The sequence below is a fragment of the Pan paniscus genome, chromosome 10, assembly GCF_029289425.2.
Source record: "Pan paniscus chromosome 10, NHGRI_mPanPan1-v2.0_pri, whole genome shotgun sequence".
Classification (NCBI taxonomy): Eukaryota; Metazoa; Chordata; class Mammalia; order Primates; family Hominidae; genus Pan; species Pan paniscus.
The window spans coordinates 114951765-115240122 of NC_073259.2; the positions used below are offsets into that span (position 1 = coordinate 114951765).

General features: G+C 40.1%; 3 protein-coding genes and 1 pseudogene across 12 annotated transcripts; 1 reads left to right on the top strand and 3 right to left on the bottom strand.

Moving 5' to 3' along the window:
- Nucleotides 1-5735: 5735 nt before the first annotated feature.
- On the bottom strand, nt 5736-6944 carry LOC129392986 (elongation factor 1-beta-like; annotated as a pseudogene).
- A 52949-nt stretch (nt 6945-59893) lies between these two features.
- On the top strand, nt 59894-78248 carry TMEM263 (transmembrane protein 263). Of its 2 annotated transcripts, XM_034934398.3 has the most exons (4): nt 59894-60191; nt 61213-61280; nt 71255-71324; nt 75310-78248. In XM_034934398.3, exons 3-4 carry the CDS (start codon nt 71261-71263, stop codon nt 75594-75596), a joined length of 351 nt encoding a protein of 116 aa, XP_034790289.1. In that variant the 5' UTR covers nt 59894-60191; nt 61213-61280; nt 71255-71260; the 3' UTR covers nt 75597-78248. The 2 variants fall into 2 exon arrangements, with proteins under 2 accessions (XP_034790289.1, XP_034790288.1); XM_034934397.3 differs by lacking the exon at nt 61213-61280 and having other exon boundaries at nt 59931-60191.
- Nucleotides 78249-81747: 3499 nt separating this feature from the next.
- Nucleotides 81748-91405, bottom strand: MTERF2 (mitochondrial transcription termination factor 2). Of its 4 annotated transcripts, none has more exons than XM_057299519.2 (4): nt 91183-91405; nt 89329-89429; nt 84815-84907; nt 81748-82964 (listed from the first exon to the last, which is right to left on the bottom strand). In XM_057299519.2, exon 4 carries the CDS (start codon nt 82905-82907, stop codon nt 81750-81752), a length of 1158 nt encoding a protein of 385 aa, XP_057155502.1. In that variant the 5' UTR covers nt 82908-82964; nt 84815-84907; nt 89329-89429; nt 91183-91405; the 3' UTR covers nt 81748-81749. The 4 variants fall into 4 exon arrangements, with proteins under 4 accessions (XP_057155502.1, XP_057155501.1, XP_057155499.1 ...); XM_057299518.2 differs by having other exon boundaries at nt 89329-89439; XM_057299516.2 differs by lacking the exon at nt 84815-84907 and having other exon boundaries at nt 89329-89439.
- A 4166-nt stretch (nt 91406-95571) lies between these two features.
- CRY1 (cryptochrome circadian regulator 1) lies at nt 95572-199931 on the bottom strand. Of its 6 annotated transcripts, XM_055096082.1 has the most exons (15): nt 178952-178987; nt 177536-177715; nt 174508-174627; nt 126412-126520; nt 109328-109470; nt 105979-106163; nt 105495-105583; nt 104157-104297; nt 103765-104076; nt 102122-102273; nt 101695-101897; nt 101501-101593; nt 97176-97247; nt 96998-97101; nt 95572-96212 (listed from the first exon to the last, which is right to left on the bottom strand). In XM_055096082.1, exons 3-14 carry the CDS (start codon nt 174579-174581, stop codon nt 96998-97000), a joined length of 1677 nt encoding a protein of 558 aa, XP_054952057.1. In that variant the 5' UTR covers nt 174582-174627; nt 177536-177715; nt 178952-178987; the 3' UTR covers nt 95572-96212. The 6 variants fall into 6 exon arrangements, with proteins under 6 accessions (XP_054952057.1, XP_054952058.1, XP_054952059.1 ...); XM_055096083.2 differs by lacking the exons at nt 177536-177715; nt 178952-178987 and adding an exon at nt 193075-194013; XM_055096084.1 differs by lacking the exons at nt 177536-177715; nt 178952-178987 and adding an exon at nt 193835-193986.
- Between the last annotated feature and the right edge of the window lie 88427 nt (nt 199932-288358).

Here is a 288358-nt window from a genome sequence, read left to right on the forward strand (position 1 = left end):
TATTAGCAACTCTATCCTCTGGAGAATCTTCTTTCAGAGTTAAATCTTAGAGATCCTCATTTATATTTTATTTGTAAAGTCCAGCCTTCCTTTTCATTACCCCTGCTACATCTGCAGCCTGTTACAAACCTTACACTTTTTTTAAACTGTAAAAAGTGTTGCTTTCTCCAGTGCAAAGCAGGAGATAGACAGACTCTCAGGAAAGAAGATGTATGTAATTATTACATGCATTATCTCACTTAAGGCTTCCAAGGATAGGTAAGGACCTTGTAACTGATGAGAAATTGAGGTTCAGAGAGATAAAATCACTTGTTCAAAGTAAGTGAGCTAGCGTTTCATTGAACAAGGATTTCATAGTCATCTGTATGACCCTCAAATTATGTTTTTAGTTACTAGATCACACTGTCTTATGAGATGATTTAGAGTCAATTCTTAAGAAACCTGTGCTAAATAATTACTCTCTTTGATTTGGCAGGCTGGCAAGAAGGGAAGGAAGGGAGGGGAGGGAAGGTAGGGGAGGGAGGGGAGGGGAAGGGAGGAAGAAGAGGGGAGGGGAGGTAGGGGAGGGAAGGGGAGGAAGAGGAGGGGAGGGGAGGAAGAGGGGAGGAAGAGGAGGGGAGGGGAGGAAGAGGAGGGGAGGGGAGGAAGAGGAGGGGAGGGGATGGGAGGAAGGGGAGGGAAGGAAGAGGAGGGGAGGAGAGGAAGGGGGAGGGGAGGGGAGGAGAGGAGCGGAAGGGAGGAAGAGGAGGGGAGGGGAGGAAGAGGGGAGGGGAGGAAGAGGAGGGGAGGAAGAGGAGGGGAGGAAGAGGAGGGGAGGAAGAGGAGGGGAGGAACAGGAGGGGAGGAAGAGGAGGGGAGGAAGAAGAGGGGAGGGGAGGAAGAGGAGGGAAGGGGAGGGAAGGAAGAGGAGGGAAGGGGAGGGAAGGAAGAGGAGGGAAGGGGAGGGAAGGAAGAGGAGGGGAGGGGAGGAGAGGGAGGGGAGGAGAGGAAGGGGGAGGGGAGGAGAGGAGCGGAAGGGAGGAAGAGGAGGGGAGGGGAGGAAGGGGAGGGGAGGGGGGGAGAGGAGGGGAGAGGAGGGGGGAGGGGAGGGGAGAGGAGGGGGGAGGGGAGGGGAGAGGAGGGGAGAGGAGGGGAGGGAGGGGAGGGGGAGGGGAGGGAGGGGAGGGAGGGGAGGGAGGGGAGGGAGGGGAGGGAGGGGAGGGAGGGGAGGGAGGGGAGGGACGGGAGGGGAGGGGGGAGGGAGGGGAGGGGGGAGGGGAGGGGAGGGGGAGAGAAGCCATCATCAACCAGTCTCCATTTCTCACCTGCAAGTTCTCAGAAATAAGAATAACAAAATGTAATAAGTTACTCTGACAGTTGATGCACTAAGGGCTTTGTATGATTAATCTCATTTTAGTTCTCACAACAACCTTGTATCATCCCACTGCTTTTATTCCTAATGTACTGATGGGAAGTGGTGGCTGAGCTTAGGTCACTTAACTACTTAGCAGTAGATTTGGAATCAAAAGCAGATTGGCAGATTCTAAGCCATGCCCTCTACCCACCAAAGGACTCAGCACCCTCATCCAATATGCCTCTTCTTCATGCATCTCTATCTAGGGACACTTTCTAAGCATCCCTTGATACCATTTCTAGTTTCGAATGTGAATGTCTTGGAAAACTGTCTAGCTGTCCATGTAGCCCAAATAGCATATCCTGGGGCTCCACCTCCTGGTTCGGAATCAGTTTCATCAAATATTTTCCTTGACCATTGAACACCTGCCAGATTCACATCCCGCACATGAGCTCATTGACTGCCCATAGTGGAGTTGGGTGGTGCAAGTTTCTCCACTGCCATCCTTATTTCAGACTGGGGTCCTGTGGCTCGGAGAGGTTGTGTTAATGGAGCTAGTGCACTGGAAAGCCAGGACTTGAGTCCAGCTCTTTGGATTCCACGTCTCAATTCTTTGTATCATGTAGACAGCTGGTTCTCAGGAGTGGATAATCCAGCCCACTTCATTCCAGTTTCATTAGAAACTTGGTCCTATTTCCTATGGCTCAAATCCTCTTCTCAAGCCCTACTTCCTTTCCCAGAGGTGGAGCCTGGTTCACACTATAAGAGGCAGTAACCCGGGGGTGGGGGCTGCACAGGAGTGGGTGGCAAGGGGACACCTTTTGACCATCAATCTGAATATGGTATGTTTCTTTCTGCTACCTCTAATCTCTCACCATAGTCCCAACAACCATCATATCCATTTATCTTCAAAATCACTCAGAAAGTGTCCCCTTTGGAAGAGCAACCACTTCTGTTGCCTGCCCTACCAGCATATCTGTTCCAACCAGACCCTCTGCTCCTGGCCAGACCCAGCCATCCCAGACACACACCAGGTAGCTGTCAGGCAGCCTTCCGCATTTGGAAGTTTTTCAGCAAACATAATAAGAGTTTCCTTTCCACCAGGGTTGGGAAAAGCATCCCATCCTGAAAGACCAGAACACAAGCCTCTTAGTCTTAATACTTACTGAAACAGAAGTAAAAAGGGCTTCTTAGTCTGGGGGCACCATTCTTGGCCTGGCAAACTTATTTCCCATGCTCTTCACTGTAGAGAGAGGAGGGAGTTGGAGACGGAGTGTGTGGGTTGGTAGGAGCTACCCTCTCCCTGTTTTTCTTGGTGTCAATTAGCATAATTTAAAAGGCAAGGGGAAAAACCTGATATCTATGTGACTGCTTTCGCTTTAAACTTGTCCGACTTTGGAGGCTGATTATGGCCAAGTGACCCATATTTTAAAAACATTGACAATAAAATGATGCATTTTCTTTTTGTGCCATCAGCTTCCCTGATGAAAAGCAGAAATGCTTTAAAATTGTCCCTTTTTGTTAGCAGTAATGGCTGTGCTATATTTCAGCTCATCCCCCTCGTGGGCATAGAAAGGGAAGGGTAATAAAGGGCACAGCTGTAGACACTTTATGGCCTGCGTGGGGGGTGGGGTGGGGGGAAGGGGAGTGGAGGCAAGAAACAGATTGACTGTGTGTCAACAAATGCAGCTGGGAAAGAGAAAGCTCTTGAAGACCTCTGCAACTTAAAAGTCCTGGATAAATGATGTTCCTATTTGGAAAGGAAAAAAATGGAGGTGAAATTCAATAAAGGATGGCTGAAAAGAGAAGGGTTCCAAAGGCCTTTCTCTGCAGCTAGGCAGCTCCCAAGAGAAATGAGCAAAAGTGGCCGTAGGCGACAGTGAGTGGGAGGGGGGGCTGCAGCCCAAAGAGGCAACAAAGGCCCTTCCCGGCCAATGCATTACAACGCCAGGGTTGGCCAAGCCGGGCCCTGATGAGCCCGGCCAAGTTGGGGGTGGAAATGGTCGAGTTGAAAGAAATGCCCCAGGAAACCCTGACACAGTTATATTTCAGGGCGTGCTCATGCCTTGCATTTGAGAAAGAAAAAGGCAGAAAATAGATGACCCCTTAGGGCAGAGGCTGAGTCAGGTTATGATAGAAAAAACATTGCTCTGGGGGTCAGGAGACTTAGATCGAGCCCCACCTCTGGCACTGACCAGCTTTGTGAGGTAAGCATGTCCACGAGCAGTGTCAGTCCTGGATCTGCAGGCCCTTGATTGGTGATGAAAACTTGCCCTTCCAGCGTCTCACTGGAATCTCACCAACACCCTGGAAAGCAAGTTGGGATCCTTGGCCCCGCCATCTGCACATAAGAAAACGAAGTCTCAAGGAGGGAAAGTGCTTGCCGAGGGTCACACAAATAACAAATAGAAGAGACAGTCTTCATCTCCAGGAGAATCCCTTCCTTCCTTTTCCATTCCATTGGCCTCGGTGAATGGGGAGAGAAGCTTTCCTTCATGAAAACCCCATAAGGAAAGCCTCTAGGAGGATGTAGCCGCGTCTTCTGGGGACCAGCACTTCCCACAGAGGTTGCTGGGCACCAACTCTAAACCAAATTATATCTGTTAGAAAGCAAGAAGCGGCCAGGTGCGGTGGCTCATGTCTGTAATCCCAGCACTTTGGGAGGCCGAGGCAGGTGGATCACGAGGTCAGGAGATTGAGACCATCCTGGCCAACATGGTGAAACCCCGTCTCTACTAAAAACACAAAAATTAGCCAGGCATGGTGGCGGGCACCTGTAGTCCCAGCTACTGAGGAGGCTGAGGCAGGAGAATCCCTTTGAACCCGGGAGGTGGAGGTTGCAGTGAGCGGAGATCACACCACTACACTCCAGCCTGGGTGACAGAGCGAGACTCTGTCTCCAGAAAAAAAAAAAAAGCAAGGAGCAGAAACCTCACTCAGTCTGGCTTATATAAGAAGCGAATCTCACAACACCTGGAAGCCCAGAGGGTGGATCTAGCGGCTCCACGCTGGTAAGGAAGCATCGCTCTGCTCCATCACTGCAGAGAGAGCTTCATCCCGAAACCCGTAGCCAAATGGCAGAAGTTCCAAGCATAACATCCAGACATGACAATAGCCAAGAAGATCGCCTTTCCCTGCAACTCCCTCTTAAGAGTAAGAAACCTTCCCAACAGACCTCCTGAAGACTCTTTGGACAGAATTGGGTCATCTGCCCATTCCTGAACCAATTATCAAGGGAAATGGGATCACCCTTAGTTAATAAAAGCCTTTACATGGAACTAGGGCTCAGGTCAGCTCTCCCTGAAGCCCATGGTGAGGAGTGGAGATGTGAGAAAATAGGATTCTGCTGGAAAGAAAGTTGTAGAAACAAATTTTGGATGTACAACCAATAGTGACCACTGAACCAATAGCATCCACTAAAGAGGTTTGAGAACTACATGGCTCTGACTATGTACCTGCTGGAATGGCTAAAATAAAGATGAAATGTGCCCCCAAAATGAGACAATGCATATTAAGTGCTTAGCATAACACCAGGCACATGGTAAGCAATCAATAAATACTATCTGTTATTATTATTACCGAGATGGAGTTTCACTCTTTGTTGCCCAGGCTGGAGTGCAATGGCGTGATCTTGGCTCACCGCAACCTCCACCTCCCAGGTTCAAGTGATTCTTCTGCCTCAGTCTTCCTGAGTAGCTGGGATTACAGGCATGTTCCACCATGTCCGGCTAATTTTATATTTTTAGTAGAGATGGGGGTTTCTCCATGTTGGTCAGGCTAGTCTCAAACCCCCAGCCTCAGGTGATCCGCCTGCCTTAAGCTCCCAAAGTGCTCGGATTACAGGCGTGAGCCACCACGCCCGGCCAAGAGTCTGCATTTCTAACCAATCACAGCTGAAAGCAGTGATACTGGTCTGCAGACCACACCTTGAGAAGCAAGGCTCTAGGTCTCAGGGAAAGCATGAATCAGAGGAATTGGAGAGAAATGGAGGGGAGGGGTTCTCCCACAGGTGGTGGGAACAAATCTAGAGTGTAATGTTCCAAAACTGTTATCAGGTCTGCATTTAAAGTTGGTGTCACTTAAGAAACATAGGTTACAAAATGACTGGTTACCACATATTAACAAGAATTAGACAAGCCTGGACTATACTATTGTGATTAAAACAACAAACAAATAGGTAGGGTGTTTTTAAAACACTCAATTGCTCTGCCGTCTTATTAAACACATGGCCTTATGAGGTAGATTTTAGCATTATCCCCATTTTACAGAGACTTCGATGAATTTGCCCAAAGTCACCCAATCAGCATAAGTGACTAAAACTAGATTAAATTTCTAGCTTGTCTAACTACATTTTTTTTAATCTTTCAAGCTTTTATTTAAGTGCAATGATCCAGGATGGAATTTAGATCTTGTTGAAAGCAGCCACATCCATGGGCTATACATAATCCTGAAAAGCAGCGATCTGCTCCTCCAGCATATCTGTTCCAAATTTATCATCTTCAACCACACACTGTATTTGAAGTTTCTTAAATCTGTATCCCACTGGAACTAGTTTAGATGAGCCCCAGACTAAGCCATCTGCTTGAATGCTTCTGACTCACTCCTTTCATTTCGCCATATCTGTCTCATCATCCCAAGGTTTCATGTCTAAGATGGAAGACTTGGCAACAAGTGCAGGTTTTTTTTCTTTTAGGTTTGATGATCCTCTCTAATTTTGCCCTTATCATGTATTTTTTCTTCTATTGATCTTATTTTACTTTTTTTTTTTATGGAGTCTCTGTCACTCAGGCTGGAGTGCAGTGGCACGATCTTGGTTCACTGCAACCTCTGCCTCCCGGGTTCAAGCGATTCTCCTGCCTCACCCTCCCGAGTAGCTGGGATTACAGGCACCCACCACCATGCCCAGCTAATTTTTGTATTTTTAGTGGGGGGGGGGGGGGGTTTCACTAAGTTGGTCAGGCTGGTCTCGAACTCCTGACCTCAAATGACCCACCCACCTTGGCCTCCCAAAGTGCTGGGATTACAGGCATGAGCCACCGTGCCTAGCCTTAAGTGCAAGTTTTTTGGCTTTCTTTGATTCATATTGTGCAAGGTGTTTGTTCTTCCCTTAACCTCTTTGCTTCTTCACTTTCCTCCTCATCAGATCCAAGGAGATCAATTTCATCATCATCTTTACTATTTGTAGCTCCACTTCCTGTAGTGTCTTCCACCTTAGCAGGACCATACCTGCCCACAGCTTTCTTCACTCCTGGAAGGCTGGCCTTTTCCTTTTCATAAGACTTGATCTGATTATACCAACATAGGGCATGACACAAGTCAGCAGGCGGTGGGCCGGACACTGCTTCATAGACTGCCACACGTGCTTGTGATGGCACATACCCTTGATGTAGCTCTTGTCCACCAGGTAATCGTTGAGCACCTGGAGGCTAGCTGGGCTTTTCAGATCTCTGAAACCCATGGCGTCATCGGCTGTATCCAAGAGCTGGGAGCAGCAGAAAGAGCGCAAGTTATGGGCACCCTGCGCTGAGAGAGGAAGAAGCTACATTCTTTTTTTTATTCCTCTAACATTTTATCACCCAAGCTTCCACTCTCCAGCAGAAAAATAAGTAACCTTGTTTCATCTGTAGACCTAGAACCCGTCTTTGACTGACTCTTGCTCCCACTTGCTACAGCAGGACCCTAGTTACAACAATCCCCAAAGTGTTTCTGGAAATCCCCATAAAGTATGTTGCATGGATTCACAAAATTAAGATAACCATCTGTAAAGCTTCAGCTATATATATCCAGGTCGGTGTTGTTTCAATATTTCTTCCTCCACATCCTCACGCCCGTACCTAATATCCAGCCATACTTTTCTAATCACCATTCCTAGAACATCTGACGCACCTGTTATACCTGCCCAAGCTCCTCTTCAGTGATGAATCCCAACGTCTCTGCTTGGTGAACTCCGCTTTCAAAATCCATCTCAAAATCCCCTCCTCTGTGAAGTTAAGAGTGCCTAGAAAAAATAAATCAGTGATTTTTTTCCTTCCATTGTGTCTTATTAATGAACACGTTTTATAAAGTGCCTGCCAGGAGCCAGAGTATGAGGATTAAAATGAATTAATAACGTAGAGCTTAGCTCAATGCCCAGCACCCTAAAAGCACTGCATAGGAGTTAGTTATGATGCCGATGATGACGGTGATGATGCTGCCAGTGCGTCTGAGAGAGAGAAAGGACGAACGCACAACCCGGGATCCAAGGGGCCTGGAAGCTGCTGAGAAAGGCCCACAGGAAATCCCAATACCGTGCAAATTGAGCTTTGTAATAAGGCACAGGGCACTTTTGGATAACACGGACGGGATTCTTATCCAGCCTAGGTTCTGCAAGAGATCAAAAAAGTTCCTCCAAGGAGTGGGCATAGAAGGGAGCAGTATAAATAAAAATAAATGCACATTCCAAGAAGCTGCTAAAGCTCTAACCTTTCTGGACTACGCTTTGGAAGTGCCAGTTTACACCAGGCTCGACAGTCGAGCCACTTGGATCCGAGAGCCCATGGTCCAGCTGGACCACCCAGCCTGCTCAGGACACCCGCCTCGCGAGTGGCAGCGCTAGGATTCAGGTCCAGATCTGACTGGGAAGCTTCCGCAGGGAATTCCGCCCCGGACCCCTGGAGACCCACATCGTCCGGTGTGTTTTCCTTTCACAACACTTCCCACAGCCTGTAATTACATGATTATATATTTGGGGGCATGTGTTTACTGTCTGTCTCCCTGACTGGGCTGTCAGCGTTTTGCTCACCACTGGATTCTCAGGGCTCCGCGCTCAGGAAAGGTTCAGCGAGGTTTGTGTTCAGGGAACTGGGGAGGGCGGGGCCGTAGCGAGGAGCAGCTGGGCCCGGCGCGGGGGTGGGCGGGGCCCAGGGAGTAGGCGGGGCCCAGGGAGTAGGCGGGGTCTGAATGAGTGGCTGCTGGGCAAGGAGTCTCGGCAGGTAGCACTCTGCCGAGAGCAACCCTGAGAGTCTAAGACCCTCGGGGGTGAACAGCCCCTGTCGGATGGGTAGCCTGCTCCAGCCAGACCATCCTCCACCATGTCCACATTGAGCTTTCAGAAAATGTACATTCTAACCATTGTAGTGGCCCTTTCCCGCCTTCAGAATAAAATCCAAATCTTAAATGCAAGATTATAAGCATCTTTATTCCGTTACATTTCAAACGCTTATTATTCTGAAGGGGTTTTTTTTAAATTAAGCATTAAAAGTTACTTTAATAAAGCAACTCATGGATATGTGATAAAATTGTACAAAACTAAATACACTCACAAGTGTATGTAAAACTGTGACATCTGCATAAATTTGGCGGGTTGTATCAATGTTAATTTCCTGATGGTGATAATGTAATATAACCTTGCACGGTGTTTCATTTGCTTTATTTCTTACAACTGCATATGACTCTAAAATTACCTCCAAGTAGTTTTTTATAAATATACATATATAACAGAAAATAGTTGCCAATAAGCTATTTTTTAATACTTTCTATGTATACCTCGTGTTCCCTGAAAGGTACTTGAAGGGAAAAACCAGGTCTGATTAATTTTCATAACAGCAATAGAAGTTAGTAGCTTCGTACAGAGTACAAATGAATTTCTAAGAATTCTCAGGCCACAGTTCAGTGCCTAACTCAATGATTAAGCTTGTGGGACCTTTTAAGGCCCTGGGAGAGACCCTGGCAAAAGGTTCACATGATCATATATTTTTGCAAAGTTTGAAAAATTAAGACATTTTAGTGGCCATCTATTAAGATCACTGTTTCTTTTCATTCTAACTTTCCTTTATCAAATTTCTCTTCCATCAGGTGACAGTGTCCTGGCTCAGGGCATTTTGGGGTCTTGCTAAGGGGAGATTGAGTTGGAAATGCTCCATTTTAATCACACTTTGGAAAGATGCTTTGGGGACTTTTCAGTAAAACAGGTGAGAAATTTGCAGTCTCCTGATGTGGATATATATGAAGGGCATCTTTTATTTTTTGCGTCTTTAAATATATTTTTGAAATCCTCTAGAAAAATTCATACAGTAAAAAAATGGTACATGAAACAAAAAGAAATAAAGATGAGCAATAAAACCAAAGAAAATTATTCTGACACTGAGGAGCATAACAAAATCAATTTCAGGTAATACTAAAACATAATTAATTGAGAATAAGAGACACATTTTAAATAACAACAATAGTCAGGCTTTTGGATTGCTTGATAATCTTATGATAAGAGTGAATTACAGGGACCCACTAGGAATAGATTTAAACTTGCTCAATGATTTGCTAAGGAATACTAACAACTATGAAGATAATATCAAACACCTGACCCACATTATGGAGAAGACACTGAGGACTTACTGGTTATGGGTGTTATCAATTTAATGAGTCACTGTGCATTAAGCATTCACTGTGCGAGAAAACTTCAACTGCCCTGAAAACTTATAGTTCATTCACGATAGGAATTTGATACTTCCTCAAATTTGACAACAATCTTAAAAAAACTTATATCCCTTACATGTGACATTTGTTACGGAGCTGAAACAAAGAATTCCAAACTCTCCATATAAAAACAAATTATGTTTTTATTTTTATTTATTATTATTATTTGAGACAGAGTCTCTGTTGCTCAGGCTGGAGTGCAGTGGTGTCATCTTGGCTCACTGCAGCCTCTGCCTCCCAGGTTCAAGCGATTCTCCTGCCTCAGCCTCCCAAGTAGCTGAGATTACAGGCATACGCCACCTCACCCAGCTAATTTTTGTATTTTTAGTAGAGATGGGGTTTTGCCATGTTGGCAAGGCTCGATTCGAACTCCTGACCTCAGGTGATCCACCCGCCTTGGCCTCCCAAAGTGCTGGGATTACAGGCATGGGCCACTGCACCCGGCCTCCATATAAAAACAAATTATGATCAACCACACTAGGAGAGAGAGGCTGATTATCTTTCTATTTTCTCTATGGAAAATGTAACAAAATCCTTGTTTATACAAAGATGTGTCTTGGTCCATTCGGGTTACTATAACAGAATACCTTAGGCTGGGTATTTTATAAACAATAGAAATGTATTGCACACAGTTTTGGAGGCTGGGAAGTTCAAGATTAAGGTGCCAACCAACTCAGTGTCTGGTGAGGGCTTGCTCTCTGAGTCAAAGATGGCACCCTCTTGCTGAGTTCTTACGTGGCGGCAGGGACAAATGAGCTCCCTCGAGCCACTTTTATAAGGGCGTGAGTCCCATTCCTGTGGGTGGGGTATCGTGATTGAATCACTTCCCAAAAACCCCATCTCTTAATACTATTACATTAGAAATTAGGTTCCAACATAGAAATGTTGTGAGGACACCAACATTTAGACCATAGCAAGGTGATTAAAGATTATGCAGCCAAATATAGTAGGAAAATGATCATAATAGAATATTTCAAATTGTTAATAAAAAATATTAGGTGTTTTTCTGAATCTTGTGATGTTCGTGGTACTGGACAACTTCATAAAATTTGTATGTAAGCATTCACTTTCACGTCTAACTTGGCATTCATAGTTTTGTATTCTTTTCTTAGAGAACCAAGAACTACAGAAGCATCAGGCCTCCCAAACCTGGATCTGCCTCCATCTCTGTAATCCAAGGCTATACCTGCCTCTGCTTACCTTGTCAGCCCCAGCTTCCACCACCACCCACCATCCCCAACCACACAGACACCCAGGAATTCCAAGCACCAGCACTTCACATATGTTACCTCATTTAATCTTCACACAATAGCTAGATTCTATTTTTATTCCTACACTGACGGATTAATGGCAGAGCAGGGGTTCGAACCTAGGTAGCCAGGTTCCAGCGTCCATGCTATTAATGAGAACATTTGACTTCCTCGCATGTTGGTCATATCATCTTTAAAATTTATGAAAAACTACTAACAGTGCTAGAGTTAGAGGCATTATCATTTCATTCTCATAACAACCTCAGGAGATAGACTGAGACTCTTCACTTCCATGCAAGAAATGCTAAGGATGAATCAGTCAGGATAGGCTAGGACATGCTGCAGAAACAACCTCCACAATCTCTGCGCAACAATGAGGTTATTTCTCAACTCCTGTTCTATTTGTTCTATTTCCTTCCAGTCATGTGGCAGAAACACACCAGCGATCCTGCTGTCACAGCCCAGCCTGATTGGGGCTGCTCAGATTAGAGATAAGCATGAGATGCTATGGGGAAAAAGGGACAGATGGCACCTAACCTAGCTTTGGAAGGTGAGAAAAGAGTGACAAGGATGCTTTCCTAGAGGAGCTGATACTTGAATGAGCTTTAGAATAGAGCAAAAACTAGCAAGGTGGGTGATGGGAGGAAGACTTCTTTTTTTTTTTTTTTTTTTTTGAGATGGAGTTTAGTTCTTATTGCCCAGGTGGAGTACAATGGCGTGATCTTGGCTCACTGCAATCTCCGCTTCCTGGTTCAAGCAATTCTCCAGCCTCAGCCTCCTGAGTAGCTGGGATTACAGGCATGCACCACCACACCCAGCTAATTTTTTTGTATTTTTAGTACAGATGGGGTTTCACCATGTTGGTTAGGCTGGTCTCAAACTCCTGACCTCAGGTGATCCACTTGCCTCAACCTCCCAAAGTGCTGGGATTACAGGAGTAAGCCACCGTGCCCAGCCAGGAGGGAGGGTTCGCTAAGAAAAAATTACTGCCCCTAATTTACAGAAGAGAAAACTGAGGCTTCTCCAAGATCACATATCTCACCAGCAGAGGGCCAGAGATAGACTCAGTGAATTGTCTGCTCTCCCTACAATGTTGTACGTCTGTCTTGCATGCAAATGTTTCAACATGCCTCTTCTCCTACCTGAATCAGAACCCAGCCCTCCAGCCCCAGTGAGGGGGCACAAAGAGGAAAAGGAGCTGCCGCGGAAGGAAGGCATACGCCAATGAGTTGCTGGAGGTGGGGGTCTGGGGGACGAGCACGTGGGAACCAGCCTGAGCATTTGTGAGCTCTGGAACAGTCACCCTGGGCTTCCAGACCTTCATTTGAATCTTTAACGAGCTGGAATGACGTGAGAAAGAGGACTAGGAATCTACTGGGAAAACCCCAGCTCAGAGGGCCTCTGGGGAAGGAAACCTCCTCAAATCCCAGGCTTTCTGGACTCTTCTTCTAGTGCTCCTCCTTTTCCTAGGTGCGGCAGACACTGTGTTGAGTACCTGCCCAGCCTACACCTGCCTCCCTGAGAGCTGTCCCCTCACACCCACTCTCAGAACCTTCTTGGTAATGTCTGTGCCCATCCACCCCAGCCTCAGCTGATGTGGCCCAGACAGGGATGTAGCACAGACAGAGTGGGACAGGGAGCAAAGACCGTGTGGCTCTGAAGCGAGTAATTGCAGCGCTGAACTTTCCAGGACACCCAGAGGTAGTACCATTCTTTTTTTTTTTTTTTTTTTTTGTCTCCCTTAAGGCAGTTGAATGGGTTCTAGTGATGGTTCTGTTAAATTAAGTTTAGCCTAAAACTGCCTCCTTACATATTTTAAGTTCGGCCTAAAGGTTTCTCCTACCTAGTGAACTGTAACCTAACTGGATGTGTGAACAGACTGTAACCTCCTCTTGTGCCAGTCATTGAGTTTCTGCCAATCACAGGTGGCCAACTGTTCAAATCATGTTTAAATCAGGCGAATGCATGTCGTAACCACGTGGGCTGTTTCTGCACCTCCATTCCACCTTCTGTAGGTCATTTTCCTTTTTCTGTCCATAAATCTTCTTATACCACATGACTAGCTGGACCCTCTCATTGAGGGGCTGCCCAATTCACAAATCCTTCTTTGCTCAGTTAAACTATGTCAATTTTTAAATTTGTCCTCTTTCTTCCTTTTTCTTTCCCTTTCTTTCTTTCCCCTTCTTTCCCCCCTTTCCTTCTTTCCTTCCGTCCTTCCCCCCCCCCTCTGTCTCTGTCTCTCTCTCTCTCTTTCTTTCACCCAGGCTATAGTGCAGTGGCATGATCACAGCTCACTGCAACCTTCCACCTCAGTCTCCCAAGTAGCTGAGACTACAGGCACGTGTCACCACGCCTGACTATTTTTTGTATTTTTTTGTAGGGACAGGGTTTCACTACGTTGTCCAGGCCGGTCTCAAAATCCTGGGCTCCAGCAATCCTCCTGCCTCAGACTCCCAAAGTGCTGGGATTATAGGGATCATCCTGATGCTGCCTGTCAGATTGTGTGCACGTGTGCCTTTTCCTGGGGCATGTTTCCTAGGAATCCTCTTAAGATCCTAGAGTGATCTATGGCCCAGAAAAGGTTAAGAACTATTAAAAGAAAAAAACTGGCCGGGAACCATGGCTCAAGCCTGTAATCCCAACACTGGGAGGCTGAGGTGGGAGGCTTGTTTGAGCCTGGGAGGTCAAAGCTGCAGTGAGCCATGATTCTGTCACTGCACTACACGGGTGCATGCAGGTTCTTATTCCTGTCCCCTCTCCCTCCCTCATCTGTTTTCCAGAGGTCTCCAGTTTTGGTCATTGAGGTATCCAGACCCAATCTCAGGTGGAACAGAAACCAGAGTCTTTGGTGGCAGCTCTTGGGCCAGACCCTAATGCTCCTGATGGCTGCTGTAGTACGCACGGGCAGCAGAGAGCTGTGGAGTTTGACTTCCTGCCTGAGAGTGAAAAGGCAGCTGCTTGGAGAGCCCAGGCTGACCCACTCATGGAGGGAGCCAGGGAAGGGGGACAGAATTGGCATGCCGTCTCATTCGTTTTGAAAGAATATTGTCTCTCTGTCTCCCAAGAGATGGGCTCAGCGCAGACTCTGGAAACTGAGCCAGGATTTTAGGACATCTGGATTCCTCTCTCTGCATGGCAATAAATAAGCCCTATTCTTGGGGACACTTTGGGCATCACAAAATGATAGATAAGAAAGTCATCAGAGCCGGGCGCGGTGGCTCATGCCTGTAATCCCAGGACTTTGGGAGGCCGAGGTGGGCGGATCACGAGGTCAGGAGATCGAGACCATCCTGGCTAACACGGTGAAACCCCGTCTCTACTAAAAATACAAACAATTAGCTGGGTGTGGTGGTGGGTGCCTGTAGTCCCAGCTACTCGGGAGGCTGAGGCAGGAGAATTGCTTGAACCCAGAAGGCAGAGGTTGTAGTAAACTGAGATTACGCCACTGCACTCCAGCCTCGGTGACAGAGCGAGACTTCATCTAAAAAAAAAAAAAAAAGAAAAAGCCATCAGAAGATAATAATTTTTTTATTTTTTAGAGACAGAGTCTCACTGTCACCCATGCTGGAGTACTGTGGCATGATCATAGCTCACTGCAGCCTCGAACTCCTAGGCTCAAGCAATCCTCCTGCCTCAGCCTCCCGAAGTAGCTAGGACTACAGATATGCATCAACATACCTGATTAATTTTTTTTGTGTGTGGAGACTGGGGTCTCACTATGTTGCCCAGGCTGGTCTCAAACCCCTGGTCTCAAGCAATCCTCCCACCTTGGCCTCCCAAAGGGCTAAGATTACAGATGTGAGTCACAGTGCCCAACTGAGAAAATGATTTTTAAATGCAGGTCACATTTGTGGTTTGTGTTACTTCCTGATTTTGCTAATTAGAGCAATACACAAATCCACCACTTCCCTTTTTTCCTCCTATAGCTCTATCTATGAAAATTCTATGGTGGGCATTTTCTTCTTAGTTTTCCCCAAAGCCTAGCCAGTGTCTCTGGGACTTCAAGCAGGGGAAGAAAACCATTCTTATGAAGACAAGATTGTACAGATTTCTATTCCGGTCAAGTGTTAATACCCAAAGAGTAGTTAATGCTTCCTTCCTCACTCCCCAGAAATCTTGGCAGCTGATCCTGGTTGGAGGCCATCCCAGACCTAAGGGCAGGAATATGGTGGCCATGAAGAGGATGGACAAAGTTGCTAGACTGAATCAACTGTAGACTCCAGCTCCTTATGAAAAGTGGAAAGTACATGCTGGGTTACAAGCTGACCCTGAAGATGATCAGACAAGGCAAAGCGAAATTCATCATCCTCGCTAACAACTGCCCAGCTTTGAGGAAATCCAAAATAGAGTACTAGGCCCTGTTGGCCAAAACTGGTGTCCGATATTATTGCCACTACAATGGCAAGAATATTGAATTAGGCACAGCATGCAGAAAACACTAGAGTCTGTACATTGTCTATCATTGATCTCGGTGATTCTGAGTTCATTAGAAGCATGGCAGAGAAGACTGGTGAAAAGTAAACCATACAAAATTTTGTTTAATAAAACTTGCCCAGAACTTGTTTTTTGTTTTTTTTTGTTTTTTTTGTTTTTAAAGAGTTCATGTCACCATTGCAAGAGACAGTTGGAATCTTCCCGTTTCCTCTGTTCTCAGTGTCACACACTGAGAACTCCTGGGTGATGATAACCTCAGAGGGGTTCTCTATCAGATGCCACCTCCATCTCAGGAAGTGATGGGGGAGAAGTTACACTGGACACTTACTGAGTACCAGGCTCTATGCTGCTTTGACACATCCAATGCAGGATTTATGATCCTCATTTTTCAATCAGGGAAACTAAGTCTCAGAGCAACAAAGCTTTCCCAGGATAACTTAGCTAGGGGTCTCAGAGTCTGCCTGCAAACCTAAGTCTGATCTGGCTCCAGAAGCTGTGTGCTATCCACTCTGTAGCTCTGTTTCAGAAACATCACTTTCCTTATTGTCGGTTAAGATTCCATACTGCCAGACCAGGGAATCCCATTCTCTCCCAGTAGGAAATTTCACAAACCTCCTAGTCAACAGCGAATTGGAGAGTCACCCCATAAAAGCCTGGGCATCCATCTACTAAATGCAGGCTGGGGGAGGGGCTCAGGCAGTTGCTGGTTCTGGTTCCTTCTTGAGTTTGACTTCATTTCCTGTCCTTGGAGGCCATGGGACACCCCCATATTCTTCCCATATGTTGACCTTTTTTGATTAAATAGGGTGAATAGGTTTTTGCTTCTTTTTTCCTTTCTTTTTCTTCGAGACAGTGCCTTACTCTGTTGCCAGGCTGGAGTGCAATGGTGTGATCACGGCTCACTGCAGCCTTGTACTCCTGGGCTCAAGTGATCGTCCTGCTCAGCCTCCCGAGTAGCTGGGACTACAGGTGCACACCACCATACCTGGTGAAGTTTTAAATTTTTTGTAGAGACGGGGTCTTGCTATGTTGCCCAGGCTGGTCTTGAACTCCTGGCCTCAAGTGATCCTCCTGCCTCAGCCTCCCAAAGCACTGGGATTACAGGAGCAAGCCACCATGCCTGGCTGGTTTTTGCTTCTTAAAATCACATGAACCCTGATTAACACAGAAATAAATCAATCCAGTTCTTTTTGTTTTGTTTTGAGGTGGAGTCTTGCTGTGTCGCCCAGGCTGGAGGGCAGTGGCGCAATCTTGGCTCACTGCAACCTCTGCCTCTTGGGTTCAAGTGATTCTCCTGCTTCAGTTTTGGAGTAGCTGGGATTACAGGCGTGCGCCACCACATCTGGCTAATTTTTGTATTTTTAGTAAAGATGGGATTTCGCCACGTTGCCCAGGCTGGTTTCAAACTCCTGGCCTCAAGTGATTTGCCTGCCTCGGCCTCCCAAGGTGCTGGGATTACAGGTGTGAGCCACCGTGCCCAGCTTAAATCCAGTTCTTTTATTGCTCACTTTTCAAAACGTTCCTGAAAACTTCAATAATGACATTTATGAAGTCTCAGACACCAGGAATGTCTGCATGGCTGGTCATGTGGCAGTGCATCTGGGGTCTTCCCCATTGTCTTCCTTTAATAACAACCTCTGCCATGTGCATGCCACACTTTCTCCCAGCTGCCTCCTGGATTTACAGGAAGCACAGCCTAGTGGGAGACGCTTAGGTTTGGGAATCAGAGCAGAGTTTGAATCCCGGCTCTACCAACTTGAGTAAGCAGCTTCACTTCCCAGAGCTTCAGCATCTTCTCAACTGCCAAATAGGAATAACAGCATCTCCGTCACCTGGTTGTTTTAAAGATCTCAGAAAATGAAGTCTGTAAAACACTGAGCACAGAGAAGACATCAATAAATGACAAATGTTACTTTGATTTTAACCCCAGATTTTCAGGGACTGTCTTTATGACAGTGTTCTCTCCTGTTGTTCACGTAAACCTGGAATGGAATTATCCTGGACTTTCTGATATTTTAGTATCCAAAAGGCATCTCCCAAACCAACACCTTATGCTCTAGAGTCTGGTTTGGAATCTGTGGTCTTTGCACTTAAGACCTGGGCCTCAGAAGGGGTGGGCGGTGGCAAAGCCTGCTCGATTGTCCCTGACAGGGGAATTTCATCACTCCCAGGCTCCTAGTCCTGGTTGACAATGACACCTAAGCAGGCGGCACTGTCCCTGCTGCCCCCACAGAGCCGCAATCAGGCCCCACGCTTGGCCCTGCCAGGCTCCTGGAGAGCTCTGGATCCTGGTCATCAGCCTCCAGTGCCAGCTGTGCAAAAAGAGGCCACTTTACATTTGATACAAAGCATCAGCCAATCTCATTCACAGTGTCTGGAATATGCTAAGCTCCGGACGTAAGGCTGGTAAGTAGTGCTTCCACACGAGCTCCCTTTCTGCCTCCCCACCACCAAGACGCTTATGGACCCAGATGAACATGCAATGCCTTGTCTTTTCCGCTGCTCATCTCCCCAGATGTCAAGAGATGTTGTTCCAGGGAACAGTCTGAGAAAAGCCCCATTCTCCTCGCTGCTTCTCACCTGCCAAGAAGCCCCGGTCCGCAGGTGCCTGGTGGAGGTGGAGGAGCTGCCAGAAGGCATCAGCCCATTCATGCTGGTTGAGAAGTGGTCTTCTCTGTGCCAAGTCCAGCCTTGGCAGCTCCATCGCAGGGCCTGGTTCTCATTCACAGCACCTGTCTGCCCAGGCCTCAAACCCCATCTCCCACCCCTGCTGCTTCGCACAAATGCAGGTGACCCCATGACCAGGGCCTCCCTCGGAGCCCACGGTTCTTCTGACAAAGCCCCGCTTGTTGGAAACGCTGAGTCTCAGAGAGTCGCCAGTCCTAGAAATAAGAGAAGCCAAGAGATGGATGATCCCGCCCTATGTGCTCCTTTCATAGGGAGGAACTCCAGTGGAGGCGGGAGAAGGATCTTGGAAAGCATCACTGGGTCCGGCAGATCTCAGCCCTGGCTGCGCTTAGAATCATCTGGGGGAACTTTAAAAAATGAGATTCTGATTTAAATGGGGGGTGGGGAGTGGGCAGTGGGGTGGGAGGGAGAACCCTCAGGGGAGTCCAAATTGAGAATCCCTAATCATGTACAACCCAGAACCTGTCTTACACATGGAAGAATGGAGGTCCCTAGAAGAGGGCCTTTGAGGTTGTTAATCTCGTCTAACCCACCTGCTTACAGTTGCAGACACTGAGGCCCAGAGAGGTTAAGTAGACTCAAGGCTCATGGCTAGTAAGTGCTACCTTTTAGTATTTTGGGCAGTTTGACTTCTAATTATCTCAAAATGGTTCTGTTTCTATCATCTCTGGTTTTATTGCCTTAAAGATCTGCTTTAAACCTATCGTGATTCCCTAATGGGCCAGGCTGGAGTGCAGAGGTGCGATCTCGGCTCACTGCAAGCTCCACCTCCTGGGTTCACACCATTCTCCTGCCTCAGCCTCCCGAGTAGCTGGGACTACAGGAGCCCACCACCACACCTGGCTAATTTTTTTGTATTTTTAGTAGAGACAGGGTTTCACCGTGTTAGCCAGGATGGTCTTGATCTCCTGACCTCGTGATCTGCCTGCCTCGGCCTCCCAAAGTGCTGGGATTACAGGCGTGAGCCACCACACCCGGCCAATTTTAAATATTTAGATATGGGATGTGGGCGTCCATTTGGACACTTGCCTTGCCCTGAATGTTTTGGGGACATCTGCTTTTCAGCTTTGGCCGCTGTAGGTGGAGGCTTCATGGTCCCTGACTTGTGAAAAGGCCCCTCAGGTCTCCCAGAAAGGAATGGAGGGAACTGGCCTCAGTGTTGACCCCTGTGGATCTCAGAGAAGGCAAGGTGGTAGTCAGCCTTGCTGTGGGAAGGCAAGTGGCCCAGCCCTCCAGTCTGTATAAGAGCAGCACTGGCAGTTGCTAGTGGGAGTCACAGACTATACCTATGGTCAAAAAGAATTCACAAGGTGCTGATGTATTATGGAAACAGGATGTGGCGTCCCCAAGCCCTGGTTGGTAAGTACCTCCTTTCTTTCTTCCTGCAGTACACTTCTTACAAAGTCCTGTTTTTAAATTCCAAGGCTATGGTCTTTTTCATTTTCACAACAGAATTTCCATGGAATACATGAATACTAGGAACAGGACTGCTGGGTCATAGGGTATCTCAGATACTAATTTGCCTAAGTAATTCTAGATTGTTCTTTAGAATGGCTGCACCTGTCTACCGTCACACCAACTGTGCATGAGGGCGCCACCACCCCCACACTTCTGCAAACACCTGTCATGATTTAGTTTTCTAATTTGTGCCAAATCAGCAATAGAAAAGTTATAAATAATTGTTGCTCTAATTTGCAATTTTTAAATTACTAATGACTTTGAGCATCTTATCGTATGCCTGTTAGCTTCAATTATCTCCACATCCTCCTATGTAGTATCAGCCTGCCCATCTTTCTCTAGGGTTCTCTGCAAGGATAGCTGGGAGAGACTAGAACCAGTTTGCTGATATCTAGAGTTGCTATGACAGAATAGTGGAGAGACCATGCTGGTACAGCATTAGTCACTCCTCTTTCTTCTCATCTCTTTAGGACTGCCTCTCCTACCTTCTGGCCCCCCAGCTCCCTGCTCTCCAGTTGTGCTGGCCAGGAACATACAAGGCCATTCCCGCCTCTGGGACTGTTGCTCCCACTCCTCTGTCTGCTGGGACCACTGACATGACAAGGCTCTGCCCACTCTCTCTGGAGTTTCTGCTCAATGACATCTCAGCAGTGACATCTTCTGTGACCTCTGTATCTAGAGTAGCACTTTGACTACTTCTTCCCTTAGTTTTTTTTCTTAGCACTTCCCATGACCTGGCATTCCCATTGCCTGTTATGTGTTTACTGGTTTGTTTACGTATCGTGTCTCTCCTAGGTGCCACAAAAGCAAAGACTGTGACTGTTTGTTCACTTCTATATCTTAAGTGCCTGCAAGGGTGCCTGGCACGTAGTAGGCACTCAATAACTCAATAATCACTTGTTGAATAAATTCCTTTTTAATACGTGATATTTATACATACTAATGGGGTACATGTAGAAGTTTGTGACATGCATAGGGTGTGTAATGATCAACTCAGGGCATTTATCATTTCCATATGTATTTATCATTTCTATATGTTCTACATTTCAAGTCCTTTTTTCTTTTTTTGAGACAGGGTCTTGCTCTGTCACACAGGCTAAAATACAGTGGCTCACTGTAACCTCAAGCTCCTGGGCTCAAGCAGTCCTTCTGCCTCAGTCTCCTGAGTAGCTGGGACTACAGGGACCCACGACCATGTCCGGCTAATTTTTAAATTTTTTGTAGATGGGGTCTCACTGTGTTGCCCAGGCTGGTCTTGAACTCCTGGCCTCATGCAATTCTCCCACTTTGGCCTCCTAAAGTGTTGGGATTACAGGCATGAGCCACTGTGCCCAGCCTCTTACAGTTATTTTGAAAAATACAACACGCTGTTGTTAACTATAGTCACCCGACTATACTAGCAAACATAACTTATTCCTTCTATCTAACTGTATGTTTGTACCCATCAATGTACCCAACCTTGCTTCATCTCCCTTCCTCCAACCCATTTAATTGAATACATTTTAATTAGTTCCTCCTACCTAGACATATAGGCATAACGCTTACATGTAAACATTTGGACATTTATCAGTTTTCTCAGGATGGTTTTTAGATCCTTAGAAAAATGGGCTGGGTGTGGTCACTCATACCTGTAATCCCAGCACTTTGGGAGACCGAGGCAGAAGGACGGCTTGAGGCCAGGAGTTTGAGAACAGCCAGGTCAACAAAAAATTAAGAAATTATCCAGGCATTGTGGGATGTGCCTGTAGTCCTAGCTACTCAGGAGGCTGAGGTGGGAGGATCGCTCAATCCCAGGAGTTCAAGGCTGCAATGAGCCATGATTGTGCCACCGCACTCCAGCCTGGACAATTTCCTATAGCGATTCAGTTAAATTAGCTCCCCAGGCTTTCTAGTGCTTTCTCTAAACTGTCAGGATCAATGTATTTCCAGATCTGGCTTTGAAAATAAATAGAAATTTCTCCTAAATAGGAGATTATTTCCTAGAGTTCATATAGCACAAATTACTTTGGTTTTCTCGTATTGCTTCTGCTATCTTTGGTCCTAAATGTTAATTATGTTCTTACTTAGAAAAATAGATCTTTCCATAAAAAGTAATGAGTTTTTAGGCTTAAAGTTTTAGTCCAACATAATGACAGTTAGACAAGCATCTTGTCACTGTTGCACAAACACTTTCTAAAAAATTTAACTCCAGTTGCTTTCTCTGAAACTTGCAAAAAAAAAAAAAAGTTGTTAGGAAACACCAGGACTAGAATTCAGCCGTGTCTTTCTTAAAAAAAAAAATCAGTTGGAGTGCCAGTTGTATAGGCACTGCCTTTTGTTACCAAAAAAAAAAAAAGTTTTAACTCCACAGTGGAAAAACTAACATTGTCACTAGGATATGAAGAAACCATGGTGAAGAACTAGCAACAGTGGGGCCCCGCAGAATGGCTGGCGGCATCTGTGCTGAGGGCCTTTATCAGTAGCCTTGTATGTTCTATTCAGGACTCTCAGGACGATTGTTGGCATGATGTAGACAAATTGACGCAAATTAGTTTAGCATGGGCTATGCAAAGTTTAAGCTTGTTGAGTAACACACGTGGACCACATAGCAACAGCTCCCAACACTATGCAAAAGTGTTAGATGCAAAGTACTAACTACCCTAGACTGTGCTATTCCAGATTGGAAGCAGAATTTGCAAATTACTGGGCAGTGCGGAGGAGGAGGGCAGGAAGCTGGCAGTGGAGACCGGATCCCCCATGCTGACCCTAAAGGCCAGTGATGGTTGAGAAAAATAACTCCTGAAAGTGCCGCTTGCTCTGCCTAAAACCGACTGCCTGTTATTTCATGGCCACAAATCCTCAAAGAACTGGCCCCAAAGATTAAGGGGATTCCGCCACTTTGCTCTTTACTTTTGGTTCAAATATCTCAAGACAATTCCTTTGGGGTTGGTGTCACACAGACCACCTAGAGGGACCTTCTAATTGTATTTACAGTAATTTAATTATGGCAGGGAGAACTTCAGAAGGCAGGATTTACCAAGATTGATACTATGGGTGCCACTGGCAGAGTTTTGATCTGTTAAATCAACAGAGAAATGGTAAAAAAAAAAAAAATAATAATAATAATAATAATAATAAAATAAAATAAAGCCACTCCAGAGTTTGGAAACTATTTTATAGACTTTTTCTTCTTCTTTTTTTTTAGTGGAGGCTGGGAAGGTGAAGGAGATATTTTCCTGGGGCCACGGCTTTCATGCTTTTGTTCATATTATTTTGTATTTCATATATGCATTATATCCATCTGATCACACACACACACACACACACACACACACACAGAGTTTAGATATTATGAATGCACCATAGCCAAGTGTGTGTATGCATATGCAGTTCTGTGTGTGTACTTAATTAAATATATCTCTGAATAGTTATTCAAAAACTTGGTAGCAAGTTCCTCCTCCGGGGAGGAGATCTAAGGTGGGGTGGGAGAGAGATTTACTTTTAACCTCATTTTCCATTCTTTTGTTTGCTTTTTTTCTTTTTGTTTTTTTGTTTTCCAAAACAATTTTACACAAAAACATTTAAAATAGTTTTTGAGTGTATCCAGAAAGAAACTTTTCATGCAAATATTAAATCATAAAAGTCAGCAACCTGTATATAATTCAGCCAATTGTAGGTTGTTTGGCTAACTAGTTACCTCGCCTTAGTTGGTGCCCTTCCCTTTGGGGTCCTCAGCCTTCCCGTCTATGAAAGGGTATAGACCAGCTCCTCCTGAAGGTCCCTTCCTCTCTATGAGATTGACTGACTAGAGTCTAAAAACAGCATGTGCTGCTACTGCCATCTAGCAGTCCAACTAGGGCTGCATGGATTTAGCTTTCCTCAGGTATTTTGAAAGACATCAGGGGGCTATTATTCAAAACACAAAAACTTCATTGAATATGCAAACATCCTACAGCCCCTAAGTGCTTTCTGAGTGGGAGAGAGTATACATATATAAACAAATCTTAGACATTTAAAAAGTTGTTCTGAGCCTGTAATGTTTGACTATTGTAATATTTGACTACTGCAGTCAAACATTATACACCATCATTGCAATTCAGTGGTCTCAAGGGCCTTTGATGATGTGCCCAGACTGCCCAGTACAGCAGATATTTGTTGGGTACCCACTATGCATGCAGAGGACTGTGCAGGTGTGTGTGTGGTAGAAAGAGACAGAAATTTGGTATCATGCAGTTCAGACACCCTAACTCTTTAAGGACAGAGACTGTGACCTTTTGGAGGTGTATTCCCAATAAGCCATGCATCTCCAACAGCTAGCAGAGCACTGGCACACAACAGGAAGTTAATAAATGCATGTTTTCAATGAATGCAGGAAGGAAGGAAGGAAGGAATAATCTGGATTTGAATTCATGTCCCCTGTTTATGAAGGCATTTTCTTCTTCATTTCCTCATCGGCACAATAGCAATGATATCCCTTGCCCCTGATTGTGAGGATCCAGTGCTATGACAAGGGGCAATACCTCTGTCAGCTGGAAAAAGCTTTAAAAAAGAGGTGGGGTGGGGGAATCTCCGTATTTTGAGGCTCATCAACCACCTACTGTGCATGACAATGAGATATATTCTTTACTCCCCAAACTGATATTTCCATTTGAGAACTAGAAAATGTTTTCTGCCATGTATTCTAAGTTTTCTTGATTAGTTAAAGTGGATATTGCAGAAATACTGCAAATTCAGGCCTGAAGTACACTCAGGGATTTTTCTCCCCACCTCTTCCCGCAACCCTGCCCTTTCCTAGCAGAAGAACAGGACGTGTTCTTTGTTTTTACTGCATCTCCAGGTTTCCATATATGTACACTGAAGGAGTTGAATTAAATTAACCCTAAGGTCTTTTCCCTTTTAAACTCTAAAGCTTCTTCCCTTTAAAAACAGGTTCTTATAGGGAAAATTGTACAATGACACCGTGGGCTCAACTGTTGTAAAGAAGCTGTGATATGCTGCCACCTGTTGGTGATGCATTGAATTATTTTAAATTCTAAGCAAAACTGAGGTTTAGCATTTATTAATAAATAGTATTCACTATGACTAAATGAATTTACATACATATTTGCAGTAGAAATGTATCACAGTGCCAAGGGCAAGAAATGTTTTCCCCAAAGGCAAAAATAATAGTTGACATTTAAAGACCAGAGTCTTTCAGTACCAAGCCCTACGTGAATTCTCTCACTTAATCCTCACAGCCACCCAGTTCTTTGATTATCCCCACTTTACAGATGAGGAAACTGATAGTCAGTGAGGCAATGACTTCCCCCAGGTCACATGGGTGGTAAGTAGCAGAGACATAACCTGGTTCCTTAACAACGATGCGCTTAGCATAATGTATTCTGTAGTGTTTTCTTGCTTCTGATTTGAAAAGAAATTAACATCATTGTAGAAATTTCTTAAATTACAAAGAAAAAAAATAAACTGAAATCCCAGCACTAAAATAAAATCAATGTTAACATTCTGTGCATATCTATCCAGTATTTTAGTGCTTATGTCATGTATACATTTGTACTTTTAAATATGATTATAATTGTTGGTTAAAACCCAAGAGTTCCCTTTTTTTTGATTCATTCATTTCTCCACTCATTCATTTCTCCGATTAAATTTAACAAATGCTTAATTTGTACCAGGTAGAGATACAATGGATGGGATTTTTTTTTTAAGACATTATATAAGCTTGTCCAACCTGCCTTATTTTGTTGTTGTTGCTGTTCTGTTTTGTTTTGCTTTAGGCTTTTAGCAGCCTGAAACCATGGTTTTTTGTTTCTGTCTCTAGTGATAAGCAGAAAAGAGGCAAGAGGAAGGGGCTTTACTGGCCCAACCAGAAGCAAAAACTAAGAACCCATGACTGTATTCTGTCCCTTGGCACTCCTGGATGAGATAAATAAATGTTCTAAAGGAAAAATAGTTCCGGGAGAACAGGTAAGAAGGGAAGTTAGTTTGCACAGGGGGAACACAAGGCTTCCCTGAGGAGGTGATGCTTGGAAAGATTTGGATGGTTCAGGTACCCCTTTCCCTCACCTCACAACTAACTTTCCAAGCAATTCTTTGCTTCAAGGAGGGAAAGGCCTGCCCTCTTCATTCTCTTTCCAGTGCTCAGGTAGGCACAGAGACAGATCAGTTAGCCCTTGCCTAAGCAGACGAAAGAGTGGGAGTAAGACGTTATTCTTCTCGTATTGTGGGCACTCCAATACTTACCAGTGATTCTTTGGGGACCTTCTCTCTCTTGGCCTAAGGGAGAGGAAAACTTCTCACCCCAAACACTGCACCTTCACCTTCAACAGTAGAGGATCTAGGTGTCTAGCCTCAGGTGTTGGTGCTTGCCTCCTGTGGGGGAGAACTAGCTCCTACAGGTTTCAACTGAGATCCCAGTGTCAATTCCTGAGCAACCAAAAAAGGCCCCTCAGCAACTGCACCACAAGTTCTCAGTCCGAACTAATTGATGATAGCCTAATCAGCCTCTCTTCTTCCAGTTTCTCCTCACTTAATCTATCCTATAGTGGGCTACAAAGTCGGTCTTCCCAAGAATAGTTAAAATAATGCTATTAACTCAAAACTTTCAGCATATCCCTAAATAAACTCGTTTCAGTAATATTTTTATCAATAACTTGGATTTGCTGATACTTTTCCTTTGCTTTCTTTCCCAATTCCACCCCCTTCCCCCATGTATACATCACTCAGCTTTTATTTTTCATTCTTGGTTTTTAAATTTTTTGTTGTTGTTGTTGTTCTGAGACGGAGTCTTGCTCTGTCACCCAGGCTGGAGGACAGTGGCGCAACCTCCACCTCCTGGTTTCAAGCGATTCTCCTGCCTCAGCCTCCCAAATAGCTGGGATTACAGGCGCCTGCCATCACACCTGGCTAATTTCTTTGTATTTTTAGTACAGACAGGGTTTCACCATGTTGGCCAGGCTGGTCTCAAACTCCTGACCTCAAGTGATCCACCTGCCTTGGCCTCCCAAAGTGCTAGGATTACAGTCATGAGTCACCGCAACCAGCTAAAATTTTTAAATTTTTGTGGATACATAGTGGTGTATATATTTATAGGGTACATGTGATGTTTTGATAAAGGCATGCAATGTGAAATAATCACATCATAGAGAATGGGGTATCCATCCCTTCCAGCATTTATCCTTTGTGTTACAAACAATCCAATTACACTCTTTTAGCTATTTTTAATGTCCAATTATTATTGACTATAGTCTCCCCATTGTGCTATCAAATAATAGGTATTATTCATTCTATTTGCTTTCTGTACCCATTAACCAACCCCACCTCCCTCATTCCAGCCCCCCACTGCCCTTCCCACCCTCTGATAACATCCTTCTACTCTCTATGTCCATGAGTTCAATTGTTTGATTTTTACATCCCACAAATAAGTGAGAACATGCAATGTTTGTCTTTCTGTGCCTGGCTTATTTCACTTAACATAACGACCTCCAGTTCCACCCATGTTGTTGCAAATGACAAGGTCTCATTCTTTTTTTATGGCAGAATAGTACTCCATTGTGTATATGTACCATATCTTCTTTATCCATTCATCTATTGATGGACACTTGGGTTGCTTCCAAACGCAGCTTTATGATTATCAATTAACAGCCAGTCTTGTATAATTTATGCCCCTACTTTCTCTCTCCCTCACCCATAGATTATTTTTAGGCAAATCCCAGATATAATATTATTTAATTCATCAACATTACAGTAGGTACTAAATTATAGGGACTCTTTAAATCATAGCCACAATATCACTGTCACACTAAAAAAAAATAATTCCTTAGTATCATTAAATATCCAGTGAGTGTTCAAATTTCCCTTAGTGTCTTAAAAAAATTTTTTTAACAGTGATTTGTTCAAAATGGGATGCAAACAGGGTCCATAAATTCATTTGGTTGACGCTTAAATCTCTTTTTTCTAAGTTCCAGAGTACATGTGCAGGATGTACAGATTTGTTAAACAGGTAAATGGAGAAAATTTTTGAAATTTTTGAAATCTCTTTTAATCTATAGATTCCCATTCCATTTCCTTGTTTTCCTTGAAGTTTATTTGTTGGCTAAATGGGTCATTTTCCCCATAGAACTTCCACAGTTTGGACTTGTTGATTGCTTCCTTGTGCTGTTGTTTAACATGTTTCTCTGTCTCTGTAGTCTTACAAGATCCGGAGGTTTGATCAGACCAGTTTGAAATTCTCTTTCATAGGGAGAGGTATGTACTTCCATCGGGAGGCATTTATTAATAATACTTGCTTGTCTTTTTCTGTGATGTTAGTGGCCACTGACGATCATCCATGGTTGGTACACCTATCATTTCATTAATGGTTTGCAGAATGGTGATATTCTAATTTTATCAATCCGTCTTACATTAGCCAGGATACTTCTATAAGGAGAAGCTTTTCTTTCATCAACTATTTGATTGTCCTCAGCTATAGTTCATATAAGAAAAGCAGGTCAAGTGCTTGATTCTTTCTCTTTATTTACTGTATTAGTCTGTTCTCATGCTGCCAATAATGACATACCCAAGACTGGGCAATTTATAAAGAAAAAGAGGTTTAATGGACTCACAGTTCCACATGACTGCGGAGGCCTCAAGGCAGAAGGTGAAGGAGGAGCAAAGGCACATCTTACATGGCGGCAGGCAAGACAGTGTGTGTAGGGGAACTGCCCTTCATAAAACCATCAGATTTCGTGAGACTTCTTCTCTATCATAAGAACAGCATGGGAAAAACCCATCCCCATGATTCAATTACCTCCCACCAGGTCCCTCCCATGACACGTGGGGATTATGGGAGCTACAATTCAAGATGAGATTTGGGTGGGGACACAGCCAAACTACATCATTTACTAATTTCCAGAAAGATTAGTTGGTTCTCTAGAGACCTCCAGAAATGACTATAAGTTTTTGGGTTTGAATAACATTGCAAACTCATTGATTTAATGATATTTGATGTGTTTCACTTCACTGTAGTGGTCATTTTTAATGATGCTCAAATTGTTTTGTTTTTGTTTTTTTTTTTTTTGGCCAGTGGAAGACTCTTTGATCTGCCTCCTGAGTCCTTTCACAGGATTCTTACCAACTTTGAAAATTTTTTCACCTCCTTCCTCCCGCAAACAGTAATATATTAAAGTGTACACTTTCGTCTACCTTGCTTTTCCACTTAATGGTATATTCTAGAAATCACTCCATGGTAGTATACAGAGATGTTCCTCATTCCTTTGCATGGGTACCTATGATTCTATTGTGAGGAAATACCATAGTTTATTCAACTAGTCTCCTACTGAATATCTGGACTGTTTCCAGTCTCTTGCTATTACAAATAGTGCTGCAGTGACCAACCTTGTGTGTATATTTTCTTCATATTTTTGCCAGTGAATCCTTGGGATATCTTCCTGGAAGTTAGGTTTCTGGGTCAAAGAGCATTTGCATATGTCATTTTGCTATGTAGTGCTAAGTTATTCTCCATGAGGCTTGTACTATTTTTGTATTACCATCAGCAATGTGTAAAAGTGCCTGTTAACCGAAGCCTGGTAATGAAGTATATCTGTGAACTTTGGAGTTTTGCCAATCTGATAGGTGGAAAGTGAGAATTTATGATGAGCCAAGTTAAGTATATTTTCCAACGTCTTTGCATTTTTTGTGTGTAAAATATCTTCTCATTTAAAAATATAATTCTTGGTCTTTCTCTTTTCCATTTTTAGAAAAGAAATTTTTTTGAGATAGAGTCTCGCTCTGTTGCCCAAGCTGGAGTGCAGTGGTATGATCTCAGCTCACAGCAATCTCCATCTTCTGGGTTCAAGTGATTCTCCTGCCTCAGCCTCCTGAGTAGCTGGGCCTGGCCCTTACGTCCTCTTATAAGAGAGTAGCATGTGCCACCACACCTGGCTAATTTTTTTATTTTTTATTTTTAGTAGAGATGGGGGTTCACCATGTTGGCCAGGCTGGTCTCCAACTCCTGACCTCAACTGATCCACTCACCTCAGCCTCCCAAAGTATTGGGATTACAGGTGTGAGCCACCACATCCGGCCTAGAAATTATTTATATGTTAAGAACATTAACCTTTTGTGATGTAAGTTGCATGTAAAATGAGGTCTTATTGGTAGGCTCGAACTTTTTTTTTTTTTTTTTTTTTTTTTTGTGAGGTGGAGTCTCTCTTTCTCCCAGGCTGGAGTGCAGTGGAGAGAACTTGGCTCACTGCAACCTCTGCCTCCTGGTTTCAAACGATTCTCCTGCCTCGGCCTCCCAAGTAGCTGGGATTACAGGTGCCTGCCACCATGCCTGGCTAATTTTTGTATTTTTAGTAGAGACGAGGTTTCACCATGTTGGCCAGGCTGGTCTTGAACTCCTGATCTCAGGTGATCCACCCACCTAGGCTTCCCAAAGTGTTAGGACTGCAGGCGTGAGCCACCGCGCCCGGCCTTATGTCCTCTTATAAGAGATTAGGACACAGACACAGGGGAAAGACCATGAGAAGACAAAGAGAAGGCAGCCATCCACAAACCAAGGAGAAAGGCATCAGAAGAAACCAACCCTGATGATGCCTTGATTTCAAACTTGTAGCCTCCAAAATCACGAGAAAGTGAATTTCTGTTGTTTAACTCAGCAGTCCCCAACCTTTTTGGCACCAAGGAAAAGTTTGGAGGACAATTTTTCCATGGACTTGGGCGGGGGATGATTTCAGGATGAAACTCTTCAGTTCAATAGTCATTAGATTCTCTCATAAGGAGCGTGCAACCTACATGCTTCGGATGTGCAGTTCACAATAGGTTTCACACTCCTATGGGAAACTAATGCTGCTGTTGATCTGACAGGAGGCAGAACTTAGGCAGTAATGCTCACTTGCCGCTCACCTCCCACTGTGTGTCCCCATTCCTAACAGGCCATGGACGGGTACCAGTCCATGGCCTGGGGGTTGGGAACCCCTGGTTTAAGCCACCCAGTCTGTGATTGTTATGGTAAACCTAGCAAACTAATACACAACTTTTTGTCCTATCAGATTTATTAATCTTTTTCCCTTATTGCTTCTAGGTTTTTGGTTTACTTGGGTGTTTTGTTTGTTTTCGAGACATGATCTCACTCTGTTGCCCAGGCTGGAGTGCAGTGGCACAATCTCAGCTCACTGTAGCCTCAACCTCCTGGCCTCAAGGGACCCTCCCACCTCAGCCTCCTGGTAGCTGGCACTACAGGCCCACATCACCATACCTGGATAATTTTTGTATTTTTTGTAGAGACAGGGTTTTACCATGTTGTCCAGGCTGGTCTCAAACTCCTGAGCTCAAGCAATCCTCCTGCCTCGGCCTCCCAAAGTGCTGGAATTACAGGTGTGAGCCACTACACCTGGCCACTTTTAGGTTTTGAGGAATAGCGAAGAAATGTCCTCCAATCCCAATAGAGAAATTCACCTTTGCTTTCTTGTAGTATTTGCACCATTTCATTTTTCCCCAAGAAATTTTTAACTTTATAAAAGTTTTAAATTTACAGAAAAGTTGTAAAGATGGTACAGAGCATTTTTGTATACCCCTCACTCAGTTTACCCTATTGTTAACATTTTATATTGCTGTGGTACATTTGTGAAAACCAAGGAACCAACATTGATACCTGGCTACTAACTAAGCTCTGCACTTTATTTGGATTTCACTAGGTTTTCCCTTTTCTCCTTCCTTCCCTTCTTCCTTCCTTCCTCTCTTTCTCTTTCTTTCTTTTTCTTTCTCTTTCTTTTCTTTCCTTTCTTCTTTCCTTCCTTCCTTCCTTTCTTTCTCTCTTTCTCTCTCTCTCTCTTTCTCTCTTTCTTTCTGGGTTTCACTCTGTCCCCCAGGCTGGAGTGCAATGATGCGATCACTGCTCACTGCTGCAGCCTTGATCTCCTGGGCTCAAGTGATCCTCTCACCTTAGCCTCCCTAAGTAGCTAGGACTACGGGCATGCACCACCAAGCCCAGTTAATTAAAAAAAAAAATTCTTGGCTGGGCATGGTGGCTCATGCCTATAATCCTAGCATTTTGGAAGGCCGAGGCAGGTGGATCACCTGAAGTCAGGAGTTTGAGACCAGCGTGGCCAACATGGTGAAACCCCATCTCTACTAAAAATACAAAAATTAGCCGGGCGTGGTGGCGCGTGCCTGTAGTCCCAGGTACCCAGGAGACTGAGGCAGGAGAATGGCTTGAATCCAGGAGGCAGAGGCTGCAGTGAGCCAAGACCACACCACTGCACTCCAGCCTGGATAACAGAGTGAGACTCTGTCTCAAAAAATAAATAAATAAAATAAAATTTTTTTGCAGAGACGGGATTTCACCATGTTCCCCAGGCTGGTTTCAAATTGCTGAGCTCAAGCAATCCCCTCCACCTCAGCATCCCAAAGTGTTGGGATTACAGGCATGAGCCACCATGCCCAGCCTCACTAGGTTTTTTCTGATATCTCATCCAAGATGCCACATCACATTTATTTGTCATGTCTCCTCAGTTGCCTCCAGGTTGTGACAGTTTCTCAGACTTTCCTCATTTTTGATGGCCCTGACAAGTTATAGGAATACTGGCCATGAATTTTGTAGAATACCCCTCCATTGGCATTTGGTGTTTTTCTCACATACAGACTGGGGTTACAGACTACTGAAGGACCACAGAGACAAAGTTTTATTCTCATCACAATCACATCAAGGGCACATGATATCAACATGACTTATCATTGATGATGTTAACTTTGATGATCTGGCTGAGGTAGAGTTTACCAGGTTTCTCCACCATAAAGTTACATTTTTCCTCCCCTTTTCATGCCCTGTGTTTGGAAGCCCAGAACATATTCAAGTGTGGGAAGGGAATTAAGCTCTATCTCCCTGAGGGAGAAGTATCTATTTAAATTATTTGGCATTCTTCTGTATGGCACATTTGTTTCTTCTTCCCTATTTATTTATTTATTCCTTTACTAATTGTAGATAGATGCATGGATATGTATTTTATACTTTGAGGTCTATTGTAATACTATGTTATTTATTTTGTTGCTCAAATTCTTCCAGGTTTGGCTATTGGAAGCTCTTTTGTGTTGGCTCCTATGTCTTTTTGACATGGCTCCATCCTTTTGCTCTGAGCACATCTCGATTTCCTGGGACTAACAGTTGTTTCAGGCTCATTTTGTATGTTCCCTGCCCTAACCCTAAAATCAGCCACTTCTCCAAGCCCTAGATCCTTTTCTTGAAGAATTGACTTAGAAATAAGCACTGGATGCCATTTTTCACATTTTAATATTTGGTCCATTTGGAACTTATCCTGGTACATAGTGCGAAGAATGGGTCTAATTTTATCTTTATTCATATGGCTAACCAATTATTCCAACAGCATTTATTAAGAAGTCCAGGCTGGACACAGTGGCTCATGTCTATAATCCTAGCACTTTGGTAGACTAAGGCAGGAGGCTCACTTGAGCCCAGGAGTTCTATACTAAACTGGGCAACATAGACCCCATCTCTACAAAAAATGTTTTGAAAATTGGGTGTAGTGGTGCACATCTGTAGTCTCAGCTACTCAGGAGGTTGAGGCAGGGAAATCACTTGAGCCCAGGAGTTCAAGGCTGCAGTGAGCTATAATAGCATGACTGCACCCCTGGATGACAGAGCCAGTCACTATCTACCCCAAAAATTAAAAATTAAAAAACCATAAAGTCTATTTTTCTCCCACTGCTTTGAGATGCCATCTTTATCACACACTAGATTTTCATATGCAATTGCCTCTTTTTCTGGCTTTTCCATTCTGTTCCATTGGTTGATCTGTCTGTTAATGCACCATTACCCTACTAGTTTACTTATACATGATTTATAATATTTGTTTTAATATCTGATAAGAATAAACTTGTTACTGCTCTTCTTTTCTGGATTTTCCTATTTGTTCTTATTTGGTCTTTCATATGAACTTTATTATCAACCTGTCTAGTTCCAGCAAAAAGAATCTGATGGTAGTTTTATTGAGATTGTGATTATTTTATATATTAATTTAAGGAGAAATGATATCTTTATAACATTGAGTCTTCCTATACAAATTCATTGTATGTCTCTCTATTTGTCTTATGTCTTTCAAAAGTGTTTAGTATAGTTTTCTTCATATAGGAACATTCCCTGTTATTTATTCCCTATTAATTCATTTGTTCATCCATTCATTTACACTATGATAAATGGGATATTTGCCATCATACCTTCTATTAATACTAGCTGTTGCTTGTGTATGTGAAGGCTGTTGCTATCTGAAGTCTTACTGAATTCTCTTCTTGTTTATGGTATCTCTTCAGCTGACTCTCTTTGGTTTCCTGGAGTTATAAGTATTCATATTTGCAAATGGTATGAGTCGTACTTCCTCCTTTCCAAGTTTTACATCGCTCATTTTGTCCTCTTGTTTTCTTGCATTCACAAATACCTTTTTTCAGTATGGTGGCATTCTTTGACTTATTTGTGATGATAGGTCATTTTGATGATATCTATTGAGGAAATGCCCTCAATAGATAAAAGGTTTGAGGGTTTTTTTTTTTTGCAACGTGTGTGTGTGTGCACATGCAAGTGTATTTTGACCAGGTCAAGCATGTATCTCTACTTTAATGGCTTTTAAAATCAACAATAAGTGTCAAATTTTCTCAGATTTCTTTTCAGCATCTTGAAGATGATTATATGATTTTTTTCTCCCTAACCTCTTTATTTTATTATTGATTCTTCAAATGTAAATCCTACTTGCATTCCTAAAATAAGTGCTACTTGGTCATGATGTATTATTTTTTAATAGGCTACCAGATGCTCTTTGATTCTATTTTATTTGAGATTTTTTTCATTGATATTTATAATTAATATTAATCTGTACTTCTCACTTTGCCAGGTTTTGGTATTGTTATATGCACTTCATAAAAGCAGTTTGGTACTACGCAAAGCAAAATACAGATTCAATGCAATCTCTATCAAAATACCAATGATATTGTTTACAGAAACGGAAAAAGAAGTGAAAAATTTATATAGAACAAAAGACCCCAGATAGCCAAAGCAATCCTGAGCAAAAAGAACAAACCCGGAGGCATCACACACTACCAGACTCCAAAATACACTACAAAGCCATGGTTACCAAAACAGCAAAGTACTCACATAAAAACAGACACATAGACCAATAGAAAAGAATAGAGGACAGGTAAATTAATTAAAGTATCTATAGCCAACTTATTTTTGACAAAGGCACTGAGAACACTCATTGGGGAAAGGCCAATGTCTTCAACTAATGGTGCTGGAAAAACTGAATATCCATATACAGAATGAAACTAGACTCCTATCTCTCACCATATACAAAAATCAACTCAAAATGGATCAGACCTAAATATAAGACCTAAAACTATAAAACTACAGGAAGAAAACATAGGGGAGGAACTTCAGGACATTGGTCTAGAAACAGATTTTACTAATAAGACCCCAAAAGCATAGGCAACAAAAGCAAAAACAAACAAATGGGATTATATCAAACTAACAATCTTCTGTACAGCAAAGGAAACAATCAGCAGAGTGAAAAAACAACCTACAGAATGGGAGAAAATATTTGCAAATTATTCATATGACAGGGGTTAATAGCCAGAATAGACAAGGAGTTCAAACATTTCAACAGCAAAAAATAAACAATCTGATTTTAAAATAGGCAAATGATCTGAACAAACATTTCTCAAAAGAAGATACACAAATGGTCAACAAATATATGAAAACATACTCAACATCACTAATCATCAGAGAAATGCAAATCAAAACCACAATGAAGTATCATCTCACCCCAGTTAGGACGGGTATTATCAAAAACACAAAAAATAACAAATACAGGTGAGGATGCAGGGTGACTGTTCAGGGGCATAGATTTCTTTTTGTTGAGAAGAAATGTTCTAAAATTAGATAGTGGTGATGTTTGCACAACTCTGTGAATACAGTATACTAAAAAGCACTGAACTGTACACTTTCAATGGATAGATCTTTTGGTATGTCAATTATATCTCCATAAAGCTGTTATTAAAAAACAAAAGTTGGCTGGGCATGGTGGCTCACACCTGTAATTCTAGCACTTTGGGAGGCTGAGGTGGGAGGACTGCTTGATCCTAGAAGTTCAAGACCAACATGGGCAACATAGCAAGACCCTCATCTCTTAAAAAAAAAAAAATTAGCCAGGCATGGTGATGCAGAGTTGTAGTCCTAGCTACTTGGGAGGCTGAGGCAGGAGGATCGCCTGAGCCCAGGAGTTCAAGGCTGCAGTAAGCTATGACTGCACCACTGCACTCCAGCCTGGGCAATAGAGTGAGACTCTGTCTCAGAAAAAAGTTGGATGGAGGAGGCGCCATGTGCTGTTGGTATTAGGGCTGTCAGGCTGCTTTTGATTCTTCAGCACCCAGTTGTCTCAAACCCTTTGCCACTTCTACTGCAGACTAGGATCTTGCCAGGAAAATGTCTGATGAATTTTCTATGGCAAATGCTCTACCTGAACACTTCCCTGACCAGGTCCTGCTGTGATTAATAGAAATCTAGTCAACCTCCTTAAGGCCGGCCAGATTCCAAACCTTGGAAGAACCCATGTGCTGTGCCTTCTATGCCATCTGGACTCCCGCCAAGTGCAACACTCTTCATTGTACCTTTCGGACCTTTGCTAACAGGATTGCATCCCTCTGTGCCTCCCACTGGACTGCCTCTGGGAACCCGAGAACTCTTCCTCTTTCTGGACCATCCTGCTCCCCATCTACTGGTCCTTACCCAACTTCAACTGTGATGCACCTGGACCCCACAGGCCATATCCTATGCCAAAAATGCCCTTTCTAGAGCTTCCCAGACCATATGCTGCTTTCACAGGTCTCACAAGTCGTGCTGCAACTGGTATTTTAGGTCCATGAAAATCCATGTTTCCAAACCATGGGCACCAGAAATGAGAAGGCAGCATCCTACTCTAAACATGCCACATGTACATCTAGAGCCATATCTTACTCATCCTCCTCCCCGGCACCAGGGCAGTGTCATCTTTCCCAGTGGGGCTCTGTCCTATGTAGACCACCAGTACCACAGACTATATCCCACACAAGTCTCTGTCCTATTCATCATAATTCTTTTCAAGTTCCTTTGGGACCTTCTGCCTGGTAGCCTCATTCTTACCCATTCTTACCATTAAGTTAAAAATGGATAAAGGGATAGCATTTTGCTTTTGAAAGCACACACACTGTATATATATATATATATATATATATATATATATATATATATATATATATTGTATATACTATAGGCTGTCTTTTCATTTCACAGGCAAACCTTTCATTTGTTAAAAAAAAAAAAGGCAGTATCTGTGAATTGCAATAAAGTGCAATAAAATGAGGTATGCCTGTATATATACTGGATGTATATATACACAGTATATGTAGTATATATATGTAACATATGTATATACTTATATACTATATTTGTATATAGTAGGCCAATTAATAGGCCAAATAAACCAATTAATAACCTTATGATGGCCTCTACGTGTTCAAGAGAAAGGAATAGTTGCAAGTCTCTCACTTTTAATCAAAAGCTAGAAATGATGAAGCATAATGAGAAAGGCATGGCAAAAGCTGAGACAGGGCAAAAGCTAGGCCTCTTGTGCCAAACAATTAGCAAAGGTGTGAATGCAAAAGAAAACTCTTGAAGGAAATTAAAAGTGATACTCCAGTGAATACATAAATGATAAGAAAGTGAAATAGCCTTATTGTTGATATGGAGAGAGTTTAAGTGGTCTGGATAGAAGAAAGCCAGATACAGCATTTCCTTAAGCTAAAGCCTAATCCACAGCAAGGCCCTAACTCCCTTCCAATTCTATGAAGGCTGAGAGAAGTGAGGAAGCTGCAGAAGAAAAGCTGGAAGCTAGCAGAAGTTGGTTCATGAGGTTTAAGCAAAGAAGCCGTCTTCATAACATAAAAATACAAGGTGAAGCATCAAGTGCTGGGTGGAGAAGCTGCAGCAAGTTGTCCAGCTAAGATCATGAATGAAGGTGGCTACACTAAACAAAAGATTGTAGACCAAACAGCACTCTATTGGAAGAATACACCATCTAGGCCTTTCATAGCTAGAGAGGAGAAGTCAATGCCTGGCTTCAAAGCTTCAAAGGACAGGCTGACTCTCTTGTAAGGGGCTAAGGTAGCTGATGACTTTAAGTTGAAGCCAATACTCATTGACCATTCTGAAAATCCCAGGGCTCCTAAGAATTATGCTATATCTACTCTGCTTGTGTTCTATACACGAAACAACAAAGCCTGAATGACTGCACATGTGTTTACAATATGGTTAACTAAATATTTTAAGCCCTCCCTTGGGACCTACTGCTCAGAAGAAAAGATTCCTTTCAAAATATTATTGCTCATTGATAATGTACCTGGTCACCCAAGAGCTCTAATGGAAAGGCACAAGGAGATTAATATTTTCATGCCTGCTAACATAAAATCCATTTTGTAGTTCATGGATCAAGGAGTAATTCTGACTTTCAAGTCTTACTATTTAAGAATTATGTTTTGTAAGGCTATTGCTACCATAGACAGTGATTTCTCCAATGGATCTGATCAAAGTAAATGGAAAACCTCTGGCAAGGATCTATCCATTTAGATGCCATTAAAAATATTTGTGAGTCAAGGGAGGAGGTGAAAATATCAACAATAAGTGGTGTTAGGAAGGAGTTGATTCCATCTCTCATGGATGACTTCGAGTTCAAAACTTCAGTGGGGGAAGTAACTGCAGATGTGGTAGAAATGGCAAGATAACTAGAATAACAAGTGGATACTGAAAATATGACCAAATTGCTGCAATCTCATTATAAAACTTGAACAGATGAGGAGACACTTTTTATCGATGAGCAAAGAAAGTGGTTTCTTGAGATGGAGTCTGTCTCTGGTGAAGATGCTATGAACATTACTGAAATGACAACAAAAAATTTAGAATATTACATAAACTTAGTTGATAAAGTAACAGCAGGGTTTGATAGGATTGACTCCCATTTGGAAAGTTATACTGTGGGTAAGCCGCTATTAAACAGCATTGCATACTACAGAGAAATCTTCTGTGAAAGAGTCAACTGATGTGGCAAACTTCATTATTGTCTCATTTTGAGAAATTGCAAAAAAAAAAAAAAATTACTGGGCACGGTAGCACACACCTGTATTCCCAGCTACTCAGGAACACTGAAGTGGGAGGATCGCTTGAGCCCGAGAGGTTGAGGCTTCAGTGAGCCATGATTGTGCCACTGCACTCAAGCCTGGGCAACAGAGAGAGACCCTGAAAAAAAAAAGAAAGAAAAAGAAAGGAAGGAAGGAAGGAAAGAAGGAAAAAAAAGAAAAAAAGAAAGAGAAAAAGAAAAGAAATAGCCATAGCCACCCAACCTTCACCAACCACCACCCTGGTCAGTCAGTAGCCATCAACATGGAGGCCTGACACTCCACCAGCAAAAATATTGTGACTTGCTGAAGCCTCAGATGATTGTTAGCATTTTTTGGCAGTAAAGTATTTTTAAATTGAGGTATGTACATTGTGTTTTTTAGACATAATGCTATTGCACATAACAGACTATATAGTACAGTATATAAACATAACTTTTATATGGACAGGAAAACAAAAAAATGTGTGATTTGCTTTATTATGATACTTGCTTTATCGTGGTGATCTGGAACTGAACCTGCGATATCTTAAAAGGTATGCCTGTGTATAGTGTGTGCGCGTTTGTGTATAGTGTGTGCGCGTGTGTGTGTGTGTACCCATGAATGCATATATTAAAATGCTGGTTTTAGTATTCTTAGAAAGCATTTATGAAAACAATTCTTGCACCTCTCAGAGTAGCTATGTGCCTCTTGAACTTGGATATATATTTAGAACATTCAGATAAAAATGCAAATATGATTTTTGTTTGCTTTTTATGGAAAGTTATGGTGAATATTTTAATTATATTGAATAGTTCTTTGATATAATTTATGAAACCACATACTTAAAAATCTAAAATGATGTAGATTATTAGAATCTACAACTTTATTGGCAAATTATTTTTCTATAATAACCATTTCCCTAAATAAACATACTTTTGAAAACAATCATGTGCCATACTTTAAACAAATGATTTCTCTGTTTATAGGATAAACAAACATGGTCCTCTTGAGGTTATATTTTGGAGTATACATTTAAAAACTGTCAGTAAAAACTGTCTGGTGTTCAGCTCATTAGCCAGTGTTCATTTTAATTATTTAAAAATTTATTTTTAAATCTCAATAGCTTTAGGGGTACTGGTAGTTTTTGGTTACATGGATGAACTCTATAGTGGTGAAATCTGGACTTTTTAGTATACCAGTCACCCAAACAGTGTACATTGTACCCAGTAGGTAAATTTTCATTCCTTGCCCCCCTTCCATCCTCCCCCTCATTTTAATTCTTGAGCATTGATTAGTAAAGCTTTTCCTTTTTTTAAGATCTACCTAATTTGTCTTATTTTTAGCTAAGTGGGTCACACAGCTCTAAAACCTATTATTTATGGAAGCTAACATTAAAATAAAAATCCAGGTCAATACACATGTAAATCATGGTTGTCCTACATTGGAATAAGTTGCCAACTCTGCCTTTAGATACATTATCTAATGTAACAGTCAAGTTTACTTAATGGCAACAAATCAGTATGTGCTCTTCAGTGACAAGCAGTGATGGTGCCTTCATCTATCAAAAAAGTGAGAGGAAAACATATCATTACTTTGTACACCTAAATTGTTTCAGTGAGGCCAGGCATGGTGGCTCACACCTGTAATCCCCGCACTTTGGAAGGCCAAGGCAGGTGGATCACCTGAGGTCAGGAGTTCGAGACCAGCCTGGCAAACATGGTGAAACCCCATCTCTACTAAAAATATAAAAATTAGCCAGGCATGGTGGCATACACCTCTAGTCCCAGCTACTCAGAAGGCTGAGGCGTGAGAATCACTTGAACCCGGGAGGCGGAGGTTGCAGTGGGCTGAGATTGCACCACTGCAGTCAGCCTGGGTGACAGAGCAGCACTCTGTCTCAAAAAAAAAAAAAATTATTTCAGTGAAAAATAATTGAAATTGTGATTTTAATTAACATTTTAATGACAAATTTAATGTATGTAATTATTCATTTTAAGTTAATCTGCTAAAAATCTGACTTGAGACATATATTTTGTTTGCATTGTGAACAGTAAGCAATCTGAGATGTTAGGTTTTCTCACCTGATATTGTATTTGTAAACAAAGATAAATGTTGCTTTAATAAGTAATTATAATTGTGAATAGAATATGTATTTGATACTTGATTTTTTTGAGACAGGGTCTCACTCTGTTGCCCAGGCTGGAGTACAGTGGCACAATCATAGCGCACCACATCCCTTTAACTCCTGGGCTCAAGTGATTCTCCAGTCTCAGTCCCCTGAGTGGCTGGGACTACAGGTATGCGCTACCATGCCTGGCTAATTTTTAGAATTTTTTTTTAAGAGATGGTCTCTACAAAAAGTGACCATCAAGGCTGGTCTCAAACTCCTGGCCTTAAGCGATCCTCCCACCTTGGCCTCCCAAAGTGCTGGCATTACAGGCACAAGCTACTGTGCCAAGCCAATACTTGATTTTTTTTTTTTTTTTTGAGACAGTCTCACTTTCCCGCCCAGGCTGGAGTGCAGTGGTGTGATCTCGGCTCACTGCAACCTCTACCTCCTGGGTTCAAGCGATTCTCGTGCCTCAGCAGGGCGCCACCACGCCCAGCAAATTTTTGTATTTTTAGTAGAGACGGGGTTTCACCATGTCGGCCAGGATGGTCTCGATCTCTTGACCTTGTGATCCACCTGCCTTGGCCTCCCAAAGTGCTGGGATTACAGGTGCGAACCACCGCGCCTGGCCTAAAAAAATTTTTTTATTATTTTCATAGCTTAAAAAAATATGTTCCCTCTTCTTCCTCTTCCCCTTCTCTCTACTGTTTCCCCTTTTCTTCTCTTTGTGGGCAATTCAATCCAAGGCCATTAAAAAGAACTGGCCAGGTGGGCTTCCACGGCAGGGTAGAAAGACAGAGTTGGAGGAGGATATCCATGTGGGGCGAGGGTGGTATGGAATTTCAGAGCCCAAATGGAATGAAGAGGAAGTCAGTGCAGGAGAGTGGCCTCCTCCTGCAGTACCAAAGCCCAAGGAGGGTACCCATGTGGAAGAAGGAGCTGCAGTAGTGATGAGATTGATTACACAGAGTGGGATTAATCAAATAAGTTAACACTTTACATTAAAGATAATGGGAACCAGGTGTCTGTCAGAGAAGGGGCAGACAAATATGGAAAGGGAGAAAGCAAAAATGAACCCTGTGTTATTAATTTGAAATTAGAGATTCTGGTGTGAATTCATGGTTGTCAACATACAGACATGTAGAAATATGGGGTGTGTGTGTATGTATAATTTATAGCAATGAGCCTATGCAGCATCAAACCTTGGTTTCTAGATACCATTCTCCACTAAAAGGACTTTTCCTCAGAACTTTCCTTGATGAAATGGATGATTCAAGGCTGGGGCAGGGAAAACGCAAAACAAAACCTCAACGCCTGGTGTTAGAAAGTTAGAAACTGCTCAGAATTATGGGGATATGTCAAAAGGACACAGAAGTCAACTTGAATAAGGCTCTCACTAGCCAAATCTGGGGCAACTTGAGCATCAAAATAATGACAGTAATGAATTATAACCCATTGAATGAAACAGAAATCTGTGGGTCCATATTGACTTAAATAAGTCAATGAATTCATTGAAAGTTTGATGAGTAATGGGAATATTTATGAAGAGGCTAAGTTGACCCTAAAAAGGCTCCTTATGGCCAGGTGGGGTGGCTCACACCTGTAATCCCAGCACTTTGGGAGGCTGAGGTGGGCAGATTGCCTGAGGTCAGGAGTTTGAGACCAGCCTGACCAACATGGTGAAACCCTGTCTCTACTAAAAACACAAAAATTAGCTGGGCGTGGTGGTGGGTACCTGTAATCCAAGCTACTTGGGGGGCTGAGGCAGAAGAATTACTTGAGCCCAGGAGGCGGAGGTTGCAGTGAGCCGAGATCACACCACTGCACTCCAGCCTGGGTGACAGAGTGAGACTGTCTCAAAACAAAAAACAAACAAAAAAATCCAACTCCTTATAGTGGAAGGTTATTGAGTTATGCTTAATAATTGGCAAATTTACGACTTTTCCCTGCCATCAGCAGGAATGGGAGCATCAAGACAAGTTACAGAAAATAAAGAGTGCTGTATGTTTTATACATTTGGGTATAGTGTGCAAAATTTAGATTCTGCTACATGGAGCAACAATTTGATCAAAGACTTTCATGTTCCTGCACCTCCATGAGGCTCTAACAACCCCAGCCAATCCAATCAATTTCCAGGCTAAAAAGCCTAAAGGCAGATGTACCTTCAATTGTCTATCACAATACAAACAGCTATCGGCTACCATGTATTGAGTACTTACTCTGCGAATGAACAGGATAATACATTATGTTACTCAATAAACACAATTTTAGCAGATGGGGACTATTAGTCTACATTTTTGGGGGGGAAAAAGGCCCAGTCAAGTTAAGGTACTTGATCAAAGTAGCAGAGTCCTCATTAAAATCTATTTAGTTATAGCACCTGGACTATGAGTCACCACACCATATTGTCCAGTCATGTCACACTGAAACTCAGGTTTCATCTACTCAAGCTTTCATAAATCTTGAGAGGAGGAGAAGGGGCATGGTTAAGACAATCCACCAGAGACCAACTAAGCCAAGGGAGTTGGAGGTGACATCTTTCATAAGCATAAAGGCACGGACAGATACATTCTTGTTCAAATTTTGTCACTCCTATAATCTGCCTTTCTCAGAAGCAACCAGCAATGGGACTAGTGGTATATTTTGGGACTACTGTCAACAAAAGGAGTCATACTCTGTAAAATATTTGAAGAGATTTATTCTGAGCCGAATGTGAGTGACCAATGGCCCATGATACTGCCCTCAGGAGGTCTTGAAAACATGTGCCCAAGGTGGCTGAGCTACAACTTGGTTTTATACATTTCAGGGAGAGATAAGATGTCAATCAACACATGTAAAATGTACATTGGTTCGTCTGCAAAGGTGGGACAACTAGAAGTGGGGGGATTAGGGGGTGAGAGGACTTCCAGGTCATAGGCAGATTCAAAGATTTTCTGACTGGCAACTGATTATTATCTAAAGACCTGCAATCAATAGAAAGGAATGTCTGGATTATGATAAGGGTTGTGGAGACTAAGGTTTTATCATGTAGATGAAGCTTCCAGGTAGCAGGCTTCAGAGAGAATAGATTGTAAATGTTTCTTTTTTTTCCTTTTCTTTCTTTTTTTTTTTTTGAGACAGTCTCGCACTGTCACCCAGGCTGGAGTGCAGTGGCACGATCTGGGCTCACTGCAACCTCCACCTTCTGGATTCAAGCGATTCTCCTGCCTCAGCCTCCTAAGTAGCTAGGACTATAGGTGCCCGCCACCATGCCCTGCTGATTTTTCTATTTTTAGTAGAGAGGGGTTTCACCATGTTGGCCAGGCTGATCTCAAACTCCTGATCTCATGATCCGCCTACCTCGGCCTTCTAAAATGCTGGGATTACAGGTATGAGCCACTGCTACTGGCCTGTAAATGTTTCTTATCAGACTTAGAGAGTCTGTTCTGTCAGTCTTAAGGTCTCTGTGTTGATGTTAATGCTGGTCAGCTGTGAGGCACGTCTGGCCATCCACTTCCCATCATGGCCTGAACTAGTTTTTCAGGTTAACTTTGGAATGGCCTTGGCCAAGAGGAGGGGTCTGTTCATATGGTTAGGGGGCTTAGAATTTTATTTTTGGTTTACATTCTCCCTCTTCTAGCTAAGATTTTCCAGAGGCAACATCAATGGCCACCAAACTTTTATTTTGTCCCACAACAATTGCTGAGGTGGCATGGCTGGCTGCCCTGGGTCCATCCTGTCCCTTGGTGGGACCCCTATGGTCAAGGGACTTAAGAGTCAAAAGACTTACAGCCAATTTAAATGTTCTAGGCCAGATGGGAATGAATGTGAACAGGCATTCACTAACCCTTAAAATTTTTAAGGTAATATAAAAGCCAACAAATGAAAAGCCAGAGGCGAGGTTACAAAATTGACTTCTCTACCTTTAACCTCTATGTATTGAGCTACTGTGATCTTGGTTTTAGTTACAGATGAATTGCAATGAACTATACAAAACAATCATTATTAAAACCTTTTAAGCTAAGAAATTTAGAGACTTTTGTTGTGCTGCCATGCTTTTTGTGGTCTTTTAGTGATTTGTCCTAAGGTGGCCGATAAATTTTTTTAAAAAAATATATCTATCGACATAAGTCTCATAACTGGGAGTATTATACTGAAGAGGCTTTGTCATGAAGTATTTTTATATTCTCTCAGTAATTTTATTTTAATTCTATGGGAAGCAGGAAATTCTTTATGGCTGGGATGGATAAAAAAGGTGCCACACATGTAATAACCCAGGAGGCAAAGTCTCTTATTTTACCAACTATTTAGGTGTCTGTGTACTCTTCCTTAATTGGGAGGATCTGAAATAATGCTTTCCCTCAAAACTGGGCCTTACAATCTGATGTGCCCACCTCTTCCACGATAGTCCCTGGGCCTAGAGGGAGGGTGCTTATATAGTTTTAGCAGCAGGGTATTTACAGTGAAAAACAGATTGGGCCCAGGGGGATTCCAAATGAGGGAGATTCGTAGGATTTGTCAAATCATCTCAGTTTTCAGAGTATCATGATTCCAGTTTTCCCAGAAGAAGTAAAACTATAAGAGATAACATTAATAATTTGACAATAAAAAAATAATGTGTGTGTCAGAATAGAAAAAGGAACATATTCCATCAGGGCACCAACTAAAAACATGAAGCAAATTATAACCTGGTACTCTTTAGAGGATTTTTGCAGCCCAGAAATAATTCATGAGTCAATCTTCACTCAAAAACAAAAATCAGGGCTGGAATCTAGTAACAGATGTTATAGTTTTCCCTTGAAACAATTTCTTTCTCTCTCTAGCCCTCCTTTTCTGCTAAAGAGAAACTATAGTAAGACCAATTTGTGTGCAAAATAAGTTTCAGGCTTATTATATTTGGCCTGATTATTCACATAAAGTCAAGCAAGAATTGACTGGTCATAGAGGCTCTTTTCAAATTGGCTTTCTGGAACTTTACCTAAAAATGTGTTATTCTAGTAAAAGCCTTGGTAAAATAACCAGTGTCTCCAATTGTCCTGTTTTAAAAGATAAGGCTTTTTACTGAATTTTTGCAAATAACTATATTGTCATAAAGTCAGAATACTCATGAACAGTTTCTGAATTTTGGAGAACTCAGAAAGGAAAATATGCTCTCAAAAACATACTTTACCCGATTGCTCTAAACTATAAATAACTCAAAAGATATCCTTGACTCTTATCTAATCAGAGCAGCGGTCTTCCAAACAAGATGTCATTTGTTCATTTTGGAAGTGCCATTGACAACCCAAGCAGCTCTTGTCAGATGAGAGACGTTCATCAGGCACGGCACAATCTAGTAGCTCCTCACCTAGTGAGTCAGTCCTAAGGAAAAAAGAGGCTCCCTGTTCCTAAGTATCTCCTCCGTGTATCCCCAGGTAGCAAGAACCTATATAAATAATTTTTATTTTATCATGGAACTCTTTTGGGCACCATTATTTCAATTAGCATAGGGATAGTTTCAGTTAACATCCCATAGCAAGGCAGCACATGTCTCTCAAGTGGGAACTCTCTAGTCCTAAGTCCCAGTAGTTGTCATTGGGAAATGCTTACCAGCTTTTGCCATAAGCCTCAATAAACATGCCACAAAGAGCTATCAAGTGGAAAATTTGCCCTGACCAGCACTCCAACTTCTACCCTGTATTCTGGGAATCTTACTAGTTCTCATTTAGCATGTCCAGTTAACATTTCTCAAAGGACAGATTTACATGCCTTCAGTTTTGCAGTAATAGATAGGGGAAACATCCCCTAGTCAGACACAATATCCATTTTCATAAGACACTTAGGTAAAGGACTCAGAACTACCTTACATAAGGTAGTTGTTTAAACATCTCAAATTTCATAATCCTGTCAACCTTTACATTTTTATGTTCTGATCCCAGGAACTTCTCTACCCTCCAGACCATTTTGCCTTTTCTGGTGAAAAAGGATTTGGGTTCCCAACAGGGAGCTGGGCCAAGGGACTCAGCCTCTTTTATCAATCTTTATCTTAATTTGCCTCGACATTGCCCTAGGCAATGTCGCTTTCTTATTATAACCTTTGCCTTTTAATTTTCCTTAGATTTCTCCTAAGGAAATGTATGAAATGTAGGACACTAGTATGGGGCCTTTTAATGTTGCGGGGCCAGCAGGGGCTCCCTTTGGTCCACCCAACCAACTTTTGACAGTGTTGTAAAGACCTTTGTTTTAACCTCATCGATTTTCATTTTATTTCATTTCTTAATAACCATCTAAAGATTTCCACCCTTCTGGGATGAGTCCTTTGACTTCCTTTTGCCTTCCCCATTTATTTTTGGTTACATGTCCTAATGTTTTATAAGCATCTGTAAGACCCATGAAGGATAGCAAATTTGATAAGGCTCCTCAAACAGTTGTTCGGTTCTGCAAGAGTAATGTCACCCAGAGTGCCCATGTAGAAGGGATCCTCTTAACCACAGCATTTACCACGATGTGGTTAATAGGCATATTAAGTGGGAGAATATCCTGTTCATCATAAAGCCAGTCTCACATGGCTCACATAAGAAGCATTATCAGCTGTTTTGTCTGGGGCGTCCCACTTAGCATTTAATAGGGAGAGTTGGGCAGTCCCCTTATCAGGGTAATCAGCCTTACAGTGGCTTTTATCTGGTTCACCAGGCTGGATATACCCTCAGGAATAACCTCCTGTGCAACTGGATAATATATACTCATCAGTGAGTGTTTAATAGTGGGCTGTGAGTCCTGTATCAACCCAAACTTGCTCTTTCATTATGTGGCATTTAAAATTAAAGATGCTGTCCTTAAATTAGTTGCTCTTACAAGGTTTTCAGGAAGCTGATGACACCAATTAATAATGGAACAATTCCTTTATGTTATATGCTCTGGTTTTAATAGTTACTTGGTTTTGCCTTACCCCACATTGACTATCTTCTTGGTAACCACAAGTCATAGAGGCACTTTCTGTTGTCCCTGCATAAGTTTGCCCTTTGGGGGGCAGCTTTGAGGCTGGTGGCATAAGTTCAGACTGACTTAAATCAGACCTTGGTCTAGCAGCAAGGTTCAACCCAGACTTCTCCTTTAATTTTTTTCTTTTCTTTTCTTTTTTTTTTTTTTGAGACAGAGCTTTGCTCTTGTCTTCCAGGCTGGAGGGCAATGGTACGATCTTGGCTCACTGTAACCTCCGCCTCCCTGGTTCAAGCAATTCTTCTGCCTCAGCCTCCCGAGTAGCTGGGATTACAGGCACCTGCCACCATGCCTGGCTAATTTTTGTATTTTTAGTAGAGACAGGCTTTCGCCATCTTGGCCAGGCTGGTCTCAAACTCCTGACCTCAGGTGATCCACCCGCTTTGGCCTCCCAAATGCTGGGATTACAGGTGTGAGCCACCATGCCTGGCCTTTTAAGTTCATTTTAACCATTACAGATAGCAATAACCAAGGGATTGGATATTTTGTTTTTATTCTTATTAGTTTGCATTTCCTTATGCACTCAGTGAAGTAACTTCCTGGGAGTATGAGTATCATCCATCTCTAAATTCCACTGGTAACTTCTACCTTTAGTAACTAAATGCAGCCCAGCTGCAGCTCCATACCATGGGTGACCACGCGACCACCAAGGAGTCAAAGGTTTTTCCTTACCAGCCTTTTATTTTTCTCTCTATCCATTTAGTTTTATTTATATACTTCTTCTTTATTTTAAAGTGTCCCCTAAATAGCCTCAAAATTAGAAAAAAAATTACATTTCCTTTTTTTTTTTTTTTTTGAGATGGAGTCTCACTCTGTTACATGATCTCGGCTCACTGCAACCTCTGCCTCCTGGGTTCAGGCAATTCTCCTGCCTCAGCCTCCCAAGTAGCTGGGGTTACAGGCACCTGCCACCACACCCAGTTAAAAATTACATTTTCTTTAGCCAACACCACATCCTTGTGTTTTTATAAACTTCCCCAAAAAAGGTTTTGGTGAAGAGTAACACATTTTACTCTCCTATAATTTTAACTCTTAGTAACCCAAATTCCCAGTGAAAAAATAAGGATTGCTTACTTTAACATAACATGGTTTAAAATTTTTAAATTACTGAAGAGAATTTTATGAGTAAATTTACGAAATTAATCTTACCAAATGTTACTAAAGTCATGTGAATTAAAAGGCATCTGAGCTAGTTTCTATTAGTCTGATAAACACTTGGTTTTCTTTAAGTCAATTGATTAGAGCTCTTTCATATAATTTGGTAGTGAAATTTCACTTCCACATTACACATTCAAACATATAGACATAACAGACATATAAACAAAAGCAAATCCTCTACTTTCTTATCTGCCTGTTTTCAAAAATTCTCTCCCTTTACTAAAAAAATTGCAGGAGCCAACAAAAATTGAAGAAGAGATTTACCATACCAGGCTTCTCAAAAGGAAGAAAGACCTGAAGCAGCAGGGTACAGCAGAAGTTGCACTTCTGAGATATCTGAAGAATTTCAAAAAGAAACAGATTATAGAATTTAAAAATTAAAAACTTCTTGCTTTAAAAGTCAATAGTTTTTATAAAAGCTTGTTTAACCAATTATTTCATTTGTATTAGTGTATTTTTAATATCAAAGTTCAATTCCTAGAAAGATTATTATAATTTCCTTTCAATTACAGCCAACTTAATTATATAACTTTTAAAAAAATAAATTCCTTTTTTACTAACCTCATTACAACTTATACAGACCATTCATGACACGCTTGGACTTTCTGGCTTGTCCTAAATATCCCTATTTCTTAAACAACCAGTCATTTTATTTTAAGATAAAAATTTACCATACAAGATCCTCTCTCATACAAAGTCATTTTTCTTTTAACCTTTCTTACCAAAAATACCTCTTTATATCTGTAACTTTCTTTATGTCTCTTATTTCCTGGTTCCTTTTACCTTGTTTTACATATATCCTTTAACATATAAACTAGACAAAAATTATTTACCTTTTAATAAGAACACATTTTTAGAAGAAATGTTTTCCTAGAATCTTAAATTGAAAATTACCCAGATGTTTAGTGGATATCTATTATTTCATACAACTTTAGATTGGAAATTATATGACATTTGTTTACAAGCATTTATTCCATTACATTTACTTGTTTAATTTATTTTTAATAGTTTACCTAGATTATTTATGAAAACCAATATTCATCATTTAAAGTTATTTCCCTGTTAACCATGTTTATAACCTATGAATTTCAGGTGTTTACCTGAGTAAGAAACTTAAGGCTAACTATATTGGTATTTTACCAATAACTCAGGATTTAGCTGTTTTCATTAAACCAACAATATAAGTATCTTTATAAAAAATTACTGTAATCCCAGCACTTTGGGAGGCCGAGGCAGGCGGATCACGAGGTCAGGAGATTGAGACCATCCTGACTAACATGGTGAAACCCCGTCTCTACCAAAAATACAAAAAATTAGCCGGGCGTGGTGGTGGGCGCCTGTAGTCCCAGCTACTCGGGAGGCTGAGGCAGGAGAATGGCATGAACCTGGGAGGCGGAGCTTGCAGTGAGCCGAGATCATGCCACTGCACTCCAGCCTGGGTGACTGAGTGAGACTCCGTCTCAAAAAAATATATATTACATGGCTGGGTGTGGTGGCTCATGCCTGTAATCCCAGCACTTCGGGCGGCTTAGGCGAGTGGATCACAAGGTCAGGCATTCGAGACCAGCATGGCCCACATAGTGAAACCCTGTCTCTACCAAAAATACAAAAAATTAGCTGGGCATGGTGACAGGAGCCTGTAATCCCAGCTTCTTGGGAGGCTGAGGCAGGTGAATCGCTTGAACCTGGGAGGTGGAGGTTGCAGTGAGCCGAGATCACACCACTGCACTCCAGCCTGGGTGACAGTGCAAGACTCCATCTCAAAAAATAAAAAAAATTACACAAGCAAAGATCATTCCGTTTTGGGTTGGGTTTATAGTTTTATAAACCTCATGCCATATGTTGACATCTTATAGTATTTGGCAGGGATAAGTATGGAACTGCTTGATCAATAAATACAAAAAATGCTGAAAATTCTTAAGACATTTCTAATATTACTTTACCAATAATTTGAAAGCCAGCTTATTTATTAAATATTTTACTTGTATCACATAAACTTGAAAGACATTTGGGTTTCTTTTTCTGTGTGTGTGGTGGCTCAATGTGTGTTGACTGTGAGCAGGACTCTACAGTGTTTCACCACTGAATTGTTTCTGCCCTCTTAGATGTCCGTTTCTCTCTCTGGAATTCTATTACCTCCAAGAGGGCTCAAAATGCCAAGTGATCAGCTCTTATATGTGTTTCCTGGAAGAGCCTTTCTAAACTAATTTTCTTGGGGGTTCCCTGTAGGGCCATTGCACGTCTCGGGAAGTCAACCCCCAGACACTTTTACTTCGTCCCCAGTCACCCAGGAGCACCTTTCAGCTGGGAGGAACAAAATGCCCTTTTTCTTCAGAGCTGAGGACCTCAGTCTCATTTATCTATGAAAAGAACAGTTCAGTTCCTCACACAAATGCACAGACAAACCAATTGAGCTTAATTTTGGAAGAAAAAGCAAGGGAGAAGACTTCTTAGCATGCACCTCCAAACCGGAAACCAAATGAGGTGCCCAAAAAGGGATTCTTCTCCTTGTCTTTAGAAAAAGGCAATGGAGAACACCTTTAGAATGCACCTCTGAACTAGACAGGGATCCCAAATAACTTTCTAGGAGGAAAAAAAAAAAAAACTCAGAATAAATCAAGGACCATCAGCCAAATGGGAGGTCCAGTGCTCAGAAGGACTTAACAATTCCACTGGAGGAAATGCTCAAAGTTGGGGAGAACTATCACTGGGCCCCTGCTGGTACCTTAGCTCCAAGTTCAGCCAACTCCTTCAGGGCTCTGAGTCTTCTCTGAGGCCTGATGTTAGGTGCCAAATTATTGTAAGTGAAAAAGCCAAACTCTGTAAATTATTTGAAGAGATTTATTCTGAGCCAAATGAGTGACCAATGGCCCATGACACAGCCCTCAGGAGATCCTGAGAACATGTGCCCAAAGTGGTTGGGCTACAACTTGGTTTTATACATTTCAGGGAGACATAAGACATCAATCAATACATGTAAGATGTACATTGTTTCAGCCACAAAGGCAGGACAACTGAAAGCAGGGATGGGGGGTGAGAGGACTTCCAGGTCATAGGCAGATTCAAAGATTTTCTGATTGGCAATTGATTATTGTCTAAAGACCTGGTATTGATAGAAAGGAATGTCTGGGTTATGATAAGGAGTTGTGGAGACCCAGGTTGTAGTATGTAGATAAAGCCTCTAGGTAGCAGGCTTCAGAGGGAATAGATTGTAAATGTTTCTTATTAAAGAGTCTCTTCTGTCAGTCTGAAAATCTCTGTGTTGATATTAATGCTGGTCAGGTGTGAGGCATGTCCGACATCCACTTCCCATCCTGGCCTGAACTAGTTTTTCAGGTTAACTTTGGAATGCCCTTGGCTGAGGAGGGGTTTGTTCAGATGGTTAGGGGGCTAAGAATTTTATTTTTGTCTTACACTATTAACTAGCACAGCGACTCTAAAATGTTAATTATTCTCTTGGCAAATAAGTGATTAGGCTCATGTAAGGATGTGCCCTGAAAGCAAGAAAGGAAAGTGGGTCAAGTAGTCACTGATACAAATTTTAATTTGGCAGTTTTAGATCTAGGAAGAGATTAATGTTGGCTCCTTCACACTCTGAGGATTGGTGGCTATTTCCCTTACATTCAGTGTGAATATGAAGGACAGATTTCAAATGGTCCCCTAAAACAGTTTCTCCCTCTCTTAGAACTCGTTTGCATTTGCAAACTGAAATTAGTGTTTCAAGTTAGAATTCCATCTACCCTGGTTGCAGAAGACTTAAGATGTTTTTATACCCTCAGCCTTTTCTTCATCTGTAAATGACGGACCACGCCTCTCAGAATGCATACAGCATTACCTAAACCATGGGGTGGGCCATTGTTTCCAAAAGCAGGCCAAGTTGAGAGGCTCTCTTACTGTAATTCACATAAATCCTAGTCAAACCATATTGCATTCTGGGGTCACGCTGAAAATGTCAACTTGGTAAATCTCCCTTCTCATGGTAAATGTACATGTTCTTTCAATCTGGCTATTGCAGATGACAATAAAGACCCTATTGTTCAGCTTTGGGCTGCTCTATTCTATCTTTTTAAAGCTCCACCTTGTCCATCTTCACCAATCCGCATTTAACTTTTTACCATTGATAAGGCATAAATTATGCTGTGTGGGCTCTGCCACCACTTTGGGTGCCTTGCTTCAAGGTGAAATGGAAGCTTATCATTAGTCCTCTCCCTAGTCCTAACATCTATACTGGGTGCAGGTAGAAAATAGTAATGATTCCTCTCTCATAATTTATAAGTATCATGCTGACATCCTTATAAAAGTAGGTATTCAATTCTTATTAAAATATAACTTCCCTCCTCTCCCTGCTGCAGAAGCTTTCTTCAGCCCACATCCATATCTATCTTTTCTGCACTCATTCAGTCCTCTTTTTTTACTCAATTTGGCCTTTATTTGTATTACCCTTTAACGATCTTTAAATGCTTAATGTGCACATGTCCTTCTTCACACGGCGGCAGGAAGGAGAAGAAGTGCCAAGCAAAGGAGGAAAAGCCCCTTTATAAAACCACCAGATCTCATGAGAACTCACTCACTATCATAAGAACAGTATGGGGGTAACAGCCCCCATGATTCAATTACCTCCCACCAGGTCCCTCCCACAACACATAGAGATTATGGGAACTACAATTCAAGATGAGATTTGGGTGGGGATACAGCCAAACTGTATCAAGGATAGAACCAAGGGTAGAAACCAGACTCAAACTGGGTACTGAAGTTGCTCTACTGGTTACTGTAGAGGTAAGGGCACTTGAGAGAAGAAACTAGCCAACAGTGGTCAAGTATGGTAAGCAATTAGGCAAAAACATAAGAACAAATTGAACATCTTTAAACTCAGGTTGTATTAGTGAAACTACTGTGAAGTGCTGCCCATTAGGAGCATAAGAGGCTGCTCACCTTTAGGCCAGTCTTCATATTCATGGTGTCAGGTAGCTCTACCTCATCACAACTCTTTTTTTCCATTCCAACATCTTTCTTTTTCAAGTCAAAATTATTAAGGTATAATTTACACACAGCAAAACTGCTCTATTTAGTGTACAAATCTATGAGTTTTGGCAGATGCATACATTCTGTAACCCACACACATCACAGTCAAGATATCCAACAGTTCCATTACCCCTCCCCAATTCTCTTAAGCTCCACTTTATAGTCAACTCCTCTCACCTCACAGGCAACCACTGATCTCTTTTCTCTTTTTATGGTTTTGCCTTTTCCAGAATGTCATATAAATGGAATACAGTATGAAGACTTTTTAATCTTGCATCTCTCACTTAGAATAATGCACTTGAGATTTATTTGTGTGTAGGAGCAGTTTGTTCCTTTTATATGCTGAGTAGATTCTATTGTATATATGTACCACCGTTTGCTTATCCATTCACAAATTAAAGGGCATTTAGGGTGTTTCTAGTTTTAGATGATTATAAAATATGTTCAGGTTTTTGTGTGAACATGTTTTCATTTCTCTTGGGTAAATATCTAGGAGTAGGATTTCTAGGTCATATCACAAGTGTATGCATAACTTTATAGGAAACTCCCAAACCATTTCCCAAGTGTATGTACCCCTCTGCATTCCCACCAACAACATCTGAGAGTTTTAGTTTTTGTCCATCATCAATAGCTTTTGAAATTATTTTTATTTCAACCAAGTAGTGATCACTGTGGCTTTGATTTGCATTTCCCTAATGACTACTATAGTAAATAGACTACAGCAACAAAAGGAACAAACTACTCCTACACACAACATAAATACATCTCAAATCCATTATTCTAAGTGAAAGATGCAAGACTAAAAATGCTTCATACTGTATTCCATTTATATGACATTCTGGAAAAGGCAAAACCATAAGGAGAGAAAACAGATGAGAGGTTGCCTCGGGGTGGGAGGGGTTGCGTATCTTTTCATATGCTTATTTGCCATCCATGTATCTCCTTTGGTAAAGTGATTGTTCAATTATTCACACATTTTAAAACTGGATTGTCTTCTGAGTTGTAAGATTGTTTCATATATTCAGAATACAGTCACTTAATAGGTATATTTTGGCTGGGAGCGGTGGCTCACGCCTGTAATCCCAGCACTTTAGGAGGCTGAGGCGGGCGGATCATGAGATCGGGAGATGGAGACCATCCTGGCTAACATAGTGAAACCCCGTCTCTACTAAAAAACAAACAAATAAACAAACAAAAATTAGCTGGGCATGGTGGCAGGCGCCTGCAGTCCCAGCTATTCGGGAGGCTAAGGTAGGAGAATGGCGTGAACCCAGGAGGCAGAGCTTGCAGTGAGCCGAGATTGTGCTAATGCACTTCAGCCTGGGTGACAGTGCGAGACTCCGTCTCAAAGGAAAAAAAAAAGGTATGTTTTGCAAATATTTTCTCCCGGTCTGTTGCTTGTTCTTTTGTTTTCTTAAGTGACATCCAAAGAGCAAGTGTTATCCAAAGAGCAAGTTTTTATAAATTTCTTTCATGGATTGCGTTTTTTGTTGTACCTAAGAAAACTCTGCCTAATTCAAGATCATAAAAATGTTCTCCTATGTTTTCTTCTAAAAGTTTTATATTTTCACATTTAGATCTATGATCCATTTTGAATTATTTTGCATATGGTGAAAGGCATGAGTTTATAGGTGTTAAGCTTTTGTTTTAAAAATGATGTCCAATTATTCCAACATGTGCTTCTTTTCACTATCGTTTAATAAGGCTCAATTTAGCAGACACTCTATATATGATCCACAAAAAGAAAGGGAACCTTCTAGCTTTGGTGTGACAATCCTATGGCTGGAGATGAAAGGGCAGTTTCCAGTTCCTTTGACTGGCAGAAATACCTAATAAGTATGCTTTCTACTCCATAGAAATGCATGATATAGAATAGTCCAGAAAGAACTGTCAATGCTTTCTAGTCAAAGATCACCAGGAACACACCTGTGGTTGAACAAGCTGAATTTACTACTCACGGCAGCAAGGAAGAACACATCACGGGGAACCATGTGGCATACTGGTAAGGTGTTCAAAAAAATCTTTTAGTAAGATTGGGTTTGTGTTAGGTGATCTGATAGAGGGTTTAAGATGGTGGAACTTTGCTCTATGCTCTAAACAGGATATTGTCAGGAAGTGGGGGTAATTCTATGATTGGGTATCTTAATAAATCTTATCTAGAAAGAGGGAAGACTGGAATGAGGCTTAAGCTGTCATTGGCAAAGAGGCAACAGCTACGTAGACTAGTTTGGTATTTTCATTTTGTGTATTCCATTTGGTGGGTTGGACAGCATTTGTGTTTTTGTCTACATTCACACATGATTATGAAGTAGTCTTATTTTTGTCCTGATCCACCATGATCATGGAGTGGCCTTGTCTGATGTTGATGTTCTCTAAAATTATTTTTGTTCAACAAGAATACCAAAGCCTAGTGTGCCAGCATCTACTGCATGTCAGAAACTGCTTTTCTCTTTCTCAGAATATAGTGATTAAGAACTTGGGCTCTAGAGTCAGACAAAATTGGGTTTGATTCTAGAGCCTGCTCTTCACTAGCCTGTGGGACCCAGGGTAAATTATCCAACTTCTCTATGCCTCGGTTTCCTCATATGAATATAGGATTTCCTACATTAGAATATAATGTACTTGCTTCATTGGATTGAGAGAAATCAGATGATCGGGGTTAGGAGCTGTGTCAAATAAATCTGCCGTATCATAGGAAAAATTAAGGATATTGGTGCAGGCAAAGGAAAACCAATAGCACAGGTGATTGTGCCAGGAATGGCAAAGAGCAGTTAAGAAAGTGAGGATAGAAAGCATAATGATTTACACTGGGGGGTAACTAACCTTTATAAAGCTGTTAATTTAATGCAAGGATAACGCATTACACTCATGAAAACATGGTGAAACAGGAAAAACGTGCGCACTTTGCAACAAGTAGGCTTCTTACTTAAATGAGTCCATACTGAAACCCTGGGAAGAGTGTTTGATAATGATGAAAACTATGATTGTGCACATAACAGGAGACAGACTCACATGTTGGGTAGAAGGTTGGGCTGGAGCTTTTTAAACTTCAGTGTACTATCAGCCTAGAAATAATTTCTTGCTTTAACATTACTAGTTTCTGCCTTCTTTCTGGTCCTCTTTGAACCACCCCACCATGTTAAGCAATGTCACATCTAATTTCTAAGTTTTTCAATAAGGCAAAAAGACTGTGTGTGTACCCAACTAGAAGAAAACTCAGTCACTTAAGAGGCTGGGTAATTGATATGTGTATTAAGAATTTTGTTAAAAGAATTTTATTGCCTGAAGGCACTAAGAATTCATCATTATTGTTATTTTAAGAGAGAGGGTCTCACTTTGTCACCCAGGCTGGAGAGCAGAGGCACAATCATAGCTCACTGCAGCCTTGAAATCCTGGCTCAAGTGACCTTCCTGCCTCAGCTTCCCAAGTAGCTAGGACTACAGGTGCGTGCCACCATACCTGGCTATTTATTTATTTATTTATTGTAGAAACAGGGTCTCACTATATTGACCCGGCTAGTCTCAAACTCCTGGCTTTAAGCAATCCTCCCACCTTGGCCTCCCAAAGTGCTGTGATTACCTGGCCAGGGCTCATTAAGACATGACAAAATCTTTCAAAATAACATCCAGAAATAAATGTTTTCATTTTATTTTTCTTGAAACAGGGTCTCACTCTGTTGTCCAGGCTGGAATGCAGTGGTGTGATCACGGCTCAGTGCAGCTTTGACCTCCCAGGCTCTAGCAATCCTCCTGCTTCAGTATCCCAAATAGCTGGGACTACAGGAGTGTGCCACCATGCTCAATTATTATTATTATTTTTTTAAGAGATGGGATCTCCCCATGTTACCCTTGCTGGTCTTAAACTCCTAGGCTCAAGTGATCTTCCCCTGACTCAGCCTCCCGAGGTGCTGGGATTACAGGCGTGAGTCATCTGTATTTTAACAATCTAAGAAAGGGAGGTCACAGAATGGGAATCAAGAACTTAGAGGAGTTCAGACTATAAAACGAAGAAATACTACAAGTCATGTATTTGTTTGTTTTATAGGCTGAATTCCTACACCAGAAGTTTCTGATGAACTCATGACTTCCCAAAGGAGCCCTTTTAAATCTTAGTTAGTTTATGAAACAGATTCAACTGCTGCTTTGAGTTATGGCTTTTAATAACCGTAAAAATGCAAAATCTCCCAGGAGTGGCTACAATCTTGTCAGTCATTTGTACTTTAATAATAATTAGATTCTCTTGTAAAACGACGTGCAAAGGGAAGAAGAAACAAGACGTAATTGTGCACTTCATAATTTTACCTAGAGTTCAACCTTGAAAGGTCACATATTAAGGATAGAAGTTTGTGTAATAACGAGAAAACAGAGGATATCCGTTTCTTCACATACTGGATAAACAACAATCCACGGATCCTGCTAATCATCCAACCCATATGTTTAATTGACAAGAGTATTTAATTTCCTCTTTCTGCTTTGAGAAACTAAATATCTTGACAGTCTGAGCACAGTGGCTTAAGTGGCCTTAATTCTCTGATTTCATAAGTTAATGATTAGGTTGAAGCTATAAACTATAGTCCATTCCATTTAAGACCTGGATCAAAGTTAGCTTCATCCAACAAGTTTTAGCACGTCCTTTCTGAGCTATGTTGTCAATAGTTACCATTCAGTTCCACCATCCTGAATATTCTGCAGTTGATAAACCATTTTGTGAATTTTTTTTTTTTTTTTGCTTTCTGTGTATGTTTTTGACTCGCGTGTTTCGCTTCGCTAATCAGATTGCGAAAGGAAACATCTCACGTTTGCATAGGACTTCACAGTTCATAAAGACCTTTCCCACCCACCACAAAAAAAAGTATGACAAGTTTCCCGTCATCTTCATTTTATAGGTGTGGAAAGGGAGTCAAAGAAAAGTTAATCGATACCATTTATCTAGTTAAGCAGGCTTTGAGCAGTTCATCTCCTCCCGTCCTCAAAACGACCTTCTGAGGTGTCTCCCGCAACCCTGCTCTGAAGCTCAGAGCGAGACGGCCTCACATCCCAGGGGGCTCAGCTCTGGCGGGGCCGCCACGCGCCTCCCCGTGCCTTTGGACGGGCGAGGAGAGCTGCTGCCCCGGCGGGGACCACGTGGAGGGCCCTGGTCAGCAAGTGGCAAGGACGCGGCGCAAAGCCAGGCTTTCTAATGTACAATCCGCGGCTCTTTCGATACTGAACACCCACCTCTTCAACAAATTTCGAGCGCCTGGCAGGCCCTGCACCAAGCCTAGGGTGATGGCGACCCAGGCGGGTTTTTACTCTCAAGGAGCTCAATTCTAGGGCAGGGAGAAGTAAAATTAAAAAAAAAAATCATAACAAACTGAAAAACACATAAATAAGCCACGTCTCTCCTCACCCCTAGCACTTAATCACAAAGGCCTGTAGAGAGTCCCCACGAGAACTTCTGAGCAGGCCCCGCTGTCAGTCCCTGAGGACAGCAGGCAAGGGAGGCTGACGTCCCTGGACGAAGAAAGTGCTGGAGAAACTGGCGACCGTCCCACCTTCCCTAAGGCGAAGGCTCTGAATTCCGAAGACCGTTACTCGGCGCGGAACGCGGGCAGCCGCCGACGTCAAAACACCGGGCCTGGGGGCCGCGGCCTACGCGTCTCCCGGGCTTCGCGCCCCTCGCCCGATCTGATTGGATGGTGGCGGGAAGAAGGCGGGGAGACCCCCGGAGGAGGGGCGCGCAGGCCGGCCGGGGGTTCCCACGGAGGCGCCCAGGGGGCGAAGGGGCGGGAGCGGGCCTTGGAGCGTCGCGCGTGCGCAATTGGGACACAGCAGGCTGGGGACTGCTAGGAGGGCCGGACCCTGCGAGAAACGGGTGGGCGTGTGCCCGGTGGGCGCGGGAGGGGCCCGGGCTGCACGAGCGCGCGTGCGCCTCGGAACTGGAGCCGCGGGAGGAGGCGGGAGCTGCGGAGGCGGCGGAGGGGGCGGGTCGCGTCGGGCGCCACGTCCGCAGCCAGAGGCCTCCGCCTCCACCACTGCCGCCACAGTCTTCCAGCTCCACATCCTGAGAGGACGCCTCTGGAGTCGCGACTGCCCGGGGTTGTGCCGGCCGCCGCTGCCGCCCAGGCCGCCTCAGCTCTCCTCGGCGCCGGCCCGCTCACTCCGCCCGGCCCCAGCCCTAGCGCTGGCCGCGACCCCGGCGGTGAGTGGGTCGGGATGCGAGGGCAGGGGCGCAGTCCCGGCTTCCTGCCCTCCTCCGTCGCCCTCTGCCGTCGGCGCCCCTGCCCCTCACCTCCCAGTGCCCGGCCTGGCTGCCCAGCGGGGCCTTGGCGAGGCCCCAGCGGGAAAGGGGGAGGGGCGGGACGAAGTTGGGGGCGGATGGAGGTTCTCTTCTGGGGCTACTCCTCCTTATAGGTCGCTGACTGCCCCGCCGCTATTGGAGCTTGGGCACCCCTGGAAAGCCTCCGCCTGACTTCTTAGCATCTGGGGGTTCGGGGTTGGGGGCGGAGGAGGAAGGTGAGGGGCGTCAGCAGCCTGGGAGAGGGATGCAGCGGAGGGGCTTGGGTACTGGGCTTCCTCGCCCTGCCAACTCCTGACCTGTTGCTAAACCTCCCTTTTGGGTTCAGGCACACAAGACTTTTTCCCAGTGGACACCCCCATAGCTCTTCCTGGGTAGGAAGGCTGTATCTCCACGCCTAACCTAAAGTAAAAGTGGGAATGGAGAGGGTGTTGGCGGCGCCCAGGGGTGACAGGGAGTGCTGGAGCACCCATCCGTGCCGTCACTGCCTCCCAGTCTAAATAGAAACTGCCTGCTCTGCACACGCAGCTTCAAGACCGACCCCTCAGCTCCCACTTCCAATCAGATCGCCTGTCCTAAACCCTTCTTACATAGAAATTCTGGAGCCCTTCGGGAGTGGGGTGTGTGCTGGGTGTACAACGTGGAGCGGAGGGAGGAGGTGCCAAGCTCAGTGCTAGCCACGGCGCCTCCAGGGTCATTTTCTGCCTCCTGCCACGTCACTCACTCTGCTAAAGAAAAAAAAAAAAAGATTTGCTAGTGCCTAAAGGGATCAGTAGGGAGAGAAAGGGCCACCCGGAAGGGTTTAGAAACACCTAGAGAAAAGGGAAGGGTTCTTAATTTGATTTTTGCGTCCTTGTGAACACTGTGCTAATTCCAAATGAAAATATTTGCTATATGTGATTATTTGCTGTATGCTATTGTTTAGCCTTTGAAACTTCTGCTGGTGTGAGTGCCCTCAGGGGTTCCCCAGGAATATCGATACAACACCAACAGGTAAACGCGCGCGCCCGTGTGTGTGTGTGTGTGTATGTGTGTGTATATGTGTGTGCGCGCTCGCGCCCATGCTTAACTTTTTAAAAAGAAAGGGAGAAGTAGCCTTTGATAAACCCATATGCATCCTGTTTTGCTTTTTCCACTTTCATTTCTTTAGTCTTTGTTAGAACAGATGTACCAGAAACCAAGTTCAGTAAAAATTTGTCCATTTATAGAAAGCATCGTTAGAAATTATAACGGTTGCTACATTAGACAAATATACAGATTTCTTTGTGTGTGCATGGGTTTGATTTTTTTTTTTTAACTACAGGAAAATCTTTACCTTTCTTTGTTTCAGTTATTCGGTATTTGCTCTTTTTCTACTTCCGGAAGATATCTCACTGGATTATATATAAACATCTTGAGAATAAGACCTTTGTATGCTTGTTCACAAGGATGCCTCAGTGCCTAATAGAATGTTTGACACATAGTAGGAATGCAAATATCTGTTGAAATAATGTGAAGATAGTTTACTGGTTCTCTGGTTTAATAGAGTATTGTAATTCTGCTTAATGTTTCATTTAAAGATAACCCTTAAAAATTGCCATTTTGACACTGTCAGTTATTACTCGTCTAAGTGGGCACTTACAAGTTTTACTGGCAGATGACCTTTTCTTCCTTGCTAGATTGAGAGCATTTCTTGTAGCCTATTTGCTGTTGATTTAATGGGCAGGGGCCATCTTTAAAAGCAGACTCTTCTTGATAGTTGGTTTAACTAGAAAAACATAAAAACAGTAAGCTGGAGTTTTAATGTACTCTGCTTGTTGGTGTATATGTTGTAAAGCTCTGTATACATATATTTTTGAATCTCTTTGCAGTTATTTGGCAAAAAAGCTAAAACATGGGAGTGAGGATGTGGTAAAGTTCTTTTAGGTAGAATATGTAGAAGAATTTAGCTAATTCATTTATAGTCGTCTTTTTCTATTATAGGGAAATTGGCACCTACTGTTGAATAACAGGTGGTTTTAAGTGGCTTTGACAATAAACTTGTGCACTCTATTTTGTAGTTAAGCTTTATATAACGTGTTAGTGTTATTTAACTTCCTTTGGTGTATAGAGGGGTGGTACCCAGAGGAAAATTTATGTACTGTTTTTGGAATTTTTTATTATGAATAAAAACTTTAAATTTATATATGAAATATTACTGAAACCCACAAACAAGATTGATTCATCAAAGAAAACACGTTTCCCAAGAGGTGTTTGTTTACTTATTTCTATTATTGGAATAAATTACCCTTTAGGGAATTGTGTTGTTAATCCTTGCTCAGTGTATTTGCCAGCTGCTAAGTCTATGTGACACTATTGTACTGGGCAAGAATTATTTCTCCCCATCTCTACAATGCTTAATGTAACTGCTGATGAATTTGTAGTCGTGATATACAGTCTACAACAAAGAAGCCTTTCATATGTCACAATTTCTTAAAAACCCACTTATAACCAGTTTAGTTGGTATTGTAATAGTTTATTCACACTTCAGGACCAAAAGGTAGAACTGATTTATGTCTGTAGAATAAGTTAAATCATTTGTACTTATCTAAAGCTATTGTCAGTCATTACTGCTTTCCTTAGAAAAGTATGTGTTGTTTTGTTTTTTTGGTAGAGACGAGGTCTTGCTGTGTTGCCCAGGCTGCTCTCAAACCCCAGGGCTCAAGCGATCCTCCTGCCTCGACCTTTCAAATTGCTGGGATTACAGGCATGAGCCAACATGCCCAGCCAGAAAGTATGTTTTTAATAGAAACTTGTGCATTATGAGCTCCTAGAGAGCAGATATATTTGTTTCTTGAATATATAATTTGTTTCTTGAATGATTCACTAAATGGCAAGTGCCGGAAAAGTCTATTCCCACTGGATTGTAAACTCTGGTTTAGAGTAGTGCCTGTGTGTGCTTAATCACACTGAACTCCTAATTGCGTAACAGGGTGCCTGTCACATAGTAGGGCTCAAGTATATGTTGAATTAATGATTCAGTGAGTTCAGGGCAGATAGTTTGTATAGAATTTAATAATTTTAATGTATTACTTAAGGGTAATATTTAAAAATGGTCATTTTGAATTTTTTCTTTTTTGATATGGAGTCTTGCTCTGTCGCCCAGGCTGGAGTGCAGTGGCTCGATCTCCACTCACTGCAACATCCGCCTCCCAGGTTCAAGAGATTTTCCTGCCTCAGCCTCCCTGGTAGCTGGGATTACAGGTACCCGCCACCACACCCGGCTGATTTTTCTATTTTTAGTAGAGTTGGGGTTTCAGCATGTTGGCCAGGCTGGTCTCGAACTCCTGACCTCAGGTCATCTGCCTGCCTCAGCCTTTCAAAGTGCTGGAATTACAGGCCCATTTTGAAATTTTTACTGTCAGTTGATACTTGTCTCTACATATATACTCTAAAATTTTATTAGTAGATTATTTACCTTTCAGAGTTTTAGATTGGGGTCTGTTTATCTTCACAGTCCCACTATAAGAGAAACAGGTCTCCTGCAATGGTGATAATAAGCAGGATAGTAATATAAGAAGTATTTCTCTTTAGTAACGAAGTGGCAATATCCATAAAGAGGTAATATCACTAAAAGTTAGGCACATATTTGTGTGCAGGACTTTGGAATGGTTTATGTGAATGAAAAGTACAGATGACACAGTTAAGGATTTTAGCAAATACCTTTATAAGGTAACTCAATGTCTTATGATCAAATTAGGAATTCAGGGAAAAAAATCTCAAATACTTGTGGCTTTTTAATTAATTAAAAATTAGTAATAATTTTTATTACTCTAAGAGTTCTAGAGGAATTTTGATACAACATACTGGCTATTAAGGTGTGATGTACAAGATGCCCAAACATCAAAACAAAACTAATCTTTTTTTTTTGAGATGGAGTTCTGCCCTGTCACCCAGGCTGGAGTGCAGTGGTGAGATCTTTGTTCACTGCAACCTCTGCCTCCTGGGTTCAAGCAATTCTCCTGCCTCAGCCTCCTGAGTAGCTAGGATTACAGGCATGCGCCACCATGCCCGGCTAATTTTTGTATTTTTAGTAGAGATGGGGTTTCACCATGTTGGCCAGACTGGTCTCGAACCCCTGACCTCAGGTGATCCACCCGCCTTGGCCTCCCAAAGTGGTGGGATTACAGGTGTGAGCCACCATGTCCGGCCCTTGTTTTTTTTTTTTTTTTCAGTCCCAATGAAACTAATCTTTGTGGCACTTAGGACTTTCAAGTCTTTCTAAATAGTGAATTCCTCTAGTCTAGGTAGACATATGCCTGGCATGGCAGGACTCCAGAGTTGCTGCTTTCTTGTTTATTGATAATCCTATTGGTAACTACTGCTAATAAATTTTAAATGCAATTGAATATTTCTATATAATAATATCTAGCTTTTTACATTTCACACTCCTGTACAGAAATACTCCTAATTTAAGGCCAGAATGAACTCATGGTGGGCGTGGGAGTGGGAGTGTGGTTGGACTGGCAGGGAGAGCTGGTAAGTCTGAGAATATACGCGGAAGCAGCCCCAGGCGAGAGTGAAATCTCTTGAAAGTCTAGTTATCTTTTAAAAAAACACAATGCTCAAAGCACTTTTCATTTCACTTTTTACTGTGTGTGAATTTAAAAATAAAACAGTATTTTAAATTACTCTAGATTAAATGCAGGCATTATGTCTCTCCTGTGTATTCTTAAGTCCTTGGCACACCACTGCCTATGTTTAAAAAGGTACATTTGGAAAGCATGACTCTAGCTTAGAGTTTTTTTTAAACCCCAAATTTGGGCCATATATTGGTAGGTATTTCTTCTTGTGATGCTTAAAGTATATGCGGATACTTCGCTTCGCTTCTTTTCTCCTCTCTTCTCTTCGTCCTGTCCTGTCCTGTCCTGTCCTGTCCTGTCCTATCGTTTGAGACAGGGTCTCGCTCTGTGGCTGAGGCTGGAGTGCAATGGCATGATCATGGCTCACTGCAGCTGCTTTAAACTCCTGGGCTTAAGCAGTTCTTCCTCTTCATCCTTCCAAATATGTGGGACTACAGGCGTGCACCACCGTGCCCAGTCAATTTTTTTTTTTTTTTTTTTTTGTGGAGACGGAGTCTCATTATGTTTTCCTGGTCTTGACTTCCTTAGCTCAAGCAGTCCTCTAACCTCAACCTCCCAAAGTGCTGGGATTACAATATTTTCTTTTTATTCTACTTATCCCACAAATACTATCTGGCAGCTTACAACAAAAACATGTACCAACAAATTGGTAAAAATATGTAAATAAGATACTCAAGTTGCAAACCAGGGAGAAATAGCAATCCAAGTAGCAATCTTGAGGAGGTGTGGAAGTGTGGAGGAAGATAGGACACAACTGTGCAGGCCACAGGAGCCTACCTAGTTGAGCTGGGATTTTAGCTTTAAGCTTCCAGGAAGCCAAAGAGAAGGAAGACATCATACCTTTGTATCTTTTAAATATAAAAATGCCTATATCTTTAAGAAAACACGCTAAATATTTGGGGGAAACAAGACATTTTCTAAATAGTTACCTCTGAAGAAATTTCTTATGTGCAGTTCCATATCAGAGCTATTAAGTGTTGTAGTGGGTAATGTCTTTAACAGTATTGTACAGTTAATATAGTAATAACCTGCATAAGGCTGTTTGTCAGGATTTCCTTACCCAAGACATAACTGTGAACAAAACTCAGTGATACCATTTTCTTAAAGCATCATGTGAGTCAAGTACATTGTTTTTTAGATTATTAACTTCATCTATGGCTAAAACTTAGAATAATTAGGATTAGATGAACTACATAATCTTTAAAAATATTTATGAATATTACTGATTTCCAAGACTTGAAAATATGTATTTTTCTTTAATTATAAAAGCAATACATTTTTATGGTAGAAAATTTATAGATGTTAATTAACTATGCATATTTCTATGTATATGTATTTATGCATATTTCTATGTGTAGGTATAAAAATACTATATACAAATACTATATATACTGTGAATATATAAATGCTATGTATACTACTTCATGCATGTGTATGTAAAATGTAAAACTTATGTATTTCTAACCGCCCCCCCCCCCGCCCCCTGGCAATCTTTATTAATACTTCGGCATACTTTCTTCCAGTCTTTTTGTATGCATTTTTTAAAAAATTGGGCATGATGATATATGCCTTTTACAGTTTCTAAATATAGCATTAGCATATTTCTGTAGTATTTGATCATAAATTATTTTCACATCTGCATAATGTATGTCTTTTGGAAGCCTATAAATTCCTCTCTTGCGTTCCATGAGGCTGTACTCATTTGTTCATTTTCAGATATGTTTTGTTTGTTTTTGCTGGCTTCTCTTTTGCTCACCTCTTAAATATAAGCTGGCCAATTAAGGCTGTCAGTCGGCTTCTCATCACTCTTTTCCTTGATCATATCACCCACTGCTCAGAGCTTCAGCTATCACTTCAAACTGCTCTTTAGAACCTCAACTCTAACTCCAACTTTATGCTGAATTTCTGGCCCCTTAAATCCAATTGCCTGCTGAACAGGTGTGGATGCCCTGAAGGCATTTCAAATACAGCTTGTTCAGAAACAAGTCCTTCATCTTCTCTCAAAAGGTTTCTCTTCTGATATTCTCTGTGTTCATCATCTCTGTCTTATACTAGAAATATGACATTAGATTCTCCCTTTCATCTCAAAGTTACATTCTACTTCTGACAAAAAATTCAAGTATATGAGTGTCAACCATGCGTCATTGATTAAGTCTCTGGTGATAGAGTAGTGAACAAACCAAGCGTTTGTTCTCATGGAGCTTACATTTTAATTGGGAGAGACCCAAAGTAAACACATTAGGTGAAAATGATAAGAAGAGTGGAGGGTGCTCATCTATTATATGGTGGTCAGGGGACATCTTCTGATAAGGGGACATTTGCAGAAGGACCTGAGCCATGTACATATACTGGGGAAAAGGCTTCGAGGAAAGGATAAACAAGGAACTCTGTGTTACTAGACTGGAATGAACAAGAGGTAGAATAGTGGAGATGGCGGTTAAGTATCTGGCCTCAAAGGCAAAGGTATAAGGACTCTGAATTTTATTCTAAGCAAAATAGGAAGCAGTTGGAGGATATTAAACAGAGTATGACATGACTGGACTGAAAGAAGAACAAAGGTGGAAGCTCGGAGACCCATTCAGAGATTTTGCAGTAGTACAAGTAAGAGATTATGATGGCTTAAAGTGGTAACAGTAGAGGTAATGAGAAGTGGTTATATTCTGGATTTATTTAGGCAACAGAATTTACCGATAATTAGATGGGAATGTAAAAAAAAGCAGAATTCAAAGGTGACCCTGGTATTTTGGTCCAAAGCATTTATTTAGACATGAAAATCTGGCAGAGTTTAGACTGTCAGAAAATTCTATCTTACTGGACTACTAAAGTAGCCACTTACTGTATTAATCTCTCTGTCCTTCCATCTCTTCTTGCTTCAGTTAGCGTCTTAAGGCACAGATATGACAGTATAACTCTGCTCATGGGTTCTTAATGCCTATCCACAGAAGGATGAAGTCAATTCATATTATTTAGATTAAACTGCATATATCTTATGCTCTCATAAAGCAGAACTAATTTTTAAAAATTGTGGTCTTTTTCTTAATTACAAGATAGGATATAGAAAAATAATTGTTTTTAAGGGATACTGTATTAGAAATAAAAGGTAAGACTGTTGGTAGGGATTTATGGGGTAGGCACCAGAAAGTCAGTTTTGTAATATATGCGGTTACAGTCATAATCACACCTATTTTTAAACTCCAGTTAAAATATGTAAGATGTATGGGTATATGTAATTTCCCATATTTCTCTATAGGGTATGGTACCTTCTGTTGATTGCCCAGCCAAGTGATCTCCTGGATTTGTGTCTATGTGTATGGTATTAATATATAGTACTGAGATTACCATGATGAACAAATTGGACAAAGGTGTCTGTCCTCTTGAAATTAATAGTCCAGCAGGGAAGTAAGTGGCTTCAAAATCATCATTTCTCAGAAGGGACACACATATTCTACCAGGAATTTCTGCATGTTTTATTTTGGAATTTGTTAAATAGTATTCTCATCTTAGGGTTAAGGCTAGAATTGTCTTTGATTTTTATTTTAACTATCCTAAACAGCAAGTATTTAATGAAGTTATTTGTCCTCTTCTATACAGTTTATGGTCAAGCTGAGATTCAAACTCAGGCACTCTGACCCCAAAGCCTTAACCACCATCCTGTATAATTTGTTATGATCTTACCATGATGATAAATCAAAGAAAACATAAATGTGAATGGTAATAAATGAACCTTTGTGGTTGGGGAGTTTTAAAATTAGGGCACATCCATCAAGAACCTCCTTTCCCAGTAATGCATCAGCTGAAATTCTTACTAGTTTTTCTGTGAGAGATTACTTAGCTTTACTATTACTTTTTAAATCTTATGTTTGGGATGATGTGCTAAATTCTCAAACCAAACCAGGATAAGATTAGGTGCCATTGATAAATGACCTGAGTCAGGATTTTCACTAGAGCAATTGAAAGCTATTTATTAAACACAACATGTGCTGCTGGACTCAGTAGGGGTGCAGAGAAGTGTCATCTTAAGTAGGATTTACGTTTTAAAGTCATAAGAAGATGAATTCCATAAAGTTAAAATCACCTTTGAAAATTCCCATTTCTCGCAACCTCTGCCTCTACCACCCTCATCCAAGCCACCAACATTTTTTGGCCTAGATTATTGAAGTTGTTTCCTAATGGGACTTTCTGCCTCTGCTGTTGTTCACCTATTGCTTGTATTCCCTACAGCAGCCAGAATGATCTTTTAAAAGATCACCTTACTCTTTTGTTCAGTGCCTTTTACTAGTTTCCCATCTCACTCAGTTAAAAGCCACTCTCCATCATCACTTTCAAGGGCCTATGTTGATCCAGACCTCACTCTTTGTCTTCCTCTCCTACTGCCCTTGATGCGACCCTGCCACACTTTACTGGCTGTTCCTTCTTGCTGATCCAGGTAAGCTCCCACATCAGGGCCTTTGCTCTTGCCATTTCTTCTTCCGCAAAGACTCTTCACCTAAATATCTTGTATCCTTACCTTCTTTGAGTGTCATCGCAGTAAAGCCTTCACAGACTATCCTATCTAAAATATCATATCCTCTCCCCATCCATCCTTGGCCGGGCGCAGTGGCTTATGCCTGTAATCCCAGCACTTTGGGAGGCCGAGGTGGGCGGATCATCTGAGGTCAGGAGTTCGAGACCAGCCTGGCCAACATGGTGAAACCCCATCTCTACTAAAAATACAAAAATTAGCCAGGCATGGTGATGCACGACTGTAGTCCCAGCTACTCGGGAGGCTGAAGCAGAAGAATTACTTGAACCTGGGAGGCAGAGTTGCAGTGAGCTGAGATCGCACCACTGCACTCCAGCCTGGGCGACAGAGTGAGACTCTGTCTCAAAAAAAAAAAAAAAATCACACAAAAAGTATCACACCCTCTCATCCGTCCCTTTTTCTCCATAGCATATAAATACCACTGACATATAGTCCTCTCTTTGTATTTATTTTGTATTTATTTATTGCCTTTCCCCATTGGAGTATCCATTTCATGATGGCAGAGATTTTTTCCATCTGTATTGATAGATACATATATATATATTTTACAGTAAATTTTGAATTCTGTTAACTGCCTTTGTTCATAAGAGCTTTAAGAACAGCAAAAAGTCATCAAAATTGATCTGTTACTGATTCAGATTGGTGGTGTCATCATTACAAGAGAGGAATGTCTTTTTTTTAAGGACTTTCTCAGATAGAACACCTTAGTATTTATTTACTAACTTTTTCAAATTTTAGGGTCAGGAGTACATGTGCAGATTCATTACGTGGGTAAAATCGTGTGTTGTGGGGGTTGGGTGTACAGATGATTTCATCACCCAGGTAATAAGCATAGTACTCAATAGATAGTTTTTTGACCCTTACTGTCTTTCCACTCACCACCTACAAGCAGGCCCTGGTGTCTCTTGTTACCTTCTTTGTGTCCATGTATACTCAGTGTTTAGCTCTCATTCATAAGTGAGAATATGCGGTATTTGGTTTTCTGTTCCAGTGTTAGCTCACTTAGGATCATGGCCCCCAGCTCCACCTGTGTTGCTGCAAAGGACATGATCTCATTCTTTTTTATGGTTACATAGTGTTCCATGATGTATATGCACCACATTTTCTTTATCCAGTCCACTGCTGATGGGCATCTAGGTTGATTCCATGTCTTTGTTATTGTGAATAGTACTGTGATGAACATAACACGTGTGTGGTAGAACGATTTATATTCCTTTGAGTTATATCTAGAAATGGGATTGCTGGGTTGAATGGTAGTTCTGAGTTCTTTTGAGAAATCTCCAAACTGTTTTCCACGGTGGCTGAACTAATTAACATTCCCATTAGCAGTGTATAAGCATTCTTTTTTCTGCAGCTTTGCCAGCATCTGCTATATTTTGACTTTTTAATAATAACCATTCTGTCTAGGGAACACCTTTTTTAGTTCTGGTATACTTTTTTCTTTAAGTCTATTGTGAAATAAATCACAATTAAATTAACCAGTATTCTGTAGGAGGAAACAACATTTTTGTTGGCTAACCCCCACCTTCCAGCTCTCTTTCAGTGAGTAATTTTCAGTTGTAGTTGAAGCACCACAGTAACAACATAGGAAAACTTATACTATGACTGCCACTCTTTGGTGAGTGTTTCACATAAGATTTATATTGTCTACTGGTATAATTTAAAGTATTTATTAAATGCCACAGTTTGAAGTAGGAGAGAAACAAGATGAAGACTAGTTGTATAGTGGGTACAAAATGTTGTTTATCTGAATAATGTTGATGAAATCGCAATTTAGCATGTGATAAGAGGTAGTCTCACATGTTGAGGTTAAAATGAAATGTGTTTGTATGTTTTTTTTTTAGGAGATCATGAATCAGACAGATAAAAATCAACAAGAAATCCCATCATACCTTAATGATGAACCACCAGAAGGTAAGTATGCATCTGTAACACTAAGAATGGAAAAATATACTGAATTAAAGTTCTGATAGTTTTTATTTTTTACTTATTTTATTTTATTTTTTTTTGAGACAGAGTCTTACTCTGTCAACCCAGGCAGGAGTGCAATGGCACGATCTTGGCCCACTGCAACCTCCGCTTCCTGGGTTCAAGCAGTTCTCCTGCCTCAGCCTCCCAAGTAGCTGGGATTACAGGTACCTGCCACCACACCCGGCTAATTTTTTGTATTTTTAGTAGAGACAGGGGTTTCATCGTGCTGGCCAGGGTGGTCTTGAACTCCTGACCTTAGTTGATCCACCTGCCTCGGCCTCCCAAAGTGCTGGGATTACAGGCGTGAGCCACCACTCCCAGCCCTGATTGTTTTTATTAAAGAAATATAACCTGTTTACCTTGTCAGTAAATATGTCCCCAAAATAATTGAAGATAACATTTTTAGCTTCTAATAAGAAAGCATAGATAGTGGTGAATAGGGACACAATTTTACCATATAAGGCATAATATTTTGCTGTCATTCTTCTTTTAAGACCATTTTAGAAGTATAAGTATCCTTTCATTTGTAAAGGGTGAGGATGGATACAGAGGAAGGATGGACTGTGTTTAGTTTTGATATCCTGCATACAAAATCAGCCTAATGCAAGAGGCATTAGAGATCTGTTGTTAAACTCCTATTATTCATTATATTGTAATTGGTACCTCTCCTCTATTAACACATGATCTTGGGATCTGCTTCATTTGTCTTTTTAAGTCATAATTCTCTTTGAGTTTGAAAATTGTGTTATCATGAATCATTTTAATTCTTCAGAAATCCTTGGAAACACACCTGAATGTCCTGAGTACATACAGAAAATGACTAGAGGCATGTTTTTGGTATAGACTGTTACTAAACTTAATCCAAATAGTGATCTCCTTGGAGAATTGCATGTTGATTACTAGGGCTGGAGGTTGTGACTCTAGGTATTATATATTTTTTCCTAGTTCTGTTACCCATTGTCTAAAATTTTCTTCCTATATTTCTTTTATTGGTAGGCAAAAATGAAATTGCTAGGAAAATAGCAACAAAGAGTTTACACTTAAGCCATAAAGAATTCTAAAGAACTATCGGAGATTGCAGTGAGCTAAGATCGTGCCACTGAACTTCAGCCTGGGCGACAGAGTGAGACTCCGTCTCAAAAAAAAAAAAAAAAGAACTAGCTTATTAGGTTTAGTTTAGTTTGGTGGAGGAATAGCCTGGAAAATTACTAACTCAGGTCTTTTCCATGCCTTACATTTTTAGGTCTGGAACCATGGAGTTTTGAAAAGTTAGGGCTCAGTGAGAAGGTTAACAAGGACTTTGTGAGAAAGAAATCAGAAAAGGGATAAATAAAGGCCATCCAGGGGCATGATTGTCAAGGAAGAGAACAAAGCAGAATGTCTTTCTATGCCAACCACTAAACAAGAGGAATCTGCAAAGCAGATAATTTATATGGTGATAATTAAGAGTATACTGTAATAAAAGAGATCAACTGCATTAATTATTTATCTGATTTGATTAAGAACAATTATTTGTCTTCTTTAAATGCATGTGTACCAAATTTGGCATGGCAAGATAGTTTTACTAATGAGATATTTGGCATGAGGCAGTTATCTGTTGTAGCCTCAAATCAGGATTTTGCCTTTTTTCTTAGGGCTAGTGACCTCGATTACAGAAGAATTACCAATTATGTAATCCTTTCCATCATAATTTTATAACTAATATATTCAAATGACCATCTATATATTAAGTCTTTTACTTCAGTCATTAAAAATTTGTATTAACTATACTTATTAAGTAGTTTTAATAAAAATATTTGGTTTTTAAAGTTTATAGCTATTGCTGTATCTGTATTTATGCACTATTTTGCAAAGATACTTTGACTAGTCAGATTTTCCCTTAAAGTTTATAGCTATTGCTGTATCTGTATTTATGCACTATTTTGCAAAGATATTTTGACTAGTCAGTGAGATTTTCCCACTTGTGATAAAATGTAAAATCTTCAGACAATGAAAAGAAAAATTATCTCAAGGTAAATTTGTGCCTTGTGCATTGGAAAGCTCAGTTTTCAGAATTTTTTATTTTCTCCATCAAATATTGTCAGTTTCCCCATGATACCTTCTCTGAGAACTTGATTCTGCTAGAATCTAATAGTTTTGGTGCTCTTAGTTGGACTTATGTACCCAGTAATTTACCCCTCTTTTTCAGAAGTAAAGCTTGAATTGTGTAAGTACCAAATATTTTTCCATGAAGTTTAGAAAAACACCAATGCTTATGTGTTGTTGCTGCTTAAATTATTAGGTTACTAGGCCGGGCGCAGTGGCTCACGCCTGTAATACCAGCACTTTGGGAGGCCGAGGTGGGTTGATCACGAGGTCAGGAGATTGAGACCATCCTGACTAACACGGTGAAACCCTGTCTCTACTAAAAATACAAAAAATTAGCCGGGTGTGGTGGTGGGCGCCTGTAATCCCAGCTACTCAGGAGGCTGAGGCAGGAAAATGGCGTGAACCAAGGAGGCGGAGCTTGCAGTGAGCCAAGATCACGCCACTGCACTCCAGCCTGGGTGACAGAGCAAGACTCTGTCTCAAAAAAAAAAAAAAAAAAAAAAATTATTAGATTACTAAAGAGAAAAGACCTGTGTTCATTTTAAGCTGGTGCAAATTTTTATGAAATCTTTCTGCTAGTCATTTTATTCCTAAGTTTGAGCTTACATGCTAATATATGTGGCTCTATTTAAAAAAAAAACAAAGAAAATAAACTCATGACTTAGAGCTTAATTTTTCATATTGCTATTACCTTTTATGGGGGATATCTCTAGTTTTTAAAAACTAGATACTTAAAGCACACACTCTCTTTCATAAGAATTACTGAGGCAGTAATTTTAAGTGTTAACCATATCTATAGTTTCTCTATCCTACTTATGTCTGAATAAAAATGATTTTTTAGGTAGATAACACGATTTTAAATGATGAATAGTTTTTTACTTTTACATAGTATTAGCTCTTTAAATACATCAGTAAGGGAGACATAGAGCAGAGACCCAAATGTATTTACTTAATAGGGGTTCTTAAACTTTTTGGTTTCAGGATGCCTTTACAATGTCAAAAATTGAGGCCCCAAAGAGCTGTGTCTTTGTCAGTATTTACCATATTAGCAATAAAAACTGAGAAATTTGAATATTTTATGCATTAAAAGAACCCATATTAACATAATTAAAATATTTTTATGAATAGTAATTCTTTCAAAACAAAAAAAATTGTGGAAATTGTGAGCAAGGTGATACTGGTTTATACATTTTAGCAAATCTCTTTAATGTTTGGATTAATGCAAGACAGCTACATTCTTGCAGCTGCTTCTGCATTCAGTCTGTTGTATTATACATCATTCTGCTTCTGGAAAACTCTGCTATAGACTCATGACAGAAAGTGAAAAGACAAATGATATTTTAATAATATTATGAAAATAGTTTTTACCTTGTAGACCCCCTGAAATGGTCTTCGGCTCATACCTTGAAAACTACTGCATTTTACGAAGAAGATTGTTTCGGTAATGACTGATTAAATCCTATCAAGGAAATGAAGGCCAAATGTAGTTATCTTTTTATTTTTTCATGTTCCTTTTAGGATGTAAAATAAAGGTTATTTGTTAACAAAACTGTAAACCAAGGAAACATTTAAAATAGGATTCTGTTTTACAAAAGTTGTCTAGTTTATAAAGCATTTCTTCTCATAGATACTAAGACTTAGCATTGGACCAAGATATTGTAAAAACATGTACAACTATACCCCGAAGGAAGAGCTCTTCAGTGTCTTTGAATCGGTGTGGTTGGCCTTATCAAATCAACCTCCTGTTGTGAGGAAGTCTTAGGTTACTTAATGATGTGTACTGCTCTTTTAAAGACTTGTGACTTATATTTGATTGTCTCATGATATTTTCTCTCATTAGGTTCAATGAAAGATCACCCACAGCAGCAGCCAGGCATGTTGTCCCGTGTGACTGGGGGTATCTTCAGTGTTACAAAGGGAGCTGTTGGTGCCACCATTGGTGGTGTGGCTTGGATTGGTGGAAAGAGTCTGGAAGTGACCAAAACAGCTGTTACAACTGTGCCTTCCATGGGAATAGGGCTGGTGAAAGGGGGTGTCTCTGCTGTGGCTGGAGGTGTTACAGCTGTTGGGTCTGCTGTTGTAAACAAAGTGCCCTTAACAGGAAAGAAGAAAGACAAATCTGACTGAAATATAGAGATACCCTTGCGCTCCACAGCACTGTAATGCCAGTGGCATTGAATTGCTAAATTATGGACTACAACCAAGTCAACTGTTTTGGACATTTATCTTCTAAACTGCTGTGTTGAAAGTATTGATGACTGGCTTTCATCTAAAAAGAAGAGACCAATACGAGCACAGTATATGAAGGTTTCTCATACTTAAGTTCCAGCTTTTTATCTGGTAAAATGTTACACTTACTCGGTTGTAACTGAAGATATGGTATGTTTGAATATTTACTATAAGTCTTTCAGTTTGACTAAAAATGTGAAAGTTGAATTTAGTAGATGATCTTCACAGTTCCATATGTATAATGTGCCAGGTAACTCACCTGCCCCTTAAGAAGGGAACCTTGAATTACATAAGCCGTACCTTTGATGTGCCTAATAGTTTCAGATGTCTTAGTTTTTTATAATCATAGTTGATTAGGCCAAGAGGCATTCATTTCTTATTTAAGCTGGCAAAATTAGCAGGAATTAGAGAAGTTTAAAAAGATAAATGGTTTTATGATAATGTTAACCATCTTTTGTTAGTAAATATGCGTTCTATTATTTTAATCATTGATGCCTTACAAAAGAAAACATCTTTTCTAATACCCTGAATATGTGCTGTTCTTAGAATCATCTATGGATTCTTTTAAAGGTTGTTTGTGAAATTAGTTTTCCCTCTTTAGAATCTCAGGAGTAGTGGGGTAAAGACATTTCCTGCTGTCAGTGGATAAGACAGTGCTTGTTAACTGTTTTGGCAGTAGTTAAAATCAAATTGTACACTTCTCAGCCTGGGTTCATGCTTCATCATTAATACACCTCACAGTGCCTAAGGAACATTTACTTACTGGTCAGAAGGTATTTTGGAAGAGTTTCATATTAAGGAGGAACAAATAATAATTTTAAGTTCTTAAAAATTACCTAAAACACCCCAAATATAAAAAGAAGCCTTCACACCTATTCTGTCTTTAGGATGTCTTAAATTATTAGCAGTACTCCTTTTTTAAAAACACTGTAAAAGTAACCACAAATATGTGAGGACTTACTATTTTAAATGGAATGGAATGCGCTCCATAGATTAGTTTTGAATATAAAGTATATAAAAGTGCATCAGTGGTTTATATAGGCTTTAAAAACATGTTATCTTACAGTCCTTTAAAGCAGCCATGGAGTTTGTATCATTTTTCAAGCCAGTTTCAGTCAGGGATTTGAATTGTTTGATTATGGATGATAAATGTGTCATATCTTATTAATATGTCTCATGTCTCGTTCCTTCTTAATATGATTTAGCTGGAATTCATTTTCTTTTCGTTTCATATTTAATTTCATAAAACGTTTAACAATTGGCATATATACTTGGCATTCCTGTCCACCAAGGATTGTAATCCAAGCCTGGGAAAATCTTAAATTTCTTTTTACTTAAATCTGGAAATTTGTCTCCATTCTGCCTTTTTTTTTTTTTTTTTTTTTTTATAGTGGAGGGGAGGAAAGGGGGGTGATACCTTGCAGTAAGTAAGTCGAAATAGCATGCCTGAAAATTTGAAACAGACCATTCTAACACCCAAGGCTTGTTTATAAAATACTTGAGAATTACATTAATGTGGAATCAACAGATGCAGAAGAATATAACATAACTTTTAAAAGCTTTCATAAATACCAGCAGCAATTGTAAGCAAATCTACAAAGGTTCTTGAACCTTTCTATTATATACAAAACTGAAAAGTCATTAAGGAGCTCAACTAATCAGGAATTAAATGGTCATTTATTTCATGCAGTATGATTTAAGGTATTTCTTGGGATTCTGGTCAAATGTCATAATCAGCAAACGGGATTTAAAAAAAAACTCCAAAATCAATAGGTGAACACTAAATAATTATCTAAATAATGGTATTGGAGAACTTGTTTCCTGCTATTTGGAAGAGATTGTTGCTTCATTGCTAGTTTGTATTTCTAACTTCTACAGTTATAGACTCCACTGTGCTTTGTGTCTGAATTTCTTAGTATAGACATTTTGTTTACTGTATGCTTGCATATTTATTTTCAACTTTGCCTGTCTTTAAAATTGCTTGAGGAAAAATGGTTGTAATTAATTTCTGCTACAGAAAAGCCACCTGGTACGTTTTGTCTCATCAGGATTGTTTTAAATTCTAAACTATAACTTTGTTCAGAGGGGCTTTTGCAATGATAGCAGAAAACTGTACAAATGTACAGTTAGTTATAGAGGTTCTTGTTGAAATGAACTTACCATCTGATATGTATGTACAGCTGTGTACTTGAGTCTTTTTTAGTTTACTTAGAAAGACTAGCAATTTGACCTGTTAAACAGGACTAGTTCAAGTCAAGAAACTAAGGTTGTTGTATAAACCTGGAGGCATCTGTTATTCAGCTTATCCTTTGAGTGGGTATTTGGCACACTGAGGATAAACTTATGTGACCCACTTGAATGGCTGATCTAATAATGTTGACATTATGCATTCTGTACTTAGTGAAATGTCAGATGAAAATAACTGATGAATAATTTTTTTGTATTAAAGGGATGGGAAAAGAACACATGAATTTGTTAATAAAGCACTATGATCTGCAAACGATGGAATGTTTCATAAAGATCTAAAGAAATAAAGGAAACTTTAAAACAGGGTGATCTTACCATTTTTAGTTACTTTGCAGTTCAGAAAGTGCTGTAGCCAGTTTAAAATTTTTTTGATAGTAATGTACAAACATCTTTGGATATGTATTTTGATGCTGACACAACCATGAAATACAAATATATTTTAAGCAGCTCTAATAATAAAGATTAAGAGTGTAGATTTCTAGGTTTTACCCCAACTTGCCAAATCTCTGCAAGGTGGGGCCCAGGACTGCATTTTAACAACCTCTCTGGGTAATTCTTGAGTACAACAAAGTTTGAAAACTGATGGATTATAAAGCAGGGAGCACTTCTGTCTGTTCCAAGTAGCTGTGGAACCAACTGAGACATCTCACTGGAAAGAAATGACTGACTAAAAGGGGTGGGGAGGAGTGTAGAAAATTGATATTTACTGGGCATCTGCTTACCTGCCAGGTACTGGCCATACTTCTCATTTAATCAGCATGAGGGCCTTATGAAGGAAGTATCATTATTCCCTTACAAATACAGAACAGGCTAACTTTCAATGTTAGTTGAATTTTCCATATCACTTTTGAATTAGTGTAGGTCACAACTTCTCCAGTTTATGTCCAGGAACAGAAATGGGGCTACTCAGTAACTAGGCCTTTATTCTAGTGTTGACATTCAGTGCAGCCTGTATGCTTGATTGACCAGGCTGTCTGACTTGCAGCTTACCGGAAGTCTTTCACGTGACCATATTTACTTTGGTGACCACATTTTGCTACAGCAATGAATTTAGTGTGATTTTACACAAATTGAAGAAAATCTAATTTTGTTAGCCTTTTTTCACAGAGGAAACCGAATTTGACTCTAGTGTTTTATGAAAGGGTATCTCCCCCTGCTATGTTACTGATTTAGAATTTTTAAAATTCTGTTTCATAGGAAGATCTGAGTTAGAATGTATGAATGGAAAAAAAAGGCAAAGCAGAACAATTTCAGAGGTTCAAGAGCCAAAAGCAATGGAATGGACCCTAAGGGAAAATAAAGTCAGTATACTGCATAATTGATTAAGAATGTAATCTTTTCAAGTTAGAGTAAGCTACAATTGTATTTCTATAACTGTAACTACTTCGGGTTCTCTGTGGCTAGATCTGAGCACTTAAATTTTGCTGCGTATTGACTAGTCTCCTTTTAAATTAATGGCCACAAAGTACACATGGTCAGACTTTCTAATATGCCCTTTTATTGTATGTTCGCTTTCACCCTCCTCAAAATGACTCACCGCCACCCCCGCCCCCGAGACATGGTCTTGCTGTCGCCCAGGCTGCAGCACAGTCGTATGAACATAGCTCACTGCAGCCTTGATCTTCTGGGCCCAAGCCATCCTCCCCGTTCACCCTCCCAAGTAGCTAGGACTAGAGGTGTGTGCCACCACACCAGGCTGATTTAAAAAAAATTTTTAAACATTTTTATAGAGACAGGATCTCACTATGTTGCTCAGGCTGGTCTCAAACTCCTGGCCTGAAGTGATTCTCCTGCTTGGCTTCCCAAAGTGTTGGGATTTCAGGCGTGAGCCACAGTGCCTGGCCCAGAATCACTCTATAGTGTGAGCCAATTATTTCCTTTTTGCTAAACCCATTAGTCACTTCTCTGTGTCTTAGTTGACCCCCTCAGTGGCTTCATTATTATTGACCATGTCCTTGTTTCTTCCTGGGACCAACTTCTTGCTTTGACCAGTCTTTTTCCAGGCTTGGCCAACCACCCTACTCCAAATCTGCACTTTTTTTTTCCCCAGGCAGTCTAATCTAGAGCCATGGCTTTAAATATGATAGATATGCAGATGATCCCCAAATATGTATTTTCAGTTCTGACTGAAAACTCCAGACTTAGCCATTTGCCTGTTTGACATCCCTGCTAGGATGTCTAGTAGGCATCTCAAAATTGACATCTAACTACCAAGGTAACCATATCACATATAATGTCTTCCCAACTGAGACACTTCACAGTGAAAGAGCAAGAGCGCCCCTGATACTTTGTCAGGACAAGAAGCGTAAACTGAAAACTCCAAGCGTTTCCTTTCACACTTCAAATGAGATTCTGCTCCTTAGATGGACCTGTGCTGCCTCTTTCCTCTTGTGCCACTCTCCCAATCACTCGACCCTGCTCCAACTGTACTGGCTGCTATTCTTCTTGAACAAACCTTCCTGCATGACCTTGGGTAAGTGACTTACCCTGAGTCTCCTCATCCATAGAAGAGTGAACAATGGTACTTTTAGAATCGTAAAGCACTTATATACAGAGCTCCCTATAGGAAGTGAACAGATTTGGATAGTAAGGGTTACTTGCATTTGCTGAAGGAGTGAAGAGTGAGGATACTGCCTGCATTTTCCATAATTTTTTCATTATACTTAAGCCATGTACAAATAGTGCACAGATGTTGTCAGTCAATTGTTTGGCTGTGCATTTGTTACAAAGTTCAGACTTCACAGCTGAAAGTGAGTCAGTTCTTTATCTGGGTATGTTTATCTTGGAACAAGGTTCAGAAATGGAAACTTGAAACACCACCCCTAAAATTAGTACTAACCATCACCCACTTTCCCTTACAGGCAGACCTGGATCTTCAGAAAGTTTTCTAAAAAGCTCCATTTATTTCAAATGTATATAAATTAGATAATTTTGAATTAGAACACTTTATAGAGAGGTTTTCATAAATGTCCCCGAATTTGTTGTTAGTACTTATTCCTTTTGGCCTGTCAGGTAGGGGTGACTTCTCTTATGCCAATTCATAAGTAATCCTTCCAGTTCACAAGGTTTAAACAGAAGTCAGAGCCCAGTTAATAAACCCAGACTCTGCCATTTGGCAGCTGAGTGGCCTCTCTCAGCTTCAGTTTCCTCATGTGTAAAATGAGGAAAGTAATGAATGCACATGGTGTTTTATAAGAGTTATAATAATGGTCAATTCTAAGCAAACTGACCACACAAGTAGGCTCCAACTCTTCTTTTTGGATGAGTAATACTTGATTCTCAAAGACAGTAATTTATTCCAAACACAAGATGAAATTTTCTCCAAAAAAAAAAAAAAAAGGTATAGAAGTTTGCTAATAGTTCACATAACACTAAGCTACAGAATTCAGACCACAGTAGAGTGATGTTTCATGGCTAGTAGTGAGAAAGACTGGATTTGCTTCCTAACATGAAATGTGGTGTATGAATATAAATGTATCCATACCTTGAATTGAGGAAGCACTTGTCCATTTCTTAGAAGTGATTCACTTATAAAGTATCACACTGATATGCCATTTAATAGTATATGAGTTTTTGAAATAAATGGTTCAAGGTAAAAGTTACCAACCTTATTAAAATAAATATGACTTATATTTTATAATATGGCAAATGAGTCAGAATTTATCTATTTAGAGATAACTTAAATACAACACAGAAGCTAAGCAGGTTCTTAAAATTACTGGTGTCTACAAACTGCCTGAATTTTTGTCTTTGCTAGTTAGTTTCACCCTGCACTGCTAGAAAGAAGCAACAACAGTCAGTATGTCATTCTTCAACATTTAATGGTGCCACAGGGTTAAATAATGGCCTTACTTTTTTGGCCTGAATTTTGCCAAAATTAGCTTCAAACTCTTTTTTTGATCCATTTAGATTTGCTAGATGTCCATCCTTTATTCTGTAGCCTAAGGAATTCAGTTTCCTTATCCTGTACTGTACTATCTGTGGTGTTAATTCAAGAACCATTGGCGTCTCTCTTATCTGAGCTATGGAAATTCCTTCTCTCAATAATCCTTGCATTCTCTCTTCTAAAACTGGAACAGAATAATATAAAAGGGCAGGACATTTCAAAACTAATTGCTTCAGGTCATGATCTGTGCATTTAAAAGCATTTTTAGAGAAGGAAATACTATTCTGTATACTTCTTGGGCAAAGTTGAAAAAGAAATCCTTTGAGTTTGGATAGAAGCTGGAGAATTTCAAAGCTGGTGAAACCTTGCTCCTGGAGAAATTCTAGTGTTTCCTTTATAGCTGTGGGAGAATTTAACAAAATAAATGGGTTTTGGCTTAACAATTTTAGTAGCCAAACTTTCATGTTGGCCTCAGAGCCACCTACATCTAGATAACTCTCTTGGAGAATTCTTACCATTTGCTTATTCTTCTCAACAGGATTATGAAAAACATTAGGTGCAGCTGTCAAAAGTCTGCTAATGACCACATTTTTTAGTCCCAACTCTTGAAAGAACTGAACATTCAGCTTCTGGTTCTCTTGGTCTTTAATAGTAAAGAAAGATTCTGGAAACTGCTCTATTAACTTGATTAACTCTTCCTCATTTTTGCAGACCAACTGCCAGAGTTTTCTCTGGGTGTTAACAGCGGTTGGACTACAGACAATTGCTTCCGGGCAGCGTTCCAAAATACTGGCTACAGCAGTCTCATCGGCACCTAGTTCTTGTAAAATATTCGCAATTTCTTCAACATAGGTTTCATCCTCTAAAAGTACCCATCCTTTTAATCTACGAATTTTCCTAATGTCAACTGAACATTTATAGAGCTTTTCCACTGTTCTTATATTTTCTTTGCTCGACTGTCTATCAGTTGTATAGGTGAAGCATGCTAAGAAAGGTCTGTATTTTGGAGGTGATCGCATCTTTCTGAAAGAACACAGCCTGCAGGACTGGGATCTCAGCAGCAGCTTCCACAACATGGCTGCAATCCACTAGCTAGTTTCCACCGTCCTGGGACTTAAATGGACTCATTCTATCTGAAAAAAAGAAAATAAAGGTTTTTAGTATAAGGGTGTTGACTTTCAGAACACATACACTTACAAATTTGAGCTGTTGAAGTCTGGAAATAAAGTGGATTTAAATTAGACAAGAAAACTGCTCATGTGGAATATTTTTAAAAATCTTCCTAAATAAGGATTGCTTGAACCCAGAAGCCCGAGGTTGCAGTGAGCTGAGATTGTGCCATTGCACTCCAGATGGGGCAACAAGAGTGAAACTCTTAAAAAAAAAACCTCCTAAATAATTAATTGAATTGTAATACACTTCTCCACAACTTCGATATCTTATACTTTGTAAATACACTGTTGAGTTACTTCCATTTTACAGAAGAGCAGCAAGACCAAAGAGTTCAAAGGTTCACAGACCTCAAATGTTATTTTCATACAAATTCCCTTTTCCACAACTGTTTATCTTTTCTTTTAGGAGGCCTGTATTATGCACACACACACAAACATGGTTTTTTGAAATGTTTTACATTATTAAGTTGATGTTTACCTGAAGCAGATACTTAAAGGGGGAAGAGGGGAAGGGTCATCTCTAATTTTATACATTAAATATTTTGCTGAATAACTATCACCCAAAATGGGCCAATTATTTTATTTTAAATGAGTTAATAAATGGATTTTTTTTGTTTTTAGAATTATGTGAGCAAAACTCCCTTTTATAAATCCAGAATTAGAATAAGTTGTAATTCCAGCACTTTGGGAGGCTAAGGCGGGCGGATCACCTGAGGTCAGGAGTTCGAGACCAGCTTGGCCAACATGGTGAAACCCCATCTCTACTAAACATACAAAAATTAGCTGGGTGTGGTGGCAGATGCCTGTAATCCCTAGCTGGGTAAAATGAAAAAATGCCACATGACTGTTCCTGTGGTGCCATGGGAAATCAGGTCAGCTGTGGAATGGTGACTGTACTTTCAGAACAGTGTAATCAGCTATCCACTTGACATCTGTAGGTATCTTGAGATGGCTATACTGTGTCTGACACATTAACAGTCTTTGCCTCTATAGGGGCAGCAAAACACCTCCATCTTCTTAGGGTCGTGGCAGGACCCGAGAATTAGACATAAGATACATTAACAGGAGAAAAACATAAACTTTATTTTTTTTAACTTTATTTATTTTGAGACAGAGTCTCTCTCTGTTGCCAGGCTGGAATGCAGTGGCGCGATCTTGGCTCACTGCAACCTCCACCTCCCAAGTTCAAGTGATTCTCCTGCCTCAGCCTCCCGAGTAGCTGGGACTACAGGTGTGTGCCACCATGCCCAGCTAATTTTTATATTTTTAGTAGAGACGAGGTTTCACCATGTTGGCCAGGATGGTCTCGATCTCTTGACCTCGTGATCTGCCCGTCTCGGCCTCCCAAAGTGCTGGGATTGTAGGTGTGGGCCCCCACCCCTGGCCATAAACTTTACTTAATACAAGTTCACATGGCATGGGAGCCCTCATAAGGAATCAAAGACCCAAAGAAGCAGTTAGAGTCAGTTATTTATGTACTGAGTTGGACAAAAAATAGGAAGCTGCGAAGAAGCAACCAAATTACATGGGGAGGTCTAAAAGATAAGTTATTTTAAAAAGGACTGTGCAGAAATCTTTTGGTATCAATTTCTCATCCTTGAGGTTAAGGATGTTATTCCTTTTGGTATAGGGAGAGTGTCTTTCACATGGGAATTTTATCTGCTTTTAAGAAACAGAAAGAAAGATCTTACACCTGCTATTTTTCAGGTGCCTTTAATTCAAAATGGTCAATATGTCAAAAGTGGTATAATGAACTCCTTCACCACTATTTCTTTTGTCTCTGGTAATGAAAATACATCTGGTTTTAGTACCTGAGAGTGTTGTAAGTGTCTCAGCCTTGCCACAGAAGTGTGTAGTACGGGTCAATTTAGCCTGTTGGCAGCCTTCCCTCACTCTTTACAGGTCTGAAAGAAAAGAAGAAAGCAGCCATTTCCATCCCTGACTTTAATTTAAACGCCCTTGCCATGTATGCTGGGGACTCTTCACTTTCAGCCCTGTCTTAACTAACCCAAATAAATGATTATTCTGTTAGGAAAGTTAGGTAACACCCTTTCCATTTTGGTTTCCCATTTTGGTTTAGCTCACTGTGAGCGCCTATGGAGACTAAAATAATTGTAGGCATAGCTTGTTTTACTCTTAGTGGTTCAACTAGAATTTTCTTCAGATAATTCCTAATACTGTTAAGCCAAGATGAAAATATTATTTTAAAAACTTTCTAAGAAGGCCATCAACTTGAACAGGAAGGAGGCGGCGCAGCATGATGAAGCACAGGCAGATCGGGGCTGGGATCCCGCTCCCCACTCCCTGTTGAGCGACCCCACAAGCTCAGGCTGCACCTCTGTACCACACGTGGGGGAGGAGCGTGGGCTGCTGCCAACCACCCACACCCAATCCTGGCTGTAGCTTATGGGGCACCTTTGGGTAAGTTAGCCTCAGAGAAAACAAGACAGCAGTGATTAGAACAGCGCCTCACACTAACTATTCCATGAGTATTACCAGCAGCAATCTGTGAGATGGAAAGAACAGAATCTAAGCCTTACAGGAAAACTGTAAGGGTTAAAATGCATGTCAAATACTTTGCACAATGCCTGGTACAGAGTAAAATTTCTGGAGCTAGAAGTCTTGTAGTAGTATGACTTTAAATTGTATTTTAGACAGAAATAGATTATTTACAAAGAGAACTGAAAACCAAAAAATTTATGTATGTAGGTATGTATGTATGTATGTATTTATTTATTTATTTAAGAGACAGGGTCTCACTCTGTCACCCAGGCTGGACAGAGTACAGTGTTGTGATCTCGGCTCACTGCAACTTCTGCTTCCCGGGCTCAAGTGATTCTCCAGCCTCAGCCTCCTGAGTAGCTGGGACTACAGCCATGAGCCACCACACCTGGCTAATTTTTGTACTTTTTGTAGAGACAGGGTTTTGCCATGTTGCCCAGGCTGGTCTGGAACTCCTGAGCTCCAGTAGTCCACCCGCCTCGGCCTCCCAAAATGTTGGGATTACAGGTGTGAGCCACCACGCCTGGCCTAAAAAATGGATTTTAAATGCTTCTGTTTGCCAAAATAACTGCTTATAAAAGCAATGCACATTCAATGTGGAAAAGTTGCCAACTTCTGGAAAGTATAAGGAAATGGAAAAAGTCTTTCACAATCCCCACCACTGAAGACAACTGTTCATATTTTGGCATACATGATGATGTGTGACCTGAACACATCACAGTTCAGCTTGGAGTAAGCAGGAAATGCAGACAGCTGCTGTTCCCTTAGCCTCACTGTGCAGGAGCCTCTGTCAGTGGATGTGCCTCGCCATGGTCGATGTCCTTCTAATGTTTAATGATCCGTCATTCTGTATAATGTAACCCCCAACCAAGCCAACTGCAGCATCTAGTGCTTAGCCTGGGGTTCCAAACCCCAGGAACTCCTGGCTGTGCTGGACTTGCTGAAAGATAGTGTATTACTGGTCTCCTGTGTGTTACCTTCCCTACACATGGTACTGAGGTTCTGAATTCAGCCTATAAAGTGAAAATTACAAAGACTCAGAATTTTTCTTGAAAATCTCTTATGCAGACACCACACAGATGAAGTAGTTGGCTATGAACTATGATGTGTTCAGATGAGTCGTCTTTACTAGTTAATCTGCCTTGCTTAGTCTCTGATGAGCAAACACAGCTGACTATGGAAGTGAAAAGTATGAATGTTGTGACTCCTATGTAATGAACACATAATACATATATTTGTATCTAATTTATCTTTCTGCTTCTATTTTATTCACAGTAAGTATCTAACTGTGGTATTAAAAATGCTCTGTAAACATTTGAGTGCTTCGTATATGGGATGGATATACTGTTATTTTGTAATTCATTCCTTATATTGAGCATTTAGGCTATTTGTAATTTTTGCTATATGCTGAATAAATGTCCATATCTCATATGCTTTTCCTTTAGGATGAATTCCTAGAAATAGATTTCCTGACTGAAGAGGAGATACGTGAACACTGGGAAAGCAAAATTGCTAAATTTCCTGTCAGGAAAAACTATCGCAGTTGACATTCTCACAGGCAGTATGAGTGATTCTCTCATCAGTTTTTATTTTGATATGTGAAAAATGATACAACACTAATTTAACTTCTTTTTATTATTTATAAGGGTGATGTTTTCATAATTAAACTATTTCGTTCACCTTTATTTCCTTTTGTGAATCAACCATTCCTGACTTGTAAAACTGCAATCGTTCTGCTTTTTAAAAATTGACTTGTATAAACTCTATGAATTAAGAAATATAATCTCATTTTTGAAAATATTTTCTTCAGCTCATTTTCAGTTGTTGATGGTATATTTTAGCATACCAAAGTAGCCCCTTTTTTAATTGTAGTAAGATATAAATAACAAAAAATTTACCATTTAAACCATTTTCAAGTGTACCATTCAGTGGCTTAAAGTATAGTCACAATGTTGTACCACCACGACCACTATCCCAAACACCAACTCTGTCTCTGTGCCCATTAAACAATAACTCTCCATACCCTCTTCCCTCCAGACACCAGTTACCTCTATTTTACTTTCTGTCTCTATGAATTTGCCTATTCTAGGTTCTTCTTATATGTGGGGTCATATAATATTTGTCTTTCGTGTCTGGCTTATTTCATTTAGCATAATGTTATCAAAGTTTATATTACAGTATCTGTTAGAACAAAGCAGTTAATTTCACGTGGTCAAAGGAAGGTCAGGGAAGTTTTCCTTGATGATCCTTACTGCTTTTAAGTACCAGATGATCAGTAAAAATTCATCCATTATTTCCTCCCATATTTTTGTTTGAACTTTAAAACTTAGCTCCTTAAGTTCATTTGAAATTTCTGGGTGTGAGCTGAGAATCTAAATAGATTTTATCAATAGTTTGCTTCTCTCCAAGTACCATTTTCTGAACAATCCTTTCCTTCCCCATGACTTATGATGCCTCCTTTATCACATGTTAAATGTAGCTTTTGTCTCTAATTTGCCTCCATCCTCATCCCCCTACTTTGCAATTCCCCAAAGGGGCCAAGAGGCTCATTTCTGGTCTTTGCTGCATACTTGGCTCCCCCTGCCAGACCATCCTCAAACAAGCTCTGGTTGACTCACTCTTCCACACTTCCCACCAACTATCTCAGATCTTCTCAACTCAGACCTCTGGCCTCCCGCCTACCTCCATACCCACCTTCACTCACAACCAGTGCCCTTGCCTCCTATCTGTACAAAGAAAGGAGAGCAGCTCCTCTCAGCAGACATAAACCTATCACTAGCTCCCCTTCACAGCTTTCATTATCCAGTCACAGCTTTCATTATCCAGGGTCATTCCTGCTCCTGTGCTGAGCTCAGCCTCTCTGGCCTGAGAACTCTCAAGCCCTTTCTCAAGTGTTTGCTCCTTCAGGTGTATCCTCCTCTGATGCTCCAGCCATCACTCCACTGCTCTTCCTGTCCTTGCCCAAACCCTATCTCTCTCCACTGCTCTTCTTTTCCCTGCCCAAACCCTATCTCTGTCTTCACCTCAGCTAATTCTTGCAGATCCTTCTTTCTCTCCATTTCCTCTTCTACTTATACAGCTTGCGATAAAGATAACTTCCATGTGGTTACAGCCAATGAGTAGTTTTCATTCTTATCTCTTTTTTTTGTAGAGAAGGGGTTTCACCACATTTCCAGGCTGCTCTTGAACTCCTGAGCTCAAGTGATCTGCCCACCTTGGCATCCCAAAGTGTCGATTACAGGCGTGATGTGGTTTGGCTGTGTCCCCACCCAAATCTCATCTTGAATTGTAGCTCCCATAATTCCCTTGTGTTGTGGGAGGAACCCAGTGGGAGATAATTAAATCATAGGGGTGGTTTCCCCCATACTGTTCTCATGATAGTGAATAAGTCTCATGAGATCTGATGGTTTTATAAGGGGAAACCCCTTTCGCTTGGCTCTCACTCTTTTCTTGTCTGCCACGATGTGAGATGTGCCTTTCACCTTCCGCCATGATTGTGAAGTCTCCCCAACCACGTGGCACTGTAAGTCCATTAAACCTCTTGCTTTTGTAAATTGCCCAGTCTTGGCTATGTCTTTATCAGCAGCATGAAAAAGGACTAATACAAGCCATGAGCCACCACACCCAGCCTTCCTTATCTCTTTTGACTTCTGCAGCTTTTAGCAGAGTTGACCACTTTCTCCTTGAAATATTCTCTCATTTGACTTCCTGGACACTCGACTTTTTTTGATTCTTCTCCCTTTCTATACTTCTCGCCACCCTCTATCTGTCTCCCGTGCAAGCTCACCTTCAAGGCTTGGTTCTAGACCTCTCTTCTTCTTACCTTACAGTCTCTCCCCGCAGATCTTGTCCTCATCCAGATATTCAGTTCATCCACTTGGGATTCTTTCCAACTTCTTCTCAAAATGTGATCTTGTCAGTTCCCTGCAATAAACTTGCCAATGGCATTTTAGGATAAAGACAAAGTAAAATAAAACATAGAAATGCCTTACCATGGCCTACAAGGCCTCTTTGGGCTCTGCCACCACCCTAATTCCCATTTCCCTCTCCTGCACCAGCTGCATTTGCTTCCTGTCAGTCCCTGGTGCTCTACTGGTTTCTACCATGTGGTCTTTGAAGACTGTGGGCCAGATTCCATGCCCAAAATGCTCCAACTTTTAGGCCTAAGTGTCACTTGCTCAAGGAAACTTTTCTAACCTTCACGAATACATGAAGCCTCCTGTCCCCATTACAGGATTTCATGGCACCATGGACTTTTACACTTGTGCACAAGTGGTACAACAGCTGCAGCTGTTCATGTGTTGTTTCTGTCTCAACACTATATGGACAGACTGGTCACCACAGTGTTCCAATGAACTGCTTCCCTATCCTTCACCCAGCTGCCTTCACTGCCTCTAGGAGGCATTCCTGGGCAGGTGGCCTTCTGTGTGCTCTTCCACAGCACCCTGCTCCGGACCCTACTGCAGCACTTATTATGCTCTTACAAGTTCTTCATTCTTCCAACCAGTAGGAATTTTGTTGCTGTTTGTTTGAAGTTCAAGCTGTGTATCAGGCATACTAGGCACAGATCTGCTAAAACAACACTTCTTCACACCTCTATTTGGATCACAGATCAACTCAGAACCTGAGAGTCACAGACTCTCTTTCCAGAAGAAAAGACCCACGCTCACAACATTTCGCAAATGATTTTAGCAGGATTCATGGACACCCTGCAGCCCGGCCATGAATAACCTGCACTAGATTTACAAGAGTTGGGAAGGCAGGAACTGAACGGTGTTCTGCTTTATTCTCTGCACCCAGCAAAGAACTTGTTCCACAGAGAGACAAAATTAGTATTTGTCAGGTGAAAATGAGTGAACAAGTGGATGCGGTACATTAATGCAGTGGGTAAAACTGGGTTAGCAGAGCCAGACTGCCTGATTCCTGGATAACAGTTGTGTTGTGACTTGAAGAAGTTACTTCACCTCTCTGAGCCTCAGTTTGGCATCAGGAAAATGGTGATACTATCTCCTGGGTGACTGCAAAGATCAAACGAGTTAATACCATAAATCACTTACAATATGCAGAAAACTCTTCACATATACTAAATCATTAAATCATCACAACAACTCATTTTAAAATGAGGAAACAGACGCAGGTAAAGGAACTTGCCCAAGGTTGCTTAGCTAAAAAAAAAAACAAAAAACAAAAAACCGGCAGAATTTGGACTCAAACCCCATAGGTTGGCTCCAGAGTCCTGCCTGCTCTTAGCCCTGTGCCCCCACATATAGCAATGCTTTTGGTAAATGTTTGTTAAATCACAATGTGGGCTGTTCTAGGATGCTTGTTTCTTAAGCATTTTTGGGGAGTGAAATTCACTTCTGTAATACACAGTTATGGTTAGTATGGTCTTCTCTACACCACCACTGGTTTCAATAAAGTTCTTCTTTCGTAACACGTATGCCCTGCTGCCAGTTTCAAATTGACCAACGTTTATAAGCAAGGAAAAACGAGGGTCCACGGAAGATCTCCAGGACCGATCAAAAGGCCGCACATTCACTGTGGGGCCTCCACTTTTCCAGAGAAACCCGGCAGGCTGAGCTGAGCGTCTGACGAGGCGTGGGGTTTTGCGGGCCCTGACCGCTGCTGCGCCGCTGGTGAGGAACACGCCCAGGAGCAGAGGAAGGGGGTGACTCACCTGTCGGCGTCAGCTCCAAGCAAGGCACAGGGAGTACCGGGGGCCAGGCCCCGTCCTTCCCTCTCTCTCCGGCCAGCCTCCCCACAGTCCGCAGTCCCCGAGGCCTGGAGCTGGGATTTCGGTCTTAGGTCCCAAGAAGCTCCCGACAGTTCTCGGCAGCGCCAACCAGGCCATCAGTCCCTTCGCCCATGGCCAATCAGGGCTCGGGAGATGACCGCCCCCCCCCCAGACACGCCCCCGCGTCCCAACGCAGCCAGTCAGAGCGCGGGACACAACTACGCGTCCCTCCCCGCACCACGAGGGCGAGTCGGAGTGGGAATCGGCTTTCCAGGCAGCCGAGCCTGTGCTGGCGGGGGCATCTGGCATTTTCACACCCTTTCCTTCCCAGCATTTTAGGAAGCGGAGTTCCAGTAGCTTTGACGCTTAGAAAATGTAAGAAAAAAAGAAGTAACAGAAACCGCTATATCTTTAACATAGAGCCAATCACTGTTCTCAAAATAATTCAGTTAGGTAAAGAACCAACTTACAAAAGAAATGTTTAAAAAACCCCCAAAGTTCTTTGAAACACATCTAAACTCTTCCCCGCCCCCACCCTACCCCAGCAGTTAGAGACTGTCTTTAAAAGCCATTCTCCTTTCTCCCCCTCCTTGCCACCTTCACCTAAATACTCCCCTTTTCTGATAAACTGCCAAGTGGTTTCCATTCTAATTATTACCGGTGATGCCCAACCTCATACACTAAACACGTTAATTTCTCCTTAAAGCCAGGCTGAATGTCTCTCTCATTTATTTTCACATTTATCCATCCAAAAAACAAGTATTTATGGCAGGCCTGCTAAGTGCCAAGCATATTGAAACAGCAATGAGAAGATAGAGGGGGAATAAAACACATTCCCTGTCCTTATGGAGCTTACATTCTAGTGGAGGGCAGAGATATCAACAACTAATAACGTGACTAATCACACCTAGTTAAGTGTTATCAAGGACAGGGTGCCCTGAGCTGGGCCTGGTGATTCTGTTTGTGTGGAGTTGGAGTCAGGAAAACTGGTTTTCCCAGCTGGAGGTGTCTGCTGTCAGGTGTTCGTAGCACACTGTGCACAGTTCTGCCGTCGGTGGCACTGGCATACAGACTGCCCTCGCACCCTGTGGAGTGAATTCCTTGAAGCTACTGATTATTTTTTCTGTCAACAATGCTGGGCACACAGTAGGAACTCAGGAAATGTTAACTAAATCTTTGAGTCTAGTCTCACTATGCAGTTTAGGCTCAACAGGCTTTATCGAGAGGAGCTCACACGTGCATTTAACTCCACAGAGTAGCAGCAAGAATCCTGGCTCCTCAAGATCACCCACCTCTGATCTCTAGGATATTCTAGAACGATCTGAGCAACTCATGTGTACAGCTGGGGGGTGTTTGTCCAGCAACTCCTGAGTTATCCGAATATAAAAACTCTATTATGCATAGATTTATTGCACACTTTTTCCTGAAATAAAATGATTTGGGGTCCAGACTAACCAAAGTGTGTCATTTGCAGTTAGGAAAAGGAAATTAGGATACAGAAAAGGAAGTTAAGGAATGTAAACTCAGGACTTAGAACTGCAAGCTGCCATCACTGGTCAGGAGGGAGGGAGCAGAAATGTGCACCAGGGTGCTGGAAGCTTGTATTAGGGCTCCACGTAATTGTGCAAGGAATTATAATACATATGACCCCGTGCATTGTAATCAAAACTTGAAACTGACAAATCAGCTATGCCAACTGTATTAAATAAATGCTACTCAAAGTTTTTTCCAGCCCAAATATTTAAACAGTGCATTTCTAGGACCATATAATCAGAAAAAAAACCTTGAATGAAGAAAAGGGGAAAAGAACTTACAATTATGCATATTATGTACAAGAAAATTACAAACACATTTGAATTGTGAGAAGATCCTGAAATTTCTAGTATGTAAGGGATGCATTAAAAATACTGATAGACTTTTATATCTCAAATTTACTAATTTATTTTAAGCAAATATGAAAAACATAAGGACTTTGTACAGTTCATTCAAAACCCTGGTTCTCTCAATATAATTTTCCCAAGTTGTCAGTACAGTTTTTGGCAATAAGAATTGAAGAAGTATTTGCTGAATGAGTAAAATGTCTTAAATCCCTTAACCACAAGTAGGATTTCTAGTTAGGGGGAGAATACTGATTCAAACATCATGTATCTGCTCAAGTAGAGCATGATGATTGATGCCTTTTCTTTCCCTTTCAGTGATTCATTTTGACCACTATTTACACCAAACTGAAAAAGCTTTCCAAAAAACTCCCTAATAAAAAAAAAATCCTCTTACATTTATAAATAGCATACCAGTGCTTATGCTGAGATAGTGTTCTTTTACTGAAATGTTTATTTATTCACATTAAAACTGAATCTTTGGCCGTGCGCGGTGGCTCATGCCTGTAATCCCAGCACTTTGGGAGGCCGAGGCCAGCGGATCATGAGGTCAGGAGATCACGACCATTCTGGCTAACGGTGAAACCCTGTCTCTACTAAAAAATACAAAAAATTAGCCGGGCGTGATGGCACGCGCCTGTAGTCCCAACTACTCGGGAGGCTGAGGCAGGAGAATCGCTTGAACCCAGAAGGCAGAGGCCGCAGTGAGCTGAGATCGTGCCACTGCACTCCAGCCTGGGCGACAGAGTGAGACTCTGTCTCAAAATAACAACAAGAAAACTGAAATCTATGACCTCTTGTACGGTGATGGTAAATCTCAGGTCTATGAATTTCTCAACTCTGCACTGTACAACCAGGTCCAAAGAGTAGGATGTGAGGTACACTTACCATAAAAAACAATTAAAATATTACTTCACTTTAACAGTGGTGAAAAAAGAACGATAAAGCACAGGATTTTTTCTTATTCTTTTTCTCGGTAATGGATTTCCCACCTGCCGCCCCATCCCCGAGACAAGGTCTTACCCTGTCATCCAGGTTGGAGTGCAGTGGTGCAATCATAGCTCACTGCAGCCTCAAACCCCCTAGATCAAGCCATCCTCCCACCTCAGCCTCCCAAGTAGCTGGGACCATAGTGCACACCACCACACCTGGCTAATATTTTTGTTGTTTCCTTTTGTAGAGATGGGGTCCCAAGATGTTGTTCAGGCTAATCTTTTTTTTTTTTTGAGACAGAGTCTCACTCTGTCGTCCAGGCTGGAGTGCAGTGGTGCGATCTCGGCTCACTGCAAACTCCGCCTCCTGGGTTCACGCCTCAAGTGATTCTCCTGCTTCACTTCAGTTTCCCAAAGTGCTAGAATTATAGGCATGAGCCACCCTGCCTGGTCTTCTTTACTTTTTTTTATTTTTATATTGATTTTTTAAAAATAGAGATGGGGTCTTGCTAAGTCTCCAGGGCTGGTCTCAAACTCCTGGCTTTAAGTGATCCTCCCGCCTCAACCCCACAAAGTGCTGGGATTACAGGCAATGAGCCACCACACCCAGCTCAGATGAGGTCTTGATCTGTCCACCCAGGCTGGAGTACAGTGGCACAATCATAGCTCACTGCAGCCTTGACCTCCTGGGCTTCAGTGATCCTCCCACCTCAGCCTCCAAAAGTGCTGGGATTATAGGCGTGAGCCACCACACCTAGCCTCAGTAATGGAATTTATTGATCATTGTTAATTCACTATCCAGGATATTTTTAAAAATGCATATCATCTAAAATGTTATTGTTTCTGTATTTTTACTCAACTTTTATCTTCAGTTATCTTTAAATTATACTAAATATCTATCACGATTAATGATGGGAAAATGAAAAGCCACTGGTTATAATTCAGAATGGCAAGAACTAACCTACTAGAGAACATTAAAGGGATAATAACAATAGTAATAAAAATAATGGCAGCTAACCAGAGCTGTGGCATACAGCTATGCAGACTGTGCACTGTACATGACAGGGGGTGACACAGCATGGCAGCCCTGTGGCTAACACTGAGTACCCTATCACATGCCAGCTCATAAGTATTTTACATGGAACTGAACTATAAAGCAGATACTACCCTCATCCCTATTTTATAGATAAGAAGAAAGAAGACACAGAAGGTTAAACTTGCTCAAGACCTCAAAGCTAATGAATGGTAGAAATGGGCATTTGACTCTAGAGCTCACTCTATTGATTGCTAGCCCATACTGACTGATTTATGGTTACAAATGCCATTACTTGAAAAAAGTCCCTTTAGTTTTACCTCTTTCTTGCATATAATTTTGAAAAACACTGTTTAACTAAACATATGGTAGCTGTTCCTTCAAAATGATGATGTGGTTTATAGAATCTCTTTGTAATTTGTAATCATATATCATACAGCAATACTCTCTCCCTTACCAAAAAAGAAAAAAAAAACCCACGTACACTAGATTTCATATTTGCATATACTTTAATAACAAGTTCATTTTAGTAATAAATGAACAAAGAAACAGAGACAGAGAACTTAACACATGATACTTCCACAAGTTTGGGTCTAAAAAGGTTTACATCAAAGTTTAAAACATATACTGTCTGTGTTAACAGAGGCTACAATACCAATTTGGATTACGCACATTATCTAAAACATTATTATCAAAGAGTGCAAAGTTAGATCAAACAACATCAAGAAAATTCTGTCCTAAAATTTTAACAATGTCTTTTAAGAAAGTCTAAAAACCTCCTTTTTTCCCACTGACTTCAAAACTTTGAGTTTTATATCAGAATATCAATTTGTCATTTTAACTTTACCATACATGAAAAATTATCAAAAATATATCGATGGGTCTATACTAATTGTGACTGTTTATATTTACATTAAGCAAATTCTCTTGCCAAGTTCTTTATATACAAATTACCAATTGTCTTCTGTGAAATTCATTAAAAAGTTAAAAACCACAGAAATGTCATTAGAAACAACATATTTCAATATGTAACTGCTTTCCATCAATGAAGAATATTTTTAAATAACTTAATTGAAAAGTATTGAACTCCCCACCAATTTCAGCTGCAACAGTATTCCTCCTGAATGTTTTCTGTGATTTAAGGGGGGAAAAAAAACTAGGTAAAGCTTGATTGCAAATAATTCAATGACAAAAATGTGATGAGTGTTTATTGACCTTATCTTCAAGATACTTATAGTCTAATTAGGTTGACATAAAAAAACTAAGCAATAAAAAATGTGAACAGTGTTAGAAACTGAAGAAACAGAAAATTTTTAAAAACTGGCAAATCCAACGTATAAATACTTTTCATATTAATTTAAATCACAAAATGACATCCCAAATCCAATTAAATTGAATGCAGGCAAGGCTTTCTGATACTTCTAATAAGGGCCAGCATTTTAAAAAATTTTAAACTATTCCCAAATTGGAAATAATTTAGATTTTAGAAGCATCATAACAGATAAAAGAAATTTATCAACATTTAAGAGGCAAAGATTTAGGGGAAAGTTCATAAAAAGATTATATTAATGTCACTAAAATAAACAGGCCACTTTAATTGTTTTAGACTCATAGTTACATAGTAAGGAAATAAAAAAGTTGTCTTTTTCTAAGAAAAAGCTTGACCACAAAATCATAAACATCTCTAATTTAAAGAGCATTGGTTCAGATGAATATAAAACTGGTGCAACAATTTCTCCAGTACAGATGCATGTCTCTTGACCAAAAATTAACTGAGTTTGTAAAAATTGCTTAAAAATTAATGCCTCAAGATTTTCTGGTTTGAAAATAGAGATTTGCTCCATTTTTGAAATTATCTTAATTTATGTTAATTATATACTCTTCTAAAGCAAGAAATACAGCTCTAAAATATTTACCTAATTAGTGCTCTGTCTCTGGACTTTAGGACCAATACTCTGTGTGTCCTCTTCCTGACTAGGACGTTTCCCACCACTGAGACCAGTGCCCACGGAGCTTCTTCCTGCACATTTAAAAAATGTATGTTTAAGATAGGAAAAGGAAAAAGAACAGTATGCTCCAATGCTTCATTCTTACCTTGCTTCAACAGGTGAGTTTGCTGGCTGTCGCCATGAGCATAGTGTAAAATACCACTCCCTTGAGAGCAACCTGTTAGTATTTAAAACACAGTAAAATTACTTAAAATCAAATCCAAGATGTATGTATTATTAAGTCTACAAATCCAACTTTTAGCGCTTGTACTTAAGGTCATTTATATGCTTTTAAGACTAAATCTCAATCTTCCTATGAACCAAAAATCACATGCTCAAACCAGGAAAACTTAAATTTAGGCTCACAGAAGTGTTGACAGCTCAAAGGCAAAATCATTGATGATCATTTTCTAAAAAACATTTCCTTACTAGATGACAATTTGAAACTTGACCATGAAGGTAAAACATAGGGGCAAGAGTGAGATAGACATTCCTCCCTCACTCTTGTCCCTTTTCCCACGCTTTTCCTTCAGAGCTCCTCCAAACATATTTCCTTGAGGATAAGGGAATAAGGGACTGCCCGATGAGTTAAACAATTCAAATCATACGACAAGCAGAAGACACAGACTATGTGGCAGTTACCTAGCCTAAGCAATCCCATCAACCCTTCTAAAAACAAACACTATTATAGGAGAATAGGTTGGCTAGAACAGAGAAGTATGTTTTAGGGAAACATTTCCATCAGTGTGTCCAGGTTATGGAAAAATATGAGCATTCTGGACCTATCCATGAGCAGGTGGATAGGTCAACACCTTATGGCCTGAACAAGACTGTGCACTTACTTTCGTTTTAATTAACTTCAATCCCAGGCAATCAGTGGCAGTTGCTCACCCTAAGTGAGTATGAAGTACTATCCCATAGTTGTTTTAATTTGCATTTCCCTAATGACTAATAATGCTGATGAACTGATATTTTACAATAAAAAAACCTAAAAGTTAAATAAAAACTAAAACATATTGCTACAGTAGTAAACATATTACAGTCTGTTTTATTATAAGAACAAAAGTAAGACTTCTATGTATAGTTTATTCCTTTCCTGAGCACATGTGCACACACACACAAATACAAAGATGAGCAGAGAAAAATGCAATTTGTGTTGCAGAGATTAAGAATGTTCCACAGTCATTAAAAAAACAAACAAAAACAAACAAACAAAAAACTAAGAAAAGTCAAAGAATTTTGCCCTTTGACATGCCTTGTAAGGTACTATAAAAGCCTACAGACAGGATAAGTGTAAGGCATAAAGGGATATGCTTTAGAAGCATTTAAGTCCTTTCAAATGGGGCAGAAACCTGAGAGGAGAAATGTTTAATATTAATAGCATAGCCCAAGCCGTGTCTTTTCACAATTTCCCATTTCCAGGTCTAAAATGTTTTTTTCCTTCATCTGACTACCCAAATGCTACTCAATCCTGCCACCTTTCAAGAAAGTTTCTCTAGTCCCTTCAGCTCTCAATAATCTCTCCCTTTTCTCATATTGCACATGGAGGCAGCATCTTATAATTTATCACTTTTTCATTTGTTTTTGTTTTCCCTCCACACCCCCATTTAGACTTAAGTTCTACTTAGCTTTTCATGTCTCATGTCTTTTGAAAGCCTCCAAGAAGCTGGCTACAAACTATGTTACAGGCAAATATTTACATGATTAAAATAATTTCAAGATTTATTAATTCTTCTATTATATAATAAACTACCCTATATACATTTGTGAAGCAAAATTGTCCCAATTTAACCTGCTACTATGATTAGCTTTTGAAGATAATTCCAAATAAACGACACAGGTTTGAGTGGTCTAAGAAGCAGTCTGTGCCATCATTGTGTATTAGCCCAACCCTTGGTTCCTAGCCCATTGCTACCTGCCTGTTATCTTAGTGCTTCACAGAGCTTCTGTCCCTCACTCATGTGTGGGCTGACAAGGCAGGCTGTGAACTGAAAAAGAGATCTGAAAGAACTTTTGAAATGATTATCTTGTGGAAGTTTATTCAAATTGTAGGAGATCCTGAGAAGGAACATTTCTCAAGTATACTGCCATCACTGGCAACTGTCGACTGCTGGGTGGATCACATTCCAGGAATAAAATATTTTCTCTTGTAAACACTTATGGCATTCCATTTGCAGAGGAGGCCCAATGATGCAGGAAGAAGTACAAGCTTTGGAGCTAGTCAGACTTGGATCTGAATCTTAGCTCAACTACTTACTAACTGTGGGATCTTGGTTAAGTTACCTAATCTTTCTAGGATTATTTCCCCAAATATAAAATGAGGATCCCACTACCTCCTCCCCAGGTTATTGTGAGAAAGTATGCAAAAATCCCTTACCATCTACTGGGCAAAGGTAGGCAGTCAAAATGTGAGTGCTTTTGTCCCCTTCTCCCAAAACTAATTCTTGGAGGATAAAATACATGCTGTTTTCATGAGGATGCAGGACATTTCTGAATTCAAAAAGGTTCAGTTTTTAAAAGGTTTTATTCTTAATATCAACTTAGAACATCTGACTTAAAAAAGCATTCCTCAAATGCTACCCTGTTTTTATCCTGTTTTATTTTGAAAAATATAGATTCACAAACAGTTGTAGTTAGTACAAAGAGGTCCTGTTTCCCTATCTTCTTAGTGACATCTTATGAAACTACAGTACAACAATATAACCAGGTATTGACATTGATACAATGTGTTTGTATGATTTTATGCTCTTTTATCGCATGTATAGATTTCTTTTTTCTTTTTTTTCCCTTCAATTTTTATTTTAAGTTCTGGGGTACATGTGCAGGATGTGCAGGTTTGTTACATAGGCAAACATGTGCCATGGGGGTTTGCTGCACAGATCAACCCATCACCTAGGTATTAAGACCAGCATGCATTAGCTATTCTTCCTAATGCTCTCCCTGCCCCTGCCCCCCCACAACAGACCCCAGCATGTGTGTTTTGTTGTTTTTTGTTTTTGAGATGGAGTTTTGCTCTTGTTACCCAGGCTGGAGTGCAATGGCACAATCTCAGCTCACCACAACCTCTGCCTCCTGGGTTCAAGTGATTCTCCTGCCTCAGCCTCCCAAGTAGCTGGGATTACAGGCATGCGCTACCACGCCTGGCCAATTTTGTCTTTTTAGTAGAGACGGGGGTTTCTCCATGTTGGTCAGGGGCTGGTCTCGAACTCCCAACCTCAGGTGATCCACCCACCTCGGCCTCCCAAAGTGCTGGGATTACAAGTGTGAGCTACTGCACCTGGCCCCAGTATGTGTTGTTCTCCGCATGTATCCATGTGTTCTCATCATTCTACTTCCGCTTACAAGCGAGAACATGAGGTGTTTGGTTTTCTGTTCCTGCCTTAGTTTGCTGAGGATAATGGCTACAAGCTCCATCATGTCCCTGCAAAGAACATGATCTCATTCCTTTTTATGGCTGCATAGTATTTCATGGTACATATGTACCACATTTTCTTTATCTAGTCCATCATCGACTGGCATTTAGGTTGATTCCACGTCTTTGCTAATGTGAATAGTGCTGCAATGAACATACGTGTGCATGTATCTTTATAACAGAATGATTTATATTCCTTTGGGTATATACCCAGTAATGGGATTGCTCAGTCAAATGGTATTCCTGCTTCTAGATCTTTGAGGAATCACCACACTCTCTTCCACAATGGTTGAACTAATTTACAATCCCATCAACAATGTAAAAGCCTTCCTTTTTCTCTGCATCCTCACCAGCATCTGTTGTTTCTTGACTTTTTAATAATCACCATTCTCACGGATGCTGTCCTATTTTTTAATCAAATTACTGAGCTTCATGCTATTTTTGGTCAAAGCCAAAAACTAATATGATGGTTCAAATTTCTAACACATACTGAGTTCCTGAAATTATTAATATCACACATAAGAATTTACATGGTCACTAAATTTGTATCATACAGAAAACTACTACAGACCAGACTTTATAAGAAAAACTTATGTGCAAAAAGACTAGAGGGCTCTATGCATGTGTACAATAAATCTTTTGGCCATGTTCACAGGGCCACTGACTTTCTTAACTAATTACCTTATAGTTGCCATACACCTAAGGAGTAAAAAATAAGAAGCATTCTGAAAATATGACATTTGAGTTTCATTTTATCCTTAAAATTGCTCTCCTCAGTTTGCAAGAGCTTTAACTTGACCCAGTATCTATTATACGTAATGATATTTTCCATCTCTAAAATGTCATCAATGGAGTGAAGAGATGTGTCTGGGTGCACATGTATGCATGCATACAAAGAATCTATTAGGCTAATTTCAAAGACAGATTTTTATAAAATATGTTAGTGAGGATCAATAACAAATATATTTGCTTAATAACCTCTTCATGTTACTAAGTGCAGAAATTTCCTTTTCACTTACTTCCACTGCTGCTACAACCTGGGATATTTTCTGCAGAATATCCCATGAAGCCTCCATTCCCATTAGGATTAGAAGGTACTGATGCTAGAAGACCTAAAGGACAAAAAAATTTTCTTTTAAATTATGCTCAAGATAAAATTCAAAGATAAGTACATAAACAGCTGCCAAAGAAACAAAGACAGTTATTAACATACCTAGTCCTCTATATCGTGAAAGCTGCTGATAGATCTGTTTCATCCTTTCGATATTCAAACGGCTTGCCTCAGCATGGTTCACCATTGGTTTAGGATAATTAACTCCTATCAAACATTTGGCTACCTTTTGGATACCTTCTGGTGCATTCCAGGGATCATAGATATATTTTGCAGGGAAGCCTCTTAGGACAGGCAAATAACGCCTTTGGGAGAAAAAAGGAAGATTACTAATAAAATGCACTCTAAGCAAACTATAACTACTAGCTATGACAGACCAAAATCAAATCAAGACCATTTAAATGATCTGTTTACCCTTCTCATCTCTGCTGCCCATCATGAGTGGGGAATACTTTAAGCATTGATTAAACATGAAAAGCTCTTCTTGAATTAACTATTCCAAACTGAGTAGTAATCACCCTTGATTTACCTGATATAGTCTCCATTGGGATCTGTTCTCCTACCAAAACCAACAGGGCAATAGCAGTGAAAAAACTGTTGAAAAAAGGAACTACAAGACAGCCACATCCAACTTCCAGCATTTATGCTCCAATCTGCATCAAGCAATAATTCTTCAAATACCTTCAGAAGTAACAGTAACCAATTAGTTTGCACACACATAATTCGCAAAGCAAGCATTTTCAAGGTCACAGTAGAGCCAAAGTCAAGGCAAAGAAAATCTAGCACAGAATTGTAAAATTAAACATTCCAAAGTTAGCTTCCCTATGTTCTGTTCTATAATGAGCTCTTCCAGAGAAAGAAACATAGTGGTAATATAGTATAATTCTGAAGAGAATTTACTTTTCCAACCTCTGCAGTGTTACTGGGAGAATGGAAGGTAAAAAAAATATTCAAATCACTGATTTAAAAGGATGTGGATTTAAAAGGATATTATTAGTAGACACAGGAAAAGCAGTCAACCACTTTCAAGAAAGCAAAAATGCAATTACGTAAAACACCAACAAAAACTTAGCTTCATATTCTAGCCTAAATAAAGGAAGCATACTCAAATATAAATTCACTTAAAAATATATACTAGCATTACATAGTTTAATTTCGAATTCCTTGATCAGAAAGAAAATAGAATTAAAATAAATGATTTTTATATATATTCATTAAGTATGTTATATATTGTCTTTGTATACAACTGTGTACTAGGAAATATAAGAGATTAAACACACACACACACACACACACACACACACACACACACACAAGCTCAGAAATGGTCCTTGGATGGGGCAAATGTATGGTATTGCCAGAAAGGTAAAAAATGTACGTAATGGCCGGGCACGGTGGCTCATGTGTGTAATCCCAGCACTTTGGGAGGCTGAGGCAGGGGGATCATTTGAGGTCAGGAGTTCAAGACCAGCCTGGGCAATATGGTAAAACCCTCTCTCTACTAAAAATACAAAATTAGCTGGGCACAGTGGTGGGCACCTGTAATCCCAGCTACTTGGGAGGTTGAGGCAGGAGAATCACTTGAACCTGGAAGGCGTAGGTTGCAGTGAGCTGAGATCACGCCATTGCACCCCAGCCTGGGCTACAGAGTGAGAGACTCCGTCTCAAAAAAAAAAAAAAAAAAAGTACCTAAGTCTTATTACGTGTAATCCACAAGATGTCGTCACAAAATGTAGTATGCTTCTCTTTACATAATAGAAGTATTACTAAAAAGCTGTGAAGTGAGGTGAAATGATTTATATTTTAAAATTTATAATATGAATTCACTATCTCTAGGAACTCTTTAGTGAATTCTTTTCGTGATAGAAATATCACCTATAAATATATCTATCAACAAATTCAGTGTTAAATTTTACAGTTCTCTTAGTGGCTAGGCTGGTTTAACCATTAAAATGACTTTAGGTTAATCAATTTAACCAGTTTTCACCTTTTTGCTTGTCTGATTATACCATTTTTCTCTGAAAGTGTCCCCGTATTTGGGGAATTAAATGTTTTATCCACTGAAAAACTACACCATAAATGAATCTATAAACAGACAACTTCTAGGATTTGTTTTATTAAGGTAAGGATTCCTTCAAAAATAAGGCATGCTATATCAGTTAGAACACTTACCTTCATTCCTTCTTCCCAACTAATCCACAGGTCCCCTCGTGTCAGGAAGCAAGCAACTGCATGCCTGGCTAGATGATGAATCCAACCCTCCTGACGAAGCTGTGTCATGATGGCATCAATCCATGGAAAGCCTGTCCGGCCTTCCGCCCATTTGGCTAAAGCCTCAGGATTTTTATCCCAAGGAATCTGAACACAGATAGGGTTTCCTTCCATTTTATCAAAGCGTGGATTATTTGTTGCTGCTGTATAGAAAAATTCACGCCATAACAGTTGCCCATAAAGGGAAAGGGGAGGGGAACTGTTCTTCTTTACCTATGGTTAAAAAGCAAAGAAGTATTATCAGCATGTTTTTTTTAAAGTATTAAACAATAAGCTCTAATTTTAGAGAATACCTTTTTGTAGAGATCTGTTAGTTTGAAGTAAAACAGTCGACATGACAAACAACCAAATCGGAGATAAGGACTAAGTCCAGTAGGGCTTGCAAGCAGAGAATTCGCATTCATTCGAGGTCTTTCAAAATTTGCCACCCAAGCCTGAAAACACACAGAGAAAATTACATTAACTAATTGTCTTTTTCATTTTAAAAGAACACTCAGAATGGAGATTTTTTTTTTTAAAGTTACATAGTTCTTGGGGAATAAAATCTTATCCTAGCCACAAATTACATGTTTTAATAAAAAATAAGACAGGATAAAAAAGTGAGCATTCTTTTGTTTCAGTCGTCCTTGCGCAGCACATACTCATGTGAAATAAATTTCCTTCAAATTTCCAACAGAAAGCTGAGAGCACCTTCAATCTCTCTCTCTTTTTTTTTTTTCCTGAGACAGGGTCTCGCTCTGTCACCCAGGCTGGAGTGCAGTGGCTCAATCTCGGCTCACTGCAACCTCCAGCTCCCGGGTGGAGAATTCTCTTGCCTCAGCCTCCTGAGTAGCTGCGACTACAGGCATGCGCCACCACGCCCGGCTAATTTTTGTATTTTTAGTAGGGATGGGATTTCACCATGTTGGCCAGGCTGGTCTCAAACTCCTGACCCCAAATGATCTGCCCACCTCAGCCTCCCAAAGTGTTGGGATTACAGGTATGAGCCACCAGGCCTGGAAAATTTATTTATTTATTTTGAGATGGAGTCTCACTCCATCACCCAGGCTGGAGTACAGTGGTACGATCTTGGCTTACTGCAACTTCTGCCTCCTGGGTTCAAACAATTCTCATGCCTCAGCATCCCAAGTAGCTGGAATTAAAGGCACACACCACCACCCTGGCTAACTTTTGTATTTTTAGTAAAGATGGGGGTTTTGCCATGTTGGCCAGGCTGGTCTTGAACTCCTGACCTCAAGTGATCCACCTGCGTCAGTCTCCCAAAGTGCTGGGATTACAGGCGTAAGCCACCATGCCTGGCTTTCAACCTCTCTTTAACACAAAGGTAAAGGTGAAATATAATTCTATTCTAGTTTCGAAATTGTGGCCACTAGATACTAGCTTAGGTAGAAAGAACAGAAGAGGTAGTGCGGTAGTAGCTAAAGGGGAAATAATTAGAAGAGAAGGAGAAAGAGCATTTAAATGAGGAGATGGTAGTTAACTTTCAAACAATTAGGTTTGTGCTATTTTAACCATTTCTGTTAATCCTCCCCTTTCAACAATCTATTTGTTATTTTTAAAAGAGAGAAAAATTATTTTTTAAATGGCAGTTTGGAAATACAAGCATAGCTATATAATCTACATTATCATACTTTTCTTTCCAAATGCCTTTCCAAACGAGTAAGTGCTTCAGTTTCTCCGCCTGGCCACACTGCAGAGGATAAGCCATCTGTATCGAAACCTACAAGAAAGAAAAGAAAAAAACATCATTCTTCCGAAACTAATTTTTATTTAACCCCAATAACTGGGAGAACAAATTACTTTGCAGAAAAATTAAGAGAGTACCATAAAAATGAACTGAAGGCCTAAATAAGCCCTCACCTATAGAGGATATGACATGGTTTCAATTTTTCAGGATGTACATCTTAAGGTGGTAACAATAGATCACATATTTATAAAACACATAAATGATGAACAAACATATCACTTCTTAAAGGGTTCGTTTTCTTCTCCCCCTGCCCTTTCTTTCTCTCCTAATGCAAAATACTTTACATGGCAAAATTAAAAGGGGAATTTTCTGAGTAATTTATGATTTATTAACTTGTAAGCCTCACACTGACTACAGTTTACACTCACCTAGCTCTTCCAGTGAAGGGACTCCATATTTCTCATCATGGTCATCAGACAGAGGAGTTGTGCACTTTTCTATCACTTCTGAAGTAATTGTCTCTACTGGTATCTCTAGTGGTTCCATTTTGCTGATGAGAGTCTGGAATCTTTTATAAGTTAGAGGCGGTTGTCCACCATTGAGTTCTATGATCCTATAACAAGAGTTAGTAAAATGTAGTTAGTATTAAAAAAGACAATACATTTTGGCTAATAAGCTCCCAAAAGGCTTAAAAAGCAGAAAATAAAATTAATCACTGAAGTCTTTGAGGGTGTTAGCTTGTTATAATGACCAAGAAATGTGTCCAAAATGATTAATGAGTCCAAAAATCATTCTCCTGAGCTTCTAGACATCCTCTAGGTATCAAATATACTACACAAATATACTACACAAATATTAAACCTTTAAGACAAAGAATATTAAAAACTTGTGAGAGGAAAAAACAAGTAAGAGGGGAAATTAGTCTAAAGGCAATTACAAAAAGTTAATACACACAGACATATGAAAAACATGTTATGGCCCAGCTCAAAGAATCTCAATCATCAATAAAAACTAAACCAGGTTGATAATTATATGAAAGAGTAATCAGCAGGTCTCATTTAGGAAAAATAAATTTTATTGTATATATTTGAGTTTACAACACATTATGGGATACATGTAGATAGTAAAATGGTTACTATAGTGAAGCAGATTAACATATTTATAATCTCAGTTACTTTTTTGTATGTGTGTGACAAAAGCAGCTAAAATCTACTTATTTGATTAAAATTCCAAATAAAAGACAATTTTATTAACTAAAATCCTTACTCTGTACACTAGACCTCTAGTGTTGTTCATCTTACATAACTTCTACTTTGTATCCTTGGACCTACATTCCTGATATGGTTTGGCTGTGCCCCCACCAAAATCTCATCTTGAGTTGTAACTCCCACAATTCCCACATCATGGGAGGGACCCTGTGGGAGGTAACTGAATCATGGGGGCAGGTCTTTCCCGTGCTGTTCTCATGATAGTGAGTAAGTCTCACAAGATCTGATGGTTTTTAAAAGGGGGAGTTACCCTGCAGAAGATCCCTCCTTGCCTGCTGTCATCCATGTAAGACATGACTTGCTCCTCCTTGCCTTCCACCATGATTGTGAGGCCTTCTGAGCCGTGTGGAATTGTAAGTCCATTAAATCTTTCTTTTGTAAATTGCCCAGTCTCGGGTATGTCTTTATCAGCATCGTGAAAACAGACTAAAACAATTACCCTGTTTCCTTCAGCAAATTTTATAAATTTTGATTCTATATTACTGTGGTGACAATTACTTCCTATTTTCTATTGTGCTAATGAAGGCATGAGAGATGTCAGCATATGTATCTATGTCACATACTTAGAACACATAAGCCCCCAAATTTCAAGTTATTTAAATTTAAGTATCTTTTTACTTCTGATCATTAATTACCTCAATCAATTATTAATTAAAAAAATAACTAGCTTTGCCAATGGTAGTTAAAGATTAAGTTTAGACACTCTTTTGGAATAACTACTCTTTTTCACTATGGCCATTTGCTTAGCATTTGGCCTTAATAAAAAATGACAGGTGAAATCCAACGCCGTCATTTTATAGATGTGAAAACAGGCCTACCAGGAGAGTTAAGTAAACTAGTCAAGGTCATATAACCGATAAAAGGCAAATCAAGGCTTTCTTAGTGTATTTTAGTGTATTTTTCATTATACAATACGTAGTGATGTATCAACTACAGATACATACAGAAAGTAATACAGAAAGCAATCACCATAAAAGATATCCTGTTTAAGTAAATTTTGTTTTGGTGTATTTTGAATTTATTCATAGGGTTGCAATGAATTTTGCTGAATGTAATGATGCTACAATAATACTACTGAGGACATTGTTAATTACACAACAGTAGCAAAATGAGAATCTTAGGACAAAACATTTTCTATATGTTACATTTTAATATGATAGGTTACATATAGTAAATATTCACATTCAATCCAATAAACACTTGCTTTTTTTTTTTTTTTTGAGACAGAGTCTTGCTCTGTTGCCCAGGCTGGAATGCAGTGGTGCTATCTTGGCTCACTGCAACGTCTGCCTCCCGGGTTCAAGTGATTCTCCTCCCTCAGCCTCCCAAGTAGCTGGATTACAGGCACCCGCCACTATGCCTGGCTAATTTTTGTATTTTTAGTAGAGATGGGGGTTTCACCATTTTGGCCAGGCTGGTCTTGAACTCCTGACCTCGTGATCCATCTGCCTCGGCCTCCCAAAGTGCTGGGATTACAGGTGTGAGCCGTCGCGCCTAGCCTAAACACTTAATTTTATGCATAACACTGAGTCTCCCACTTAGAAGCAACTGCTTTTATCCTGTGTTGCCCTCTCCTTGCTATGAGCTCCTTAAAGTTAAGCAAATTGGTGAGCTCGAAGGCAAGATTATTATTAAAAGATATATGAATTCTAGCTTAGTATCAAGTAAGACCTTTGTCTGAATCAAATCATGATTTTTTGATACATTTAAAATGTGAAATCAAATCAACTAGTTTGTCATGTTACAGAATTTGTTTTACTAACTTGATAAAATACATAAATTACTAAAAAAGTAAAATGATTTAAAAGGTAAATAAATTACAAGATTTCAGTACTTAAAAGGACAATGGTATACCAAAAGTTTTAAAAAGTTAAGTTTTACAGACCTCTAAGACTCATAGCATATAACATTCCCTAAATTTAAGTTTGACCACAGAATTTCTGTGGGACAAAGCATCACCAAGGACTGGTGCTGGAAGAAATACACTTTGGGAAATATTCTATTATGCCATTGTTCAGAGGACTACAGCTATGCAATGTTATATTACATCCAATTTGCATCTGGATTTAAAATCCAGACAGACAAGATAGATATACATGAAATAAGATAACATTAAACAAGCATACAAAATATGTCAAGGCAATTTATAACTATATATAACTATAAAATTGATAATGCTAAGAGCCCAGAAAGGCAAGACCACAGGAGGCTGAGTTAAGAGTAGTCAAGGAAAATTCTGTAATAGTCTTAATCCATAATAGTTTTGAAACTGAAATGCTGATACCTGTCATTGGGTCAATAGCAGCTAAATAAAATGCTAAGGATTTGACATATGTTCACTTAATTCTCCCATAACTCTGTGAAGTACATGTTATTTCTACTTTATAAACCTCAGTTAAAAACTTATCTACGTAGTTAATACCACCGAACTATATACTTAAAAATGGTTAAGATGGTAAATATTATGTTATATGCATTTTCCCACAGTAAAAAAAAAAAAAGGACTCACTTGTCTAGGTCATATAATGTATGTGAAATTCTTACAATGACTTCTACTCCAGCTTCAGTTGCCAGTTTCTTAATAGCTGCGTCTCGTTCCTTTCCAAAGGGCTCAGAATCATACTCAATTGAAAGTTTAGTAATGTTCCATTCCTAAAGTAAGAGAAAGGGGAACAATGTACACCAATTTTAATAGTTATTTTTTCTATTATAACGAAAAGTGAAAAAGCTGAAAATCTACATATCAAAGGATTATACATAAATCAAACTTTGAATATGCAGGAAAAAGTAAACAATTTATCAATTAAAAAATACATAAGTAATGAATGCATAACCCATTAGATTCTAGGCATTATGCTAGGCAACAATCTAGCAAAGCAATATGCTTAAAACCAGCTCTTATACTAAATGTGTTTGTAGAGCACTTTACTTTTTCAAATTACTCATACTTACATTATTTCATTTGAGCCTCAAAACAACACTCAGAGTTTGGCACTTTGGTTAGTATTTCCATTTTGGAGATAAGTTTATTTTTAAAACTTAGGGACCTGCCAGAGTTCACAGAAAGCCAGACCACCTGAATTTATGTCTGTTGAGTCTAAGAACTGGTCTTTAACTAACCTTTGATATTGATATGGTATAAGCTGCCTGGCTGAGGTCGTGTGTGTATGTGTATGTAAATATTTTCTTTCTGATTACTAAAAAACGTTAACTGAAAAATTTGGAGATGGTAATAATAATAGCAGTTACTTATTATCAGGAGCTATGTTAATAAGTTCTGTACATCTCCTTATACTGATTTTAAATGAGGAAACTGTGACTTAAAGGAATTGATTTTTCTTAAGGAGAAAGTTTTTTTTTATTCTAAGTCTATTCTGATTTATCTCATAAAGAAAAAATTCTACCATTATTTAACTGCCTATATGGTAACATACTATAATTCACCAAACACCTCCAGATTAGACAAGGGCTATTCCAATGGTGGGTTTAAAAAAATTGCTATTCTAGGCTGGGTGCGGTGGCTCATGCCTGTAATCCTAGCACTTTGGGAGGCTGAGGTGGGTGGATCACCTGAGGTCAGGAGTTCAAGACCAGCCTGGCCAACATGGTGAAACCCCGTCTCTACTAAAAATAAAATCATTAGCTGGGTATGGTGGCACATGCTTGTAATTCCAGCTACTCGGGAGGCTGAGGAAGTAGAATCACTTGAACCCGGGAGGTGGAGGTTGCAGTGTGCCACTGCACTCCAGCCTGAGTGACGGGAGCGAGGCTCCATTTCAAAAAACAAAAAATGCTATTATAAACTTTACAGTATATATCTTTACCTTTATGCACACATCTTACAAATTATAGGGTATTTATCCAATTTTTTCCTAGAAATAATCCCTTGAAAAACAACTGATGGATCAAAGATAAGCACATTCAAAATTCTGATAGGCTGTCAAATTATGTACCAGAAAGACTGTACAAATTTATATTCCCATCAGCAGTGCACCTAAGGCTTGATCTCCACACACTTGCCAATAATATGTATTAGTAATCGTTTTTGTTTTTTTTTTTTGTTTTTTTAGATGACATCTCACTTTGTCACCCAGGCTGAAGTCCAGTGGCATGATCTCGGCTCACTGCAACCTCCACCTCCCAGGTTCAAGCGATTCTCCTGCCTCAGCCTCCCGAGTAGCTGGGATTAAAGGCACATACCACCACAACTAGCTAATTTTTGTATTTTCAGTAGAGACGGCGTTTTTACATCTTGGCCAGGCTGGTCTCAAATTCCTGACCTCCATCTACCTTGGCCTCCCAAAGTGCTGGGATTACAGGCGTGAGCCACCATGCCCAGCCAGTAATTGTTTTTAAATGTCTGCTAAACTATTAGGAAAAAAATAGTATCTCATTAAAAATTTTTTCCTTTCTTAAAAGTCCTGAAGAGTGCACATCAAGAAATTAAGGGCTGTTGACTTTGAGGAATAGAATTTGAGCATGTAAATAAGACAACTTTTACATTCTGCTGCATTGCTCAGATTTGTTAGTACGAACTTGCTATTTTTGAAATTTAAAAATAAAACTAAGATGAGAATAGAAAAGCATTCTATTTCTTTGTTTTATAGTGAGGTAGTATAGAATAGTTTAAAAACACAGGATCTAACAAGTTAGACTTCCTAAGTTCAAAGACTGGCTCAACTACTTAGGCAAACTGCTAAACTCTCCATGCCTGTTTCCTAGTCTATAAAATGGGTAGAATAAGTAAGGTGCAGAGAGAGTGCCTAGCACGTAATAAACCCTATGTAAGTATTTGCTACAGTGATGTGAAAAAATTAACCATATTATTGGGTTGCTAAAGAATTAAATAACATAATGCATATAGAGTGTTTAGGACAGAGCACAATGCATAGCAAGCCCTCAATGAATGACAGGAACTCTTTTTCTTTTTTTTTTTTTTTTTTAAGAGTTAGGCTCCCACTCTGTTGCCCAAGCTGGAGTGCAATGGTGCAATCATAGCTCACTGCAACCTCAGACTCCAGGACTTGAGCAATTCTCCCACCTCAACCTCCCGAGTAGCTAGGACTACAGGCATGCACCACCATAACCAGCTAACTTAATTTTTTTTTTTTTTTTCGTAAAGACAGGGTCTCACTGTATTGCCCAAGCTAGTCTCAAAATCCTGCCCTCAAGAGATCCTCCTTCCTCAGCCTCCCAACGTGCTGGGATTACAGACGAGAGCCAATGTGCCTAGTGCGATTTAGTACTGTTTTTTGAAAAACATTATTTTAAATCTTAGGTAGTAAATACTGAAGTGAGTCAATAAATAACACTTCCTGCCCCTTTTCCTTCTTGAGTTCAGTCACGTAAGCCAGGGGGCTAAAGATAAAAATATCAGCCATATTATTAGCAAAGCTGAATTGTAGAAAACATAACAGGTTTCAGGGCAGGTAAACTTGCTAATACTATTTCACTGTTGAATCAAACAGATTTACCTACTCAATCATAAGCAGCACCTCCCTGCAGTGTGGGCTTTCCCTATAAAATGTATCACATAGAAGAGGAGAATATAACGTGTGCTCTCTACAACTAAAAGAAAAGGAACCATCTCAGCTAAACTAGCCCAGCTCCTTCTCCTAAACTCACCAATGAGATCATTCACTTTTGCTTCCCTGGGGATAAATTAGTGAACATCTCTCCAAAAGAAAAATGAAAATCTAGGGAACAGAAAGTTTCCCAACATTAAATGCATTCAGTAATACACTAAATATTTATTATAATTCTAATTATATGACAGATACTATGCTAGATGCCCCTCTCCTGGAGCTTATTGAGAAAGAGTGGCAATACAGAGGTAAATTAATGAATACGTAACTATTAGGGAAAAAAATGCTATGATAAAGAATACGGGGATGGGGTATGAGGTGGTAAGCTAATAATCCACACTCTGTCTTCCATGACTGCACTGGCTAGACTTCAAGTAATTTGTAAAAGCAAATATCCTTGTTTTTTCCTATCTTGGGTAGAAAGCATTCAGTGTTTCACCTTTAAGTAAGATTTTATGTTTTTTTGTAGACTTCCTTTATCAAATTGCTATTTAGCACTTGATATGGTTTGGCTGTGTCCCCACCTAAATCTCATTTTGAATTGCAGCTCCCATAATCCCCACATGTCATGGGAGGGACCCAGTGGGAGGTAACTGAATCATGGGGGTGGGTTTCGCCCGTGCTGTTCTCATGATAGTGAATAAGTCTCACAAGGTCTGATGGTTTTTTTAAAGGGCAGTTCCCCTACCCATGCTCTCTTGCCAGCTGCCATGTAACATGTGCCTTTGCTCCTCCATCTTCCACTAGGATTGTGAGGCCTCCCCAGTCACGTGAAACTGTGAGTCAATTACATCTCTTTCCTTTATAAATTACCCAGTCTCAGGTATGTCTTTATTTGCAGTGTGAGAACAAACTAATATAGCACTTTGAAGAATTTCTAGTTAGCTAAAAGACCTTTTTAAAAAGTATACACGGGTGTTGAATTATGTCAGATGCATTCTCTTCATTTGTTAAGATAATTTCTCTTTTCCTTTATCCTATTAACCCAGTAGGTTATATTAATTGATTTTTTTAATGCTCAACCAACTTTGTATTCATGAGATAAACCCCACTTGATCCTGAAGTAGCAGTATTTTAAAATATTGCAGGCTGGGCACGGTGGCTCACACCAGTGAGCTCTTTGGGAGGCTGAGGCAGGCGGATAGCCTGAGCTCAGGAGTTTGAGATCACTCTGGGCAACATGGTGAAACCCCTGTCTCCAATAAAGATACAACAATTAGCCAGACGTGGTGGTGGGTGCCTGTAATTCCAGCTACTCAGGAGGCTGAGGCAGGAGAATTGCTTGAACCCGGGAGGTAGACGTTGCAGTGAGCCAAGATTGTACCACTGCACTCCAGCCTGGGCGACAGAGCAAGACTCCATCTCAGAAAAAAAAGAAAAAAAAATATATATATATATATATAATCTCTATATCTCCAGGTTCACGGTCCGGTACGGTGGCTCATACCTGTAATTCCAGCACTTTGGGAAGTCAACATGGGAGGATGGCTTGAGCACAGGAGTTCGAGCTCAGCCTAGGTAAATATAATGAGACCACATAGTGTCTTTACAAAAAAAATTTTTTTAAATAAAAAATATTGCTAGATTCAATTTAGTGATTTCTGAGTCTTTGTTTATGGGGGACACTTGGCTATACTTTTAATTTTTTCTTAAACTTTCCTTGTCAGGTTGTGGTATCAGGGTTATGCTGTCCTCATAAAATGAGTTGGGAAGTAATCTCAATCTTGTTTTCTGAAAGAGTTTAATTTAAGAAGGAAATACTTCCTTCTTAAATGTGTGATATAACTCAAAATAAAGTCATCTAAGGGCTTGAAGTTTGTTTATGGGAAGGTTTTTAATTACAAATTCAATTTATTTAAGAGATATAGGGCTATTCAGGTTTTCTTTTTCTTCTTATGAGAGTTCTAGTAAATTATACCTTTCAAGAAATTTTTTCATTTCATCTCAGATATATAATTTATTGACAGTACAGTGTTTACGATATTCTTTACTATGCTTTTAAAGTCTGGAGAATCTCTAGTGATGTCCTCTTTCTTATTCCCGATATAGGTGACTTGTATTTTCTTTCTTTTTTGTCCGAATCAGTATTAAGAGTTTATCAATTTTATTAATGTTTTCAAAGAACCAGTTTTTGGCTTTGTTGACTAACGGGAGACAAAAATCACATCAGCAATTTGAACATGAAAAATTTACAAGGGCAACTCATTTTATTGTGCTTTGCTTTATTGCACTTCTCAGATATTGTGCATTTTATAAATCAAAGGCTAACGGCAACCCTGCACTAAGCAATTCTATTGGTGCCATTTTCCCAAAAGCATGTGCTCACCTCGTGTCTCTGTGTCACATTTTATCAATTCTCACAGTATTTCAAACTTTTTCATTATTATATCTGTTATGATGACCTGTGATCTCTTCTCTTTTTTTTTAAGAGACGTGGTTTCACTGTATCACCCAGGCTGGTCTTGAACTCCTGGCCTCAAGTGATCCTCCCATTTCAGCCTCCCGACTAGCTGGCACTACAGGTACCAGTCACTACACCCAGCTTTTATCAGAGATCTCTAATGCTACTATTGTAATTGTTTTGGGGTGCCATGAATTGCACCCATAAAAGAGGGTGAACTTAATTGATAAATGTAGTGTGGTCTGTCTGCCCTACCCAGCCTTTCCCCCATCTCTTTCACCCTCTCTCCCTCTCCTCAGGCCTCCTTATTCCCTGAGACAACAATATTGAAATTAGGCCAGTTAGTAACCCTACAATGGTCTCAAAGTGTTCAAGTGGAACGAAGAGTCACACATCTCTCACTTTCAACCAAAAGCTAGAAATAAGCTTAGTGAGGAAGGCATGTTGAAAGCTGAGACAGGCCAGGCTGGGCACAGTGGCTCACGCATGTAATCCCAGCACTTTGGGAGGCCAAGGCGGGCGGATCACGAGGTCAGGAGTTCCAGACCAGCCTGGCAACATGGTAAAACCCCGTCTCTACTAAAAACAAACAAACAAACAAACAAACAAACAAACAAACAAAAAGTGGGCATGGTGGCATGTGCCTGTAATCCCAGCTACTCGGGAGGCTGAGGCAGGAGAATCGTTTGAACCCGGAAGGCAGAGGTTGCAGTGAGCTGAGATCGAGCCATTGCACTCCAGCCTGGGCAACAGGGCAAGACTCTGTCTCAAAAAACAAAAACAAACAAACAAAAAAAAAACCAAAAAAGAAAGCTGAGGCAGGCCAAAAGCTAGGCCATTTGCACCAGTTAGCCAAGATGTCTACACAAAGGAAAAGTTCTTGAAGGAAATTAAAAGTGCTACTCCAATGAACACATGAATCATAAAAAAAAACAAAGCAGCCTTAATGGCGATATGGAGAAAACTTTAGGGGTCTGGATAGAAGATCAAACCAGATACAATACTCCCTTAAAGCACAGTCCTAATCCAGAGAGAGGCCCTAACACTCTTCGATTCTGTGAAGGCTGAGAGAGGTGAGGAAGCTGCAGAAGGAAAGTTGGAAGCTAGCAGAGGTTGGTTCATAAGGTTTAAGCAAAGAAGCTGTCTCCATAACCTAAAAGTACAAAGTGAAGCAACAAGTGCTGGGTGGAGAAGTAGCAAGTTATCCAGATCTATCTAAGATAATGAATTAAGGTGGCTACACTAAACTACAGATTTTCAGTGTTGATGAAGCAGCCTTCTATTGGAAGAAGATGTCATCTAGGACTTTCATAGCTAGACAGAAAAAGTCAATGCCAGGCCAGGCACTGTGGCTCATGCCTGTAATCCCAGCACTTTGGGAAGCTGAGGCAGGCAGATGCTTGAGGTCAGGAGTTCGAGACCAGTCTGGCCAACATGGTGAAACCCTGTCTCTACTAAAAATACAAAATTTAGCCAGGCATGGTGGTGCACGCCTGCAGTCCAAGCTACTCAGGAGGCTGAGGCAGGAGAATCAATTGAGCCCAGGAGGCGAAGGCTGCAGTGAGCCAAGATCGTGCCACTGCACTGCAGCGTGGGTGACAGAGGAAGACTCCGTCTCAAAAATAAAAAAAGAAGAAAAAGTCAATGCCTAGCTTCAAAGCTTCAAAGGACAGGCTGACTTTCTTGTGAGGGGCTAACATAGCTGGTGACTTTAAGCTGAAGCCAATTCTCATTGCCCATTCTAAAACTCCTAGGTCCCTTGAGAACTATGCTAAATCTACTCTGCCTGTGCAGAACAGGAACAACAAAGCCTGGATGACAGCACATGTGTTTACAACATGGTTTATACATATTTTAAGCTCTCTGTTGAGACCTACTGCTCAGAAAGAAAGACTCCTTTAAAAATATCACTGCTCACAGACAAACGTACTTGGTCATCCAAAAGTTCCAATGGAGATTTATTAGGGAGATTAACATTGTTTTCATTCCTACCAATGTAACATCAATTCTGCAGCCCATGGATCAAGGAGTAATTCTGACTTTCAAGTTTTATTAAGAAACACATTTTGTAAGGCTATAGCTGCCACAGACAGTGATTCTTTTGATGGGTCTGAGCAAAGTAAATTGAAAATCTTTGGAAAGGATTCACCATTCTAGATGCCAATAAGAACACTGGTGATTCATGGGAGGAGGTTAAAATATCAACATTAACAGCAATTTGGAAGAAACTGATTCCAGTCCTCATGGATGACTCTGAGGGGTTCAAGACTTCAGTGGAGGAAGGAACTACAAATGTGGTAGAAATAGCAACAGAATTAAAACTAGAAGTGGAGCCTGAGGATGTGACTGAATTACTGCAATCTTATGATAAAACTTGAATGGATGAGGAGCCGCTTTCTATGGATGAGCAAGAAAGTGGTTTCCTGAAATGGAATCTACTGCTGGTGAAGACGCTGTGAACATCATCAAAATGATAACAAAGGATTTAGGTTATAACACAAATTTAGTTGATGAAGCAGTGGCAGGGTTTGAGAGGACTGACTCCAATTTTTAAAGTTGTACTGTGGGTAAAATGCTATCAAACAGCATTGCATGCTATAGAGAAATCTTTGGTGAAAGGAAGAGTCAATTGATGTGGCAAACTTCATTACTGTCTTAAGAAATTGCCATAGCCACCACAACCATCAGCAACCACTACCCTGATGAGCCAGTAGCCATCAGCATTGAGGCAAGAACCTCCACCAGCAAAAAAGATTATGACTTGCTGAAGGCTTAGATGATCACTAGCATTTTTTTAGCAATAAAATATCTTTAATTAAGGTGAGTATTTTTTTTAGTCATAATGCTACTGCACACAGAAAAGACTACAGAATAGTATAAAGACAACTTTTATACATATGCATTGGAAAACAAAAAAATTGTGACTTGCTTTATTGTGATGTTTGCTTTATTGCAATATTTACTTTATTGTAGTGGTCTCGAACCAAACTTGTAACATCTCCCAGGTATGCCTGTATCAAAAATTGTAATTGTTAGCTACTAAAGGTGGTCAACAATGACAAGGAATAAAACAGGAGATAAGGCTACACTTCACTATGGTAGGTAGTAGCCACTAGGCCACGTGTGGCTTCTGAGCACTGAAATGTGACTAGCTGGCACTGAGATGAGCTGGAAGTATAAAATACATACAAGATTTCAAGAACTTCATATTTTTTTAAAACTCCGTTTAAAATAAGCTATTTTAAAAGATAAAATAGCTTATTAATACTTTTATATAGAATATTTTAGATATACTGTGTTGAATAAATCATTAAAATTAATTTCACCTGTTTGTTTTTACTTTTTTAATGTGGCTATTAGAAAATTTTAAATTTAACATGACTTCTATTGGATGGTACTGCTCTAAGGTGTTCAAAAGTGCCAATTGCAGAAAGCAGCTGCCACCTCTATGTGGACGGAAAATAAACAAGGAATGAATAAAAAACTTAACAAAAGCTCCTTCCACCAAGCCACTGAGATTCATGGCTCATTGGATGGAGCGTGCTGCCACAGGAACACACAACCTTCCCTGTAAAGAAACTTACCGGAGGGCAATGACCAAAGGTGTTTCACACCAATAACCTGCTGGTTGGCTGAGAAACTTCCTGGTAGGTATGGGCTAACCAGGTGATCTGTAGAAGCTGTCCACCAGGTGGCATAGAAACTTATCAGAGGGTATAAATAGGCTTACACAGAAATTCACCAGAGGGTGTATGTAGGCTGTGGCTGGTTCAGGAGGGCTGCTGAGGTGAATGCTACTGATCCTCCTGCATACTCATCTGCTAGCCCAGGGAAAAAAAGCACAAGTATATCAAGAAGAAAAGCTTCTTCTCTCCTGCTGTGACCTTGCAGAGCACCACCACCAATATCTTCTGATAAAGCCTAATATCTAGCCAGCTGGCAAAGGAGAAATGTTTACAGTGTCCAGCTCCAGTATCACACAGTAGGGCAAGAAGGGTGGGTTTGGCACTAAGAAATAATGAACTAATTAATGCATACTGATTTTCTTTATTGTTTTCTATTTCATTGATTCCCGTTCCTCTTTATTTTTTGTTTTCTTTCTATTAACTATTGGTTTAATGTGTTCTTTTTCTATCTTTAAGGTAGAAACTTAGTTCTTGATTTTTCCTTTTCTAATATAATATTGAAAGCTATAATATTAAGTTTCCTCTAAGCACTGCTTTAGCTGCATTCTGTAAATTTTGATATACAGTCCTCCCTTGGTATCTGCAGGAAATTGGTTCCAGGACCCCCTGTGGATACCAAAATTCACAAATGCTCAAGTCCCTTATGTAGAATGGTGTAGCATTAGGATATAACCTGGGTGTATCAATATACATATATTTTGTGTGTTTTTGTTTCTTTTTTTTTAGACAGAGTCACACTCTGTTGCGCAGGCTAGAGCACAGTAGTGCAATCTCAGCTCACTGCAACCTCCGCCTCCTGGGTTCAAGTGTTTCTCCTGCCTCAGCCTCCTAAGTAGCTGGGATTACAGGTGTGCATCACCACTCCCAGCTAATATTTGTAGTTTTAGTAGAGACGGGGTTTCACCATGTTGGTCAGGCTGGTCTTGCACTCCTGACCTTGTGATCCGCCGGCCTCAGCCTCCCAAAGTGCTGGGATTACAGGCGTGAGCCACCACACCCAGCCTTTAAAGACTTTATTTTCTCAATTCTCTAACGGGTTCAAACAAAATAAGAGGAAAAAAGACCTCTATAATTTTGTGTCACATTCACTTTCATCTCCTTGTTAATATGGGAAACAATGATCTATTGTGAGTTTTTACATCTTAACCAGAGATGGAAGTCCCTATCTACTCTTTTTTTTTTTTTTTTTTTTTTTTGAGACAAGGTCTCACTCTGTTGCCCAGGCTGGAGTGCAGTGGCATGAATATAGCTCACTGCAGCATTAACCTCCTGGGTTCAAGTGATCATCCCTCCCACCTCAGCCTCCTGAGTAGCTAGGACCACAGGCATGCGCCACCATACCCAGCTAATTTTTAAAAATTTTTGTAGAGATGCGGTCTCAGCATGTTGTCCAGGCTTATCTACTCGTTAGAGCAGGTTTTTATTTTAAGCAACACGTAGTTACCTTTGAATTTCAATACCTGGATTTAACAGTAAGACTGCAAATAGCACCAACATATTTTCATTTGAGTAAGTGAATATTCACTTTGCAATTTTTTTTGAGCGAGGGTCTTGCTCTGTCGTCCAGGCTGGAGTAGAGTGGCATGATCTTGGCTCACTGCAGTCTCCAACTTTCCAGGCTAAAGTGATCCTCCTACCTCAGCCACTGGAGTAGCTGGGACTACAGGTGTATGCTACCACGCCCAGCTAATTTTTAAAATTTTCTGTAGAGACAGAGTCTCACTATGTTGCCCAGGCTGGTCTCAAACTCCTGGGCTCAAGCACTTGGCAATTTTAAGCAATAAGATTTGTATCTATTTTTGTGTATCACAATTACTTGTTAATCAGAAAGGATAACATGAACAACTAAATGAATATAAAGTTCTTGGCTGGACGTGGTGGCTCACGCCTGTAATCCCAGCACTTTGGGAGGCAAAGGCAGGTAGACCACTTAAGGTCAGGACTTCGAGACTAGCCTGGCCAACATGGTGAAACCTCATCTCTACTAAAAATACAAAAATTAGCTGGGCATGGTGGCGCACTCCTGTAGTCCCAGCTACTTGGGAGGCTGAGGCACGAGAATCACTTGAACCCAGGAGGTGGAGGCTGCAGTGAGCTGAGATCGTGCCACTGCACTCTAGCCTGGGTGACAAAGTGAGACTTGGTCTCAAAAAACAAAAATAAAATAAAACAAAACAAAAGAAAGAAATAGCACTCCCAAACAATTTTTTAAAAAAGTTCTTAACTCATAATTAATATACTGTGAAAATAAGCAATGTAAAATTTGATAGTAAAACTAAAAGTTGTAAATCACATATGTCCTAGGAGAAAGCATTTATTTTTTAAATTGACAGTAAATTAAACAGTATAATTGCATAAAAATGTAAAGCTACCTCACAAAATAATCCAAATACAAAGAAGGTAAAACTCTAAAAATTTCCATCCATCCATCCATCATCCTTTTCTTCTGTTTCATAACTCTAGTCTTAGGGTCTAAACTACTATTTATATACTGAAGAGTCCTAAATTTAGTCCAGACTTCTCCCTGAGCACTAGACTTGAATGCCTTCTCAACATGTACATTAACATGCCTAAAAGGCATCCCAAACTAAAAATTTATAAAATGAACTTCTTATTTTTTCCTTAAACTTGTTCCTCCATAGTCTGTTATTCCATTAAATGGGAATCCATCCTGCTATGCGTCCAGGCTAAAAACCTAGAGTCATCCTTGATTCTCATATATCACATATAGGCAAACCTTACAGCCTCTATTTAAAATATATATCCAAAACCCTACCACTTCTCAACACCTCTACAGCTACCCTGGTCCTGGTCATCATCATCTTATTCCTAAATAACTGCCATTGCCTCCTAACTGATCTTTCTGCTTCTGCCTCTACAACACTTCCAATCCCCTGTGTATTCTCCACAAACAGCCAGAGAAATTCTTGTAAATCATGAGTTAAATCATGTCACTCTTCTACTCAAAACTCTCCAATGGCATCTATTTCACTCCGAGTAAAGGCTGAAGCTCCTAACATGATCTATAAAGCCCTATGATCTGGCTTCCAGCCACCTCTCTGACGCCATTTCTTCTTTTCACTCACTGTGCTCTAGCACACTGGCCTTGTTGTTGTTCCCTAAACAAATCATGCACATGTCTACTTCAAGGCCTTTGTTAAGCACTGTTTCCTCTGCCTTCCATGCTCCTTCCCCATGTTGCAGTTAGCTTAGTGGAATTGTTAATTCTCAAAATTCTGTCAGGTATCTGGATGGTTCTTTTATTGGTTTCACTCGGATCTGCTCATGAGGCTGCAATTCGCTGGCAGCTTGGCTGGGGCTGGAGTGCCTAAGATAGTCAAACTCACACATCTCAGACTTTGGTGTTGGCTGTTGTTTGGTCCACTCTCTATATGTGGCCTCCCAAAGTTAGATATTCTACCCCAGGCTTTCTTACATGATAGAGGGAGCATCCTAAGAGGGGAAAAGTAGAAGCTGAAAGGTCGCTTAAGGCCTAGGATTTGGAATTCACAATGTCTTCTTTGACACTTGGTTAAAAACAAGTTGTAAGGGCAAGTCAGATTCAATGGGGTAAGGAAATAAACTCTACCTTTTGACGGAAAGAGCTGCAAAATATTGTGGATATGATATACCACAACCCAGATGCATGGCTCACTCTTCATATGTTTGCTCAAATGTCACCTTATCAGTGAGGCCTTCTTTGATTCCATATAAAGTAACTTTCCCTCACCTTGACATTTACTATCCCACATTTTACTCTTCTCTACAGCACATATCACCACCTGACATTGCATGTTTACTTATTTGTTTACTATCTGTCTCCTTCCACTACAGTGTAAGCACCATGAAGATAGAAATTTTTTGTTTCACTACTGTATCTCCAGTACCTCAGACACAGCCTTGTATATAGCAGGCACTCAATCAGTATCTGTTGAATACATTCTATCAAGCATGTGTCATCAATCAACAAAGCAAGATCCAAAGTAACTTAAAAAAGCATAATATAAACTTTACTGTTGAAAAATGGTGGCTTTATATGTTCTTTTATTCTGTGATTTTGAACAAAACATTTTATAATGCTTCAGTGTGGCCATCTATAGACTTTAGCCATGTGTCTCTGTTTCTTAGATATAATGAGGCTGGGCACAGTGGCTCATGCCTGTTATCCCAGCACTTTGGGAGGCCAAGGTGGTGGAGACTCCTGGATCCTGAAGCCAGGAGTTTAAGACCAGTCTGGCCAATTGGCGAAACCCTTTCTCTGCTAAAAATACAAAAATTAGCAAGGTGTGGTGGTGCATGCCTATAATCTCAGCTACTTGGGTGGCTGAGGCACAAGAATGGCTTGAGCCTGGAAGGCAAAGGTTGCAGTGAGCCAAGACAGCACTACTGCACTCCAGCCTGGGCAACAGAGCAAGACTCTCTCTCTCAAAAAATAAAAATAAAAATAGAAATAATTAAAAAAAGAAATAGATATAATGAGAATGTTTTTTAAAAATCTAGATATTAATTATGCACCTAGTCTCTAAAACCAATAATTTAAACTCCTTATTAAAAGTTTCTGCAGGGCCTAGAAAAAGCCATCTTGTTAGCCTATATTAAGTCAGAGTTTAACTTAGAAAAGAAACTAAGTAAAAAACGCCAGAAAAAATGACAATAGTTTATTAGATATATATGTGTTTACCTAAGTGTGTATAAAAATGTTCTGACCCATTCCTGAATCTACTCCTTATAAACAGAATAAATTGAGTGAATGACACAGAAGAAAGACACATACTAGGGGAGATATCAGTACTGGAGCCACTGACACAACTATCCCAATTAACTAAGGGTACTGTTACCAGGTCTAAACTAGCCTTACCTCCAATGTGGAAAACCAGATTACCTATTAAAAATCCTCACTACTTGCTGTACTAGAACCAAAAGACCTGAGACACTAATTAAGTAACTCAGCTAGTTAATGACAGAAGAATCTTCTCCCTCAGAGAAACTGTGGTTGTGATGGTTAGGGTGAAGGTGGGGGGACAACATGCTTTTAATTGTATATCCTTTTAGCCTTTTTTTTTTAAACATACGCACGTTGAACCTATAAGCAAAAAGTAAAAATCAAAACATTAATTCAATAAAAAAGAAATTAATTCCCTCTATGGCTCTAGATATGGTAAATAAATCTAAAAGGAAGTTTTTATAAATGGCATTTTATACAGACTACTATATGTAGCTAAAGAAAAAATCAGAATAAAATAATAAGTACTATATGTATATGTATGTGTTCATGTATTTGTATATTAGGGCCCATGTGGAAACCCATTCCTCTCTGCCAAATTGATAAGATAGGACATCATTTAAATACAGAAGATAGTTTGGCCCAATAATGTGCTATTTTAGGCAGAAGAAATCTCAAAACAAAGAACACAAAACACTTGCTGGTTTGAAAAATGTTGTTTCAAAAACAAGTAAATAAGAATTTTGTTATTTTAAAGCAACTAGGGCTAGGTGCTACAGCTTATGCCTGTAATCCCAGTGCTTTGGGAGGTTGAAGGAGGATTGCCTGAGGCTAGAAGATTGAGACTAGCCTGAGCAACATAGCAAGACTACCAAACAAAAAAAAAATTAGCCAAGTATGGTGGTATACAGCTGCAGTCTTAGCTACTCGATCCTGTAGTCCTAGGATCACTTGAGCCTAGGAGTTTGAGGCTGCAATGAGCTACAATGGCACCACTGCACTACAGTCAGGGCAACAGAGCGAAACCCTGTCTCCCCAGCCCCAAACAAAAAAAAGGCAACTCCACTTAGGATTCATTTTATTTATATCAAACAGATTTAGAGATAGGGTTGAAACAATTATCGACACACACTCTTATATTCATGAGTTGCTGATAAATTATTATCATTGCTTCTGATATGCTTTCTTGTTAGAACTCTCCCAAATACCTAGGTTAAATTCTAACTTGATCTATTACAGTTGTGAACACTCTTTATTGAATGTAAATTTTCACGAACATTAAATGTGTCTTTCATACAAGCAAAAAAAAAAAAAGGCTAAGTAATGCTTATTTGATTCCCAGCACTGGGGATTGATCTTCTCATTCACAGAAAGGAGCTGTTCTCTTCTACATTAAGAAATACAAATAGAAACATCGCTATTTCAAAAATTTGATGAATCAAATGATTCAAGAAAAAGCAGATATACATTTATAAAGTTTAATAGTAGTTGATATGGTTTGGGATCTATGTCCTCACCCAAATCTCAAGTTGAATTATAATCACCAATGTTGGAAGTGGAGCCTGGTGGGAGGTGATTGGATCATGGTGGCAGATTTCCCCCCTTGGTGCTCTGATAGTGAGTGAGTGCTTGCAAGATGTGTTTTGTTTTTTGTTTTTTGTTTTTTTTAAAGTGTGGCACCTCCCCGCTCCTTCTCTCTTCCTCCTGCTCTGGCCATGTGAAGTTCTTACTTCCCCTTTCCCTTCCCCTTCCACCATGATTGTAAGTTTCCTGAGGCCTTCCCAGAAGCCACTATGCTTCCTGTACAGCCTGCAGAACTGTGAGCCAATTAAATCTCTTTTCTTTATAAATTATACAGTCTCAGATATTTCTTTGCAGCAGTGCGAAAGTGGACTAATACAGTAATAAATAGGAAGGGATGAATATAAAAAGGGCAATGAGGAAACTCAGTTTCTGGTCTGGGCATTTCCATGAGCTAGTTGTATGATCTTGGGCAACTCATTTATTCTCTAGGCCTAATTTTTTCATTTGGAAAAAAGGGAAGAGATAAGACTAGGTATCTTAAACATTTTTAAAGATTTTTAAGATCCTACTAAGTTCTTTAAAAAGCACTACAGTGCTGGGCGCGGTGGCTCACACCTTTAATTCCAGCACTTTGGGAGGTCGAGGCCGGTGGAACACCGGTCAGGAGTTCGAGACCAGCCTGACCAACATGGTGAAACCCTGTCTCTACTAAAAGTACAAAATTAGCCAGGCATGGTGGCGTGCGCCAGTAATCCCAGCTACTCAGGAAGCTGAGGCAGAAGAATCACCTGAACCCAGGAGGCAGAGGTTGTAGTGCGCTGAGATCGCGCCATTGCACTCTAGCCTGGGCGACAAGAGCAAGACTCCATCTCAAAAAAAGAAAAAAAAAGCACTACAAATTCTGTATTATTGGTAAAATGTCCATTGTTACAATCCTTTGACCCAGAAAGTCTTCTAAGAATTATCCCACAAATGTACTGGCCCATGTGAGCAAAGATTCATAAATGTGGACAAGTAAGTTCACTGGCATTTATACTAGCAAAAGGCCTACAGAGAAAATAATTAAACGTTCAGTAGAAAGCTAGTTTAAAAAATTATAGCCATCTACAAAATGGAATACTATGAAGTCATCTGAAAGACCGAGGAAATGATATGGAACAACTTCCAAAAGATATGGTTATGTGAACAAAGCATGGCAGAGAATGGTGTGTATAGTGTGTCATTTTAACTTTTAACAAAGGGGATAGTAACACAGACACAAACACATGGATGTATGTGTGTGTATACACATATATATATACACACACACACACACAAAATATATATATATACACACAAAAAATTCTTGTTTATGCAAAGAATATTTCTAATTGGATAAACAAGAAACTGGAATTGGATACATAAGAAACTGGTAGTAGCTGTTGCTTCTGGGAGGGCAACGAGCAGTTTAAGGTAGAAGAAAGATTGAACTTTTCATTGTAAACTATTTTCTCACTGTCTGATTTTTACCATGTATAGCTTTTTCATTAAATAAAGAAAAAAAACCCACAAAATTTTTACTTGAAAATACTTACTTATATTCTCTACATTTTCAGTTAGTCAAAAAACCTTATTTACCAAATATGTAATATTATCTGAGAAAAGACTGTTTTATGCAAATATTTTTCAAATTACCTTGAAAAGCCTGGGAAACACATCTGCTGGCTGTCCACGAATCACAAACAGACGGGAGTTTAATTTTCGTAGATTGGCATCAAGATCCTCAAGACACTGAAGCAAAAATCTAGAGAGAAGAAAGTATTATTTAAATTATTAAAAATACATATTTAGAAGACATAAATTATTACAGTCATGTTATTCTAAAAGTTGAAATGCCAACCTATCATCTTATTACCTCCTATTGATATATACTTTTTCCAAAAACCATACTAATATATATTTTTTAATTATAGCACAAATTACCTAGTATTTTAATAGAATACTGAATAAAATCACTAATTTTCATTAAATAAAAGTGACTATTAGCAAAAATTTAATTTGTGAACATAAAAACATACAAAGAAGTATCAAAGCAATTAAATTGGTTTCATTGTTTAAACTTGATGAAATATTTTCTGTATGAAAATGGCTTTTCATATAGAAAGGAAAACTTGAAAAATCTAGAATATCTTCTGCTGGGGGGAAAAAACCAGAAACATCCTATGTAATGAATAAGCAAGTGAATAATTTAAGAATATCATGGTAAAAAGGAATCTGAGGGGACAAAAAAAAAAGATTATGAGTACTTTTTTGTAATATTGTAATCATTTAAGAGATTGAAATCATAATGCCCATTTTCAAGTTTCTAATATATTAAAAAAAGAAACTAATAAGTAGATGTCAAATTATGTGGTTATTAATTCCCTGAGTGTAGAAAATGCCAGATTAACTTCTAAAAAAAAAAAAAAGAAAAGGTTTCATGGAGTTGGGGTGGAGATTATAGACTTTTTCAATGAAATAAGTAGTAACAAGGCTTACACATGACAGATATCTAGGAAAATTCTGGGGCAGTACCAGAAGACTGCTTACTGTGCATCTTCTGTTGCGAAGAAATGGAACATTCCCAAGAACAAATTTAAAAGAGATGTCACCCATGGAAGGTCCAATCTTATTATTTGACTCATGTTAAGTTTCATCTAGATTCTGTTCTTTTCAGCTGGACGTATCTTATTTCCTATTTTGCTTCTTTTATGTTTTTGATCTTAAGGTTAAGTATTTGTCTGCCTTTTTCACAGGCCACATGGTCTTTCAGAATAGCAATTATCTCTTACTTGTGAAGAGGAGTGATTAAGAAACAGGGAAATGCATATTCTAGAAGTGCACTATCTAATATGGTAACCAAAAGGCACATGTAGCCATTTAAATTTAAGTTAGTTAAATTTAAAAATCAGTTCCTTAGTCACACTTGCCACATTTCAAGTCCTCAACAGCCACATGTATAGCTGGTGGCTGGCTACCATACTGAACAGTATAGCTACAGAACATTTCCATCATTGCAGAAAGTTCTACTGGACAGATTGTTCTAAAAAGTTGCTTGGTCTAGATCATTTTATTCGCTTTACACATTCCGATACCATCATTTCACCAAATAAGTCTCGTTGATTTTTTACAACTGTAGTTATTAGTGACATAAGTACACTAGTCAGGTCTGACACTTCTTCCTCTTTAGGAGCACCATCTGTACAGCTTGAAGAGTCAAGGTGCTATATTTTTATGAGGATGTTAAAGACATCCCACCATTTCACCTTAGGAAGTCTCATGGGTTTCCAAGTAGGAAGCAAACCTTTCTATCCCCACATTTATATTTTATCACATCCCTTTTCTGCCTTGGTTTGGAGTCACCTCCCTAACACCTGATCCCCCCCCTAACCCACCACTACCAATGTACAAATATTTCAGGGGAGAAGACTGTTGTTGTTAGATGGATAGTGATATAAAAGCATTGGAGTTTAATAAAATTATCTCCAACTATGAATAATTTATCATGTCTGGTGACAAATGTTTATTGGGAAGCATCTAATTTTATGTATTTGCTTGGCAAGAAGAGTTACTAGACAGAACAAAGATCGAAGGGTTTTTACACAGATCAAAAATTAAGAAGTTGAAAGAACTAGCAATTTTAAATTTTCTTAAATTGAGACAGTACAAAACTTAAATGTCCTGGAGGGGGTAATCTAAGGCAATAATAATCCCCTAATCTCTGTTGTACCATTAGTTTCAAAATCTTCCCCACCAGAAGTGAGTAAGAACTGAGAACAGCAAGAGCTCTCCATATTCAACTTTTTGGTCAAAACAATTCTATGTGGTGCAAGAGTTCAATGACAGTAAGATGGGATAAGAAACAAACCAAAAGGACATGATTAATTCATAAAATGAAGAATTAAGTATGGATTAATTAATAATCTTTCCCTTTCTTAATAGGCTGAATAAGCATTCCGGATGCTTTTAATAAACATTCTTTTTTTTTTTTTTTGGATACAGGATTGTGCTCTGTTGCTAAGGCTGGAATCATGGTTCACTGCAGCCTTGACTTCTCCCACCTAAGCCTCTAGAGTGACTGGGACCACAGGCATATGCCATCATGCCCAGCTAATTTTTGTAGTTTTTGTAGAGGTGGGGTCTCCCCACGTTGCCCAGGCTGGTCTCGAACTCCTGGCCTCAAGTCATCCTCCCACCTCAGCCTCCCGAAGTGCTGGGATTATAGGCATGAACCATCACAGGCCTGGCCTTAATAAACATTATATGAACCAAACAAATGCACAGAATGATATGGACTAAAGTAATGTGTTACAATAGGAAAAGTTTTGAAACCTAAGAATTAATTTTGTTTTGGTACTTCATGAAACAAAGGACTAAAAGCTGTATTTAAGTATGGTGGTGTTCTTCCACAGATATAATTTACATCTCTCATTTCGCATAAAAGCTGCACAGATTTAAAAAATAGAACCACTTAAAAAATAATATAGGTATTTTGTAATCAAATATTTTAAGTAGAAAAGATCCAAGAAGAAAAGCAAAAGAGAAGGCTAAAGTAGAATACACTATGATGCTATTCTTTGTTATAAGGCTTTTAAAACTATTTGCATATATTACTTTGATAAAATAAAATTTACATTGCATGCATCTACTTTTGTTTATATGTGCACAAAAAAATAATTGGAAAAATACTTACCAAGCTATTAATCATATCTCCCCGTTAGGGAGTGGGGGTTTGAGATAGGGGTGAGAAACAGAGAAACAAACACATTTTTTTAACTTCATAAAAAAGTTTAAAATTGATAATTAGCATACATTCCTTCAAAGTAGAAGAAAAACGAGATACACTACATATGTATCTGGTTTAACACATGGTGAACGTCTTTTCGAGGCAATGGATGTACTTCTACAACATCAATTTTCATAGTTTCATAGTACTTCATTGCACAGATGTCCTATAATTTAACAAGTCTATCAACAAATTACTATCCTTAAATCAATCCTGAAAAGTCCTATCTAGTCTCCTCATCTGTAAAATTGGGACAGTAATCGGACCTGTCTCATAGCATTGTTCGTGAGATTAAATAAATTAACATATGTGAAGCTCTTAGAATAGTGCCTGCCCATAGTAAGCACAATTATATGTTATCTATTACTTTTTAGTGTTCTCCTTCCTTTCCACTTCTGTTTTTGCTACAATAATTCTAGTTCATATTATCTCTTGCTTGTATTTACTGCAATGCCTTAAAATAGATCTGCCTTCTAACAATCTCTCTCCATTCTAATTCATTTTATATGCAATTCCAGATCTTCATGAGGCACACCTTCCCATACAAAGGTTTTCAACGACTCATTCCCTATACAATACACAACAAATCATTTTGCTTGGCTACTAACCTAGGGTTCTAGGTTGATTTCCTACCTCATACCCCTTTCTCTCACACCAAACCAAACTTCTCTTTCAGCACACATTCAATCTCCTGGAATGTGCTCCAGGGCCTTTCCTTGGCTTGGAATACCTTTCCCAATTCCTATCCCTTTAAGTTCATATCCCACTAACCTTAAATCTTCCATCTTAAAGTCACTTCTACATCTTCTGAACCTCTGAGGTACATTATGTCCTTCAGAGGATGAAAAAATTTTACCTCATATTATACATATTTTATATATATATTATATATAACATATATTACATATATAATATATATTACATATATAATATATATTACATATATAATATATATTACATATATAATATATATTACATATATAATATATATAATATATATATATATAAAATAAAACCTCCTCCTAATGGATTTCAAATTAAGTCAGTCTCTCCCCATCTCTCTCTTTCTGAGACACAGTCTTGTTCTGTCGTCCAGGCTGGAGTGCAGTGGCACGATCTCAGCTCACTGCAGCCTCCACCTCCCAGGTTTAGGCAATTCTTGCGCCTCAGCCTCCCAAGCAGCTGGGATTACAGGAGTGTGCTACCACACCTGGCTAATTATTTTTGTATTTTTAGTAGAGATAGGGTTTCACCATGTTGGCCAGGCTGGTCTTGAACTCCTGACCTCAGGTGATCCACCTGCCTCAGCCTCCCCAAGTGCTGGGATTACAGGCATGAGCCATCAGGCCTGGCCCTAACTACAGTTTTCTTAATCTATATTTTGGTTTCTATATTTGGCAAACAAATCTCATTATGTGCCTTGTATAATTTGTTGAAAAGATTAGAAACAGGATCAAATGACCTAGTAGGGGTGTCTTGTGTAACTGTTGAAAGGATTAGGAGCCTCATAAAATCACCTAGTAGAGTCTCTAGCACATGGTAGATATGTATCAAACAGAAGTTGTTATTTTCCCTTGAGAATAATTCTTGTTTTTTTTTTTTTTTTTTTAAAGAAAACACCCCATGCATTTCTATATGTAAATACTTGGGCATGACAAAAGAAAACATGAATTAGTTGGATGCCTACACCTGTATGCAGAATTACTTGGAATTCACAACTTCATCTGAATGTGACTTTGAACTATGATTTGAAGGAAACCTTTCCCAGTAGCAAGGTCAATGTGACTATAAATATTATAAAACAAGGTACAATGCAATTAAGACTCAACTAATCTCTAAGCATATAATTTTTCCTTGATAATACCTCTAACAGCCCAGGTTCAAAGTATCAACTCAGTGATGTGTGTGATTTCTCTTTAATGCTGAACGAATAATGTTACTTCAAAACTATACAAAATCTAATGCTCAATCCTTTACCCTTAACTGGGAAAGGATTAGATCTGTTAGAGTTCAGACTCAGTGTGTTCCAAAGAACACACCAAGTTCAACTTTAATGTAATAGAAATGCATGTGCTCTGGGACACTCAATATTGAATGAAATGAATGATTTATTTTTAATATATTCCACTGAAAATACATATGATATCATCTTAACAGGAACATACTTTCAGACCTTCTCCAATTTGGCATATATATTATTTTCTTGAACTACACCCATTTGATGGCTCCGTTATTACTGCTATTAACTACATACAACAGGTTGCTTTTTAAATAGGCCAAATGATAGTAAAACTCACTACATCCCTTCATATAATTGTACTGCCTACATAGAAGCATAGTCCTCATATTATTTAATTACAATACTGAACACACCACTTTAAATTGAAGAGGCATTAGGTGACAAAATATATATTTCATCACTTTAAACATTTTAAGGATTTTTTTCCTCCAAAGATCACTATCTATTGCTGTTATTTTAAAAATTATATGCAGTAAGCTTCCTTATACCACTTCCAAAAGATGACTTCAACATGAATCAACAGAAATATTTTCCTAAAGTAGGTCATTGCTATAGCAACCAGTGGATGGTTTAGTATACTCCGTCACAATGACCTACTTTCCAGTCTGTGCTAGAACAGCTTTATATAACTAGAATTTCTAGTTCTGTCTATGAAATAGTCCAAAAAAGGCAATGGTAAGATACAACATAATCCTATTGCTGCTGAACACAAGGCATTAAGAACATGTATCATGCCAGAATAAAGCCATGTGGTTCTGTATGCTAGTTTGTAAAATATATCTTACACATTCAGCAATAAAAACTACACTTACAATATCTAAACAGGAACAACTCATTGCTGACCCCAAAGAACTGATTCAAAGAATATAAACTAAAATCACTAAAACTACAAGGAGAATAACCTTATTATCCACATAAAACAAGAGTTAAATGTAGAAAAAACTAAAGTTCTGTATACACCATCATAAAGAAAAAAAATGGAGATTCTCAGTCATTAACCAAAGTCTATTATATTTTATTAGAGATTTAAAAAATATAACAATTTGTGTGTGTGTAAATTTAATAAAATTTACATATGCTCTTTTTTCTGGTTTGTTACAAATTTTTAGTGCTTTCATCTAACTTAATTTTACCTAAATTGTCTGGATATTTGTGATACACACTTTCCCTGAAGATAAGAGTTTAATGTTCAATAAAGATGAAATATATATTTTAAAAGCAAACTTTGCATTTGCCACACTCTAAAAGCCATAAACCAATAGACCTATATCACTTTTTATAACTAATATTTTGCAATGCCCTCTTTTAAATCCTGAAATAAAAGACCTAGATAATATAACATTTCCATACACACAATTTTAAAGCATTAATATCATGCTCTAATTGAAACATATAGGAGAAATTAAAGGAAAGTCATTTATATTTTAAAAAGAAGTAACATGTACTTCTAGAGGTAAATATGTGGGCATGATATAAGGAGACAATGAATTAAAACTCAGTGTCCACACCTACATACAGAATCATTTTAAATTTAACAGCTACAAAACAGACTAACACAGTTGTGTTACTGGTGACTCAAACATCATACACCATGAGTGATATTGCCTTTGGTGATGTGATTTTCTGAAATATTGACCAAGACAGGAAAGTTCAGAAAAAAAAGCAAAGTACAATCTTTCCTTTATTTATGTAGGTGATAAATACATTCCAGGGAAACTCAGTGTATATTAAAATTGTGTAAAAAATACCTACTGTTTATATATAAAGATTTAGGCTCTAGGTTCAGACAATTATGAATAAGTTTTTCACTTACATTAAACATCTGGAAGAACATTTGAAATTTATGTGTAACTCAGAAAAACTATTTTATTTACTTATTTACTTTAGAGACAGGGTCTCGTTATGTTGCCCAGGCTGGCCTCAAATTCCTGGACTCAAGTGATCCTCCCATCTCGGTTCCTGAATAGTCAGGACTACGTGCATGCACACTATGGCACCTAGAGACAACTATTTATTTTGAGGGATTACTCTGAGTACTGAAAGAAATCTTCCATTCTTGGCTTCTCCTTACTAATTCCACTAGCACCTTCCAATCATTGTGACAACTGGCCGGACACAGGGGCTCATGCCTGTAATCCTAGCACTTTTGGGAAGCCAAGGTGGGTGGATCGCTTGAGCGCAGGAGTTTGAGACCAGTCTGAGCAACATAGGGAGATCTCATCTCTACAAAAAGTACAAAAAAACTAGCTGGGCGTGGTGGCGCATGCCTGTAGTCCTAACTACTTGGGGTGGGCTGAGGCAGGAGGATCAATTGAGCCTGGGAGGTTGAGGCTGCACTGAGCTGGCTGTAATCATGCCACTGCACACCGTACTCCAGCCTGGGCGACAGAGTGAGGTCTTGCCTCAAAAAAAAAAAAAAAAAAAAAGAAAATCAATCATTATGACAACCGAAAATTCCTCTACAAAATTTCTAAAATGCGTTTGAAGGAGTGATACTGTTAATTACTTCTATAATTTCAATCACTGATTTATGAGTCATACAAAGATAAATGAGGTTCCAATACTCACAGAGCTTAAAACCTAAAAAAGTAATCTGAATATGTATATTATGTAAATAAATACTACAGAACTGGCTATGGTAGAATAAAACATATAAAATACAAATAGATATCACTAATATACTCTGAAAAATCAGGTGGGAGAAATCATTTCTGGATTTTTCTTTCCTTGTTTTGATATGGGGAGCGGCTTAGGCAAAAATTTCAAGGATGTGGTGGTGATGGTAGGTAGTGACCCTGAAGTATCAATACAATAGCTGGAGATAAGGAAGGAGAATTATTGGCCACTGGACTGTAGCCTGCAACTAGGCCTTGTTCACCACTTCCCACTGTCCAATTCCTGACATATAGCAGGAGTTCAATAAATATCTATCTAATGACTAAATAAATTAATGAAAGCAGAAGAAAGGGATTTTAAAGGCTTGATTCAACAGTCAATGAAGAAGGAACATGAATGGGAAAGAATATTCTCTGAATGTCTATTGTGCTGGATACTTTACATATATTATATTCCCAACAATTTTACAAGGTATCTCATTTTAAAAATGATGGAATCTGAAACTCACCAAGGACATTTCCATAATCAGGTAAACAATGAAGCAGAAAATTTAATCTGGATGTCTCTGACTCCAAACCATAGTGCTCTTTGTACTACATAATGTGACTTTCCTACAGAATACGTAATAATCTAAGATGTTTTAGGAAAATTAATTTGACAGCTTTAAGAACATAACAATGACTAGTATACAGTTTTTGTCCTCAAGCTGAGGAATAGGTGTGTGTATCAATTAAGAAGAATTTAGGATATACTATGGTAACAAATCAGTCAAAACAGGTCACATGGCCAAGTTAGTCTTCAAAAAGGCAGGAAAGCATAATCTTCTTGCAGGAAGGGACACTGAATAACAGTGTACAGTAATGATATCTACCACAATATCTAAGCACTGATATTATGTGCCATGTGGTAAATTTTATTATGAAAAGTGTATTATGGTAGCCCAGAAGAAACCTAACTGTGTGGGGGTGGGGAAGGGGGCAGGGGAAGGCACAAGGAAGAAAAGATTTGAGTAGAGTTTAGAATTAATAGGTGTTGCTTAAGGTGATAAAGCAGAAATGGGCAACCAAAGCAGAAAAAATAGTATGTATGCTTAAATCACAGAAACTCAAAAGAGCTGGGGGTTGGGGGTACCTGGGGACTGTAAGTATTATACTTTCTATACTAAGTTGTATATTCTCCCCAACACAAGCTTTAACATTTCAAAATATATTCAAATCAATGTCAAAACAAACCTGTTATCAACTTCTGTTGTTGACAGTACACTGGATTAAGATACCCTAACAGAAATAACTAACAAACTGAGAAACAACAACAACAACAGAAAAGTTCTTAAAATAATTCACTGGGTTGTCCAAAAAGCAAGAAGGCATAACAGGTCACAGGGAGCTAAAGTCAGCTTTAGCCCTGGGGATTTCTGCAGAGCCCTGAGAACTCTGAGCTTCATCTGGGTTGAAGAGGACAGGAGACAAAGCCCAAGACCCACCCAAAGCAAGGAAGCTAATAATAGATTCAATATAAAGCCTGGGCTTCCAAAAGCTTTAGTAAATAAGACATAAATCTTTTTTTTTTTTTTTTTTTTTTTGCTTATTATACCCAGACTGCTCTGAAAGATACAAATCTTAAGTCACAGATGAAGACTACAAAGAAACTTATCTGTCTCTAGCCAGTTTGGGATGAAAGAAAATAAAATCTCTCCTTGAATGGAAAGGAAAAAATAGTAACTTTACAGTAGTGAATACTGACAAGTACTACCTTAACCACACAATCAGAGTCAACAACACCAGTGATAGGTCAATCATGTTGATATTATGTTCACTCTGACTTAATGTGATGAGAAAACCATTTCACCTCTGTGATATTGTCCCCCAAACCCCCATAACCCTAGTTTAATTATCAAAAAAAATCAGAGAAACTCAAATTGAGGGCCGTTCTACAAAACATTTGACCAGTACTCAAAACCACAGAGGTCATTAAAAATAGAGAAAGCTTAAGAAACTGTTACAGAGGAGACAAAGGAGACGTATGACTAGATGCAGTGTGGTATTCTAGATGGGATTGTGGAAAAGAAAAACTTAGTGGAAATCTGAATAAAGTCTGGAGTTTAGTTAGTACTATGGTTTCTTTTTCTTTTCTTTTCTTTTTCTTTTGAGAGGGAGTTTCGCTCTTGTTGCCCAGGCTAGAGTGCAGTGGCACGATCTTGGCTCACTGCAACCTCCGCCTCCCGGGTTCAAGCGATTCTCCTGCCTCAGCTTCCCAAGTAGTTGGGACTACAGGCATGCGCCACCATGCCCGGCTAATTTTGTATTTTTAGTAGAGACGGGGTTTCGCCACGTTGGCCAGGCTGGTCTGGAACTCCTGACCTCAGGTGATCCACCTGCCTCGGCCTCCCAAAGTGCTGGGATTACAGGCATGAGCCACCACGCCCGGCCAGTACTATGGTTTCTTAGTTTTAATAAAAGCACCATGGAAATGGAAATGTTAATATTACAGGAAACAGGATACAGAGCATACAGGAACTCTGTGTATTATCTCTGCATATTTTCTACAAATCTAAAATTATTCAAAAAAATTTTATTAAAAAAATCCTCCAAGAATGAATCACCTCAATGCAAATTCATGGAAACTATGTGGTCCCAAACACCTCAAGCATGACAATACGTTTAAAGTGGTCACAGGCTTGGTGTGCTCTGAGATAACTGTTACAGACACACACACACACACGTCACAAATCCTCTCTGTATTCTCAACTTTAAAACTCAGACTTCAGGCCAGGCACGGTGGCTCACGCCTATAATCTCAGAGCCCACGAGTTCTAGACCAGCCTGGGCAACATGGAGAAACCCTGATTAAATTAGTTGGGCATGATGGCATGCACCTGTAATCTCAACTACTCAGGAAGCAAAGGTGGGAGGATCGCTCAAGCCCAGGAAGTCAAGGCTACAGTGAGCTGTGATCACTTCCCTGCACTCTAGCCTGCATGACAGAGCAAGATCAATTTTAAATTGGTATCATTTATATGTTTTGAAATTAGAAAATACTTGAAGACTTGAAATTAAGAAAAACAGCAGAATAAATCCTTAAAAACTAAAAAGAAGAAAATGATAAAGAACAGAAATTAGTGAAAACAGAACACAAATTCGTAAGAGAAACAGCAAAGCCAAAATGTATTATATGAAGAGACAATAATATAAATGTCCGACAAGAATAATTAAGAAAAAAAATGGGAGAGGGAAGAGTAAGAAATGTTAAGAATTTTTTAAAAAGTGGGGACATAATCTCAGATACTGCAGGGATTAAACGGAAAATAAATAATTTTATGCAAACAAATTTGAAAACTTAGATGAAATAAATTCCTTGCTAAAACTGACTCAAGAAACTTAAAATTTACCAAAATGGACTCAAGAGTAAAGAAAGAACAGGAATAATTCTAAGTCACTAAATAAATTGAATCCATAGCTTAAAATCTTACAAGAAAAACACAAGAGTCAGTTAGCTTTACAGATGAATTCTACAAAATATTTAAGGAATAGAAATTCTATTTTTACAAAGGATTCCAATCTCATAAAAAGGATAGACAGAAAAGGAATATTTAACTTATTTTATAAGGTTAGATTTACCTTGACACCAAAACCAGACAAAGACCGTATAAAAGAAAATTACAAACTAATTTCACTCATGAGCATATTATCACAGCAAACCAAATCCTGCAATACACAAAACATATTATATATCATGATCAAGTTGGGCTTATCCTCAGAAAGTTAAATCATTTAATATTTACAAATTGGTTACTGTAATTCACCTCATTCATAGAATAAAGAAGAAAAACTATATAACCAATTGACGAGATGTATAAAGAGTAGCAACAAAATCTCAATTCCCTTTAGCTTCAATAAACTAGAACTAGTAGGTAACATCCCTAATCTGAAAAAGGGTACCCGTAAAAATACTTAGGGAAAACATCATATGTAATAGTGAAATGTTGAAAGCACTTCCTTTAAGATCAGAAAAAAGACAAAGATGCCTGCTCCCACCGCTTCTCTATGCAATCTAGTAGGCCTAACTAATGTAGTGCAGGTTGAGCATCCCAAATCTGAAATGCTTCAAAATCCAACACATTTTGAGTGCTGACACTGTCAGAGGCATTTGAACCAGAGTGACTCCATCTTAAATAGGGCCTTGGTAAAATAAGGCTGAGACCTGCTGAGCAGTACTTCCAGGAAGTTAGGCGTTCTTAGTCACAGGGTGAGACAGGAGGTCGGCAGGACTGGTATCACAAGATACAGGTCACAAAGACCCTGCTGATAAAACAGAATGCAGCAAAGAAGCTAGCCAAAACCCACCAAACCAAGATGGAGACGAAAGTGACCTCTGGCCATCCTCACTCCACATTATACACTAATTATAATGCATTAGCAAGTTAAGACACCCCGACTAATGCCATGACAGTTTACAAATGCCAAGACAACATCCAGAAGCTACCCTATATGGTCTAAAAAGAGGAGAAATCTTCACTTCTGACAACTCCCCACCACTTTTCTGGAAAACTCATGAATAAGCCACCCCTTATTTAGCATATACTCTTGACTGAGTATACTCAGTCAAGAAACCCATGATGCTGCTCTGTCTATGGAGTGGCCATTTTTTGTTTCTCTACTTGTCTAATAAATTCGCTTTCATTTTACTCTGTGGACTTGCTCCAAATTCTTTCTTAAGTGAGTTCCAAGAACCCTCTCTTAAGGGCTGAATCAGGAGCCCATGTCTGGTAACATGACATTCAAAGGAAATGCTCCAATGAATTCGGTTGCTCAACTAGTAATGTCAATATTCAGAAATATGGGGAAGAATCTGAAATCTAAAACACTTCTGGTCCCAGGCTTTATGGACAAAGGATACTCAACCTGTAACGGAAGAGGAAGAAATAAAAGGCATAAGGATGGGAAAGGAAGAAGCAAAACCATGATTATTTATAGATGATAGGCAAATAAGTACTATTGATACAGAAAAAAATAAATACATAAATAAGCGTTTCAAAGGATTAAAATCACTTAATTTCTGGCATCAATTAGACTAATATAATCCTTGTAACTTACGCCTCTCTGATCTCGAAAATCACACAGAGCTATTTATAGTCCAGAAATTGTATTAGTTCTTATCTAACTTTAGAAATCACTGCATTGTGACTCTACCAGGTTAGGCCAAATAAAGTATGAGATATACTTCTAGGATTTAAAGGATCTACATACAACTAAAATAACATCTGCCTAACGTGTTCAAAAACATGCTGTCCCAGATCTATGAATAATGCTTTTCTGTAGTCTAACAGCCCTATTTCAAATTTCTGTCCTTCAAAAAGATACTAATAATGCTGAAAAATTATTCCACTTTTTTTGATCTATGACCTAGCACATGTAACTATTCAGGTCTGTTTGAAGTTTGGCCAATGGTCAAGATTTTTCTCGTACTGACATTACTGCAAAAATTTAGTCACTTATGCAATCTATGCAGTAATGTATCTATTAACAATTTATTGAGAGCCTATTAAGTGTCAGACATTGTTGTGGTCCCTGGTAATAAAGCAGAGAACAAAATTAAGTGCCTGCTATCATGAGGTTTGGATGTTAGATGATAATTATGATAATGATGATTACAGCTGCAAACATTTAGAAAGTGTGTATAAGACACTGCTCTAAGCACTTTAAATGTTTATACTCAATAACCCTTTGATATAGGTACTTCCTCCATTTCAAATGAGGAAATTGAAACATATACTGGTTAAGTAATTTTCCCAAGGACACTTGAATAATAAAGTGGCAAAGCCATGATTTCAAACCCAGTCAGCTTGGCTCCAAATTCCAAGCTCCCTGAACCATACAGTATTTCAGTGCTGATAATTTTTATGGAGAAAACTAAAATAGAGTAGAAGGATATTGGGGGGTATAATTTTATGCAAAGCAGTCATAGAAGGATTTATTCATATCCTTCCATTTATTAAACATCTCCCTTTGAAGACTGCCTCAGACCATCTCCTCCCACAGTCTTCCAATCTCATTTAATTCCATCCTTCAAGTTAATCAGGGCAAAGACTCACCTGGTTGGTCAGAATAGAACAGGGTTATGCTGCAGTAACAAACAACCTCCCAAATCAGTGGCTTGACAAAACAAAAGTTTTCATCTTGCTCATGCTGAGTTCACTGCAGCTCCGGCTAGTTATCTTCTAATGGTGACTTTACCATCCCAGCTATTATGATCTTGTGGTTCTATAATTTCAACACAAGGCCTCCTCCACAGTAGGGGAAGAACTGGGAAACATACAGGGCTTTACATTGCCTTCACCAAGTACTTCCTCACACAATTCATTGGCCAGAAAGAGTCACACGGCCTCGCCAGACTGCAAAGAGAACTGAGAATTCAAATATTGCATAGCCCAGGTACGAATGGTGAATTGGATATTGGTGAACACTACCACATCATCCCTGACCTCTCTTTCTTTCATAGTCCACATCTAAAACTATGGCAAATCTTAACAGCTCTATGTTCAAAATACATCCAGAATCTGATTACTTCTGACTGCCTTTACCTCTACAGCTCAGGTTCAATTCTTCATCATTTCTGACCTAGATGATTCCACTGGCCTTCTATCTGATCTCACTGCTTCCATACTTGTCCTTACTGCCATCCAGTCCAGTCTTCACCCAGATGCCAAGTGGTCATGTCATCTCTATGAACAAAGTCTCCAACTGCAATGACTTCCCAGTCCATTTAAAGTTGGTGTTGTTTTTTTTTTTTTTTTTAAGTCCTTAAAATGGCTTTCTAGGTCCTACAGAACGAACCCGGGCAACCAATACCACTATGACTCCATCTTTCTTACTACTCTCCTTCTCACTCACTCTGTTCCAGCCACATGTCCTCCTTGGGATCCTGTGAGCATGCCAGAAATGCTCCTACTTCAGTACCTTTGCACAGGATGTTCTTTCCATCCAGCATACATTTCCCTCATACATCCACAGGGTTCAATTCCTCTCTTTCTTTAGGTCATTGCTCAAAGGTCATCTCTGAAGTGAGGCTCTCTCTGACCACCTTATCTAAAATAAACCTCTCCCCACTTCTGGCCCCTAGCATTCCTGAGACCCCTTCCTTGCTATCTCTTTAACATACTATATAATTTATTTATGTGTTAATGACCTGTATCTCACCCCCACTCAGATGTAAATTCCATGAAAGTAAGGTTTTTGCCTCTTTTATTCACTACATTCAATAAATATATATAGTTTCAATGAATGAAGATGACATGTGAGCAGAAAGACACCTAAGGGGGTAAATGACCTATACAGATAACAGAGAAAACAGAACATCACAGAGGGAATAAAGGCCCAGACACATGGGACCTCATGACTGTTTGAGGAACAAAAAATAGGCCAATATGCTTGGACATCAAATAGTAAGGGGAAAGAATAATAAGAAAATGGTAATCCCAGCACTTTGGGGGCCAAGGCAGGTGGATCACCTGAGGTCAGGAGTTCGAGACCAGCCTGGCCAACATGGTGAAACCCTGTCTTTACTGAAAATACAAAAATTAGCCAGGCGTGGTGGTGCGCACCTATAATCCCAACTACTCGGGAGGCAGAGGCAGGAGAATCACTTGAAACTGGGAGGTGGAGGTTGCAGTGAGCCGAGATCACACCATTGCACTCCAGTGTGGGCAGCAAGAGTGAAACTCAATCTCAAAAAAAAAAAAAAAAAAAAAAAAGGAAAATGATGTTCAGGTTCTACTAGGAGTCAATCACATGTGTCCGTGTAAATCATGGTAGAGATCTACCAAATAGATTCCTACAGCAATAAAATATATTTTTAAAAAAAAGAAAAGGGAAGAGTAGATAGGAACAATCAAACCAAAATTTTAGAATCCTAAATCTGACGTGATATTCTGTAACAAAAAAGGTCAATTACTAATAAGTGAGTTATGAACCTTCCATGAATCTCAAATATATTGCATATACACTTGATTTCATCTTTGAAAGTGAGACATATCTCTTGGCTTTATGGTGTGCTGGTATGTGCCTGTAGTCCCAGCTACTTGGGAGGCTGAGGTGGGAGGATCGTTTAAGCCTAGGAATTTGAGGCTGCAGTGAGCTATGATCATGCCACTGCACTTCAGCCTGGGCAACAGAGTGAGACTCTTTCTCTAAAATAAATAGAATAATTTCTAAAAAACAAATTTATATTATGTTCCAACCTCTGCTCAAAAGCTTTCAATGAGTTCCCAACTCACTCAGAGTAAAAACTTAAGTCTCTACCTATGCTGCCCAGGCTGGTCTTGAACTCTCAGTCTCAAGTGATCTTCCTGCCTCAACCTCCCAAGTGCTGTGATTACAGGCATGAGCCACTGCATCTGCCCTATGGATGCTATACAACTAAATGACAGAACCTGTTCTACACTTACAGAGAGAAATATAAGAGGTGAAGCTAAGACTTAATTAGATAACATGTAGAACCGCCTATTGAGGTACATTCTTTAATTTATACAGCCAACATTTGGGCGTTTACTCAGGATACAAAAAAAAAAAAATTCTACTCCTTAGAATCTCCACCATTTAATGAGATTAAAATACGCAAATTTATTGTTATATTAATTAATGCATTGTATCATTGATGTCCCCAATGTTAAAGCACATAAAAAAGGAAAGCAATTATACTGGGGAAGATCTCTAAGGTTTTATAATAGAAAGATGGTAACTAATCTGGGTCTTTTTATATCTATCATGGCACTTTGTGACAGCAGCTTAAGTTGATCTTTACTTGAAGTATTTTTTAACTTCTGAGGTTGACTTAACACTAGCATAAGGCTATGTAATTTATGCCTTCCTAATCTCTAAATCACATAACAGTATTTGAAATATAGGACTTTTACTATTCCATGTGTATTTTTAGAAGCTGCTGCAACATAACACTACAGGCCAAAAATCATGTATAAAATCTACTTCTAGGCTTTACAGGATTAATATGGAACTAAATGAAGTATGTTCAACATGTTTACAAAAGCAAATGGAGGAGCTATATATGCTGGTTTTCTGATATTCCTATTTTTACGCTAGATGAATTCAAGTTTTTCAGATGCTTTCATAGTGGTAGGACTATGGGGTGGGGGTGGGGAAGAGTGCCAGGAAAAGAAAAATAAAGCTGTAAAAGTTGAATACAGCACCCAGATTTTGGTTTTTAAATATCGTCCCCCAATAAGAATAACCAGGACTCAACAGAGCAGTTGCTGATTCTGGGGCTGCGGAAAGGAAAACAGAAGATGAACTGGAGCATTTCATAGTGTCAGAAAAAAGTGCTCAAGAAAAATAGGATTGGTGCATGTTAAACAACAGGATGGGTGCCAACACTGGAACAATTTAAATGAAATAAACAGTAATAGCAGTACATTATGACCCAAAGAGTAAAAAAAAATACTCATGAGTCTGTACTTTTATAAATGAATGACTGAATAATTAAATCAATGAGGGAGAAGGAACAACTCTTCATTACAGAAGAATTCCAACTAATAAATACAAGATGAATGAAGGGAATAGAAAAATCATCATTAGAATAGCACATAATTCAGGCAAGATCTACTGTTGAATACTAAAATTCATGGTTGAATGTTTAAGGAGACAGAATATTTACAAAGTCTGAAAGTATCTCTCCCAAAATATTAATTACAGAAGAAAAATAGTAATTTTACAGCTGAGAAACCTGGCAGACATTAACTGAAACACATGATCAAGGTTAGTATCATTTGTAACAAGACATACCGATACCACATATCCCCTGATATAAAAAAAAGGCACATCACTTCTGTGGCATTTTTCCCCCAAAATGCATAACCTTAATCTAACTATGAGAAAATATCAGATAAAATCAAATTGAGAAGCAGTCTACAAAATACTTCGCCAGGTAATGATATACTGTATCTGAGTAAGATGGCCAACTGGAAGCCCCTAGCACTCATCGCCATCACAAAGACAGACAGAACAACAAATAAACAAATGTATTTTGAAGAAAATAGCTAAGGGAGAACACTGGGGTATATCACAGGAACAGAAACCCTGGTGAGTACAGAAACTTAGGATGGCCACACGGAGAATGGAAGGAAATGCCGGGCCTCCACCACCTCATCCTCCAAATGGGATCAGCTGAAAGCCAGGAGGAACTTCTCATGGTGAGGAGATAAGCAAGAGGATCCCAGCAACCTCCATCAACACCTTGAACATGTAGAGATCTTACCTCACAGGTACAAAGTCCAGCTGACGGAATTACCTGGAGTCCACGTAACTGTGCTCACCCTAGAGAAAAAGCAAACACTAGGCTCCACACCCTGCAGCTACAGGGCTACTATGCTATGCCATCGTAGAATTGGAACTATGGCTGGAGGGTGTCTTGCTCCGGCGGTGAGTAGCCGTGACTCTCCTTCATCTCTGAGACTAAGATGCAACTGAACCACCGCCCCAGCCAAGTGGTCCAACATCCCCAAGCCAAGCTTCCTTTCCCGTGGGGCCAAGCAGAGACAGAGCCTCTTTACTTACCCCTCCACCCTTGTGCTTGAGCTGAAGTAGTATCTTGCCTCTTGCAAAAACAGTACCTTGGCCACTCTGAGCAGTCATGTCTCCCTGAAGTCTAAGATGAAGCAGTGCCCTGCATCCCAGGAAATGGTGACTTGGCCACCCAGAAGAATGATCATGCATCACAGTACCTAAGTTGAAGTGGAGCCCTACATCCCAGGGAAATGGTTCCTGGTCTTCCCAGAATAATCACACTCTACCAAGCTTGAGCTGAAGCAGCATTATCACCCTCTGGGAATAGGTGCCTTGGCTGAGCCGAGCAGCTGCACATCTCAGAGCTGAGCTGATGTAGTACCCTGCATCCCAGGGCAAAAAAGCAGTGGCTAAGCTGAGATACTCTGCTCTACAGGCCAAACAACTCTAGTACCCTGCTTCTGTGGAGCTGGACTAGCTACCTAGAGTGTGAGTTGCTGAGATACCCATCTCCCTTGATGGTGGGGTCAGAACTGTGCTGTTCCCTGTTCCTCGCAGGGTCCAATGACAGCTGTGCTCTGCCATTCTGGGTATTTGCTGCCACTACATCTGGCCTCCCAGAGGGAGGATACTGCTGAGCCCCACTATACCACGGTCTAGAGTTATTACTACACAGTTGCTCATCCTCTAGAACCCAAATTGCCACTGAGCCCTATTGGCTCAGATTCCTAAACTGCAGCTGAATTTTGCTCCCCAGGCTCAAACCTCCAAAGTACCCCTTACTCCATGGAGTCAGGCCAGAGCTGTGTTCTGCCTCCTTCAGGGGTAGAATCATAGCTACAACTCAGCTTCCTGAGACCAGGCTGCTAGATGGTACCTGAGTCACAGATTTTGGTTCTATGGACAACCGGCATCCAACCCTGCCACAGAAAGTGAACCTGTACTCCAAGACCCAGGTGCCAAAATAGGGTCATGAGACCCTGAGATTAGGACCTCCATCTGCCCCACAGCTGCTCTGGACATCTGCACCTGGAACCCAGAGCTGCTGCAGCTGCTTGTAGGTTGTGTCAGACCTGACAATAAGAGGAATCCCCTTGGCTAAGTCTCCTAATTGTGGGGAAAATGAGAATAGAAGAATCCCAAAAAGCCTATGACACCAAGAACATTAACAATCTATGCTGCTGCAGCTGCTGCCGCCACAAAGTTCTACAGCCTAGGCTACTGAGGTGCCCACAGTTATTGCTGATGTTCAACGCAGCTGGAGCAGCTGCATGGAGACTATACCACTGCACCTATCTGGAAAGAGAGTCACCATACCCTTTCCAAATGGCACACTAAAACCCAATAACAGGTGAAAGTCTGTCTCTATGAAAGATATTTTAGGAAGTTTGGAAGAGACAACTCTTCTACCAGATGCACAGACATCAATGCAGGGACCAATACAGACAGACTATTCAATGAAATCAGGAAAACAATTCACAATATAAACAAGAAATTCAACAAAGAGATATAAATAAAAAGAACCAAACAAAAACACTGTAGCTGAAGAATTCAATAAATGAAATTTAAAGAAATACATTAGAGAGCTTCAGCAGCACACTTTGATCAAAAAGAAAGAATCTCTGAATATGAAGGTAAGTTATTTGAAATTTGTCATTGGAGAAAGAAAAGGAAATAAGAATGAAAAAGAATGAAGAAAGCCTACAAGACTTATGGGACAACATTAAGCAAACAAAACTTTCTATTATGGGAGTTTCAGAAGAAGAAGGGAAAAGGTGTAGAAAAACCTATTTAATGAAATCATAGCAGAAAACTTCTCAAGCCTGGGGAGAAATATGCACATTCAGATCCAGGAAGCTCAAAGGTCCCCAAATAGATTCAATCCAAATCATTCCTCACGGCACATTACAGTCAAATTGTCAAAAGTTAAAGACAAAGAGAGAATTCTAAAAACAGCAAGAGAAAAGTGTCAAGTCATATAAAAGGAAATCTCCATTAGACTAATAGCAGATTTCTCTGAAGAAAGCTCACAGGCCAGGAGAAAATGGGATGATCCATTCAAAGTGCTAAGAGAAAAAAAAATGCCACCAAAAATACCATACTCAGCAAAGATATCCTTCAGAAACAAGGGAGAAATAAAATCTTTCCCAGACAAGCAAAACTGAGGAAATTTATCACCACTAGATAAGGCTTACAAGAAATTCTCAAGGGCAGCCGGTGCAGTGGCTCATGCTCGTAATCCCAGCACTTTGGGAGGCTGAAGTGGGTGGATCATGAGGTCAAGAGATAGAGACAAGCATGGCCAACGTGGCGAAACCCTGTCTCTACTAAAAATACAAAAATTTGTCAATTTTGGCTTCTGTTGCCATTGCTTTTGGTATTTTAGACATGAAGTCCTTGCCCATGCCTATGTCCTGAATGGTATTGCCTAGGTTTTCTTCTAGGGTTTTTATGGTTTTAGGTCTAACATTTAAGTCTTTAATCCATCTTCAATTAATTTTTGTATAAGGTGTAAGGAAGGGATCCAGTTTCAGCCTTCTACCTATGGCTAGCCAGTTGTCCCAGCTCACTCATAGTGGGGGAACTGAACAATGAGAACACTTGGACACAGGAAGGGGGACATCACACACCGGGGCCTGTTGTGGGGTGCGGGGAGCGGGGGAGGGATAGCATTAGGAGATATACCTAATGTAAATGATAAGTTAATGGGTGCAGCACACCAACATGGCACATGTATACATATGTAACAAACCTGCATGTTGTGCACATGTACCCTAGAACTTAAAGTATAATTTTAAAAAAATACAAAAATTAGCTAGGTGTGGTGGCCAGCACCTGTAGTCCCAGCTATTCAGGAGGCTGGGGCAGGAGAATTGCTTGAACCTAGGAGGCGGAGGTTGCAGTGAGCCGAGATTGCACCACTGCACTCCAGCCTGGCGACAGAGCAAGACTCTTGTCTTAAAAAAAAAAAAAAAATTAGTTGGGCATGGTGGCACACACCTGTCATCCCAGCTACTCGGGAGGCTGAGGCACAAGAATCACTTGAACCCAGGAGGTGGAGGTTCCAGTGAGCCAAGATCATGTGACTGCACTCCAGGCTGGGTGACAGAGTGAGACTTTGCCTCAAAAAAAAAATGCTCAAAGGCATCCTACATCTAAAAACACAAAGACAATAATCACTATCACGTAAATATGCACAAGTATAAAACTCACTGGTAGAACAGATAACACAAATTAGAAAAAGAATAAAAACTTACAACTACAGAAAACCACCAAACCACAATGATAAACAATAAGAGAGAAAGAAAGAAACAAAGAATACACAAAACAACTAACAAAGTGACAGGAATAAGACCTCACCAATCAGTAATAACCTTGAATAATAAATTGATTAAATTCCCCACTAAAAAGCTACAGAGTAGCCAAATGGATTTTAAAAACAAAATGATCCAATTGTATTCTGCCAACAAGAAACTTAATTCACCTGTAAGAAACATACAGAATGAAAGTGAAGGGATGAATAAAGATATTCCACACAAACAAAAACCAAAAGCAAAAAGGAATAGCAATATTTACACTAGACAAAGCAGAATTTAAGTCAAAAACTAAAACGAAACAAAAGCTCATAATATAATGATAAAAGGATCAATTCAACAAGAGGATATAACAACTGTTAATATAATGTATCCAACACTGGAGCACCCAGATATAAAGCAAATATTATTCAATCTAAAAGGATAGATTCCATTACAATAATAGGGACTTAATCATCCAACTCTCGGCATTGAGAAGATCATCTAGGCAGAAGAAAATCAACAAAGAAACACTGGACTTAAACTGCACTCAAGACCAAATGGACCCAACAGACATTTAGAACACTTCGTCCCACAGTTGTAGAATACACATTCTTTTCATTGGCATATGAAACGTTCTTGTGGACAGACCACATGTTAGGTCACAAAACAAGACACAACAAATTTAAGATAACTGAAATCATATCAAGTATCTTTTCTGACCACAACGGAATAAAATTATAAATCACTACAAGAACTTTTGAAGTTATACAAATACAGGGAAATCAAAGAACCCACTTCTGAATGACCAGTGGATCAATGAAGAAATTAAGAAAAAGATTTAAACATTTAAATCATTTCATTTGAAACAAATGAAAATTAAAAACCAACATACCAAAACCTATGGACTACAACAAAAACAGTATTAAGAAGCTTATAGCAATAAACACTGATATGGTTTGGCTCTGTGTCCACACCCAAATCTCAACTTGAATTGTAGTTCCCATAATCCCAAAGTGTCATGGGAGGAACTAGGTGGAAGGTAATTGAATCATGGAGGCAGTTCCCACCATGCTGTTCTCCTTATAGTGAATTTGTTCTCACAAGATCTGATGATTTTATAAGAAGCTTCCCCCTTTGCTTGGCACTCATTTTCCTTCCTGCTGCCACGTGAAGAAGGATGAGTTTGCTTCCCCTTCTGCCATGATTGTAAGGTTTCTTAAGGCCTCCCCAGCCCTGCAGAACTGTGAGTCAATTAAACCTCTTTTCTTTATAAATTACCCAGTCTCAGGTATTTCTTCACAGCGGTATGAGAACAGACTAATACAAACACCTATGTCAAAAAAGTAGGAAGATTTCAAATAAACAATCTAACAATGCATTACAAGGAACCAGACAAGCAAAAACAAAGCAAACCCAAAATTCATGAGAAAAAAACCAATCAAGGTTGGTGCAAAATAAACAAAATTGAGACTAAAAAAAATTACAAAAGATCAACAAAATGAAAATTTTTAAAGACAAAATTGACAAACCAATAGGTAGACTAATATAGAAAACAAGTACTATTATAAAATAACTGTTCAAAGCAATTATATTATTTTTTGAATGCTAGTATTCATTCAGATTTTTTTTTTTTTTTTTGAGATGGACTCTTGCTCTGTCGCCCAGGCTGGAGTGCAATGGCATTATCTCCATTTACTGCAACCTCCGCCCCCTGGGTTCAAGCAATTCTCCTGCCTCAGACTTCTGAGTAGCTGGGATTACAGGCACCTGCCACCACACCTGGCTAACTTTTTGTATTTTTAGTAGAGACAGGGTTTCACTACGTTGGCCAGGCTGGTCTCGAACTCTGGACCTCATGATCCACCCACCTCGGCCTCCCAAAGTGCTGGGATTACAGGCGTGCGCTACCGTGCCCAGCCATTCATTCAGATTTATCCACATACTTATGGTTTCTATTGCTCTTTATATCTTTCTGTATCTCTGTATTTCTATATAGAATCATTTTCCTTTTGCCTGGCAAAACCCCTCTAGAATTTCCTTCATATTTGATCTGCAGATTCTGTTTATCTGTCCTCTCCTTTTGGGATTTCAATACAAACATTTCAGATTCCTTTACCAAATACCATATGTCTCTCATGCTATTTTCTGTATTTTCCATCCTATTATTTTGTGTTTGAATCTGGCTATTTCTTCTGAATTATCAGTTTATCAATTCTCTCCTCAGCTATATCTAATCTTCTGATAAACCTATCCACTGACTTGTTAACTTCAGCTATCGTATTTTTCATTTCTAATATTTTCATTTGAGTATTTAAAGCTCTGTCAAAATTCCCTATTGTATTCAATTTTTGAAAATATTAATCACAGCTGTTTTTAAATCCATGATTGATAAGTCTAATGTGGATTTCCTATGAGTCTAATTGTCTGTTTTTTTTCCTCCTGGTTTCAGTCATTTTTTGTCTTTCAAAATGCCTGGTTATTTTTTACCGTGTTCCAGACATTATATTTAAAAAGCTATAGATATCCTCCTTTAGAGAACCTTAACATTTACTTGTGGCACACTTCTAAAATATGATCTAACACCATTAACCACTTAAGTATTAAGCTGATTTCCCTATGGACTTTAGTGCTTGTATAGGATATTTTACTCACTCTATTCCTAGGATATTGCCTTTCAGGGGTCTCAACCAAAAGCTGAAATAGTCCAGGGCTCCTCTTCCTTGTTAGTCTCTGAACTCCATTTTTTTCCCTTTCAGCCCAACACAACTGCTAAAAATTCTGCTCAGTCTCTCAGTCACCATTGTAATTTTCAGAATTGACTTTTGCATTAAGGAAAAAACAGCATCAAATGTCAAGTTCGATCATCTTGGTTTTCCTTTTCTTCCAGATCTTAGCCCCACAAATTCTTACTATCTTTTTTTTGTTTGTTTTGGGATGGAGTCTCATTCTTTTGGCCAGGACAGAGTGCAGTAGTGCGATCTTGGCTCACTGCAGCCTCCGCCTCCTGGGGTCAAGTGATTCTCCTGACTCAGCCTCCTGAGTAGCTGGGACTACAGGCACGTGCCACCAAGCCTGACTAATTTTTGTATTTTTTTAAGTAGAGTTGGGGTTTCACCATGTTGGCCAGGCTGGTCTCAAACTCCTGACCTCAAGTGATCTCCCTACTTCGGCCTCCCAAAGTGCTGGAATTACAGGTGTGAGCCATCGTGTCCAGCCAAATTCTTATTATCTGTGTAACTCTCTGATGGCTTCAAAGAGATTTTTAAAAAATATTTTCTCAGCTTTCCTATGTATTTTTAGCATACATACCTGGTGTTTGGTCTAGGACAACCAAATCAGCCACTTCCAGAAGTAGAAATGCCCAGTTTAACATGTATTTAGTTTGAAGTGCCTATGAGACATCCAAGAGGACTTGTTAATTATAAAATGATGTACATAATTCTGGAATTTAAGCTAGACATCTGCAGTAGTAGACATAAATTTGGGACTTACTGTAGAAATGGCCCTAATTGCTATAAAACTAGATATACAAGTGGAAGAACAGTTGGAAGGAAGAAAAACTAAGGCATTCAAGGAAGTAAGGAGATAAAGAAAATGGAGTGGTTACAAAAGACAAGGGGAAAGTAAAAGCAAGAGTGCATCTTTCTATAAGAAAATAGGAATAATGGAAAGAGAAGAAGAAAAAGCTAGAAAAAATGGAAAGGTAGAGAGAAAAACAATGAGGAGGGCTGGGAAGAAAGATGGCAAGGGGAGGGAAGTTTGGAAGAAGGAAGGTAGGATAGGCAGGTAGCACGAAAAAGGAAGGGAGAGACAAAATAAGTGATATGATTTGGACATTGTGTCCCCTACAAAGCTCATGTTGAAATGTGACCTCCAGTATTGGAGGTGGGCCTAGGGGGGAGCCATTTGGGTCATTGGGGCAGATACCTCATCAATGGGTTGGTGCTATCGTCATGATGCGTGAGTTTTCACTCTATTAGTTCATGTAAGATTTGGTTGTTTAAAAGACCCTGGCACCTCCTCCCCTCTCTCTTGCTCCCTCTCTTGTCATGTGATTCTCCTGCTTCCCTTTCACCTTCTGCCACAATTGTAAGTTTCCTGAGGCCCTCAACAGAAGCAAGTGTTAGCAGCAGCTTCCAGTATAGCCTACAGAAGTGTGTGCCAAAATATCTCTTTTCTTTATAAATTACCTAGTCTGAGATGTTCCCTCATAGCAGCACAAACAGAAATAACACAAAAAGGAAGAAAGGCTGACAGAAAGGACAGACCTTTGTAAGATGGATCTTTGTAAAGATGACAGAGACAGACTAACCAGCCTTGGAAGGACAGACTAACCAGTCTTAGAAAGGACAAATGGGTGTTTGGATGTCAATTACGAAAGAAGGAGGGGGCAGCATGAAAGAAAGGAAGAGTGGAATGGATGAGAAAGAGCAGGACAGAAAGATTCAGACACTTTGATAAGGAGACTTAACAGGAAGTGAGTATGAGAGCTCTAGAAAAAAGAAAATAATGAAAGAACAACAAAAAAAATCCAATTAAGATAGCCACTAAATATGATGTGGTTTTCAAAAGAAAGGTAGAGAAATATTTTAAAAATTTCAAACAAGAGGGTTATGAACCTGTCATGGACTGAAAACAAATTTCAATTACATGCGTTTACACATTTGAAAATAAAAATGTTCCCTAACCATATAGCTGTTATGTAATTATATGAAAAACATGTGTTATGTAGAGAAAAAACAAACAAACAAACAGAAACAACAGAACTACTCTTAACTAATCCTGTGAGTCACATTATCTTATTTAGGTAAAAAGTTACATTTAGGCCTGTATTAATTTTTAAATATTCTTATAGTCCTACTGCTTTTATGTCCTTTTTATGGTAAAATATTAGTGACCAATAAAACGCAGAAAATTGTATCTGAAGCACTTTCATTCACTCATTCTTTCAATCAACATTTGGGTATTTTCTTGAGTTAAAAAAAATCAATAAAGCTTTAAAAATAGATAAATAAGAAGACACAGAATTCCCATCCTTGAAGCCTCCCAAATTTAATGAGAATAAGATATGAATATTATCTATCAAACTGCATTATTAAAGTTCATGGCACAGAGGAGTCAATCTGTCAAGGAAGGTCCATAAAGTTTCACGAAGATAATCTTTGATATGGGCCTTTTAACTATCATAGCATTTCACTTTGTGACAGCAGCATAAAATGATCTGTAATAGAAGTATATATACCTTCTAGAGTTGAATTACACTAGCACAAGTCTATATAACTTATGCCACCATGATTTCAAAAACCACATAGAGGTAATTGTAATCTAAGGCTCCTACTAATTTTTATCTATTTTTAAAGAACACTATATTGTGACTCCAAAGGGGAGGGAAAATCAGCAGAAGATCTACTTGGGGACTTTAGGAGACTTATATAAAATTAAATAAAATCTGTTAAGCATTTGTAAAAGGCAAATTGTCTTAGAACTATATATAATGATTTTCTGTAGTCTAAAAGAAATTTCCCTTCTCAAAAAAATTATTCAAAAATGCTGAAAATTATTCTGATTTTTCTGACCTATGATATAAATTGTAAACAACTATCCCAAGTTTGCACGAGGTTTTTCTAACGGTTACTTGGTAAGGATGATTTTTAAAGAGAAAGACAAGAAAAAGAAAATCAAGAAGGTCATAAAAGAACCTAGAATTCTATACCCAGTGTAAATAAGGATGGTATCTTCAGACAAACTTGGGAGAGTTTACCATTAGCAGCCTTTTACTACAGAGAATTCTAAAAAATCTAACGTAATTAGATTTGAGACTCTCCTAAAATGACAGTACCTCTTTACCACAAGGGCAGTCCCTTGAATAACACTTTATAATCATTTATTTATTCAACAAATATTTATTGAGAACTTATGTACTAAAGACTGTACTAGATATTAGAAACACACCTGTGATTTTTTAAAGTCAAACTTCCTACAATTTGAAGCTAATATTCTAGAAGGAGAGGGAGTAAAGACAGAATAATACAAAAACAGTAAAGCAAACTGTTCAAATGGTAATAACTGAATAACATAAAGTTAAAGGGGAAACTGGGACTTCAGGGAATAAAGGAATGGAGACTGGTATTTTATATGAAACAAGTCAAGAAAATACTCACTGATAATAGAACATCTGTGCAGAAACCTGAAGGAAAGTTGGAGAGCAAGCAGTGCTGGTAAGGAAACATTTTGTGCAGAGGGAACAGCAGATGTACAACACAGGTGAAGAACATGCATGGCACTTTAAAAAGAATACTCAAAAAACCAGTATGGCCACAGCACAGAGAACGAAAGAGTGGCAAGAGATTATTAGGTTAGAAAGTTATCAAGTTCCAGTTCACATGACATCTTGTAGACTATGGTAAGGGCTTTGCCTTTTACTCTGAGATATAAGCCACTAGAGATTGATCCTACTTGTGATTATGAAGGATCACAATGAGCTGAAGAGGAAGAAGGAGAGAACCAGAGAATCTGAAGGGAAATTATTCGGTTGTTAATGTGGAAGCATGAGATGGTCCGAACTTGGATACATTTTGAAGGCAGAGCCAATATAATTTAATCAACATGTTTAAAGTAAAAAAAGCAAGGAATAAGAAATGGCAGATTTGAAAAAGAACCAAAGAAAATCTCCATATATGAAAAATATAATAATTGAAATCCAAACTTAACAGATACAGTTAAAAATAACATTTATAGAATAGCTGATAAAAAGACATTTTTAAAAATGAAGTACAGAGAGCCAAAGAGATGGAAAATATGAAGAAAATAAAAGAGTGCAGTAAAAATGTCTAACACATGTACAAATGTATTTTTTTTTTTGAGACGGAGTTTCACTCTTGCTGCCCAGGCTGGAGTGCAATGGTGCAATCTCGGCTCACCACAACCTCTGCCTCCTGAGTTCAAGCAATTCTCCTGACTCAGCCTCCTGAGTAGCTGGGATTACAGGCATGTGCCACCACACCCGACAAATTTTTTGTATTTTTAGTAGAGAGGGGGTTTCTCCATGTTGGTCAGGCTGATCTCGAACTTCCAACCTCAGGTGATTCGCCTGCCTCGGCCTCCCAAAGTGCTGGGATTACAGGCATAAGCCACGGTGGCCGGCTACAAATGTATTTCCAAAAAGAGAAAATAAAGCAAGGCAAAGCAAGATCTGAAAAAGTAACAGCTGAAAAACTTTCAAAGCTGATGAAAGATAGCAACAGACAGGTTTCAAGGAGCACTGTAAATCCAAGAGAAGTAAATACAAAGAAACTCAGACCGAGATTCATCATCGAAAAACTTCAGAACATGTCAGAGAAAGAGAATATTTAAAATTAGACAAAAAGAAACAAGATATTACCCCCAAAAAAAGTATGAGTGGGAGTGGCAGCTGACTATAACTACATCCCCAACAGGCTCAGAGAAAATCACTGTCAACCTAGAATTCTATATCCAGTGTAAACAAGGCCAGTATCTTCAAACAAACCTGAGAGAGTTTACCATCACCAGTCTTTTTCTATAGAGAATTCTAAAAGATATATCTGAGATAAAAGAAAAATGTTCCCCAATGGAAGAGCTGAGATGCTAGGAAGAATAAAGAACATTGTAAATAGTAGATATGTGGGTAAATGAATACTGGCCTTATAAAACAAGAATAATATATTTTGGTTTTTAAAAACAAAAACAGAGAAATGACCAGAATTAGAATATATAAATCAGAAGAAAGGTAATTAGAGTTTGTGTTTCAAGGGCCTTGAATTATCCAATAAATAGACAAAATTATTGATTAACTTTAGACATTAACCAATGTGCTTCTGGTAATTTCTAGAGTAAACACTAAAAGAATAGCTAAAATAATGTGTAATTATTTTATTAATAAATTTATTAAGTCTGATAAATTAATAAATCTAGTTATTAGAAAGAAATTAATGAAATTTAAAACAACAGAATTTAAAAGAATATTAAAAAATAGAACAGGAAGGACAAAAAGAAAACACAAAATAATATGACAATAAATCCAAATACTTTGGTAATTATAACAAATGTAAACAGACTAACAAAAGGCTTCAATTAATTAAAAACTATCAGACTAAATAAACAAATGTTAATATATGCTATTTACAAGAGACATCTAAAAGACTCCAGAAAGTTTGAAAAAAAAAAAAAAGGGATACAAAAAAGTTGACCATAAACATACCAAAGAAAGCTGCCATAGCTATATTAATTATAAACATAATGAACTGTAAAGAAATATACTATAAAGTCACGTTCATAATGACTTTAACCAGGTTAATAATCATCTAAATATATACATATTTTACACATTTCTCCACACCTCATAATGATAAAAACAAAAGCCTTCACTTCACCAGGAGAACATATATTTAATTTTAGCATTTCAAATTGTATAAAGTAAAAATGACAGAGCTTCAAATAAAGACAGATCTATGATTAAACTGTGGGGATTTTAACATTCTTCTGATAATAATTGAGATAAGCAGACCAAAAATGAGTACAGAAGATTTGGACAACTTATTAACAACCTTGACCTAATGGAAAAACAAAGAATATCCCGTCTAATAACAATGAAGACAGCAGTATATACATGGAACATTTTTAAAAATTCAGCATATATTGGACCATTTAAAAAAAAGTCTATATAAATTTCAAAGAACTGAAATTATTTACAGCATAGTCTCTGACCTTGACGTATTTATGCTAAAAATTAATACTGAAACGACAATTAGAAAACTTTGCATGTTTGGAATATAATAAATATTATAAGTAACAAAGGATATAATTCTAAATAATTCACAGACCAAAGAAAAAAATCATAACAAAATTTAGAAAATATTTTGAACTGAATAATGAAAATACCACATTAAAGAGAATGTGGAATAAAACTACAGTAGCAATTACAGGGATATTTACACACCTAAATAATTGTACCAGATAAAAAGGAAAGGCTAAAAATAGCCTAAGAATTCAGCCTATTAAATTGAATAGGCTAAATAGGGTATTCAATAGGCTAACTCCATTTCAATAAGTTAGCGTAAAAAAAAGCAGAACAAAGAAATAAAATTAACACATTCTGAAATAAAAAACAAACCTACCATAGTGAAGGCAAATAAAGTTGGTTGTCTGAAAAGACAATAAAACTAACCAACCTCTGATGAAATGTATCAGGACAAAAGGTAGGAGACACAAATAAGCAATATCAAAAATGAAAAGGTTTGGGTGTAATTGCTCACACCTGTAATCCCAGCACTTTGGGAGACTGAGGCAGGAGAATGGCTTGAGTGTAGGAGACAGAGCAAGACCCTGTCTCAAAAAAAAAAAAAGAATGAAAGAAAAGGGCAAAATAACCATAGATACTACATATATTTATATCAAACAAGAATAAAGCTAAATGGGTTTCAATTTCAAATAACAGCTTAGGTTATTTAGATCAATCTAATTGGTCTAAACAAACAAAAATACTGGTTAAGATATATAAAATATCTCCCTAAAGAGTTGGCAAGACAATAAGGAATTCCCAAACCAAAAGCTAAGTTGAACATATAATTAGTTTTTGCCCTAAGAACATTTGCTAATAATCCCAGAGAACCTTAATAGTGGTTTTGACAGCCTCATGGTACAAGAAGGACAGAAATTAAAGCCTAGAACCAGTTCAAGACAGAGAGTCTAAGATACTCCAAAACATTAAGCCAAGATGCCAAAAGGCTAGACATCGTTAGGGAAGACGTGAACCAGAAACAAAATCCCCCTCCACACCTTTTGTGAGGTTGCCTTGGCACTCAGCAGAAAAAGATGGAAAATATAAATAAAAAGTAAAGAATTTATAGGCTGTAAGCACTGGCCAGCCCTTAGGTGGATTTTCATCAGAGGGGCACAAGAAATCTCAAACAATAAATTTAAAGTGCCCTGCAGTGGTAATGACTCTAATGCCATTAAGAAGTAAGTTCAAATTCTAGAGCAAGCTTGCCCAACCTGTGGCCTGCGGGCTGCATGTGGCCCAGGTCAGCTTTGAAGGTGGCCCAACACAATTTTGTAAACTTTCTCAAAACATTATGAGATTTAAGCACAGACTTTTTTTTTTAAAGCTCATCAGCTATCATTAATGTTAGTATATTTTATGTGTAGCCTATGACAATTCTTCCAATGTGGCCCAGGGAAGCCAAAAGATTGTTCTAGAGGAAGACAACCTTATAAAAGGCCTCAGGAAGTTCCCACAAATAATCTTTCAAAAAATGAGAAAAATCTTCAAAGCAGCTAGAGGATAGGAGTAGATGACAATTACCTTCAAAGGAGAAACAGTTTCCAACAGCAATAAAGGTAACCAGAAGACAACAGAATATTTTCAATAAACTGGTAACAAACCCAGAAACCTAAAATTCTATATTCATGAAGATATCTTTCAAGAATTAAGACAAACATATAGACATTTTGATAAAAGATAAAAGAGTTTGTCTCCAAAAGATGTCACTAAAAAAAATTCTAAATGATATATTTTAGGCAGAAGTAAAGTGATTACAGATGATTGTCTAGTATGTAAGAAATATGTAAAGCTATCATGTAACAATAAAAAAAAGAAAAAATTAAGAGAAAATGAAGTCACTGCATTAGATGCCTCCTAAGTGCTTACAATACAGAAGAGGAAATAGTTACATAAGCACCATAATATACTGCAGTAAGTATTGTACAATACTTAGTTATACTTTTGTTATCAAGACTGAAAAATCTACACTGACTAAACAATGAAAATGGTATAAAGAAAGCCCAATAAATGCCAAGTAGAAAGATTTATGGAGTGCCTGTCACTTAATAGGCATAAATAATAATCAGCAAATAATGGGTTGGCAAATCAGGAGGCAATATGGCACAGGAATTTAAAAAGATAAAGCCCTGCCTACCCACTCGTGAATGAGTAAACGAGCGGAAACTAAGATCAGGAGTGAGGGAATAGAAGAATGCCTCTTTCTTTCTCTCCAAAGTTTTCTCATAAACCCACATTTCAAAGATGAGAGGACTGGCATATAATTGAGTAAAACTGCAAAAACAAACAAAAGCCTTTAAGAAAAGTTTCAGCTTAGCTGGGCGTGGTGGTATGTGCCTGTACTCCTAGCTACTTGGGAGGCTGAGGTGGGAGGATCACCTGAGTCCAGGAGCTGGGGGCCACAGTGGACTATCATCATGCCACTGTACTCCAGCCTGGGTGACAGAGCAAGACCCTGTCTCTATAAGAATGAATAAATAAATGAAAAAATAAGAATGAGTTAATTAAGGTTAGGACTGGTGGCTCACACCTGTAACTGCAACACTTTGGAAGGCTGAGTCAAGAGAACTGATTGAGGCCAGGAGTTCAAGACCAGCCTGGGCAACACAGTGAGACGCCGTCTCTCCAAAAAAACAACAAAAAAGATTAGCTGGGCATGGTGGCATGTGTCTGTGGTCCCAGTTACTCAGGAGGCTGAGGCCACTTGAGCCCAGGAGTTCGAGGCTGTAGTAAGCCATGATCACACCACTGCACTCCAGCCTGGGCAACAGAGCAAGGCCCTGTCTCAAAAATAAAAAAACAAACAAATATATAAAGTGTCAGGAATATTCAAACTGAAGTTTAAAACAAAGTTAGAGATGAGAATATAACTCCTTTTAAAATTCATGCTCATGGCAAGAAAATTAACAAAGAGAATACAAGCCTATAACTCAGAATAATATAATATTAATAAATGACAGAGAGAATGCAGAACGTCCTCTTCCACTAGCACCTGGTAAATACATACACACAGACACAGATGCACACACACACACTCACATGCTTCAATAAGAAACTTTAAATAGGAGTGTACAAACCTAAAGAGAGAACAAAAGTCCAAGATAAACCTCTTGGCAAGAGTAACAGAACACCACAGACACAATGAATGAGCTCAAGTTGAGAAAATAGTTACAGGACTGGAGATGAAAAAACAAGTTGGATTTTTAAAGGTGGCTATCAGTGGGGAAAATTCCTTACAAGCCAGTAAGTGTGCTTACTTTCCTCAGGAAAGTAACATAAAGGGTTATTAAACAAAGTTTAGAAGTACTTAGAAAACAGAGCTTGTTCTAAAATAAAAAACTGAATTACTAATAAGGTCATGTCAAGATAACCTCTTTTCACTTTCTGATTATTAGACTGGCAATAACATATGACAATAGTATATGGCAAAGTAAATGATGCTTTTTGTGAAGACAGAAAATTCTGAATTGTTGATAAGATTTTTAACTGGATGAATTGTAGCCAATAAATTATTGTTGAATGAATAAATTCTAACCTGGAATAAGGATTCTAATACCAATGAGCCTATCATGAGGCTTTCTGTACCCATACAGCTCTTGACGATTTCATAATTATTTTCAATTATACAAAAAAGCTAGAAGGATTTGGAATCTAATCAATCACGTTTTATATTAAGACACTGTAAGCACAGATATGGCCTAGGGCAAGTGGTTTAATCTCACTGGACCTATTTCCTCATCTAATAAGTGGACGAAACCAGTGACATTCAAACTTTCTGGCAGTCCCTCATATTAATAGTAAGAAAAATGATCCAGTGCAACTAACATGTATGTGTTTGGTGTATGTAACTAAAACAAAAGTTTCATAAAACAGAATGCCCTTATGACATAATGTGCCTAATATTTTCTAGTCTATTTCATTATTTTTAATGTAAGTTACAACCCCCCAAATTGATATCATAACCAAAAATGGGACATGAATAGAGATTTCGTTTATTTTTCTGAAACAGGGTCTTGTTCTGTTGCCCAGGCTGGAGTGCAGTAGCATGATCACAGCTCACTGCAGCCTCAATCTCCCTGGCTCAAGTGGCCCCTCTGCCTCAGCCTCCTGAGTACTGAAACTAGTGGGCACCACCATACTTGGCTAATTTTTTTTCCGTTTTTTTAGTAGAGATGAAGTCTCGCTACGTTGCCCAGGCTGGTCTTGAACTCATGGCCTCAAGCAATCCTCCCACTTCAGCCTCCCAAAGTGTTGAGATTATAGGCATGAGCTACCATGCCTGATCATGAATACAAGTTTGAAAAAATAATGGACAAGACTTCTAAAGTCATCTATATACAGCTGTACAATTTAATAAATAGTTCTCTAATTTAGATATCAAACAAAATCCATGATATCAAACCAGTAGATGATGTATACTATATCAACATAAATAGTAATGATGATCTCACAGTGACAGAACTCAGAATTATACCAAACAACTGAACACTGGGTTGAAAACAAAATGAATCTGGAGGTAAGGCTCTGCATTTAGGTTCAGAAATCCTCTCAACAGAGCCTGGCAGCAGGTGAAATGAACAAGACCTGCAGGCTTTAGTTAACTTCAAGCCTATTATGTGATCTCAGTGTAATTCACCAATTTATTGTCATCTATAAATAATACTGTTTTTAATAAATATGTGTGATATAAATAAATATTTTGGTACTATGCAGATCAAAGGTAATCTGAGATCAAATTTAATCTGGATCAGAGTGATCAGTTGTAGTCCCCATCCATGTAACATAAAAGAACAAAATATTGATATTATATGCGTTGATATTAATATACATTTTACTGAGTATAATTTCCCCAATATAGTATGCTAAGTATTTTTCTTTATCTCATTTAATACTCAAACAATTCTATGAGATATGTGGTGCTATAGTGTGAATGTGTCCCCCAAAAAGCACATGTTAGAAACTTAATCCCCAATGCAACAACGTTCAGAAGTGGGACCTTTAAGATGTGATGAGGCCAGGAGGGCTCTATTTCATTAATGCCATTATCACAGAAGTGGGTTCTTCATCTAAGGGCAAGTTCAGCCTCCTATTGCTCTCTCTCTCTTGTCCTCTCTTTGCTCTTCTGCCACGGGATGATGGGGCAAGAAGGTCCTATCAAATGCCAGCCCCTTCATCTTGGGACTTCCCAGCCTCCAAACCCATAAGCAATATATTTTCGTTCATTAAAAATTACCCAGTCTTTGGTACTGTGTTACAGCAGCACACAACAGACTAAGATAGTATTATCTCCATTTAAAAACAAAGAAACAATCTTAGAAAAGTTAAATATCCTACCCAGGTCACACATGTTGTTAGTGGGTAAATGCTGAAATCAGGAACTGAACGCAGGCCTTTCTGAAGAGAAACTATGACCTTTTAACTCTTTTTAAAAAAAATTTGGGCTGGGTGTGGTGGCTCACGCCTGTAATCCCAGCCGAGGTGGGCGGATCACGAGGTCAGGAGATGGATACCATCCTGGCTAACACAGTGAAACCCCGTCTCTACTAAAAATACAAAAAATTAGGCAGGTGTGGTGGCGGGCACCTGTAGTCCCAGCTACTCGGGAGGGTGAGGCAGGAGAATGGCTTGAACCCGGGAGGCGGAAGTTGTGAGCTGAGATCGTGCCACTGCACTCCAGCCTGGGTGACAGAGTGAGACTCTGTCTCAAAAAACAAAAATCAAACAAACAAACAAAATTATTTCTCTTTACTGAGATTCCCAAAAAGCTGGAAGTCTGTGTTTATTAAACTCCTATTTCTTATCAAACTTTTATTAAAAAGTTCATTAAAGGATCTATGGCTATAACAACTATTTAACATATATGTGGACCACTAAATTCAGGTAAATTAATAGAAAATATATTAAAATGTTTAATAAAATGTAAACATATTAATAATAACAATGATCGTTTTCTACCACAATATTTTACCAGTGTCTCTTTACCTTATTAGTGATGGCTCACTACTATAAGCACTCAGAAGTTAATTCAGTGAACCCTAAAAAAGCTGACAGCCAAATGCTTCAATTCAGGAAATAGTAATAAACTGATTCCTAATACGGTCTTTTTTTTTTTTTTTTGAGATGGAGTCTCACTCTGTCGTCCAGGCTAGAGTACAGAGTTCAGTGGCGTGATCTTAGCTCACTGCAACCTCTGCCTCCCAGGTTCAAGCAATTCTCCTGCCTCAGCCTCCTGGGTAGCTGGGATTACAGGCATCCACCACCACGCCCGGCTAATTTTTTTGTCTTTTTAGTAGAGATGGGGTTTCACCATGTTGGCCAGGCTGGTCTTGAACTCCTGACCTCAAGTGATCCATCCACCTCAGCCTCCCAAAGTGCTAGGATCACGGGCATGAGCCACTGCACCCGGCCCCTAATACATTCTTTAGTTGCATTTGGACTTGGAAAATATTTCTTCAAATCCTATTTCAATGCACAAAAATACACATTTTTCTTACCATATCCACTAGCATATCATTAATTTCTTTCTCTAAACAAGTGATCAAAATTATCCAGTGCTGGGAAGGAGTTAAACTTCACCATCACAGTTCAATCTTTAGAAATCCTATTATCTACTCAGGCACAGTGGTGTAGTCCCAGCTACTTGGGAGGCTGAGGCACGAGAACTCCTTGAACCCTGGAAGTGGAGGCGGATGCAGTGAGCCAAGGTTGTGCCACTGCACTCCAGCCTGGACAACAGAGCAAGACCCTGTCTCAAAAAAAAAAAAAGAAAAAAAGAAAAAAAAAAAAGGAAAAGAAACCCTATTATCTTATCCTCAACATTCAACATTAAAAATCCTATTTTGGCTCTATTCCAGAAACTAAAAAGTCACAGAAGTAACTTTTTATTGACATCGTATTATGAAGAAATGTTTTCATCTCATCCTATATTTCAAAAACTTACATGAGCACCTTTTGTTTTTATAATATACTTCAGAAATGGAAACCAAAGCCTTGACTCAAGATATTTTCAGGAAGATGAAACAATTTTCACTTGATTATTATAGTTTTAATTATATTCATAATTTGTATTACATTCAACAATTAATCATGATTAGGAAGCAAAATGTTGACTACCAACTCTTTTTTCTGAATAAAACAATGTCAGCAATTACATTACAGTACAAGTTATTTTATTCTACTATCACTTAAAACTTAGTTTTTCCTTGATGCTCAAAGCTAGTACTGTGTCAGAGCTGACATAATATATATTTTCCAGTCTAAAAAAAGTCACAAAAGAATCATTAAACTAAGAATTTCTTCTCCTGGTTTTTCTGTGATAAAATAGTAAGTTATCTTGCAGATCTCCCTCATACATACACCATAGAAGTACAAATACCTCATTTCTACAATGCACACTGGGAGTTGCATTCAAACAAAAGGAAATATATATTCAAGCCAGTATTTAACAGTACTGACTCTTCTACATTGTATACCATGAATATAGGATTATCCATAACGTCATTCGATAAAAGAATATTGTCAAATAGCTTATTCTGCCTCTTCTTCCAGAACAGTCCAGTCAATAGCTTCATAAGTGAATTTCAGTCTTTTTGGCAAATATTTCCCTACTTCCTAAAACATTCATTAATGATTAAGTTTTTCTCAATTTAAAACTTGACTATCATTTGCTTCTCTGACATTTGCTATACTAGGATACTGTGTATATAAGGTAGTATTTGATTTTATACAAAACTTTATTTATTTTTAAGTTAAAAATATGTATTTCATGGTGTTCTCTTTATTTCCCAGTTTGTGAACTCAATTTTAGAAACAAAACTGTGCCAGCAGTGAGGAAGATCTTGGATTAAGAAGACTCAAGAGACCATTTTGGAGTCTTAATATTCTAAGCAAGAAATGCAGTGTACACAAATGGAACAGACTTAAAGCTGTTTTAGAGGTGGAAACCAATAGGATTTTTACATCAAAGAAGAGGAGGAAACTTCAAAAATGGCACTAAGTTTCTAGCTTAGGAGCTGAGAGGATACGCTATTAATTAAGAAATAAATTTGGTTTTAAATATTCTTGGTTGAGTTGTCAATTACCTGACAAATAGATAAAAAGGACTGGAACTCAGGAGAATTAGGGATTTCTAATATACGAGTTCTTTTGCTTTTGTTTCCCTGCCTCACCACTTAAAGCTATGTTTGGGGCAAGTTTTTCAATGCTGACACGGAGATTAAAGGGGAAGAAAATGCAACAGGCTAGGGGGCAAATATGTTACAGGGTAATCTAGGCCATGTGGTAAATGCAATATATAACCCAGCTGGGTCACAGTTTTTGTTTTTTTGTTTGTTTTTTGAGACAGAGTCTTGCTCTTGTTGCCCAGGCTGGAGTGCAGTGGTGCGATCTCGGCTCACTGCAACCTCCGCCTCCTGGATTCAAGTGATTCTCCTGCCTCAGCCTCCGGAGTAGCTGGGATTACAGGCATGCACCACCACGCCCAGCTAATTTCTGTACTTTTAGTAGATACAGGGTTTTGCCATGTTGGCCAGGCTGGTCTCGAATCCCTGACCTCATGTGATCCACCGGCCTCAGCCTCCCAAAGTGCTGGGATTAAGGCATGAGCCACTGCGTCCAGCTGGGTCATAGTTCTTAATCAGGGCTCATTATATTCATACTGGGGTTGGGGGGACAGGGGTTTGCAAAAAAAATCTCCTAAGCGCCACCCTGGATATTACTTCTTTGATAGATCTGGGGTAGAAACTGAGAGTATACTTATTTTTTTTTAAGTTCCCTGAATGGATTGACTCAAAGAGGGTTATGAGAGAACTTTCTGTAATCATAGAAATATTCTATTATGACCGGGATGGAATACTATTCGACCTTTAAAAAGCAGAAAATTCTGTCATTTGTGATGTGAATGCACGTAGAGACACTATGCTAAGTGAAATAAACTAGGCAAAGAGAGACAATATCCAGAATACATAAAGAACTCTCAAAACTCAGTAATAAGAACATAATCAACCCAATAAAAAATTAGCAAAAGATTAGAGTAACACACTTCACCAAAGATATATAGATGGAAAATAAGTACATTAAAACAGACAACAACAAAATGCAAATTAAAACCACAATGAGATGCCGCCACATACTTATTAGAATGGGAAAGAACAAACCTGACAAAACCAAATGTTGACAAGGATGAGGAGCAGCTGGTCTCATATATAGTCAGTGAGAATGCAAAATGGTATAGCTACTTTGGAAAACAGTTTGGCAGTCTTCAATAAAGTTAAAACAGAAGACAAAAATCATCAACAGTGGAAGCACATAAAAAGACCACAAAGCTAACAAAACTGAAAATCAAAATACAGAATAACTTAGAAATAGAAATGGGCAGAATCCACACAATATTGCCAAATAACTATGACATGTAGGTGTTTCTAGGAGATCACAATAATTTGAAAGAAAAACAGTGAAATGACAGAAACCACAAAAAGACAGGAGAGTCAAAACCAATCTAACTTAATTAGTAAACTTCAAACAGTAAACACAACAAATGGAATAGAAAAAAGTATGCACAAATATGTTAGAAGAAAAATAATTCCACCAGATTATCATGCTAATGGAGCAACAGACATTCTCTAACTAAAAGAACTTGAGGAAGGGGCAAAAGCTGGACAATGATATCAAGCCAAACAACAGATAAATGGAGATAAAAGGACTGCTGATAAGTTCTGAATTTATTTAGGAGTAAAAATGGGCTGGGCATGGTGGCTCACACCATTTTCCCAGCACTTTGAGAGGCCAAGAGGGGTGGATCACTTGAGGTCAGGAGTTCAAGACCAGCCTAACTAAAATGGTGAAACCCCATCTCTACTAAAAATACAAAAATCAGTCAGGCATGGTGGCACACGTCTGCAATTCCAGCTACTCAGGAATGAGGCATGGGAATTGCTTGACTCAGGAGGCAGAGGTTGCAGTGAGCTGAGATCATGCCACTGCACTCCAAGCCTGGGTGACAGAGTGAGACTCTGTCTGAAAAAAAAGGAGTAAAGGCCGGGCGCGGTGGCTCACACCTGTAATCCCAGCACTTTGGGAAGCCAAGGCGGGCGGATAACCTGAGGTCAGGAGTTTGAGACCAGCCTGGCTAACACGGTGAAACCTTGTTTCTACTAAAAATACAAAAAAATCAACCAGGCGTGGTGGCGCACGCCTGTAATCCCAGCTACTCGGGAGACTGAGGCAGGAGAATCACTTGAACACTGGAGGTTGAGGTTGCAGTGAGCTGAGATCGCGCCATTGCACTCCAGCCTGGGTGACAAGAGCAAAACTCTGTTTCAAAAAAAAAAGAGTAAAAATAACTGGGAATTTTGGTGTATAGAACAAAATAAAACAGAACTATTATAAACTTCAACAAAGTAAGAATAATCTGGCACTGGTGGTAGAAAGAAATACAGTATGTTAAATGATCCATACCATGAAAGATAAGGAAATTGGACATTGCCCAAAATGAGACACTTATTCCTAACATTTCATATTTTCATAAATGGAAGCAATTTCTACTTCACAACCAAGATGAAAAAGTAAAAGGAACATCTTCAATTTATCTCTGCCTCTGCATTAAAAAACAAGGAAGTACACATGCTCAACCCAGCCCTATAGGATGTAGTTTCTATTCTCCCATGCAGTAAAATTATAGAGGCATTATCCACTCCTGCTGTGGTTGACAAGCACAGTCTATGACTATGTTGCTAAATAAGTCTAATTCAAAAATAAAGTATCATAAGGCTCATTCTGACTACACAGTCGTACAACCTAGTTTTTACTAGGAATAAAGTGAATATTATTTCTGACAGTACAACCCTCCTTTGTGTGTGTGCATCTCTCCTTTGATTAGTCCGAAACTGGGAAAGTGAAGATTATTGCCCATCCCCCAACACCAATTTACAGTTCAGTAAAATCATAATTCTAAAATAATTTTTAAAAGTTTATCCTAAGTTTAGCTATTCTTACATTTTACTTCCTTGTTATATTCAAGTAAATTTACTTCTTTTTATTTTAAAATGGTGTACATAATATGATCCCATCTTCATTTCTCTATATCCATTCATCCTTTTATCTTTAAATGTACATAGAGAGACCCAGAATGATTTACATAATGTTTAAGATGGTTATTTCTAGATGGTAGATTAAGTTTTTTTTTTTTTTTTTTTTTTTTTTTTTTAAGACAGGGTCTCACTTTGACACCCAGGCTGGAGTGCAGTGGCACGATCTCGGCTCACTGCAGCCTCGACCTCCCAGGTCCAAGTGATCCCCCTGCCTCAGCTCCCCAAGTAACAGAGACTACATGGGACTACAGACATGTGCCAACACATCTGGCTAATTTTTGTATTTTTTGTTGAGATGGGGTTTCACCATATTGCCCAGGCTGGTCTCGAACTCCTGAGCTCAACATCCACCCGCCTCGGCCTCCCAAATTGCTAGGATTACAGGCATGCAACACTGTGCCTGGCTTAGATTAATTTTATTGTTGTTGCTGTTGTTTGTTTTGTTTTTGCTTTTTCAAGACAGAGCCTTGCTCTGTTGCCCAGGCTGGAGTATAGTGGCACTGGAGATCATGGCTCACCACACCCTCGACCTCACATGCTCAAGTGATCCTCCCACCTCAGCTTCCTGAGTAGCTGCGACTACAAGCACATGTCACCACACCCAGCTAATTTTATTTATGTATTTGTTTGTTTGAAGAGACTGAGTCTCACTATGTTGCCCAGGCTGGTCTTGAACTCCTGGGCTCAAGCAATCCTCCCACCTTGGTCTCTCAAAAGGACTCAATAAAACAAATAGGAAATAGTCTACAGAAGCGTTTGCAAACTATGGCCCATGGGACAAATCTGACCTGTGGCCTGTTTTTGTATAGCCCACAAGTTAAGAAAGGCTTTTAATTTTTAAAGGGCTGCATAAAAAAAAGAAGAATATGAGACAGAGACCCTATGTGTGGCTCACAAAGCTGAAAATATTAACTGTCTAACTCTTCAAGAAAGTTGCCAGCCCTTACTTAGTCTATACTATCGACTCTATATTGACAAAAGGTACAATCTACTGTAACTCATAATTCACTGATACACAAGAGAATTTTATATATTAAGGAAATCAAATTTTATCTCACAGACTCCCTTTTATCCCTTGGGATGTTGTCTTTAGATGCTGACATGGTGATATCGGCATGCACAACTTTTATGATTATCTAAAGTTCCCAATCTTTTCTTTTTGATTTTAGGACTGCCATGTTAGGAAGACTTTTCTCTTTTCAAAGGCAAAAAAAAAAAAAACTTCCTTAGTTTTCTTCTACTACTTTTATAGTTTTGTTTTTCACATTTTAAATCTGTGACATCTGGAAAAGAGGCCCTTCCATGACTAGGAGTAAATAACAATCTATACAGAAAGATACCAGACAGCAGATTAATGTGGGGAGGAAGGTGTTGGAAAAGTGTAGGGGAGAGGAGAAGGAAGACAATGAACAGGAGTATGTGACAAGGCTGGAATCTTGAAACTGACTGAATGATAATTTATAGGTTTCCTTCTGACAGATGTTCTCAACCGAGGATGTTCCATGGGCCATAAGGCAGTCAGTTCCTAACTATTCCATAAGAACAAGAGCTTCAGTAGAGAACAAGATCCAATCATCATTCTCTTTGTATCTGAATTTATCTCTAGATTGTTGTATTTCTCTTTGTTGCTATTATACACAGAATTTTTCTTCCTGTTATATTTGCTAACTGGTTGCTTATATGTAGCAAGGGGCCAGCCAACTATGGGTCAAGCCAGCTCACTGCCTTCTTTGTAAATAAAGTGTTACTGGAACACAGACATCCTAATTAGTTTCATGCTACAATAGGAGAGGTGGGTAGCTGAGAGAGAGATCATATGGCCTGAAAAACCTAAAATATTTATCATCTGGCCCTTTACATTAAAAGTTTGCCAATCTCTGATATATAGGGAAACTATTTGATTACAATTTTTTGAGGTAAAATTGTAATACATATAATACAAAATTAATAATTTTTTCTTTGAGACAGTGTCTCACTCTTTTGCCCAGGCTGGAGTGCAGTGCCATGATCTTGGCTAACTGCAACCTCCGCCTCCTTGGTTTAAGCAATTCCTGCCTCAGCCTCCTGAGTAGCTGGGACTACAGGCATGTGCCACCATGCCCAGCTAATTTTTGTATTTTTTTTGGAGAGACAGGGTTTCACCATGTTGGTCAGGCTGGTCTCAAACTCCTGACCTCAAGTGATCCACCCTTGTCAGCCTCCCAAAGTGCTGAGATTATAAGCATGAGCCACCGCACTCAGCCCAAAATTAATAATGTTAAAATGTACAATTCAGTGGCATATAGTACATTGATAATGCTCTGTGACTATCACCTCTATCTAGTTCCAAAACATTTGTATCACAAATGAAAACCCTGTACTGATTACCTTGTACCCATTAAGGAATCACTCTCTATTTTTCCCCCTGCCCCGAGCTACCACTAATTTGCTTTCTGTTTCTATGAATTCACCTGTTCTGGATGTTTCATATAAACGGAATCATATAATATGTGATCTTTGGTGTCTGGTTTCTTTCACTTAGAATGTGTTTGACATCCATGTTGTAGTATCTCATTTCTTTTTATGGTTCCATCATGTGAAGAGACCATATTTTGTTTATCCATTCATCAGTGGACAGACATTTAGGTTGTTCCCACATTTTGGTGATTGTGAATAGTGCTGCTATGGACATTCATGTATAAGTTTTTGTTAGAATGCCTGCTTTAAATTCTTTTGGAATTCTGTGAGTGATATTGCTGGTAATTCTATGTTTAACTTTTTGTGGAAATGCCAAATTTTTCTACAGCAGCTGTACTATTTTATTCTCTCACCAGCAATGTACAAGGGTTCCAATTTCTCCACACCCTCGCCAACAATTACTTTCCGTTTAAAAAAAAATTTTTTTTTTTGAGATGGAGTCTTGCTCTGTCATCCAGGCTGGAGTGCAGTGGTGCAATCTTGGCTCACTGCAAGCTGCACCTCCCAGGTTCACACCATTCTCCTGCCTCAGCCTCCCGAGTAGCTGGGACTACAGGCGCCCGCCACCACGCCCAGCTAATTTTTTGTATAAAATTTTTTCAATAGTCATTTTGGTGCATATGAAGTGGTATTGCACTGTGGTTTTGTTTTGCATTTTCCTAATGACTAATGGTGTTGAACATCTTTTCAGGTGCCTGTAGCCATTGTTTGTTCTATATATATATATATATATATATATATATATAAAAAGTATATATATATATAAAGTATATATATATAAAGTATATATAAAAAGTATATATATATAAAGTATATATATAAAGTATATATATAAAGTATATATACAAAAAGTATATAAAGTATATATAAAGTGTATATATAAAGTATATATATAAAGTATATATATAAAGTATATATATAAAGTATATATAAAGTGTATATATAGTGTATATATATAAAGTATATATGTAATATATATATTAAGTATATATATAAAGTATATATACATATATATACTTTAAAGTTCGACAAATAAAACTGAAAAGACAGCACATCAACAGAAAAATGAACAAGACAATTAAAAGGTAATTTACAGAAAGAAAAATCTCCAAAACTAATATGTATAAGAAATGTTCAAACTTAGTAACTAGAAAAGTACAAATTAAAAGAATCAAACATCAGTTTATGCTTATTAGATCAGTAAAGTTTATAAAGCTGGATAATTTTTAAATGTTGGGACATAAGGATATGAGAAGACTCATGCATTGTTAGTGGGAATATAGACTTGTTCAGCTACTGTGAATAGCAATCTGGCATTTCTTAGTCAAACTACATATGGGGCTAACCTATGTCCCAGCAATTCTATTGATTTGTATATACACTCCAAACAAATCCTTAACACAGAGTCATGTGCAAGGATGTTCAGTGCAAAACAATTTGTGGTGTCAGGAAACTAGAAGTAAACAGGTAGCTATCACTAAGATAACAGATATAATATGCTAAAGGTCTCACAGAGCATTATACAGCTGTTAGAAGCAATGGATTAGCAGTATCAACATGAGTACATCTTAGACATTTAGTGCTTGTGGGAAAAAAACAGAATAAGAAATACAACATGATAGCATTTATGTAAGTTAAAAATAAATGCACATAAAACAATATCTGTTTTGCATGAACACACAGTTAACAAAAAGATAAATATATTAGAATATAACCACAATGTATACTGTATAACAAACAATGTATTTATGTATGGGAGAAGGGAAATTCAAATAGGAATAAAGGAGGCTAAAGAAAGAAAACAAGGAAGAGACCTTACATAAACCTGTAATGATAATGTCTTAAACTAATTCTCTGCACCTAAGGCTAATAAAAATTGTATCTAGCCACATCGCTGGATTCTCTTTTATTTATTTATTTATTTATTTATTTATTTATTTATTTATTTTGAGATGGAGTCTCGCTCTGTCACCCAGGCTGGAGTGTAGTGGCGCGACCTTGGCTCACTGCAAGCTCTGCCTCCCGGGTTCACACCATTCTCCTGCCTCAGCCTCCTGAGTAGCTGGGACTACAGGCACCTGCCACCATGCCTGGCTAATTTTTTTTTTTTTTTTTTTTTTTTTTTTTTTAGTAGAGACAGGGTTTCACCGTGCTAACCAGGATGATCTCGATCTCCTGACCTGGTGATCCGCCTGCCTCGGCCTCCCAAAGTGCTGGGATTACAGGTGTGAGCCACTGCACCCGGCCTGGATTCTCTTATTATTAATAGTACCTTTTCAGTTGATTCTCCTAGATATTTTGGGATATAATAATATTGTCCTAAAATCAGCAATAAATTTTACTTCCTCTTCCATTTTTATACCTTTTATACTGCATTAGTTAGTACCTCTGGCACAATAAGTAATAGTGATGACGGCCAGCATTTGTATCTTGCTCCAGACTTTGTAGAACTTCTAAATTTTACCCATTAAGCATGATGCTGACTTTTGAGCTGATTTGGTAGCCTTCTATTTCTGGTTTAGTACTAAATTTTATTAGGAATAAATATTGAACTTTATCAAAAGTATCTTCAGCATCTATGGAAGTGATCATATAATTATACTCTGATCTACTAATATAATGACATATTAATATATTTCCAATACTGAATTATTCCTGCATTTTCAACATGAATGTAGGATATACATTTAAAATATGCTTCTGTATCCTATTTGATAATTCTACACATTGTTTCCTCTTCTTTTATCATGTTTTAGAACAATTTATATATCACTGAAGTCACACGTTTCTTAAACTTTGGTAGAACCCAACTATGAAACTATCTGAGCCTGATGTTTTTTGTGGAGGTAACTCTTTGACAATATTCTTTATTCCTTCCATAGGAGTTATGCTTTGAAAAGATCAATAAAGTATAAAAACATCTAGCAAGTCGAAGAAAGAAAAAGAAGAAAAAAATAAATATCTATTAGTAATGTAAGAAAGGGACTATCATAGCAATTGTGGTACTTATTAAATAAAAGATATGGTATACAACTTTAGCAATACATGTGAGAATGGAAGACTAGATTTAACAGCAGGTATTTTAGGAAAATATGCATTAATAGCAAATTCAATTATCAAACTGACTGACAAGAAACCTAGAATAACCAATAAACACAAATGAAATAAAAAGTATGTCAAAGATGATCTAAGTCAGCAATTGTTTCACTGCAATGAACAGAAATCTACTCAAACTAGGTCATCCAAACAAAAAAAAGCATTGGAAGAATATAGGAGTATTTCATGGAAACTTGTGCTCAAGTAGTATAGTCAAGTCTAAGGATTCTGGAATGTTAGAACCCAACTCCTTTTTGGAATTGAATTCTCTCTTGTTTGTTCCTTTCTGCATATGTGTTCATTCTTTTGTCTCTCTACAACCACCCTTCTATGCAAAGATATCTATTTTTTATGACTACTCAGTGCCAAGGCCCAATACCAACTGACTACAGTCTCTGCGTTCCTTTTCCAAATTCCAAATGGGCAAAGCTTAGCTCAGGTATCAATTATTGACTCAATAAACCTTCCAGAGGAGAAAGAATGAAAGTAGATTACAGAGTCACCAGCTACTAAATTAGAGGCTAAATTCATGTATTAACTAGGGGTTTGATGTGGGCAGTTTGATGTGTGGACTGGACAGGAATCTTGAAATTGCTATAAAAATAATCTGACTCCTCCCAAAAACCCCTGACCCAAATTGTTTTATAGGTGAATTCTAGCAAAGGTTTATGGAACACAGAAGTCCTATGTTATTTATACTGTTGGGGGCATAAAAAGGATAGGAAGTTACTATAAGGCTAACATGATCTCATTGTTAAAATTAACAAAATTAGCTCCCAAAAGAAAAATATGAATTAATCACACTTGTGAATAGAGATGTCAAAGTTTCCATGTAAACACACATTCATATTAACACATATGTGCATATATGCACATTTATATTTTCATATTTTAAAACTACTACCAGTGTTGTATTTCTTATCTTCTTATGGGTGATATTATACAGACACCTTCTTCGTATCATTTGAATTCTTTACTATGATTGTATTTTTCATCAGAAAAAAATCCACATTTTAAAAATTAAATAGCCTAGAAATGATCGTAAAATATTAAAAATTTACATTAACACTTATATTTACTTACCTCACTGAACTGGAAATGATCCAATAAGTAGTGTTGGAATAACTGGCCATCATTTTGTGGAAAATGATCATCATTTGGGGAAAAAGAAGTTAGAGTGTAACCTCAGTGTCAATGTAAATTCTAGATGGAACAAAGATTTATATGTGTAAATAAAACTCTAAATGTATTAGAAAAACATTGTAAATATTTATATCATCTTTGGGTGGGAAAGGGGCATTGAGGCTTATCGCTAATGATATAAACCATAAAAGTTTGAATACAAAAAAGTTTAACATGTAAAATATATTTTTTTATTTCTCTCTCTTTTTTTTTTTTTGAGACGGAGTGTCACTTTGTCACCCAGGCTGGAGTGCAGCGGTGTGATCTCGGCTCACTGCATTCTGTCTCCCTGGTTCAATCAATCCTCTTGCCTCAGCCTCCTGAGCAGCTGGGATCACAGGCATGAGCCACTGTGCCCGGCCTAAAATATACTTTTTAAAAATCATAATCATAAAGACTGCCATTACTGGCTGGGCACGGTGACTCATGCCTGTAATCCCAGCACTTTGGGAGGCTGCAGAGGGCAGATCACTTGAGGTCAGGAGTTCAAGACAAGCCTGGCCAACATGGTAAAATCCTGTATCTACTAAAAACACAAAAAAATTAGCTGGGTATGGTGGTGCATGCCTGTAATCCCAGCTACCAGGGAGGCTGAGGCAGAAGAATTGCGTGAACCCGGGAGACAGAGGTTGCAGTGAGCCAAGATTGCACCACTGCACTCCAGCCTGGGCAACCAATTGAGACAGAGTCCGTCTCAAAAAAATAGAAAAGACTGCCATTCCTTTTGTCTTGCTATATGCTCCTCTTTCAGTATTCTCACCCATTACCCTAATTTTAATTATCACCTCTCAAAAGACTGTTTCCAATTAAAAATACACACCTAGTCCCAACTTCTCTTCCTAGCTTCAGTCCCTGCTAACCAACTGTATCGGGATATCCCACTGTTACCCTAACCTCAATACACCTAAAACAAACTTTGATACACCTAAAATTAAGCTTATCCTAATTTCTAAACTAGTTCCTTTTAACTTTGTTATGTCTCTCTTCATGGGATCTCAAAATATAATCAGTGACTCCTCCTTTTCCAAACACCTACATGTCACTCTACTCTGATGGTTATTCTTCTTTTTAATTATCTTCCTTTCTTTCAATCTTTCCTTTCTATTCCCACATTACCCCAAATTATGCCCCTAATTGCAAAAAATATTAACACTAAGCCAGACAATTAAAAAGGGCATTTTAACCTCAAAATTAGAATCTGACCCCATACCATACATAATACCAATAAAAGGCTTGGCAGCACATTCTCTAAGACATATACACTGTAGCACAGTAATTTAATATTAAGTCATTCTATTACAGCCTTTTAACTCCTGCTGGCCTACATCACTTAAAACAAGAAAACTAAATAAAAATACATGTCATTAAGATATTTAATTTGTTGTTGCTGTTGCTACTGAGAAGACAGATAGGATAAGATAAAAATGGCAAAAGTAACCAGAATCAATAGAATCCTCTTTTTTTTAATAGCATTTTTTAATCTCTAGGAAACCCTAATATCCAATTATTTAAAATACGCAACCCAAACCAAATAAAAATATTTGAGAATGAATTTTATGTCAAATTTCAAAAACCTATCGTTATATCTTTTATAATACTAAAAATTATTTTGGTATTACCATCACAGAAATCATACAATTCTAGAACTAGAAGGGACCTTGGCAATTATGTAGTTAACATACATTAAAACTACTAAGCCGGGCTCGATGGCTCACGCCTGTAATTCCAGCACCTTGGGAGGCTGAGGCGGGTGGATTACCTGAGTTCAGGAGTTCAAGAAAAGCCTGGCCAACATGATGAAACCCCGTCTCTAGTAAAAATACAAAAATTAGCCGGGTGTGATGGCGCATGCCTATAATCCCAGCTACTTGGAAGGCTGAGGCAGGAGAATCGCTTGAACCGAGGAGGTGGAGGTTGCAGTGAGCCAAGATTGTGCCACTGCACTCTAGCCTGGGCAACAAGAGTGAAACTCTGCCTCAAAAAAAAAACAACAACAAAAAAAACCAAAAACTACTAGTGATCTCCAATTTATCAATTCACACGAATAACCAAATGCCTTCTATACCCTGTGCAAAGCATACAGAGGCCATGCTGACTGACGGACATGGCTAATTTCAGTTTGACAAAAATAAAATAGGCTACTGCTTTCTAATAAGTCCAATTCCTATTCCAATCAGTTAAAGTTCTAGACATATGAAGAGTCAGTTGTGTTTCTCAAATACGTTCATGCCAGCTGAACTTATTTTCATCACGTAATTTAAATTTTATATAAACTGAGAATATAAAAAGTAAAGGTGTTTTATAGAAAATGAAACTGAATGCTTCAAAAAGGCTTGATAAAAGATGAATCACCAAAAAAGTTTGTCTAATTAACTATCTGTAGATAAGACAGCTAAACTAGATGGGAAGAAAAAAATGTACTAAAGGAATTCTGTATTCAAGTTTGCTTCACCATGGTCTTTAAGGTTTTAATCAACTTTAACGAATAATAGGCAATATCAGTCTGCGGGTGTAATTTACGCAGGAAAGTCAACTTGAAATTCCATCAGCAAAATCAGCAGAACAATACTCATTTATACATTCAATACACAAGGACATACTGACACCCACCCTGTGCCACGTATTGAGCCACCAGACCTAACTATGGTTTTAAAAATATTACTCTGAATTCCACATGGAACAGATGGGAAAGGTAGGCACAAAAATGGAAGTGGAAAACTTAGGAGGCTTTTACAGTAATCTTGTAAAAAATGCTGGTGGCCTGGATATTATGATAGCAGTGGGAGGGTGTTATTTGAATGGATATGAGATTTAATTTGAAGGGAAAAGCTCTAACAATTGTTTTAGGACTAGATATGAAGTTTGAGTACAAAAAGAAGAAAGGGTAGCTCCTGGGTTTTTGCAGAACTAGGTGAATGTTGACACTTACTGTGATATAGAGAAGCCATGGGAGGTAGAGGAGATGGAGACAAAATCAGCTTAAGATGCTTATTTTGAATCCAAGTAAAAATACTAGATAGGCAAATCTGGAATTCAAGATAGAGGCCAGTGCAGGTAATACACGATAGGAAATTATCAGGTATTCAAGTATGCAACTAGATGAGATCACCTAAAGAATAAATGTGGATAAAGAAGTGAGCAAAAGAACTCAGACCTGGAATCAAGCCTTACATCAAAAACTATCAAATTAATGCACACTTTTCTATTTTTTTTAAATGATTTCCTTTTTCAAGTAACTGCAGGTTCCAATGGTGTCACATAAGAGACGATTTCTTAGAAACTCCCTTTTCAGGCTGGATGCAGTGGTGCATGCCTGTAATCCCAGCACTTTGGGAGGCCGAGGCAGGTGGATCACTTGAGGTCAGGAGTTCAAGACTAGCCTGGCCAACATGGTGAAACTCCATCTCTACTAAAAATACAAAAATTAGCCAGGCATGGTGGCACACACCTGTAATTCCACTAGCTACTCGGGAGGCTGAGGCAAGAGAATCACCTTGAACCCAGGAGGCAGAGGTTGCAGTGAGCTGAAATCATGCCACTACACTCCAGCCTGCGTGACAAAGTGAGACCCTGCCTCAAAAAAAAAAAACAAAAAACCTCTCTTTTCATGTAAGTACACTGACTCATGCATCTTCAAGAAGCTGATCTAATTTGGATATGTGTCCCTGCCCAAATGTCATATTGAAATGTAATCCCCAGTGTTGGAGGTGGGGCCTACTGGGAGGTGACTGGATCAAAAGGGCAGGTTTCTCATGAATTATTTAGCATCATCTCTTTTGGTACATCTTTACAATGGCGAGTTCTCCTGAAATCTGGTCATTTAAAAGTGTGTAGCACCTCCCCCCTCACTCTCTTGCTTCTGCCTTTGCTATGCAACATGCCTGCTCCCCCTTTGCCTTCCACCATGATTGTAACCTTCCTGAGGCTCCCCAAAAGCAGATGCTGCTATGCTTCCTGAGCAGCCTGCAGAACCATGAGCCAATTAGACCTCTTTTCTTTATATATAACTCAGTCTCAGGTATTTCCTTATAGCAATGCAAGAACAGCCTACTATAGAAGCATTCTAGAATTCCTCCTCTCTCAGTCTCATATCTCACACCCAGCACTCCCCAACACATACAAACACACACACACACACCTCTAGAACTCACACTCATCACCTTTACCCCTTTTCCCACCCCTTTAAAGTTGTCTTTCCTTTGTGCTTTCACAATTGTCTTTGCAGATTTCCACAGAGGTCCTTTTTAACATTGTATGTTCTAATTGTCCTTTAGTGGTGTGAAAGTTTCCTTACAGGCAAGAACCATAACCTTCATCTTTGTATCTCCAATGACTTGCACAGTACCTGGTAGATAACAGGCTCTCACTGAATGTTTTCCTGAATGACTAAATGAAGGGAGAGAGATTTACCCAAGGTCAGTCCCACGGCCATTTAATAGGAAAGTAAGAATTATAAAGTAGGTCTTAGTACAGTCAGATGTTCTAAACTTACTTCAGTCTGTCATTCAAAGAATTACATATTCAGGCCTCACCTTATCTATATATTTTATTTCTTATTTATCATCCTGTGAATACACTATGCTCAGTCTTGACTAAAAGTTATCTATATATTTTATTTATTTATCATCCTGTGAATACACTATGCTCAGTCTTGACTAAAAGTCTAGTTATCTAACCAAAATTCACTTTTCCTCAGCCTGTTCAGAACCTATGCCTTGAGCTAATTTCTTACCTCTCTCATAAAAAATCCCCCTCATATTCCAACCTGAATCATTTCCCCCACTCCTCTCCCCTCACCTGCTACACACACCTTTGTTAACATCCTATACAATCTGATTTCTATCCTTACACCTACATTGAAGTGTTATCTCAAAGTTCACCAAAAGCCTTTGTAACAGATAAAGTATAATTTTCAAAATAGTAAAATCATGACTCTCATACAAACACGAAATGAAGATCTGGCAAAAAATTTACGTAATTCATTGATTAAGGAAGAAAGAAATAAGATTTTAAAACTGATTCAAATTAGAATCTGATTTACTATTTCTCAACTTACAAAATTCATTTTCATGGCACAAACATAATTTGCATTGGTATGGGCAGAAAACATTTGTACTGCTTTCAGTTTTCTACAACTTAACTTTTATCCCTTTTTACAGAGTTGTAAAACAGCCTTGTCAATCAAATACAAAGATGCATATCCCTTAATCGGAATCATATAACTCCTGGAGGGTCCTCTAAACAACATCTAGCATTCTAGATATGCAATAATTTCCTTTTCCCACCTCTAAGTCTTTGATAATTTTTCCTACATAATTGTCAAAACTCATCCTAACCTGCCTCCTGTAGTGCAACGTAAAATCACTCTTGCCACATTCAGTTTCCATAATATGGCACTCTCCGGGATCCTCTTTTTACCTCTCTGGTTCTCTTTCACCTCCTTCACCAGCTCCTATTCATCTTAAATATAGTATTCGCTGAGTTTTTTCACTGGGCTTTTGACTAACATAACTTTTTATGGCTGTATCCAATCTCATCCAGGCATGCTTCATCCATTACTTATACAGGAATTATTCCCATATGCACAGATCCAATGTCTATAATTCCCAGAGTGAAATTTCTATTTTCTCCATTTCTGATGTTGATATCTTAGCAGTGCTTCAAATTGGTCAACAACCTAAACTCACTCTTTTCCTCACCTACATATGGTCTATTTCTGTGTTTCCTAACTTAATGTCTAATTGTCACAGAAGCACAAAGTATGAGGATCTTACACTCTACTTTCTCCCTCACCCTCCTCCTCTGTGAAACTGTGTTTTCCAGGCAGTCACCTAAGCTTTTCACTGTACCTCTACAGGCTTCCTCTTATATCTTCCCCTTCCTCATAGCCTTTCCCCTTGTTTAAGCCTATATTATCTTTCACTTGAACTGCTGATAAAGTCTCCGAACTAGTATCTTGACTCTCTCTTCTAACATTCACTCAGCTACTAAATTTATATTTCCCCAAACAAGGGCAGCTTTTCTGAACTATTCCCACTTACCTGAGTTCTTATATAATAGGCAACAATGTTGTTTTAGGATATCCACCTACTTCCTACTCATTTTACTTCAGTTACTTCAGTTCAGTCAAGCTGATTCCACCAGTGAAGCACACTTCAGCTAAGACAATCATAAACTCATGATGACTAGTTCAGAAACTGGCCCAAAAGAGCCAATGAAGTGCCATAAGACTTTTGCTGAGACTTCTGGGCCAAAGGTGTATGCTTTTTGCTGAGATAAATGCCATTGTTATTGCTATATTTTGCCACCAGAGGACAGCCTATTTGAGAAGTCAAGGCAGAATAAGTGAAGTTCAGAGATGCAAAGAGAAATGTGATCCTGGTAACATCTTCTGAGTCCTGGTATCAAGAGATGTCCAAAGCCAGTTTCCCTTAGGTTATTCAATTACATCTACCAATAAACTTTCTTTTTGCTTAAGCCTGTTTGACTCAGGCAACCAACTAGCAAACAAAAAAGTACTAAACAACATCTCCTATCTTTTCATGCACCATATGACTCAGCTACATCAACCTCCTCACCACTATCAGAATACTGTGCCTTTCCTTAAGCTATACTTTCAGTCTGGAATTTGCTTCTCTCTGCTTGGAATTCCCTTCCCTCCATGCCTTGCTTATTAAGATCCACTTTACACTTCAAGTTTCAGTTTAAATGCCTCCGTGAAATAATCACCAGAGACTAGAAAGAAGCAGAGGGCCAGATTACACAAGGATTTGAAACCATGCTATGGCTTTTTGAACTTTAACCTAAGGGTAAAGAAATGTCATTAAAAGGTTTTAAAGCATAAATGACGTGACCAGATTTGCAATTTTAAAAAGATCACTCTACTTGCTGTGTAAAGAATGAATTAGAGAAGGGCAAGGGGGACAATGATTTGTAAGCTACCCAAACAACCTAGGCAAAGAGAATGGTGATATGGGCTAAAGAGACAATGGAGAGGGAAGAATGTATTTATGTAACTATTTTATTTCTGAATAAATCTTCCTCTGTACTATAAACTCCCTGAGGGCAGAGAAATTATCTGTTGACTATCATGCTATCCACAGAAATTAGCAAGTAATTGGCACACAGTAAGGACTCAAATGGGCAAATGGAAGTATCATTTGTGAAGACAGAAAACACAGGAAAACTCAGTTTGGGGTTTGTTTGTTTTTGTGCAATAGAGAAGGATGAAGATGAACTCTGTTTTGGACAAGCTGAGTTTGAGGTAATGTCATATATTCAACCAGGCAAATGGGTATATATGATACATACAAACACACACACACGTCCGGGGATCAGGAAAGAGATTTGCGCTGAAGACACTAACTTGAGAATTCCAGGCATAGACGAGTAAATGGTAACGGACTTTATGAGAAGAGATAAGATTGCCTAGAAATATGTGAAATGAAAAGAGGGTGGAGATCACAGACCTCAGGGGCATTTAAAGGTTGAACAGAAAAGGAGAAGCTAGGGAAGAACACAAATAGCGCTGGCAGGAAAGCACAGAAGAGTCCTTTAATAAAGCCAAGGGAAGAAGAGGAAGGTGTGGTCAAATGTGTCAAACATTGTTAAAAAAAATAAAAAATAAAAAAAGAAAAAAGTCAGGGAATGGGCAGATTTAAAGTATCCTTTGCATAAAAATAGTTTTGGTAGAGTGGGTGGGAGTGAAGCCGGACATGCCTTAGTTTGGAGTGGGTTCAAGGGTAAGTAGAATATAAAGAAATGAAGTCAGCCACTATTAGACATCTTGCTCAAGAAATTGGCTACAAAGAAACTGAGATACATAGTTGCAGGAGTGGAACACAGTCAATGCTAAGTTCTGTTCCTTTGTTGTTACAGGTTGTGTATGTTTTACAGAATTTGATCTTAAGCATGTTTAAATGTTGATTGGAGGCAACCTAAAAAGAAGAAAAAGTAGAAGAAAAGGTAAGAATAAATATAAAAAATGAGCAAAGTCTTTGAAATGGAGCACAGAAGAAGAAACTCGTTTTGAAAAGAGACAGCAGTATCTCTTCCACTGAAGTTGTATACTAGAAGGAAGAACTAGTAAGGATGTAGGCACATTTATAGATTTGGTTACTGAAAATTAAGAGAGCTTACAAGTCATAGCTTCAAATGTGTAATGAACATGTTGAAGTTTAAATTCTAAAACAAATCTGTTCATTGAGAATTTTTTCTAAGTTATGAGTTTAAGATAGACATTAACATATAAATTATATAAAGTAGCTGTCCCATCCCTCAACCTTAGATTTATAAGAAAAATTAAAACAATATTTAATGCCTACTATGTATAAGCCACTATGCTGTGGAGAACACAAAAAGGCTCTTTCCCCAGATACATGTATAGCTTGTTTCCTCTTCCTTTAGGTCCCTGTTCTCACATTCTGCTTTATTTCTCTCCATTGAATTTACCACCACCTGATATATTATTTTTGTCTTACTGTCCGTTTTCCCCCCACTGGAATAGGGCAGCAACTTTTTCTGTTTTATTCAATGCTGTATACCCAGCATCAATAATACTGCCTATAATGGATAGGGATACAAAATAAACTTTTGATTTAAGAGGCAACTTCTCTTCAGGAAGGTATTATCTGTTAAGTGAGAGAGAGATTATATACAGAATATATCCCTGCTATGGTCTGAATGTCTATGTTCCCCCAAAATTCATGTTAAAACCTAATCCTCAATGCTACAGTATTAAGAGGTGGGGTATTTAGGAAGTTATTTGGTCATATGCATTGTACTGTCATGAGAGGGATTAGTGCCTGATATAGTTTACGTATTTGTCCCCTTCAAATCCCATGTTAAAACTTGATCTCTAATACTGCAGATGGAGCCTAGCAAGAGGTATCTGAGTCATGGGGACAGACAAAGACAAAAAACTGGTACCAGGAGTGGGGTGTTGCTATAAAGATATCTAAAAACATAAAAGCAGCTTTAAAACTAAAGCTGCTTAGGGGTTGCAATCCTAGTCTCTGATAAAACAGACTTTAAACCAAAAAAGATTAAAAAAGACAAAGAAGGGCATTACACAATGGTAAATGGATCAATGTAACAAGAAGAGCAAATTATCTTAAATATATATATGTGCCCAAAACAAGAGCACCCAGATTCATAAAGCAAGTTCTTGGAGACCTACAAAGAGACTTAGACTCCCACACAATAATAGTGGGAGACTTTAACACCCCACTGTCAATATTAGATCAATGAGACAGAAAATTAAGAAGGATATTCAGGACTTGAACTCAACTCCAGACCAAGCAGACCTAGTAGACATCTACAGAACTCTCTACCCCAAATCAACAGAATATACATTCTTCTCACACCACATAGCACTTATTCTAAAATTGACCAATAATTGGAAGTAAAACACTCCTCAGCAAATGCAAATAACGGAAATCATAACAAACAGTCTCTCAGACCACAGTGCAATCAAATTCGAATTCAGGATTAAGAAACTCACTCAAAACCACACAACTACATGGAAACTGAACAACCTGCTCCTGAGTGACTACTGGGTAAATAAAGAAATTAAGGCAGAAGTAAGTAAGTTCTTTGACACCAATGAGAACAAAGAGATAACATACCAGAATCTCTGGGACACAGCTAAAGCAGTGTTAAGAGGGAAATTTATAGCACTAAATGTCCATATCAGAAAGCAAGAAAGATCTAAAATCGACACCCTAACATCACAATTAAAAGAACTACAGAAGCAAAAGCAAACAAATTCAAAAGCTAGCAGAAGACAAGAAATAACTAAGATCGGAGCAAAACTGAAGGAGACAGAGACATGAAAAACCCTTCAAAAAAATCAATGAATCCAGGAGCTGGTTTTTTGAAAAGATTAACAAAATTGATAGACTCCTAGACAGACTAATAAATAAAAGAGAGAAGAATCAGATAGACACAATAAAAAATGATAAAGGGATATCACCACTGATCCCTCAGAAGTACAAACTACTATCAGAGAATACTATAAACACCTCTATGCAAATAAACTAAAAAATCTAGAAGAAATGGATAAATTCCTGGACACATACACTCTCCCAAGACTAAACCAGGAAGAAGTCACATCCCTGAATAGACCAATAACAAGTTCTGAAATTGAGGCAGTAATTAGTAGCCTACCAACCAAAAAAAGCCCAGGACTAGATGGATTCACAGCCAAATTCTACCAGAGGTACAAAGAGGAGCTGGTACCATTCCTTCTGAAATTATTCCAAACAAAAGAAAAAGACGGACTGCTCCCTAACTCATTTTATATGAGGCCAACATCATTCTGATACCAAAACCTGGCAGACACAACAAAAAAAGAAAATTTCAGGTCAATATCCCCAATGAACATCAATATGAAAATACTCAATAAAATACTGGCAAACCGAATCTAGCAGCACATCAAAAAGCTTATCCACACGATCAAGGCAGCTTCATCCCTGGGATGTAAGGCTGGTTCACCATATGCAAATCAATAAATGTAATCCATCATATAAACAGAACCAATGACAAAAACCACATAATTATCTCAATAGATGCAGAAAAGGCCTTGGACAAAATTCAACACTGCTTCATGCTAAAAACTCTCAATAAACTAGGTATTGATGGAACGTTATCTCAGAATAATAAGAGCTATTTATGACAAACCCATAGCCAATATCATACTGAATGGGCAAAAGCTGGAAGCATTCCCATTGAAAACTGGCACAAAACAAGGATGCCCTCTCTCACCACTCCTATTCAACATAGTATTGGAAATTCTGGCCAGGGCAATCAGGCAAGAGAAAGAAATAAAGGGTATTCAAATAGAAAGAAAGTCAAATTGTCTTTGTTTGCAGATGACATGATTGTATATTTAGAAAATTCCATTGCCTCAGCCCCAAAACTCCTTAAGCTGATAAGCAACTTCAGCAAAGTCTCAGGATACAAAATCAATCAGCAAAAATCACAAGCATTCCTATACACCAATAATAGAGAGTCAAGTCACGAATGAACTCCCATTCACAACTGCTACAAAGAAAATAAAATACCTAGGAATCCAACTTACAAGGGATGTGAAGGACCTCTTCAAGGAGAACTACAAACCACTGCTCAAAGAAATAAGAGAGGACACAAACAAATGGAAAAACATTCCATGCTCATGGACAGGAAGAATCAGCATCATGAAAATGGCCATACTGCCCAAAGTAATTAATAGATTCAATGCTATTCCCATCAAGTTACCATTGACTTTCTTCACAGAACTAGAAACAACTACTTTAAATTTCATATGGAACCAAAAAAAGAGCCTGTATAGCCAAGACAATCCTAAGCAAAAAGAACAAAGCTGGAAGCATCATGCTACCTGACTTCAAACTATAATACAAGGCTACAGTAACCAAAATAGCATGGTACTGGTACCAAAACAGATACATAGACCAGTGGAACAGAACAGAGGCCTCAGAAATAACACCACACACCTACAACCATCTGATCTTGACAAAAACAAGAAATGGGGAAAGGATTCCCTATTTAATAAATGGTGCTGGGAAAACTGGCTAGCCATATGCAGAAAACTGAAACTGGACCCCTTCCTTACACCGTATACAAAAATTCACTCAAGACGAATTAAAGACTTACATGTAAAACCTAAAACCATAAAAACCCTAGAAGAAAACCTAGGCAATACCATTCAGGACATAGGCATGGGCAAAGACTTCATGACTAAAACACCAAAAGCAATGGCAACAAAAGCCAAACTTGACAAATGGGATCTAATTAAACTAAAGAGTTTCTGCACAGTGAAAGAAACCATCATCAGAGTGAACAGACAACCTATAGAATGGGAGAAAATTTTTGCAATCTATCCATCTGACAAAGGTCTAATATCTAAAATCTACAAGGAACTTAAACAAATTTACAAAAAAAAAAAAACCCCATCAAAAAGTGGGTGAAGGATATGAACAGACACTTCTCAAAAGACATTTATGTGGCCAAAAAACATGAAAAAAAAGCTCATCATCACTGGTCATTAGAGAAATGCAAATCAAAACCACAATGAGATACCATTTCATGCCAGTTAGAACAGCGATTATTAAAAGTCAGGAAACAACAGATGCTGGAGAGGATGTGAAGAAATAGGAACGCTTTTACACTGTTGGTGGGAGTGTAAATTAGGTCAACCATTGTGGAAGACAGTGTGGTGATTCCTCAAGGATCTAGAAACAGAAATATCATTTGACCCAGCAATCCCATTACTGGGTATATACCCAAAGGATTATAAATCATTCTACTATAATGACACAGGCACACGTATGTTTATTGTGGCACTGTTCACAATAGCAAAGACTTGGAACCAACCCAAATGCCCATCAATGATAGACTGGATAAAGAAAATCTGGCACATATACACTGTGGAATATGAAGCAGCCATAAAAAAGAATGAGTTCATGTCCTTTGCAGGGACATGGATGAAGCTGGAAAGCATCATTCTCAGCAAACTAACATAGGAACAGAAAACCAAACATCGCATGTTCTCCATAAGTAGGAGTTGAACAATGAGAACACATGGACACGGGGAGGGGAACAGCACATACCGGGGCCTGCCAGGGGTTGAGGGGCAAGGGGACGGAGACCATTAGGACAAATACCTAATGCATGTGGGGCTTAAAACCTAGATGACAGGTTGACGGGTGCAGCAAAACCACCATGGCACATGTATACCTACGTAACAAACCTGCAGGTTCTGTACATGTATCCCAGAACTTAAAGTATTAAAAAAAAAAAAAAAAGCAAAAACTAAAGCTGCTTACAAGAGCTTAGAGAACTCAAAACAAAACAAAACAAAAACAAAAAACCTCATACACAAGAAAAACTTTAAAACTTTTTAGAGACTGGTTAAGAGGTTGTGACAAAAATGCTGATTAAAATATAGACAGTAAAGGCCACGTTCATGAGATCTCAAATAAAATTTTTAAAAACTAAAACAAAAAAATGGCCACATTATATGTTATGCTTGTTAACAAAAAACTTGGCTACATTGTATCCATGCCTAGGACTTCGTAAAAGGCTGAACTTAAGAGTAATGACTTAAGCTACCTGGCAAAAAAAAGTTTCTAAACAACAAAGCATTCAAAAGGTGACATGGCTGCTTCTAACAGCCTACTATCAGATATGGGAGTTCAAAAAAAAGACAAAGTTAAAGCTAATAATTAAGAGAAAAACAGAGCATACAAATTTGAAAAATTTACAACCTAACCATGTGGTAGAGGGAAGTTTTCAGGAGAGAAATCCAAACTACCTAGCCCCAGGTACCAGGCCCTGACAGAACAGGTTGTTAAAGCAATTAACATGAATAAAAGAGAGCCAGTTGTTAACAGTCAAGACAATGGGGAAAAGCCCCCAAGACATTCCAGAAATCAAGGCTACCCCTTCCATCACAGGCTCAGAGGCCTCCTCGGGCAAAATGGTTTGGGAGGCCAGGCCCAGGGTGTTGCTGCCTTGTGCGGTCTTGAGATGCTACTCCCCACGTTCTGGCTGCTCTGGCTGCAGCCAGGGCTCAAAAGGCCCCAGGTACTGTCTGGACTGCCACTCCAGTGGGTGCAAACCATAGGCCTTGATGGTTTCCAAGTGGTGTTAAGTCTGCAGGTATACAGAATACAAGATCCATGGAGGCTTGGCAGCTTCCACCTAGATTTCACAAGATATGTCAAGAAGTCTGGGTGTCCAGGCAGAAGCCTGCCACAGCAGAGCTCCTACAGAGAGATTCTACTAGGCTGGTGCCAGGGGGAAATATGGGGTTAGAGTCCCCAGAAAGAACTCACTGTAGAGCAGCGGGAACAGGGGCACTGCCCTCCAGGACCCACAGTGGTGGCAGTCTAACTAAAGCCAAGAGAAGAAGAGAAAGGTGTGGTCAAATGTGTTAAATACTGTTAAGAAAAAGAAAAAGAAAGAAAGAAACAAAGAAAGAAAGAAAAAGAAAGAAAGGAAAAGAAAAGAGAAAAGAAAAAAAGAAAAGGAAAAGAAAAGAAAAGTCAGGGAGTGGAAAGATTAAAAGTATCCTTTGGATGTAAACAGCATACACCCTCAGCCTGGAAAAGTGACAGACATTAGACTCCAATCCATGAGAGCAGCCATGTGGGCTATGCCCAACCAAGCCATAGAGATGCAGCTGCCCAAGGTTTTGAGAGCTCACCTCTTGGACCAGTGTGCTCAGGATGTGGGAGGGAGTGGAAAGTGAGGAAGTGGAAAGATTAAAAGAATCCTTTGGATGAAAACAGCACACACCCTCAGCCTGGAGAAGTGACACACATTAGACTCCAATCCATGAAAGAAGCCATGTGGTCTGTGCCCAACCAAGCCATAGAGATGGGGCTGCCCAAGGCTTCAAGAGCCCACCTCTTGGACCAGTGTGCTCAGTTACGGGACAAGAGTCAAGCGAGATTATTTTACAGCTTTAAGATTTAATGTCTGCCCTCGTAGGTTTCAGACTTGGGTGGGTCCCTTTTTGTTGGTCAATTTGTCCCTTTTAAAATGAAAATATTTACCCAATGTCTGTTCCACCATTGTATCTTAAAAGTAGATAACTTGTTTTTGATCTTACAGGTTCATAGCTATAAGGAATTTGCCTTGAGTCTCGGATAAGATTTTAGACTTTGAGTTGATGCTGAAACTAGTTAAGATTTCTGGGGACTTTGAAAGAGATGATTATATTTTACAATAGAAAAAAGAGGGTGGGCATGGTGGCTTACACCTATAATCCCAGCACTTTCAGAGGCTGAGGCAGGAGAATTGCTTTAGCCCGGGAGTATGAGACAGCTTAGTGAGATCTCACCTCTACAAGTAATAAAAAAAATTACCTGGCCATGGTAATGCGTGCCTGTGGTCCCAGCTACTTGGGAGGCTGAGGTGGGACAACTGCTTGAGCCCAGGCAGTTGAGGCTACAGTGAGCCATGATCACGCCTCTGCACTCCAGCCTGGGCGACAGAGTGATACCCCGTCTCAAAAATAAAAATAAAAATAATAAATAAATAAGACAAGATATTTGGGGGGCTAGAAGTGGAGTGATATAGTTTAGATATCTGTCCTTTTCAAATCTCATGTTAAAATGTTATCCCCAATGTTGGAGGTGAGAGGTGTTTGGAACATGAGATAAGATCCCTCATGAATGGCTTGGTGCTATCACGTAATGAGTGACTTCTCACTCTATTAATTAACAGAACAATTAATTATTAAAAAGAGACTGGTATCCCTCCCCTGTCTCTCTCGCCATGTGATATGTCAGCTCCACTTCCCCTTCCATCATGATTAAAAGCTTTCTGAGGTCCTCACCAGAACCAGAGGCTGAAGCCATGCTTCTAGTAAAGCCTGCAAAACTATGAACCAAGTAAAGCTCTTTTCTTTATAAATTACCCACCCTCAGGTATCCCTTTATAATAACACAAACAGACTAAGGGAGTGCTCTTATAAAAAGGGCTGCAGGAACTTGTTTACCCCTTCTGCCATGTGAGGAGACAGAGAAAGCATCGTCTATTCAGCAGAGACACTGAATCTGCTGGTGCCTTGATTCTGGACATCTTCCAAAACTGTGAGAAATAAATTCCTGTTGTTTATAAACTACCTAGTCTAAAGGTATTTTGTTATAGCAGCTCAAACAAACTATTAATAAAACAATACTAACATTCACAAATGAGGGCAGCAAATGCTAAGAGTGATGTGAGGAGCAACAGCAAAAAGTGGTGTAAGAGTTCAGAATACTGCTAATCATCCCAGACAAGCACAGAGTTGTACAATCATCCATCACCTTCTAGAACAGTTTCATCATCTCAAAAAGAAACCTTGTGCCCCTTAGCTATCACCACCCAACTCCCCAGCTTCCCCAGTCCTAAGGAGCCACTAGTCTGCTTCCTGTCTCTATACATTTGCCCACTGTGGACATTCCATATAAACAGAATCATATAACACATGGAATTTTGTGACTGGCTTCTTTCGTTTAGTTTGTTTTTAAGGTTCATTCATACATGTAGCGTGTATCAGTATTTCATTCCTTTTTATGGCCAAATAATATTCCATTATATGGATATACCATATTTTGTTTACCCATTCATCAATTGATGGCCATTTGGGTTGTTCCCACCTTTTGGCTATTATGAACAATGCTTCTGTGAATGTTAGTGTATAAGTTTTTGTATAGGATAATTTTTCTAAGAGACGCGAATTTTCATAAAGCTTGTAAATTTACCCAAATCAAAACATGTTATTCTGAGACAATGTCCTTCAAATTTTTTGTTGTTGTTGTTTGTTTGTTTGTTTTTTAAGAGATAGGGTCTCTCTGTGTCACCCAGGCTGGAGTGCAGTAGCCCATTCATAGCTCATTGCAGCTTCCAACTCCTGGGCTCAAGTGATTCTCCTGCCTCAGCCTCCTGAGTAGCTGGGATTGCAGGCATGAGACATTGAGCTCTGCCAAACTTTTTTTTTTTAAATATAAAACATCCTTTTTAAATGAAAGGATGGCAATATCAAAAAGTGGCTTTGTTAATGTGCTTATTAGGTAAAATACTATTTAAAATTTTGCTTTTCTGTTAAATCCAAAAGTCTAAAAAGTGTTGATCGAAGAAAATACAAGATAGCTTCTAAAGAAAACTAAGAGGGTTATCCCCCTGGAGTTGAAATCACATATTGTAAACAGCAGAAAATGAAATACATAAGCCAAAAGGTAGATCTTGCCAGGCTAAGGAATTTGGGCATTATCCCATAGTCAATAAGTAAATTAATAAAGCTGTTTAAATATAAAATTATTGACTCCAAGATATCACTATATTCAACAAACAATAATTGAGCTACTACTATATAAAAAGCGCTGAATTTGGTACTATGAGTGATTCCAAAAAGACTTTTGCCTCTGACACTACCAAAACCACTCCAGATAAAATTCCAAATGACCTAAAATTGCTAAATCCAATTTTTATTTTTCAGTTCTCCTCTTGACCTATCAGTAGCATCTGACGTAAGTAAAACACTCTTCCTTGAAATACTTTCCTTCTTTCTTTTTTTTTCTTTTTCTTTTTTTTTTTTTTTTGAGACAGAGTCTGGCTCTGTTGCCCAGGCTGGAGTGCAGTGGCACGATCTCGCCTCACTGCAACCTCTGCCTCCTGGGTTCAATCGATTCTCCTGCCTCAGCCTCCTCGAGTAGCTGGGATTACAGGCATGTGCCATACGCCTATCTAATTTTTTTGTGTTTTTTACTAGAGACGGGGTTTTGCCATATTGGCCAGGCTGGTCTCAAACTCCAGGCCTCAAGTGATCTGCCTGCCTCAGCCTCCCAAAGCGCTGGGATTACAGGCATGAGCCACCATGCCTGACCAAAATACTTTCTTTACTTGGCTTCTAAGACACCATACTCTTCTGAGTTTTCTTCTTACATTACTAGTGGCTCCTTCGCAGTCTCATATGCTGGTTCTTTCACAGCTCCACAATTTATAAACATTAAGAGTATTCAAGGTTCAGCCCTTGCACCATTTGCATCTCTTGTCTATCTCATTTTATTAATGCTGTCAGTCTCACGGCTCCACTAGAATGTAGCTCCAACAGGGTGAGAATTGGGGGCTGTTTTGTTTATACTGGATCTCTAGCACCTAAAACAGTGCCTGGCATATAGTAGGTGCTTGACAAATATTTGTTCAATAAATGGATGGATGAATAAATGGCTTTATATATTATCTATAAACTAATGAATTCTCCAATTTATACTTCCTGCCTGGATCTCTGTCTTGAGCTCCAGATACATCCAACTGCCTATTTGCTATCTCCATTTGAATGTGTAAAATACATCTCAAACTTAATGACTTAATGAAAGAGAACTCCAATCACCCTCCCAATGGCTTCTCCAGCTGGCTTCACTTTCTTAGCAAAGTGTAGCCCCATCCTTCCAGTTTCTCAAGCCAAAAATTTTCTCAAACAGTAACTAAACTGCTACTATATAAAAAGCACTGAATTTTGGTGCTTTTTATATAGCACCAAACTATAAGTCCTTTTTTTTTTTTTCTTGCAACAGAGTACTCTGTCACTCAGGCTGGAATGCAGTGGCACGATCTCAGCTCACTGCAACCTCCGTCTCCTAGGTTCATGCGATTCTCGTGCCTCAGCCTCCTGAGTGGCTGAGATAACAGGCATGCGCCACCATGCTCACCTAATTTTTATATTTTCAGTATTAATAGAGACAGGGTTTTGCCACGATGGCCAGGCTGGTCTCGAACTCCTGGCCTCAGCCTCCCAAAGTGCTGGGATTACAGGGATGAGCCACCGCGCCCAGCCTAACTCCTTTTCTTTCTCTCTCACTACATATCCAATCTGCCAACAAATACCCTGTATTTTGCCTTCAGAATATAACCAGCATCTGTTTATTTCTCACCACGTCCACGATTATTACTATGATTCAAGCCGATATCATCTCTCACCTGGATGAATGCCAACAGCTTCTTAATTGGACTTCCTGCTTCTTGTCCACCTCCACTCCCCAATTCAGAACCACAAGCAGAAAAATTCTTTTCCAAACTTATGTCAGATCACATTACTTCTCTGCTCATAATCCTGCAGTTATTCCCATTTCACTAAGTAAAAACCCAAATCTTGAAAACTGCTTATAAGGCTCTCTTCAATCTGGCCCTAAGTCAACTCTGACCTCATCGTCTACTATTTTTCCCTCACTTATTCTGCTCCAGACATACTGGATTCTTCTGCTGTTCCTTCCAAAGGTCAAGCATATTTCTGCCTTTTCCCTTACTCTTCCCTTTGCCTGGAATGGTCTTCCCTTAGATATCTGCATCCCACCACCTCCTTCAGGTCTGCTCAAGTGTCACCTTCTCTGTGACTTTTCCCCAGATCATACTTAAAATTGCAACCCCATCCCTACCCTTGTATTCTTTATCCCTTTACTCTGCTCTATTTTTCTCCACAACACTTATCACCACCTAAAATACTACATATTTTACTTTTTGCTTGAAGACATGACTTTCTGTCTTTCACTCACTGCTATATCCCTAGCATTTAAATCAGTGCCTGGCACATGCTAAGTGATCAAGAGTCTATCTGTTGAGCTATGCTTTCATTTCCACCAGGGGGCCTAACAATCATGTAGCCTGGTGTTTCAGGAAAAGATCATAAAGCATCTCTAAGATTTCTTTCAGTGCTCTGATCCCTAGAAGGACTACAACTTGCCTAGAAAGAAAAACTGTGCTTTGTCTCGGCAACCACAAGGAGGAGTTGAGAAAAAGAACCGAGCAGAGAAACCAGATAATGCTGTTTCCCTTGCTTTTCCCACAGTAACCTCAAGGTGGAAGAACACTGGATCTGGAGCCTGCTGTACTGAATGAATGATTTTTCTCCATACTATGAGTTACCTAGACACAAACGTAAACAGGAAACATCACAATCCTTCCGAATGCCACAAAAAGGCCAAGGGAATCCATATACACTGGCCACTAAGGACAGGAAAGGTGTTTCTTTAACTCCAGCACTAAGAATTCTCCACAAATTCAGGGGAGGAGCTCCAGTTAGCACAGAAAGACACATAACTCACTGATGAAGACCGAGTGTTTCAGGTCGTCAGTACTCTTTGGCCAGAGAAGTATTAAGTCAATTCTATTTAATACTTAGGGCACCTAAAATTCGTAAGCGGTATAAGCAAGGCAGTCCCACGTCTAAATTCACAGATTTGGCGGATCGCATGGAATTCATTAACATCAGACTCATTAAACACCCAAATCCATTTCCCACGGGCTTGTGACTCACCGCCACCTGTTGATGCCCACATTGGAGGAGCCGGCGAACCAGGGGTCCAGGATGTAGACGCAGCGGATGGTGTCGGCGCCCTGAATGCACTCCTTCAGGGCGGGGTTGTCGTGGAGCCGGAGCCCCTTTCGGAACCAGTGCACGGCGTTCACCCCCATGCCGGGGGGCGCGGCGGGTCCTCCACGGAGAAATTCAAGGAAGGAGGCTCCGGCTCATAGCCGACACCTTCGCTTCCAAGAGAATTGCCTCACCCGGGGAGTGAGGAAAGGGCGGCAGAGGGGGGACAGGAAAAAATGACTCCGAGGAGGGGACCGGAGAAGGCGGGGGCGCTGGAGGCGCAGTGGGAAGATGAATGGAGGTTGCCTAGTCGGCGGAGTCCGGGTGTGACGCCCTTTAGGAGCCCGCGCCCCCCGCAACCGCCTGGAGGCGACGCATAACTTCGAGGGCCTCGGACCTCCGGAGCCTGAGCAAGTTCCAGGAGCTCGAGCCGCCACGACGGCCCGAGCCGGCACGGACGGCCCCAGGAGATTCGTCACGGAAACCTCGCCCCACCAAGGCGGCCCCTAAAGACAAAACGGCCCGCCCGAGGTGAGTCACCGAGGAGAACCGGAGGGGAATGAGCCCCTGTCGGCGACGCTGTGTCTCGGCCCGGGAGAAAGGACCGGGAACGGAGGCTAGAGGCGGTGGTCGAGGCCGCTGGACGGTTGCCGGCCGGTGACCGGTCCCGAGGCTGCCCGGGTGACTCTGCCGCCGCCGCCGCGTCAGCGGCCTCGGCCCCGCCCCCGGCTCCTCATTGGAGGGCGCGCTCCCCTCGTGACCACCGGCACCTCACGTTTCTGAAGTGTGTTTACTACACTGGCTCGGAGGGGGAATCTGCTCGCGCTTCGGTCGCTTTTGGAGGAGCGGCAGCCGCTTGATCCCAAACTTGTTGACCCTCGTCCACACGCTGAACTCACTGCCTCTGCCCCTTTCCTGTGCCGACTGGTGGCCGTCCCTTGGAGGCAAATCGCGTTGACCACAGGCCCCTTGTGAGGGAAGGCTTAGCCCCGCCCCCAGGGGCCATGAGCGGCCACCATTGGCCGAGGCTCGCTGAGACCCGGATGAGCACGGGGATGCGGGGAGCTTGCGGGCGCGCGCGCTGCTCCGTTAGGCGCGCGTGCGCTCTCGCTGCGTTCCAGAGGGTAAGGGGGCGGGGCCGGCGGGCAGGAGCGCGCTCGGCGATTCCTCCCGTGGGATTTGGGGAAGGCCTGGAAATTGTCCGGTTTCCTTCAGGAGCCAGTGGTGGAGTCGGGCGGAGAGTGAGGGGAGGATGGAGTGGAAGGAGGAGAGTGGGAGGCTCCACGTACATTTCAAGTCCAAACCATGTGCTTCAATCCTGCTTTGGCCAGAGAACCCTACTTTGGAGATTGTGGAGCTGTGCCCCTCCACTCTTCTGGCCCTTGGGTGCCTCCTCCCCCTTGTACATACTCTGGGGAAAAGGGTAATTGGCAGGACGGATGCCAGGCATTCCTGGACTTCCTGGAATTTTTTTAATACTAGCGATATATATCATCAACCTTTCACCCCTCGTCTCTTACATTTAATGTAGTTTACCGGTCTCTTTGAAACTGGACGTTTGTCTACTTTTCCAGCGACAGTGAACTGCAGGCCATGGCATCCCTTAGATATATGATGCCCTTAAATTCATTCAATGATTACTTTTTGAATGAACTAGGCACTGTTCAAAGCACTAGAGATACAGGAGATACTTAATAAAACAGACTAAAACCCCACCCCTCCTGGGGTTTACAATTTGTCTCTTAACCTTTGCTGTTTTTTCCTCTATAAAATACTCTTCTTTGGAATCCAGTACTCAATATTACCACCTTTGAGCTACCTAGGATATTTCTACGCATCCCTTTAGACTCAGATGAAATAATAACTAATTTCTGAAAGTATTCCTGATCCCTAGGGCAAATTTAGGACCTCCCTGGGTTCTCCAAGTATGTTTCTGTTACATCACTTTTCACACTACCGTGAAAATTAGTTGAAAAGTGCCCATACCTAGCAATACCAACTCAGTAATAGTACTTATTATCATAATAATGTGCCTCTGATTCCCTCCGAAGTGTGATTTCTCAAGGACTGGGTCTGTATTCAGTTTTGTTTTGTTTTTATTTTTTGCATCAACACCAGAACAGAGCCTGACATAGGCAAATGCTTATTTAATGAATGAATGAGTGAGTGAGTGAGTGCTGTTGGCCACCAGTGTGTTTGGCAAAGTTAAAAGAAAGAAGGAGATGGCAATTCTTATTGGTTGAATTGTGTGTCCCCAAAATCATATAACTCTCAATGACTATAAATGTGGCCTTATTTGGAAATAAGGTCTTTGTACATGCTCAAGTTAAGATGAGGTCATTAGGGTGCACCCTAATCCAGTGTGATTGGTGGCCTCATATAATGGAGAAATTTAGACACAGAAATACATATACATACAGGGAAAATACCATGTAAAGATTGGAACTGTGCTGCCACAAGCCAAGGAACTACTGGAAGCTAGGAGAAAGACCTGGAACAGATCCTTTCTTAGCACCTTCACAGGACTGTCGCACTGCTGACACCTTGATTTTGAACTTCTGGCCTCTAGAACTGCGAGACAGTTAGTTCCTATTGTTCTAAGCCTCCCAATTTATGGTGCTTTTTTACAGCAGCCCTAGCAAACTAGTGCGGCAATAAAGTAAATTCAATACTCTAGAGAGCCAATCTGTCTGAATAGTCTTCCCTACTTCTGCTTCTGTTGCCACAAGAAGTATATATCAGCCTTTCTTTGGTTCTGTAAGAATACTTTTAAAATTATATATATGAATGATATGGTTTGGCTGTGTCCCCACACAAATCTCATCTTCAATTGTAGTTCCCATAATCCACACGTGTTGTAGGAGGGACCCGGTAGGAGGTAATTTAATCATGGGGGCAGTTACCTTCATGCTGTTCTCATGATAGTGAGTGAGTTCTCACAAGATCTGATGGTTTTATAGGGGGCTTTTCCCCCTTTTGCTTAGCACTTCTCCTTGCTGCCTCTATGTGAAGAAGGTTGTGTTGGCTTCCCCTTCTACCATGATGATCAGTTTTCTGAGGCCTCCCCAGCCATGCTGAACTGTGAGTCAATTAAACTTCTTTCCTTTATAAATTACCCAGTCTTGAGTGTGTCTTTATTAGCAGCATGAGAACAGACTAATATAGTAAATTGGTACTGGGAGGTGCTGCTATAAGGATACCTAAAAATATGGAAGCACCTTTGGAACTGGGTAACAAGCAGAAGTTGGAATGGTTTGGAGGGCTCATAGGAAGACAGGAAAATGTGGGGAAGTTTGGAACTTCCTGGAAACTTGTTGAATGGCTTTGACTAAAATGCTGATAGGGATATGGACAATGAAGTCCAGGCTGAGGTGGTCCCAGATGGAGATGATCTTTTTGGGAACTAGAATAAAGGTGACTTTTGCTATGTTTTAGCAAAGAGATCTGTGAAACTTTGAACTTGAGAGAGATGATTTAGGGTATCTGGCAGAAGAAATTTCAAAGCAGCAAAGCATTCAAGAGGTGTCTTGGGTGCTGTTAAAAGTATTCAGTTTTATATATTCACAAATAATATGGTTTGGAATTGGAACTTATGTTTAAAAGGGAAGCAGAGCATAAAAGTTTGGAAAATTTGCAGCCTGACAATGTGATAAGAAAGAAAAACCTATTTTCTGAGGAGAAATTCAGACCAGCTGCAGAAATTTGCCTAAGTAATTTGGAGCCAAATGTTAATCTCCAAGACAATGGGGAAAACGTCTCCAGGGCATGTCAGAGGTCTTCACAGCAGCCCCTCCCATCACAGACCCAGAGGCCTAGGAGGAAAAAATGGTTTTGTGGGCCAGGCCCAGGGTCTTGCTGCCTTGTGCAGCCTTGGGACTTGGTGCCCTGTGTTCCAGCTGTGGTTAAAGGGGGCCAACGTACAGCTCAGGCCATGGCTTGAGGGTGCAAGCTCCAAGCCTTGGCATCTTCCACATGGTGTTCAGCCTTGACAGAAGTCAAGAATTCAAGTTTGGGAACCTCTGCCTAGATTTCAGAGCATGTATAGAAATGCCTGGATGTCCAGGCAGAAGTTTTCTGTGGTGGCAGATCTCTCATGCAGAACCTCTGCTAGGACAGTGCAGAAGAGAAATGTAGGGTTGGAGCCCCATACAGAGTTTCCACTGGGGCACTGCCTAGTGGAGCTGTGAGAAGAGGGCCACCGTCCTCCAGACCCCAGAATGGTAGATCCACCGACAGCTTTCACCGTGCACCTGGAAAAGCTGCAGACACTCAACACCAGCCTGTGAAGGAAGCTGGGAGGGGGGCTGTGTCCTGCAAAGCCACAGGGGCATAGCTGCCAAAGAGGTGGGAGCCCACCTCTTGCATTAGCATGACCTGGATGTGAGACATAAAGTCAAAGGAGATCATTTTGGAACTTTAAGGTTTAATGACTGCCCTATTGGATTTCAGACTCATGTGGGGCTTGTAGCCCCTTCATTTTGGCCAATTTCTCCCATTTGGAATGGGTATATTTACTCAATGCCTGTAACTCCCTCCACTGTATCTGGGAAGTAACTAACTTGCTTTTGATTTTACAGGCTCATAGGTGGAAGGGACTTGCCTTGTCTCAGGTAAGACTTTGGACTTGGACTTTTGGGTTAATACCTGAATGAGTTAGGACTTTGGGGGACTGTTGGAAGGGTATGATTGTGTTTAAAAATGTGAGGACATGAGATTTGGGAAGGGTCAGGGCTGGAATGATATGGTTTGGGTGTGTCCCCACCCAAATCTCATCTTGAACTGCAGTTCTGATAATCCCCACGTGTTGTGGGAAGGATCCAGCAGGAGGTAATTTAATCATGGGGGCAGTTACCCCCTTTCTGTTCTCATGATAGTGAGTGAGTTCTCATGAGATCTGATGGTTTTATGAAGGGCTTTTCCCCCTTTTGCTCGGTACTTCTCCTTGGTGCCTCCATGTGAAGAAGGGTGTATTGGCTTCCCTTTCCACCATGGTGGTCAGTTTTCTGAGGCCCCCCACAAGCCATGCTGAACTGTGAGTCAGTTAAACCTCCTTCCTTTATAAATTACCCAGTCTCGGGTACATTTGTATTAGCAGTGTGAGAACATACTAATACAATGAAAACCCTGGGGAGGATCCCCTGAGCCCAAGAGTTAGAGAGCAGCCTGGGCAACATGGTAACACCCCATATCTACAAAAGATACAAAGAAATTAGCCAGGCCTGGTCCAGCTACTAGGGAGGCTGAGGTAGAAGGATTGATGTAGCTGGCAGATGGAGGCTGCAGTGAGCCAAGACCATGCCACTGCACTCCAGCCTGGGTGACAGAGTGAGACCCTGTCAAGAAAAGGAAAGGAAAGGAAGAGGGAGGGAAAAGAAAAGAAAAGGAAAGGAAAGGAAAGGAAGAGGGAGGGAAAAGAAAAGGAAAGGAAAGGGAAGAAAGAAAGAAAGAAAAAGAAGGGGGAGGGAGGGAGGGGAAGGAAGGAAAGAAAGAGAAAGAAAGAAAGAGAGAAGGGGAGAGGGGAAGGGAAGGGAGGGGAGGGGAGGGGGATTAGGGAGGAGAGGGGGAGGGGAGGGGAAGAGGAGAGGAGGGGAGGGAAGGGAAGGGAAACCCTGTGTTCACTGTAAAGTGTTAAGCAAATATGGGTCATTTTTACTGATGAGGATAAGCCTTGGGTCATCACCACACTTAGCCTCCCCTCACCTATGCAGCAGATCTGGTATACAGAGCTGTGCCTTCACTTGGATTGCTTCATTATTCAGGGCCGATTATTGTACTTTTTAAAATACAATGTTTTGTGTTTCCTTTTAGGCAATTTGAAAGTAAGCAGATTGTGTCTAAAGACATAAGAATTGTTTTCAAGCATCCAAATGAAACAGTGGGAGGTGCAGAGAATATTGATTTGTATAGAGTTGACTTATGTTTGTGGATTGTTCATTCAATAAAGACAGGTTTTTTTTTTTAAACAGGCAGCTGTGTGGGGGTGTGTGTATAACTTTCATTTAAACATAAAATGCTAATTTATTATAAAAGTGTCACTAGTGTCAACTGCACATTCCTCAAATACTGAAGGGTTTTTATGGCATATAAATGATTTAGGGGAGGAGGGTTACCATTTAATACTAGCTATGGCTTTTGAGCACCTACTATGTGCAAGCTTATTTGTATAGATTATTAATCCTAGTAATCTTAATTATGCAGTTTATTAATATTTAATAATTATTTAATAAGAATCTGTGCCCAGTTTGCTGTTGAAGAAACAGAAACTCAGAAACACAAATACATAGTCAAACCCATTGAAAAACTAATACTGTTTTTGGATCCAAAACTCTTTCCTTAAAATATACCATCCCTCACTGACACACACACTCCCATTCTTTTCAGAGTGAATATTATGTATAAAGGGGGAAAGAAGAGGTGGAGGCCATTGTTAGGAATCATTTTTGAAATTCTGGTTGGCTCCAACATTGTGGTGGTAAGAGAGTACAGGACTAAGAGGAAGAGAGCAGTTTGTATCTCAGCTTGCCATTAAATTAGTTGATCATCTTGAACAAGTCACCCAGGTTTTCTTGGCCTAATTCATCTATAAAATGAGGGAACTGAACTACATGATTTCTAAGTTTTCTGTGCTATTTTAAAATTCTATGAACGTGACCCTGCTGTGAGCTCAGAAATATATGAGTCCTGTTAAAGGTTCTTTTAACTGCCAACAGTGTTAGAAAAATCAATGTATCCTTGATTTCATGAACACTCTTGATAAAAGTGTGTCAGATCTCTAAATCAAAAGCCTGTGTTGTCTCTTGAACCCATCTTGCAGAGGTGATTTTTGGCATCTGTTAATACACAAATAATGAAGGAGTAGACAGTCTGTTCAGCTCGTTCAATCCTGATATGATGTGAATGTTGGCTGAGTATCCTTCACACTGGAGTCTTTGGGGGATTGAATTTAAATGTGTTAAAGGGTGATTTTTTTTTGAGACAGGGTCTCATTCTGTTGCCAACGCTGGAGTGCAGTAGCATGGTCATAGCTCACTGTAATTATTTTTTTAAAGGTAAGTTATGACTTTTTTATGAATATAAAATGAACATGTCAAAAATTTCACTTAACTCACTAATTAATGAAGGAACCCATATGATGTTACAATGGATTAAAAGAAGGATCCAAAGAGCAGTTACACAGATAGGCCATCATGCATTTAAAATGAATTTGCTTAATATATGTAAAACTGACTTCTTCCACAGAGGGGTAGGGGAATGGAGATCAATTGTACTTTCACAGGACAGCATTCATTTGCATGTCCAAGGACAGGATTTATTTGCATTGCTATCAATTATCTGCAATTTACAGAGTTATAAAATAGCTCAAATATGGCAAAAAAAAAAAAAAGCTAAAATGATAGGCAGAGAATAACTTGAAGGGTACACTGGTCAAGAGACCTAGTAATCTTTTTCGACTATTTCAAGATCATCCAGAATTTTTTGCTAACTCTTCAGAGAGGTCCTCCATGTCTACCTATTCTTAAAAGGGTCTCTCTCTCTCTCTCTGTTTTTTTTTTTTTTTTTTTTTTTTTTTTTTAGACAAGGTCTCTGTCATCCAGGCCATGGAGTGGAGTCGGGTGATCATCGCTCAGGGTCAATGCAGCCTTGACCTCCTAGGCTCAAGTGATCCTCCTATCTCAGCCTTCTGAGTAGCTGGGATCACCACCATGCACCAGCTATTTTTTAACATTTTTTTAGAGATGAGGTCTCCCTGTATTGCCCAGGCTGGTCTCCAGCTCCTGGACTCAAGTGATTCTCTCATCTCAACCTCCCAAAGTGCTGGGATTACAGACATGAAACACTGTGCCTGGCTAAAAAGGGTCCCTTCTTATTCTTTATCATAGTTGTCTATTTACTTTTGTAGTGGCACCAATTATGATCTGTGTTTTTGTTTGTTTGTTTACTTATTTATTCTCAGTCAACCTATGCCTGCTCCAACCCCAAATGCAAACTCCAGGAGGGCAGAGTATTTGTTATATCATTACTACTTGCTACAATGCCTGGTGCTCAACTCTTAATCCATTGTTCTTCTAGAGGCCCTGCTAACACCCAATTGATCACATTTAACACTGCATTTCATCCATATATTGGTTATCAATTTATTGCCTCTCAGCTCCAAATTCATCTTTCATTACTTCCTCTCTGTTAATGGAACCAGGCCCTGTAAGGATTTCATCTTTGCCACTGGCACGATGCTAAACATTCTCAGTAGAGAGCATTGGAGGGAAACTACAGGAGGAAGGGGCTTCTCTTCCTAGTTCCGGTCTTTCTGTTTTCTTTTTCTTGTACTTATTTTGCCACTGACAAAGATGCCTTGGAGAGGGACATGCGGTAGCAGTCACTTCCGTCAGGTTTCACTGGAATCTCTGCTGGTGGATCCAGCGAGTCTTGTGGGCATCCCCACAGTTGGCTACCCAGCCTCAGTCCACCTGCATTCTGGGAAGGTGTTTCCTATGGCCACTCCCATCCATGTTTTCTGCCCTCTGGCCTCTACCTGGTGAATGTAGACCCCACCTGAGCTCAGGGAAACGCAGGCAACTTCTTCATTATCCAGTGGCTACAGCAATACATTCTCCAATGAGATCCGAATCCCACCCTTAGAGAGGATTCCCTGCACTCCCACTTCCAAATTTGTCCTTTGTTGGGTATTCTCCCTCAGTACTTTTGAATATTCTTTAGAATTCCCCCTACACTTTTTAAATCAATCATCTGTTATAATTGATCATTCTATTTATTAAATATTTCCTGTTTGATTTACTGTGTGGTTTCTGTGTCTGAGTGGACACTGATTGATATAGTCCATGAACTGACCCAGTCCACCAGAATGTACTTGTGAACAGTTCTCTTGTTCTTACCTTTTTTCTTGACCAGGTACATTTAGAAAGTGTAAATAGTTACAAATGTGGCAATATGATATTGTGAAATATTAGCCAATGTTTTTTCCTCACAGATCTTTTTCTGTCCTGTGACCATCCCCATGCAGGTCATTGGTTGGGAGTCTTTTCACCTCAGAGGGGCAGAACTAGAGGACAAAGGTAGTCCAGCATTTTTTTGTTCTAAATTCAAGAGCCTTGGTCCGGATGTAAATCAGAAAAGATTTGCTGCTTCCCACTCCTTCTCATAACACTGTATAAAAATCCTCCAGGCTGGGGTGGAATACGAGGGCAAGGAAAATAAGATTAAAATTATCTATGTTAACTAAAGTAAAAACAAAATATCTCATCTGCCTTTATCTAGGATTAGCTCCAGATGTCTAGATAAGTTTAGGGTGATCTGAGGGTAGAGGAGATTTGTGCCAGCTTCCCATCTGAAATCTGGAGGCTGAGTCTCATGGAAATTCCATGCCACTTTGCTATGGCTCGGCACAGTAAGCCTGTATGGGATGCCACTGGGCCTCAGAAGCCTGCAGGCTAAGAGAACAGGTGGACTTTTCTAGACTTTTCCTCATCTTTAGAGGGCCACAAAAATTACCTGAAAGACAAAACCAGATAACTAAGGGGTTATGCCAAGGGGACAGCATGGTACAAGGTGTCACAAGAGGTTGTGGCCAAAGACCAGATGGGGACATGGGCATCTCAACACATGCCAGCCTGGAGAGATAACATCTGAAGACCAGACAGGATCATACATTCAGCAAATGACAGTGTAGACAGGTAAGGAATGTCAGCCAGATCAATACCCTTCCTTTGTAAGGATGTAATGTTCCTTAAGCATCTGGGGACAGAGATGCTATCCTGAAGAGAAGCAGGAGACATCTCCTTAGATGTTTTTCAGAATTGATTGAATTTCAACGTGAAATGATCTAGAATTGACTAGCCCAGTTTTCAACCAGTGAGCAGACTGAGACTTTAAAATAGTTTAACTCTAGTTTAGCTCTAGAAAAATGAAGGCAGGCTGGGCACGGTGGCTCATACCTGTAATCTCAGCACTTTGGGAGGCTGAGGCAGGCAGATCACCAGAGGTCAGGAGATCGAGACCAGCTTGGCCAACATGGCAAAACCCCATCTCTATTAAAAATACAAAAATTAGCCAGGCATGGTGGCGCGTGCAGGTGGTCCCAACTACATGGGAGGCTGAGGCAGGAGAATCGCTTGAATCCAGGAAGTGGAGATTGCAGTGGCTGAGATCATGCCACTGCACTCCAACCTGGGTGACAGAATGAGACTCCATCTTAAAAAAAAAAAAAAAGTGAAGGCATCTGATTTACAGACTGAAAAATATAGTAGTTGCTACTAAATCCAGCCAAATGTTTTAGAAACTCCAAAGACCTGCACAAGCTATCTGGCACTGCGATCTGGCCTGCCTCTGCATCCTCTTCGTGGCCCATCCATCTCTCTGGCTTCTACTCTTCCCACTCTCTTCTTACTCACTCCTTGCTCTTCCTCAAGCAGGCCAGCAATGCTCCCTCTGGCCTTGCTACTTCCTCTGCCTGGAATGTTCTTTCCCAAGACATTCTCATGCCTCCCTCCCTCATTGCCCTCAGGTGTCTGCCCCAGTATCACCTCCTTAGGGTGGTCTTCTTACCTGTCCACTGCATCTACACCCCTCATCCTTCTCTATTCCCTTTATCCCCTTGATTTTTCTTTACAGCACTTACCAGTATTTGATATTATGTTATATATTTGTTTGGTTACATGTGTCTCTCCCCACTGGAGTATTTATATTTGTTGACATTTATGTAAGTGAATATTTATTAAGTGAATGAATTGTTATTCACAATATTTATTATATTATTTATTTATTATTAATTAATTATTGTTAATAAATATTTATTTATTAAGTGAATGGTTAAATGTCCAAAATACTCTAAATAATCTCCAAGATAAATTGAATCCTTACTATATGCCAGACACAGAACTACTATATTAGGTACTTTGCTAAGTACCTTAGATAACATTACTTAATTTTTACAACAGCCCCTATGAGATAGATATTACTACTGCCATCTTATGATGAGAAAACTGAGGTCCAGAGTGGTTAAGTTCTCATAACTTGTCCTTGAAGCTAAAAGAGGCAGGATACAAAGCCAGGCTCTCCCAACTCCAGAGACTGTGGGTTGCCCAGCATACTCTACTGCCTCCATTGCACTGGTATTTAGGTGCTTTTATATAGGTGCAAACCAAGGGCTATCAGAGCATGGGGGAAGGCAGAATAATTCTGGTTAAGACAAACCTGGGAAGGCCTTCTGTAGAAAGTAGCACTTATACTAGGCAAATTTAAAACATATTTTTTTTTGTTTAAAAAAAAGAAACAAAAAAGAAAGGATTCCAAAGGAGTAGATGGTTGTGCAACTTACGGCAATATATTTATTAAAAATGTTCATGTGGTGAAGTCGATACATGTAAGAAAAAGGTTGTCAAGTATAAATAGAAGATCTAATGAACAATGACAGTTACCTGGAGGGGTATTTTTTATAACTGCAATATCAACAGAGCCTGCTGGTAGGAAGCAGGGAAGAAATGGAAAGAAAGAACAGAGAGATGGCACTGAATCATGCTGTGCATTACTCAGAGCTATCAAAGTGCTTCTATGGTGCTCAGCTCCGTGGTACTTGGGCATTTAGTGGAGACGAAACCAGCCACTCTTGGGGTTGTTGTATTGAGATGGTAATACTTGGAAGAGGGGTCAGGGTAGAGAAGTGGATTTAGTAGTTGCTTCGTATATCAACCAAAGCCACACACACACACACACACAAACTGGTAGGAGCTCTTTGAAGAAAGAACAATCCTCTGTCCTCAAAGCTAGATTTTTGTGTAAGAATAGTTAGTGGACAAGACCAATAGGCAAATTTAGAGAAGGCAAGGTACACATAAATGCTGATAGCGAGAACAGGCACTGCCCAGTCCACTACTTCCCTGGCCCACACCTCTCAGAGTCCCACGACAGCCAAGAAGTTGTCTGGTGACAGCCAAGAAGTTGTCTGGTGCTGGTGATGCCACCTGGAGGCTAGTGCAAGAAGTACAAGAAATTCCAGAAAAATCTATACAATACTTCAGCAAAGATGCACAATTAAAACAATAACGCTGATGGAAACATTTGGTTGGAACGAACCACTTAAAATGTACACAACTTAACCACAGTACTCACAAAAATAACAATCTTAGTAAAATGACAGCACAATTAAAAAGACAAGTTCTCATTAAAGAAACATAAGGCTTTACTTTTTAAAAGTGTTGCTAGCTTGATGCAAAGCGTATAAGAACAAGTTGAGCCTGTTGATTTATGGAGATAAGAATGTAATAAGCAAAAGTTGAGCACGACTCCACCTATGGCCAAATCAAGACAGGAGACAAACATGGGATGAATCATGAGTATCCGGCACAGTATGGTGTTCCTCCGTGGCTTGCTGTGTTCATCTCTGCAGATCTACTTTGCCATTCACTGTTGTTTCTTAGTGGAACAAAACATTAATGTACTGGGTAAAATTGCATATGAATCATCAAAGCTTTTGCCTTTCACTGACATCATTTCTGTATTAACCAATAATCTATAAGCTAATTTGCATAACATAAATATCTTTTGTAGTAGAAGAGCCTGTAAGTCACTTTCCCTCCACAGGGCTCAAGAGGATCCTGACCTCCTGAGCATTCAGCATCCAACCCCCACCAGTCCCTTCACCTTCCCGCCCCCCAACACCATTTCCTCCAGTCTTTGCAACTTAAACAAGCTCATGATCACTCCTGTTTAACTGATGTGAATCTCAGTCTCCAAATCCTGATGTTGAGAAAATTTATTTTCTAAAAATCAACTTAATTTCTCATGCCATGCCCCTAGTCTGCCAGGCTGGTAAGAAACTGACCTCAGTCATTTTTTTGAGTTTCCCTTTTACTTCCTGGGAGTCATCAGACTATGCGGCCCCATGCAGTACCCACATTTTGGGGGCCCTCCGTCTGTTCCTACTGGCCTCTGCACAGATGGCCACTCTCCTATATGGTCATTTCAGATCTGGGTGGCTATCTGCTGATTTTGTGTGTTACTTACAGAATCATGGTTCGTTTTGTTCTTGCTGCTGGGATCTCTCCCTCACCTGGCCATGTTGCTGACTCCCTAGTCCACCCCCTGCCTCTCTGAGCCTTGCCATTTCTTTGGGACACTGCCACCAAGAGGGGTCTGGGACTCCTACTCCTCCTCCATTGCTGGGGACAGCTCTCCTTAATCTCTGGTAATCTGGATACCACTTCTTGCATCTCTGAGACACTTTACTCTTTACTTCTGCCTTCACTTCCTCACCTCCTTCCTATCAGTTAACAATCTTTGGGTTGTAAGCTACAGAAAATGCATCTCAAACTGACTTAAAAGAAAGTATATTGGCTCAAATGACTGCAAATCTAGAAGTGGGGCTTGTTTCAGGCTGAGATTGATTTGGCCAGTCAAATTTTTTTATAGCAATATATTCCTATGTTCCAGGCCATGTTCTGGGCACTGGGGATACAGTGGTGTGCAGGTGGATTCTCTGGCCCCCAGTCAAATTACCATATGGTGCAGAGACAAGCTGCCTCTTCCAAGCCCTGCCCAAATTGCATATTTATGAGCAAATCAGTGATTGTTGCTGTTTTAAGCCACGCAATTTTGGAGTAGCTTGTTACACAGCAATGTTATGTGAACACCACCTGTGAGTATAGGGACAATGGAATTTTCCCTGTTCTTTTGGGAAGTTTGATGTTTGAGTCCAGGAAATAAACTGACAATAGTCAGATTAATAGGAGGAAAGACATACAAACTTATCAATATGCACATGGACATGGGAGTCCTGCAATTATGAGACTCCAAGAAGGCCATATGACTGCAGTTTTTATACCAGACAGAAGGAAAGAGGGGCTTGGAACATGGTGACAGGTTATGGAAGGGTGAGGGGAGGAAAGGCATGGTGAGCAAAAGCTGTCCTGGGATGCAGGTAAAGCCTCCCAGGTCGCAGCCCTAAGAAAGAATAGATGGCACCCTGTGGAAAGTTTCTGTAAAAGTGTCAGACCTCTAAATGGGTCAGATTTTTAGCCTCCTTTTCCTGAGTGTTAATCTTTCCTGGATCCAGATAAGGGGACTTCAGAGAACACCTCTACATTGCTGTTTTCATCACTAAGGTAGATATCCTCCATAGATGCAAATCTCCCCTACAAAGGACAGCTTTCCAGAGCCATTCTTGCCTCTGCAGCCCTGCTGAACAGCCATCTTGAATATGCCAAAGATGCATATTTTAGGGTGGCATATTTTGGTTTCCCACATGAGCCCAAAAGAAATCCTAGTATTTATCAATAAATATAAGATTAATGCTAATGAAACACTTTTTATCAAGAATAAGGAAAGGTATATACTTTGAAATTAGATAATAATAACAACAAGAGTATTTCCCCTGCTCTAAATCACATTGAACAACCTTCCGCAGGTTCCTCACCCTCTGGCTTCCACATAGGTTTGGCCCCCGGGAGGCACTGGCATTAGACTGGAAGGCAGGAGGAGAGAAATCAGGGTTTACCTCCACCCACTGCCCTCAGTGCCACCGCTATTTCAGTGACATCATTTCTGGCAGCGGTTGTGATTCCTCTATGGTTCTGAGGAAGAAAGATAAATTTTGGGGTCCCCAAATCACTAAACTAAAAGGGAAAGGTTAAGCTGGGAACTGTTTAGGGCAAACCTGCCTCCCATTCTATTCAAAGTCACTCGTCTGCTCACTGAGATAAATGCATATCTGATTGCCTCATTTGGAGAGGTTGATCAGAAACTCAAAAGAATGCAACCATTTGTCTCTTATCTGCCTATGACCTGGAAGCCCCCTCCCCTCTTCGAGTTGCCCCACTTTTCCAGACTGAACCAATGTATATCTTACACATATTGCTTGATGTCTCATGTCTACCTAAAATGTATAAAACCAAGCTGTGCCCCTACCACCTTGGGCACATGTCAGGACCTCCAGGGGCTGTGTCACAGGCGTGCATCCTCAACCTTGGCAAAATAAACTTTCTAAATTATCTGAGACCTGTCTCAGGTTTTTGAGGTTCACAGTTCTATTACCTGCTGGACAGCCCCTCTCTCAGGGGTACCAGTTCCTGCCTAGTCAAGACAATTGGCTGTGACAAGACCATTTCGTTCTTTTATTCCTCCAGGCCTAAGGATGGGAGCCACTTTCTGCTGTTGATGATCTCTGGGTTGTCTCACTAAACTGCTGGGCTTCTTTGTTCTTCCAACACTAGTTTTCTTTGTTATTTTTCCTTTGTTTGAAAGACTTAACAAGGTTCCTATTTCCTAGCTTGACCGTGATTGATTCAATCACTAACATTTATTGTGTATTCTAGGATCAATCCTATTAGAAAGCTACTATTAGCATCTCCATTTTCCAGATGAGGCAGCTAAGGCACAGAGAGATTAACCTGTCTAAGATCCCACGTTCATATTCAGTGCTACTCACATCTACAAACAATGAAGTACCATTATAAATTAGTATTATTTATTATTATTTTGGTGGGGGTGGGGTCTTGCTCTGTTGCCCAAGCTGAAGTGCAGTAGCACAATCATAGCTCACTGCAGCCTCAACCTCCTGGGCTCAAGTGATCCTCCCACGTCAGCCTCCCAAGTAGCTGGGATCACAGCTGTGTGCCACCACACTTGGCTAATTTTTTATTTTTTAGACATGGGATCTCACTATGTTGCCCAGGCTGGTCTCGAGCTACTGGGCTCAAGTGATCCTCCCACCTCAGCCTCCCAAAGTGCTGGAATTATAGGTATGAGCCACCACACTCAGCCTAGAAATTATTTTTTTTTAATTAAAATTGAAAAAACATAGTATTCACTGTCAGGGGACACAAAGGGGACTTCTCGGGTTATGGAATCTTCTGACCTGAGGGTGGTTACGTGGGAGTGCTCACATTGTGAACATTCATCAAACTGTGCATTTAGGATTTGGACACTTTTCCATATGTTAGATTTCAATAAAGAGTTTACTGTTCATATGTGTCAATTTTGAAAGCTTCAGAAATCTTCATTTAACTCTTCATTAAACTTGGTTTTCTTAAACACTGACTTTCAAGATACACTATTTCTTTTTTTAATTTTGAAGATTAGAGTTCTGATTTCAATTCAATTCTATGTTACAGTTTTTGTAGATCAGTTACGTGACAGACACGTGCTAGGAGTTGGGACTCTAACAGTAAACACAAACATAGCCCATGCCCTAGTGGATGGAGCCCAGTGGGGAAGACAACACTGAAAGCGAATTGTAACCTGGATGTAGGTCCTACCCAGAAGAAAGATCATGGGAATACAGGAGGTTATAAAAAAAGGAGTTAGTCCAAGCCTAAGCAGAACTGAAACTAAGACTTGAAGGTTAAAGGTAAGGGGAGGGGGGACTGGCACAAGAAACAAGGGTAAAAGTCCAGCAAGCAGAGACAGCAGGAAGTGAAAGGCCATTGAGGAGTAGGGAGCAAAGTGGGAGATGGTAGAAGGGAAGGCTCGTGGCACAGCAGTCAGATAAAGCAGGCCCGCACAGGCTGTGATTCAGAAATAAATTTTCCAGTAGAAAAACACTATCATTGGTTACCAATGGCTCTCAGGCCTGCCTGCAGAGAAGTACTAGGAAATGAAATCTACATTCAGGGATTCTCCTGGGGACATCAGGGTGTCAGAAATACTTTTTTTTTTTTTGAGATGGAGTCTTGCTCTGTCGCCCAGGCTGGAGTGCAGTGGCGTGATCTTGGCTCACTGCAAGCTCCACCTCCCAGGTTCATGCCACTCTACTGCCTCAGACTCCCAAGTAGAAATAGATTTTTTTTTTTTTTTAATGTAGCAGTGAGATGAGATCCTACCAAAATCCCTTACCACCACCACCACCACTACACTAGGGGCAGAGGTGACAGCAAATTGAGGATACAGGGGGAGGCAAGGGCTTATGGAGCAGGGAATCCACGTTTGGGTTATGATTACTATTGTCAGAGGTGTTTGAACCAGAATGACTCCGTCTTAAATAGGGGCTGGGTAAAATAAGGCTGAGACCTACTGGGCTGCATTCCCAGGAGGTTAAGACATTCTTAGTCACAAGATGAGACAGGAGGTCGATACAAGATACAGGTCATAAAGACCTTGCTGATAAAACAGGTTTCAGTAAAGAAGACGGCCAAATCCCACCAAAACCAAGATGTTGATGAAAGTGACCTCTGGTCATCCTCACTGCTCATTATACGCTAATTATAATGCATCAGCATGCTAAAAGACGCCCACCATCGCCATGACAGTTTACAAATGCCATGGCAACGTCATGAAGTTACCGTACATGGTCTAAAAGGGGGAGGAACCCTCAGTTCTGGGAATTGTCCACCCATTTCCCAGAAAACTCATGAATAATCCACCCTTGTTTCGTATATAATCAAGAATTAACAGTAAGTATAAGCAGCTGGGCAGCCAATGCCACTGCTCTCTCTATGGAGTAGCTACTCTTTTGTTTCTTTACTTTCTTAATAAAGTTGCTTTCACTTTACTCTATGGACTTGCACTGAATTCTTTCTCGTGCAAGAGCCAAGAACCCTCTCTTGGGATCTGGATTGGGATACCTTTCCAGTAACACAATCATGTCTCTGCTCCTAAGCATAAACTCAATACACTGCCAGCTCCTTTCCTCTCTCATTACACACAGATGACCACCATCTTCCCCTTGTACCTGGGGAATACTTTCCAATTCCTGCTTTAAACAGAATGAAGTCTCACAGAGTTCCTTGGACTTCATTCAGCCCTTCCTTGAAGCAAACCCATGTCATCAGTAAGACTTTAAGATTGTACAGATAGCAAACAAAGACAAAAATATGAGGATATGCTCCATTCATCCAAGCAGTAAAAAGATTAACTGAATCCAATTAAAGTGGTGAAGCAGTATGGGGGACGGGGTGGGTTGCAGACTCAAATAGAAACAAAGAATTAGATAATGATGTAGCTTAAGCCCAGAAGGTGGGTTCACAAAACCCACCATTTTTACTGGAAAGGTTTGTACTTGAAGTCTCCAGTTAAAGTAAGTGACTAATTTTTCAAAAGGCCAAATGCATCCATTTTTGATGCTGAAAAAATCACCCTGGAATTCACATGCTGCCTTGGGCCAAATATCTTTGACAAGAAATAAATTCAACTTGCTTGGGATAGGAGGTGCAACTCATTTTGAGATGATATAATTATTCCCTTAGTTATAGTATATACATGAATTTTAGTTTTGGGAAGATGTAGAATTAAATATTGAAAAATCAAGAGACCAAATTCACAATATTAATACTTTTGTATTAAATTTAGAAACAATCTGTGTATATTTCACATTTACAGTATTTATAATGTTTAAAATAATTGGGTGTGTGAGAATATCTGAGAGACTAAGCTTCTAATTCCAACTTGAAATATGTAGTGAAGTAATTGACTTTAGATTTGCAGTTTATTGCTGAAAGGTGTAAGAGGATTTTATGGTTTGCAAACAGTATGGTATTGAAATGTTTGAGATTCGTTATACTGTATTTATAAATTTAATTTAGTCTGTAAGTGCTTGGGAATGTTTTGCTTGTCAGGGTAGGTGATTAATGTGCTTAAAAAAAGAAAATTGAAAATGTTGAATTTATGAATGCAGTTTACAATGTTTTAAGGGAAATTTAATTAAACTAAGCTTGTAAACAGAGCTAGTTGAAGGGAGTTTAGTTTGTTCAACTTGCGACTATTAATCAAAGCCCCCTTATTACAATGTGCTAGACTTACTAATAGAATAATAAGACTTACTGAACTTAAAAGGCTTAAGGGAAACTAGGCTTTAGATTTTATTATTTTAATAAGTTAAATATTAGCTTAAAAATAATATTTTTTATACATCTCACCAAACTTTCACCTCTTCCACCCTCCTCCATGGATACCACGCTAAAAGAACAGTCTTTTAATATTTTCTACGAGCTTTTACTACTAGCAAGATTGGTAAAAAGGGGGAAAAGAAGGTTACAGTTCCTGGCCGTGATGAAATTCAATAGTTCAGGAGAAAAAATTTAGGAGAGTGGAGAAGGAAAGAGAATACTTAAGACCATGAAGCCAATTTAGTTTTGCCTAAGGGGCCATTTATGTATATGGAACACACATTTGTTGTAACTGAATAGTGAGGGCTCCCTTAAATAATGTAACAGTATTGTTATTCAGTTCAAATGTAATTTAATTTAGCTACAATATGAATTAAGTAGTTTTGGGGAACTAGCCTGGAAACTAACCATTGACAAAACTGTTCAGGTTGGAACAAAATTCTACAGCATTTTTGAACTTTTAAGGGTCAACATTTGAAAGTTTGATGCTAAATGTTAACTTTCACAAATGAGAGAAAAATGCAAGAATATCCAGGGTAAGTATTGGGAATTAGCTACAAATGACTTTCCCTTTCCCTGAAAGATAACAATGCATAGTTTTGTATAGAGCCCACTTTACAGAGTATGATAGTGAAGATATGTTTATCTTGCTGCTTTCATTGCAGCTTTAAAGGACCATAACTAATTTTAAGGGGCATTAATGAGTGTGACAAGGTGATATTGGGAAGTATTAACTAACATTTTTTCTCACCTCCTTCAAAAAATCCTTTGAATATTTTCATGCTTACCATGAGATATAGCCCCTCGAATAGACTGCACCACTTCAATTGCCTCAGAAGGAAGTAGGCACATCAAGATCAATGAAGCACAGTCTTGAAATTCTTGGTTCTTAGGCAGAAGCAAAACAGACAAGAAACAAGCAAACAAAAAGCCCAAACACGTTTCCAGGTGTGAGGGTAAAAGTCTTGGATAATTACTGTTGAGCTGCTGTGACACGTGTCTTCCAGTTATGCAAAATTATCCCATGAGCAGGGGGATAGAAGGGGGACCACCAAGAGAAGAAGAAGCTGGACAAGAAACTAGAGTGTTACATTCTGGTAGGATCTCTGAGATTAGCTAAAACCAGGTGGGGGAGAACTTGGATCAGTCCTTGGGAAGAGGGAATGAAGAAGGCAGAGGGGAAAATTCAAAATTAACTGAGTTTAATCCTTACATATGTTTGGGGAACTCAAAATGCGCTCCATTTTCTGCTGGAACCCTGGGAGGTAGGAGCCTCTTGGAACTGCCCTGTTTAGTATGGTAGCCACTACCACTTGTAGCTATTGGACCCTGGCCATGTGTCTAATCCAAATTGTGATGTGTTACAAGTATAGAACACACCTGATTTTGAAGTCTTAGTATTAAAAAAAGAAAGTAAAATATCTCGTTAATAATTTTATAGTAATTTCATATTGAGATGATAACATTTTAGCTATTATTGCGGCAAACAAAATGTATTACTAAAATTAATTTTACTCTTGGCCAGGTGATCAGGGTCAACAGCAACAGTCGTAAATTACGTTGATAGTATATAACCTGGATATTATGTGATGATAATGGCATTTACCTCTGCCATCTTTCTCCCAAATACCCATAATCCCAATCTAATCATGAGGAAAATATCAGAAAAATTCCAGTAGAAGGACGTCCTACAATATACCCTATACGGTTTGGCTGTGTCCCCATCCAAATCTCATCTTGAATTGTAGCTCCCATAATCACCATGTGTCATGGGAGGGACCCAGTGGGAGGTAATTGAATCATGGGACTGGTTTTTCCCATGCTGTTCTCATGATACTGAATGAGTCTCATGAGATCTGATGGATTTACAAAGGGCAGTTCCTCTGCACATGCTCTCTTGCCTGCCACCAGGTGAGACATCCTTTACTCCTCTTTCACCTTCCACCATGATTGTGAGGCCTCCCCAGCCATGTGGAACTGTGAGTCCATTGCACCTCTTTTTCTTCATAAATTACCCAGTCTCGGGTATGCTTTATTAGCAGCATAAGAATGGACTAATACAATACCTGACAAATAATCCTCAAGACTGTCAAAGTCATCAAACACAAGGAAAATCTACAAAACAGTCACAGTCAAGAGGAGCCCAAGGAGATATGGCAACTAAATGTAATGTTGCAACCTAGACGGGTTCCTGGAACAGAAAGGCACATTAGGTAAAAACTAAGGAAATGTGGAAAAACTGTGGATTTTAGTTGCTAATAATGTATCAGCATCGGCTCATTAATTATACCAAATGTACCATACTTATGTTTCAAGATTATTTTTGTTGTTGTTGTTGTCACTGTTGTTATTGAGACAGGGTTTCACTCCATCACCCAGGCTAGAGGGCAGTGATTCAGTCACAGCTTACTGCAGCCCCAAACTCCTTGGGATCAGGTGAGGTGATCCTCCCACCTCCTGTGTAGCTGGGACTATAGGCACATGCCACCACACCCAGCTAATTTTTGTTATTATTATTATTATTATTATTATTTTTGTAGAGACAGGGTCTCCCTATGTTTCCCAGGGTGGTCTCCAACTCCTGGGCTCAGATGATCCACCCATCTTGGCCTCCCAAAGTGCTGGGATTATAGGCATGAGCCACTGTGCCTGGCCTAAGATGTTAATAATAAGGGAAACTGGGTGGGTCTGTGGAGGTATATGAGAACTCTTTATACTATCTGCTCATTTCCCCCATGGAAATCTAAAACTATTCTAAAGAGTTAAGTCTATTAATTGAAAAAAAAAAAAAAAAAAGTCAACATCCTGGTAACATGCAGAGGGCAGGAGTAGGTTGAGATTGGGCCGGGACAAGGGAAGAGGCTTGGGAGGTGGTCAGTGAAGTCTTATTTCATGCCCTGGGTAGTAGGTACATAGGTGTTCACCTTATGAAGCTATACATTTGTTCTGTGAGGTTTCCAGCATTTATTTTTCTTACATACAAAAAGTTAAACACAAATGAAAAGACAAACTTCACCTGTTTTTTTTACCTTTTTAAAAAACATGGCTACTAGAAAATTTAAACTGTGTATCTGACACATTACATTTTTATTGGAAAGCTTTGCCTTAGAAGCTTCCAGTGTGTCAGAATATTGTTGCATTTTATGTTTGCATGAACCTTTCACACCAGATGCTTGTCAGGCTCTAAAAGGGCAGAGAGTAGGGAAAGGGCAGAGAGTAGGGATGTCACTGAAATTATAGGAACAGGTTGTATGATTTTTTTGTGTGTGCCTGCTTGCCAATAAATATTTGTACATGCTGCTTGCTTTATATGATACCATCTGGTAGTGATACTGCACAGAGAAGACACATCAGTCCCTCTAAGCATGGGACACACCTGATCCTTACCAAAAGAACCTGACAATTATAAGACAGATAAGTTAGCTTAGGTCAGTTTGCAAGGAGTAAAACAAGCACAATTTCCAGAGGCCCCACAAAATGCCTAGAAATGAGCTGAGAGAGAGAGCGACCCTACAAAGAACTGTCAGTTTCAGTGAGGGGTTGCTGCGGAAAGCAGAAGTAGAAAGCAGAAAGTTGATCATGTCCCCTGGGACATGGGTGCCTCAATAGAAGCCAGCATGGAAGAATGCCCATACCCCAAGTTCAGCTGAGATTTTACCCTTTTAACCAATGATGGTGTAGAATGGAAGACAGCTGCATATCAGTTTCCAATCTTGCTTCCCAGCTGTCTTAGCTTGTCTTCAGCTTGTCTTGATCCAAGCTGAACTTAGATCAGTCTTCAGGAAGACAGAATGAAGAAGGCAGAGGGGAAAATTCAAAATCAACTGAGTTTAAACCCAAGGTGGCTGAGAACATCCTGAACTGGCTGAGAAAACCTAAAAACATCATAAGTTTTCTGCCCTCATACAGACTGGGAGCTCAGGTAGAAACAAAGTTTGATCATTGAGAAATATGCTTGATATCTTCCTGGTTTTTTGTTTGTTTGCTTGTTTCTAACACCTGAGTTTTGTGGCCTAAGAAACTTGTCTGAGCCATAGCCTTCTGGCTTAGCTAAAAGATACAGCTTATAAGATACTTACTGTGCCTGTTGGTAGAGGTGCACCAAATATAACTTTTGGCCAAATACCCAAGGGCTGAGTGTTATAATCATGCCAAAAACTAATTGTTGTCACCACAGAATGAATTTCTGGTTTATGCAAATGTGGCAGGTTATTTGTAAGAATGACTTTAATTATACTCCTCCCTGTATTCATGCCCCCCTTGCTATGTAACGGGAATGCCCTTCCACTCGGGTTCAGATTCTGGGCTCAGGGTTTTTTTGGGGGCGTGCAGGGTTTCACTCTGTCATCCAGGCTGGAGTGCAGTGGCACAATCATGGCTCAGGCTCACTGCAGTCTGACCTCCTGGGCTCAAGCCATCCTCCCACCTCAGCTTCCCGAGCAGCTGGGACTACAGGTGTGCGCCCCCACACCCAGCTAATCTAGGCTCAGTTTTGTACTTATGTTAGAGTTATCTGTGGGTCTTCCGAGTGGGGATGCCCAGAAAGCCTTTAAATATATAATGCAGGATCTCAAGAGAGATATTTGAGCTGGAAATACAGATTTGGCATCCTTAGCACATAGTCGTTGGAATGACTGACATCCCTCAGGAAGAGTGTTGGCAAAAGAGAAAAGGGCTTGGAGGCAGAACCCTGGGGCCAGAAAAGGAAGAAGTGTCTGCACAGAGAGACAATGAAGAAAGATTTAAAAGAGAGCTAGGAGCCACAGGGAGATGATGGTTTTGAGATCTACAGAGTGGTCACAGGTATCAAAAGCAATCTAAGGTCCAAGGAGATCTTGATAGGAGCAATTTTAGGGGAATGGTCGGCTTGCTCTCTCATTGCTTTTGAATCCCTGTGACTACTGCCTTGTGACCAAGCCCAGCCTAGCCTGCTGCATGATGAGAAACCACATGGAGAAAGATGTCAGTTATCCCAGCTGACCCAGCTAGCCTTACCAACTAGACTTAACATCTTATGGTACAGCCGATGACAGCATTACCACTGAGTTATTTAGCTTTTCTTTCTTCCTGGTAGTAACTCACAGAAGACTTTTGACTCCTGGACTTAAAGATATGTCTAATGCTGAGGATACAATTTTTGGAGGAGATTCCACAAATAAGAGCTCTGCGTACTATCTGAAGAAGATATACTCTACTTTCTGAAGCATTGTCATCAATTCCATTTCTTAAAATTCCTGATGTTTGCATGTACTTGCTGCCTCACACCTCCACTTTAGAAAAGTATGTTCTTAAATCTTGGGTCCAGAAATGTGGTAATGGACCCACTTTAATTGGCTTCCAAGGTAATACAGTTCTCTGTATTTCCTTCTTCAACTTGGCCTTTGTAGTATGCAAATTTTCGCATCTTCCCTGACAAAGCATGATAGGTGCATCTTTATCGATAAGAAATGCTTGCTCTCTTAAGGACCATTGCTCTGGCTATTCAGTAGATTTTGGTGTAGGAACCACTTTCTCTGCAGGAAGTCTCTGGTGGTTAGCAAGCCCTGCTATGTGGGCATTTTAATCTGCAAAGTGCTGAATTAAAGGCTCTGTTTTGTTCAAGCAGCCTTTTAAAAATGTAATAGCTGCTATTTCATCTTGTTTGAACATCTTGTATAAGTACATGACAAGGCAATTCCAAAATTCCTTGTCTGCCTTGAGGTTTGTCTTTCGCTGAAGAAAAATGATGAAAGTGGCCTCTTATCTTCCTGTTTACAGTCAGTCATTCTGCTTCATTAGGCTGCATGCTAATTACTTTCTGAAAACACAACTGAAGATTCATGGCCTAAACAGAATTAAATTACTAAAAGCTAAATATAGCTTTGGAGATTATTTTATTTAATGTTAAGAGGGCTAAAACAAATAATTATATAAAAATTAGAATTATGAAATAATCTAATCTCTATATTCTGCCTAATGCTATTTAAATTTTTATAAAGCTTTTTGATTCAAAAAGGATATTATATTCTGCCTAAAGTTTTCTAGTTAATGCTATCTCTATTTACATGTTAGAAATTTCTTGAAATTTTTTTTCGTAACATGGAGAACTTTCATAATCATCATGAACTATTCCAGCATTTTACTCTGGCAAATTAAAAATATACATTTATACTTCAACTGAGTGATAGGAGTTCAAAGTCCAAAGCACACAAATAATTTCTTTTTACTCTCAGTTACATCTAAAATACTTACCTATGTTTGAAAGTACACGTTCAGACATTAATAATGACTCTGAATAGCATGTCTTATTGTATTATTGTGCTGATTAAATTTGATGGTAACTATGCAGTCACTTGCTCATTGATCAAATGCACATTCAGGGAGCCCAGAAATGACATTAAAGTTGGCATTCTGTTACTCAGCCTTCCAACGGTCAAAGCCAATACCTAAACACATTTTGGCCAAATATTGTGGCTGAAGCCAAACTTTAGTACAACCCTCATTCCCAGGAAACAGTGATTGAAAGGAAGTCCAGGCATTTAGGCAGGAAGAAAAGGGCAACTATAACCACAACACCAAAAAGAAAAATAAAATAAAATAAAAAAAGGCCAGCTATAATAAGCAGACATGATTTATTGCTCAAATTAGCAAGGAATATAGAGTTAGGCCAGAAATAGGATTTGGTGATCAAGGATAGAGAACTTTCTTGTGAGTTCAGGGACACTTAGATTAGATCTACCCTTTAGGAAAGTCTGCTAAATGTCATATCAATGCTAAGTTCTTTGTATGTACAGCCCAGATGTCTGCTAGGTTGATAGGCTCTGCTAATTAGTAGTTCCACCTCAACCTGCCTCCCAGCACCATCAGTGATCACAGTTATTTCCAGAAGACACCCAAAGTGTGATTCAAACCTTTCTTCTGTTGCTTGGTATCATATGTCTACCGACATTGTCTATGCAGCTGCTTGGAGAAGGCTCCCCACCCCGCATTGCTGCCACCTTGCATGGGAGTGCCCAGGACCCTGCTAAGAACTGTACTGAAGATTTGCCTTTGGGTACTTTCAGATTTCAACCCCTGAGGTGCCTGAACAGTGTTTGCCAAGGGTTTGTTTGCCAAGGGTTTGGGCAGCGTGGTGGAGTAGTCAGGCGAACATGGTTTCCTTCAAGGTTGCTTCTAAAGCAGCTTTTCTTATGCTCAGAGCCCCTCAAATCCTCTTGAGTAGCCCCATCTGCCTCCACACTTCCCTCTCCTTGAGGGCTGAAAATAAGACACTATTTCATCACCTTTCTGGGTTTTTCCCCCTTTTCCTACTCAGCCCTTCCCCTCATGAAAACATCTCTCCTTTTCCAGTTAAAAAAACAGTCAAAAAACACCAAAAAAGCCCACCTCCATATGTGAACAGAGATAAATCAAAACTAGCCTGTGTACAGGTTAGGGGGATAGGAAGAATATGCCATCTCTCATCTTTCCCAGGTTTGGATGTTGTACTAGTTTTTTTTTCTTTTCTTTTCTTTTTTTTGCATAACAAATCACCACAAGCTTCCTGGCTTACAATGACACCCATTTTATTATCTCGCAGTTTTATAGGTCAGAAGTTCTGTAGGTCAGAAGTGCAGGCTGGCTCTACTGGGATCTCTCCTTAGGGTTTCTTTTTTCTTCTGCTAATGGCTGGAGAAAACTTTTGGCTTTTAAAGGGCTTGTGTGATGAGATGAGGCACACTCAGACCATCTCCTTTTTGAGGAGGGATATCTCACCATAATCACAGATTCCACCTGAACTCAAAGGGGAGGGCATTGTATAAGAGTGAGGGTCATTGGGGATGATTCTTAGAATTCTACCTACCACATAGGCATATTAGAATTATCCTTTTGATCAGGACCAAATATACGGGTTCTCAGTCATCTCCCCTCTTTGAGATTCTAGGTTTGACAGTCTGGAGCAAAGCTGAGGGACTTGTATGTTTCACAGGCCCAGCAATGTGATTCTGAGGCAGAGTCTTCTGGGGAGAGTGTTGGAATATCAACCCAAAAGGGCCTGCAATATGTATATCATCTTTTATCCTGAATTAACTCTTTCAGGTTTGTATCGTTTCCTCCATTTAGAGGTGAGGAAACCAAGGTACAAAGAGTCTAAGCAACGTTCTCAAGATCTCACAGTAAGTGGGAGAAGCCAGGTTTAGCACCCAGGAAGTATGGTTTGCAAAACTGCGTGGTTCCTCACTCTTAGAAGTGGATTAATACTAAGATGAGGACCTAGAATTTTGTGAGAACCAGACAGAAGGATTTAAGCTTAGTAAGACTGAGGTGATGGCCATGAATCCCAAATACAGAGAACTAGTAGACATACTTGATACTAGTTAAGTTTAACTTCTCTTGGACAAAGTTTGATTTTATTCACTCGGTATATCTTGAATTGCTTCCCTATGTTCAGATCAACTGAACATATTTTGTTGAATGCCTATTATGCATTCCTTAATTCATTTAAAAATATAAATGAATTTATGAGCAGAAGAAAAATATTTGAATATGAGGTATGGCTTGATCCACATTGGTAGTTTTTAGGATACATTTCTTTTTTTTCTTTTTATTTATTTATTTTTTTTAGACAGATTCTCACTGTGTTGCCCAGGCTGGAGTGCAGTGGTACAATCTTGGCTCACTGCAACCTCCTCCTCCCGGGTTCAAGCGATTCTCCTGTCTCAGCCTCCTGAGTAGCTGGGATTACAGATGCATGCCACCACACCGGGCTGATTTTTGTATTTTCAGTAGAGACGGAGTTTTACCATATTGGTCAGGCTGGTCTCGAACTCCTGACCTCAGGTGATCCAGCTGCCTTGGCCTCCCAAAGTGCTGGGATTACAGGCGTGAGCCACCTGCACCTGGCCTGTAGGAGAAATTTCAAGTGGAGAAACAGATGAATATTTACCAAAATTCAGAAAGCCCTCTCACCTGAGTATTGCATAATACATATGGTCATGATGTACAAATTAAAAGAAACTCACTGTCAAACACTGATTACACTGTAAGTTCCAAAACACAGCATCAATAATTTAGGACATTTTTATGAAGTAAAATCATATTAGCTGTTAGATATAATATTACACACTCTTATTTCCAATCCATAGCAGAAGAATGTCTTAAATATTTATAAAGAGAATATTTTATTTGTTCAACTGTTTTATTTTCTGACCTCATTTAAAAAATTATTTCTCAAGCATATATTTTCTGCTAGTTGTGTGTTGAGACTTGTGTTAGGAGCTAGCAGTATAAGAAATCATAAAATGTATTTCCTTCAGGAGCACATGGCCTGGTGAAGGGAGAAAAACATGCAGACAGAAAACAATACATATTTTCCCTATGTTTTCAGGCTTTGGGATAGTTGGTAGTATATTTATTGTATTCTTTTTTTAGATTAAACACCAAAGCCCTTGCTTTAAATTTAGCAGTGCTGAGAAATCACCTGAAAAGTTGTCTGGAGATTAAATAAAAACTTACTAAGTAGATCATTTGAAACTATAACCAGCATTCTATTTAAAAATAAGTTTGTCCCGGCCAGGCGCAATGGCTCACGCCTGTAATCCCAGCACTTTGGGAGGCTGAGGCGGGCGGATCATGAGGTCAAGAGATCGAGACCTCCCTGGTCAACATGGTGAAACCCCATCTCTACTAAAAATACAAAAATTAGCTGGACGTGGTGGCATGTGCCTGTAGTCCCAGCTACTCGGGAGGCTGAGGCAGGAAAATTGCTTGAACCCGGGAGGCGGAGGTTGCAGTGAGCCGAGATCATGCCACTGCACTCCAGCCTGGTGACAGAGCGAGACTCCATCTCAAATAAATAAATAAATAAAATTTAAAAATAAATAAATAATAAGCTTGTCCCATGCTTCCTAACTTTTCTGGGACCTGTGAAATATGGGAAGTACTCTGATCGGGCAGTGATTCCAACCAGAGACATCTTAGAAGGCGCTTGCTGACTTTGTGCTAGCACTTGAAGAATCTGCAGGGGATCAGGCGCTTCAGTAACAGTGCAGGAAGAAGATTCGACTCAGAGGGAATAGCATGTGCAAAGGCACAGGGGCATAGTATAGAGTGACAAAGATTCTTTGCTTCACTAAACTTTGGCCAGGCATATGAAGCTTCTCCTGGGCACCTTGTAAAATCCAGTTTTAACAAGAACTCTGCTAAGCCAGTGTAGCAAGGACTCCCCCATTCTTGATATCTGATCAGATTCCTCATCCTCTACCCTCCCCCAGGTGATGTCTGATGACCCTGACCTGTCTTCAGGAAAAATCCTGTTAGATCAGGTTAGCCAGAATTCCCCTTTTCCCTGATGTTTGCTTTTAATAATTTCCCATCCACTGACCATTGCCCTGCTATAAATTCCCACCTGCTCATGCTGTATTCAAAGCTGAGCCCAATCTCTCTCCCTCACTGCAAAATTCCATTGCAGTGGCCCCTATACCTATTGCAACAGTATTGAATAAATCCACCTTACTGTGCTGTAATAAGTGCAATTCAATAATTTTTCTTTAACAATATGGGAAATGAGAAGTATTAGTTGACTGAGACTGGAACATAAGGAGCACGAGAACAAGAGGAAGGAGGCTGGGTAAAGCTAGTTCAGAAAGCATCCTCTATACCACAGTAAGGACTGTGGACAGTTCTGGAGTCCAAAAGGAGTCAGTGAGGCTTTAAAACAAGGGACGAATCTGATTTATATCTTAAAAGAAGAGACCTCTCTGGCAGAAGCCTGGAAGATTGAGTAGAGTGGGCTGGTACAGGCAGGGAGACCACCCTAGTAGGCAAGAAATAATAAAGTAGGTAGGTGTGAAGATAAAGAGAGGGGAGCAAATTTGAAAAAGTAACAGGAATGTGGTTATCACAATCCACCCCCACCCCCTAACCTCTCAACAAACACAGCCCTTCAGAGTCAAGGTGAAGATGATGGAAATTAGGAAGTAGTGATTAGACATGGAGCCTTCTGGTGCCGAGTTAATGGATGAGGGCTTTGTAATGCAACCCAGGATCTTTATCATAATATCAAAGTAAGGGGAGAGTTGGGGTTGAGAGGCAGTGGTGGGGGTGGGGTGAATATCATTCACAGACCGGATGCAAGCTGCTGGAGGTGATTTACTACAGCCTTCTTGATAGGTCTGATTAACTTTTGATATTGCGGGACAAAGATCAATTTATTGTTCCCTCTGTATTCTACTCTTGGTTCCAGAAGCTTCTCCCAGATTGCCACATAACTGGTTTTCTCATTTTCTTCAGGTCCCTGCTGAAGATGAGGAGGAAGAATTACTGGTGAAAACCTGAAGTTTGAAAAAATAAATCCAAATTGCTCTTTTGTCTAGTGTTTTGGGAAACAAGGAAGAGGGAATGAAATCTCTGTTTTAAAATTTTATTATTTCTGTTATTGCACATTCACAATTCACTATATTTCATGCATTCTTTAAAGATCTAATTTTTAAATTGGATATTGAATATCTACAATGTGATAACTATAAAACACCTGTAAAACTTAAATAACAATACCATGATACCTATATATTCAATATCTAGTTTAAGCATAGGCTATTATTACCATAACTTCAAAGCCAACTCTGTGTACCTCCTTGGTTCCTTCCCTCTCCCTCCTTCCCAGAGGTAACCACTATCCTGAAATATATATTTCATTCCTATATTTTTCTTTAAGATTTTGAAGAAAAGCAATCTCTAATAACATGCTGCTTAGTTTTCTGTATTTTTGAACTTTATGTAAATTGAATTATACTGAATCTAGTCTTCTGTAGCTTGGTTTTGTTGCTCACATTACGCTTTTGAAATTCAGCCAAGTTCATTAATTTTCACTGTTGCATAGTATTCCTTTTAAGAAACAAGCCACACACAGAAAGATGAATACCGCATGCGATGATTAATACTGAGTGTCAACTTGATTGGCTTGAAGGATGCAAAGTATTACGGTGAGGCTGTTGCCAAAGGAGATTAACATTTGAGTCAGTGGGCTGGGAAAGGCAGACCTACCTTAATCTGGGTGGGCACAATCTAATCAGCTGCCAGTGCAGCTAGATATAAAGCAGGCAGAAAAATGTGAAAAGACTAGACTGACCTAGCCTCCCAGCCTACATCCTTCTCCCATGCTGGATGCTTCCTGCCCTTGAACATCAGACTCCAAGTTCTTCAGTTTTGGAACTTGGACAGGCTCTCCTTGCTCCTCAACTTGCAGATGGCCTATTGTGGGACCTTGTGGTCATATGAGTTAATACTTAATAAACTTTATATATATATATATATGCTATTAGTTCTGTCCCTCTAGAGAACCCTGACTAATACACTGCATGTTCTCATTTTTTTGTAGAAGCTACAAGAAATTGAATGCAAAGAAGTAGAGAGCAGAATGGTGGTTACCAGAGGCTGGGGAGAGGGGTAATAGAGAGATGTTGGTCAAAGGGTACAATGTTTCAGTTAGACAGAAGGAATAAATGATAAGTATTTGAGGCCGGGCATGGTGGCTCATGCCTATAATCCCAGCACTTTGGGAGACCGAGGCAGGCAGATCACCTGAGTCAGGGGTTCAAGACCAGCCTGGCCAACATGGTGAAACCCCATCTCTACTAAAGATACAAAAATTAGCAGGGTGTGGTGGTGCGCGCCTGTAACCCTAGCTACTCTGGAGGCTGAGGCAGGAGAACTTCAACCTGGGAGGTGGAGGTATCAGTGAGATGAGATACAGTCTGTCTCAAAAAAAAAAAAAAAAAAACAAGATAAGTATTTGAGATGGTAGATATGCTAATTAGCTTGGTTCACTCACCCCATATTATATACATATACCATAGCATCACTTTGCAACCCATAAATATATACAATTATAATGTGTCAATATCAAAATAAATAAATAAATAGAATTTTTAAAAAGAACAAGCCATGATCTATGTATTCATTATTTTATCAATGGATTTGGATACATTTCATTTTTTAAGAAAATTATTACAAATATTGCTGCTGTAAACATTTTGTCTTCTGATACTTATGTACAAGAGGTTTTAGGAAATCTGCCTAGGAAATCTGATCCTAATAGTATTTATTTGTCCTTTTTTTTAAAAAAATGGGTCTTCCCAGAGATTTGCCAATTTTATTGGTCCTTCAAAAAAACCCAACTAGGTCACCCTAGAATTCACAGGAAAGAAACCCAGAATGTTTTAGTTTTGTCGGGTCTCTCTGTGGTGTATTTGTTCTCTATGATTTTCTGCTCTTATGTTTTTTCTCTCTTTGGGTTTATTTTGTTCTTTTTCTAACTTCTAAAGCTGGATTCCTAGCTAATTAATTTTTAGCCTTTATTCTTTTATAGTATATGCATTTAAGATACTATAAATGTCCCTCCAAATACTCCCATAGCTGTATCTCACTAATTCTGACAAGTGGTAGTGTTGTTCACTTCTAAATACTTGCTAGTTCTCATTATGATTTCTTTGTTTTATGAGCTATTTAGATGTGTTCTTATATTTCTAAATGTATGATTATTTCTGTTTTAAAAATGGATTTCTAAATTAATTGCATTATAGGCAGAGATCATGGTTATCAATTTTTTTGCTGAGACTCTTTCATGGTTAGTACCATGGTTAGTCATTTTTCATAAATTATTCCATGGAAATTGAAAAGAATGAGCCAGGCGTGGCGGCATGCACCAGAAGTTGCAGCTACTCAGGAGGCTGAAGTGAGAGGACTGCTTGAGTCCAGTAGTTCAAGGCCAGCTGGTCAACATAGTGAGACTCCATCTATGAAAAAATATATATAAAAAGAAAAAGAAAACAATGCATATTTTTCTGTTCTTGGGTTTAATGCACTATAAATAGAGATTACATCCAGCTTGTTCATGGTTATTTAAATCATATTTCAAATCTCACTGACTTCTTTGTTCACTTGACCATAAACTTCCCTTGTTTAATTTATTGGCTTGCTGTAGGAACTTGTGTTTATTCCATGTGTATACTGCACCTCCCCTGAAGCCTCTCTGAATCTCATTTGGTGACTCTGAAACCTACTTATCTACTTTACCCTTGCTAGGTTATATGTAATAATAAACAACCCCCAAATCTCAATGGCTTACAACCATGAAGATTTATTACTTGTGCACATTACATGTTATTCTCTGGCCAACTCTGCTCTATGTTTTCTTCATTCTGGAACCTACGCTAGAGGAGTAGCCCATACCTGAGGCAGGTCTGCTTTGTGTCAGAAGGCAAAGAATAATGAAGAACTACTGAAAGGCTCTGAAAGCTTCTTCCTGGATGAGGCATACAACACTTCTATGCACATGGCCAACCCTGATGTCAGGGAGGTGTGGCGTTATTATCATATCACAGGCGGGGAGAAGAGAATGATGGAGAACAAAAATGCAGTCTACAACACCTGCCTTTTTGTTCTCTGAATAGTATGTACACAGAATTTCTAAACTAGATCTTTCAGTAACTGGTTCAGAGCTGCCCCTGCCTGGCCCCAATTACATGGTACATCTAGCTCAAAATAGCTGGGCTGGATGATTTGTGTACGCTTTGGTTATATGTGCTTGTGACTTTTACATGTAGTTTTGTCTCACCTGAACCATTTGATTGAAGATGATTAAATATCTGCTAAAATAGTGAAAAATGCACATAAACGTACATACCCAGTTTTGTTTGCCAGTTAAGGATTTTTTTTTTTTAAACTCCCTGAATTTCATGCAGGAGCCATAGGTCCCTACCATTTTTGCAATTGTCTATTCACACATCTGTATTGTCTACTAGACTACACTGTGAGGTGGGGTTGCAGTTTTGTTCACTCCTGTGTCCCAGCTATTAGCACAGTTGCACATAATAAGGCTGTGATTTAAAAAAAATGTGTTAAGTGAATAATAAAACTGAACTACAATTAGAATACAAGTCCAGCATTCCAAATTGAATGAACAAGATCAAATTAGTAAAGATAAGATAAGCTATACTCACTAGAAGTCCATAATAAAAAAGAGATACTGTTTATACTAAATTAACAGTCTTTGGAGATTGTCTTGCTTCTTTTTGTAAAGTGAGATGAAGAACAAAAATCCTGGACAGATTGAAGCTAGCTTTTATGTCAGTGTAAGTGAACTCTTCCTCCACTTCCTCTTTTAAGGGGTTGTAGCGGGAACATGCCAGGCTGATAATGATTGTTTTTATCTTATGTCATACCCTTCTGAGGGAAAACCAATAAATCCAGGCTGACAGTCTGGATGAATGAATAGGTGCTAGCAGCAAAAGATGGGGCCATGTCATGAGTTTTTTATTTGAGAATCAGCCTCTCCTCCATACACAGAACCACCAGCAGATGTCATATCTGATCTCTGTTGTTGGGCCTGCTGCCTGATTTTCAGTTAATTGTTTCCATAACACAATGTTTTTCCATATTGTGTCATGCTTCCTATTACACAGGACACATTTTCTTTACCATCTCCCATAAGCACACAGATATGATGTGCTTATTTATTTATCCATGCAATAAAGATTTATCATGTGTCTATTCTGTGCCTGGTATTGAGACTACAATGGTGAGCGAAACAGATACAGCCCCTGCCCTCTTGAAGAATTCTACTGGGGAGGACAGTTAATTCAATGAGTAACTTCCAAAAATTATAATTTGGGTTTTGTTAGTTGAAGCATGGTACTAGGAGGACAAGTTAAAAAAATAGCCAAATATAGCCTAAGAAATCAGGGAAGTTCTCCAGGGAAGCAAGGTTTCTAGGGAATTCTGAAAGACGACTGAGTTAAGCAGACCAAGAACCAGGAGGAGAGCTGAATCTTTGTTATTTGAATTAAAAGAGTGAAGGGAGGGTGTCCCGAGTGTCCCATTAAACACATAGGCTCTGGGCTAGCCTTCCTGGGGGCCTGTTCCTCACGCTGCCATTTATTAGCTCTGCTTCAGTTTTCTCGTCTGTACAATGGGGAGTGTGACAGTACCTGCCTCACAGGATTACTGTCAGGATTAAATGAGTTAATCCATGCAGGTGTCTGCCATAGAATAAGCAATCGATTCCTGTTGGCCCTTATTTTTCTTTGTTGGAATATTCAGCAAAACCCATTGCATCTCAATTCTTTCTCAGATTAAAAAATTCTCTACCTGTGAATCGGAACTATGCTAACACAATGAACTCCAGTCTGCCAAATTTCATTTCTGAAGCAAAGCCACCTTTGGGTTTTGATTGTTGTGCCTGTGTCTTGTGTAGATGGTACATGGAACTTGGCCAAGTTTCACACGACAACATGAAGTGTTCAGCTCCAAGCCACATGACCTAGTTATAAGCCATATAATAAAATATGTTATCTTAATCCCACAGGAGATCCCATAGATATCATGGCCACGTGGATAGAGACAAAGTCCTTGAACCTTAAAATAGCAAATCACAGACTCATTTCAAAGTTATTGGTACACAGAAGGTCTCTGTAGTGTCTTTTTAAATTCAGTCAGCGTTAATTACAAGCTTTTAGTCTCACTTGACAATATAATCCCTTCATTCTCAGGGCTGCACAGCATATTCAATCACTTAGCTTTCCTGACTGTTTAATGAAGATCTTCATGGTTGCATTTGGGGGAGTGCTTTCAGTCTCTTTCCAATAACAGGAACACTGAAAAAGACGTACAGGACATAATTATATGGTCTCATGCTGTTGTTGAGATTAGAAGCAAAAAATAAATAAATAAATAAAATAAAATAAAATAAAATAAAAGGCCGGGCGTGGTGGCTGATGCCTGTAATCCCAGCATTTTGGGAGGCCAAGGTGGGTGGATCGCTTGAGGTCAGGAGTTGGAGACCAGCCTGACCAACATGGAGAAATCCTGCCTCTCCTAAAAATACAAAATTAGCCAGGCATGGTGGTGCATGCCTGAAATCTCAGCTACTTGAGAGGCTGAGGCAGGAGAATTGCTTGAACCTGGAAGGCGGAGGTTGCAGTGAGCCAAGATCGCGCCATTGCACTCCAGCCTGGGCAAGAAGAGCGAAACTCCATCTCAAAAATAAATAAATAAATAAATAAATAAACAAAATAATGATAATTGCAAAGTCTACAAATATACTTGATAGAAAAAACCCTCTGAGAAGAAGAGCATATCTTTTAAATTACAAATTTTGTTTGTTTTCTGAAATTGTACTCTACTCCAGAATATCAGTCAAATGCCCACCTGAGTTTCGAGTATTGTTAAATTTTAGGTTTCTAATTTTCCTGTTATTCACTTCTCAGCAATCTTTTTGATTTTCAAATGATGTCAGAACTTTTTTTATATCTATTTTTAAAAGTCACAGATTCAATCCCAATTTTATTTGCATCTACATATAGACATGCGGAAAAAATACTATAAGACATTACTCATGGTTTTCTTTGGGTTCTGGGATTAAGGGAAGCCTTGTTTTGGTTGTTATAGTTTTCCTATATATAATTTTAGTTTAATAACAAAATGTGAGTGTGTGGTGTTGGTTTTCTGTGTGGACCTAGAAAATAGTTCGCAGACCTAGGTAATTCCATTTGAATAAAATTCACTTATTTTTAAGACAAAAAAAAGCCAATCAAATAAATTAGCTAGTAAAGGAAGTATTAAATTTTATTGGAAAATTCCTCAGTTCCAGTATGCTTTGCTTGTCAAAGGTTAACATACAATATCTACAACTTGGCTTTATAGGCTTCTTAAGGGTCTTGCCTTTGGATTGATTCATTATTGAGATGGAGTTAAATTTTCTGGAAAAGAGAATTCCACTGCTCAGCAGGCTAACTGCCTTTAGATGGGCGACATTAACTCTACTTATTGCCAACCTAGCCAAAAAATCAATAAAAGCTGGTGGACTAAGACAAGTCATAAATTTGATTTCTATATCCAAAATCACTTCCATTCCAGGCCGACCTCACATTGGCAGTCTGATTTGATTACAAGGTCATTTTCCCACACGTTGTACTCAGCAGTTTGAAAAGTACAATGTGTTGGTTAAAATACGATCCTTGGGGGATATTTGCTCACTTTACAAGCAGCTCCTCCATTTGCCATAATTCAGCCCAATGGGCAGTTGCTCCTCAGGGAAGCTGATGTGCTAAATCCTTGGAGTTGTCCCAACCCCATCGAGAGAGGCCCTGCAGAGTCTGCATGGGGCTCCATGCCGTCCTGTCATCAGTGCTCACTCTCGGCTTTCCCCTGACCTCATTTCACATCAAACCTTTAATAACAATCTACAAGGAAGCCTTTGTGCTCCAAAATGTTCTCATGTTTATGATGGCTCTAACATGGGGGAAAAGACTTAACCTAAATATTTGATTGAAATGTTTCTCTTAGCCTCAGAATAATCATTTCATAATAACCATATATTTCCATTACTCAGAACTTCAAAACCACATTTACAGCAACAGATCTCATTGATTTAATATCAGAGTGGAAACGGATCAAGTACACTAGCGATTTTATCTAGTAAATGAAGAAACTGAGGCCCAAAGGGAACCAATGGGACTAGCCCAAAGTCGTATGGGTAGTTCTACACAGAGCTGGGATGAAAACCTTCGGTCTGGCTGGGCATGGTGGCTCATGCCTGTAATCCCAGCACTTTGAGAGGCCAAGGTGGGTGGGTCATTTGAGGCCAGGAGTTCGAGACCAGGCTGGTCAATGTGGTGAAACCCTGTCTCTACCAAAAAATACAACAATTAGCCGGGCATAGTGGTACATGCCTGTAGTCCCAGCTACTTGGGAGGCTGAGGTGGGAGAATTGCTTGAACCCGGGAGGCGGAGGTTGCAGCAAGCTGAGATGGCACCACTGCACTCCAGCCTGGGTGACAGAGTGAGACTCTGTCTCAAAAAAACCCCCAAAAACAAAAAACAAACCTTTGGTCTTCTGACTTCCAACCCTATGCCCTTTCCCTTCTCTCATTCTGGACTTCTAATCCCCTTATCACTTTTGGCCAAGGGGCTATGACATTTGATATCATTATTATTAATAATGATCACTACCATTTATTTAGCTCTTATTAGGTGCCTGATGCTGGGTATCACACTCAATTCTGACAACAGCCTGATGGGGTAAGTATGCTTATTATCCCATTTTATAGCTGAGAAAATTGAGTCACAGAATAAGTAATTTATCTGGCATTTTAAATGACAGTGAGTGAAAGGGAGGACTGAAATTTAAATCTACTTCTTTCTGACCTCAGAAAACAAGTGTTTAACTATTTAGTACCATCCTTGGGTCCCAGAACCTTATCCTCTTGGCAAAAGATATGAAACTATCTTTTAAAGCCTGCTGGCCTAGAAAGCTTAAGTTATCCTACTTGATATGAGCAGATTGTTATCAGACAGCCCAAACGCATTATAATGCTTTCTCTCATCCTGGCCCACACAGTTCAAATATAATCCTTTAAAAATAGGAGCCTTTTGTCTTACAGTAACTAACCCCCAATGAAGTCTATTTTACACTAAATTCTGCTCTTTGGGGTATGAACTAGTAGCAAAACCACAATAGAGCCTAAACAATGATTTCAAGCACCCTAGAGTGGTAGTTGCTAAGGACAACATTTGACAAGCCAGAGATCCTGGGCAGAGGCCACTGGGAAGGACAAGAGGAGGGCGCCCATCTGGCTCGCCCACCAGATCCAGGCAGGCGCAGCACATCGTAAATAACCTCTTACACATGCCTCACTGCCAGCTCAAAATGGGTTTTGAGTGCATTTGGCTTGTTTTTAAAGAGGGTGTGAGCTAAAGGCTGTCATTTAAAATTGCCCAGAACCCATGTCACAAGAACAGGTGGGCCCAGATTTAAAACAAAATAAATGAGAGGCTGAACTTACCAAAGCAAATATTGTGGAGTGATTATTCTGCTTTAGAAAAGGATTACCCTTGGGACTCTTCAGAGCAGTGATCTCTCTTATTGCCATTAAAATGTAAATCTCTCAATTCAAATTTGGTTAACACTCATGACCTTTCAGGAAAATGCTTGCTTTATTGAGCAAGGAATCCATTCCTTGTAAAGAAGAACAAATGAAAGGTCTGGTTCTTTTTTACAAATATGGAATAAGGTCTGCAAAGCTCTATTTCTTTTTTCTTTCTAAATGTGAAAGCTGTTAGAGAAGCCCCTCTATGGGAGAGGTTTTGTTTTTAAATTTCACTTGACATTCTTTCCTGAAACACGCTTATTAAAAGGTCAAGATTAGGTAGGTCACAAACCCTTTTGTGAGCACATTTTATCTGCTGCTGAAAAAGCTCTTTAGCAGTAGGTGGCGCTATAAGAATGAGATTGCCATACGCAGCGGCCAACACATTCAGGATAGAAAGCAAAATTCCGCCCTTTCTTGGGCATCTTCCTGAAGGAAACAGCTTCGCTCTGCACCTTCATAGGATTCCTCTTTGCTTACCCCGAGCTGTCCCGCTCTGAATTGCTGTTTGAGCAGAGGGATGCCCACATTGTACCCTTCTTAGAATCCCAGAATGTGAAGGCTAGGAAAGACCTCTTATGTAATGGCTTAGCTAGCAGTCTTTTCATCCTGGAATCACAGGATCTGTAAAGGTTAGAGGAACCTTAGAAATCATCTCCAACACTCATGTTTTCCATGAGGAAGTTGAGGCTGAAATGAAGGACTCAAAATCACCTAGGTAGTTCATAGCTCAGGCAGGACAAGAGCCTTAGTGGGCTTGCTTGACATCCAGTGTTTCCCAGTTATTGGGGAACACTGCAGGGCAGTGTGAGAGGGAAATGATAAGTGGTGTGTGGGGAGACAGTGGCCCTGCCTGGCCCGGGTTCAGGCAGAGCTCACTGACTGTGGGTGGACAACATTAAACATTAAGGATTTTCTCCCTCTATTCCCTATAGTCAACGATTGCCACCCTTGCAGGACTTACGACAAATGTCAGGTGCCGAGTCTTTCTCTTTGATATGGTTTGGCTGTGCCCCACCCAGATCTCATCTTGAATTGTAGCTCCCATAATTCCCACGTGTTGTGGGAGGGAACTGGTGAAAGATACTTGAATCATGGGGTGGTTTCCCCCATACTGTTCTCATGGTAGTGAATGAGTCCCATGAGATCTGATGGTTTTATAAGGGGTTTTGCCTTTTGCTTGGCTCTCATTCTCTCTTGCCTGCCGTCATGTAACACCACGCCTTTTGCCTTCCACCATAATTGTGAGGCCTCCCTAGCCACGTGGAACTGTGAATCCATTAAATCTCTTTTTCTTTATAAATTACCCAGGCTCAGGTATGTCTTTATCAGCAGCGTGAAAATGGATTAATACACTCTTCAAGCTAACTTTCCGTTATTTCTGCCAACCAAACCACCATTTCCCCCAACACTCAGATTTATAACTTAGAGTCCCTGTTGTCTAGTCCCTTTAGTATGGATTCCCTGTGTGCTTGGAAACGTTCTAGGCTGCAGGGTATAGAATTGAACAAAATAGATAAAATCCTTGCTCTTATAAAGAAAACAGAAAATAAATAGAATAAATAAGTAAATTAATTAGTATATTAGTGATGAGTGCTAAGGAGGGGGGAAAATCCAGAGTGGAAAGAGGGATGTAAAGTGTTAGGGATGGAATAGAAATTGGGTCAGAGAAGGCCTTACTGAGAAAGTCCCTGAGTCAGGAGCAGGCTTTGAATCTTAGGAACAGAAAGGAGACCAATAGACTATTTCTAAATTCTTACCAAGTGCAGATTTGTTTTTTCTTTCTCAATGTGTCCTCCTGATCCCCTATTTGTCCCTGTTGTGATCTCTTTAGGCAAGGTCCAAGCCGAAACTGAACAGATGAGGAGGAGTAAGCCAGGTGCAGGGAGTTGGGAGGATGAAGAGAAGAGGGATAAGGAGAAAGTTCTAGTATGTGGTAAAGGCCTACTGTTCCTGAAGAGTCATCTTATGCCAGACTAGAGGACTTACTGTTCTTGGAATCCACATTTGTGGCCTTGGTGATTATTTCCCTACTCTACCTCTTGGGGTCCCATGTCACTATTTTCAGGCTTAGCTTTCCAAACCTGGACAATCTTTTAAGACCCAGTAAAAATGCCATCTTTCTTAGGCGTGGGCAAGAAGCCCATCTCCACATGCTCATTCCCTACTTTGAGTCCTATAACGTAATAGATTATGTCTTTCATTTGCTATTTAATAGTCCTCCCTTCGATTGGTTACTTATCTTTGACTCAGCTGTGTGTTGACATGACACTGTTGTGAGCCACAGAAAGCTGAAGCGTCTCACCCACCTATGCAGATAGTGCTTTGCAGATTACTGTGTTGGGCACCTACAGTGAGAGAGGCAGCTTCCTCCTTTGCAAAATGAAAGTAGGAAAATCTGTCTCTGGAGGGTTGTAAGGATTACATGAGACACTGGAACGAAAGTCCTTAGTTCAGGGTTGGCTTCCATTGTAACCACTTAATAAAAGGTAATGGTGACTTGGTTGTCACTGAAAAGACCATTGGACTTATAGCTGAGCTGTTGGTTCTGCTACTTATTAGCTTTGTGACCTTGGACAAGTAATTTAACAGGATTCTTGGGTCTCTCTTTTCTCATCTGTCAAATGGGATAATAGTAACTAACTTCAAAGAACAATTTTGAGGCTCAAATTTCTAACGGTGTGTATGCAATCAATTATCTGAAGGGTCTCAATCCCTTTGGGTATAATGCCATGAAGTAGTTTTATTTTCCCCAATCATTGCTTCCAACTGTGCTATGTTGTATTGCTCTTTTCCTGGGGATAGTGCTCCCTTGGTGATAGCTTGGACAGATTTAATAACTTCCTAGTCACCTTGTGATGTGGGCAATCTTGTCTCAGAGTTTAAGACACAGCGCAGTTTATTTTCATGACCCCAATATCAAGCTTGATTAAAAGTTCTGTTCCTGGCCCCAGGTAGATCATTCTCTTTTGCAGCCCTGGGAGCCTGGAGTGGAAGACCAAAGACCAGAGATGGCTCTGAGGTCATTGCCCTGCCCCCATTCCCCCCTCCTCCCCCCCAGTTCTTGTGTAATTGAGGGCAAGGAGGAAGGTTACAGGAAGCAGAGGTATTCTTCTGTGATTGCCCGCAAGGCCACCAGGGGTAGGGAAAAGTTGTGCCTCTGTCTTCCTTCCAGTTCTATTTGGGTCTATCTGATGCTAGCGCCCTCTGTTGGAGTGGTGGTCTCCTCACAGGTGGTGTGCATGTTTTTCTTTGGAGTGGTATTGGGTCTCCTCTCCCACTGGGGACCACTTTCCCTGGTTGACATTCCATCATCTGGTCCAGGGGTCATCAGGGCTGCTCAAAGATTCTTGCTCTTCTTGCCTTGGTATTGCTTTACCCAGTGGAGACACAGAAATTTCCAAATTCCTCTTCTGCACCCTCTAAAGGCCACAGAGAACAGGTATGGGGTGGGCCTTCACTGTCTTCTTTCCAGCCACACCACACTGCACCATGGATATTTCCAGCCCTGTGGGTATGGGCTATCCCACCAAGATATCCAACTTCAGTAAGAAGTTAAGTAAGCACCAGTCTGTTTCTAAAGTCCCCCAAATACAAGACTGCACATTTCAGGCACCTACTCTTTTTTCCCATAGTGAGGAGAGAAATGAGAAGGTTTATGGGCTATTCCTGGGTTTTTAGAACATTCTCCAAGAGCTCTCTCTCACCAGAGAATGCTTGGGGGCAGCTTGATGACTGGCCCAGCAGGTACCAGAGATCAGCAAACAACCCACCAGGAAATGGGAAGCTCTTTGTCTTGCAAGCTCCCCTAATGTCTTAATCTGCTCAGGCTACCATAACAAAAAGTAGCATACACAGGGTGGCTTAAACAACAGAAATTTACTTCTCACAGTTCTGGGGGCTGGCAGTCTGAAATCAGGGTGCCAGCATGGTCGGGTTCTAGTGAGGGCCTTGTTCTGGCCTGCAGATGGTTGTGTTCTTACTGTGTCCTCACATGGCAAAGAGCAAGCTCTCTGGTGCCTTTTCCTCTTCTTATAAGGGTACTAATCCCATCATGAGGGCCCCACCCTCATGATCTCATCTGAACTGAGTTATCTCCCAAAGGGTCTATCTCCAAATACCAGTGTGTTGGGGTTAGGGCTTCAACATGTGAATTTTGGGAGAACATAATTCAGTCAATAACACCTAATATCACAAGAGGTATTCCTGGCTTAGAGGAGAGAATAATCTCTCCCCACAAACACTGCACTTTCTTTAAGGCCAGTGATGTTTTTCTCTCCCTGCCTCTCCCTACCTCGGCACTTTGCTCTAGTTCCTTCATATTATTTAGAAAAAATGCTGGGGCCAGGTGAGGTGGCTCATGCCAGTAATCTCAGCACTTTGGAAGGCCAAGGCAGGTGGATCACTTGAGCTCAGGAGTTAGAGACCAGCCTGGGCAACATGCCAAAACTCTGTCTCTATAAAAAATACAAAAATTAGCCAGGCATAGTGGCACAGACCTATATTTCTAGCTACCTGGGAGGCTGAAGTGGGAGGATCGCCTCAGCTTCATAAGAGTCAATGGACTCTTTTGGCCATTGAGTCCTATGTGAGGGGTGACTGGTAGTAGATGGAAGTATTTGTACCAGTTCTGGTGCCTTTTCAGCAAACTCTGCAGGAAGGCAGATGATTTCAATGGCTAATGGCTTCTAGAAAGCTCCTTGAGCTTGGAATATGGGGCTATCTAGTGTCATTTGTCTTCAGCTTTGAACCTCAGCCTATAGAATGGCCCTAAAAATTCTACTCTATATATAGCTCCATATTTGAAAGTGCTTTGAAACAACACAACATTATACAAAGAAAGGCATTAGTCTTAGTATTACTTGTTTCATTATTACTACTAGTTGTATGCTGTTTTATTTATTTTGTATATCTTTTTCAAGTTCCTGCTGTGGCCAGACACTGTTTTAGGCACTGGGAAATACAGCAGTGAACAAGAGAGATCAAGTCTCTGCAGTCCTGAAATATGGACTATAAAAATGTAAGCAACTATGTAAACGATGTAAACCAAGTGATTCCATTTTTTTTTCTTTTTCTGAGACAGTGTCTCTTTCTGTCACCCAGGCTGGATCTCCACTCACTCTTTCCTTTATAAATTACCCAGTCTCAAGTAGTTCTTTACAGCAGTGTGAAATGGATTAATACAACCAAATATCTGGGCACCCCACGGCACAGTCAAGTTGACATAGAAAATTAACCATCACAATCTACCCCTTGTCATCATCTTCTTAAACCATACTTAATCTCCAAATGAAGACAATATCAAGGTTATAATTCTACCAGTTCTGCCAACTAATCTTCATACAGCCAAAAAGGCACGAACTCCTTCTCTAGAAGAGAAGTCCTTGAGTGATATTTACTCTTCTCCTTGATATCCCATAACTTAATACTATGATGTAAAATTAATAATACTTAAATACTATGACACAAAGTTAATACATCTATGTTGGATGATAAGGGAATAGAAGAGGGAAGAAAACAAAGATATTTGACATACACATAAACATATTTATAACAAAATAAAGAGAAAATACTCTTGGCAATTATAGTCTTTGTTTCTGTAACTGGCCAGGTGGTCATACCTGGTCTTTATAACTACCTTCTTCCATTACTTATTCTGTATCCCCTTTGCCTTCAACAAGCACGTCAGCTGGTTGTGGTTCTTTACCTGGTGGGTAACCCAAAACTTCATTCCTGGAGAGTCTGGGCCGTTAGTAGTCCTGCCTGGATTAGGTTGCTGTAGTTTTCCTTTGGCCTTAATCATAGGGCATGGTAATACTAAGAGATATCATAAGGGATCTCCTATATTCCAGCCATGTTCTTCCTCACCTCCACTGTGAAGTACTCGTCCAATTTCTCTTGGTAGTCAGGATCAATCACCCCAACTAGAGTCATGAGGAGCCCAAAGTAGCCAATCAGCAGTCTTAAGTTCCAGTTAAGTGAAATAATTTTTGTGTCTCTTGGTGGAAGCATTCTTCCCTCTCAGGAAAAAGACGTCTAAGACATCTAGGCCAGAAGAGGATAAAGTTGTGGGAACAGAAAGCAAAAATTTTGCTAGTGGGTTGCTAGGGGTAATAGTGAGTGATGCCACTCCCATTTTCATCTGTTGGCTTCTGGCCTCATGAACTCTGAATATGGAATATGGGAGAAACTGTGTCATATATTGGACACTGATTCAGAGCATCCACAGCCTTTGGAGAACCTTGCTCCAGTCCTTCAAGGTATTGTCACCTACCTGGTGCTGTAACTGAGTCTTCAAAAGGCCATTCCATCAACCTGTCAAGCCAGGTGCTTCAGGATGTTGGGAAACATGGTAAGATGAAGATCATGAAATTCCATGAACATGGACCTATTGCTGTATTTCATTTGCCATGAAGTGAGTTCCTTGATTGGAAGCAATGCTGTGTGGAATACCACACAGGCATTATGAAAGGTAAGGCATTCTGAAAGTCCACATATGGTAGTTTTGGCAGAAGCACTGCAGGCAGGGAAGTCAAATCTGCATCCAGATAAAGTTTCTATTCCAGTAAGAACAAAATGCTGCCCCTTCTGTGACAGAGGTGATCTAATGTAATCAACCTGCCACCAGGTAGTTGGCTGATCACCCCAGGAAATGGTGGCATATTGGAGGCTCAGTGTTGTTCTCTGCTGCTGGCAGATTGAACATGGAACAGTTGTAGACAGGTAAGACTTGGTGGGTGGAAGTCCATGTTGCTTATTCCATGCATAACTTCCATCCCTGCCACCATGGCAACCATGTTCACAAGCTCACTGCGCAGTGGCAGTGGAGGTTGGGGAAAGAGGCTTGACTAATATGCACAGAAAAGGTCATCCCATCCACCTGATTATTAGAATCCTTTTCTGCTGAAATCACTCTTTGCTGAGCATTCACAGAGGACCCAAATATATATATATATATATATATATTTGGAGACAGAGTCTTGCACCAGGCTGGAGGGCAGTGGCAGGATCTCGGCTCACTGCAACTCCGCCTCCAGGGTTCAAGCGATTCTCCTGCCTCAGCCTCCTGAGTAGCTGGGATTACAGGCGCCTGCCACCAGGCCCACTAATCTTTTTTAATGTATTTTTAGTAAAGATGGGGTTTCACCATGTTAGCCAGGCTGGTCTCGAACTCCTGACCTCAGGCAATCCACCCGCCTCGGCCTCCCAAAGTGCTGGGATTACAGGCGTGAGGCACTGCTCCCAGCCATCTTCACATTTTTGCCCATTCCAAGAGTTCTACACATACCTTTTCTTCAAATTTCTAGTCACCAGTTTCTCAATTGTTTCACTTTCAAGTTCCTGACCATCCAGCAATGCCACTGGCCACAGCCCATGAACTGGTATATAATTGCATATCTGGCCATTTCTCCTTCTAAGCAAAGTGAACAACCAGGTGCATGGCTCAAAGTTCTGCCCACTGGGAGGATTTTCCTTCACCACTGTCTTTCAGGGATATCCCAGAAAGGGGCTGTAGTGCTGCAGCTGTCTCCTTTCTGGTGGTGCCTGCATATCATGCAGAGCCATCTGTAAACCAGGCCTGAGTTTTCTCTTCCTCTGTCAACTAATTGTAGGAAACTCCCCATAATGCTGTAGATGGAACTCAGAGAGAGAACACAGTGTAGCAGAAGTGGGGACCATGGACATTTGGGCTGATTTTTTTTTTTTTTTTGAGATGGAGTTTCACTCTATCGCCCAGGCTAGAGTGGAGTGGTGCAATCTCAGTTTACTGCAACCTCTGCCTGCCAGGTTCAAGCGATTCTCCTGCCTTAGTCTCCTGAGTAGCTGGCATTACAGGCACGTGCCAGTATGTCCAGCTAATTTTTGTATTTTTGGTAGAGATGGGGTTTTGCTATGTTGGCTAGGCTGGTCTCTAACTCCTGACCTCAAGCAATCCGCCCACCTCGGCCTCCCGAAGTGCTGGGATTGCAGGTGTGAGCCACCGCGCCTGGCTAGGCTGATTGTTCATGTAACTTGCCTATGCCACCAGGGCCTAGTTGGGCCCCATCATGGATGTACCACTTTCATCTGATGATGGAGTGCTGCTGTGCACATCCAATTTATGGCTTGGTGGGTCAGATAATTCCCAGTTCATGATGGGCAGCTCAGGTTACATGGTAACTTAGTGGCCCAGGGTTAAGCATTCAGTCTCTACTAAAGCCCAGTAGCAGGCCAAGAGCTTTTTCTCAAAAGGAGAAACAGCAGCTGTAGTTACCTGCAGAGGATGGCAGAGCTTTGCTCCAACATCCTAAGGATGTACATTGCAGTTCCCCTATAGAGACCTGCCAAAGGCTACAAACAGTATCCCTATCAGCAGTGATGCTTTAAGCACGATTAGATCTTCTTAATTATGTTGTCCAGTGGCAGAGCAGCTTGCACAGCAGCCTGGACCTGTTGCAGAGCCTTCTTTTGTTCTAGGCCCCACTCAAAACTCACAGCTTTTTGGGTCACTCAGTAAATGGGTAGGAGTAACACACTGAAATGAGGAATGTGTTGTGTGATGGGGCCCATCCACATTAGAGAGGGCAATCAGGTTTATCCAGTCTATTGGTTTAAATGTTAAACTCAACCAAAACCCCCCCCCAAAACACTCAGAATAATATTTGACCAAATATTTTGGCACCCTGTGGCCCAGTCAAGTTGACACATAAACTTAACCATCACAAATTCTCCCCTAGCACCTTCAGAAAGAGTACAGTCCTGCTGACACTTTGATTTTGGATTCCTGGCCTCCAGAACTGTAAGAGAATGGATTTATATTGTCCTAAAACACCGAGTTTGTGGCTTAGAATACCATTAGTTTTCTAGGGATGCTGTAATAAATGGTATTACAGCATCCCTAGGAAACTAATCTAGGAGGTAAGCATTGAAACAGGAAACGGTTAAGGAGACAGTTTGGTAACTGACCTAGGCAAGAGACTATGATGGTGTAGAGCAGGCTGGAGTCATGCAGAGAGTCAGAAGTGATATATTTTGCAGTTGTAGCTAGCAGGGATTGCTGGTCCATTAAATGTAGTGAGGGCAGGAAGTAGTTTGAGGAACGGAAGAATTCTAGGTTTGGGACTTGAGTACCTCGTTGGCTGAACATATCATTTACTAAAACAGGCAAGACTAGGAAAGCAGCAGATTTTTCAGCAGGAAAATCAAGAGTTCTCTTGGACTTGCTATGTCTGAGATGTTGGGTAAGGATTTTGGAGTTTAATTGGAGATGTCAGGGCTAGAGATGAAAGTTGATGAGTCATCATAAAAAGGTAGCATTCAGGGCCGGGTGCGGTGGCTCATGCCTGTAATCTCACCACTTTGGGAGGCCCAGGTGGGTGGATCACGAGGTCAGGACATCGAGACCATCCTGGCTAACACAGTGAAACCTGGTCTCTAATAAAAATACAAAAAATTAGCCAGGTGTGGTGGCGGGTGCCTGTAGTCCCAGCTACTCGGGAGGCTGAGGCAGGAGAATGGCATGAACCCAGGAGGCGGAGATTGCAGTGAGCTGAGATCGTACCACTGCACTCCAGCCTGGGCGACAGAGCGAGACTCCATCTCAAAAAAAAAAAAAAAAAAAAAAGGTAGCATTCATATAGGAGTGGAAGGCTCAGGGCTGGGATCTGGAATGCCCCAATGTTTAGGGATGGAGCAGATGAGTAGAAGCTGGGAGTGGAAATGGGGAAGAAGTGAGTGATGAGGCCAATGAGAAAACTCAGGAGGGAGTCAGGAAAAGACAAGAAAGAAGAGGGTTCAAGAGATGAGAGGTGCTGATAACACTGGCACCTCAGCGAGGTTGAGAGCAACATTAGATTCAGTAACATGGAAGTCCTTGGTGACCTTAACGCAAGTATATTCTGATCTGTGTTCTGGGGTGGGTGGGTATACAAACTGGAGATGGGTTGAGCAGAAATTCTGTTGTAAGGAAGAGGAGATCACAGTGGATGAAAACTATTTTACCCGGGCTGGTCTTGTTGACGTTCTCCACCCCATTCCCATTATGGTGTCTTGCTAAGGCATTTCTTTCCTCTTACAATTTTTCCCTTCCTGCCTATATCTTTCCATGCTGGATTTAGAGACTTAGAGATGTTAGGTCTTCTAAGGGTCAGATAATTCCCAGTTCATGATGGGCGGCTCATGTCACATGGTAACTTGTGGTCCATGGTTAAGCAATAAACCTCTATTTGTTTAAGCCACTATTATTCAGGTTTTCTGCTGTATGTTGCAAAGTACAGTCCCGATACCCAAATAAGAAACTGGTGAGCTGCAGAGAAGAAATGTGGAATTAGGCTATCTAACTCCAAAGTTTATATACTTAACCACTATACTGCATAGAGGTTAAGCACATTTGTAAACTGTCTCCCAACTTAATAACATATCATGAGCATTTTCTCATAACATTATGTCTCATGACATTAAAAACATAAACATAAAAACCTAACAAAAACTCTCCATAATGTTTCCCATAACATTAAAAGCTCCTTATAAGCATAATTTTTGTGATTGTTTAACGTTCAGTTGTATGGCCTTTTTGGCTATTGAAAACAGCATGTGGTCAACATCTTTGTGCATATAATTTTTATCTGGCCTCCCAGCTGTGTGTTGAGAGTTGTCCTGGAATGAAATTGCTGGGTTAAAGGTAAGAACATTTCTAAGGCTATCGATTCTTAAGGCCAGATTTCTTTCTATAATGTTCATAAATTCCTTAATTTGGGCCACCTCTTGCCAGAAGAGATTGTATGATCTATGAGACCAGGCATCATTTCTAAATTTTCAGGTCCTCTTGCAGCACATGGCAAGTTTTGCATACATACTGGGAATGTAGTAAATAGTTGAGTTGGCTGGAATGGTTGGAAATGAATAACTTGGGGTGACTTATCTTGTGTGGAGGAAATGGGACCCAGGTGGGTAACAGGTGGATGGGAAGCTGGGACTATTCACTTCACCCAGCTTGAGTCATGTAATTGAGGGGAAAAGTGCACATCAAAATGGAAATATGTCAAGTGGCTGTCTCTAAATGGAAGCCACAGCAGACATCGGTGGCTGATCCCATGCCCAGATTCCAACCCCCATCCACGGTCTTCTTAACTCATCTACAACCTGAGTTCTTCACCTTCCAGCCAGGTGTGGTCATGTGACACAGTTCTGTCCAATGAGATGAAAGCAAAGTCTGCTGCAGGGGACTTTCAGAAAAGCTTTTGTATTCCTGATTTTTAAAGGGTTGGATTGAGCTGCCATGTCATTTTTATTTCATTTTCCTTTTTCATGCCCAGAATACTATGTGATGCCTCAGGATGCAGCAGCTTTCTTGAAACAGATTATGAGGAGCCAAACATGAGAACAAAATCCAACTTGTAAAGTCAGGGCAGTTATTGACTTATTTATTTATTTAAAACATATTTATTGAGCATCTAATATGTACATCTAATATCCACATCTGCAGGAACACTTACATACTGCCTACTGCACTGTGCCAGTAGTTTGCATGTATCAAACTATTAATCCTTTCAATAGGCCTAGGGGGTGAGGCTATTATTTTCATCTCCATTTTACAGATAAGAAAACTGGAGGACTAGGGAGAGGTTAAGTAACTTTCCCAGTGTCACACAGCTAATAAGTAGCAGAGCCAAGGTTGAGTAAGATTCAATAAGAGCTAGTAAGTAGCAGCAGTCCACGCAGCCTGGTGCTACTGTCCTTGCACTTAACCATTGTGCCACCCAGTCTGGGTCCTGGTGTCATTTTTGAGGAGTTGCACATTTTCTGGACTGTATTTGTATTTCTATGTATGAAAAATAAATCTCTGTTTGCTTGTATTTCTTATTAAATGTAAAAAATAAACCTCTATTTGTTTAAGCCACTATTATTTAGGTTTTCTGTTGTATGTTGCAAGTACAGTCCTGATACCCAAGCTGTAGAGTAGCTAATATCTTTTTTTTTTTTGAGACAGAGTCTCGCTCTGTTGCCCAGGCTAGAGTGCAGTGGCGCAATCTTGGCTCACTGCCAGCTCCGTCTCCTGGGTTCACACCATTCTCTTGCCTCAGCCTCCTGAATAGCTGGGATCACAGGCACCCACCACCACACCTGGCTAATTTTTTTGTATTTTTAGTAGAGACGGGGTTTCACCATGTTAGCCAGGATGGTCTCGATCTCCTGACCTCGTGATCCACCCACCTCGGCCTCCCAAAGTGCTGGGATTACAGGCTTGAGCCATAGAGTAAGTAGCTAATATCTTAAATTACTTTTATGTGGCTTTGTACTACATCATTTTTCTTCTCCTGTTAGAGTGTTAGCTCAACAAGGACAGGGTCTACAACAACTTTGTATGTTACTGTATCTCAACACAGTGCCTGGTACATATTAGATGCCCAATAAATACGTTTTGAGTACATGAGTAAGTCAATAAATGATTGATAGCTAAGACTGTAATAAATTTAGTCTCCTGCCCATGCTTTACTTAGCATTACACTAATTTGCATCCTCTGAGTATAGGCTAGCAAAGGGAGAGAACAGGAGTACTGTGTTTTGTGGCCATGTCAGTCTAACCTGGCATAAAAAATACACTATGAATAAATCACCAAGTCAAGGAACCATTGAGAGGGAAGTACATTTTTGGGTATTTTGTTTCCCTTGCAGTCTTCTCTCCCCTTTCAGCCCTGTCTTTAGCTATCAGTTTCTTACTTTCTTTTAATTCTATACCACCTCTAACATCGATTTATCCTTTTGATTTATGTATTTCATATATGCTTTTTTCTTTTTCCTTGTCTCTCCTTATTTCCCTGGACATTCTGCACAATTCCTCTCTACTTCTGATAGAGTGATTTCTCGAAGGTAAAGAAAACTGTTTGCTACCCTCTAATGTACCCTGCTTGTGCCATCCTCACCACTCATTTCAATTTCTTGGTGTGATTTATCCAGCAATCAGACCATTGCCCAAAATTGGCTTTGCAGAAAGGCTTAATGTGTTTGTCTTACCCATTCAGGGACTACTCCTAATTATCATGCAGGGAAGCTCACGTCTCCATTTTGCTGATCCTTCACTTGGGCCAGATCAGCCACGAGACCCATTTTGTTTAATACCAGATTGAGCCATTAATTCCCAGAGTAACAAACATGCAATATGTGGAAGGAGTCACGTGCCTCCTCGTCGGCAGGAAGGGATTCTGTTTCTTCCCTTTGACACGGCTTGCTTTTTCTCCCTGTGATGCAGTGGAGAGAGCCTTAGAAATTGGTGAGCTGGGGCCTAGGCTCATCTCTGTGCAAGATGCCAGTCTTGAGAAGTCTTTGACCCCCTTTGGACCTCCGTTTCCTAACCCCAGAGAGTTGAGAGTTGAACTTAATGTACCCTAAGATATCATCTGGCCCTGTAATTTATGATTTTATAAGCAAGAAATGACAAAATAACTTAAAAAATCAATATTACATAGACAACCTCACTCATCTATCAGGGGAAAAGTCTCAGACCTTCCCTACAAACATATATTATAAAACTAATCACTTCAGTCTTATAGGTCGAGTTCAGAAAAATAGATGGGAAGGATCAAATAACAGGGAACAGCAGGAATACCAGACTCAAGATTAGCTTAATGGCAGGAATTCAAGAACAAAGGGGTTAAGCCCTACCAGTGGACTTGGGTGAGGCATGGGGAAACAGCTTCTTAGAAAAAAAATTCTTCTTAATTGGTGAATTTTCTCAAACGTTTTAAAAAATTGATATATGATAATTGTACATATTTATGGGACACATGTGATATTTGGATACATGCATACAATGTGTAATGATCAAACCGGGTAATTAGGGGTGAAATTTGTTTTTGTGTCTTTCCTAGTGATAACCCACAGATCACATTTGACGGGCTTCCAAATTAACTGCCTGGGGAAGGTCTTATGATTCATGGCTTACATCCTGTCCTTCAGTAAAGAATCTTACCATGAATCCCTCTAATCTTCTCCTGAGTTCCTCAAACCGCTGTCATACTGATTAATACGTAACCTACTGACACTGAAAAGGACACTGCTTTGTTTCTGAATCATGAAGTTTTGCTGATTTGTTTCTGAATCATGAAGTTTTACTTATTGTCTTGCAGGTAAAACATTTTATCCTGCATGTTGTCATCTGTAGCCAAGGATTGTAACATCGGTATTGTACTCTCCAACAAAAAAGGACAACTCCAATATGAGGAGTCCCCTTCCCTTCTCCTAAACTTTCTTATAAAAGCATTTTAACTTGCAACAGACTTCAGAACCTGCTCAACTTTGTTGGAGTATCTTCCTGGGTTGATCCTCAAATTGGCTTACCGTAAACCTTTATCAAATTATTTCTGCCTCTACAGCCTTAATTTTGGTTGACATGAGTTCTGCTGTTTGTGCTCTCTTGTTTATTGACCCCCTCCACCTTCCACCTCTTCTCCAGGTATTTTTTTCATATTTGCCATTTAAAAGATTTTTTGTTATATCTGTTATAGAAAGATACATTTTCACAGGAAATTTATAAAATAACAAAGTGTGCATTGTTTTCTTTGCCCATGAACATATTCTGGTATGTTTGGCCTTCCTGGGCTATAGTAATCTAATCAGCAGGTAGCTGCAGTTGCTGTGATCTCAGGTTAATGTTCAGATGTCAACAGATGAATGAGCTCCTGACATTCTCAACTCCAAGTTTCCTTTTAGGCAGTGATGCCAATAGGAAGAGGAGGTGAACGTCACAGATATGCTGCATTATATTTTATTATCTGCATGGACTCTATCTGAAGTCAGTAGGGGAAATGGGAAAGTCATTTGGAACCCAGAACTTGTGCACAGGCTCAACTTAAACCAGTTATGCATAACTCCCATGTGTTCCCTCTACGACACACAGCCTTCCCAGGCCTTTCTCTGACCTTCTTCCACATGGAGCCAGTTAGAGCATGCGTGGCTCTTTGAACTTCATTTGCATGGAGTTTCCTCATTATGAAGTAGAGGTCCCATAACTGAAGTGAGGCTGTTGGGAGGGTTCATTTTATGCATCAAACTGGCTGAGCCACAGTCCCCAGATATTCAGTCAAATATTATTCTGAATGTTTCTGTGAAGGTGTTCTTTTTTGGATGACATATAAATCGGAGGATTTAGAGTAAAGCAAATTGTCCTCCACAATGTGAATGGGACCCATTCAATCAGTCAAAGGCCTTCATAGAACAAAGCCTGACCTCCCTGAGTAAGAAGGAATTCTGCTAGCAGAGTGCCTCAAACTGCACTTAAACTGCAACTCTTTCCTTAGTCTCCAGCTGCCGGCCTACCCTATCAGATTTTGGACGCACCAAGCCTCCACAATCACATGAGCCAATTCCTTAAAATAAATCTCGCTTTTCTATATATATAGATATACACATCCTGTTGGTTCTTTTCCTCTGGAGAACCCTGACTAATACAGATTTCCACAGCTAGTCTTGCCCACAGAAAGCCCCTAGGAAGACAGAAACAGGAAACTTCTGGCCTTGAAGTGCAGGTGCTGATAATGGAAGATTACCTTGGTGCAGAATTTCAAGGCTTGAACCTAGGACCTTAAGCTTAGATGACCTGACTGGCTGAGAAGCAGAATTACTGCCTTCTATGGTAATATTATTTGTTTCTAGCTGCTGCCATGGCTGGAAGGTGATAGAAGCCATTGAGCTTGCAATGATTTACTCCTCTGACCTGGCAGACATTTTATTCAGAGTGAGCTAAATGTAGGTGCACCTCTCTGAGATAAGGGAGGAATGAAGAACCAAGTCTGTGCTCCTGTACCCATGTGTACTTTGGGAGCTCTCCTAAAGAGAAGCAATTTTGAGTCTCAGGTGCCATTCTCACCTAGTCTAGAGCCCAGATCCAGCTATATGGTCTGGCTAAGCACATGCAGGAAGGCCAAGTGCCGTGACTGTCACTCTTACATAGAGACCTGCTCTTCCATCTGGTCAAACTCTCGCTGCTCTTGGCTACCTCACCTTCTTGGTCACAAGGATGCAAACATTATGCAGTTTCCAGTTTCCACTTCCTTGTTTTACCTGTTTATTCACAAGATCTTTGTGGCTTGTACTTATTGCCTTAAATTCACAGAGTCTGTATCTATTCTTTATTCCTGAATCCTTTTCCTTCTGTAATATCATTAATTCTTTCTCTGATCAGTGTTGCTCATTCAATAGTGTAAAGAAAAACAGAAATCACCTATATTTCTACTATCCATGGACAGTCCCTATTAGTATATGGGCCTGGGCAATGAAGTGAATGGTAGTGCCATTTACTGACATTGGAAGATTGGGAGAAGAGCATGTTTCAGGGATGGGCATTAAGATGTAGGGGAAACTAAGAATTCAGTTTTGGACAGTTTTGAGATATTTATTAGACATCCAAATGCAAAAGTAGAGTAACAAGGAGTCTGGAATTCAGAGGAGAAACCAAGGTCAGAGATAGAACTTGAAAGTCACTGGCATATAGATGGAATTTAAATTCATGGACAGGATGAGATCACTGAGGAAGTAAAAAAACAGTAGAAGCCTGAGGACTGAGTTCTGGGGCACTACAATGTCTAGAAGTGGGGAGGATGAGGAAGAACCAGCAAAAGAAAAGACTAAGAGATTGAACAGGGAGGTAGGAGAACAGGAAAGAGTCAAGTTTCAGAAGCCAAGTGAAGGAAGAAATTCAAGAAGATATAAGCCATCAATCATGTCAAATGCTGCTGATAAGGTCTAGAAAGATGAGGACTGAGAATTAGCCCATAGACTTGGCAACATGAAAGTCATCGGTGACTTTGACAAGAGCAATTTTGTGGAACAGAAATTGATTAGAAGGGATTTTGGAAAGAAGGGGAGGAGACACAGTGGAGACATTGAGTCTAGATAAGTCTTTCTAGGAGTTTTGCAGAAAGGGAGGGGAGAGATGCAGTGTGGGATGGAGGAGGACATGGCAGGCGGAGGGAGGATTTTTAAAATGGAAGATAGTGGACGGATGCGGAGGCTCATGCCTGTAATTCCAGCACTTTAGGAGGCCAAGGTGGGTGGATCCCCTGAAGTCTGGAGTTTCAGACCAGCCTGGCCAGCATGGTGATACCCCGTCTCTACTAAAAATACAAAAATTAGCTGGGCATGGTAGTGGGTGTCTGTAATCCCAGCTACTTGGGAGGCTGAGGCAGGAGAATCGCTTGAACCTGGGAGGCAGAGGTTGCAGTGAGCTGAGATCGCCCCATTGCACTTCAGCCTGGGCAACAAGAGTGAAACTTTGTCTCAAACAAACAAACAAACAAAGGAAGATATTAAACAGCAAGTTTGATGCTGATAATGACAATCATATCACTATTCCATTTGTAGGTATATCATAGTTTATTTAGCCGATCCTGCATTAGAAGACATTTTATGTCTCAGACTTTTCCTGTTATAAATAATGCTGCGATAAACATCTGCACTATTTCAAATGCAAATGACAAATCCAGCTTGAAAAATAACTAGCCATCCCTGGACCAATAAATGATGATTGATCAAGGGAGTGGAAACTCACGGATCCAGTTTGGGTCAGGTGTCCAGCCTGCTTCCTCCAATCAGTGGTGGCCAGGGGGCCTGGGATGGGTGAGATGATATCATTTGAACCATGATGAGATGGGAGTTTCTACAAAGGTGAGTGTGCATGGGAGTTGTTCTGGATAGAATTCAAAAAGCATTTACTGCAACACTCTCGTATATCAATCATTGCATTTCTAATTATTTCTTAGCACAAATTCCCATGTGAAATCACTGGGTCAAATAATATTAATATTTTGACAGCTTTTACCAAGCTTTTTGCCAATCTTTATTCTCACCTGCTGAATATTAGAAAATCATTCCATGTCCCTTCTCCATCTCAGCATTTACTACTATTTTTTTTAAAAATGAAGTATTTGAAAAGTGGAAAATGGTTTCTCATTGTTGTTTTATTTTTTAAAAAACCAGTAAGCCTGAATCCAGGTAAAAATTGGCAGTAACCAACATATGCATTAATAGTCCACTCATTGGGGTATTTAACATGGTGGAACTAAAAGGTTCTGGCCTTCAAGCCACCAGAGGCCTGATAGGCAGTTATGTCCCCTTACAACAGCAGGAACGGATGTTTCAAAACACAGCCTCAGTAACCTTTTATTATTATTATACTTTAAGTTCTAGGGTACATGTGCACAACATGCAGGTTTGTTACATATGTATACATGTGTCATGTTGGTGTGCTGCACACATTAACTAGTCATTTACATTAGGTATGTCTCCTAATGCTATCCCTCCCCTCTCCCCCGACCCCTCGACAGGCCCCAGTGTGTGATGCTTCCCTTCCTGTGTCCAAGTGTTCTCATTGTTCAATTCCCACCTATGAGTTAGAACATGTGGTGTTTGGTTTTTTGTCCTTGCGATAGTTTGCTGAGAATGATGGTTTCCAGCTTCATCTAGCAATGGAGTAGAGGTAAAATATACTTGTAATAACTTATTTTTTAACCCTATACTGTAATGTATTATATTTTACAAAAGCAGTGACTGTGGCACATCAGAATCTATATAACAGTCACGTGGTTTCTAACGATCAAGAAATACACTGGAAGATGAATGTCAAGAAGCCATTGCTTCCACGTGAAATATTTTACCACCACAAGGCTTTGAAATGCAAAATAAATCACAGGTACTATTTCTAAAGATATCTGCCATCAGAACCATCAGTCCATTGGATTCTGAACTGCAATCACAGCTCTTCTTGGACTTTATGTAATTTGACAACAGTGTACAGTTCTAAACATGTATAAATAAACAATATCAAAGCAAAAAAAACCAAAAAAACAAAAAAACAAGCACACAGCCTCAGAGCCTAGACTTTTTCTTAGAATCTTCCAGCTTGAATTGTTGGAGAGCAGAAGAAGAAAGATTCAATTCCTTTGCCTCAGATTCTCAGCCAAAAGGAGACACCAAGGACACTCTTGGGAAGCCTGTCCTGGTGCACTGGAAAGAAAATCTCAGCCTCAGATTTGGATTTCTTTTGTGTCCTCCATGCACCACAATGGCTTGACTGTCAGCTGCAAGAGAACATGCCTGGGGCCAGAGAGTAGCAGCTGATGGTGGAAACCATGCTCAGCCCATCTCCTCCCTCCCAGATGCTGGTTTAGGTGTCAGTGTGATCTGTGGTGTCACCTTCCATTCCAGGCACCTCTAGCAACAGCTCCTGAGTCCCTAACACCTGGACATTGTTCCCAGGCTAGCTGCTGAGATTATTGAATTCCTTAGGAGAGAAAAATGACCCTTTATTCCAAAAGGGGAAAAGGAGGAGGAGAGAGTTTCATCTTTAAAACTTCTTCTTAAATTGTGTGGAGGAGCTCCATCCTTCATCTTACCATGACACCCCACCAGAACAAAGCGGTTGGGTCTGCTTTTTTTCTGGGGCCATGATCCTGATTCCTCTATTCCATTTGGGCAAGTCATGTGACCTCTGTGCCTCCAAATTTGTAAAATGAGGAGAATAATGGGTATCACTATCTCTTGGGTGTCATTAATGCTCTTATGAGTAGATTTATACAGTGCTTGCTTCTAATAGGTAACAGAGCATTGAAAAACTAAGATGTACTGCAATGTGTCTTTTAAAAAATTTATTTTTTATTTTTAAATTAAGATGGGGTAAAGGTTTGTAAAGGCAGGGAGGTGAAGGTTACAGGAGAAGTCACAGATCAATACGTGGAGGTCATACATTGGTTTGACCTAAAAAGACAGAACATCTTGAAGCAGGGAGGCCACAGGTCATAGGTGGATTCAAAGACTTTCTGATTTGCAATGGGTTAAAGAGGCAAAGCTTTGTTTAAAAATTTATGATCAGCAGAAAAGAATGTTAGCTCTGGCTTGTGGGTGCGACCTCCTCCAGGCCCCTCAGGAAGAAATTAAGAACACAGAACAGTGGCCAGAGTTCAGTTCTTAATTCCTCCTTATGTGAAACCTATGTGCCAGCGGATCCATTTGGTGGGGGTTTGGGTTTCTGGAAAACAACTCAGGGACATAGGTTAAGACACTATATTTGGTTTCTTTAAATTTTTTAACCTTTATTTTTAATAAATAGGTTCTTGTTTTGTCATCCAGGCTGGAGTACAGGGGTGAGATCATAGCTCAATACAGCCTCGAACTCCTGGGCTCAAGTGCTCCTCTGACCTTAGCTAGGACTGCAGGTGCATACCACCACAGCAAGCTAATTTTTAAATTTTTTGTAGAGATGAGGTCTTGTTGTGTTGTCCAGGCTGGTCTTGAAATCCTGGCCTCAAGGGATCCTCCTGCCTTGGCTTCCCAATTTGCCAGGTACAGCTGTGAGCCATCATAGCAGGCCTGTTATCTTTAGTTTCTGTAGGGAACCAAACAATATTTTGACTTTAACTTCTTTGGGTATTAAGTTACCATTACCTTCTTGCTTATCAAGCTGCTCATTTACTTTTCAAGGCTAGCTAGGTGCCTGGAATTTCCCTTGAAGGAACTCGAGATTTTTCTATATTTCCTTGCTTGGGGTGGCCTACAGGCCCCTAAGACAGGTCCCTGCTCTGTCTCAAAGCTGGTGAATATATCATCTGGGCCCCAGTGCCTGACTGCCTGGCTCTATCATGAGCTCCTTTAATAACCCCTCTTCCCCAGGTGTTCATCCATATCATGTTCCTTCCCTGACCCTGATCAAAACCCAGGGTAGACTCTGCGAATTAATTTTAGTCCATGAGACATCTCTCTGAAGGATATTTGCAACTTAAATCTTATCTTGAGTGGTAAAACAAAGCTCTGGCCACTCTCCCAGGAATTTTAGGCATCAGCAACCAGGAAAGACTTTTTATCAAGCAGCCAGCATTATCAGTGCCCTTAATATTGTAGTATTTTAGTGGTGGATCTTGGAGAAGGCTGGACCTGAACAGAATAGTAATTCAAAGTCAGATGTATAAGATGACATATCAGTTAAGAATTCTGTTCAGCTGCTAATGGCAGAGGCCCAACTACAACCAAGTAGGAGTTTATTCTCTCACATAGAAGAAGCCCGCAGGTAAAAACTTCAGAGGGGTATCGTATCTGTGATAGTATTAGGGACCTAGGTGTGTTTTCTGCTCTGCCATCCTCAGCATATAACTTCCATCTTCAAAGTAGCCCCATGGACCCAATATGGTTCCTGGAGGTCCAGCCATAACATCCTCTCTCCAGAAAGGAAGAAAGGAAACAGCATGAAACAAAAGGGAGGCATCATCATGCCGAGTTAGTCTTCTTAGTCCTTTTTTTGTCTCACACTGTGGCCCAGGCTGGAGTGCAGTGGCATGATAACGCTTCACTGCAGCTTCAGCCTCCCTGGGCTCAGACAATCCTCCCATCTTTGCCTTCCGAGTAGTTGGGACTACAGGCATGTGCCACCACAACCGGTTAATTTTTGTATCTTTTTTGTAGAGATAGGGTTTCGCCATGTTGCCCAGACTGGTCTTGAACTCCTGGGCTCAAGTGATCTGCCCCCTTTGGCCTCCCAAAGTGCTAGGATTACAGGTGTAAGCCACTGCACCTGGCCTGAGTTAGTCTTCTTTATGGAGCTCTCCTGAAAGCCCTATCCAAAGATTTCTGTTTACATCTCCCTAGCTGCAAGGGAAGCTGGGAAGGTAGACTTTTAGCTGAACACATTGCTGACCTGAAATGAATCAGAATTCTGTTGTGCTAATAGAGAAGGTGAAAAAGGATAATGGGTGGAAAAACTCTTATCTCTACCATAGATACTATTTCTTTTAAGCCAGCTATGTTCTCTGTTTTGCTTTGTTTTTAGGGCTGAGTAGGTGGACATATGCCAACTCACTTGGCTGACTTAAGTCATCACCAAAAAATAAATGGTATCCCTCCCAGCTGATTAGTTTTCTTTTTTCCAGCCAGATTAAAGGTCTGAATTACAGGAGATTTTTTTAAAAAGACATTGTAATTGTCTCCTCAAATTTCTTTGCATGCCTTTAACTGGTAATTCCTTCTTGGTAGTTTCACTGCATTTGGATTTTAAACCTACCACTCTTCTCAAGTTGCTCCTATGAACGTCTTCAATGACCTTCCTGATGGCTAGATTCAAGAAACCCACTTCAGTACTTATCTTTCTTAAACACACCATGGCTGTTGATGCCAGTGACCACTCCACGGATTCCAAAACCATCCACTCCCTGTAAGTCCTAGCTCTTTTTCAATTCTTTCTTCATTGTCTCTCTGTGTAGACGTGTCTTCCTTTTCCGACCCCAGGGTTCTACCCCCAAACCCTCTTCACTTCTTTCTCCAACATTCTTCCTGAGAGATGTCAGTCATTCCAATGACTGTATGCTAAGGATGCCCAGTCTGTATTTGCAGCTCAAGTGTCTCTCTTGAGATCCTGCATTATACATTTAAAGGTTTCCTGGGTATCTTCATTTGGAAGACCTATAGATAACTCTAACTTAAGTTCAAAAGTTAGCTCACTCTCCTTCTCCCCAGATACATTCCTCTTCCTCCTTTTTCTGTTTAGGCTCCCCTTTCCCCTCTAGATACCCAGCTAGAAACTTGGAAACCATCCTCATTCTCCACATTCAATTGATCTCAGAATCCTGCTGCTTCAAATTCCCTTTATATCTCCTGAATCTGTCCCCTCCTGACTATTTTCCCTTGCATTACACAGGCTCTGGCTTGCACTGGCTTTCTAATAGACTTTAAAAAATTATGGTAAAAAATATATATAAAAGTTACCATTTTAACCATTTTTAAGCATTTGGTACAGTGACATTAGGTAGAGTCCCATTGTTGTGCAACCATCACCATCATCTATCCACAGAACTTTTTTGATCTTGCAAAGCTGAAACTCTATACCCATTAAATGATAACTCTCCCTCCCTCCACCCTCTATACCAGACCCTGGTAACCACCATTCTACTTACTGTCTCTATAAATTTTACTACTCTAGACACCTTACATTAGTGAGATTATACACAATTTGTATTTTTGTTGCCGGCTTATTTCATTTGAGCTGGAAATAAGACTTGGCATCCCTAGCATATAGTCATTAGAATGACTGAAATACTTGGCACAATATTTTCAAGGTTCATCCTCATTGTAGCATGTGTCAGAATTTCCTTCCTTTTAAAGACTGAATAATATTCCATTTTACATATATACCACCTTTTGTTTCTCTGTTCATCCATTGATTGAATGGGTGACCTCCACCTTTCAGCTATTGTGAATGCTGCTGCTATGAAGGTGGGTTTACAAATATCTCTTTGTGTCTCTGCTTCTAATTTTTTGGTTATAGACTCAACAGTGGAATTGGAATTGCTGGATCACATGATAATTCTGTTTTTAATTATTTACCTCTCGTGGACCTTTGCAACTGTCCCCTCACTGTCTTCTATCTCCTTCATGACAAATGCATTCTCCCATTATAGGTAGAGTTTATTTTTTTTAAAGGCAAACATGCTTTTGTCATTTCCCTGATTAAAGCCTTTCTATGGCTCCATGTTAGGCAATGATGCAATTCAAAGCTTTAGCACAGCACACAAGGATCTTCATGAGATGATCCCTTTGCTTGTCTTGTCTTATCTCCCAACATTATCTCCTGAATGTTCTACCACAAAACTTATAACCTTACATTGTACAATTATGAATGGTTTAATCAATTTATTAAACAAGTGTTTACGGAACACTTACTGTTCTGGACATAGGTTCTATAGCAGTGAAGAAAACAAAGTCCCTGCCTTCATGGATTTTCCATTTTGGTGGGTCTTGGCAGTGATGGTAGAAGGCTATAAACAAATAAATAATATATCAGGTGGTGATAAGTGCCATAAACAAATATAAAGAGGCACAGAGAATGCTGTGGGGAGGTTGCTATCTTAGCTAAGGTGGTCAGGGAAGACCTCTCTAATGAGGTGACTTTTGAACAGAGACCTGAAAGTAGTAAGAGGGGGAGCCATGAGGATATGTGGTGGGATGGCATTCTTAGAGGTTGCAGTGATTGCAAAGCTCTGTGACAGGAGTGACCCTGGCAAGAGCAACAGGGGGGCCCATATGGCTGGGGTAGAGTGAGCCAGGGGAAAAGTGGTTGAAGATGAGATCAAAGAAGTAGAAGAGAAATCAGATCATGTCGACTCTTAAGGCCATAGGAAGGACTTAAAGTGCTCTAAGACGAAAAATTATTGGAAAGCTTTGAGAAGAGGAACAAGATATGATCATGTTTTGAGAGGACCTCTCTCAATGCAGTATGTGAAATATACTCTGCAGTGGGGAAGTGCAGAGGTACAGGTGCCAGCTGGAAGACCATGAAAATAATCCAGGCAACAGAGAATCATGGTTTGGACAAGAAGGGTTGTGATGGAGAGGGTGAGATGTTAGATTCTGCATATAACTTGTAGGTAAAGCTGACAGAATTTTCCAAGGTATTGGATGCAGAGTATGAAAGGAAGGGAACAATGACTCCAAATTTGTGGCATGTCAACCAAATGGAAAAATAATATGGCACCATCAAAACCAAAATTATGAAGACTGTGGAAATATGGGCAAATATTTACAATGAAATATTAAGTGAAAAGAATGGAATTCAAAACAGCATGTTTCCAATGATTACAAGTCTGTTAATTGCAAACAACTAGTAATATGCCAAAATAATAATAATTCTATGGTAAATTTTAGAAATTATCAGCCTTAAAACCAAGGGTAACACTGGTAAAAGGTTAGTGTGCCCTTTTCAGGATTAGGCCATCACGTAATTCCACAAATTAACTCTCTTGGTCTCAGTGCATAAGAAATAGAATGACGGAATCTAGACATGGATGGTGGGGTGCTGGTGGGGGGCGGTTGGAGATCACCTGATACAACCCTCTCGTCTTACGGTGACAGAACCAAAGGCTCCAAATGTTAATGGTGTTCCATAAGGTCACACTGTTAATTATGAGCAGAGCTCAACCTAACGTGCAGCCTACTAACACTTGATCCACTAGTCCTGGTAAATCCTTGCACCTAATTTTATTTTCTGCTTTTGAAATTATCCTGGAAATGTATTTCTCACAGTTTACTGAAATCTTGTTTCTTGGTGATTTATTCAAAATCACTCTACTCACCTAGACTTGTTTGCATGCAAAGTATACCCTATTTTCAAAGTTGAGAAGACGTGAAATGTCTTTTCCTTTGCAAAGCCTTGCACAACATGTGAATCCTAATATTAGACCTTCAAATGCAGAAACTTGGTAAATCCCATATGTGCATAACAAATGCTTACTCCACATTTTTCCAGGTCTCTGATTTATTCAGCAGGATAAGTTATTAATAACTGTAATTCTGGGTGAGATAAAGTTACCTGTCATAACAAATTTGAGTCTGGAAGTAAATAAAGCAAAAAACTGGGAAAACCCCCAAGATCTTAACATTTATTAGATTCCCATTAATGTCACATTCCTATTACTAAGGTATCTAGGTAAATACTACAGAAGAATTGGAGAGAAAACCTCCAATAGGATTGGTTACATGTCTTTTAGAGGAATTAAGATACTGCAGAGAGAGAAGAGTGATTCTTGGAAAGAATGCAGAACCAGATACTCATATTACTGAATTTATGATACTGAGGTAGTACTAGGTAGTAGAAAGAGCTTCAGGCTGTAACATGGTTTGTCTCTGTGTCCCCACCAAAATCTCATCTTGAATTGTAATCCCCACGTGTTGAGGGAGGGAGATGATTGGATCATGGGGGCGGTTTCCACTATGCCGTTCTCATGATAGTGAGTGAGTTCTCACAAGATCTAATGGTTTTATCAGAGTCTCTTCCCCCTACACTTTCTCTTCTCTCTCCTGCTGCCTTGTAAAGAAGGTACTTGCTTCCCCTTCCACCATGGTTATAAGTTTCCTGAGGCCTCTCCAGCCATGTGGAACTGTGAGCCAATTAAAACTCTTTCCTTTATAAATTACCCAGTCTCAGGGAAGTTCTTTATAGCAGTGTGAATATGGATTAATACAGGCTGGAACTCAGCATATCTAAATCCTAGCCACTGTTCTACCACTATAGAAAACTTAGACAGTTTACTTATTCAACCTTGAATGCCTTACACTGACATTCAGTCTGCAAATATTTATTGAGCTCCTACTATATCACAGGCTGCAACAGACACTGTGAGTAGCCAACTCAATATCCACATCCACTTCTTTGCTCATAGAACGCTGATTTTGTTTGGGGAGGCAATTTGCTCAGCTAACTACTTCCTTTCCCAGTCTCCGTTGTAGCTAGAGGTGGCCATGTGACACAGTTTTGGCCGATGAGACAGAAGCAGAAGATAGCTGGGGATTTACATGGAGATCAGAGGTCCCTGGGATGCAGAGAAGACTTGCTTTTTTCCTATACAGACTTCAGAATCTGGTTCTGTCTATTACCAACAAGTTCTATGATAAAGGATGGATACCTGGCTTAGTCTGTGAGGGAGTAACAAAGCTGAGAAAGCTTATTGGAAGAGGTGATTTTTAAAGTGGGTCATGAAATATCTCTGGGCTTCTGGTTCCTCATTTATAAAACAAGAAGATTGAACTAGATTCACTGTTTACATCTTGGGTTAAAATTAAAAAAGCCACTGATGAAAAAATATCTTACTTATAAATATAGAGAAAGTTAAAGGAGCAAAAAGCCGTATTATATTTGGAATAATAAACAGGGCATTGGATACGGGTTTGTGTGTGTGCATATGAGAAATTCAACAACTTCAACGTGGAAACTACAGCCCAGGGCAAAGAGTGAGCTTTCCTGTAAACCACGGCCCTAAAATGTTCAGAAGATATTTTTATTAATTTGTTTTTGGATCCATTTTTTAAAAAATCATTCTTCCTTGGGAAAAACTCAAATTGCAAAAATTCCGAACAAGAAAGAGAACTGCTTGCCTGTTAATAGAGGTGAGAGAGAGTGGAAGGAACTGAACCTGACCATCTGAGAGAAAAGGAGGGGGGATTTAATTTGACAACAACATGACCCAAGAGAATGATCTCAAAAGGCAAATGCAACTTGACTCCCTTTTAGTGGAGATGAAAACTAATTTTGTCTAAAGCTTTCTAGTGAACAAAATGTTTTCATATCCCTTATCTTATTTGATCTTCACAACAACTTGACAGGGAAGCATTATTAATATCCTTCTTTGACAGAGAGGAAAGCTGATAGGATCTCTTCAAGGTCAGACAACATAAGTAAGTGGTAGAACTTGGACTCAAACACTCCAAATACTATATTCTTTTCATGATTGCAGAACTGCCTCAAACTGCAATTTAACAAAAAGAAAATGGTTTGCACATCTTTTAACAACAAGAACATCAGCGCAAATGTTTCCTACACAAAATAGTTAAACAGCAAACTCTTGGTGAGGCAGCTAGTAGGCAATTTTCTACACGAGTCTTTTATTCCAGTTATTATAATTTGAAGCCAAGGGTGGAAAATTTGAAAGTGGGATCACAGGAAGTAACTACAGAGTAGAGGGCTTTACATTAGTCTAGATAGGCTAACTGCTATAACAAAGAACCAGCCACTCTTAACACAATAAAAGTTTATTTCTCACTTTCAAAATGTGGGTATTCCTTGTCAGGCTGGCTTTCATGTAAGGGGTAATTTAGGGATTACAGTCTTTCCACCTCGTGACACCACCGTCTTCACACATGGCTCTCTGTGAAAGGGTGAGCAAACATGAGGGCACACCATATACTTAACCAACTGACTTAGCTCTATAGAGACACACACATCACTTTTGCTCTCATTCATTGTTGGCTAGAAATAGTCACCTGACTGCCATGTAGAAGAAAGTTAGTTTGGGAAATGTAGTCCCTGAATGGGCAGCTGCTTCCCAGTATCCAAGATACATGATAGAAGGGAAACATGAATCTCTGGCATCAGCTGCCTCTGCTGTAGAACTCAAAGTCATTGGATCATTGGTTCTCACCCCACTAAAACCTGGAGAGGCCTACAAAACATGTTCAATTGCAGCAATCTAGAAAGAAGGCATTTTGTACCAGGAATATTTGCAGAATTGGAGGAGAGTTGCACCATCAGCATTGGCTCAGGTGTAAGTAATAGCTAAGGGAAACAGAAGTAGTTAAAGCCAGGGAAATGTTACTGGGATGATTCTGTGTTTTAAAGATGTGTTCTGGTTAGTATTTAGTGCCCACTTTATGTGGCAGGTTTAGAAGCCAAAGTCATTGAGGCAGTGTGTCAGCTATCTTCTGTGGATCCCCTAGATTCACTTTACCATTTTCCACTCTGCCCTCTACCCTAGGAGCCTTCCCTGTCTGTTCTACATTGAAGGGCTGCCCAGCCCTCTGTATCCCAATTGGGGAACCCATGCAGCCCATGAGAAGCCCTGGTAGAAGACTAGAGAAAGGGAGAAGAGGAGGTCAGGGGTCTGTGCCCTTGGCTTCATTCCTGCAAGGTAGCCTGAGGTTTGCCATGTCCTTCTATGGATGGTCACTGCTCCTTCAAGCTTCTGTGCTTTGCAAGACCCTCTCTTCTTCCAGGTTGTGGTAACGTCTCTGTCCTGGGATCCCTTCAAGCCTAGGAGTGATAATAGTTCTGCTATTCCCAGCCCAGGGTTTCTGTGCCATCTTCAGGGGTCCCCCAGATCTCATTCACACTTTTGTTCTTAGTTTCTTTGCAAAAAAATATAATTTGATTTTGCCACTTGTTTCCATGTTTGGCTTTTTATTTAAAAAAATCTGTTAGCATTATGCCCTCAGCCCCAAGCAGGAGGTACTTTCTCTGTATAAACTGGAAGAATCCTTTTTTTGTTGTTCTTAGCATTTTTTAAATCAGCCTCAGAGATTCGGGGCTTTACCCCCTGGACATGATTCTTACAGGGCTTTGCCAGATTTTGTGTATTCAGTCTTGATTATGTGTCCCTCATTCCCTCTTCCTGTACATGCCCTTTGAAAATTTGAGCTCATCAGCACAGTCCCCACCCAGTCACATGTCCTTCATCATTGCTCCCTGAATCTTCTAAAAGAAGAAAATGCTAACAAGGCAAGTGGAGGATTCATCAAATGTTTTGCTTTTTGCAGAATGAGAGTTCCATCAGATATCAAAAAAGCTGAATTAGGAAGAATCCAGTAGAGGAGGTAAAAGCTTGTTTTGAGATTTCCTATGTTGCCAGAGAAATCCAGATATGCTGGATATCTAAACTCAACTGTTGTTTGTCCAATTCATTTTCTTCTCTGATTATTTTTGAAGTCTGTATTTTTTTTTAAAAAAGTTTTACCTGGTTTTATCACAGCTCTATGCTGAGTCATCTCCCTTCTCTATTCTCTCAACTCTCCAAGGAAAATTTTGTTTGATTTCCAGTTTCTCCTCTTAGCCTACACTTTTTTGATCCTGCTTCTCTGAGAAACAACTTTCTTCTAGCCTCAGCTGGTACAGAACCTGCTCTTCCTTTTCATCTTCTACAGTGGAATTTTTGAGTCAGATAGAATTGGGCTTGACTTCTGCCACTTTCTAGACTGAGTGACCTTGGTGAGATTTCTGAACCTAATCTCAGTTTCTTCATTTGTAAAATGGAGATAAGAAAGGTTCCTAGCTCAAAGGACTACTATGAGTGTTACATGGGAAAATGAATATGCCATGTATGGCAAATAGAGAGCACTCAACAAGTACTGATCATTTTTATTATAACCCACTGTATGTGACCTAAATGCCTGGGTTCTAGATTTGATCTGTTGTTCAAAGTGGAACCTGAGGTCTTTTTTCCCTTCTGGAGGACCCCAGAAGTGTTCTTACTTGTTTATTGCTGACTGATGCCCTTCCATTTGTTCTGGTTATTGCTCTAAATAGAGCAGAGTCACTTAAAATATGCATAAAAAATCAAACTGAACCAATATTTATGGAGTTCCTTATAAATACCAGATATTGTGTCGACAATGCTCAATAGATCTTCTACAAGAAAGGTTAATGCTAATTACAGGCTCAGACACAGGCAGTGGACAACTTTGTTTGTATAAGACAGTCGTCAACTTTTTTATTCCCTACTCTAATTTGACTTTCAATTTGTTCTAATCATCTGACCATAGGCAACATTTTCTGGAACAGGTTTTTGAAAGTTTCAAAAAGGCAATCATAGACACATAAAATTTGGATGGAAGGGATTATTTCAAAATCACCTGTTTTTAGTACTCTTTTGCTTATCAAAAGACAGCATTTGCTTTGAATAAATATAATTTCAAAAGGCTTTTTTAATGGTCATTCATTCTTGATAAAGTTGCATATTTGTTCAGGTTTTATTTGCTCTAACTCTGTACCTACACATTTGTACCAGCTCTTTTCCCTCCTCCACAGGGACCTGACCCAATTTTCTGTTTCAGTGGGCTTTCCAATTTGCATTTAAGTTCTTTATGCCATTCTTGTCACCTGGTTGATATATCTAGGTTTAGCTGCCTTCAATTGTTTCTTCTTCCATTTAATTTTTCCCATCCCTTCTTATATCCCAGGATATTTGCCTCTTTTGTTTTTGTCTTTGAAATGTCACTTAAGACTGACAATTTTGGAGCTAGAAAGACCTCTAAAAGTCATCTATTTTATAGATGATGAGTTTGGAATGTTCTTGGTTGCAAGTAACAGGGTATGCAAATAAAGTGGTTTAAACAATAGGAGTGCACATTTTTCATATAACACTAAGTCTGAAAATAGGTTGTCCCAGGTTGTTTCAAAGGCTCAACAATGTCAATGACGACCCGGCTCTTCCCATTTTTCCATGCTGGAACTTCAGTGTGTTTGCAATGTCTCCTCTCAAGGTCTAGGCAAGCCGTAGCAGCTCCAAGTATTATAGTCTCATTTTTCAGCATCCCAAGAAGGAAGTAGATGGGGTCAAAAGTCCTTCTCGTGAATCTTTTTCTTTTATCAGGGAGGACAAACTTTTCCTGAATGTTTTCATCAGACCTTCTCTTAATCTCATGGGTCATAACCTAATCACAAGCCTACCTTTAGACCAATTGGTGTCAAAAAGAAAATAATTCCCATCCTTGGCTTAAACCAATCATAATTAATTCCCCTGGGGGTGGGCACATTCCCACATACAAACAACTGTGGTTCTATTATCCAGAAGGAAGATGAAAGGACTGTTGGATAAGCACACCTGCCTAGTCTTCACATACCTACTGCCACCACCATTTATAGGGGAGAAATCTGAGGTCCATTGAGGTTAAAGGCTTCCTAAGGAACACATACATAGAATGTGTCAAAGCCAAGACTGAGTCCTTCATCTTATGTCCCAGAATTAATTCCTCCATTCAATAATTTTTAAAGTAACCTTTAACCATAAAAGTTCTGGGGAAGAAATGGAAGTCAGTAGAGAGCCAAGTCAAGGGGAATTTCTTTTCCTGTTTCCATGTCCCAGACTCAGACTTACAGGGTGATAGACTTGTTATGTCCAAATTTGTGAAGTTAGCTCATACATTCATCCAACAAATACTTACTGCTCTCCTACAATATGTTAAGAATAGTATTACATACTAGGGATACAGTTCATTTGGTTCATTTTCATAATTGCGCCTTCAAATATTAAATCGAAATCCGGGGTAGAACTGTAGAAATCATTGTAATTGTGGATAGAGATAACATGTATTTCTCAAAGCTTATTTTATTTTCCTCTTCCTAGTCACATAGGAAGACTACATTTCCCAGCCTCCTTTGAAACTAAGTTGGACCGGATGTGGGCAGAGGTAATGTATGTCATTTCCAAGTCTGGCTCTAAAACTCTTTATGCTCTGGAAAAGGAGCAGGATCATCTCTACTAGGCATTTTTCCTGTAGTTTGGATTGTCAGACAGTATCTCCACCTTTTTTCCCCTTCAGCTTCATATGGTTTAGCAAATTAATAGCTTTGAGGATAGTCTTGGACTCTCATAGCTTTTTAATACTTTCCCACGGGTTCCTTTTAATAAATGGCCTCATCTTGTTTTATTTCAGCTTCTTTGAAATGAAGAAATGTTTCCCTTTTTAAATCTGAAGCAGAAGTCTATTTTTCCATCTGGAGGGGAAGGTCTAGAAGTAACAACCTCATTAGTGGAAGTTCAAGCCCAGTCAGAGATTGTGGAGAAGGGGGTTAAGTCTCATCTCAGGGTTGGGCTTAGTTGCTTTTAATTCCCTGCTAGTCATGAGAGTCTGTGTTCTCATGCATTTGCTCTATTTCTGCCTCTTAATACCAACAACTTAATGGGGAGAGGAAAGTGAAAACAAGATAAATCTAAGCCTTTGAAAGTTCTAAGTCCCTCACATGTAAAACTGGGATAGCAAACTCTACTTCATTGGGTTGTTGGAAGGATTCAATGAGATAAGAGATAAGATGTTTCAACAATAAGGCCTAGCACATGCTAGAACTTAAAAATGATGTTATTTAAATTATTATATTGTTATTGTTGAGGGATGCCAGAATATGGTAGTTAAGAACCTAGACTAAGAACCTCAGAATGCCTGTATTCAAATCCCTGCTCAGCCATGTACTTGTCACATTATTTGTATAAGTCACTCAATCTCCTATTACACATTGTTTCTGTCTGCAAAATGACAATAATAATAATATTTGCCTCACAAAGTTGTTATGAGAATTGAGTTAATTCATTGAAAATGCTTAGAACAGTACCTGGCACAGTTAAACACTTCAGACTGTTAGTGGTTCATGTGGTAGTTTCGTTTCTCTTGCCTCATTACATCTTTTTTTTTTTTTTTCAAATGAAACAGCATGGCATTAAATCAACCTCATGACTTAATATAGGCCAAGTGATATGGGACCTTTCGAGCTTTCTATGTTAGAAAATGGAAAACTGTCTTGGTTTCCTACATGCAATTTATTCTTGCCATATCTTCTCTCTGTCTAGTGCTTAGTATAAACAGTAAGTCCCTAATCAATTGTGTATTAAAATTCTATGCTTGCCTTTTCTGATTTTATACTATATGTTGCATATTTGATATGAAATGTTTGGTTTTGTGACCATTTCACGTTTCAGTATCCAAAAGTGTTAAGTCATTTCTAAAAGCCTCATAAGATTTATTAATTTTTCAGACAGGGTCTCACTCTGTTGCCCAGGATGGAGTTCAGTGGCACGATCATAGCTTACTGCAGCCTCAACCCCCAGGGATCAAATGATCCTCCTGCCTCAGCCTTTCAAGTAGCTGGGACTACAAGAATATGCCGCCACATCTGGCTAATTTTAAATTTTTTTTGTAGAAATGAGGTCTTGCTATGTTTTCCAGGCTGGATTATAGATGTGAGCCACTGCACCCAGCCTAAAAGTCATATACTTATTTAAATAAAAGCCACTTTCATACAAAAGAAGAGGAAAAATGAATTGTTAGCCTTTGAAAATTTAGCATACCATGAGGTGCTTCAAAGTTTTACTTCTTGTCAACAGATGCTGTACCTTTTCTGAGTTAGTGGCTCAGTTTTAGCTATTGGCTACATATAAAACATTTCTTAAGTAAGTACTGGAAATTGAATAACAGTCTCAATCAATATCTCATTAAAATGCATGAAAACATTGAAAAGGTACCAAAAATAACCAGTGACCTATATAGTATGTGGAAAAGTTATCTAACTTCTAGGGCTTTGATAACTGATTTGGATATAAAAGAAAGATAAACTACAATACCTTTTGAATCTTTTGAATAGACAATAAGAAATCAGTTCCATGGGTCTTTACAATTTGTTGTAACAACACACAATATCACATGTTCAAGTTAACTGCTACACATTTCATTAAAGGTGATCTATTTGTGGGAAAGACAGAGACCGAGAACAGAGAAAAATAATAGATTGACTCACCTCACCTCCTCAGTTTAATAGGCTCTAAGTCCAAAAGGTCACAAGGACAACTGAGTCAGTGGGGGAACCCAGAGAAGCGAATCATTCATAAACTCTTGTATTGCTCTTCCCTACCTAACCCAGGAGGATGAGAGAGGATTGGTTGTTATAACACAATATGTTATGTAACTCTTGGAGACCCTATTGGGTTGTTCCTTTAACATTTAACAGAACCTGGATTTGAGTCCTGGTTCCATTATTTCCTGGCTATGTGGTCTTGTGACATCACATTTTCTTCATTCGTAAAATGGGGATAATAACAGTCTCTACTTCTGTGAGTAACTGTGAGAATTATAAAGCACTTTGCAATAGACCTGACACATAGTAAATGCAAAATAAATGTATCTATTATCATCATTATGTTCAATTATATTAGGTAAGTCACTTCAGCTTTCTGGTCCTTAATTTGCCTCATAAGTCAAAATGAGCATGACTATTCTTACTCATTTGAGGGCATGCAGATAGATGATCTCCCAAGGTCATGTCCCATGATCCTTGACTGAAAAAAAATTATATCTCTATCTCTATCTATCTATCATCTATCTATCTATCTATCTATCTATCTATCTATCTATCTATCTATCTATCTATCTTATATCTGTATTTCCATATATCCATATCTCTTCCTCTCTCTCTTTCTCTCATTCTCTCTCTCTCTCTCTCTTTCTCCATTTGTCTTGAACACAGAGCATAGGAGTAAAACTGACCCATGATTATGAATCAAACTATGAGCATGTTGGCAAAGTCACCTTTGTGATGGAGTTATTTTGACACTCTCCCTCACACCCATATTCAATGTATTACTCATTAAACAAATACATAACAAATGTAAGTGCCAGATATTCACCAGGCCATCTTTTAGAAACTGAGAAAACAAAAATTCAAAGTCTCTGTCCTCTTGGTGATCATTTTGAAAGTACTATCAGTAATAGACAATAAACAAATGAGGAAATGAATACCATGACCCCATCAAGTCCTGTGAGCTATATCTTCAAAATATAGCTCAGATCTGACCATGCCCACTGCCTTTCCTGTTACCATCATACAAATCAACATCATTTCTGGCCTTGGTTACTGAACCAGCCTCCCAACTGGTTGCCCCGTGTCCACTCCTGGTACCCTCATGTCTATTCTGCACCCAGCAACATATGTGGATATTACATTATAGCACTCCCTTACTTAAAACCTACAGATGGCTTCCCATCACACTTGAAACAAAAACCAAAGCCTTTTCCTATATGATCTATCCCTTGGCTACCTCTTTACTGTCTTCTTACCGCTCACTCCCTTCTTCTGTCCACTGCAGCCACATTTGTCTGTCTGTCCTTCGTCAATCATGCCTTTGTACTTCCTGTCCCTCTGCCTGGGGTACACTTTCCTTATATTTCTCTCCATCACCTCATTTGAGTTTTAGCCCTTCAGGACATCTTTCCAGCTACCCTTCTCAGAATAAGCTGTCCATCCCATCTCTCTTTAGACCCTGTCCTGCTTTATCTTACTACAGTTTAAGTGAGCACTTTCTACCAGCCAAGTGCTGCAGTAAGCACTGCAGTAAGTCTCTGATTTGCATTGTCTTCTCTAATCCTGACAACTCCAGGATATAAATATGGATGTTATTTCTATTTTTCCAGATGCAGAAACAAAGGCACAGAGTGGTCAGGTCAGTAATGGAGCTGGGATGTGATGATCTGACTGCTAAGCATGCTATCCCACCCCTAGAAAGCTCTTCCTGAAGATGATTCCTTTGGTACTTGGAGGCTGTTTTATGTTCTTTTAATCTTCCCCGAGGGTGTTCATTCTGACATGTCTGTTTACCCCATCACTGTGAGCCTTTGAAGCTGGAGATCATCTTACTCATTTTTGCATCTTCACCAACCAGCAGAGACTCTGGCAGGTATTACAGTCAGTTAAAGTCTGTTGAATTGACCTCTATTAAAACGGGATCGGTGCTGGGAGGGGTATTCTAGGCAAAGTGCAGCCTCACCCATTTCTCCCCCTCCCCTTTCTCTCAGTCACCCTCCCTCATGCCTTTTCAATGCCACACTGTTCAAAAGTTTTTCAGGATGTGAAATTTTTAAACTAAAGATTATAAATAATGGTTACAGAGACAGATTCTATTTTGCTCTGCTCTAGTCTCTGAAGAGTTCAGGGCAGCAGTGGGTTAGTGGCCAGACTAGGAGCAGCTCTTATTCACAAGGGAGATGAACTGGAAAGTATGTATACATCGCGTGTACACACAGACATACATGTCTACTTTCTATAAACAGAGAGAAACAGAGCATAAGATTTTTCACATTTCTCCTGCTCTAACCACAGTATGTTGTTTTAGTTTACTGGAGTGAATGATTATCCACTCCACAGAAAATTACTATTTTGGTTTTTGCTAAAGGGTGATTTGTTCTACAGTAGAGAAGTACAAAAAGACTAAGTTTCCAAAAGGAGTATTTTTGTCCTATAGCAGAGCACCAGGGTGCGGAAGGAAGAGTGCTGGCTTGGGGGATCAAGAATTCTGCATTTACACCCCTCTCTGTCCTGGACAAATTGTTGGCTTGGGGTAGGTCCCTTTCTGAATTTCACAGTCTTTCCTGGGATTATTGCTCATCTATAAAATAAATATTTAAGAAGTAACCCCTGCCTTCCATTTTCTGCTCTGTAATCTGACCCCAGAGTAATTTTGGAAACTACGAGTGTAGGCGTGGGAGTCAAATGGACCCAAGTGAAGACTTAGTTTTGTTACATCTGGCTGGAGAGAGACTCAGGCTCTGGAAGTCCCTGTTTCCTCCTCTGTGAAATGGGAGTAATAACTGTCCCCACATTACAGGGTTGCTGTGGGGATTGTTGAAGGGGTACATGTAAACAGCTTGCTACTTGATACACGGCATGCCATTGATAAGTGGTTACAGTAAAAATAGTTGCAATAATGATAATGACCAAAACAATGTGCTAGGATATGGGGTCAGGGAAGAGATGGGAGGCTTAAAGCAGAGGACACAGTACCTGACCTCAAGGAGGTAAAACATATAAAACATTAAAACAAAAAGGCCCCCTCTGAATCGAGCTAAGACAGAGGACACAGTCCCTGGCCTCAAAGAGGTAAAACTTATAAAACATTAAAACCTTAAAGGACAACCTGAACTAAGCTGCAGGGACAGGCAGAGAGTGACAATATCAGGATTCAGAAGGGAGCAAGTGCTCCTCAGACTGACATGATCAGAGACTTCCCAGAGGTGGTGGGAGAGGAGCTGGTCCTTAACAGACGTTGCGGGGCAGGAAGGAAGAGGATGCGATTTCCAGGAGAGAATGAGATCGGCTTTCAGAGGTCAGTATACAGGCTGCTTTCATGGAGCAGAGTGTTTTTAATAAAATATAAGTGGAGCAAAGGCTTGTCTACTTTCTCAGTGAGTACAAATCCATAATCATTTTGTTCTTTCTACTCAAAATTCTAAATCTGAAATTGACTTCAGTGAAGGGCTAGCTAGGTACTGAAGGCTGCGTCGGTGTGGCTTGAGCACCAAGATATCTGCATTTTCCTGAAGCACATGTGTAACTTATGGATGTGCCCTGGGCCAGCTGGGGGCGGGGGACAGTGAAGGTGTTCACAAGAACCAATGCCAGCTTTCCAGCTGTGCAGGCCCTCCAGGCACACAGGGAATTTGGCTGGAGAGTGCCGGAAGTCGAGTTCTCCCTGCTGTGTCTCCTGTACCAGCTTGCCCTTGTTATCTGTGGTTGGGCCACTCAGGAGTCCACATATCCAGAGTTATTCTGTTGAACAGGTCATGAATATGTGTGCTGAGACTCATGGTTTGCTGAGATTCTGTAAGAGGGTAAATTTTTAAGGAAACACACACACAGACACACACACACACACTGTCACACACAGGAAAGACTAGCTAAGTTAGCATCTGCTTCCTTCCACCTCCCACCAGGTAACAAGGCCAACACTAGATTTCTAAAGACCCATTAAGAAGACCCATTCTGAGACTAGAAACCTGGGGTAGGAGGCAACTCATTGCATCACAGTGGGTGCCAGCTTTACCACTGTCCCTTCATGCTGTGTCTGCTGAAGGGACTTGTCTGTAATTTCAGAATTCTTGTTTTTTGAGACAGGATCTCGCTCTGTCACCCAGGCTGGAATGCAGTAGCACAATCACACCTTACTGCAGCCTCGACCTCCTGGGCCCTAGCAATCCTCTCACCTTGGTCCCACAAGTACCTGGGACCACAGGTGTGTGCCACCATGATCAGCTAATTTTTTAATTTTTGGAGAGATGAGGTCTCCCTGTGTTGCCCAGGCTGGTCTTGAACTCCTGGACTCAGGTGATCCTCCCACCTGAGCCTCCCAAAGTGCTGGGATTACAGGTGTGAACCACCACGCCTAGCCCAGAATTCTTGAATTATCCAGTGGAAGTGGGAAGAGAGTCCTTTCTTCCACCTTGCAATTACTGAATCCGCCCAATATTCCCCACCAGTGAGGGGAGTGTGGTGGGGGGTGCGTTGGAGCAGATTACGTTTGATTTCAAGAAATGAAGTGTGACATGTCTCGCACCCTAGATTTGAGGACTAAATTCTTTGTGCGCTTTACTTCTGTACTTAACTATCAACTACTGAATAAAGGAGTAAGTTTTCTTCACTCCTTGCTCACATCCCCACCATTGCTCCAAGTAGAAAGCTCAGGCCAGCCCCGGTACCTCTGTGGCTAACTTTTCAAGAAGGTAGCAGAGTCTCCTGGACCTCACTATGGTCTAAAGAGGAATTGCTCAGTAGAACTGTTCCTTGAGAGCAGAGATGGTCCAGGAACCTGACCAGGTGACAAGCAAGTATAGTATTTGTACTTCCCATGCTCAGACATTCAAGTGCTTCAAATTAAGGGGTCACATTACAATTGCAGAATTTACAAAGCAAATCTCTAAGAACAATTCTGTGACCCCTGGATCCCTCAACCAGATCAAAGATCTAACAAAGGGTGAGGGTGGGAGAAGATTTGTGGAAAGAGTTCTTTTGGGGGGTCCTGTGCAATTTCCCTCTATCCTCCCAGGAGGGGAGAGAAAAAGCGTTCTACTTCCTTCACCCAAGTCTAGTGCAATCATTCCCACAATCAATTTTACATTTTCATCATCCCAAAAGTAGTCCTGTGCCCATTAGAAGTCACTCCCCATTTCCCTCCAAACTCACCAGTGCTAGGGAGCCACTAATCTACTTTCTATCTCTATAGATGTGCTTATTCTGGGCATTTCATATAAATGGAATTGTGTACTTTGCAGTATTTTGTGACTGGATTTTCCACTTAGCATAATGTTTTCAAGGTTCACCCATGTTATATCATGAATCAGTACTTTATTTCCTTTTTCCAGCCAAATAATATGCCAGCATTTATGAGATGGATGTTGGAGACCCACGTTTAGATATCTACATTTTAAAAAACCCATTCATCAGTTAATGGACATTTAGGCTGTTTCTACATCTTGGCTACTATGAATAATGCTGCTCTGAACATTAGTACACAAGTTTTTGTTTGGACATGTATTTTCATTTCTCTTTGATGTATATCTAGGAGTGGAATTGCTGGGTCACATGATAACCTTTGAAAAACTGCCATGTTTAACCTTTTGAGGAACTGCCAGACTGTTCACTGAATTACTTTTAAAGAGATAGTGGGAGATAAATATAAAATTGTGTTTTTATTATGTCACAAGTTGTGCTTGTTCAACATGTTGATTATAGATGAACTCAGCTGCCATCCCCCATCCACTCCTTCTGTAACCTTAGAGTTCAGGACCAGAGGACTTGAGGAGAGACAGGAGACAGAGAGAGAGAGAGAGAGAAATAGAAAGGGAGAAAGAGAGAGAGAGAAAGCGAGCCCAAGCTTGAGTAAGAGCACGAATAGGAGCTTAAAGACTAGGACAGTCATCAAAGATGACCTGGCCAGGCATGGTGGCTCACGCCTATAATCCTAGCCCTTTGGGAGGCAGAGGTGGGTGGATCACTTGAGCCCAGGAATTCAAGACCAGCCATGGGCAACACGGTGAAACCTTGTCTCTACAAAAAAAAAAAAAAAAAAATTATCAGGTATGGTGGCACATGCTTGTAGTACCAGCTACTTGGGAGGCTGAGGTGGGAGGATCACCTGACCTTGGGAAGGCTGAGGATGCAGCAAGCCGCGATCATGCCACTGCACTCCAGCCTGGGTGACAGAGTGAGATCCTGTCTCTCTCTCTATATGTATATACATATATATATATATAACTCAGGAGGGATCAGAATTGGATAAGAAGTGGTTTAGATTCAGAGGTCTGTGAGGCAATTAAGCCAACAGTGTGTGCTTGGAATGGGCTCATTTTCCATTCAACACATATATGCCCACTATGTGGCTACTGTGTGCCAAGGACTATATTTAGGTAAGTCATGATTATATACACATTGTTTTACCCAATCATCACAAACACATGAAGTGGCTGGCATCATTCCTTTTTTTTTTCTTTTTTTGAGATGGAGTCTCACTCTGTTGCCCAGGCTGGAGTGTAGTGGCATGATCTCAGCTCACTGCAACCTCTGCCTCCTGGGTTCAAGCGATTCTTGTGCCTCAGCCTCCCGAGTAGCTGGGACTACAGGTGTGTGCCACCACGCCTGGCTAATTTTTTGTATTTTTAGTAGATACGGGGTTTCACCATCTTGGCCAGGCTGGTGTTGATCTCCTGACCTCAAGTGATCTGCCTACCTCAGCCTCCCAAAGTGCTGGGATTATAGGCATGAGCCACTGCACCCAGCCATCATTCCATTTTATAAATGAGAAAGCTCAGGTAAGTGACTGGATCAGGGTCATACAACTATAAGAGGCAATCTGGGATTAGAAACCTTGTCTGCCTAACTTCAAGGCCAATGTTCTTGACTATTACATGACTCCCAGTTAGCCTCTACTCCTGAGCTTGCCCTGGCAGCTCCTGAAAGACCAGTTTTGCATGTCTCTAAAAACTCTTCTTTGTAGACAGGTGTGCTGGGAAAATTACTCCAAAAAAAAAAAAAAAAAAAAAAAAAAAAGGCTGGGTACAGTGGTTCAGACCTGTAATCCCAGCATTTGAGGAGGCCAAGGTGGGAAGATTGCTTGAGGCCAGGACCAGCCTGGGAGATATCGTGAGACCCTGTCTCTACAAAAAATTTAAAAATTAACTAGTAGGTGGTGGTACACACCTATAGTCCTAGCTACTTGGGTGGCTGAGCCAGGAGGATCACTTGAGCCTAGGAGTTGGAGCCCGCAGTGAGCTATGATTGCACCACTGCACTCCACCATGGGGAACAGAGTGAGGCTCTGTCTCTTAATACAAAACAAAACAAAAACCCAAACTATGTAGTGTGTGCCAATTTCTATGGTGTAAGTATTCTCAGCACACCAGATCTCAAGCTACCATCACTTTATCAACTACCTTACAAAATTCCTGATTATTTAACAGTCAGCTCTCATTAGCCAGCAATAGTAATTCCAGCACATCATTGCTTTGATGGCTTTGAGTTGTACGGACCTTTGCTCTTGGTCTTTGGCATCCAACTACCAATGTTCTAGTTAGGACCACGTGCATCCTTGAATATTATGGCTAATTGAGGATTTTAACCTGTAACACTAACTCAACCATTTCTGGGGGGAAGACATGCCTATAAAACCTGATGTTTCATGACTCACAAAAATAGAAGCAAAGTCATATTAAATAAATGCACTGGGCCGGGTGCGGTGGCTCACGCCTGTAATCCCAGCACTTTGGGAGGCTGAGGCGGGTGGATCACCTGAGGTCTGGAGTTTGAGACCAACCTGACCAACATGGAGAAACCCTGTCTCTACTAAAAATACAAAATTAGCCAGGCGTGATGGCGCATGCCAGTAATTCCAGCTACTGGGGAGGTTGAGGCAGGAGAATCGCTTGAACTCAGGAGGCAGAGGTGATGAGCCAAGCAAGATTGGGCCATTGCACTCCAGCCTGGGCAACAAGAGCAAAACTCTGTCTAGAAAAAAAAAAAAAAAAAGAAGAAGAAGAAGAAATGCAGCAATTTTGTATGCATTTTCCTCTTTTACCTCTAACTAATAGTTAGCATAGTTTTAGGTTTATGTGAAAAATGTCGGTTGTAAGCCAGTGACCATATGATAGAAGCTGAAGTTGACAGAAGCCAGATCTTCTTCAACACAGTATTTCTTAAACTAGGGTCTGTATGTTCTACCAGGATTTTAAAATATAGTATGTATTTTTCACGGTAATCTTAAAATACTTCATCAGTTATAAAGAGAAAGATAAAACTTCTCTTTGTGCATGATTATTTGCCATTCACAGCCATTTAGCAAAATGGCTTTTGTTTCTTATGGCAAATAAATTCTTTGGTTGGGGAGGAGGATAATTTTTTTCCCTTTAAAATGGGTGCGTATGTGTGTTACGGTTGAGAAATCCTGCTCCATCCCTTAGAATCTGATCACTTTTTAAAATATTCACCATTCCATATTCTTTCCAGATTTTTTACAGATTTTTTTCAGTTTTATTCAGCTTCTATTGTTTTCGTACAAACGGGAAAACTCGTGACGACACCCAGCTCTCACTATGTGACAGGCCACTGAGAGCAGGATAAACTGGCAATCTGTAATCTTCCAACCAATTTCATGTGGTTCACCAGAGCAGGATTTGCAGGAATAGTATTTCCTAGCTGCTAATGACCAACTTCATTATCACGCTGCCCTCAGTTGATATTTTGCCTTTGGCTTATAATGGCAGTCATTAGATTCTAGAAAATTCCCTTTCTGTCCTTTTTCTAAATTTGATTCCTCCAGAATCAGAGAGAATACAAATCCTCCCAAGCTTTGTGTATACCAAGTGGATGCCTGGTGAAATAAGAACCCACATCACCTCAGCGCCTGGGCACAGCCCCTGATTCCACTGGAAGAAGTCAAGCTCCAGATGGACGCTGCTGTGCAAGCACACGGGTGTCGCATGCTTGGAGTTTTCCATAGGAAATTAACTAAATAACGCCAACATTCTTTCCCTTCTCTCCTTTCCACTCTTCACTTGCTTCTATAATGAAGCAGCTTTAACTCAGCCCTTTAGCTCTCTCACGGGGGCAAAAGTGTTTGAAAATTTCATTCTCCTGTGACCTTTGGATCAAAAAGAAAAGTCTTTTCTCTCTTTCACTTGTTTATTCCAAAAAGTGCTTCTCATCAAGGCTATTGAATTTCACTGAAGACGCAACTTTCTGAAACAAGATGTCCTGAAAATGCTAGTTCAAAGATGCATCCCTTAAAAACAGCAAAAGTGGCACTTTGAAAAGAACCCAATCACATTATGGGTGGATCCGATTCTGTATTCAACAAAATTATTGTGGCATAGTTAAATAGCAGGTTGCTAATGCTGTAGACATAAAATCATCCAATGAATCAAAATGAGGGTCAGATCTTCCCCATGTGGTCATTCGCTTGTTTAATATCTGTGTTCTTTCTTCATAATGAACCCAGTAATGGAATGTTTAAGTAGAAATGTTCAGTAGCAATTTTAAAATATTGATGGAGTGCATCATAGGTGCACAGCAGTTACCACCCACTTTAGAGGCAAAGATGTCAATAAATGCATGGCCTATAATGTATAAAGCTCTGTGATACATAGGTGATGTGGGGTATAAATAGGGGATACCTGGCCTCAGAGAGTTTTTAATCTAGAGGGAAAGAGAAACAAGTATAGAAATAACTAGATCACGGACAATTACCCATGTAATGTATATTTCCTGAACATCGCCCACGGGCCAGGCACATTGCTAAGACAGGGGAGACACTAAATTTCTTCCTTCAACAAATATTTATTGAGCATCTACTACCATCATCCCTGGTTATCTGTGGGGGGATTGATCTCAGGACCACCCACGGATACCAAAATCCATAGAGCTCAAGTCTCTAATATAAAATAATGTAGTATTTGCATATGACATACATGCTTCCTCCCATATACTTTAAATCATCTCTAGATTACTTATAATACCTAATACAATGTAAATGCTATGTAAATAGTTGTTATAACGTATTGTTTAGGGAATAATGATATGAAAAAAAATCAGTACATGTTTGGTACAGATGCATTTTTTTTCCAAATATTTTTGGTCTGCAATTGGTTGAATCCATGGATGTGGAACCTATGGATATGGAGAGCTGACTGTATATGCCAGCTACTGTTGCTGAAGCTGTGGATATAGCAGTGAACAAAACAAAGTCCCTGCTCTCCTGGAGATTATGTTCTATTATGTTCGATTGGGGAGATGGAAAATAAAGAAACAAATAAAATTAAGCAAACATAGTTTCAGGTAGCAGTAAGTGCTATGAAGAAAATAGAATGGGGAAAGTGGATTAAGAGTGACAGAGTAAGGCCAGGGGTTATGGCTCACACCTGTAATCCCAGCACTTTGGGAGACCAAAGTGAGTGGATTGCTTGAGGCCAGGAGTTTGAGACCAGCCTGGGCAACATGGAGAAACCCTGTCTCTACAAAAAATAAAAAAAATTAGGAGGCATGGTAATGCACACCTGTAGTCTCAGCTACTAGTGAGGCTGAGGAGGGAGGATCACTTGAACCTGGGAGGCAGAGGTTGCAGTGAGCTGCGATCACGCCACTGCACTCCTGCTTGGGTGAAGAGCAAGACTCTGTCTCTAAAAAAAGTGACAGACGGGACTACTTTAGCTGGGTGGTCAGGAAAGGCATCTTTGGGAAGACTTTTGAGCAGAGAGCTGGTGGAGGGAGAGAGAGGGCTGTGCAGCTCTGTTAGGTATAGAGAATTGGGAATGCAAAGGCCCTGCGGTGAGAAGGAGCTCATGTTTGTGAAAGAGAAAGGAGGACAGTGTGGAGAGTGAGCCAGGGGAAAGAGGAACTGGAGAGGAGCCAGAGGCCAGATCATGTGAGGCTTTGAAGGCTGTGGGAAGGATTTTGATGTTGTTCTGAGTATGACAGGAGGGCGGTGAAGGGTCTTGAGCAGGAGAATGATGATGTCTGACTTCCGTCACCTAAATACTTGCATATGTGTGAAGTGACATATGTACAAGAGTTTTTGTTTGCTTTTAAATTGCAGCATTGTTTGTAATAGCAAAAGAATGAAAACAACTTAAATACCCACCCCTAGAGGGCTAGTTAAATAAAACGATGGCACATCCCAGCCATGGAATATTATATAGCCATAGAAAGGATGACAGGATCTTTATGCACTGGTAAGGAATGATCCCCAAGATATATTGTCAACTGAATAAGGTGAGGTTCAAAAATAGCGTGTCTATTGTGCTGTTTGTAGCAAAGTGAAAAAAATATGAATGTGTATGAACAAAATATTTCTGGGAACTGCTAACACTGGAATCCTCTGGGGAAGGAAATTGGATAGATGAAGGATGTAAGTGGGAATGGCACTTTTCACTGGATATTCTTGTACCTTTAAAATTTAAAATAATATGACAGAGCCCTTTGCTTGTGTGAGGCATCTATGACCTGAATGTGATTCTAGAATTACTTTAGAACCAGAAGACCACAGCACTTTCAGACCAATCCTTCAGTCAAAGACCTTCCCAACTATTAAAAGGTGGTTGAAGAGGTGCCCTTGAACTGAGTATTTCTCCCAGGGAGGAAACGCCTCACTCCATTGCTGAATTCATCTTTCCAAAGTCCACTTGCCAAACCCTTTCGCTTGTTCCGCACTGTTCACCAAATTTAGTGTCAACTCCTTTTCCTGCCTGTATTAGTCAGGGTTCTCCATATAGATAAATAGATATTATAGGGAATAAACTCACAGGATTATAGAGGCTGACAAGTCCAAAGATCTGCAGGATGAGTCGGCAAGCTGGAGACCCAGGAAAACTGATGGTGCAGTTCCAGTCTGAGCTCAAAGGCCAGAGAACCAGGAGAACTGATGGTGCTGTCTAGAAGACTGGTGCACTTGAGACCCAGGAAGAGAGGACATTTCGATTCAAGTCCAAAGGCAGGAAAAAGCTAATGTCCCAGTTCAAAGGCAATCAGGCAATAGGAATTCTTTCCTACTCGGGAGGGGGTCAGCCTTTTTGTTCTATTCAGTCTGTCAAGTGATTGGATTAGGCCCACCCACATTAGGGAGAGCAAGCTCCTTTACTCAGTACACTGATTTACATATTAATCTCATCCAAAAAGACCCTCACAGAAACACCCAGAATAATGTTTGGCCAAGTATCTGGGCACTCCATGGCCCAGTAAATTTGACACATAAAATTGATCATCACACTGCCACTGAGGGGCACTCAGCCTCTTTTTCCAGCCCTACCTCTCAATTGCCTCTCTACACACTCTACACACCAGCCACACTGGACCCCTACTTCTTTCTTTCTTTTTGTTTTTGTTTTTTGAGACAGAGTCTCGCTCTGTCGCCAGGCTGGAGTGCAGTGGCATGATCTTGGCTCACTGTAACCTCCACCTCCTGGGTGCAAGCAATTCTCCTGTCTCAGCCTCCTGAGTAGCTGGGACTACAGGGGGCGCTACCACGTCCAGCTAATTTTTTTGTATTTTTAGTAGAGACAGGGTTTCACCATGTTAGCCAGGATGGTCTCGATCTCCTGACCTCATGATCCACCAGCCTTGGCCTCCCAAAGTGCTGGGATTACAGGCGTGGGCCACTGCGCCTGGCCACCCCTAGTGCTTTCTAATCATGCCTGGCTTCTCCCACCTCCCTGCTTTGGTCTAGATGGGTCCCTGCTTCATCTTTTCCTGTCCAATTCCTGGCTGCTCATTGAGGGCCACTCAATACCACCTCCTCCAACTGGTGTCTCCTCCTTTCCTCTCTTCCTTTCCTCGCTGTGAGGTTATCTCACCTCTTTGTCCCTCCTTTGTTTATGTCTCTCTTGGGCATTTAACATACTTCCCTCCTAAAATCATTATTTATATGTTTATCATTGAAGTAGATGTTTAGTTAGAACAACTTTCCTTCACCCTCTACTCTTCTGGGACAAGTTGCAGGAATTCACTAAGGAACTGCTGGAAGGATGGAATCCCTTGGGAAGTTCTCTTACAGGAACAAATTGCCTTGACACTGTTTTTTTTTTTTTTTTTTTTGCTGGCTCTTACTTCCTTGTCCGGAAAGTGAAGATGATAATAGTATCTACCTCAAAAGCTTGTTGTGAAGATTAAATGAGATGATGCATTCAAAGCACCTAACACAGGATGTGGTGAAGAGTAAACCCCCCTAAAAGGCAGCTATTATGGCCAATGGGGAGAACCTCCCTCAGAAACATAAATTCACAGCCACCCGCATCCTGAGGGGTGTTTCCCACAGGAAGGTGGAGCAGACAGCTATAGTGCAATTCACTAGAAAGGGTGTGAATTGGGAAATGTACTCTGTTTAAGATTTAAGGCTGGGCACAGTGCCTCACGCCTGTAATCCCAGCACTTTGGGAGGCCGAGGCGGGTGGATCACTTGAGGTCAGGAGTTCGAGACCACCTTGGCCAATATGGTGAAACCCCATCACTACTAAAAATACAAAAATTAGCCGGGCATTGTGGCTCGTGCCTGTAGTCCCAGCTACTTGGGAGGCAGAGGCAGGAGAATCGCTTGAACTCGGGAGGCAGAGGTTGCAGTGAGCCGAGATCGTGCCACTATACTACTTCCTGGGTGACAGAGTGAGACTCCATCTCAAAAAAAAAAAAAAAAAAAAAAAAGATTTAAAAGGAACCGGTCTGATCCTTCTGTATTTCCCAGAAAGGAGCAAGTGGTTCTGGATATGAAAGGACAATGCTTGAATGATTCTGATAAAACCCTCCAGCGGCAGGTGCAGGGTGGGTAGAGGGAGTAGGAAAGCGCAGTGCAAGAGTCAGAAGGAGCTGAGACCCTTGGGAGGCTAGGCATCCGTGGTCCAGCTTAGCTGAGGGGAGGAGAAGGAAGTTGAGCCAGCATCCCTCAGAGGACCCTGGCAGCCTTCTGTCCTGAGAGCTAAGCTGGGCCATGGAGGCATGAAACCGTCCTCACAGGGCTAATTGGAATTACATGTTGGTTCTGGGCAGAAATACAGTTATAATTAAACTATAATCAGTGGGCACTTGGGCGCACTTTCTTGTATCTGAAAGTCATAGCACTAGATACTGACCATTTGCATCCCCATTGTTTCTATCGATAGGATTTCTGACATTAGGGTCATAAGCCTTTTTGTTTAGGAATTGTTTGAGATGTTCTTCAGATCCTGAATTCCAGCAGAATGGCTGAGGCCAACCAGTTTAAAGATCCCCACAGAGGAATCGAATCAGCATGAGGATGCAGTTTCTTCATCTCCCTGTCCCATGACTTCACCCTGCACTCTATGACTAATCAATTATCTCCACACCTCAGCCCACTCCAAACCCCTTAAACTCTCTAGACCCAAACTCCTCAGGGAGGTGGATTTGAGGTTTCCTCCCATCTCCTCATTTGGTTGCCTTACAATTATTAAACTCTTTCTCTGCTGCAATCCCTGTTGCCCAAGTATACTGACCTGCTGTGTGTGCATCAGACAAACCTATCACAGCAGCACTCTGGAGTGGGCTGAAGGACTCAAGCAGACCCTCCTCCCCCAATTTTATTTATTTATATTTTTCACTTTATTTTAATAAATATTACTAAAGTATAGCACTCATGAAGAAAAATGCAAAGGTCAAAATGTAACATTCAATGAATTTTTACAACGTGAATCCACCCATGTAGCCACCACATAGGTCAAGAAATAAAATATTACAACAACCCAGAACTCTTTGCTCATTCCTAGTCCTGTGTCCCCACCCATATCCTAAGCAGTAACTGCTAGCCTGACTTCTAAAAACTTAGATTAGTTTTGCCTTTCTTCATCTAAATAGAATCATAAAGTATGTACACTTTTGTGTCTGGCTTTTTTTTTGCTCAAGTAATTTTCATGAGATTTATTCATTTACTATGTGTAAGATTATTTCACTCATTCTCATTGCTGAATATAATTTCATTGTATCCATAGGTCACAATTTATCTGCCCATTCTACTGTTGATGGACATTTGGGTTGTTTCTGGTTTTGGGTGGTTACAAATAATACTGCTATGAGTATTCTATTTTTTTATTATTATTATTATACTTTAAGTTTTAGGATACATGTGCACAACGTGCAGGTTTGTTACATATGTATACATGTGCCACGTTGGTGTGCTGCATCCATTAACTCGTCATTTAGCATTAGGTATATCTCCAAATGCTATCCCTCCCCCTCCCCCCACTCCACAACAGGCCCCGGTGTGTGATGTTCCCCTTCCCGTGTCCATGTGTTCTCATTGTTCAATTCCCACCTATGAGTGAGAACATGCGGTGTTTGGTTTTTTGTCCTTGCGATAGTTTGCTGAGAATGATGGTTTCCAGCTTCATCCATGTCCCTACAAAGGACATGAACTCCTCATTTTTTATGGCTGCATAGTATTCCATGGTGTATGTGTGCCACATTTTCTTAATCCAGTCTATCATTGTTGGACATTTGGGTTGGTTCCAAGTCTTTGCTATTGTGAATAGTGCTGCAATAAACAGACATGTGCATGTGTCTTTATAGCAGCATGATTTATAATCCTTTATGAGCATTCTAGTACATATCTTTTGATTTCCAGTTGTTTGCATTTCCATCAGGTAAATGCTAATAAATTAAATTACTGGGACTTAAAGTGTGCACATATTTAGTTTTAATAGTAAAGTGACTGTGCCAATTTACACTTCCACAAAGAGTATATGAGTGTATATCCATTTCACCTAATTCCTTTACATCATTGGCAATGCTTGATGTGGAAAGGTTTCTTAATTCTAGCCATCATATTGAGGCATGCTAGGATGACCAGCTTTTTTTTTCGGTTTCTTGTTTTTTTTTTTTTTTGGAGGGGGAGTCTCTCACTCTGTCGCCCAGGATGGAGTGCAGTGGTGTGATCTCGAGCTCACTGCAACCTCTGTCTCCTGAGTTCAAGTGATTCTCCTGCCTTGGCTTCCCGAGCAACTGGGATTACAGGCACCTGCCAACACGCCCAACTAATTTTTGTATTTTTAGTAGAGATGGGGTTTCACCATGTTGGCCAGGCTTGTCTTGAACTCCTGACTTCAAGTGATTCACCCACCTCAGCCTCCCAAAGTGCTGGGCATGAGCCACCATGTCTGGCAGACCAGGTCTTAATAGTGCCTCAATTTGGCAGTGGAAGGCAATGGCAAGAATAGGTCTGATACATTGCTTTTGTGATCTCCAAAGTGAGACGTTCTTGCCCAAGAGGACCAGCATGAAATAAGGGGTGAGAGGAGAAAATAGAACATCTATTTATATGTATTTTTAAAACAGCGTTATCGAGCTATAATTCACATACCATACAATTCACCCATTTAATGTGTACAATTCAATGGTTTTTAGTATATTCACAAATATGTGCAACCATTACCAAAGGCAATTTTAGAACATTTTCTTCATCTCACAAAGAAAACTTTTACTCTGTAGCTATTGCCCCCTCCTCATCACCCAGTATCCCCATCCACCTAATCAACCACTATTCTACTTTCTGTCTCTATAGTTTCCCCTGTTTTGAACTTTCATATGAATAGAATAATATACCATGTGGTCTTTTGTGGCTGGCTTCTTTCAGTTGGCATAATGTTTTTAAGATTCATCCTTGTTGTAGAATGTATCAGTACTTCGTTTCTTTCTATGGCCAAATAATATTCTGTTGTTTGAATATACCACATTTTTTTATCCATTTGTTCATTGATGGACTATATGTACTTTAATCACTTTAAAATGTTGATATTTTCCATGTTTTATAACAGTACATTGTTACATAATTTAATGTATTTCTGTAAAAGGATTCATCTGTCTTTCTTTATAAGTCATCTCATTTGTGGTTTATAAATAAATAAATATAAGGCCAGGTGCGGTGGCTCATTCCTGTAATCCCAGCACTTTGGGAGGCTAAGGCGGGTGGATCACGAGGTCAGGAGTTTGAGACCACCCTGACCAACATGTTGAAACCCCGTCTCTAATAAAAATACAAAAATTAGCTGGGCATGGTGGCACGGGCCTGTAGTCCCAGCTACTCAGGAGGCTGAGGCAGGAGAATCTCTTGAGCCTGGGAGGCAGAGGTTGCAGTGAGCTGAGATCGCACCACTGCACTCCAGCCTGGGCAACAGAGCGAGAGGAGTCTCAAAAAAAAAAAAAGGTATACATAAGTACATATATTGGAGAGACAATCTCAAAAAGATTTTACTGATATGAGTCCATGCTCAATAAAGTTTGAAAATCTCTGCCTTAGAACTAGTGTTCATTCCTTTTGGGTTAAAAGTAGAATCGACTCTATTTTTTGGGATGCTTAAGCCCTAGAATTGTTTTTTTTATTTCAGATAGTCAAGGTGGAAAAGGAAACCAAAAGGGTGGGCATTCCTTCTAATGTGGCAGATGAGTATTCCAGCTCGTTTAAATTTAATTTAGAAAAATAAAAGAGATATGACCAGGTTTGATGTCTCAAAGGTTAAGGAGCTGTTCTTTCTAAAATTATATTATCCACCCCCTAGGAACCTCTAACAGCAGCCACCATGTTTCCCTCAAATTTTTGTCTTCTCCCAGGGTCTAGCACCCACGTCCAGCCTGTCCTCTCTCTGGGACACCCCTTCTGCTGTAGATGCATCTGGCAATGCTTGGGGACAGCCCAGCCTCCCCCAGGGAGGATCTCAGCCAGGGATCCTTCGGTTGCAGGTAACAGGACCTCACTCACACTAGAGTGAGCACAACAGCTCTCCAGGGAAGGGTGATTTTGCTCCACTTCTCACCCTTCCAGGGACATCTGTCATTGTCTGGAGACATTTCTGATTATTATAACTGGAGGGTGCTTCTGGCATCTGGTAGGTAGAGGTCAGGGATGCTGCTAGACATCCTACCGTACACAGGACAGTCCCCAACAACAAAGACTTATCCAGCCCTAAACATCAATTGTGCTTTCTAGCATAAGGAGAAAGAGGGGCTTATCAGGAGGTACCAGAAAAGGACCTAGAATGCTAAGAATCAGTTTATCTGCTCATTCATTCTCTCTCTCTCTCTTTCTCTCTCCATGTAGTAGGCTGTTTTCACATCTTTCTGAGAGCGAGTTTTAGTCTTTCCTGTTTACAGACTGGCTGTTTCTCTAAACAGCAGCGTAAGATGCTGCTCCCAAATTCACATGTCCTTGGTTCAAGTGATCAGTAGAGACTAATGAGTATCTCTATACAACTCAAAGGAGAGGGACCATGTTACACCCAGCTAGTGACAGCTGTACACCTCTTATTTCATCTGCTAAGGCTGGATGGCAGGATCACTGGCCCACATTGTTGCCAGGTCCCGTTCCTGCATATCAGAAGGAGCAATTCCTTAGAGAAATGGGATCCCAGATTGAATGAACTGTGTCATAACACTTACAAGGCTTCCTGGAAATCATTGGCACCATTCTTTTCTCCTCTACTAGACCCTGAACCCCCAGGGACTAATCTCTATAGCTTCAAGGTCAAAGCACATTGCCTGGCACAGTGCTTTTCAAAAAAGACTCCTTGAAAGAATGAGCATTTATTCATTTGCTTTTACACACAAATAATAATGAAAGTCCCTATTTACAAACCTCTCAATTAAACACTACAAAATAAAACACAGTGAGTTGAGAAAAAAGGAAGAAAAAACAACAGCAAGCATCTTGAGGCATATCCTTGGAAAGGGCATACCTTCACTGAAAGGAGAAAAAAACCAAACCTGAAAAGTGCTTGCCTTAGAAAGTGACTGAGAGGAAAATTCTTCCTTCTAAGGCAATTACTGTCAGTCATGGGCAGTACAACTCTACATAGGGAAACACTGGTGTCAAACCTCATTATAGGAGGTGATTTAGAACTTCACTTGGCATTTCCTCCCACATTCTAAAATCAGAATGTCTTCATATTAAAGAAAAAAAAAAAAGACCACAGAGACTGCGGCCTAGGAGAGAGAGCTTCTGTGTTAGAAGGCCCACCAGCAATCTCCTTGGTTCAGGCTTTACTGTCTGAAACCTGCTTGTGTAAAAGTTCCCCACGGTGAGGTCAGAATGACCATAAAAGTTAACAATGAAAACAATAGTAAATCACTGTTATGGGCTCAATTTTGCCACACACCCCATCTCCCAATTCATATGCTGAACATCTAATCCCCAGCACCTTGGAATGTGCCTGTATTTGGAGACAGGACCTTAAAGAGGTGATTAAGTTAAAATAAGACCAGTAGGGTGGGTTATAATCCTATCTGACTGTGTCCTTACAGGAGAAGGATATTTGGACACATAGAAAGACGCCTTGGACCCACACACACAGAGGTGTGAAAGTTGATCATATAGAGTGGTTCATTCTTGTTATACCAAATTAAAACAGAGTTGAAAGACCTGGGGGTAAAAAGGCACTCAGGGCATATAACATTGCCCCAGGAATGTAATTCTTTGTAAGCCTGATTATTCCTGGCTGCTGAAACTGCCTGTTGTAACCTGAAACCAGTTCTATCTAATAATTCCTGAAACAACTTGCTGTGACATTAAGACTAGTTTTACCCACCACAGTCACTCAACCAATCAAAACTTGCCAGCTCCCCCAACCAGAATGCCAATGAACTTTCTTTTAAAACAATATGTAACATTTCTCCTTTTTATAAAACTTCCAACCTTCTCTTTGTTCTTTGGACATACTAAAGACCACCCAGTCTGTGTGTATGCCTCAAGTTGCAATTCTGGCTTCCCAAAGAAAACGTTCTAAATTTAGAGATTTGTCTCTATATTTTATTTGACATTGATAGAGGAAAGGCCACATGAGGACACAGTGAGATGGTGGCCACCTGCAAGCCAAGGAGACATGCCTTCAGAAGAAACTAAACCTGCTGACACTTTGATCTTGGACTTCCAACCTCCAAAATGGTGAGAAAATTAAATTCTGTTGTTTAAGCCACCCAGTGTGTGGTGTTTTGTTATGGTGGCCCTAGCAAAGTAATACAATCACTTTCTCTGATGACTCTTCATCTTTTCAAGTATGAAGACTTTTTGTTTTATTATTTGTTTATCACTGCATATATATCTACCTCATTGAACCAGCACAGAAACACACAGAAAATCTTAACTCTATAACGACTTTAGCAGGCAGCCCCAGAAAGAAGGGCTGGAAAGCCAAGGAATAGATCCCTATTTTTTTTTTCTAGCAATTTTTCTGAAATTAAACCCTAGAAGAAAACCTAGGCAAAGGAACAAAGCTGGGTGGAGAATGACTTTGACGAGTTGAGAGAAGAAGGTTTCAGACGATCAAACTACTCCGAGCTAAAGGAAGAAGTTCGAACCCATGGCAAAGATGTTAAAAACCTTGAAAAAAATTAGACGAATGGCTAACTAGAATAACCAATGCAGAGAAGTCCTTAAAGGACTTGATGGAGCTGAAAACCACAGCACAAGAACTACGTGACGAATGCACAAGCCTCAGTAGCCTATTCGATCAACTGGAAGAAACGGTATCAGTGATTGAAGACCAAATGAATGAAATGAAGTGAGAAGAGAAATTTAGAGAAAAAGAATAAAAAGAAGTGAACAAAGCCTCCAAGAAATGTGGGACTATGTGAAAAGAGCAAATCTACATCTGATTGGTGTACCTGAAAGTGACAGGGAGAATGGAACCAAGTTGGAAAACACTCTGCAGGATATTATCCAGGAGAACTTCCCCAATTTAGCAAGGCAGGCCAACATTCAAAATCAAGAAATACAGAGAATGCCACAAAGATACTCCTTGAGAAGAGCAACTCCAAGACACATAATTGTCAGATTCACCAAAGTTAAAATGAAGGAAAAAATGTTAAGGGCAGCCAGAGAGAAAGGTCGGGGTACCCACAAAGGGAAGCTCATCAGACTAACAGCTGATCTCTCGGCAGAAACTCTACAAGCCAGAAGAGAGTGGGGGCCAATATTCAACATCCTTAAAGAAAAGAATTTTCAACCCAGAATTTCATACCCAGCCAAATTAAGCTTCATAAGTGAAGGAGAAATAAAATCCTTTACAGAGAAGCAAATGCTGAGAGATTTTGTCACCAGGCCTGCCCTAAAAGAGCTCCTGAAGGAAGCACTAAACATGGAAAGGAACAACTGGTACCAGCCACTGCAAAAACATGCCAAATTGTAAAGACCAGAGAGGCTAGGAAGAAACTGCATCAACTAATGAGCAAAATAACCAGCTAACATCATAATGACAGGATCAAATTCACACATAACAATATTAGCCTTAAATGTAAATGGGCTAAATGCTCCAATTAAAAGACACGACTGGCAAATTGGATAAAGAGTCAAGACCCATCAGTGTGCTGTATTCAGGAAACCCATCTCACGTGC

Bases quoted from the DNA above. Each gene is read 5' to 3' on its own strand.
- TMEM263 (XM_034934398.3), top strand. From the start codon at position 71,261: ATGAATCAGACAGATAAAAATCAACAAGAAATCCCATCATACCTTAAT. The intron at 71,325-75,309 runs GTAAGTATGCAT...TTCTCTCATTAG, and splicing joins TAATGATGAACCACCAGAAG to GTTCAATGAAAGATCACCCA.
- MTERF2 (XM_057299519.2), bottom strand. From the start codon at position 82,907: ATGTTGTGGAAGCTGCTGCTGAGATCCCAGTCCTGCAGGCTGTGTTCT.
- CRY1 (XM_063593621.1), bottom strand. From the start codon at position 194,565: ATGGGGGTGAACGCCGTGCACTGGTTCCGAAAGGGGCTCCGGCTCCAC. The intron at 106,164-109,327 runs GTGAGTCCTTTT...CTCTTGTTATAG, and splicing joins ACATTATATGACCTAGACAA to GATCATAGAACTCAATGGTG. The intron at 101,594-101,694 runs GTATGTTAATAA...TTTGTCCTTTAG, and splicing joins TTCACGATATAGAGGACTAG to GTCTTCTAGCATCAGTACCT.